The sequence below is a fragment of the Pristiophorus japonicus genome, chromosome 21, assembly GCF_044704955.1.
Source record: "Pristiophorus japonicus isolate sPriJap1 chromosome 21, sPriJap1.hap1, whole genome shotgun sequence".
NCBI classification, from domain to species: domain Eukaryota; kingdom Metazoa; phylum Chordata; class Chondrichthyes; family Pristiophoridae; genus Pristiophorus; species Pristiophorus japonicus.
In genome coordinates, this window is record NC_091997.1 from 57,694,506 (window position 1) to 57,982,863 (window position 288,358).

The window sequence follows — 288,358 nt, forward strand, 5'->3', positions numbered from 1 at the left end:
TGATAGGGTGGATCTGTGATGGGGTGGGTCAGTGATAGGGTGAGTCTGTGATAGGGTGGGTCTGTGATAGGTGGGTCTGTGATAGGGTGGGACTGTGATAGGGTGGGTCAGTGATAGGGTGAGTCTGTGATAGGGTGGTTCTGTGATAGGGTGGGTCAGTGATAGGGGGTGTCTGTGATAGGGTGGGTCTGTGATAGGGTGGGTCTGTGATAGGGTGGGTCTGTGATAGAGTGGCACTGTGATAGGGTGGGTCAGTGATATGGTGGGTCTGTGATAGGGTGGGGGGTTCTGTGATAGAGTGGGACTGTGATAGGGTGGGTCTAGGATAGGGTGGGTCTGTGATAGGGTGGGTCTATGATAGAAACATAGAAACAGAGAAAAATAGGTGCAGGAGTAGGCCATTCGGCCCTTCGAGCCTGCACCACCATTCAATAAGATCATGGCTGATCATTCCTTCAGTACCCCTGTCCAGCTTTCTCTCCATACCCCTTGATCTCCTTAACCATAAGAGCCATATCTAACACCCTCTTGAATATATCCAGTGAACTGGCATCAACAACTCTCTGCGGCAGGGAATTCCACAGGTTAACAACTCTCTGAGTGAAGAAGTTTCTCCTCATCTCAGTCCTAAATGGCCTGCCCCTTATCCTAAGACTATGTCCCCTGATTAGGTGGGTCTGTGATAGGGTGGGTCTGTGATAGGGTGTGTCTATAATAGGGTGGGTCTGTGATAGGGTGGGACTGCGATAGGGTGGGTCTATGATAGGGTGGGTCTATGATAGGGTGGGTCAGTGATAGGGTGGGTCTATGATAGGGTGGGTCTGTGATAGGGTGGGTCTGTGATAGGGTGGGTCAGTGATAGGGTGGGTCTGTGATAGGGTGGGTCAGTGATAGGGTGGGTCTGTGATAAGGTGGGTCTATGATAGGGTGGGTCTGTGATAGGGGCAGGTCTATGATAGGGTGGGTCTGTGATAGGGTGGGTCAGTGATAGGGTGGGTCTATAATAGGGTGGATCTGTGATAGGGTGGGTCTGTGATAGGGTGGGTCAGTGATAGGGTGGGTCTGTGATAGGGTGGGTCTATAATAGGGTGGGTCTGTGATAGGGTGGGTCTGTGATAGGGTGGGTCTGTGATAGGGTGGGTCTGTGATAGGGTGGGTCTGTGATAGGGTGGGTCTGTGATAGGGTGGGTCTGTGATAGGGTGGGTCAGTGATAGGGTGGGTCAGTGATAGGGTGGGTCTGTGATAGGGTGGGTCTGTGATAGGGTGGGTCTGTGATAGGGTGGGTCAGTGATAGGGGGGGTCTGTGATAGGGTGGGCCTGTGATAGAGTGGGTCTGTGATAGGGTGGGTCTATGATAGGGTGGGTCAGTGATAGGGTGGGTCTGTGATAGGGTGGGTCTGTGATAGGGTGGGTCTGTGATAGGGTGGGTCAGTGATAGGGTGGGTCTGTTATAGGGTGGGTCTGTGATAGGGTGGGTCAGTGATAGGGTGGGTCAGTGATAGGGTGGGTCTGTGATAGGGTGGGAGGTCTGTGATAGGGTGGGCGGCAGGAGGGATTTACAAGACAAAAGGGATGATGGGCAAAGATGAGATTGTAATGGGACAGGTTAGGAAACAAAAGATGCGTGAATGGTGGAATGTAAAAATAAGGGGAAAAAATATTGGCAGAGATGATGGTCTGAAATTGTTGAACCCGATGGTGAGTCCCGAAGGCTGTAAAGTGCCTAAAGGAAAGATGAAGTGCTGTTCCTCGAGCTTGCGTTGAGCTTCGTTGGAACAGTGTAGGAGGCCGAGGACGGGGAGGTCAGAGTGGGAGTGGAGCGGGGAATTAAAGTGACAGGCGACCGGAAGCTCAGGGTCACACTTACAGACTGAACAGAGGGACTCCGCAAAGCTGTGCTTGGTCACAATCTGTGCTTGGTCTCCCCAATGTAGAGGAGACCACATTGAAAGCAGTGAATACAGTATACTGAATTGAGAGAAATACAAGTAAATCGCTGTTTCATCTGAAAGGAGTGTTTGGGGCCCTGGACAGTGGGAAGGGAGGAGGTAAAAGGGCAGGTGTTGCATCTCCTGCATTGCACAGGAAGGTGCCGTGGGAAGGGGTGGGTGTGCTGGGGGTGACTGCGGAATGGACCAGGGTGTCGCGGAGGGAGAGGTCCCTTCAGAATGCTGAGAGAGGAGGCGAGGGGAAGATGTGATTGGTGGTGGGATCACGCTGGAGGTGGCGGAAAGGGCGGAGGATAATCCGTTGAATGTGGAGCCTGGTGGGGTGAAAGGTGAGGACAAGGGGAACCCTGTCGTGGTTCTGAGAGGGAGGGAAAGGGGTGAGAGCAGAGGTGCAGGAAATAGAACAGACACGGTCGAGGGCCATGTTAACCACGGCGGAGGGGAATCCTCGGTTGAGGAAAAAGGAAGACATGTCAGAGGCACAAGTGTGAAAGGTGGCATCGTCAGAGCAGATGCGACGGAGACTGAGAAACTGGGAGAATGGAATGGAGTCCTTCCAGGAAGCGGGGTGGGAGGAAGTGTAGTCCAGGTAGCTGTGGGAGTCCTCGGCCTCCTACACTGTTCAACGAAGCTCAACACAAGCTCGAGGAACATCACCTCATCTTTCGTTGAGGCACTTTACAGCCTTCTGGACTCAACATCGAGTTCAACAATTTCAAAGCGTAACCGGTAAACTTTTTCTCTCCTTGTCTCCAATGGCAGTTGGTTATTATCCCGCCATTCCCACCCTATCGCGACTAACCTTTTTCTAACTCCTGGCATTACCATTTGAATTCGGCCCATCATCCCTTTTGTCTCTCTAATCTCTCCTGCCTTCCCCCTATCACAGACCTTCCCTTTTGTTCTTCCTGCCCCTCCCCCTTTCAGTGTTTGTTAAGAATCTGTTTTTTCCGAACACTCTCCAGTTCTGACAAAGGATCATCGACCCGAAACGCTAACTCTGTTTCTCTCCACAGACGCTGCCTGACCCGCTGAGATTTCCAGCATTCTCTGTTTTTATTCCAGATTCCAGCATCTGCAGTATTTTGCTTTTGTATTAGTTTTGGGAGTCGGTGGACTTATAGTGAATGTTTGTCCATAGCTTATCCCCAAAGATGGAGACGGGGAAGTGGTGGAAGGGAAGGGAAGAGTCGGAGATGGACCAGGTGAAGCTGAGGGAAGGGTGGAAATGGGAAGCAAAGTGAATGAAATTTTCTAGTTCAGGGCGAGAGCAGGAAATGGCACCGATAGTCATCAATGTACCAGAAAAAGGGGTGAGGGAGGGGACCAGAGCAGGACTGGAACAAAGAATGTTCCACATGCCCCACGAAAAGGCAGGCATAGCTCGGATCCATGCGGGTTCCCATAGCAACATCTTTAATTTGGAGGAAGTGAGTGGTGTTAAAGGAGAAGTTGCTCAATGTGAGAACAAGTTCAGCCAGGCGGAGGAGGGTGGTGGGGGATGGGGACTGGTTGGGCCTCTGCTCGAGGAAGAAGCGGAGCGCCCTCAGGTCATCCAGGTGGGGGATGGAAATGTCGAGGGATTGGACGTCCATGGTGAAAAGGAGACGGTTGGGGCCGGGAAACTGGAAACTGTTAAAGTGACACATTGCGGCACTGGAACTGCGGGTGGATTCACTCTGGAGCATGCACGACGCTCAGAATGACATGAATAGCATGTTTAGTGAGTTGGTCTTACTGCAGGTAAAGGGTACACAGCCTGGTAAGGAATGGGTGACCAACAGGAAGAGCAGTGCAAGGAAGGTAGTGCAGGGGTCTCCTGCGGTCATCCCCCTGCAAAACAGATACACCACTTTGGGTACTGTTGAGGGGGACAACTCATCAGGGGAGGGCAGCAGCAGCCAAGTTCATGACATCGTGGGTGGATCTGCTGCACAGGAGGGCAGGGAAAAGAGTGGGAGAGCGATAGTGATAGGGGATTCAACAGATAGCAGTTAATGGGTATGATGTAATTGGCATCACAGAGACATGGCTCCAGGGTGGACAAGGCTGGGAACTCAACATCCAGGGGTATTCAACATTTAGGAAGGATCGGCAGAGAGGAAAAGGAGGTGGCGTGCCATTGCTGGTTAAAGGGGAAATTAATGCAATAGTTAGAAAGGACATTAGCTTGGATGATGTGGAACCGGTATGGGTGAAGCTACGGAATACCAAGGGGCAGAAAACGCTAGTGGGAGTACAGACTACCAAACAGTAGCAGTAAGGTTGGGGACAGTATCAAACAAGAAATTAGGGATGCATGCAATAAAGGTACAGCAGTTATCATGGGTGACTTTAATCTACATATTGATTGGGCTAACCAAACTGGTAGCAATGCGGTGGAGGAGGATTTCCTGGAGTGTATTAGGGATGGTTTTCTAGACCAATATGTCGAGGAGCCAACTAGAGAGCTGGCCATCCTAGACTGGGTGATGTGTAATGAGAAGGGACTAATTAGCAATCTTGTTGTGCAAGACCCCTTGGGGAAGAGTGATCACAACATGGTAGAATTCTTTGTTAGGATGGAGAGTGACACAGTTAATTCAGAAACTAAGGTCCTAAACTTAAGGAAAGGTAACTTCGATGGTTTCAGGCGTGAATTGGTGAGAATAGACTGGCAAATGATTCTTAAAGGGTTTACAGTGGATAGGCAATGGCAAACATTTAAAGATTACATGGATCAACTTCAGCAATTGTACTCCCTGTCTGGAGTAAAAATAAAATGGGGAAGGTGGCTCAACCGTGGCTAACAAGAGAAATTAAGGATAGTGTTAAATCCAAGGAAGAGGCATATAAATTGGCCAGAAAAAGCAGCAAACCTGAGTACTGGGAGAAATTTAGAATTCAGCAGAGGAGGACAAAGGGTTTAATTAAGAGAGGGAAAATAGAGTATGAGAAGAAGCTTGCCAGGAACATAAAAACTGAATGCAAAAGCTTCTATAGATGTGTGAAGAGAAAAAGATTAGTGAAGACAAACATAGGTCCCTTACAGTCGGATTCAGGTGAATTTATAATGGGGAACAAAGAAATGGCAGACCAATAGAACAAATACTTTGGTTCTGTCTTCATGAAGGAAGACACAAATAACCTACCGGAAGTACTATGGGACCAAGGGTCTAGTGAGAAGGAGGAATTAAAGGATATCCTTATTAGGCAGGAAACTGTATTAGGGGAAATTGATGGGATTGAAGACCGATAAATCCTCGGGGCCTGATAGTCTGCATCCCAGAGTACTTAAGGAAGTGGCCCGAGAAATAGTGGATGCATTGGTGATCATTTTCCAATAGTCTATCGACTCTGGATCAGTTCCTATGGACTGGAGGGTAGCTAATGTAACACCGCTTTTTAAAAAGGGAGGGAGAGAGAAAGCGGGTAATTATAGACCAGTTAGCCTGACGTCAGTGGTGGGGAAAATGTTGGAATCAATTATTAAGGATGAAATAGCAGCACATTTGGAAAGCAGTGACAGGATCGGTCCAAGTCAGCATGGATTTATGAAAGGGAAATCATGCTTGACAAATCTTCTGGAATTTTTTGAGGATGTAACAAGTAGAGTGGACAAGGGAGAACCAGTGGATGTGGTGTATTTGGACTTTCAAAAGGCTTTTGACAAGATCCTACACAAGAGATTAGTGTGCAAAATCAAAGCACATGGTATTGGAGGTAATGTATTGACGTGGATAGAGAACTCGTTGGCAGACAGGAAGCAGGGAGTCGGGATAAACGGGTCCTTTTCAGAATGGCAGGCAGTGACTAGTGGAGTGCCGCAGGGCTCAGTGCTGGGACCCCAGCTCTTTACTATATACATCAATGATTTGGATGAAGGAATTGAGTGTAATATCTCCAAGTTTGCAAATGACACTAAACTGGTTGGTGGTGTGAGCTGTGAGGGGGACGCTAAGAGGCTGCAGGGTGACTTGGACAGGTTAGGTGAGTGGGCAAATGCATGGCAGATGCAGTATAATGTGGATAAATGTGAGGTTAGCCACTTTGGTGGCAAAAACGCGAAGACAGAATATTATCTTAATGGTGGCAGAATAGGAAAAGGGGAGATGCAAAGAGACCTGGGTGTCATGGTTCATCAGTCACTGAAAGTGGGCACACAGGTACAGCAGGCGGTAAAGAAGGCAAATGGTATGTTGGCCTTCATAGCTAGGGGATTTGAGTATAGGAGCAGGGAGGTCTTACTGCAGTTGTACAGGGCCTTGGTGAGGCCTCACTTGGAATACTGTGTTCAGTTTTGGTCTCCTAATCTGAGGAAGGATGTTCTTGCTATTGAGGGAGTGCAGCGAAAGTTCACCAGACTGATTCCCGGGATGGCTGGACTGACATATAAGGAGAGACTGGATCAACTGGGCCCTCATACATTGGAGTTTAGAAGGATGAGAGGGGATCTCATAGAAACTGTCATGTATTCAACTGTCATTGTAACCCAGGTATAAGCTGACCTAAGTTGTACACCTTGAGAACACTGACCACAGGGAGCAAACTTGTGGGAGACACTCCTAACCTGGACTTTCCGGTATAAAAGGGGAAGCTCCACCCACTGTCTGCCTCTTGAGGTCTTGGTAATAAAGGTAACTGGTCACAGAGTGACCTTCTCTCAAGTATGGGCCTCGTGTGCATTTATACTGTATAGTAAGGACATATCAGTGGCGACGAGAAACTGGGATTTTAATCATGTGAGCATGACCACTAGCAGCACAGAAGAGAGGTACTGTATTGGTGATGATTGGGACGACTTTATTGAGAGACTACAGCAAAGTTTTGTCACTAAGAAATGGTTGGGACAGGATTTGGCCGACAAATGCAGGGCTCATCTCCTGACGGTTTTTGGATCCAGAACGTACTCCCAGATGAAGGACCTTCTAGCGCCAGAGAAGCCGGCGGACAAGACGTTCGAAGAGCTCAGTAAGTTGATCGGGGAACACCTTAAGCCGTGAGCAGCATGCATATGGCGTGACACCGGTTTTACACGCACCGGCGGCAAGAAGGGCAAAGCGTTCCAGACTTCGTGGCAGATCTCCGGCGACTGGCGAGCCTATGTAAGTTCCCAGATGCATGCAAAGCGGAGATGCTGCGAGACTTTTTTATTGAGGGCATCGGGCACGCTGAGGTTTTCAGGAAACTGATTGAGACCAAAGACTTGACCTTGGAAGCGGCGGCTCTGATAGCCCAGACAATTATCTCAGGGGAGGAAGAGACCAGAATGATTTATGGCAAAAATCTTGGCTCAAATGCGGCAAACGATCAGGGAGTCAACATTGTTAACGCGGCACACAGTTCTCTAGGCAGACAAGGGCAATCGGACATGCCCCAGCATGTAGTCGAACCCAAAGAGGGAATTCAACAGAGACAATGGCTAGCTGAATGGCGATTCATGCCATCGCAATGGACAAAGCGGCCAGTAATGGGGCCATCAACAACTGTTAATGGTGCACTTAAGGACAGTTACAGAGACAGTCAGAGATAACCGACTGGTAATGGACCTTTTGTTTCCAACAATGGAGCCTTCAGCTCATGCTGGAGGTGTGGCGGCAAACACCAAGCCAGAGCTTGCAGGTATCAGCAATAAAACTGCAGAAACTGCAACGTCAGCGGTCACTTGGCGCATATGTGCAGGAAGCCTGCAGCCAGGTTGATGTATGAGGAGGACGGGCCCAATGTAAGCCCTACGAGGCCAAATGAATACTGGGGGAAATCGCTGGAAGCTGAAGTTCAGCAAGTTCATGTGGAGCACATATACAGCTCATATACCAGGACGCCACCAATAATGATGAAAGTGCTCCTCAATGGCATCCCAGTCTTAATGGAGCTAGACACGGGGGCCAGCCAGTCCCTGATGAGTATCAAACAGTTTGAAAGGTTGTGGGTGTCCAAGGCCAGGAGACCAAAATTATTGCTGATTGACGCACTGCTACGGACATATACAAAGGAGATCATTCCGGTGCTAGGCAGTGCCACGGTAGTCGTGACCCACAAAGATTCGGAGAACAGGTTGCCACTCTGGATTGTCCCGGGGGATGGTCCCGCACTACTGGGGAGGAGTTGGCTTGCTGTCATGAACTGGAAATGGGGCGATGTCAATGCAATTTCTTCTGTGGAGCGAATATCATGCTCACAGGTCCTGGATAAATTTGACTCATTATTTCAACCCAGCATGGGGGCCAAGGTAGTGATTCACATAAACCCAGACGCCAGGCCAGTACACCACAAGGCCAGAGCGGTGCCGTACGTGATGCGGGAAAAGATAGAATGTGAATTGGACTGCCTGCTGAGGGAAGGCATCATCTCGCCAGTCGCATTCAGTGACTGGGCGAGCCCGATCGTGCTGGTGCTCAAGGCGGATAGGTCGGTCAGGATATGTGGCGATTACAAGGCCACCATCAATCGGGTGTCACTCCAAGACCAGCACCCGCTACCGAGAGTGGAGGACCTCTTTGTGACGCTATCTGGTGGCAAACCTTTTTCAAAATTGGACCTGACCTCAGCTTACATGACCCAGGAGCTGGCGAGTGAGTCGAAGAAGCTGACCACCATCATGACACACAAGGGGTTGTTTGAGTATAACAGATGTCCGTTCGGGATTCGTTCGGATGCCGCGATCTTTCAGCAAAATATGGAAAGCCTCCTCAAGTCGATTCCAGGGACCGTGGTTTTTCAAGACGAATTCCTCATCACGGGTTGCGATACTGAAGAACACCTCCACAACCTGGAGGAGGTACTACGCAGGCTGGACCGGGTAGGGCTGTGACTGAAAAAGGTGAAGTGCGTCTTCTTAGCTCCAGAGGTAGAATTCCTGGGGAGGAGGGTAGCAGCAGACGGGATCAGCCCGACTGCGTCCAAAACAGAAGCGATCCAGAGAGCACCCAGACCCCGTAACACAATGGAGCAGCGTTTGTTCCGGGGGCTCCTGAACTATTTTGGCAACTTTCTTCCCAAATTGAGCACGCTATTAGAGCTGCTACACGTGCTCCTACGCAAAGGTCGTGATTGGGTCTGGGGGGACAGCCAGGCTTTTGAAAGAGCACGCAATTTGTTATGCTCCAACAAACGTTATATGACCCATGTAAGAAACTAGTTTTAACATGTGATGCGTCGTCCTATGGGGTCAGGTGTGTGTTGCAGCATGTGAATGCCAATGGTCAGTTACAGCCAATAGCTTATGCCTCCAGAAGTCGGTCCCAGGCAGAAAGGGGCTATGGGATGGTAGAAAAGGAAGCGCTTACATGTATATATGCAGTAAAAAAAATGCACCAGTACCTGTTTGGCAGGAAATTTGAGCTGGAGACGGATCACAAACCCCTAACGTCCCTTTTGGCCGACAACAAGGCCATAAATGCGAATGAATCGGCCCGCATACAGAGGTGGGCACTTACGTTAGCCGCCTATGACTACACATTTTGGCACAGACCGGGCATTGAAAACTGCGCCGATGCATTCAGCAGGCTACCACTAGCCACCACTGAGGGGGCAGCTGAGCATGATGCTGAGATAGTCATGGCTGTTGAAGCTTTTGAAAGCGAAGGCTCACCTGTGACAAACTGTCAGATTAAAGTCTGGACAAATAAAGACCCGCTACTGTCTTTAGTTAAGAAATGTGTCCTGAATGGGGACTGGGCAGTCACGTACGGGGCATGCCCTGAGGAGTTTAAATCGTTTCATAGGCGCAAGGATGAACTCTCGATTCAGGCCGATTGCCTACTGTGGGGAAACCGAGTAGTCATGCCCCAGAGGGGCAGAGAGGTGTTTATCAGAGAACTTCACAATGAGCACCCGGGCAGTGTCATGATAAAGGCAATTGCCAGGTCACACGTTTGGTGGCCAGGGATAGATGCAGACCTGGAACTTTGTGTTCGCAGGGTGCAACACGTGTGCTCAGCTGGGCAACGCACCCAGGGAAGCCCCCCTTAGCCCCTGGTCCTGGCCCGCCAAGCCATGGTCATGCATCCATGTGGACTGCGCAGGTCCTTTCATGGGAAAAATGTTTTTGGTTGTAGTGGACGCCTACTCCAAATGGATTGAGTGTGCCATTTTAAATTCAAGCACATCCTCTGCCACGGTAGAAAGTCTACGGGCAATGTTCGCCGCCCATGGTCTACCGGACGTCTTGGTGTGCGACAATGGCCTGTGCTTCACAAACACTGAATTCCAGGACTTCATGGCAGGCAATGGAATCAACCATGTCAGAACGGCACCGTTCAAGCCAGCCTCAAATGGCCAGGCGGAACGAGCAGTGCAGATAATCAAACAGGGGATGCTCAGAATCCAAGGGGGTTGCCTACAAAGCCGACTATCACGCCTCCTGTTGGCCAATAGATCCCGACCACACTCGTTCACAGGGGTTCCACCCACAGAGCTGCTAATGAAAAGGACGCTCAAAACCAGGTTATCCTTTATACACCCTACTATGAAAGAAATTGTTGAGAGCAGGCATCAGTCACAATGTGACTACCATGACAGGAATGCGAGGCTGCGATGTATTGATGTCAATGACCCTGTTTTTGTCCTTAATTACGCTGCAGGGCCCAAATGGCTTGTGTTAAGTCCTGACTCTAATGTACTAACTTACACGAGACACGTGCTGAAGTCAAGGTCACTCAGGGCCTGCACCTTTAATTCCAGCTCTCCAGTGCTGCACTTGCCTGAGACCTCCCTTTATATACCTCAGTGGGACAGGTATGGAGTGTCTCCTGCAAGTGCACCCCTGGTGGTAAGGTATGCTTATTGTTACAGGTCATATCCAGTTACAGTTATCTATAACATGGTAAGATAGTTATATACAGTAATGTGAGATACATGACATCACCCTCCCCCAAGGTCTTATTGCCTTTATAGATTCAGTCTCTCAGGTGATCTGCGCTCTCGCATGGAGCGTCTTAGTTGTGGTTCAGTCGTTTGCCTTGGTGCTTGTTTTTTGTTCGGTGTGATTGCTGGTATCTCGCCTGGGCTGTCTGTTTCGTTCGGTGTGATTGCTGGTATCTCGCCTGGGCTGTCTGTTGAGACTGCCCTTTCCTCAGGTTGTTCCACCTGTCTGTTCCACATTGTAGTCTGCCTCTGGTTCTTCAGTGTTATCAGTGAATCTACTTTTTACTTGGTCTACATGCCTCCGGCAGGTTTGGCCATTGTCCATTTGTACAACCAGTAGCCTGTTTCCCTTTTTGTCTGTTACTGTCCCTGCAAGCCATTTGGGACCCCGGCCATAGTTTAGCACAAACACTTTGTCCCCTATCTCATTCCACCTCCCCCTAGAATTTCGGTCATGGTACTCAGTTAGCTTTTGATGCTTAGCCTCAACAATTTCATGCATGTCTGGGAGGATTAACGAGAGCCTGGTCTTTAAGGTTCGGTTCATCAATAGTTACGTGGGGGGAACCCCAATCAACGAATGCGGACGAGATCTGTATGCCAGCAGCAGTCGCGACAGGCGGCTCTGCAGCGTGGGACCTTGGATTTTGAGCATGCCTTGTTTAATGATCTGCACTGCTCGCTCTGCCTGGCCCTTGGAGGCCGGCTTGAAGGCTGCCGTCTTAACGTGATTTATACCGTGATCAACATTAAAATCGTGAAATTCTGCGCTGGTGAAGCACGGACCATTATCACTGACCAATATGTCAGGAATGCCGTGCGTTGCAAACATGGTTCTAAGGCTCTCCACAGTGGTGGAGGTGGTGCTCGAGTTAAATATGGTGCACTCGATCCATTTTGAAAATGCATCAACGACTACGAGGAACATCGTGCCCATGAGTGGGCCCGCGACCACGGTTTGGTGGGCCTGGGGCTTAGGGGGGCCTCCTCGGGGGCAATACTGAGTTGGGCACAAATGGTGCACCGACGGACGCAGAGCTCCAAGTCCACGTCAATACCAGGCCACCAGACATGAGATCTGGCTATGGCCTTCATAAGGACGATCCCCGGGTGCTCGCGATGGAGCTCCCGGACAAATGCCTCCCTGCCTCGTAAGGGTATAACTACTCGGCTGCCCCACATCAGGCAGTCTGCCTGTAGTGAGAGTTCATGCATGCGCCAATGGAAGGGTTTGACCTCCTCGGGGCAGGCATCGCGAGCCTCTGCCCAGTCACCTGTTAAAACGTATCTTTTAACTAGAGATAACGTGGGATCGCTGGTCGTCCAGGCTCTGATTTGGCGAGCCATCATGGGCAAACCTGTGGATTCAAAGGCATTGATTGCCATGACCATCTCACAGTCCTGTTCGTCGGACCCTTCTGTGGTCGTCAGGGGTAGCCTGCTAAGCACGTCGGCACAGTTGTCTGTGCCTGGTCTGTGCCTTATCGTGTAGTTGTAAGCCGCCAGCATGAGTGCCCACCACTGAATGCACGCTGAGGCGTTGGCGTTGATTGCCTTGCACTCGGATAGTTGCGATGTGAGGGGTTTGTGGTCGGTTTCTAATGCAAACTTGGTCCCGAAAAGGTATTGGTGCAGCTTTTTGACACCATACACACACGTGAGCACCTCCTTCTCAACCATACCGTACCCGCGCTCCGCCCGCGAAAGTGACCTGGAGGCATAAGCAACGGGCTGCAATTTACCCGCATCATTGACATGCTGTAAAACGCTCCCGACCTCGTACGCTGACACATCACATGTAAGGACTAACTTTTTATCTGGGTCAAAAAAGGCTAAAACACTCTTGGAACATAGAAGGTTGCATGCCTTATTGAAGGCGCGTTCTTGGGCGTCCCCCCAAAACCAATTGCACCCCTTTCTGAGTAGCACATGGAGAGGCTCCAGCAGCGTGCTCAAGTTCTGCATAAAGTTTCCAAAGTAATTGAGTAGCCCGAGAAAGGCGCGCAGTTCCGAGACATTCCAGGGCCTGGGTGCCAGACGAATTGCTTCGGTTTTGGATTCGATTGGGCGGATTCCATCAGCGGGAATCCTTCTGCCCAAAAATTCAACCTCAGACAGGAGAAACAGACACTTGGATTTCTTAACTCTTAGGCCTACCCGATCCAATCGACTTAGCACTTCTTCAAGATTGCGGAGATGAGAGTCGGTGTCCCTGCCCATGATGAGTATGTCATCTTGAAACACAACCGTCCCCGGGGTGGACTTGAGCAGACTTTCCATGTTGCGCTGGAATATAGCAGCTGCTGACCTGATGCCGAATGGGCATCGATTGTACACAAAAGGCCTCGCTGTGTGTTAATGATGGTGAGTAGCTTAGACTCTTTGGTCAATTCTTGCGTCATATACGCAGATGTGAGGTCAAGTTTCGAGAAAAGTTTTCCTCCAGCCAACGTGGCAAATAGGTCCTCCGCTCTGGGCAGCGGGTATTGGTCCTGTCGGGAGACTTTGTTTATGGTAGACTTGTAATCCCCACAGATTTGCACGGATCCATCAGGCTTCATGACGGGGACGATGGGGCTTGCCCAGTCGCTGAATTCCACGGGAGAAATTATGCCTTCCTGCAGAAGCCGGTCCAGTTCGTTTTCAATCTTTTCCCTCATCACATAAGGCACAGCTCTAGCCTTGTGATGGACCGGTCTGGTATTCTGTGTGATGTAGATTCTAACTTTAGCCCCTTTGAAGGTGCCCACACTTGGCTGAAAGAGATGTTCAAAACGGCTCAGAACTGTTGAGCAGGAGGTCCGTTCCTCTGACGACATGGCGTGAACATCATCCCATTTCCAATTAATTCTGCTAGCCAGCTTCTGCCCAACAGGGCTGGGAGATCCCCGGGGACAATCCACAGGGAAAGTCGGTGTACCATCCCTTTGTGTGTGACTGAGAGCATGGCGCTGCCAAGGACTGGGTCGATTTCTTTAGTATAGGTCCTTAGTTTGGTGTCGATCTTTGTGAGTTTTGGTTTGTTGCTTTTGTGCAGCCACAGCTGTTCAAATTGTTGAACGCTCATGAGGGATTGACTGGCCCCCGTGCCCAGTTCCATGTTGACGGGTATCCCGTTGAGTAGAACCCTCATCATAATTGGAGGCGTCTTGGTGTAAGAACAGTGGACATTGATCATGTTAACCCGCTGTACCTCGGCGTCCCTTGCACTGTTCCAACGGTCTTCTGGTCCGCTTTCCGACCCTTCCGATGTATACCAGCCGAGCTGCTGTTTTTCTGCACATGCGAGCCAGATGCCCTGTGTATTTGCAGGTTCTGCAAACGGCATGCTGAAATCGACACACTCTGATTGAGTGCCTTCCACCACATCTCCAACACAGACCGTTTCCATTGTTTCCGAAGGATGAGCTGCGTCTGGCTGATCTCCCTTGAGCTTCTCTCAATCTGTTGTTGATTGCTCGCATTGTGGGTTGATGAGGTGTGATCGGCCGTTCATGTGGCCCTTGATTTTGATGGCTTCTGGCGCCACTGTCTGCTGTTAAAGGCTTGCTCTTCAGCCTTTGTCTGTGTGTGGGGGTAGCGGATTGTTTCACAATGTGAACCCCTTGTTCCGATGCCTCGTTGGTTGTCGTACCCGAAGTATAGATCAACCTTGTTTCTTCTTCGCCTGCCAAGAACATCTGTGCGACCAGTTTTGCTTCTTGATTTATTTAAATCTCACAATCCATTTGGTTTTGTCATGTTCCTGAATTTCCATTTTATTATCAGCTGTTCAAATTGTTGAACGCTCATGAGGGATTGACTGGCCCCCGTGCCCAGTTCCATGTTGACGGGTATCCTCATCATAATTGGAGGCGCCTCTAGAGTCAAGTTCTTAGTCTCTATAAGCTTTCAGAATATGCCTGCGTGGCCTATTCCTTCAATAAAAAAGTCTCTCAGTACTTCTCTCCTTAGTTCATTGGAGAACTCACATGAACTAGCCAGCCTCCGAAGTTCCGCCACGAAGTCGGGTATGCTTTGGCCCACACAGCGTCTGTAGTTGTAGAACCTGTGTCTGGTCATGTGTAGGCTGCTCAGTGGCTTCAGGTGGTCTCTCACCAGTGTGCTCAACTCCTCAAACAACTTGCTTGCTGGTTTCTCGGGTGCCAGCAGGTCTTTCATTAAAGCGTATGTTTTCGAGCCACAGCTGGTCAAGAGATGGGCTCTTCTCTTGTCTGCCTTATCGTCGCCCAGCCAGTCTTTGGTCACAAAGCTTTGCTGGAGCCGTCTTAACGTGATTTATACCGTGATCAACATTAAAATCGTGAAATTCTGCGCTGGTGAAGCACGGACCATTATCACTGACCAATATGTCAGGAATGCCGTGCGTTGCAAACATGGTTCTAAGGCTCTCCACAGTGGTGGAGGTGGTGCTCGAGTTTAAAATGGTGCACTCGATCCATTTTGAAAATGCATCAACGACTACGAGGAACATCGTGCCCATGAGTGGGCCCGCGACCACGGTTTGGTGGGCCTGGGGCTTAGGGGGGCCTCCTCGGGGGCAATACTGAGTTGGGCACAAATGGTGCACCGACGGACGCAGAGCTCCAAGTCCACGTCAATACCAGGCCACCAGACATGAGATCTGGCTATGGCCTTCATAAGGACGATCCCCGGGTGCTCGCGATGGAGCTCCCGGACAAATGCCTCCCTGCCTCGTAAGGGTATAACTACTCGGCTGCCCCACATCAGGCAGTCTGCCTGTAGTGAGAGTTCATGCATGCGCCAATGGAAGGGTTTGACCTCCTCGGGGCAGGCATCGCGAGCCTCTGCCCAGTCACCTGTTAAAACGTATCTTTTAACTAGAGATAACGTGGGATCGCTGGTCGTCCAGGCTCTGATTTGGCGAGCCATCATGGGCAAACCTGTGGATTCAAAGGCATTGATTGCCATGACCATCTCACAGTCCTGTTCGTCGGACCCTTCTGTGGTCGTCAGGGGTAGCCTGCTAAGCACGTCGGCACAGTTGTCTGTGCCTGGTCTGTGCCTTATCGTGTAGTTGTAAGCCGCCAGCATGAGTGCCCACCACTGAATGCACGCTGAGGCGTTGGCGTTGATTGCCTTGCACTCGGATAGTTGCGATGTGAGGGGTTTGTGGTCGGTTTCTAATGCAAACTTGGTCCCGAAAAGGTATTGGTGCAGCTTTTTGACACCATACACACACGTGAGCACCTCCTTCTCAACCATACCGTACCCGCGCTCCGCCCGCGAAAGTGACCTGGAGGCATAAGCAACGGGCTGCAATTTACCCGCATCATTGACATGCTGTAAAACGCTCCCGACCTCGTACGCTGACACATCACATGTAAGGACTAACTTTTTATCTGGGTCAAAAAAGGCTAAAACACTCTTGGAACATAGAAGGTTGCATGCCTTATTGAAGGCGCGTTCTTGGGCGTCCCCCCAAAACCAATTGCACCCCTTTCTGAGTAGCACATGGAGAGGCTCCAGCAGCGTGCTCAAGTTCTGCATAAAGTTTCCAAAGTAATTGAGTAGCCCGAGAAAGGCGCGCAGTTCCGAGACATTCCAGGGCCTGGGTGCCAGACGAATTGCTTCGGTTTTGGATTCGATTGGGCGGATTCCATCAGCGGGAATCCTTCTGCCCAAAAATTCAACCTCAGACGGGAGAAACAGACACTTGGATTTCTTAACTCTTAGGCCTACCCGATCCAATCGACTTAGTACTTCCTCAAGATTGCGGAGATGAGAGTCGGTGTCCCTGCCCATGATGAGTATGTCATCTTGAAACACAACCGTCCCCGGGGTGGACTTGAGCAGACTTTCCATGTTGCGCTGGAATATAGCAGCTGCTGACCTGATGCCGAATGGGCATCGATTGTACACAAAAGGCCTCGCTGTGTGTTAATGGTGGTGAGTAGCTTAGACTCTTTGGTCAATTCTTGCGTCATATACGCAGATGTGAGGTCAAGTTTCGAGAAAAGTTTTCCTCCAGCCAACGTGGCAAATAGGTCCTCCGCTCTGGGCAGCGGGTATTGGTCCTGTCGGGAGACTTTGTTTATGGTAGACTTGTAATCCCCACAGATTTGCACGGATCCATCAGGCTTCATGACGGGGACGATGGGGCTTGCCCAGTCGCTGAATTCCACGGGAGAAATTATGCCTTCCTGCAGAAGCCGGTCCAGTTCGTTTTCAATCTTTTCCCTCATCACATAAGGCACAGCTCTAGCCTTGTGATGGACCGGTCTGGTATTCTGTGTGATGTAGATTCTAACTTTAGCCCCTTTGAAGGTGCCCACACTTGGCTGAAAGAGATGTTCAAAACGGCTCAGAACTGTTGAGCAGGAGGTCCGTTCCTCTGACGACATGGCGTGAACATCATCCCATTTCCAATTAATTCTGCTAGCCAGCTTCTGCCCAACAGGGCTGGGAGATCCCCGGGGACAATCCACAGGGAAAGTCGGTGTACCATCCCTTTGTGTGTGACTGAGAGCATGGCGCTGCCAAGGACTGGGTCGATTTCTTTAGTATAGGTCCTTAGTTTGGTGTCGATCTTTGTGAGTTTTGGTTTGTTGCTTTTGTGCAGCCACAGCTGTTCAAATTGTTGAACGCTCATGAGGGATTGACTGGCCCCCGTGCCCAGTTCCATGTTGACGGGTATCCCGTTGAGTAGAACCCTCATCATAATTGGAGGCGTCTTGGTGTAAGAACAGTGGACATTGATCATGTTAACCCGCTGTACCTCGGCGTCCCTTGCACTGTTCCAACGGTCTTCTGGTCCGCTTTCCGACCCTTCCGATGTATACCAGCCGAGCTGCTGTTTTTCTGCACATGCGAGCCAGATGCCCTGTGTATTTGCAGGTTCTGCAAACGGCATGCTGAAATCGACACACTCTGATTGAGTGCCTTCCACCACATCTCCAACACAGACCGTTTCCATTGTTTCCGAAGGATGAGCTGCGTCTGGCTGATCTCCCTTGAGCTTCTCTCAATCTGTTGTTGATTGCTCGCATTGTGGGTTGATGAGGTGTGATCGGCCGTTCATGTGGCCCTTGATTTTGATGGCTTCTGGCGCCACTGTCTGCTGTTAAAGGCTTGCTCTTCAGCCTTTGTCTGTGTGTGGGGGTAGCGGATTGTTTCACAATGTGAACCCCTTGTTCCGATGCCTCGTTGGTTGTCGTACCCGAAGTATAGATCAACCTTGTTTCTTCTTCGCCTGCCAAGAACATCTGTGCGACCAGTTTTGCTTCTTGATTTATTTAAATCTCACAATCCATTTGGTTTTGTCATGTTCCTGAATTTCCATTTTATTATCAGCTGTTCAAATTGTTGAACGCTCATGAGGGATTGACTGGCCCCCGTGCCCAGTTCCATGTTGACGGGTATCCTCATCATAATTGGAGGCGCCTCTAGAGTCAAGTTCTTAGTCTCTATAAGCTTTCAGAATATGCCTGCGTGGCCTATTCCTTCAATAAAAAAGTCTCTCAGTACTTCTCTCCTTAGTTCATTGGAGAACTCACATGAACTAGCCAGCCTCCGAAGTTCCGCCACGAAGTCGGGTATGCTTTGGCCCACACAGCGTCTGTAGTTGTAGAACCTGTGTCTGGTCATGTGTAGGCTGCTCAGTGGCTTCAGGTGGTCTCTCACCAGTGTGCTCAACTCCTCAAACAACTTGCTTGCTGGTTTCTCGGGTGCCAGCAGGTCTTTCATTAAAGCGTATGTTTTCGAGCCACAGCTGGTCAAGAGATGGGCTCTTCTCTTGTCTGCCTTATCGTCGCCCAGCCAGTCTTTGGTCACAAAGCTTTGCTGGAGCCTTTCTATAAAGTCATCCAATTGTCTCCAGCATTGTATTTCTCATCTCAGCTGTTGGTAGCCATTCTGTGGATTCTGTGATCCCGTAACTCATCGCCACTGTTAAGTCCTGACTCTAATGTACTGACTTACACGAGACACATGCTGAAGTCAAGGTCACTCAGGACCTGCACCTTTAATTCCAGCTCTCCAGTGCTGCACTTGACTGAGACCTCCCTTTATATACCTCAGTGGGACAGGTATGGAGTGTCTCCTGCAAGTACACCCCTGGTGGTAAGGTATGCTTATTGTTACAGGTCATATCCAGTTACAGTCATGTATAGCACAGTAAGATACAGTTATATACAGTAATGTGAGATACATGACAGCTTGCAGGCACTGTGATTGCCAAAGAGGGGGATATGGTTTTGGTAGTTAAACTTACCGCAAACACGTGGATCAAACTAAAAGGAGGTTCAGCAACCCCATAGAAGAAGCAGAGGAAGAACACGATATAGAGTTTACTCCACCACAGGTGACCGAACACCGGAACCAAGTGGAAGAGAGCCCAGTCATTGTGGGCAGTCCGGACAGGCCTGAGGCACCGCAGACACTCAGGCCAGCGCCCAACAACCGGAGCCCCAACTCAGGCGCTCTACAAGGGAGCGTAACCCACCAGAGAGTCTTAACCGGTGATCCCAATAAGACTTTGGCGGGGAGGTGATGTCATGTATTCAACTGTCATTGTAACCCATGTGTAAGCTGACCTAAGTTGTACACCTTGAGAACACTGATCACAGGGAGCGAACTTGTGGGAGACACTCCTAACCTGGTATAAAAGGGGAAGTTCCACCCACCGTCTGTCTCTTGAGGTCTTGGTAATAAAGATAACTGATCACAGAGTGACCTTCTCTCAAGTATGGGCCTCATGTGCATTTATACTGTATAGTAAGGACATATCAGTGGCGACGAGAAACTGGGATTTAAACCACGTGAGCATGGCCACTAGCAGCACAGAAGAGAGGTACTGTATTGGTGATGATTGGGACGACTTTATTGAGAGACTACAGCAAAGTTTTGTCACTAAGGAATGGTTGGGACAGGATTTGGCCGATAAACGCAGAGCTCATCTCCTGACGGTTTGTGGATCCAGAACGTACTCCCTGATGAATGACCTTCTAGTGCCAGAGAAGCCGGCAGACAAGACGTTCGAAGAGCTCAGTAAGTTGATTGGAGAACACCTTAAACCGGCGAGCAGCATGCACATGGCGAGACACCGGTTTTACACGCACCGGCGGCGAGAAGGGCAAAATGTTCCAGACTTCGTGGCAGATCTCCGGCAACTGGCGAGCCTATGTAAGTTCCCAGATGCATGCAAAGCAGAGATGCTGCGAGACTTTTTTATTGAGGACATCGGGCACGCTGGGGTTTTCAGGAAACTGATTGAGACCAAAGACTTGACCTTGGAAGCGGCGGCTCTGATAGCCCAGACAATTATCTCAGCGGGGGAAGAAACCAGAATGATTTATGGCAAAAATCTTGGCTCAAATGCGGAAAACGACCAGGGAGTCAACATTGTCCAGAACCAGGGGACACAGTCTTAGGATACGGGGTAGGCCATTTAGGACTGAAATGAGGAGAAACTTCTTCACTCAGAGAGTTGTTAACATGTGGAATTCCCTGCCGTAGAGAGTTGTTGATGCCAGTTCATTGGTTATATTCAAGAGTGAGTTAGATATGGCCCTTACAGCTAAGGGGATCGAGGGGTATGGAGAGAAAGCAGGAAAGGGGTACTGAGGGAATGATCAGCCATGATCTTATTGAATGGTGGTACAGGCTCGAAGGGCCGAATGTCCTACTCCTGCACCTATTTTCTATGTTTCTATGACAGAGGGCGTCGGAGGAGTCGCTGATGTAGGTGGGTAGGGAGTGGACAAGGGAAGAAAAAATAGAGTCGAGATAGGAAGCAATAAGTTCTGTGGGGCAAGAACAGGCTGAAACAATGGGTCTACCGGGGCAGTCCTGTTTGTGGATCTTGGGAAGGAGGTAGAAGCGGGCTGTGTGAGGTTGGGGAACTATGAGGTTGGTGGCTGTGGAGGGAAGTTCTCCAGAGACGATGAGGTCAGTGACGGTCTGGGAAATGATGGCTTGATGTTCAGTGATGGGGTCATGGCCCAGGGGGAGGTAGGAGGAGGTGTCAGAGAGTTCGCGATCAGCCTCTGCAAGGTCGAGGTCGGTTCGCCAAACAACAGCGCCACCCTTGTCAGCAGGTTCGATGACGAGGTTGGGGTTGGATCTGAGCGAGCGGAGTGTTGCAAGTTCAGAGGGAGGGAGGTTGGAGTGAGTGAGGGCAGCAGAGAATACGAGACGGTCGATATCCTGTCGGCAGTTTACAATGTAAAGATTTAGAGAGGGTCAGAGGCCAGGGTCCAGGTAGAGCGAGAATTCTGAACACGGGAGAAAGGGTCAGCTGTGCGGGGGGAAGACCCCTGGCCGAAGAAGTGGGCACGGAGGTGAAGGCGGCGGAAAATGAGCTCGGCATCGTGCCGCGCTCGAAATTCATTGAGGTGGGGGAAAGGGGATGGAGCTCAGGCCTTTGCTGAGGACTGATCGTTCGGGGTCAGAGAGGGCAAGGTCAGAGGGCATAGTGAAAACACAGCAGGGGTGAGATTGGAAAAAGGGATGGTATCGGAGGGAAGTGTTGGGGAAGAAGTTTCCGGAGGGGCGTAGGTGTCCTAGAGTTGTTGAACCTTACAATCCTTGACACCTGAAAGGAAGGAAAAAAGTTTTTGGTTAAAGTGCCGGATGAGGCGAAGGATGAACTGGAACTGCGGACTAGGACATCCCTGAGACAGAGTGAGTCAGTGTTGCTGAAGAGAGAGGTGAAGAGCCACTGATTTTAACATAAAACAAATTCGGCGAAAAATTCGGTCGGGGCACTAATTTGTGAAATGTTGAAAAATTAGCGGCATGTGCTAATGATTCTGAGCTTGCACTAAATTGGCTGTTAGCGCTCCAGGAAAGAAGTGGATAGTAAATCAAGCGCTATTGACCTCAGTCGGGCGATAATGAATTTCAGGGGCAATCCAATGGGGTATGATTGTTCATACTGACTCCTTCCAGCTCTTAAAGGGGAGGTTGCATCACTGTGCAGATCCTCAGGATCGGTATTGCTGGCGACTTGCAAGCAAATGAATCTGGTGATCACCATGGCTGATCCCACTCCCAGGGAGAGAGAGCTCATCATTTCACCGACCAAGCATTGGAGGTCTTGGTCGCAGGAGTGGAGTGAAGATGGGCAGTGCTGCTCCTGGACACTAGATGGAGGCCATTGCCCTCGGTCTTCAGGGCAGTGTGGAGGGAAGTGGCCCAGGAGGTCTCGGCCTGTAGGATGGCCGTCCGCAGCCTGACACAGTGCCGCAAGATGTTCACCAACCTCACTCGGGTGGTCAGGGTGAGTACCTGCTTCAACAGGTCTGACATAGCAGCATCTGAACCTCTGTCTGTGCACACTGCACAAACCATCACACCCCACCCCTCACCCATCAAGCATCTGCACCTACTCAAACTCAGTCCCACATCTCACGTCTTGTCTACAATTACAGCTATTCAACTATGACAGGCACATCTCCCAAACACATAACTGCACTCCCACTTGCACATTCCGTTCCCTTGCAGACCAAGATGGCCCACACTGGGAGGGAGCAACAGAGGATAGGCAGTGGTGATGCACAGCTCCAGCACCTTACAGACCACGAGGAGCGAGTGCTGCGGCTCACGGCCGTCGGCGACAACGACCCGCGGGGGCAACATCGGTATCTTCATCCCCTCTCCTCTCATCCCACTTTCCCCTCACACCACAAGTCGTTCTCACTTTCCAGCTCCTGATACTAACTGCATTCCTTGCTTCATTCCTGTCCCCTGCCCTCACCTTAACGTGAGCCTTCTGACTTTCTGCTTTCGGATAATCAGCAGCGAGATGCCTGTCCCTGAGACACCCAGTGAGAGTGAGGCAGGTGATGAGGAGGAGGACCCAAGCACCATGTCACTGCATCTCTCACTCACAGGCACCACCTCAGAGACTGGCACTACGCCATCTTTAGAGGCAAGTTTAGTGGAGGGATCTGCACTGGGCAATGCATCGGGGACAAGCAGGCTACAGCAAGGTCAAGGGGAAAGGATAGCTCGGGCCCAGCTCCCTGGCGGGAGAGTTCACGTGTGTGTTCTGCTGCACAGGACTCAGATGAGAACCTCGATGGGGAGGCGTTCACACAAAGGATGATGGCCGTGAACTCGGAGATGAGAGCTGCAATGCCAAGGGTGCCCGAGAGCCTCTCGGCAATGGTAAGGAGCATGGAGGAGTCCGCCTCCAACATTGCACAGCGCTCTGCACACACCATGGAGCCCATCATTGCCAGTCTGCAGATGATGGACTCCCAGAGACCGTGTGGATCCAGACCTCCTGATGTGTATCCTGGGCGATGTGGCAGCTTCCATTGCAGCACAGACAGAAGCCACGCAATGTCTTGTTGCTGTGATGCAGTCAGTGAGTGCTGGCATCGAGTCTCAGCCTGCTCTCACACAGTCTCAGCTGGATGCCACGTGTTCTGACTGCTGCCATCGCCGCTGGCTCCACCACAGTCCACCGGGGATCTCACGGTGCCACAGCAGGTCACCAATCTGTGCTCCAGTGGATCGGTGGGGTTGCTGAGGGGCTGCCCCGGGGAGTAGTAGTGGGTCAGGATCCTCTCTCAGGATGACAGCATTCCTGATCCCACCACTGTCACTCCACCATTGCACTTGTCGCTGCCCATCACCCAGACTGCCCCCGCCCAGCCTGAGGTGATGCAGCCTACAGCCGGGCCTTCCAGGCCCAGAGCTGGTCGAGGGCCTCCTACAAGGCAATCTGTATCTCTGGCCCTGAAACAGAGCAGCCTTCCACCAGCCCTGCTGCAGCCACAGGGGACACACAGCAGAGGGGCAGTAGCATAGGAAAATGCATTGTAAAGAGGGGAAGTAAGGGTTTCCACAAGGGTGATTAGTTAATATTGTCCTGTGTATGTGTGGTCACTGAATTTGGATACATTTATTAATACAATGTAGCTGTGTCTCATTTCAGCTTTGGGGTGTGACATGGAATGAGAAAAAATGATGGAATGATGGGAACATGTTCAGCAACCAAGAAGTGACCTCGGATTCATTAGAACCGAAGTGTGATGATGCGGTCACGGACCGCCCTTCCACACGGCTGATTGAGTGGCTGCCTCCTCTGTCGCTGCTGTTCCTCCTCCTCCACCCTCCTCCTTCTCCTCATCTACCTCCTCCTCCTCCTTCTCCTCATCTACCTCCTCCTCCTTCTCCTCGTCTATCTCCTCCTCCTCCTCCTCCCTCCACCCTCCTCCTTCTCCTCGTCTACCTCCTCCTCCTCCTCAGCTGGTGCGGCTATGCCTGGTGGCAATGGCCAGGTTGTGCAGCATGCAGCAGACGACGACGAATAGGGACACCCGCTCAGGCGAGTGCTGGACGACTCCTCCCGAGCGGTCAAAGCAGCAGAACCATTGCTTGAGCACCCCCCGATGGTCTGCTTGATGATGTTCCTGGTGGTGGCATGGCTCTCAGTGTACGAGCACTGGGCAGGAGTGGTGGGGTTGTGGAGGGGAGTGAGAGCCGGGTGGAGAGTGGATAGCCCTTGTCTCCGAGCAGCCAGCTGCGAGCTTGATGTGGTGGCTGGAAGAGAGCTGGCACACCGGTCTGGCGCAGGATGAAGGCATCATGGCTGCTGCCAGGATAGCGGGCATTGTCAGTGAGGATTCTGCGTGTGTGGTCACATACCGGCTGCACAGTCAGTGAGTGGGAGCCTTTGCGGTTACAAGGAACAAGGTGAAGGTTACACCTTTTTCTGGAAAGGAAAGTCAGAGGAAGAACGCTGCCTTCACGGAGTCGGCTTCGCCATCAAAAACGAGCTGGTCGACTGCCTCAAAGACGCCCCCTGCGGGGTTAACGAACATCTCATGACTCTTTAACTCACCCTATCCCAGAACCAATGCGCCACAGTCATCAGTGCGTACGCCTCAACACTCGATGCAACGGATGAGACCAAAGCGGGTTTTTACTCCAACCTCGAAAAATCCATCCCGTGTCCCCATGGACGACAAACTGATCCTCCTAGGTGACTTCAACGCCAGGGTCGGCAAAGACACAGCCCTCTGGGGAGGCGTGATTGGCAGAGAGGGGATAGGGAAAGCCAACTCCAGTGGTATCCTACTCCTGACAAAATGTCTAGAACATGAACTCCTCATCATCAACACCCTGTTCTGCCAGATGGACAAACACAAGGCATTGTGGCAACATCCTCACTCCAAACACTGGCACCTGCTCGACTATGTCATCGTCCTAGCCAGGGATCGCAAGGATCTGCGCATCACAGGAACTGACGAATGCTGGACGGACCACCATCTAATCCTAACCATCATCGACATCAACATAGCCCCAAAGCGCAGGGGACAGCAGAAGCAGTGTCGCAAAAAAGTCACTTAAAGACCCAGCTAAGAGAGCCCTATACAGCCAGCGCCTCACAGCTAACCTGGCATGATGACCCTGAGATCCTGAATACCCACAGCGCATGGTTGCCCTCCAGGTCTCCATAACCAGTGCCTGCGAAGAGACACTTGGTCACTCAACCAGAAAACACCAGAACTGGTTTGATGAGAATAATCAGGAGATCCAAGAACTAATAGATCGCAAGCGCAGTAACTAGTGGGGTACACAGGGATCAGTGCTGGGACCCCAACTATTTACAATCTATATTAACGACTTGGAAGAAGGGACTGAGTGTAACGTAGCCAAGTTTGCTGATGATACAAAGATGGGAGGAAAATAAATGTGTGAGGAGGACACAAAAAGTCTGCAAAAGGACATTGTGGAAATGTATTTTTATCTAAGCTGATACCATACAGTATTTGTGTGCCTTTTGATTAAAATGGAGTCCTGGCCCTTCCAGAACTTTCTGCATTTTTGATAGCCAGCTTGCATAAACAGCTAAACCTGCTGTTAGATGGCTGATGGTTATCAGACAGCTAGGAGACAAGTCATGCTGAGACAAGTAACCCCCCATGGTGCTCTCCTATTATCCACACTACAGGAGTTCCATGTCACCCCACCCTTATCTTCTAGCCATTATCTCTTTCCTTTACCTCATCCATTTGAAGCAAACAGGTAAACTGACCAGGAAATTGGATAATCCTGACACAATACAAGACAGGTGATAGCCCATTACCTATGACTCATGGAGTAATGGCCGTTTGGCTTTCTGATAACCCTGACAAAAGGAAATATCTTGACACCATGTCAGGACCAGGATATAGTAATTAACTCTTTATCTGTATTCACTGACTGTGAGACAGAGCAATACACAGGGAGAGGCCAGAACTTGGGTTTTACTGTATAAATATCTTGTGAAGCTGTACCATTGCGGAGGTGTTCATTTAGCCCTTGACTGAGTGAAACCTACCCCTTGCGAGCAAGTAAATTAAAAGGGAAACTTCTATCGGAGCTGTAAGTGTCGGAATCATTCTTTTCTGAGGTCGAGATTTCGACAGGTATTGGAGGTTCCACCGAGATGCATACTCTCTGTTCTGTGAGTAAAACGGATACAGGCATAGTGCCTCTCCAGTGAAAGGCTTCGGTGGCCAAACAAGGTGAGCCTTTGCTCACAAGAGGTTTCTTCACTGTTGAATCGCAGATGTAATCTGTTGTCCACAGCTGAGGTACTGTATCTACAAGACTCGGCATTTAAAAGTTAAAGGTATTTTTTTTATAACCATTTCTTTCTCAGCTCGCCAGCAGAAGAGAACAGGTTCTGGAAAAAATCTCGAGACAGCCCGGGGAAGGTTTCAGTAGGTAAGGGAGCGCTAGTCGATCGAAAAGGGTTCCAGGTTCTTATGTGATAAGATTTTTATTGTTTTTAATTCGGAAGGGGTTCTTATGTGATAAGACTATTAAAAAAAAAAGAAAAAAGAAAGCGCTAATCGATCGAAGGTTCTTATGTGATAAGATTTTTATTGTTTTTAATTCGGAAGGGGTTCTTATGTGATAAGACTATTAAAAAAAAAAGAGCGCAATCGATCAAAGAGTTTGGGTACGGAACCTTAAGTTTTATCAGCTGTTATTAGGATAAGTTAAGGACTCGGTCTGTAGTGGCGTACAACGCAGACTGAGAATTTGTTTAGAGGTTATGATTTGTGTACTCACGGGAATATTGTTTGTTGTCCTTGTATTACTGTTGTGTGCAATACCTTTGTGAGAAATTGCCATTAGAGAAACGGGAAGAGTCACTAGGGAGAGTTGTGATTCGGAAAAAAAAAAATTGATTAGGAAAAGAAACAGTAACTGATTGATCAACTACGATTGGTTCGTGCCAACATATCTCACACACCCAGACTGAGCCCGAATTAAGAGCCTTTTCAGGCCACGTAACGGCCAGGAGAAGTGGGCGTAGAGAACTCGGTTGGCCGAAAGGATTGTGAGATCAGAAACTGTGGTAAAATCTTAAATCATCCAGAATGGGGGCTGGAGCAAGTAAACCACCACCAAAAGGGACCCCAGCCCATTTTATGCTCCAGAATTGTGGTCAGTCTTCAATTGACCACCTAAGAGAATGGGTAAAATGGACTAAGGGTGAAAACAGGCCATTTCCACCCGATGGTTCATTCAATTTAGAGAGAATAACCTGTCTAGAAGAATGCCTTATAGACAGAGACCCAGGTAGAAGAGGAAAAAAAAAAGTGAATTGGTCAGCGTTTGGAGATTGGAAAAGGGAAGCTGAGGAACGACACGAGAAGAGCCTAAGAGTTAGCAAGCAGTGTACTAGAGGGAGAAAGCAGGGGGATGAACGGGTAGAGCAGGTGAATCGCCCTCGACATAACAAACACCCATCCGTTATGGTTGCTAAAGAGACAAAGGCACACTCACCTAGGGCCCCTGAGGGTTGGGATAAGGATGAGGATGAGGACTGGGATGAGGATTGGACTCCCTACAGCCATCGACCACCGCCGTATGTTCCATCCCCGGGGGGTGCTCCAGGCCAAGGAGGAGACGATCCTCGGGCCGGAGTACAGGGAAACGGGGTAACACCCGCTCCCAACAATACAGGTGCGGCTGCAGGAAATATAAGTCAGTCACAAGGGAATCAATACCGTGACGGCCCTGCAGGGGGCACATGAAGTCTTACCCGTGGACCAGAGCCCGTTGCCCTGGAGCCATCATCATCAGCATACCCAGTAAGACTTTTTCCCAGTCCACTCTCTGGGGGGGCTCCGGTCCCTATTTATCGACCATGGTCACCAAGTGAATTAAGAATAATTGTGGAAGGATTGGCAGACCCCAAAACCAATATTGAAAAGGCAATAGACCAGTTAAAAGTAATCATCTTGTGCCACGAACCCAGTATATTAGATGGTCAAATCTTACTGAAAGCATGGTTAAAGGACACAAAATTTGCCGAACTTGAGATAAAATTCAAAGATTTTAAAACCCATCGAGAGGCTCCAGATGCAGATCCCAGCACGAAGCCAGGAGAGGGGTTCTGGGGAAGATGTTGGGAAGCCTTACATTCGGTGTTCCCGAGGAAAACGAATTGGTCCAAAATTATGGAAACTACACAAAGAAAGGAGGAGGATGTTGAGGATTATGTAGAAAGAGTGCGAGAGATCATGAACCAATGTTCAGGCATGAAAATGGAGGAGGTAGAAGCTCCTATGATCAGCGCCGTGGTAAACGGCCCGAACTCAGAGATCCCTTTAAACTAGTTTGTCTCGGATGGCGACAGGAATCGCTATCCAAGGTTGTATCTATGTTAAAGGACATACAAGAGCGAAATAGAGAATCTAAAAGCAAGGTCACCATGTTTGTAGGACAAGCAGCTCCAATGACACCGTCCTACGCCCCACCCCAGGGTAGAGGAAGAGGGCGAGCCAGAGGAGGATATTACAGGGGAAGAGGGAGAGGAGGTGCAGGGCAGGAACAATATGATACCTGTCACAATTGTGGACAGATTGGACACTGGGCTAGAACTTGCCGGGCAAAACAGCAACAACCAAATCATGATTGGACTCAACAGGCAGGTAATAGAGCACACCCTCCCCCTTCAGAACCCAACCAGTATGCGACCCAAGTCCAGGTACATGCTAGACCTCAGACTAATTTCTCTGTGCAAGATCCATTTGGATCACAGAATCAAAAGCAATTCGGCCAACCACCAAATTGCCCGTATAATGATCAATGACGCCCAATCCCAGACCCGAGTGCTGCGAACAAACAGCTTCCTGTCGTTTCGTTAAATGCCATAGGAGAACCTGAAGTAAAAATACGAATACAAGGAAAGAATGTCCCATTCCTAGTGGATACTGGTGCCACCTATTCGGTCCTTTCAAGGGAGGATACGAGGGGAATTTCCACTTCCACTAATCAAACCTCAGTGATTGGACTATCTGGACACGCACAGCAAATGTTTTTCTCCAACCCTATCAATGTACAAATAGAGGATTACGAAGATAGTCATTCATTCCTACTGTCTAAAGAGGTTCCAGTGAATCTGTGTGGACGTGACCTGTTATGTAAAATGAATGCCACGATCCTCTGTTCCCCAGCTGGTCTGGAGGTTCGAGTCCCCATAGATAAATGTGGCGCATATCCACTACTTCAACCCACAACTCCCATATTGTATGCCTGGGAAAATTTGGACCCCACACTAAGCAAAACCCTATCCTATTTGGTTGGTTCATATTGGTGTGTAACAAGGTTAATCACAGACTACCTCAAATCTCAAACCTTGGGCAAGTGGTACGAAACATTACACTGCACAGCATATTGTGACAAAACGGGATCAGACGCTACAGCACAAATCTTTTATCAACCATTCCTGCACCAGAAACATCAATTGATGATCGAAAAAATCTTTATCGGACCCGAAGGGATAGCGGCAGGGGTTGAATTATCCTCCCACAGTCAGAGCTTGTTTAGGGTTAAAGGGAGCGTTCCACACTGCACCCTTGCGGTTGCAGGCACGTATAAACCCCAGGATTTAGGACAAATGGTTAAAAGAATGCAAGGATCCCCAGTACAAGAGGAATGGCACACACGTAATGGAACTTTGGGGCAACATGAAAAGGGGGGAGGCTATTCTGTCAAGTTGAATGGGAAAGTATACTTCGATGCTGTCTTAGAAGAAAGGATGCTCTCAGCCACTAGCTTCCCAGTACGACAAAGCACAGCAGAGCTTCTTGCTAAAGTTCCAGAACAACTATGGTCTACACACGCTAATGAAGTAGGGAGGATGCTTACCGCACAACCCTATAAGGTAGCAATCAATTCAACCGCCCCGCTCCCCAAGAAGCCCCAATACCCCTTGTCCCCAGCCGCAGAACGAGGTATTGAGCCAGTCATTAAGTCCCTGCTGGCCCAGGGAGTAATCGTTCCAACTAGAAGTCCATGTAACACACCGATCTTTCCGGTGCAGAAGCCCAATAGTGACAAATGGAGATTTGTCCAAGACCTACGGGCCGTGAATCATTCGGTATTCCCAACTTATCCAGTGGTACCCAACCCGGCAATTATACTTGCCAGTATTCCGGCATCATCAACGTATTACACAGTAGTTGATCTGTGTTCAGCATTTTTCTCAATACCCATTCACCCAGAGTCTCAATTCCTGTTTGCCTTCACGTATAAAGGACGCCAATATACGTGGACAAGACTCCCGCAGGGATTTACCGAGAGCCCTACCATATTCTCACAGTGCCTAAAGAGGGATCTGGAAGATGTAATTTTACCAGCAGGTTCTACACTTGTGCAGTATGTTGACGACTTATTGCTCGCCTCACCCTCCAAATTGGCCTGCGAAACGGACTCCCTTGTGTTATTAAAAGCTCTGGCCTCGAAAGGACACAAGGTGTCAAAGGCAAAGTTACAATTTGTCTCAGAAAAGGTTCGGTATCTAGGGCACGAATTGGTCAGAGATACGAGACAATTGACACAAGACCGAGTAAAAGCAATCTGCTCTGCCCCACTACCAGTAACCAAGAGAGAAATGAAACACCTCCTCGGCATGACAGGATACTGCCGGCAATGGGTTATGAGTTAGTCCGAGATTGTTAGACCACTGTTAGACATGTCCATGCCCGCACTACCAGAGAAGTTGATTTGGAATGAGGTATCCCGGAATGCTTTTCAGAACCTTAAACAGTCCCTCACTTCAGCACCCGCCTTGGGATTACCAGATTACACTAAGCTATTCAACTTATTTGTGCATCACAAGTCGGGTTTTGCACAATCTGTTTTGACTCAGTTACATGGGGACAGGCAGCGACCGGTAGCGTATTTCTGTACCCAACTAGACCCAGTGGCACGCGGACTACCAGGATGTCTTCCTTCGTTGGCAGCAGCTTATTATGCTATGCAACAGGCTCAGCCAATAACTCTAAATCATCAGACCATTTTGTATATCCCACACTCTGTCGAGATTTTACTTACTAAATGTGCCACCCAACACCTAACCTCCGCAAGAACCACTAAATACGAGGTCGAACTGTTATCAAATCCGAACCTTGTCATCAAAAGATGTACTACCTTAAATCCAGCCACTCTACTCCCCACGGAAGACGACGGCGAACCCCATTCATGTGAAACGGTAACCGAATTAGTGACTAAACCACGTATCAATCTAACAGATGTACCAATGTGTAATCCTGATCTAGTGTACTATGTTGACGGATCAGCCTTACGAAATGATAGGGGCCAACCTAGAGCGGCTTATGCAATTGTAACTCAGTTTAATGTTGTCGAAACAGCCTCTCTTCCAGACTCCTTTTCAGCCCAACAAGCCGAATTGTTTGCGTTAACTCGAGCCTGTATTCTGGCTGAAGGACACACAGTTAATATCTACACTGACTCCAGGTATGCTTTTGGGGTATCACATGACTATGGACAAATTTGGAAGATTCGCGGGTACCTGACTTCTTCAGGAACCCCTATCAAAAATGCAGAACAAGTGGAAAATCTCCTGCGAGCCATTCAATGCCCCTTAAAACTTGCCATTATCAAATGCCAAGCACATACAGGCCAGTCGAATGAGGTGGCACTTGGGAATGCCAGAGCTGATAATGCAGCTAAGTCAGCAGCTCTGTCGAAAGGGGGGATGCAGGTGTCATTGTTCCCACTAAGGAAAAATAATTGCTCAGACCCGCCACCCACTATTAATGACGTGCTGGCCTTTCAGACACAGGCCAGTACGGAGGAGGTGGTGACCTGGACGAAGGATCAATGTTATAAAAATCCAGAAGGAATATGGGTTCACCATGACGGCCGCGTGGTGGCCCCTAGATCCTTACTTCCATGGATTGCCCGATGTGTTCATACATTCACACATGCAGGCAAAGGGGGATTGGCAGATTATATTTTGGCAACTTGGTATGCACCAGGTATTTCGGCAATTGCAAAACAAATCTGTGAAAATTGTGTTACCTGTCAGACAATGAATCCGGGTAAGACGGAAAAAGTAGAATCTGCCTCCCACCCAAATCCAGTCGGGCCTTTTGTACATTTACAAATGGATTTTATTGAATTACCTATGTGTATGGGATTCAAGTATGTATTAGTTATTGTAGATGTGTTCTCTAGATGGATTGAAGCCTTTCCATGTAAAAAGGCCGATGCCACTACTGTTGCTAAATGTTTGTTAAAAGAAATTGTACCGCGCTTCGGAATCCCTGCTAACGGGTGATAACGGGTCACATTTCACGGGAACTGTCATAAGAGAAATGTGTAAAGCTTTACAGATTAATCAACGTTTTCATTGCAGTTATCATCCACAATCAGCTGGACTTGTTGAAAGATATAATGGAATGCTTAAAAATAAGCTGGCAAAACTATGCAATGACACTGGACTGAAATGGACAGAACTGCTGCCCTTAGCTTTGATGGTAATGCGATCTGCAACCAACAGAACAACAGGCCTGTCACCACATGAGATAGTTATGGGACGTCCCCAACGACTACCCTTTACAGCACCATTTACTGCAAAACAGATGGACATCCACAAAATGGAGGAAAATATGTTGAATTATTGTATTGCACTAACCAAATGTATTTCCAGCTTTCATTCACAGGTAAAGGAAGCCCAAGTCAAGCCAGCGGAAGGGAAGTGTCATAACCTGGAGCCAGGGGAATTCGTTTACATCAAGATTTTTAAAAGGAAAAGCAGTCTACAGCCAAGATTCGAAGGACCATACCAGGTCCTGCTGGTGACCAATACTGCAATCAAGGTAAAGGAAAGACCAACATGGATCCACGCATCCCATTGCAAACGGGCACCTGACCAGGAGGAAGGGACGAATGAATCAGAGGAACAGAAAAAGGAAGACTGAATAAGGAACTGTATGGACTATGGGGACTGATGGTGCTGGGCTTGACAGGGTTTTACTTCGCATTATTGATTACACCAGGGGTACAGACCCACCACCGAAGGGAATTGCACGTAAACGTATTTATGGCACTGAGTCATAGGTATGCTCAAGAAAGAAACTTGTCGAGTTGCTGGATATGTTCCCATGTACCTGTCCACTCCAGGGGGGGTATTCCCCTGAGATCTGTCCCCTTTAACGAATCAGATATGGTAGAATGGTTGACAGTGCAAAACAGGACAAAACTAACTAAGGGGCCAGAAACGAAGGAGCAAACAGAATGGAGGTCGGCAGGGTATAAACTTACAGTCTTCCAGGGATGGTACCAGCCCAATTATGATAATAACCATCAGCCTCCCTTCCTAAGCATTACTCCCAGAATAAGAAATCCTGAGGGTATAATATGCCTAGTGAGTAATGAGACAAAAGGACCAGAAATGGGACGCAGCAAGTGTTCCCAAATGATTAAATGGCAAGCCACAACTAATCCCACTGAGAGAAAGATAGCAACCGTTGGCTGGACAACGGTCCATAACAAAGCCCCAGGTGAAGGGTGGGAAGGTGAGACCACTCGAGTAGGGACAGTGCGAAAGGACCAGGAGCTGACGTCCTATAATTGCACCTACTTTATTTGTGGCCATAAAGCCTACCCATGGTTACCAGCCAACTGGACAGGGTCCTGTTACTTAGGATATGTGGTACCCCTTATCAGATCAGTAAGGACTCTAAGGGAGGCCTATGGAAGCCACAGATTTAAACGGGATTTGACGTGACTAAACGGAATATTCAAGGTAATGGTGCCACCCTATGGAATAGCATCGACCGAATGGCAGTTACGGGAACTGGCTAACTTAGTAGAATCAGTAGCCAACGCAACTTCCCAAGCCTTTGAAGGGATAAATGACGAAATGGTAGCTATTCGAACAGTGGCTCTCCAAAATCGTATGACCTTAGATTATCTCCTAGCCAAGGAGGGAGGGACATGCGCATTAATAGGTGAAGAATGCTGTACATATATCCCAGATAAATCAGAAGATATCGGCAGTCTAGCTGAAAACATCAGGAAAAAGGTAATAGAGTATAAACAGACAGTTGACCAGGACGGTATCACCTTGTGGGGTTGGGCATCAGGATGGTTGGGAGCCCTGGGGAAATCTGTGGTACAGGGTTTGATCATATTCCTGCTGATAGTCTTCGCCCTGTATCTATTATTTGTCGTCATTAAGTGTTGCTGTGCCAGGGTGGGAGAAACTATGTTACCTACCGAGACCACGGCTAGAGTTATGGTAGCAACAACTGCTGAAGGCTCTTGTGTAGAAATGGAAATGGAGAGACTGTACAAGATCAGAATGGATTGAGTTGTCCTTGTGAAGGACAAAATGGGGGAATGTGGAAATGTATTTTTATCTAAGCTGATACCATACGGTATTTGTGTGCCTTTTGATTAAAATGGAGTCCTGGCCCTTCCAGAACTTTCTGCATTTTTGATAGCCAGCTTGCATAAACAGCTAAACCTGCTGTTAGATGGCTGATGGTTATCAGACAGCTAGGAGACAAGTCATGCTGAGACAAGTAACCCCCCATGGTGCTCTCCTATTGTCCACACTACAGGAGTTCCCATGTCACCCCACCCTTATCTTCTAGCCATTATCTCTTTCCTTTACCTCATCCATTTGAAGCAAACAGGTAAACTGACCAGGAAATTGGATAATCCTGACACAATACAAGACAGTTGATAGCCCATTACCTATGACTCATGGAGTAATGGCCGTTTGGCTTTCTGATAACCCTGACAAAAGGAAATATCTTGACACCATGTCAGGACCAGGATATAGTAATTAACTCTTTATCTGTATTCACTGACTGTGAGACAGAGCAATACACAGGGAGAGGCCAGAACTTGGGTTTTACTGTATAAATATCTTGTGAAGCTGTACCATTGCGGAGGTGTTCATTTAGCCCTTGACTGAGTGAAACCTACCCCTTGCGAGCAAGTAAATTAAAAGGGAAACTTCTATCGGAGCTGTAAGTGTCGGAGTCATTCTTTTCTGAGGTCGAGATTTCGACAACATCGACGGGCTAAGTGAGTGGGAATAATTTGGCAGATGGAGTATAATGTCGGAAAGTGTGAGGTCATGCACTGTGGCAGAAAAAAATCAAAGAGCAAGTTATTATTTAAATGGAGAAAGACTGCAAAGTGCCGCAGAACAGCGCGACCTGGGGGTACTTGTGCATGAAACACAAAAGGATAGTATGCAGGTACAGCAAGTGATCAGGAAGGCCAATAGTATCTTGGCCTTTATTGCAAAGGGGATGGAGTATAAAAGCAGGGAAGTCTTGCTACAGCTATGTAAGGTATTGGTGAGGCCACACCTGGAATACTGTGTGCAGTTTTGGTTTCCATATTTACGAAAGGATATACTTGCTTTGGAGGCAGTTCAGAGAAGGTTCACTAGGTTGATTCCGGGGATGAGGGGGTTGACTAAAAGTTAAGTAGGTTGGGCCTCTACTCATTGTAATTCAGAAAAATGAGAGGCGATCTTATCGAAATGTATAAGATTATAAGGGGGCTTGAAAGGTGGATGCAGAGAGGATGTTTCCACTGATGGGGGAGACTAGAACTAGGGGGCATGATCTTTGAATAAGGGGCCGTCCATTTAAAATAGAGATGAGGAGAAATTTCTTCTCTCAGAGGGTTGTAAATCTGTGGAATTCGCTACCTCAGAGAGCTGTGGAACCCGGGACATTGAATACATTTAAGACAGAAATAGGCAGTTTCTTGAACGATAAGGGGATAAAGGGTTATGGGGAGCGGGCGGGGAAGTGGAGCTGAGTCCATGATCAGATCAGCCATGATCTTATTGAATGGCGGAGCAGGCTCGAGGGGTCAGATGGCCTACTCCTGCTCCTATTTCTTATGTTCATACAAAGGCCTTTGACACTGTCAACCGTGAGGGTCTATGGAGCGTCCTCCTCCGTTTCGGATGCCCCCAAATGTTCGTCAACATCCTCCGCCTGCTCCACGATGACATGTAGGCCGTGATCCTTACCAACGGATCCATTACAGACCCAATCCACGTCCAGACCCGGGTCAAACAACGCTGCGTCATCGCTCCAATCCTTTTCTCAATGTTCCTCGCTGCCATGCTCCACCTCACAGTCAACAAGCTCCCCGCTGGAGTGGAACTAAACTACAGAACCAGTGGGAAGCTGTTCAACCTTCGCCGCTTCTAGGCCAGGTCCAAGACCACCCCAACCTCTGTCGCCAAGCTACAGTACGCGGACGACTCCTGCGTCTGCGCACATTCAGAGGCTGAACTCCAGGACATAGACGACGTATTTACGAAGGCGTATGAAAGCATGGGCCTTACGCTAAACAGCCATAAGTCTAAGGTCCCCCACCAGCCTGTCCTCGCCACACAGCACTGCCCCCCAGTCATCAAGATCCACGGCGCAGTCCTGGACAACGTAGACCATTTCCCATACCACGGGAGCCTTTTATCAACAAAACATTGATGAGGAGATTCCACACCGCCTCCAGTGCGCCAGCGCAGCTTTCGGCCACCTGAGGAAAAGAGTGTTCGAAGACCAGGGCCCCATATCTACCACCAAGCTCATGGTCTATAGGGCTGTAGTACTATCTGCCCTCCAGTATGGCTCAGAGACATGGATCATGTACAGTAGACACCTCAAGTCACTGGAGAAATACCACCAACGATGCCTCCTCAAGATTCTACAAATCCCCTGGGAGGACAGACGCACCAACATCAGTGTCCTCATCCAGGCCAACATCCCCAGCATTGAAGCACTGACCACACTTGATCAGCTCTGCTGGGCGGGCCACATTGTCCGCATGCCAGACACGAGATTCCCAAAGCAAGCGCTCTACTCGGAACTCCTTCATGGCAAACGAGCCAAAGGTGGGCAGCAGAAATGTTACAAGGACACCCTCAAAGCCTCCCTGATAAAATGCAACATCCCCACTGAGACCTGGGAGTCCCTGGTAAAAGACCGCCCTAAGTGGAGGAAGTGCATCCGGGAGGGCACTGAGCACCTCGAGTCTCATCGCCGGCTGCATGCAGAAACCAAGCGCAGGCAGCGGAAAGAGTGTGCGGCAAACCAGTCCCACCCTCCCTTACCCTCAACGACTGTCTGTCCCACCTGTGGCAGGGACTGTGGCGCTCGTATTGGACTGTTCAGCCACCTAAGGACTAATTTTAAGAGTGGAAGTTAGTCTTCCTCGATTCCGAGGGACTGCCTATGATGCACAGTGAGTGGGAACCTTTGCGGTTCCGGAATACCTCAGGATCATGATGCGGTGCCCGCAAAGCAACGTGGGTGCAGTCAATGGCACCCTGAATCGTGGGGAAGCCCACTATCCCGGCAAAGCCACATGCCACTCGTCCTGCTTCTCTCTGGTGATGGGGAAGGAGATGTAGTCCTTCCTCCTTCTGTAGAGAGCCTCAGTGACCTCGCAGATACAGCGATGCACGGCAAACTGCGACGTGTTAGACATGTCTCTTGCTACAGACCGGAAGGATTCGCTGGGGTAGAAAGTGAGGGCGATGGTGACCTAGACAGGCACTGAGAGAGCCGTGCTCACCCTGGTCTGAGCCTGGAGATCTGGTTACAGGAGGTGGCAGAGCTCGGTGACCACGTCCTTGGTGAAGCGCAGCTTCTAAGACTCAGTGAAATTGATGTAGGAGAAGTGCTCTGGGAAGACCCTGGGAGGGTGAGGCCTCCTGTTGAGAGCCCTGTTGGCCCCCCTCCCTCTGGCCACATTTTGCAATCTTTCTCTCTGCCTCCGACATTGATGCTATAGGGCGAGCTCCAGAGCCAGTACAGCCTCCATTAACATATGGAAATGTAGCATTTTAAATCTCACCTGAATACTGAATAATTGTTATGAGGCAGAAGACCCCTGAAACTGAAAAACGCTGAACTCGCTGAAAATGGCCGTTTGCCGATTGCAACCCGACTACATTCTTTGCCAACTACAAATAAACCCGATGTTGCTGCCTTTAAACACCGGTCCTCCAGCGGCATACCGCCTCCTCCTCCTGCCGTTGTTAACGGTAGGCGCTCAGACAGGGGCGAGAGTGAATTTCTGATCCAGGGCGGTAACGGGGCACTGAGCATCGGATGATGTCACAAACAACGGGGCGCTAGAGACCGAGGCGGTAAGTGTTAGCGCCAGCACAAAACCGGCAGGGAAGCTTGTGGGCATCGGTGAATTTGCCGCACCCGGTCAGAAAGCCTTTAGCGCCCGTTACCGTTCCCCCCCCACAGGGAGGTGCAAAACAGACGAATTTCTCCCCCATTGCCTTTGCAGAAAAATCTGGACCAATATTAAGAGCAGAGGCTGCAGAGTGTCAGGCACAGAGATGAGATGCTGGACCTGAGTTTCCCTTTGAGCTTCACTGGAACTGTAGAGAAGGCCAAAGGCAGAGAGTTCAGAGTGGGAGAGTGGTGGGACTTTGAAGTGGGAAGTGACAGGGTCCCACTTATAGACAAAATGGAGGTGTTCAGCAAAGCAATTACCTACTCTGCATTTGGTCTCCCAGTGTTTTTACGCAGTGAATTATGATGATCTGGAATGAAAGCACGGTGGAAGCAGATTTAACAGTAACTTTCAAAAGGGAATTGGATGAATATTTGAAAAGAATTTGCATGGCGATGGGGAAAGGTGGGGGGGACTAATCGGATTGGTCTTGCTGTGCTGTATTGTTCTATGATTCAAAGGGCTAAATATTGGCAGCCGCCACAAGAGATGCCCGCAGCCTCGATTAACGGCCACTGAAAATGGACAAAGTGCTACCAAAGTAAAATTCACGCTGAGGGCTAACATTTTTTAGCCCAACACTAACATACTGTGTAACACACCCTTGGGGGGTTAGTGCAAGTCTGGGAATCAAGGTTCCTGTTCTGAAGCAGCGTTCCAACTTCCAACAGTCTCTGGGAGCAATGCTATAGCGTTCGCTAGGCATTGTGGGACAATACATCAAAGGGGCACTGCCTTCTGAACTAAATACAATAAAAATGATGGGAAAAAATGCAGCTTTCAGCCCTTACTGCCAACATTAAAAAGAAGTCCCAAATGGGAGTCTTCAGCTGTTAAAGCTGAATTCCCTTCTGATCCTCAAAGGGAAACGTGCTTCAGCACGGCTCTTTGGGCTGAGAGGCAGGGAAGGGGCACCCAGGGTCTTGCTCTCAGCACTCTGGCTTTGTGCAGGGGTTCAACACAAGACAGGCCCTCTACCCACAGGGGCCAGGAGGCTCTCCAGAAGGAACAATGTGGGAGTACATCACTGGCGCCATCACTGCCAGCAGTGTTGCTCACACCACCTGGCTCCAGTGCCCAAAGAAGCTGCATGACATCAGACCAAAGATCAAGGTCAGTGAATTCATCTTCAAAACCGAACTCCTACCAACTGCATTACTAGCTTCATACACTGCTCAAAGCACGCATCAAAAGTTCCTGTTCTGAGGCGGCGTTTCAGCTTCCACCAGCCTCTGGGAACGAGGCGATAAAGTTTGCTAGGCATTGTGGGACAGTAAACGGACAATGCATCAAAGGGACACTGCGTTCTGCCACTGCTCTGCCCACTTGACCAGTACATTGATATCCTCCTGCAGCCTGTAATTCGGGACACAAGCTGCAACCAAGTAAAGGGCGTACAGTAAACCTCAGAAGACAGCTGAGGAATTGGTATGTTTCTTCCAGTCAAATCATAGAAGGGTTTTGTGATTGGGTCTGGGTAACTTTGTGCAGCAGTCAAATCGCGGAAGGGTTTCACTGTGCCAAGTCGTGCCGATGCAAATGAGCCTTTTGTAAGGGTTTGTATTCTGGGTTTATTAGTCCAATATAAATCATAGTGATTTATACGGGGGAGGTAATTGTGTAAATGTTCAACAAACAAGCGCATCTTGGTTGAGCCAAAACCCTATGCAGTGTGTAATTTGTTTTTATAAATCTTGACGTCAAAGAACTGTGTCTAATGGGGGACTGGGCATTTAGAAACCCTTACAGTTTTGCATTTATAGTTAAAGGACACAGTTTCTGAAATTATCTGTAAAATTATATAATCTGCACTTTAAAATGAAAATTGGTTAAATGCCCATAAGTAGCAGGCAAAGAAATGAGTGCTTAAAATATAATCAACCAATCCAGGCACATTATTTGACACTGCTACAGGTTATTTGTCAAAGCATAATTATTTCTTTTACAGGATTTGATAAAGTTTCTGGCAGTATTTATATTCTGGAAAGAGAAATAGTATAACTGAGAATTGTTAGTAAATTCCCAAGCACAGTAAGAGCAGCTGCATCTGATTTTTGCAGAGTCCGTTATCTGAAGGCATGCACATGCACACCCTCAGCTCTTCTGGGCCCTGAACAATCATTTGCTGCATTTCACCCACAATGTTCCAGGGCCCGGCGCGCCAGCTCGATTTATAGCCCCGACCTGCGGTGGTGTTCTCACACAGGTCAGGGCAGCACGGGCCAGTCCACACTGCGATATGTGTGCGCACTAGGTCCGTGCAGCAGAGCTGGTCTCCGGTCGTCCTGGTTAACCCTTGCCACTGGATAAAGGCCGAGCTCTGTCAAGCCCGTGTGGTGGCTGATGTGCAACGGTCACCACACGTTAAAACAATCCACACACAGGCATCTTCCACCCCCTCAACTGGAGTTTAGGACTGGAACATCGGGTCCTTCATTGAAACATCTGTGAACTCTTGCAGAAGCAAATCATCCTCGTTCGAAGAACCGCCTATGAAGATAACTTTCTTCTTCATTATCAATCACACAGCCGAGTTTAGTATCATCTGCAAACTTCTTAATCATACTCCCTATATTCAAATCTAAATCATTGATGTATACCACAAAAAGCAACCCAGCACTGAGCCCTGGGGAACCCCACTGGAAACAGCCTTCTAGTCACAAAAACATCCATCAACCATTACCCTCTGTTTCCTGCCTTTGAGGCAATTTTGGATCGAATTTGCCACTTTGCCCTGGATCCCATGGACTTTTACCTTCGTGACCAGTCTGCCATGTGGGACCTTATCAAAAGCTTTGCTAAAGTCCATATATACTACATCGTACGCACTACCCTCATCTACCCTCCTGGTTACCTCATCGAAAAATTCAATCAGGTTAATCAAACACGATCTTCTCTTAACAAATCCATGCTGACTGTCCCTGATTGATCCTTGCCTTTCCAAATGAAGATGTATCCTGTCCTTCAGGATTTTTTCCAATAATTTTCCCACCACTGAGGTTAGTCTGACAGGCCTGTAATTACTCGGTTTATCCCTTTCTCTCTTCTTAAACAAGGGTACCACATTAGCAGTCCTCCAATCCTCCGGCACCATGCCCAGATCCAAAGAGGATTGGAAAATGATGGTCAAGGCCTCTGTTATTTCCTCTTTTGTTTGCTCAAAAGCCTGGGATGCATTTCATCCGGGCCTGGGGACTTATCTACTTTCAAAGCTGCTAAACCCCTTAATACTTCCTCTCCCTCTATGTTTATTTAATCCAGAATATCACACTCCTCCTCGATAGCAGTATCTGCATTGCCCCTTTCCTTTGTGAAAACAGATGCAAAGTATTCATTAAGAACCATACCAACATCTTCCACCTCCACACAAAGATTACCCTCATGGTCTCTAATAGGCCTAACTCTTTCTTTATCCTCTTGCTCTTAATATATTTATAGAACATCTTCGGGTTTTTCTTAATTTTACTGGCCAAGAATTGTTCATGCTCTCTCTTAGCATTCCTAATATCCTTTTTAATTTCACGTCTGAACTTTCTATATTCCTCCAGAGATTCTACAGTATTTAGCCGTCGGTATATGACATAAGCGTCCCTTTTTTCTTAATCCTCCCCTGTAAGTCCCTAGACATCCAGGGGGCTCTAGAATTGTTATTCCCACCCTTTTTCTTTAAGGGCACATGTTTGACCTGAGTCTTCCGATCTCCTCCTTGAATGCCTCCCACTGTTCCGACACTGATTTACCTTCAAGTAGCTGTTTCCAGTCCACTGTGGCCAAATCACTTCTCAACTTAGCAAAGTTAGTTTTCCCCAATTTGGGACTTTTATTCCTGGTATATCCTTGTCCTTATCCATAACTAGCTTGAATCTGACTGAATTATGGTCACTGGCACTCAAGTGCTCTCCCACTGATACACCTTCCACCTGCCCAGCCTCATACCCCAAAACAAAATCCAAAACCACCCCCTCCGTGTTATGTACTGACTAAAAAAGTTCTCTTGAATGCATTTTAGGAATTCCGCACCCTCTATACCTTTCACACTATATTTGTCCCAATCAATATTCGGATAGTTAAAATCCCCTACTATTACTGCCCTATGGTTTTTGGACTTTACAGAAATTTGCCTACATATTTGCTCCTCTATCTCCCTCCCACTGTTTGGGGGTCTATAATACACGCCCAGCAGTGTGATCACCACTTTTTTATTTTTCAGTTCGACCCATATGGCCTCATTTGATAATCCCGCTAACATATCATCCCTCCCCACAGCTATAATCGTTTCTTTAATCAATGCTGCAATCCCCCCCTTTTTACTCCCCTCTCTATCTTGTCTGAAAATCCTGAATATTGAGCTGCCAAACCTGCCCCTCTTTCAGCCATGTCTCTGTAATGGCTATAATGTCATACTCCCAGTGTCTACCTTTACTCTTCGCTCATCCGCCTTACTCGCTATACTCCTTGCATTGAAGTATATACCATTCAGCACAGGAAGACCTCCTTGATTACTCCTAACAACCCCAGCTTCTCCAGTCTCTCCATACAAGTCTCTCATCCCTGGAATCATTCTCATAAATTTTTTCTGCCCCCTCTCTAAGGCCTTCACATCTTTCTTAAAGTGCGGTGCGCAGAATTGGGCTCAATACTCCAGTTGAGACTGAACTAGTGTTTTCACGCTTTTGAACTCTATACCTCTATTCATTTCAGCCCAGGATCCCGTAAGCTTTTTAAAATGCTTTATCAACCTGACCTGCCACCTTCAAAGACTTATGCACATATACCCCTCGGTCTCTCTGTTCATGCACCCCCTTTAGGATTGTACCCTTTAGTTTATATTTCCGCTCATCATTATTTCTACCAACATGTGTCACTTTGCACTTTTCTGCGTTAAGTTCCACCAGCCTGTCTACGTCCTCTGGAAGTCTATCACTATACTTTCAAGTCTGGTGTCATCTGCAAATTTTGAAATTGTGCCCTGTACACTCACATCAAAGTCATTTATACAGATCAAGAAAAGCAGTGGTCCCAGTACCGACCCCTGGGGAACACCACTGTATACCTTCCTCCAGTCTGAAAAACAACCATTCACCACTACTCTCTGTTTCCTGTTACTGAGCCAATTCCGTATCCATGCTGCCATTGTCCCTTTTATTCCATGGGCTTCAACTTTGCTGGCACTTTGTCAAAAGCCTTTTGGAAATCCATGTACACCATGTCAACCACATTGCCCTCATCAACCCTCTCTGTTACCTCATCAATAAACTCGATCAAGTTGGTTAAACATGATTTGCCTTTAACATTCCATGCTGGCTTTCCTTAATTAATCCACACTTGTCCCTAATTATTGTTTCTAAAAGATTTCCCACTACCGAGGTTAAACTGACTGGCCTGTAGTTGCTGGGTTTATCTTTTTCGAACAAGGCTGTAACATTTACAACTCTCCAGCCCTCTGGCACCACACCCGTATCTAAGGAGGATTGGAATATTATGGCCAGTACCTCCGCGATTTCTTCCTTCACTTCCTTCAGCATCCGAGGATGTATCCCATCCGGTCCTGGTGACTTATCTACTTTAAGTCCAGCCAGCCTTTCTAGTACCTCGTGTTCATCAATTTTTAATCCCGTCCAGTATCTCCTCTAACTCCTCCTTTACTATGTCTATGGCAGCATCTTCGTTGGTGAAGACAGATGCAAAGCACTCGTTTAGTACCTCAGCCTGTCCTCTGCCTCCAAGCGTAGGTCTCCTTTTTGCTCCCTAATCACCCCACCCCTCCTTTTACTACCCGTTTACTATTTATATGCTTATAGAAGACTTTTGGCTTACCTTTTAGATTATATTCTATTCTCATACCCTCTTTTTACCCCTCTTATTTTCTTTTTCACTTCTCTGACCTTTCTATATTCAGCCTGATTCTCAGATGTATTCTCAACCTGACAGCTATCACGCGTGCTCTTTTTCTGCTTCATCTTACTCTCTATTTCTTTCATCATCCAGGGAGCTCTGACTTTAGTGGCCCTGCCTTTCTCCCTAGTGGGAATGTACCTCGACTGTATCGGAACTATTTCCTCTTTAAAGGCAGCCCATTGTTCCACTACAGTTTTGCCTGACAATCTTTGATTCCAGTTTACCCTGGCCAGACCCACTCTCATCCCACTAAAATTTACCTTCCTCCAATTATGTATTTTTATTCTTTTTCCATAGCTAATCTAAACCTTATGATACTATGATCACTATTCCCTAAATGTTCCCCTACTGACACTTGCTCCACCTGACCCACCTCATTCCCCAGAACCAGATCCAGCAATGCCTCCTCCCTCGTCGGGCCGGAAACATACTGATCCAGAAAGTTCTCCTGAACACACTGCAGAAATTCTTCCCCCTCTCTGCCCTTTACACTATTACTATCCCAGTCTATGTTAGGATCATTGAAGACCCCATTATCACTACTCTATAGTTCTTGCACCTCTCTGTAATTTCTCTGCAAATTTGCTCCTCTATATCTTTCTGACTATTTGGTGGCCTATAGAATACCACCGAGTAGTGTAATGGCACCTTTATTATTTCTTAACTCTAGCCATTTAGATTCTGTCCTTGACCCCGCCAGGACATCCTCCCTCTCCAGCACTGTAACATTCTCCTTAACTAATACTGTCACACCACCTCCTTTCTTCACTGAACACCCTATATCCAGGAATATTTAGTACCCAATCCTGCCCTTTTTTGATCCAAGTCTCTGTTATCGCCACAACATCAGATTCCCATGTGGCCATTTGCACCTGAAGCTCACCAACCTTGTTTACCACGCTTCGTGCATTCACACACATGCACTGTAAACCTATCTTACACCTTCCTTTGTTAGCCCTCAGTATGACCCCATCTAATACCTTACCATATCTTGCTTTTGTGTTCTCCATCTCTCCTAATCCTTTGTGCCCTTTGTTTCTCCTTTCTAAAGCTACATCCTGGATCCAATCCCCCTGCCAAGCTAGTTTAAACCCTCCCCAACAGCACTAGCATACCTCCCCACGAGGATATTGGTTCGGGCCTTGTTTAGGTGCAACCCGTCCAGCCTGTACAGGTCCCACCTCCCCCAGCACTGACCCCAATGCCCCAGGAATCTGAAGCCCTCCCCCCTGTTATATATGTGGACTTGTATTTACTCTGTACAGCCACCAGAGTGCTCATCCCCTGGAGTCCCAAGGGATCCCATAATCCCTTGGGAGCACAGGTATTTAAGGCGGCTTCACAAGTTGGAGAGGCACTCTGGAGACCTGAAATAAAAGACTAAGGTCACACTTTACTTTGAGCTCACAGTGTTCAGTCTGACTCTTTCTCCATACATAACAACTGGCGACGAGACACAGATAGCGAACCCAAAGATGCAGAGAACAGCGGGCATCCTGGAGAAATTCTCAGAGGGAGATGATTGGGAAACCTTTGTGGAGCGACTCGACCAATACTTCGTGCCAACGAACTAGATGGTGAACAGAGTGCTGCCAAACGAAGGATGCACATTCAATGGGACAGAGCTGCCCTGCCATGCCTCTATATAATAGACTAAGAACTAACTTAGAAGGAATAAACTTAAGAATACTCACCAATCAGCTCCCTCCCTTGTGCTGATGTCACTTTAGGTTTTTTACTCTGACGTCACTCTTTCAAATTCTACCTTTAGTTAGATGAAGTCCTTACTACTAGGGGGATCAAGGGGTATGGTGAGAAAGCAGGAATGAGGTACTGAAGTTGCATGTTCAGCCATGAACTCATTGAATGGCGGTGCAGGCTAGAAGGGCCGAATGGCCTACTCCTACACCTATTTTCTATGTTTCTATGTTTCTACCTCCTTTATCCCAGCTCCTGTCTCATTCACCCCTTGCTGTCTCTGCTCTTGGGCCTGTCGTGCTTGTGATCTAATGCAAACTTAGCTGAAAGATGTGTGTGTCCCTTTAAGAGGTGCTGTCAGTTGGTCGCACGCTGGGTTTACCTGGCAAGCTGAGCTTCCCAGCCCTGAACTCAGCGCAAAGCTCCATGATCGCCGTGGTGACATTAAATCGGCGTGACATCACCTCTCCCTCAGGGCGATGGATCTTAGCGGCAGCGCTGCCGGAGAAGGGAGGTGTGGCAGGACCCGTCCCCAGCGGCCGATGGTGATGGCCTCCCTCTTTTAGCTATTTTCCCCCGGTAATGGATGGTGTAAAGTCCCTGGAATCTTTGAATTTTTCCATCATGCTTTCTACTGGCTCATATTATCATTGCCTGTCATAGGTACTTTACAGGCCATTCTATTTCTTGAATGGGGAAAAGCCAATTTTGCTGAGTTGAGATGGGATTTGGCCACAGTGGGCTGGAAATGGCTACTTGATGGTAAATCAGTGTTAGAGCAGTGGGAGGCATTCAAGGAGGAGATCCTGAGGGTTCAGAGCAAGTATGTTTCCTTTGAAGAAACAGGGTGGGGCTAACAAATCTAGAGATCCAGGGTAGGATAAAGACAAAGAATAAAAGGGAAGCTTATGACAGATACTGAGAACTCAACACTGCAGAGACTCTAGAGGCATATAAGAAGTGCAGGGGTGCAATTAAAAAAGATATCAGAAAAACAGAGAGAGATCATGAAAGAATGTTGGCAAATAAAATCAGGGAAAACCCAAAGATGTTTTAGAAATACATTAAGAGCAAGCGGATAACTAGAGAAACAGTGGGGCCTATTAGAGACCATAAAGGTAATTTGTGTGTGGAGGTGGAAGACGTGGGTATGATTCTTAATGAATACTTTGCATCTGTTTTCACAAAAGAGAGGGGCGATGCAGACTTTGCAATGAGGAGGATTGTGAAGTATTACACAAGATAAACATAGTGAGAGAGGAAGTATTAAGGGGCTTAGCAGGCCCGGATGAAATGTATTCCAAGCTGTTACGAGAAGCAAAAGAGGAAAAGCAGAGGTTCTGACCATCATTTTCCAGTCCTCTCTGGCTACAAGTGTGGTGGCGGAGGATTGGAGAACTGCTAATGTTGTAACTTTGTTTAAAAAGGGAGAAAGGGATCGACCGAGTAACTACAGGCCAGTCAGCCTAACCTCGGTGGTAGGAAAATTATTGGAAAAATTCCTGAGGGACAGGATAAATCTTCATTTGGAAAGACATGGATTAATCAAGGACAGTCAGCACGGATTTGTTAAGGGAAGGTCGTGTCTGACTAACTTGATTGAATTTTTTGAGGAGGTAACCAGGAGGGTCGATGAGGGCAGTGCATATGATGCAGTTTATATGGATTTTAGCAAAGCTTTTGATAAGGTCCCACATGGCAGACTGGTCACGAAAGTAAAAGCCCATGGGATCCAGGGCAAAGTGGCAAGTTGGATCCAAAATTGGCTCAGAGGCAGGAAGCAAAGGGTAATGGTTGATAGGTGTTTTTGTGACTGGAAGACTGTTTCAGTGGGGTTCTGCAGGGCTCAGTGCTGGGTCCCTTGCTTTTTATGGTAAACATCAATGACTTGAACTTGAATGTTGAGGGTATGATTAAGAAGTTTGCAGATGACACTAATATTGGCTGTGTGGTTGTGGTTAGAACAGTGGCAAATGGAATTCAATCCAGAGAAGTGTGAGGTAATGCATTTGGGGAGGTGCAACAAGGCAAGGGAATACACAGTAAATGGTACGACACTGAAAAGTGTAGGGAAACAAAGGGACCTTGGAGTGCAGGTCCACAGATCCCTGAAGGTAGCAGGCCAGTTAGATAAAATGGCTAAGAAGGCAAATGGAATACTTGCCTTTATTAGTCAAGGCATGGAATACAAGAGCAACGATGTTATACTTGAACTGTATAAAACATTGGTTAGGTTACAGCTGGAGTACTGCGTGTAGTTCTGGTCACCACATTACAGAAAAGATGTGATTGCACTACAAAGGCTGCAGAGATTTACAAGAATGTTGCCTGGACTGGAGAATTTTGGCTATGAGAAAAGATTGCAGATGCTGGGTCTGTTTTCTTTGGAACAGAGGAGGCTGAGGGGAGACCAGATTGAGGTGTATAAAATTATGAGGGGTCTGGATAAAGTGGATAGGAAGGACCTGTTTCTCTTGGCAGAGGTGTCAACAACTAGGGGGCATAAATTTAAAGTAATTGTGGGGAGGTTTAGAGGGGATTCGAGGGGAAATCTCTTCACCCAGAGGGTGGTGGGGGTCTGGAACTCACTGCCTGAAAGGGCGGTAGAAGCAGAAGGCCTCGACACATTTAAAAAGTACTTGGATGTGCACTTGAAGTGCTGTAACCTACAGCGCTACAGACCAAGAGTTGGAAAGTGGGATTAGGCTGGATAGCTCTTGGTCGGCCGGCCCGGACATGATGGGCCAAAATGGCCTCCTTCCGTGCTGTAAATTTCGATGATTCTATGAGCGATTATCTGCACGAATACTTCTGCGGCCTTCTGCACACAGTAACCCAGGCCGTGCATGCTCATCCAATCCCCTTCTGCTCTTGCCCACTGCTCACCAAAGCTGCACATTCGCAGGTACCCAACAGCAGCTGTCTGCCTGAGCCACACTTTCCTCAGCTCCATTAGGAGAAGGTCACTGGATCTGGTGGTGGCAGGGGGGAGAAGAGAAGATCGAAAGGGAAAACTGAGACAATATTGGAGGAGGGAGAGAGAGAGGGAATCAGAGGGGGAGAGAGAAAGGGAATCGGAGGGGAGAGAGGGAACTGGAGTGGGGAGAGAGAGGTGGGGGGATGGGGAAGAGAGGAGGGGGAAAAAGAGGAGGGGATTTGTAGGGCTACAGGAAAAGTGCGGGGGAGTGGGAGAGCTGGCATGGATTCGACGGGCTGAATGGCCTCCTATGCTGTAACCATTCTAGGCGAGGGGAGAGGAGGTCAGGAATTCTGGGGAGGGGGATAAAGAGCACAGTGGGGTTGGGGGAAGAACATGATGCAGGTCTAAAGGGGGGACAGCGATGATTGTAAGAACGTGATCCAGATGGTAAGACGTATCACGTTCTTCCAATCCAACCCCCACATTCTCCCTCTCCTCCCCCAACACCTGGTTGATGTCTCAGAAAGCTTGCTGTGTGTGGGGCACGTGATATCATTGGACTGAATGAAATCCAGAAGTCACAACTTTGTCACTATTCACTGGATAGCCAACAAACCTGTTAACAATCTGTGACCCACACACAATGTCTCATCTATGGGGTGGGGGAGTGGGTCAGGAACCCAGGGCAGGGGGAGATGGTCAGGAACTCAGGGGGGCGAAGGTAAGGACCTTGTTGGGGAGGAAAAGGTCAGAAATTCATGGGTGAGGAAGGTTAGGAACTTTTTGGGGAGGGGGGCAGAAACTTGTTCGTGGGGTGGGAGATCTTAACCCACGAGGGTAAGCCCTGACTGTTCTAGGTGAGCTATGCTCTGTCTGGAGCCTGACAGTCAGAATGGTTCAAATTCATCATCATAGGCAGCCCCTCGAAATCGAGGAGGACTTGCTTCCACTCCAAAGTGAGTTCTCAGGTGACTGAACAGTCCTATATTGGAATTACAGTCCCTGTCACAGGTGGGACAGACAGTCGTTGAAGGAAAGGGTGGGTGAGGAGTCTGGTTTGCCGCACACTCTTTCCGCTGCCTGCGCTTGGTTTCTGCATGCTCTCGGCGATGAGACTCGAGGTGCTCAGCACCCTCCCGGCTGCTCCTCTTCCACTTACGGTAGTCTTTGGCCAGGGACTCCCAGGTGTCGGTGGGAATGTTGCATTTTATCAAGGAGGCTTTGAGGGTGTCCTTGTAATGTTTCCTCTGCCCACCTGGGGCTCACTTGCCATGTAGGAATTCCGAGTAGAGCACTTGCTTTGGGAGTCTTGTGTCAGGCATGCGAACAATGTGGCCCGCCCAACAGAGCTGGTCGAGTGTGGTCAGTGCTTCGGTGCTGGGGATGTTGGCCTGATCGAGGACACCAACGTTGGTGCGCCTGTCCTCCCAGGGGATTTGTAGGATCTTGCAGAAACATTGTTGGTGGTATTTCTCTCGCGATTTGAGGTGTCTACTGTATATGGTCCACATCTCTGAGCCATACAGGAGGGTGGGTATCGCTACAGCCCTGTAGACCATAAGCCTGGTGCCAGATTTGAGGGCCTGATCTTATGCTTTGCTTGATTACTTAGGCAGTCAGGTTCTAATTACACATTCCAGATAAACTGATGGGTGTGTCCTATCCTCCAAGGGACTAATCAGAAATCAAGTCTTGTCCTCCAAGGTGACAAATCACAAATCTGGTGTTGGAAATAAATGTGACCTTCCTTGAATATTTTTTTCCTACCCCTGCTTTTGTTCTTCTCCTTCAATGTGTGTGTGTGTGTGCGTGTGGGGTGGGAGTGGGGGGGGAGTGAAGAGACGTGTGTGAGGCTGGGACAAGGGGTGGTGCATGTAGGTGATGGGGATGGGTGCGTGTGTGGATAATCCATAACATTACAGACCATACCTGGGAGGTCTTTGAAAATGTCTTTAGAGTCTGTGATTTGATGTTGTGCACACTTCAATATCAAGATTTCATTGTTGACTCATCATTATATAGACATGTGGAGCTATCCCTCCAATTCCTGGAAACATTAAAACATCTGGAAGCTGAAACAACTGGAAACCTTTATCTGGTCATTATCACATTGCTGTTTGTGGGAGCTTGCTGTGTGAAAATTGGCTGCTGTGTTTCCTACATTACAACAGTGACTACACTCCAAAAACACTTCATTGGCCGTAAAGCGCATTGAGATGTCCGGCGGTCGTGAAAGGCACTATATAAATCCAAGTTTTTCTTTCTTTTACACACTGTCACAACTAGAGGCTATTATGAACAAAGAGTCCACAGTATACTTAGCTCATGAACAAGTATATTGTCTTTCCACAGATGCTGCCCGACATGCTGAGTGTTTCCAGCATTTTCTCTTTTGGGTTGTCAGCGTCTGCAGTATTGTACCCCGAGATTTTGGGGTGCGACAGGTTTGGTTTGGTAAGAGGTCGGGTATTGGAGGGATAGCTCCACATGTTTATATAATAATGTCAAGAACGAAATCCTGATATTGAAGTGTGCACAACACCAAATCACGGACTCGGAAGAAATTTTCAAAGACCTCCCAGGTATGGTCTGCAATATTATGGTTGTCCCCACCAACTACATGCACCACCTCTTGTCCCAGCCCCACACACCTGCCCCCCCCCTCCCCCTCCCCCCCCTCCCACACACACAGGTAGTAGCAAGATTTGCTGCAATGAAGCATACAGTTAAGCATCATTTCACCCTCTTTTATCATGAGATTAGGGACTCTCGAGCTGCAGGGTTGATACAAATACAGGTTGAAGCATGTTCCCAATTTTGTATGCACCATCGATATCCAGTCCCTCTGCACCTCCATTCCCCAGGACAGCCCGAGGGAGCTCCACCTTTTACTTGACCGGATCCACCATCCACCACCACCCTCCAATGCCAGGCTGAATTTGTTCTTGCATTGAATAACTTCTCCTTTGACTCCAAATAAAAGGTGTTGCTATGGGAAACCATATGGGCCCTTTTCGTGGGATAGGTGAAGCATTCTTTCTTTATTCCATGCCTGTGCAGATCCCCTCACTCATCTCTTTCTCTAGTATTGACTATTGATGCCACCTACTGCGCTTGTCCCAAACTGGAAAATATCATCTTTGCTCGAATTTCCACCCCTCCCGTGCCTTCACATGTTCAATCTCCGACTCTTCCCTTCTTCGACTTCTCTGTCTCAATTTCTGGGGATAGGCTGTCAACCAATATCTACGTAAGCCCACCGACTCCCACAGCTACCTTGATTACACTTCTTCCTACCCCGCTTCCTGTAAGGACTCGATTCCATTCTCCCAATTTCTCATCAGTGCTTCAGATAGTTCTTCCTTTTTCATCAACCAACGATTCCCGACCACCATGGTTGATGGGACCCTCAACTGGGTCCATACCATTTTCAGCATTTCAGCTATCACCCCTTCCCCTCCATCCCATAAAGACTTGCATTTATATAGCGCCTTTTATGACCACCGGATGTCTCAAAACACTTCACAGCCAATTAAGTACTTTTGGAGTGTAGTCACTGTTGCAATGTGGGAAAACATGGCAGCCAACTTGCACACAGTAAGCTCTCACAAACAGCAATGTGCTAAGGACCAGATAATCTGTTTTTGTCATGTTGGTTGAGGGATAAATATTGGCCAGGACATTGGGGATAACTCCCCTGCTCTTCTTCGAAATAGTGCCATGGGATCTTTTTACGTCCATCCTTGGTTCAATGTCTCATCCAAAAGACGGCACCACCAACAGTGCAGCACTCCCTCAGCACTGCACTGAAGTGGCAGCCTAGATTTGTGCTCAGGTCGCTGGAGTGGAACTCGAACTCACAACCTTCTGACTCAGAGGCAAGTGCACTACCCACTGAGCCACAGCTGACCACGATAGGGTTCACTTTGTCCTCGCCTTCAGCCCACCAGCCTGCAAAAGGGTGCGAGAGTCAGAAGCAGTGGGACAAAAAATAAAAAGAATCAGAATTGAAGTGTGACATCACAGCCAAGCAGGTAAGTGATTGGGGATTGGTGAGTATTTTTCTTTAAAAAAAACCTTGGGCATTGTTATAAGTTAGGAACTGCAATGAAATAGATCAGTGATCTTTATTATCTAAGGAAAACTAATTAATTAAATCAGTTGTTTGCTGAGTAGGGGCTGGGTGTGTTTTGCTAAGGTTGAGAGTTTATTTCTCCGAGTGTAACTAGAGGGATGGCAGGGCAGTTCAGGCTCGTGGAGTGCACATCCTGTGCCATATGGGAAGTCCTGGACGCTTCGTGCAGCTGGGACGACCACATCTGCAGGAGGTGTCTCCAGCTGCACCAACTCGAGCTCCGCGTTTTGGAGCTTGAGCGGTGGCTGGAGTCACTGCGATGCATCCGCGAGGCTGAGAGCAACGTGGATAGCACCTTTCTAGGAGGTAGGTACCACGCAGCTTAAGAGTGCGCAGGCAGATAGGGATTGGGACAGAAGAGGAGGACTAGGCAGGTAGTGCAGGAGTCCTGAGTCTATCTCGCTCTCCAACCCGTACTCTGTCCTGAGTACCAGTGAGGGCGATGGTTGCTCTGGGGAGTGCAGCCAGAGCCAAGACCACGACACCAAGGGTGGCTCAGCTGCACGGGAGGTGGGGGGGGGGGGGGGGGGGGGAGAAGAATGGAAGAGCTATAGTGTTGGGGATTCGATAGGCAGGGGAGCAGACAGGCATTTCTGTGGCCACAGACGTGACTCCAGGATGGTATGTTGCTTGCTTGGTGCCAGGGGCAAGGATGTCACTGAGCAGCTGCAGGGTATTCTGGGGGAGAGGGTGAACAGCCAGAGGTCACCAATATCAGGACCAATGACATAGGTAGAAAGAGGGATGAGGTCCTGCAGGCAGAGTTTAGGGAGCTAGGAGATTAAAAAGCAGGACTTCAAAAGGTAGTAATTTCCAGATTACTCCTGGTGCTACAAGCTAGTGAGTACAGAAATAGGAGGATAGAGCAGATGAATACATGCTAGAGTGATGGTGCAGGAGGAAGGGCTTTAGATTCCTGGGGCAGGTGGGACCTGTCAAGCTGGACGGCTTGCACCTCAACCGAGCTGGGACCAATATCCTCACAGGGGGTTTTGCTAGTGCTGGTGGGGAGAGTTTAAACTAACTTGCTAGGGGGATAGGAACCAGAGAATAGATTCAGTAGCAAGGGGAGTAAAGCTGGAATTAGAAAGCAAAAATAAAAAGTGAGTTTGAAGGAGAGGAAACAAGCAGGAAAAAGGGTAAAAACACCAATTTAAAAGGCTCTTTGTCTAAATGCACATAGCATTCGTAACAAAATAGATGAGTTGACAGCACAGATACAGATCAGTATGATCTAGTAGCCATTAGATAGATGTAGTTGCAAGGTGATCAGGACTGGGAACTAAATATTCAGGGGTACTTGACAATCCAGAAGGACAGACAGATAAGAAAAGGAGGTGGGGTAGCACTGTTGATAAAGGATGGAATCACTAATAGTGAAAAATGATATTGGCTCAAATGATCAGAATGTTGAAACACTTTATAAGAACATAAGAATTAGGAACAGGAGTAGGCCATCTAGCCCCTCGAGCCTGCTCCGCCATTCAAAAAGATCATGGCTGATCTGGCCGTGGACTCAGCTCCACTTACCCGCCCGCCCCCCGTAACCCTTAATTCCCTTATTGGTTAAAAATCTATCTATCGATCTGTGACTTGAATACATTCAATGAGCTAGCCTCAACTGCTTCCTTGGGCAGATTCACAACACTCTGGGAGAAGAAATTCCTTCTCAACTCGGTTTTAAATTGGCTCCCCCGTATTTTGAGGCTGTGCCCCCTAGTTCTAGTCTCCCCGACCAGTGGAAACAACCTCTCTGCCTCTATCTTGTCTATCCCTTTCATGATTTTAAATGTTTCTTTAAGATCACCCCTCATCCTTCTGAACTCCAACGAGTAAAGACCCAGTCTACTCAATCTATCATCATAAGGTAACCCCCTCATCTCCGGAATCAGCCTAGTGAATCGTCTCTGTATCCCTTCCAAAGCTAGTATATCCTTCCTTAAGTAAGGTGACCAAAACTGCACGCAGTACTCCAGGTGAGGCCTCACCAATACCGTGTACAGTGGCAGCAGGACTTCCCTGCTTTTGTACTCCATCCCTCTCGCAATGAAGGCCAACATTCCATTCGCCTTCCTGGTTACCTGCTTCACCTGCAAACTAACATTTTGGGATTCATGCACAAGGACCCACAGGTCCCTCTGCACCGCAGCATGTTGTAATTTCTCCCCATTCAAATAATATTCCCTTTTACGTTCCCCCCCCCCCCAAGGTGGATGACCTCACATTTTCCGAGATTATATTCCATCTGCGAAACCTTAGCCCATTTGCTTAACCTCTCTAAATCTCTTTGCAGCCTCTCTGTGTCCTCTACACAACCCGCTTTCCCACTAATCTTTGTGTCATCTGCAAAATTTTGTTACACTACACTCTGTCCCCTCTTCCAGGTCATCTATATATATTGTAAACAGTTGTGGTCCCAACACCGATCCCTGTGGCACACCACTAACCACCGGTTTCCAACCTGAAAAGGACCCATTTATCCCGACTCTCTGCTTTCTGTTAGTCAGCCAATTCTCGATCCATGCTAATACATTTCCTCTGACTCCGCGTACCTTTATCTTTTGCAGTAACCTTTTGTGTGGCACCTTATCGAATGCCTTTTGGAAATCTAAATACACCACATCCATCGGTACACCTCTATCCACCATGCTCGTCATAGCCTCAAAGAATTCCAGTAAATTAGTTAAACATGATTTCCCCTTCATGAACCCATGTTGCCTCTGCTTGATTGCACTATTCCTATCTAGATGTCCTGCTATTTCTTCCTTAATGATAGCTTCAAGCATTTTCCCCACTACAGATGTTAAACTAACCGGCCTATAGTTACCTACCTTTTGTCTGCCCCCTTTTTTTTTTTAAACAGAGGCGTTATATTAGCTGCTTTCCAATCTGATGGTACCTCCCCAGGGTCCAGAGAATTTTGGTAGATTATAACGAATGCATCTGCTATAACTTCCGCCATCTCTTTTAATACCCTGGGATGCATTTCATCAGGACCAGGGGACTTGTCTACCTTGAGTCCCATTCGCCTGTCCAGCACTACCCCCCAAGTGATAGTGATTGTCTCAAGGTCCTCCCTTCCCACATTCCCGTGACCAGCAATTTTTGGCATGGTTTTTGTGTCTTCCACTGTGAAGACCGAAGCAAAATAATTGTTTAAGGTCTCAGCCATTTCCACATTTCCCATTATTAAATCCCCCTTCTCATCTTCTAAGGGACCAACATTTACTTTAGTCACTCTTTTCCATTTTATATATAGGTAAAAGCTTTTACTATCTGTTTTTATGTTTTGCGCAAGTTTACTTTCATAATCTATCTTTCCTTTCTTTATTGCTTTCTTAGTCATTCTTTGCTGTCGTTTAAAATTTTCCCAATCTTCTAGTTTCCCATTAACCTTGGCCACCTTATATGCATTGGTTTTTAATTTGATACTCTCCTTTATTTCCTTGGTTATCCCTTCTCTTACCTCCCGTATTTTTCACTGGAATATATTTTTGTTGAGCACTATGAAAGAGCTCCTTAAAAGTCCTCCACTGTTCCTCAATTGTGCCACCATTTAGTCTGTGTTTCCAGTCTACTTTCGCCAACTCTGCCCTCATCCCACTGAGTTCCCTTTGTTTAAGCATAGTACGCTCGTTTGAGACACTACTTCCTCACCCTCAATCTGTATTACAAATTTAACCATACTGTGATCGCTTATTCGAAGAGGATCTTTTACTCGGAGATCATTCATTATTCCTGTCTCATTACACAGGACCAGATCTAAGATAGCTTGCTCCCTTGTAGGTTCTGTAACATACTGTTCTAAGAAACAATCCTGTATACATTCTATGAATTCCTCCTCAAGGCTACCCCGTGCGATTTGATTTGACCAATCAATATGTAGGTTAAAATCCCCCATGATTACTGCCGTTCCTTTTTCACATGCCTCTATTATTCGCTTGATTATTGTCCGCCCCACCGTGAAGTTATTATTTGGGGGCCGAAAACAATGCCCACCAGTGACTTTTCCCCTTACTATCTCTAATCTCCACCCACAATGATTCAACATTTTGTTCATTAGAGCCAATATCATCTCTCACAACTGCCCTGATATCATCCTTTATTATTTTGGGTGGAGATAAGGAATAATAAGCAGAAAAAGTCACTGATCGCTGTAGTCTATAGACCCCTTAACACTAGCAACTCTGTTGGTCGGAGTATAAACCAGGAAATAGTGGGGGCTTGTAAAAAGGGAACAGCAATAATCATGGGTGATTTTAACCTTCATAATGACTGGACAAATCAAATTGGTCTGGGTAGCCTTGAGGAGTTGTTCATAGAGTGCATAAGGGATAGGTTCGTTGAGCAGTATGTAACAGAAATAACTAGGGGGCAGGCTATCTTGGATCTGGCCCTGTGTAACGAGACAGGATTAATAAACAATCTCCTACAAATGAGTATGATTTGGTGGCCATTACTGAAACGTGGTTGCTGGGTGGCTAAGACTGGGAATTAAACATACAGGGGTAGCTGACAATTCAAAAAAATTGACAAGAAGGGAAAGGAGGTGGGGTAGCTCTGTTAATAAAGGATGATATCAGGGCAGTTGTGAGAGATGATATTGGCTCTAATGAACAAAATGTTGAATCACTGTGGGTGGAGTTTGGAGATAGTAAGGTGAAAAAAATCACTGGTGGGCATAGTTTATAGGCCCCCAAATAATAACTTCACGGTGGGGCGGACAATAATCAAGGGAATAATGAGGCATGTGAAAAAGAAACGGCAGTAATCATGTTGGATTTTAACCGACATATCGATTGGTCAAATCAAATCGCACGGGGTAACCTTAAAGAGGAATTCATAGAATGCATACGGGATTGTTTCTTAGAACAGTATGTTACAGAACCTACAAGGGAGCAAGCTATCTTAGATCTGGTCCTGTGTAATGAGACAGGACATAATAAACGATCTCCTAGTAAAAGATCCTCTCGGAATGAGTGATCACAGTATGGTTAAATTTTTAATACAGATTGAGGGTGAGGAAGTAGTGTCTCAAACGAGCGTACTATGCTTAAAGAAAGGGGACTATAGTGGGATGAGGGCAGAGTTAGCTAAAGTAGACTGGGAACATAGACTAAACGGTGGCATAATTGAGGAACAGTGGAGGACTTTTAAGGAGCTCTTTCATAGTGCTCAACAAAAATATATTCCAGTGAAATAGAAGGGTGGTAAGAGAAGGGATAACCAGTCATGGATAACCAAGGTAGTAAAGGAGAGTATCAAATTAAAAACCAATGCGTATAAGGTGGCCAAGGTTAGTGGGAAACTAGAAGATTGGGAAAATTTTAAACGACAGCAAAGAATGACTAAGAAAGCAATAAAGAAAGGAAAGATAGATTACGATAGTAAACTTGCACAAAACATAAAAACAGATAGTAAAAGCTTTTACCTATATATAAAATGGAAAAGAGTGACTAAAGTAAATGTTAGTCCCTTAGAAGATGAGAAGGGGGATTTAATAATGGGAAATGTGGAAATGGCTGAGACCTTAAACAATTATTTTGCTTCGGTCTTCACAGTGGAAGACACAAAAACCATGCCAAAAATTGCTGGTCACGGGAATGTGGGAAGGGAGGACCTTGAGACAATCACTATCACTTGGGGGGTAGTGCTGGACAGGCGAATGGGACTCAAGGTAGACAAGTCCCCTGGTCCTGATGAAATGCATCCCAGGGTATTAAAAGAGATGGCGGAAGTTATAGCAGATGCATTCGTTATAATCTACCAAAATTCTTTGGACCCTGGGGAGGTACCATCGGATTGGAAAGCAGCATGTGTTTAAAAAAGGGGGCTGACAAAAGGCAAGTTAGTTTAACATCTGTAGTGGGGAAAATGCTTGAAGCTATCATTAAGGAAGAAATAGCAGGACATCTAGATGGGAATAGTGCAATCAAGCAGACGCAACATGAATTCATGAAAGGGAAATCATGTTTAACTAACTTACTGGAATTCTTTGAGGATATAACGAGCATGGTGGATGGAGGTGTACCGATGGATGTGGTGTATTTAGATTTCCAAAAGGCATTCAATAAGGTGCCACACAAAAGGTTACTGCAGAAGATAAAGGTACGCGGAGTCAGAGGAAATGTATTAGCATGGATAGAGAATTGGCAAACGAACAGAAAGCAGAGAATCGGGATAAATGGGTCATTTTCAGGTTGGCAATCGGTGGTTAGTGGTGTGCCACAGGGATCGGTGCTGGGACCACAACTGTTTACAATATACATAGATGACCTGGAAGAGGGGACAGAGTGTAGTGTAACAAAATTTGCAGATGACACAAAGATTACTTGGAAAGCGGGTTATGTAGAGGACACAGAGGCTGCAAAGAGATTTAGAGAGGTTAAGCGAATGGGCTAATGTTTGGCAGATGAAATACAATGTCGGAAAATGTGAGGTCATCCACCTTGGAAAAAAAAACAGTAAAAGGGAATATTATTTGAATGGGGAGAAATTACAACATGCTGATTTGCAGTGGGACCTGGTGGTCCTTGTGCATGAATCCCAAAATGTTAGTTTGCAGGTGCAGCAGGTAATCAGGAATGCGAATGGAATGTTGGCTTTCATTGTGAGAGGAATGGAGTACAAAAGCAGGGAGGTCCTGCTGCCACTGTACAGGGTATTGGTGAGGCTGCACCTGGAGTACTGCATGCAGTTTTGGTCACCTTACTTAAGGAAGGATATACTAGCTTTGGATGGGGTACAGGGACGAGTCACTAGGCTGATTCCGGAGATGAGGGGGTTACCTTATGATGATAGATTGAGTAGACTGGGTCTTTACTCGTTGGAGTTCAGAAGAATGAGGGGTGATCTTATAGAAACATTTAAAATAATGAACGGGATAGACAAGATAGAGGCAGAGAGGTTGTTTCCACTGGTCGGGGAGACTAGAACTAGGGGGCACAGCCTCAAAATACGGTGGAGCCAATTTAAAACCGAGTTGAGAAGGAATTTCTTCTCCCAGAGGGTTGTGAATCTGTGGAATTCTCTGCCCAAGGAAGCAGTTGAGGCTAGCTCATTGAATGTATTCAAGTCACAGATAGATAGATTTTTAACCAATAAGGGAATTAAGCGTTATGGGGAGCGAGCATGTAAGTGGAGCTGAGTCCACGGCCAGATCAGCCATGATCTTGTTGAATGGTGGAGCAGGCTCGAGGGGCTAGATGGCCTACTCGTGTTCTTGTGTTCTTGTGTTCTTGTGTTCTTGTGTTCTTGTGTTCTTGTGTTCTTGTGTTCTTGTGCAGTAAGGGATCCCCTTGGAATGAGTGATCATAACATGGTTGAATTTCAAATTTAGATTTAGGGTGAGAATGTTGGATCTCAAACTAGCGTACTAAGCTTAAATAAAAGGAGACTACAAAAGTATGAGGGCAGAGTTGGCTAAAGTGGACTGGGAAAATAGATCAGAGTGTAGGACAGTTGATGAACTGTCGCGTACATTTAAGAAAATATTTCATAGCTCTCAAGAAAAATATATTCAAGTGAGAAGGAAAGGGTGTAAATGAAAAGATAGCCATCCGTGGCTAACTAAAGAAATAAAGGACGGAATCCAATTAAAAACAAGGGCATACAAAGTGGCCAAAACTAGTGGGAGGACAGAAGATTGGGAAGCTTTTAAAAGCAAGCAAAGAATAATTTAAAAAATGATTAAGAAAGGGAAGATAGACTATGAAAGTAAACTAGCACAACATATAAAAACAGATAGCAAGAGTTTCTATAGGTATATAAAAAGGAAAAGAGTGGCTAAAGTAAATGTTGGTCCCTTAGAGGATGAGACCAGGGAATTAGTAATGGGGAACATGGAGATGGCAGAAACTCTGAACAAATAATTTGTATCAGTCTTTACAGTAGAGGACATTAACAATATCCCAACAGTGGAAAATCAACTGTAGGGGGGAGGAACTTAACACAATCACAATCACTAAAGAGGTGGTACTCAGCAAGATAATGGGACTGAAGGCGGATAAATCTCCTGGACCTGATGGCTTGCATCCTAGGGTCTTGAGAAGTAGCGGCAGGGATAGTGGATGCATTGGTTGTAATTTACCAACATTCCCTGGATTCTGGGGAATTCCCAGCAGATTGGAAAACCGCAAATGTAACGTACCTATTTAAAAGAGGCAGACAAAAAGCAAGAAACGATAGAGCAGTTAGCCTAACGTATGTGGTTGGGAAAATGTTGGAGTCCATTATTAAATAAACTGTACAAATTTGCTGGAATTCTTTGAGGATGTAACCAATAGGGTGGATAAAGGGAAACCAGTGGATGTGGTGTATTTGGACTTCCAGAAGGCATTTGACAAGGTGCCACATAAAAGGTTACTGCACAAGATAAAAGTTCACAGGGTTGGGGGTAATATATTAGCATGGATAGAAATTGGCTAACAGAGAACAGAGTGTCGTGATAAATGGTTCATTCTCAGGTTGGCAATCAGTAACTAGTGTGGTTCACAGGGATCAAATGCTGGGACCCCAACTATTTACAATCTATATTAATGACTTGGAAGAAGGGACAGAGTATAACGTAGCCAAGTTTGCTGATGATACAAATATGGGAGAAAAAGCAATGTGCGAGGGACACAAAAAATCTGGAAAAGGACAGACAGGTTAAGTGAATGAGCAAAAATTTGGCAGGTGGAGTATAATGTTGGAAAGTGTGAGGTCATGCACTTTGGCAGAAAAAAAAATCAAAGAGCAAGTTATTATTTAAATGGAGAAAGATTGCAAAGTGCCGCAGTACAGCGGGACCTGGGGGTACTTGTTCATGAAACACAAAAAGTTAGTATGCACGTACAGCAACTGATCAGGAAGGCCAAATGAATCTTGGCCTTTATTGCAAAGGGGATGGAGTATAAAAGCAGGGAAGTCTTGCTACAGTTATGCAGGGTATTAATGAGGCCACGCCTGTAATACTGCGTACAGTTTTGGTTTCCATATTTAAGAAAGAATATACTTGCTTTGGAGGCAGTTCAGAAAAGGTTCACTAGGTTGATTCCAGAGATGAGTGGGTTGATTTCTGAGGAATGGTTGGATAGGTTGGGCCTATGGATTTATGAAAGGGAAATCATGCTTGACAAATCTTCCAGAATGTTTTTCAGGATGTAACTAGTAGAGTGTGCAAGGGAGAATCACTGGATGTGGTCTATTTGGACTTCCAAAAGGCTTTTGACAAGGTCCCACACAAGAGATTAGTGTACAAAATTAAAGCACATGGTATTGGGGGGTAATGTATTGACGTGGATAGAGAACTGGTTGGCAGACAGGAAGCAAAGAGTAGGAATAAATGGGTCCTTTTCAGAATGGCAGGCAGTGACTAGTGGGGTACCGCAAGGTTCAGTGCTGGGACCCCAGCTATTTACAATATCCATTAATGATTTAGACAAAGGAATTGAATGTATTATTTCTAAGTTTGCAGATGACACTAAGCTGGGTGGCAGTGTGAGCTGTGAGGAGGATGCCAAGAGGCTGCAGGGTGACTTGGACAGGTTAGGTGAGTGGGCAAATGCATGGCAGATGCAGAATAATGTAGATAAATGTGAGGTTATCCACTTTAGTGGCAAAAACATGAAGGCAGACTATTATCTGAATGGTGACAGATTAGGAAAAGGGGAGGCGCAACGAGACCTGGGTGTCATGGTACATCAGTCATTGAAAGTTGGCATGCAGGTACAGCAGGTGGTGAAGGCAGAAAATGGCATGTTGGCCTTCATAGCGAGAGGATTTGAGTATAGGAGCAGGGAAGTCTTACTGCAGTTGTACAGGGCCTTGGTGAAGCCACACCTTGAATATTGTGTACAGTTTTGGTCTCCTAATCTGAGGAAGGACATTCTTGCTATTGAGGGAGTGCAGTGAAAGTTCACCAGACTAATTCCCGGGATGGCAGAACTGACATATGAAGAAAGACTGGATCAACTAGGTTTTTATTCACTGGAATTTAGAAGAATGAGAGGAGATCTCATTGAAACATAAAATTCTGACGGGATTCCACTGGTTAGATGCAGGATGAATGTTCCCGATGTTGGGGAAGTCCAGAATCAGGGGTCACAGTCTAAGGATAAGGGGTAAGCCAATTAGGACCAAGATGAGGAGAAACTTCTTCACTCAAAATTGTGAATCTGTGGAATTCTCTACCACAGAAAGTTGTTGAGGCCAGTTCATTAGATATAGTCAAAAGGGAGTTAGATGTGGCCCTTACGGCTAAAGGGATCAAGGGGTATGGAAAGAAAGCAGGAATGGGGTACTGAAGTTGCATGATCAGTCATGATCTTATTGAATGGCGGTGCAGGCTCGAAGGGCCGAATGGCCTACTTCTGCACCTATTTTCTATGGTTCTATACTCATTGGAATTCAGAAGAATGAGAGGTGATCTTATCGAAATGTATAAGATTATGAGGGGCTTGACAAGGTGGATGCAGACAATGTTTCCACTGATGGGGGAGACTAGAACGATGGGGCATAATCTTAGAATAAGAGGCCGCCCATTTAAAACTGAGATGAGGAGGAATTTCTTCTCTGAGAGGGTTGTGAATCTGTGGAATTCACTGCCTCAGTGAGCTGTGGAAGCTGGGTCACTGAATAAATTTAAGACAGAGATCGACAGTTTCTTAACTGATAAGGGAATAAGGGGTTATGGGGAGCGGGCGGGGAAGTGGACCCAAATCCATGATCGGATCAGCCATGATCGTATTGAATGGCGGAGCAGGCTCGAGGGGCCGTATGGCCTACTCCTGCTATTTCTTATGTTATGTTCAACGTATCATCCTCCGCCATTTCCGCAACTCCACCTTGATCCCACCACCAAACACATCTTCCTCTCCCCTCCCAGCATTTTGAAGGGACTGTTCCTTCCATGACATCCTGATCCACTCTTCAATCACCCCCAAAACCCCCTCCCACAGCACCTTCCCGTGCAAGCGCAGGAGATGCAACACCTGCCCTTTTACCTCCTCCCTTCCCACTATCCAGGGCTCCAAATACTCCTTCCAGGTGAAACTTGTACTTCTTTCAATTTAGTATACTGTATTCTCTGCTCATGATGCGGTCTCCTCTACTTTGGGGAGACCAAACGCAGATTAGGAGACCATTTTGCGGTCCCAGTTGCTTGGTATTTTAATTCTCGGTCCCACTCTGATCTATCTCCATCTGCTCGGCCTTCTGCATTGTTGGAGCAAGCTCGAGGAACGGTACGTCATGATCAAGCACGTAACAGCCTTCTAGATTCATTTCAGATCACAACCACTGCCCCATTTTTTTCCCTCAGACAGCAGGTGCTGGTAATGGGTCTGCTGTTGCCATTTACACCTCCTCGAAACCCATCTTTTGTTTCTTATGTTGTTCCATTACCACCCCTTTCACCATCATGTCTTTTGTCATTTAATCACTTCTGCCTTCCACCCCATCACAGACCTTCCGTTTTGTTTCTTCAGCCTAGGCCCCACCACATTTCTCTGCCTCTGCACTTGCTTAAAATCTTTTACCAGTTCTGACGCAGGGGCACCTACCTGAAACGTTAACTGTTTCTCACTCCACAGATGCTGCCAGTCCTGCAGAGTATTTCCAGCATTTTCTGTTTTTATTGTCCAAGATATTTTTGTAGAATGAGCAGATCAAGAAGTGGAAGGAAAAGAACAGTGCCAGAGCCATGAGGCATGGTTGTTAGGGACAGTCATCGGCATCTAAAGGAAGAAGAAAGTCTCGAGGGGAATTTTTGTTCCCAGTATCAGCATCAAAGAGAGAGGAGAGCGCCAGTTCAAACCGTCACAGGACAGAGAGAGGAGAGCACCAGTTCTCCGTCACAGGACAGAGAGTGGAGAGCACCAGTTCAAACCGTCACAGGACAGAGAGTGGAGAGCACCAGTTCAAACCGTCACAGGACAGAGAGTGGGGAGCGCCAGTTCAAACCGTCACAGGACAGAGAGTGAAGAGCACCAGTTCAAACCGTCACAGGACAGAGAGTGGAGAGCACCAGTTCAAACCGTCACAGGACAGAGAGTGGAGAGCACCAGTTCAAACCGTCACAGGACAGAGAGTGGAGAGCACCAGTTCAAACCGTCACAGGACAGAGAGTGGAGAGCACCAGTTCAAACCGTCACAGGACAGAGAGTGGAGAGCACCAGTTCAAACCGTCACAGGACAGAGAGTGGAGAGCACCAGTTCAAACCGTCACAGGACAGAGAGTGGAGAGCACCAGTTCAAACCGTCACAGGACAGAGAGTGGAGAGCACCAGTTCAAACCGTCACAGGACAGAAAGAGGAGAGCGCCAGTTCAAACCGTCACAGGACAGAGAGTGAAGAGCACCAGTTCAAACCGTCACAGGACAGAGAGTGGAGAGCACCAGTTCAAACCGTCACAGGACAGAGAGTGGAGAGCACCAGTTCAAACCGTCACAGGACAGAGAGAGGAGAGCACCAGTTCCAACTGTCACAGGACAGAGAGTGAAGAGCACCAGTTCAAACCGTCACAGGACAGAGAGAGGAGAGCACCAGTTCCAACCGTCACAGGACAGAGAGAGGAGAGCACCAGTTCAAACCGTCACAGGACGGAGAGAGGAGAGCACCAGTTCAAACCATCACGAAACCTCCCAAGGCGCTTCACAGGAGTATTATTAGATTAAAAAAATTTGACTGAGCCGCATAATTAGAAATTAATGCAGGTGGTCAAAGAGGCAGGTTATAAGGAGCATCTTGAAAGAGGAAAGAGGTAGAGAGGCAGAAAGGTTTAGGCAGGGAGAAGGCACGGCCACCAATGGTTGAGCGACTATAATCAGGGATGCTCAGGAGGGCAGAATTAGAGGAGCGCAGACATCTCGGGGGGTTGTGGGGCTGGAGGAGATTACAGAGATACGGAGGGGCAAGGCCATGGAGAGATTTGAAGATAAGGATGAGAATTTTGAAATCGGGGTGTTGGTTAACCGTGAGCCAATGTAGGTCAGCGAGCACAGAGGTGATGGGTGAGCAGGACGGTGCGAGTTAGGACACGGGCAGCCAAGTTTTGGATCATCTCTAGTTTATGCAGGGTAGAATGTGGGAGGCCAGCCAGGAGTGCGGTGGAATAGTCAAGTCGAGAGGTAACAAAGGCATGGATGAGGGCTTCAGCAGCAGATGAGCTGAGGCAAGGGTGGAAATAGACAATCTTAGTTATGCTGCGGATATGTGGTTGAAAGTTTATTTCAGGGTCAAATATTACAGAAAGGTTGCGAACAGTCTGGTTTAGCTTCAGGCAGAAGTTCGGGAGAGGGGTGGAGTTAGTGGCTAGGGAACGGAGTTCGTGGCGGGGACCAAGAACTGGATGTCGGAAAAGTAGTTTGACAATTTAGAGACCGTGGAGAGGCGGAGAGAAGTGGTGGTGAGGTAGAGCTGGGTGTCAACAGCGTACATGTGGAAACTGACGCTGTGTTTCCGGATGATGTCGCCAAGGGGCAACGTGTAGATGAGAAATAGGAGGGGCTAAGGATAGATGCTTGGGGAACACCAGAGGTAACGATGCGGGAGTGGGCTACGATTAGATAGATAAGAATGGAACCAGGCGAGTGCAGTCCCACCCAGCTGGACGACAGTGGAGCAGGATAGAGTGATCAGCCATGTCAAAGGCTGCAGACAAGTCAAGAAGGACGAGGAGGGATAGTTTGCCTTTGTCACATTCACAAAGGCTGTCATTTGTGATTTTGATGAGAGCTGTTTTGGTACTGTGGCAGGCACGGAATCCGGATTGAAGGGATTCAAACATGGAATTGCGGGAAAGATGGGCACGGATTTGGGAGGCGACAACACATTGAAGGACTAGAGGAAAGGGGGTTTGGAGATGGGGCAGTAGTTTCCAAGGACGGAGGGGTTATTTGAGGAGAGGGGAGATCGGAGAGAAACTGGAGAAAGATGTGAGGTCAGGGCTAGGGCAGGGGACTTCCTTCGAGGAAGCTTGGCCCGGTGGGCTCGGGGAAGGAAGGGCAGAGGCAGAGGCTCTTCGATGGTTTCAATCAAGAAAAAGTCGTCCATGAGCTCCACACACTTATTGCCAGAGAGGAGACTAGGGAGAGCGCTTTAAAAAGGTACTGGAGATTAGAAGCTAGGGTTTGTCTTTACATTCCTGGATTCTGGAACAGTGAGCATTTTTGACAGACGAGTGCAGAACCAGATAATGCTTTGTGTGTTCAAGCCAGATCTGGCAGTGAATGCCAAAACCAGTTGTCTGCCATACCCGTTCAAGTCTGCATTCCACGGCCTTAAAGGAGTGACGATCAAGGATGTACCAGGGGGAATGGCCAGGGTAGAGAGAGAGAGAGAGAGAGAGAGTCATCGTTTTAATAGGAACTGGGGCATCAAAGGTGGTGGTGAGGGTGTGATTGAGCAGATCGGTAGCTGCAGAATTGTCATGTCCTCTCGGAATGAGTGATCACAGTATGGTTGAATTTGTAACACAGATTGAGGGTGAGGAAGTGGTGTCTCAAACGAGCGTACTATGCTTAAACAAAGGGGACTACAGTGGGATGAGGACAGAGTTGGCGAAAGTAGACTGGAAACACAGACTAAATAGTGGCACAATTGAGGAACAGTGGAGGACTTTTAAGGAGCTCTTTCATAGTGCGCAACAAAAATATATTCCAGTGAAATAGAAGGGCGGTAAGAGAAGGGATAACCAGCCGTGGATAACCAAGGAAATAAAGGAGAGTATCAAATTAAAAACCAATACGTATAAGGTGGCCAAGGTTAGTGGGAAAATAAAAGATTGGGAACATTTTAAACAACAGCAAAGAATGACTAAGAAAGTAATAAAGAAAGGAAAGATAGATTACGAAAGTAAACTTGCGCAAAACATAAAAACATATAGTAAAAGCTTTTACCGATATATAAAACAGGAAAGAGTGACTAAAGTAAATGTTGGTCCCTTAGAAGATAAGAAGGGGGATTTAATAATGGGAAATGTGGAAATGGCTGAGACCTTAAACAATTATTTTGCTTCGGTCTTCACAGTGGAAGACACAAAAAGCATGCCAAAAATTGCTGGTCACGGCAATGTGGGAAGGGAGGACCTTGAGACAATCACTATCACTAGGGAGGTAGTGCTGGACAGGCGAATGAGACTCAAGGTAGACAAGTCCCCTGGTCCTGATGAAATGCATCCCAGGGTATTAAAAGAGATGGCGGAAGTTATAGCAGATGCATTCGTTATAATCTACCAAAATTATCTGGACTCTGGGGAGTAACCAGCGGATTGGAAAGCAGCTAATGTAACGCCTCTGTTTAAAAAAGGGGGCAGGCAAAAGGTAGGTAACTATAGGCCGGTTAGTTTAACATCTGTAGTGGGGAAAATGCTTGACGCTATAATTAAGGAAGAAATAGCGGGACATCTAGATAGGAATAGTGCAATCAAGCAGACGCAACATGGATTCATGAAGGGGAAATCATGTTTAACTAACTTACTGGAATTCTTTGAGGATATAACGAGCATGGTGGATAGAGGTGTACCGATGGATGTGGTGTATTTAGATTTCCAAAAAGGCATTCGATAAGGTGCCAAACAAAAGGTTACTGCAGAAGATAAAGATACGTGGAGTCAGAGGAAATGTATTAGCATGGATAGAGAATTAGCTGGCTAACAGAAAGCAGAGAGTCGGGATAAATGGGTCCTTTTCGGGTTGGAAATCGGTGGTTAGTGGTGTGCCACAGGGATCGGTGCTGGGACCACAACTGTTTACAATATACATAGATGACCTGGAAGAGGGGACAGAATGTAATGTAACAAAATTTGCAGATGACACAAAGATTAGTGGGAAAGCGGGTTGTGTAGAGGACACAGAGAGGCTGCAAAGAGATTGAGATAGGTTAAGCGAATGGGCTAAGGTTTGGCAGATGGAATACAATGTCGGAAAATGCGAGGTCATCTACCTTGGAAAAAAACACAGTAAAAGGGAATATTATTTGAATGGGGAGAAATTACAACATGCTGCGGTGCAGAGGGACCTGGGGGTCCTTGTGCATGAATCCAAAAAAGTTAGTTTGCAGGTGCAGCAAGTAATCAGGAAGGCGAATGGAATGTTGGCCTTCATTGTGAGAGGGATGGAGTACAAAAGCAGGGAGGTCCTGCTGCAACTGTATAGGGTATTGGTGAGGCCGCACCTGGAGTACTGTCTGCAGTTTTGGTCACCTTACTTAAGGACGATATACTAGCTTTGGAGGGGGTACAGAGACGATTCACTAGGCTGATTCCGGAGATGAGGGGGTTACCTTATGATGATAGATTGAGTAGACTGGGTCTTTACTCGGAGTTCAGAAGGACGAGGGGTGATCTTATAGAAACATTTAAAATAATGAAAGGGATAGACAAGATAGAGGCAGAGAGGTTGTTTCCACTGGTCGGGGAGACTAGAACTAGGGGGCACAGCCTCAAAATATGGGGGAGCCAATTTAAAACTGAGTTGAGAAGGAATTTCTTCTCCCAGAGGGTTGTGAATCTGTGGAATTCTCTGCCCAAGGAAGCAGTTGAGGCTAGCTCATTGAATGTATTCAAATCACAGATAGATAGATTTTTAACCAATAAGGGAATTAAGAGTTACGGGGAGTGAGCGGGTAAGTGGAACTGAGTGCACGGTCAGATCAGCCATGATCTTGTTGAATGGCGGAGCGGGCTCGAGGGGCTAGATGGCCTACTCCTGTTCCTAATTCTTATGTTCTTATGGTGACTGGAGGGCCACAGGCTGGATAGTTGGGAGTTCATTAGTGCAGTTGTAAGAGAGTCAGGAGAAAGTTGCTTCCAGGGGCGTATACAGAAGGAGGTAGGGGTGGGGGATGTGGGTGGAGAGCGATACGAGGAAGTGGTCAGAAATGGCCTTATCTACGATCATCACGATGGGAGTAGCAAGGCCACGAGAGATGACAAGGTCGAGGAGCTGGCCATGAATATGGCCTGGGGAGTTTACATGGAGGGAGAGATTAAGGGAGGATATGGAGGGTAGTGAACTCAGAGGAGAGAGAGCATGATGAATTGAGATGGAGGTTGAAATCACCAAGGATGAGAAGTCGTTCAATACAGAGGGAGAGGGAGGAAAGTCATCAAGAAATCTTAGAAATTTGTAGCACGATGGAGGCCATTCCGGCCCATCATGTCCGTGCCGGCTGACAAAAAGCTACCCAGCCGAATCCCACTTACCTGCTCTTGGTCCATAGCCTTGCAGGTTATGGTACTTCAAGTGTACATCCAATTACTTTTTAAAAGTGGTAATATCAGTAATAACATTTTTATGGTACTTGGGTGGGCGGCAGAGAATGACAATTTTAAATGAGGTGAGAGGGGTGGAATAGGGCTAGATGCTCAAAGGAGGAGAAAGTGCCGGAGTGGGGGGGACAGGCCAAGGTGTGATTTGGTGATGAGGGCCACACCGCCACCACATTCTGAGCAGAGCAAGTGGTGGACTGTATGGCCAAGGGGGGGGGGGGGGGGGTAGCTTCATTTAAGGGTAAGACGTCATTGCCCCTGAACCAGGTTTTTGTCAGGGCCATGATGTCAATGCCATCATCCTCGATAAGCTCATGGATGGGAAGGGCCTCGTTTGCAAGCGAACGGACATTCTGGCGGGAGACTGCCTATGTCCACAGGGTCAGCGCTGGGCGTGCTTAGTTGGACGGGGAGAAGATTGGAAAGATTAGCCGCCAGTGAGCGCGCTGGTTGGGAAGGTCAGCGAGAGAGTAGAATGGGGCAGTTGGGGTTGCTGCTCATAAAGAGTCAGTGACGAGTGCCTCAATGGCCCCTTTGCAGAATGCCAAGAGGGAAGCTGTAGACTTATCTAGGAGGGCATCACAGCACAATGGAGAGTGTCAGTTCAAACGGTCACAGCACAATGGAGAGTGCCAGTTCAAACTGCTTTCTAATTTATCATCTAATCATGTCTTTGTAACTTCATTTCCCATGTCCATACGGATGCGCGTTCTGGACCGAGTTCCATCTCTTCTAACTTTTTCCTCTTTCTTCATCACCCTCCCCTAGCCGTCATGCCTCTTTTCTTTTCTCCACCATCTACCATCATGCACTCTACCCTCACTAACTCCTGCTCTCCACGACTCATCATCGCCTCCTAGCTGGCAGCAACCCAAATTGCCCCATCTTGCTCTCTCACTGCCCCAAGCACCTGTTGCGATCTAATCTCGCCAACATCCTCCCTGGCCCTCCGTGCACTGTCCCTCTGGACTACGCCAGTAACTTATGTTTCATCGCCCCTCTCCGCATTTCCCTTCAAAACATACGTTTACTTGTAAATAAGGGCTTTGTCATCCACGACTTTATTGTGGACGATCAAATTGACATCATGGCATATGGTTGAGGGGTGATAAGACATAATAAAGAGGAGCAGGAGTAGGCCATTCAGCCCCTCGAGCCTGCTCTACCATTCAATAAGATCGTGGCTGATCTGATCATGGACTCAGCTCCACTTCCCACCCGCTCCCCATAACCCTTTACTCATTTTTCGCTCAAAAAACTGTTTATCTCCGCCTTAAATATATTCAATGTCCCAGCTTCCACAGCTCTCTGGGGCAGAGAATTCCACAGATTTACAACCCTCTGAGAAGAAGTTTCTCCTCATCTGAGTTTTAAATGTGCGGCCCCTTATTCTGAGACTATGTCCACTAGTTTTAGTTTCCCCCATGAGTGGAAATATCCTCTTGTTGAGCCCCCTCATTATCTTACACTTTCAATAAGATCACCTCTCATTCTTCTGAACTCCAATGTGTTTCGGCCCAACCTATTCAACCTATCCTCATAAGTCAACCCCCTCATCTCCGGAATCAGCCTAGTGAACCTTCTCTGAACAGCCTCCAATGATAATATATCCTTCCTTATACTATATCTCGTCGCCGAGAGCATGCAGAAATCAAGCGCTGGCAGCGGAAAGAGCGTACGGCAAACCAGACCCACCCATCCCTTTCCTCAACGACTATCTGTCCAACCTGTGACAGAGACTGTGGTTCTCGTATTGGACTGTACTGCCACCTAAGAACTCATGTTAAGAGTGGAAGCAAGTATAGGAGCAGGGAGGTCTTACTGCAGTTGTACAGAGCCTTGGTGAGGCCACACTTGGAATATTGTGTTCAGTTTTGGTCTCCTAATCTGAAGAAGGACATTCTTGCTATTGAGGGAGTGCAGCGAAGATTCACCAGACTGATTCCCGGGATGGCAGGACTGACATATGAAGAAAGACTGGATCAACTGGGCTTATATTCACTGGAATTTAGAAGAATGAGAGGGGACCTCATTAAAACATAAAATTCTGACAGGATTGGACAGGTTAGATGCAGGAAGAATGTTCCCGATGTTGGAAAGTCCAGAACCAGGGGTCACAGTCTAAGGATAAGGGGTAAGCCATTTAGGACCGAGATGAGGAGAAACTTCTTCATTCATGAATTGTGAACTTCTACCGCAGAAAGTTGTTGAGGCCAGTTCGTTAGATATATTCAAAAGGGAGTTAGATGTGGCCCTTACGGCTAAAGGGATCAAGGGATATGGAGAGAAAGCAGGAATGGGGTACTGAAGTTGCATGATCAGCCATGATTATATTGAATGGTGGTTCAGGCTCAAAGGACCAAATGGCCTACTCCTGCACCTATTTTCTATGTTTCTATGATTCCAAGGGATTGCCTATGATGATCCTTCCTTAAATGAGTCCAAAACTGTACGCAGTACTCCAGGTGTGGCCTCACCAAAGCCCTGTACAGTTGTAGCAGGACTTCCCTACTTTTATACTCTATCCCCCTTGCAATAAAGGCAACATTCCATTTGCCTTCCTGATTACTTGCTGTACCTGCACACTAACTGTGTTTCATGCCCCCAGGCCTGTGTCCTGCAGCACTTTGCAATTTTTCCCATTTAAATTATAATTTGCTTTTCTATTTCTGCCAGAGTGGATAACCTCACATTTTCTCACATTATGCTCCATCTGCCAAATTTTTGCCCAATTACTTAGCCTGTCTATATCCCTTTGCAGATTTTGTGAGTCCTCACAATTTGCTTTCCCACCCATCTTTGTATCATCAGCAAACTTGGCTACATTACACTCAGTCCCTTCAACCAAGTCATTAATATATAGATTGTAAATAGTTGAGGCCCCAGTACCGATCCTCTGTGGCACCCCATTAGTTACTGTTTGCCAACCGGAAAATGTCCCATTTATTCTGAATCTCTGTTAGTTAACCAATCCTCTATCCATGCGAATATATTACCCCCAACCCAGTGAACTTTTATTTTGTGCAGTAACCTTTTATGTGGCACCTTATCGAATGCCTTCTGAAAATCTAAATACACCACATCTACTCGTTCCCCCTTATCCACCCTGCTCGTTACATCCTCAAAGAACACCTTTCCCCTTAATGAAACTTCTCCACCAGGCTATACTTTCCACCATATTCCACGCCTGAACCACCGATGTAGTGGGTACCCCTCTCTAAATCAAACATTGGTCTGTCTCCCTACTCCTCCGGCAACTTCTCCTCCTTTGAGCATCTCACCTTGTTCCACCCTTCACATCTCTCTTAAAATCCTGATTCTGTACTGCTCTCTGCTTGCCTCCCTCTGTACCAAGCGACTTCTCATCCCTCGGTGATTTCAACATGCATCTCAACTTAGCTTGCTCCCTCTCCTCTGGGTTCCCTGCCCTCCTTTCCTCCCTTAATCACTCCCTTCATGTAAACTCTCCTACACATACACCGCCACCCCCTGTGCTATTCCCTCCGTAACCATTTCCTTGTATCACTCTCGATCCGTATTTCCCGAAACCCACTTCAAGTACTTTACAGCTGCATTTTCTACTTCCCAACTACCGAGCCTTTGGCCGACTATCCTCCAGGACCTCTCTGCAGCTACTGAATTACTAAATCACACCCCTTTCCACCACCTTTGATGCTCTTGTCCCAGGAAGCGGAAAGAGCGCGCGGTAAACCAGTCCCACCCACCCCTTCCTTCAACAACTATCTGTCCCATCTGTAACAGAGACTGTGGTTCTTGTATTGAACTGTTCAGCCACCTAAGAACTCATTTTAATAGTGGAAGCAAGTCTTCTTCATTTCCGAGAGACTGCCAATGATTGATGATGGCCCAACTAAAATGATTACTCTCTCATCCTAGTGGTTCATCGTGGTACACCCCTCAGCTCTGCTCCTTTCAGTCCAAGGGACGCAAACTTGAAAGTCTTTGGCAGTCAACTGGTCTAATCACCCATAACCTGATTTGACAAGATCCTGCCCTCCATCACTATAACCGTCCACTATTCTAAGATCACCCAGGATGGCAAAAATACCAGGCTTCTCTCCTCCACCATTAACCGTTTTCACAAACGACCCTCCCCAGCCTCCTCCTCCCTCACCTTCAACAATAAATGTGAGGAGCTCATGGATGTCTTTGTTAAAAAGATCAACAACTGCTTCTGCTTTCAGCTCCCTCACTTCCCTGAGCCCACCTCATCCTGGACCTCACTTGCTCCCTTTTCTCCCTCTGCCCTAACCCGAAATTTCTCTTCCCATCTCTCCCCTTGCCCTTTCAAAGCTCATCTTGTCAATGAGACCTGCTCTCTTGACCTATTCCTACTAAATTGCTGACAACCCAACTTTGCTTCCTGGCTCCCATATTCACGGATATTGTTAACGGTTCTCTCCTCCGATATTGTCCCCTTTTCCTTCAAATCTGTCTTTATCGCCCCTCTCCTTAAAAAAAACAACCTTCACCCCATCTCTAACCACACTTTTGCCAAAGTTCTCGCCTCCCAAATCTGTGCCCATCTTCCAGAGCTCCTTGTTTGAATCCTTTCAATTGGGTTTGTGCCCCTACCACAGTATTGAAACTGCTCTTACCAAGGTCACAAATGACATCCTGATTACGACAAAGATAATCTATCCCTTGTCCTTCTGGACCTGTCTGCACATCTGACCACAAAACTTTCTTCCAACACCTCTCCACCGTCGGCCAACTGAATGGGACTGCACTCGCCTGGTCTGCATGAGGGAGGGGGAGGGGGAGGGGGTGGAGGCAGCGAGAAGGGGAGGCCGCACGAGGCAGCGAGGGGGGGGGGGACGCGCGAGGCAGCGAGAAGGGGGGGCCGCGTGAAATAGAGAGAGAGAGAGAGAGAGAAACATAGAAAATAGGTGCAGGAGGCAGCCATTTGGCCCTTCGAGCCTGCATGCGACCATTCAATATCATGGCTGATCATTCCCTCAGTACCCCTGGCCTGCTTTCTCTCCATATCCCTTGATCCCTTTAGCCATAAGGGCCATATCTAACTCCCTCTTAAATATATCCAACGAACTGACATCAACAACTCTCTGCAGTAAGGAATTCCACAGGTTAACGACACTGAATGAAGAAGTTTCTCCTCATCTCAGTCCTAAATGGATTACCCCTTATCCTTAGACTATGTACCCTGGTTCTGGACTTCCCCATCAGGAACATTCTTCCTGCATCTAACCTGTCCAGTCCCGTCAGAATTTTATATGTTTCTATAAGATCCCCTCTCATCCTTCTAAACTCCAGTGAATACAGGCCCAGTCGACCCTGTCTCTTCTCGTATCAGTCCTGCCATCCTGGGAATCAGTCTGGTGAACCTTTGCTGCACTCCCTCAATAGCAAGAACGTCCTTCCTCAGATTAGGAGACCAAACCTGAACATAATATTCCAGGTGAGGCCTCACCAAGGCCCTGTATAACTGCAGTAAGACCTCCCTGCTCTTATACACAAATCCCCTATCTATGAAGGCCAACATACCATTTGCCTTCTTCACTGCCTGTTGTACCTGCATGCCAACTTTCAATGACTGAGTTACCATGACACCCAGGTTTCGTTGCACCTCCCCTTTTCCTAATCTGCCGCCATTCAGATAATATTCTGCCTTTGTGTTTTTGTCCCCAAAGTGGATAACCTCACATTTATGCACATTATACTGCATCTGCTATGCATTTTCCCACTCACCTAACCTGTCCAAGTGACCCTGCAGCCTCTTAGCGTCCTCCTCACAGCTCACACCGCCACCCAGCTTAGTGTCATCTGCAAACTTGGAGATATTACACTTAATTCCTTCATCTAAATCATTAATGTATTTTGTAAATAGCTGGGGTCCCAGCACTGATCCCTGCGGCACTCTACTAGTCACTGCCTGCCATTCTGAAAAGGACCCGTTTATCCCGACTCTCTGCCAACCAGTTCTCTATCCACGTCAGTACATTACCCCCAATACCATGTGCTTTATTTTTGCACACCAATCTCTTGTGTGGGACCTTGTCAAAAGCCTTTTGAAAGTCCAAATCCAACACATCCACTGGTTCTCCCTTGTCCACTCTACTAGTTACATCCTCAAAGAATTCTAGATTTGTCATGCATGATTTCTCTTTCATAAATCCATGCTGACTTGGACCGATCCCGTCACTGCTTTCCAAATGCGCTGCTATTTCATCTTTAATAATTGATTCCAACATTTTCCCCACTACTGATGTCAGGCTAACTGGTCTATAATTACCCGTTTTCTCTCTCTCTCCTTTTTTAAAAAGTGGTGTTACATTAGCTACCCACCAGTCCATAGGAACTGATCCAGAGTCGATAGACTGTTGGAAAATGATCACCAATGCATCCACTATTTCTCGGGCCACTTCCTTAAGTACTCTAGAATGCAGACTCTCAGGCCCCGGGGATTTATTGGCCTTCAATTTCCCTCCTAATAAGGATTTCTTTCAGTTTCTCCTTCCCACTAGACCCCTGGTCTCCTAGTGTTTCCGGAAGGTTATTTGTGTCTTCCTTAGTGAAGACAGATCCAAAGTATTGTTCAGTTGGTTTGCCATTTCTTTGTTCCCCATTATAAATTCATCTGAATCTGACTGCAAGGGACCTATGTTTGTCTTCACTAATCTTTTTCGCTTCACATATCTATAGAAGCTTTTGCAGTCAGTTTTTATGTTCCCAGCAAGCTTCCTCGCTTACTCTATTTCCCCCCTCCTAATTCAACCCTTTGTCCTCCTCTGCTGAATTCTAAATTTCTCCCAGTCCTCAGGTTTGTGCTTTGTCTGGTCAATCTTTGTGCGTCTTCCTTGGATTTAACACTATCCTTAATTTTCCTTGTTAACTACAGTTGAGGCACCTTCCCTGTTTTATTTTTACTGCAGACAGGGATATACAATTATTGAAGTTCATCCATGTGATCTTTAAACATCTGCCATTGCCTATCCGCCGTCAACCCTTTAAGTATCATTCGCCAGTCTATACTCGCCAATTCACGTCTCATACCATCGAAGTTACCTTTCCTTAAGTTCAGGACCCTCGTCTCTGAATTAACTGTGTCACTCTCCATCTTAATAAAGAATTCTACCATATTATGGTCACTCTTCCCCAAGGGGCCTCGCACAACAAGATTGCTAATTAATCCTTTCTCATTATACATCACCCAGTCTAGGATGGCCAGCCCTCTTGTTGGTTCCTCAACATATTGGTCTAGAAAACCATCCCTAATACACTCCAAGAAATCCTCGTCCACCGTATTGCTACCAGTTTGGTTAGCCCAATCTATATGTAGATTAAAGTCGCCCATGATAACTGCTGTACCTTTATTGCACGCATCCCTAATTTCTTGTTTGATGCTGTCCCCAACCTCACTACTACTGTTTGGTGGTCTGTACACAACTCCCACTAGCGTTTTCTGCCCTTTGCTGTACCGCAGCTCCACCCATACCGATTCCACATCATCCAAGCTAATGTCCCTCCTTACTATTGCATTAATTTCCTCCTTAACCAGCAACACTACCCCACCTCCTTTTCCTTTCTGTCTATCCTTCCTGAAATGTTGAATACCCCTGGATGTTGAGTTCCCAGCCTTGATCACCCTGGAGCCATGTCTCCGTGATGCCAATTATATCATATTCATTAATTGCTGTCTGTGCCGTTAATTCGTCCACCTTATTACGAATACTCCTCGCATTGAGGCACAGAGCCTTAAGGCTTGACCTTTTCAACACACTTTGCCCCTTTAGAATTTTGCTGTAATGTGGCCCTTTTTGATTTTTGCTTTGGGTTTCTCTGCCCTCCACTTTTATTTTTCTTCTTTCTATCTTTTGCTTCTGCCCCCATTCTACTTCCCTCTGTCTCCCTGCATAGGATCCCACCCCCCTGTCATATTAGTTTAACCCCTCCCCAACAGCACGATTAAACACTCCCCCTAGGACATTGGTTCCGGTCCTGTCCATGTGCCGACCGTCCGGTTTGTACTGGTCCCACCTCCCTCAGAACCATTTCCAATTTCCCAGGAATTTGAATCCCTCTCTTCTGCACCACTCCTCGAGCCACGTATTCATCGGAGCTATCCTGCGATTCCTACTCTGACTAGCACGTGGCACTGGTGGCAATCCTGAAATTACTACCTTTGAGGTCCTACTTTTTAATTTAACTCCCAGCTCCCTAGAGAGGGAGAGAAGGGGTGCTGGAGAGACAAAGGGGGTTGGAGGGGAAAAGAGAGAGAGAGAGAGAGAGAGAGACAGGGAGAGAGACACAAGGGGGTCGGAGAGAGAGAGATGGACAAAGGGGGTCGGAGAGAGAGACACACACAAAGGGGGTCAGAGAGAGAAAGGGGGGGGGGTCGGAGAGAGAGGGAAAGAAACAAAGGGGGTCGGAGAGAGACAAAGGGGGTAAGGAGAGAGAGAGAGAGAGAGGGGGTCGGAAAGAGGGGGGGGGTTGGAGGGAGAGAGAGAGAGAGAGAGAGGGGGGGGAGACGGGAAGAGAGAGACAAAGCAGGTCAGAGGGAGAGAGAGACACACACAAAGGGGTTGGAGAACCTAAGACATAGGAGCAGGAGTAGCCATTCTGCCCTTCGAGCCTATTCCGCCATTCAATAAGATCATGCTGGTCTGATCTTGGCCTCAACTCCACTTTCCTGCCTGCTCCCCATAACCCTAGACTCCCCTATAGTTCAAAATCTATCTACACCTTGTATATATTCAATGCCAAAGCCTCCACAGCTCTCTGGGGCAGAGAATTCCAAAGATTCACATCCCTCAGAAAATCAATTCCTCCTCATCTCCATCTTAAATGGGCGATCCCCTAGTTCTGGATTCCCTCATGAGGGGAAACATCCTCTCAGTATCTACCCTGTCAAGTGTTTCAATAAGATCACACCTCATTCTTCTAAATGCAAATAGGCCCAATCTTTCCTCACAAGACAACCCCTTTATCTCAGAAATCAACCTAGTGAACCTTCTCTGAACTGCCTCCTTAAATAAGGAGGCCAAAACAGTCTCACCAATACCCTGTATTCATGCTAAATAATATGAGAGTTGCAGCATGACTTCCCTGCTTTTATACTCCACTCCCCTTGCAATAAAGGCCAACATTCCATTTACCTTCCTAATTACTTGCTAACTTTGTGTTTCATGTACAAGGACATGATCCCTCTGTGCCGCAGCATTCTGTCGTCTTTCTCCATTTAAATATTTTGATTTTCTATTCTTCCTACCAAAATGGATAACCACACATTTTCCCACATTATACTCCATCTGCCATTTTTTCCCCCACTCACTTAACCGATCTATATTCCTTTACAGACTCTGTGTCCTCCTCACAACTTGCTTTCCCAACTATCTTTGTATCGTCAGCATATTTGGTGACATTACACTGAGTCCCTTCATCCAAGTCATTATTATAGATTATAAATAGTTGAGGCCCCAGCACTGATCCCTGTGGCACCCCACTAGTTAAGAGTTTGTTAACCTGAAAATGGCCCATTTATCCTGACTCCCAATTTTTTGTTAGTTAGCCAATCCTCTCGCCATGCTAATATAATACAGCCAACACCAGGAGCGCTTATCTTGTGCTGTAACCTTTTATGTGGCACCTTAACGAATGCCTTTTGGAAATCCAAATACTACTGGTTCCCCTTTATCCAACCTGCTTGTTTCATCCTCAAAGAACTCTAATAAAATTGTCAAGCACGATTTCCCTTTCATAGAACCATGTTAACTCTGCTTGATTGTATTATGATTTTTTTTAAATGTCCTGCTACTACTCCCTTAATAATGGACTCCAACATTTTCCCAATGACAGACGGTAGGCTAACTGGTCTATAAGTTCCCTGCTTTCTGTCTCCCTCTCTTGAATTACCTTTGCGGTTTTCCAATCTGCTGGGACCTTTCCAGAATCTAGGGAATTTTGGAAGATTACAACTAATGCATCCACTATCTCTACAGCCACTTCTTTTAAGATCCTAGGATGCAGGCAGCTTTTAGTCCCATTAATTTGCATAATACTTTTTGTCTAGTGATAGTGATTGTTTTAAGTTCCTTTCTCCCTTTTGCTCCTTGATTATCTATTATTGGGATGTTTCTAGTGTCTTCTGTTGTGAAGACAGATACAATATATTTGTTCAAAGTCTCGGCCATTTCCTTGTTAATTATTAATTCGCCAGTCTCAACGTCTACAGGACCAACGTTTACTTTTGCTGCTGTCTTCCTTTTTATATACTTGTAGAAGCTCTTGCTGTCTGTTTTTATATTTCTTGCTAGTTTACTCTCAATCTATTTTCTCCCTCTTTTTAAAAAAAGTCATCCGTTGCTGGTTTCTAAAGATTTCCCAATCTTCTGACCTACCAATCTTTGCATATGCCTTTTCTTTCAATTTGATACCATCCTCAACTTCCTTAGTTAGCCACAGATGGCTCATCCTTCTCGTAGTCTTTCTCACTGGAATATCTTTGTTGAGATATATGAAATATCTTCTTAAATATCTGCCACTGCTCATCTACCATCTTAACCAGAGAGAGGAGAGAGAGAGGAAAGAGAGAGAGGAAAGAGAGAGGAAAAAAAGGAGAGAGGAAAGAGAGAGAGGAAAGAAAGAGAGAGAGAGAGGAAAGAAAGAGAGAGAGAGGAAAGAAAGAGAGAGAGAGGAAAGAGAGAGAGGAAAGAAAGAGAGAGAGGAAAGAGAGAACGAGAGAGAGGAAAGAGAGAACGAGAGAGAGGAAAGAAAGAGAGAGAGAGAGAGAGAGAGAGGAAAGAGAGAGAGGAAAGAAAGAGAGAGAGAGGAAAGAGAGAGAGAGGAGAGGAGAGAGAGAGGAAAGAAAGAGAGAGAGTAAAGAAAGGAGAGAGAGGAAAGAGAGAGAGAGGGGAAAGAGAGAGGGGAAAGAGAGAGGGGAAAGAGAGAGGGGAAAGAGAGAGAGAGAGAGAGAGAGAAGAGAGAGGAGAGAGAGAGGAGAGAGGGAGGAAAGAGAGAGAGAGGAAAGAGAGAGAGAGAGAGAGAGGAAAGAGAGAGAGAAGTCAGAGATAAATCAGAGAGAGGAGAGAGTGTACTCGGGGAGGGGGGGGGGGGAGAAATCGGTAAAGAGTACGGAAAGCACAATGGGGATGGCAGAAGAACATGATCTAAGGGGGGGGTGTGTGATTGAAAGCAAGAACGTGATCCAGATGGCAAGACTGGACGAAATCCGGAAGTCACAACATTGGATATGAAGTGAATAGTGACAATCAACCGCTTATCAGCGACCTACATACATTGCTCCATTTTGGCGGGGCGGAGGAGAAAATCTGGAACTTGGGCGGGGGGGCGATTAGGTCAGCAACTTGGGCTGGGGATTAGGTCATGAACTTGAGTGAGGGGCAGGAACTTGCTTGGGGGTCTCTCCTGTCTGGAGTCGGCAGTCAGAATAGCTCGAATTACACTTTGCAAAGTCAATGATGTAGGCAGAGTGGTTCTCATTACACATTCGAGAGAAACTGCTGGGTGTTACTTATCCTCCAAGGGGACCAATCAGCAATCAAGGGAACCTGATCAGAGCTTTTAGATGTTACAAATAAGTGCTTCCCTATAATCCTCCAGACCTCTGCCCTCCACGATTTTAAATGCTCCACCACTGGCAGTCGTGCCTTCAGCCGCCTAGGTCCTAAACTCTGGAATTTCCTCCCTAAAACTCTCTGCCTCTCTACATCCTTTTCCTCCTTTAAGATTCTTCTTAAAACCTACCTCTTTGACCAAGCTTTTGGTCATCTTCCCTAACATCTCCTTAGATGGCTCGGAGTCAATTATTTTTTGTGATAACACTCCTGTGAAGAGCCTGATGTTTTATTTAGTTGAAGGTGCTACATAAACACAAGTTGTTGTTAATACTCCATCATCATAGGCAGTCCCTCGGAATCGAGGAAGACTTGCTTCCACTCCCAAAGTGAGTTCTTTGATGGCTGAACAGTCCGATACGAGAGTCACAGACCCTGTTACAGGTGGGACAGATATTCGTCAGGGGAAGGGGTCGGTATGGTTTGCTGCGCGCTCCTTCCGCTGTCTGCGCCTGGCCTCTTAATGCTCCTTGTGTCAAGACTCAAAGAGCTCAACGCCCTCCCGGATGGACTTTCTCCACCTCGGGCGGTCTCCAGTGCAGTACTGAGGGAGTGCTGCACTATCGGAGACGCCGTCTTTCAGGTGAGACATTAAACCGAGGCCCCGTCTGCCCTCTCAGGTGGACGTAAAATATCCACTTTTTCCAAAACAGCAGGAGTTTCTCCCTGGTGTTCTGGCCAATATTTATCCCTCGACTAGCATCACAAAGACAAATTATTTGGCCATCATCACATGACTGTTCGTGGGATCTTACTGTGTGCAAACTGGCTGTGATGTTTGACAGTACAACAGTGACTGCACTTGAAAAGCACTTAATTGACTAACATGCTTTGGGACGTCCGGAGGTTGCAAAAGGCACGATATAAATGCAATACAAGTTATTTTCATTCTTTATACATTCTAACGGAAGCAGGAAATGGAGAGGAGGGCCCAAAGATCCTCAGGAATTGGGGTGTCAAACAGATTGGCTGAAAAGTGCTTTGGGGCATCCTGATGTCATGAAAGATGCAATATAAATGCAAGTGTTTGTTGTGAAATATTAGATGCGATAAACAGAGACGAGTATTAATGGATTTAAACATCTTTGAAAATAGATAAATTGTCATGCCCGGATGAAATGCATCCCAGGCTGTTAAAAGAAGCAAGGGAGGAAATAGTAGAGGATCGGACCATCATTTTCAATCCTCTCTGGCTACAGGTGTGGTGTTGGAGGACTCCGAACGTTGTACCGTTGTTTAAAAAGGGGGAAAAGAGACTGAGTAATTACAGGCCAATCAGCCTAACTTCGGTGAGGGGAAAATTATTGGAAAAAAGGTGATTAAGGCGAAACACAGGATGCTTTCCTTTATTAGCCGAGGCACAGAATACAAGAGCAGGGAGGTTATGCTTGAACTGGGTAAAACACTGGTTAGGCCACAGATGGAGGACTGCGTGCAGTTCTGGTCATATTGCAGGAAAGATGTGATTGCACTAGAGAGGGTACAGAGGAGATTTAAGAGGATGCTGCCAGGATTGGAGAATGTTGGCTATGAGGAAAGATTGGATAGGCTGGGGTTGTTTTCTTTGGAACAGAGGTGGTTGAGGGGAGACATAATTGAGGTGTATAAAATTCTGAGGGGCCTAGATGGAGTGGATAGGAAGGACCTATTTCTCTTAGCAGAGGGGTCAATAACCAGGGGACATAGATTTAAAATAATTAGTAGAAGGACTAGAGGAGCGTTGAGGAGAACATTTCCCCCCACCCCACCCCCCCCCGAGGGTGGTGGGGGGTCTGGAACTCACTTCCTGAAAGGGTGGTAGAGGCAGAAACCCTCATACCATTTAACAAGTACTTGGATGTGCACTTGGAAGTGCCGTAACCTACAGGGCTATGGACCTAGTGCTGGAAAGTGGGATCAGGCTGGGTAGCTCTTTTGAGCCGGCAGACATGATGGGCCAAATGGACTCCTTCTATGCCGTAAATCTGTATCATTCCATGATTCCTTTACCGTCCATGATTTCTGGGCACTTCCGCGCTGTTGCTAGGAACCCAGGAGCTGCTGAAGCCACACCTTGGCATCGATACAAAAGTCCCCCACAAAATACCACGGGGTCGAACTTTCTTGGGATGCCATCGCGGTGTAGCCGTTGGATTATGCTTGCTAGTGCCCCCCAACACTGACTCACCCTGCCAGTTTGTGGGGGTCCGTGGGAGGGCACCTAATTAGCATTGGGCAGAGGGCGCAAGCACCAATACTGGTACATTACCGGTTCCTGCCTGACATTGACGGAGTGGATACCTTCCTTCCCCCATCCCTGGCCATTTCCCTCCCAGATGCCCCTCTACAAAAGGGAGCCAATCAATAAATTTTTAAAAAAGCAAAATACTGCGGATGCTGGAAATCTGAAATAAAAACAGAACAAAAGAAATAGGAGCAGGAGTAGGCCATAAGGCCCCTCGAACCTGCTCTGCCATTTAATACGATCATGGCTGATCCGATCACTTCACTGGCCGCTTAAAACCTTCAGATTTACAACCCTCAGAAGAAATTTCTCATCTCAGTTTTAAAGGGCGGGCCATTATTCTAAGATTACGCCCTCTAGTTCTAGTCTCCACTATCAGTGAAAACATTCTCTCTCCATCCACCTTGTCAAGCCTTCTCATAATTTTATACATTTCGATAAGATCACCTTTCATTCTTCTGAATTTCAATAAGTAGAGGCCCAACCTTTCCTCATAAGTCAACACTCTCATCTCCAGAATCAACCTAGTGAACCTTCTCTGAACTGCCTTCAAAGCAAGTATATCCTTTCGTAAATATGGAAACCAAAACTGTACGCAGTATTCCAGGTGTGGCCTCACCAATACCCTGCTTTTATACTCCATCCCCTTTGCAATAAAGGCCAAGATTCCACTGGCCTTCCTGATCACTTGCTGTACCTGCATACTAATCTTTTGCGTTTCATGCACAAGTACCTCCAGGTCCCACTGTACTGCAGCATTTTGCAATCTTTCTCCATTTAAATAATAACTTGCTCTTTGATTTTTTTTTCTGCCAAAGTGCATGACCTCACACTTTCCAACATTATACTCCACCTGCCAAATTTTTGCCCACTCACTTAGCCTGTCTATGTCCTCCTCACACATTGCTTTTCCTCCTATCTTTGTATCGTCAGCAAACTTGGCTACGTTACACTCAGTCCCTCTTCCAATTCGTTAATAGATTGTAAATAGTTAGGGTCCCAGCACTGATCCCTGCGGCATCCCACTAGTTACTGATTGCCAACCCGAGAATGAACCATTTATCCCGACTCTCTGTTTTCTGTTAGTTAGCTAATCCTCTATCCATGCTAACATATTATCCCCAACCCTGTGAACTTTTATCTTGTGCAGTAACCTTTTATGTGGCACCTTGTCAAATGCCTTCTGGAAGTCTAAATACACCACATCCACTGGTTCCCCTTCATCCACCATGTTCGTTACATCCTCAAAGAATTGCAGCAAATTTGTCAAACATGACTTCCCCTTCATAAATCCATGCGGACTCTGCCTGACTGAATTATGCTTTTCCAAAATGTCCTGCTACTGCTTCTTTAATAATGGACTCCAACATTTTCCCAACTACAGATGTTAGGCTAACTGGTCTATTGTTTCCTGCTTTTTATCTGCCTCTTTTTAAAAAAAAAAATAGGATTGTTATATTTGCAGTTTTCCAATGCTGGAAATACTCAGCAGGTCAGGCAGCATCTGTGGAGAGAGAAACAGAGTTAACGTTTCAGGTTGATAACCTATCATCAGTGGTTCAGTGTCGAGGATCATGCAGCATGCATTAGACCATGCTGGACAAAGCAGGCTGGGCTACTCAGTCTCATCCGTGTTCCCCAATGTAAATCTATGAGTTACAGGCCCCCACCCTCCTCCGGCGGTTATCTCCAGCTTGCATTAAAAGCAGGATTGAAATGCGAGCGGTGTCGGGGCAAGGCCACCCAGTCCCTCAGGTCGATTGCTCACCATTGCTGTCTGATTTGCACGTTTCCCCTCCATTCAGCGAGTAGCCACAAACAGACCAACTTGCAAAGCATCTGCTCGTGTACATCAATAACGTGAGAATCCATTCAATCACAGCTTCTTCAAACATTTCATTCAAAGTGTCTTTTTTTTATTTTTTATAAAAAGGAGCCAACTTCTCAAACACAATAAGTAAGTGACTTGGTGATGAAGCTGGGACCAGACTGAGGGTGGAGTCTGCCAACCCCAGCCTGGGGAAATGGCAGTAAGAACGTTTCCTCTTTACCCCAGCCTGCTCCAGCCAGAATAGCAACGGCAACCTAAACATGACTGGGTTTCACAATGAAAGTCAGCAAAAAAAAGTAGACAGGCTTCACGACAATTTCAGAAACATTCGAGATGACTTTACTGTTTCACAAAGAGCAGAGCAAAGGCAAAACAAGTGAAACAGACAGGAAATTGAAAGTATCCGACAATTTGAAAAACTTCCAATGACGCAACTTCTAGAATTTTCCATTTCAAAATACCAGCACTAACATACAAGATACATAGTTCACTACGCTAAATAAAAATCCATTCTGTAGTGTCCCTTTTTCTTTCAATGGTTATGCAGATAAAACTATGCATTGTAGTTTCTAACAGGGATTCAAAGTGTAAGCATCTTTGTGTCTGCAAGAGAATGTGTGGAACACAAATGCCGGGATTTAATTGTCCCATCTGCTCCTCTTCTTTCTGGGAGGCGGTTCTGGCACAGCAAAGCCATCATTCTCGGTGGAACTGGTCCGACTGCTGCTTCTGCTGTCTCCATTTCTGCTCTCGCCAGCACTCCCACTCTCTCCGCTGCTTCCGGTTTCATCTGCACTCCCGCTCTCCCCACCACTGCGGTTCTGACCAGGGTTCCCACTCTCCCCACCGCTCCTATTCTGGCTGGTACTACCGCTCTCCCCACCACTACGATTCTGGCTGGAGTTCCCGCTCTCCCCACCGCTGCGATTCTGGCCAGGGTTCCCACTCTCCCCACTGCTCCGATTCTGGCCAGGGTTCCCACTCTCCCCACTGCTCCGATTCTGGCCAGGGTTCCCACTCTCCCCACTGCTCCGATTCTGGCCAGGGTTCCCGTTCTCCCCACTGCTCCGATTCTGGCCAGGGTTCCCACTCTCCCCACCGCTGCGATTCTGGCCAGAGTTCCCGCTGTCCCCGCCGCTGCGATTCTGGCTGCTGCTCCTGGTCTCGCCGTGCCGGCTGTCACTACTCCGGCTCTCGGTGTGTCTATCACTGTGCCGGCTGTCACTGCGCCTCTCGCTGTGTCGGTCACCGCGGTCAGCGTGCCTCTCGCTGTTCCGGTCCCCGTGCCTCTCACTGCCCCGGTCCCCGTGCCTGCCGTCACTGCCTCGATCATTGTACTTGCTGATAGAATGGCGGCTGCTAGAATCGCCGTGACGACCACTGCCATCACTATGACGGCTGCCGCTGTCGCTGTGACGGCTGAAGTTGTCGCTGTGACGACCACTGCCTTCGGAACGGTTGGGGTTGCCATCAACAGGGCGACTGATCTTGATCTCAACAGGACGACTGCTGCTATCTTTATTCCGTCCACTACCTCCGCTGTTATTGCTGGGGACCGGGGCCTGGTTGATGATGGGATTGCCCAGAGGACAGGTAGGGATGATGCTGAGACTCCCAGCACTAGTCCAGTTGCTAGTACCAGGGGCGGAGCCTGTGATCTTCGGAGCACTACCGGTGGCTGCAACAAAGTGCGATTTGTATTGCGACTGGTGAAATAAAACAAGCAGAATATTAATATGAAGCGGTGTACAGCTCCAAACACCAGCCCGAGCGCTATAGGTACTGAACCTGCATCAGCAACACCGCATCTGTGGACTGAGTTGCGATGTGCTGCTACTTCACCTTACTTATCACACAATATGACGTAATAAACAAGTATCAGTGTTGTGACTGAAAAATGTGAGGCTTTCACAGATCCCCCTTTGTAGTATACTGAAGGACAAAGCAGTAACGTATTGCAAGTGATTCACAATTGCTGAATATATATGGTTTACACTCAGGTGTCTCTCTTGCCCCAAGGAAGCTATTATTTTGATGCAAACTGCCGATGCCCATCACAAAAAAGGATTAATCCTCACGCCATCACTGTGGACTTAGGGGAAAACTAAAGTGGTGGCACTGTGCGTTGGAGCTACAGCATGTTGCATCCAGAGAGCGGAGACACACTCGCCCTGGGCCACTGCTCCCCAGGTGTCCAGTTACACAAACTGACAGATGCAAATTCAGCTAATGATAATTCAGTCAGATACAACCTGTCAGAATTCATTCAAGTCCCTGATCACTGGTCAGCAGCGCCAAGCCTCACAGACCAGAGAGCCCAGGTTCAATCACTAGTCTGCCGAGTTGCTGGATCTCAGCCAGGACAGTAATAGAGCTTCTACCATTGGGCTCATTAAGTTAAGACTAAGGAGGGGGATAATAGACTAAGTTCCCGATTGCCAACTTGTGACCCCAGTGGAACGGGCTCATGCACACACCAGATGATGCCCTCCACAGAAGATGAGCCGAATAACACTCGCGTGAGAACAATGGCCGACTGAAGCTCATGATTGCGTATAGATAGCGAGGATCGGCACTCTACTAAAAGTGGATGAGATCAGACTAGAGCTTGATCCTGCCCATAGCCAATGTGTGGGGTAGAAACCCAGAGGATTTGCCCCACCCACTAAGATTGACATTAATCTCAACTGCTGACATCAATTAATGCAGCAGGGAGCAGGAACAAACCCTGGGCCTTTGGTACCGATGATGCTGACTGAGTCGTGGCGGAATGTCATCGTTATCTCTTAACGAAGGGAATTTCTCCAGCATGGGAAAGGGAACACGAGTGGGGTGAAAGGCTGTATGAATGAGATTAAATTAATTACAGGATAATTTAGATCTACAGTGCAGAGATTTTTTTTACACCCGTGATTAAGAATTATATTCTCAAAAAAACAAAACAATTGCTAGCGAATAGATTGCTTAGATCAACAGTATTTTAAAACGAACAAACAGCAGAATTAAAATTGCTGGAAACACAAAGGTGAACGTGATGAACAATCCCGGAAAATGCAATATTTTAAGCAATCCCCATTAACACAATCCTTAAAAGCACTTCTTCCAGATAAAAGTGACTTTTATTTGTCTGATTGCGAACTGTGCAAGAATGGTGATCGCCAGTGGAACCCGGTCAGACTAACCACTGCTTGTGGTGGCTATTCACAATGATCAGATCTGCTTTTCAAACATCACAAATCATGGGATACTCTCCTGTTGCAGTCGACTCACTTTAGTGGCTGTTCCAGACTGATTCCTGGGATGGCGGGACTGACATATCAAGAAAGACTGGATCAACTGGGCTTATATTTCACTGGAGTTCAGATGAATGAGAGGGGATCTCATAGAAACGTTTAAAATTCTGACGGGTTTAGACAGGTTAGATGCAGGAAGAATGTTCCCAATGTTGGGGAAGTCCAGAACCAGGGGTCACAGTCTAAGGATAAGGGGTAAGCCATTTAGGACTGAGATGAGGAGAAACTTCTTCACCCAGAGAGTGGTGAACCTGTGGAATTCTCTACCACAGAAAGTTGTTGAGGCCAATTCACTAAATATATTCAAAAAGGAGTTAGATGTAGTCCTTACTACTAGGGGGATCAAGGGGTATGGCGAGAAAGCAGGAATGGGGTACTTAAGTTGCATGTTCAGCCATGAACTCATTGAATGGTGGTGCAGGCTCGAAGGGCCGAATGGCCTACTCTTGCACCTATTTTCTATGTTTCCCCATTGTTGCCTCAGGTGTAACATTGCTAATCTGCACGGTTTCACTTACAGAAGGCTATTAACCACGAGTAGGCTGCAAATCGTCTTGAACTGATTAACTGTAAAGGATTTTAGGATGACTCAATGCCTGTACAGCTCAGCAGTGCTCGGAATACTCGCTCAGAATGCCGGCTTTGCATCTAGCTATGAATAGAAGATAATAAAAGTACTAATTTTCTGAGCACGACGTTGGGAGATGAAGCTGAGCAGCTATTTAAATCAGCCATTTAAAATGCTCAAGTGGAAAATACATTAAGGATCATTTTTGTACTACCATGAACTTCAACTAATCTCCTTAAAATGTCAGAGCTAGCTCCAGTTTACACAATCACAGTCAGCCCAGAAGCACAGCTCCAGCAAAGGATCGTTACCTGGAATGCTGCCTTCATGGCCGACATTCGGTCTCCCATGGCTCCTGTAGATGGTTTGTACGCTTCATAATTACACAGTACATTGCCAGGCACTCGCTCCTATGCAAGACAAACATCCACAACCAACACCGTTACTATGCATCAAGCAACAGCTTTAAAGTCAAAACAGGCAAATATAGCCTCACAAAGTTTATGCAATAGAAATGATTGAGTTAGCTGAGCAATATATCCCAGTAAGATTTAATGGAGCGGTTTACTGTTATAGGAACAATGCAGTATAGCTTTTTCATTCATTCCTGGGTTGTGGGCATCGCTGGCAAGGCCAGCATTTATTGCCCATCCCGAATTGCGCTAGAGAAGGTGGTGGTGAGCCGCCTTCTTGAACCGCTGCAGTCCATGTGGTGAAGGTGCTCCCACAGTGCTGTTACAGAGGGAGTTCCAGGATTCTGACAGAGCGACAATGAAGGAACAGCGATACATTTCCCATTCAGGATGGTGTGATTCGGAGGGGAACGTGGAGGTGGTGGTGTTCCCATGCGCCTGCCCTTCGAGGTGGTAGAGGTCGCGGGTTTGGGAGGTGCTGCTGTAGAAGCTTGGCGAGTTGCTGCAGTGCATCTTGTAGATGGTACACACTGCAGCCACGGTGCGCCGGTGGTGGAGGGAGTGAATGTTTAAGGTGGTGGATGGCGTGCCAATCAAGCGGGCTGCTTTTTCCTGGATGGTGTCGAACTTCGAGTGTTTTTGGAGTTGCAACTCATCCAGGCAAGTGGAGAGTATTCCATCAACTCCTGACTTGTGTCTTGTAGATGGCAGAAAGGCTTTGTGGAGTCAGGAGGGGAGACACTCACCGCAGAATACCCAGCCTCTGACTACTCTTGTTGCCACAATATTTATCTGGCTGGTCCAGTTAAGCTTCTGTTCAATGGTGAACCCCCAGGATGTTGATGTTGGGGGATTCGGCGATGGCAATGCTGTTGAATGTCAAGGTTAGACTCTCTCTTGTTGGAGATAGTCATTGCTTGGCACTTGTGTGGCACAAATGTTACTTGCCACTTATCAGCCCAAGCCTGAATGTCATCCAGGTCTTGCTGCATGTGGGCATAAACTGCTTCATTGTCTGAGGAGTTGCGAATGGAACTGAACACTGTGCAGTCATCAGCGAACATCCCCACTTCTGACCTTATGATGGAGGGAAGGTCATTTGATGAAGCAGCTGAAGATGGTTGGGCCTAGGACACTGCCCCGAGGAACTCCTGCAGCGATGTCCTGGGGCTGTGATGATTGGCCTCCAACAACCAGAACCATCTTCCTTTGTGCTGGGTTTGAGTCCAGCCAGTGGAGAGTCTTTCCCCTGATTCTCATTAACCTCAGTTTTACTACGGCTCCTTGATGCCACACTCTGTCAAATGCTGCCTTGATGTCAAGGACAGTCATTCTCACCTCACGAATTCAGCTCTTTTGTCAATGTTTGGACCAAGGCTGCAATGAGGCCTGGAGCAGAGTGGTCCTGGCAGAACCCAAAATGAACATCAGTAAGCAGGTTATTGGTGACCTCTCGTATTTGCATTCAGCGTAAAGAAGGGACAATGCTCCAGCATGAATGACTTACTAGGGCCACACGTCTTTCAACTGAGCACAATATTTATTGACATTGATAACATCCCAAATGCATCATTTACTTACTGAAGTGTCTGAGCCCAGCCCTGGGCGCTCTCTGTAGCCGAGTCCTCCTCCTCCAATATTCATTCTCTTCCCTTTTCCAGCTTTGTAACGAGACTTTCGAAACCATGGGTTCTGATAGGTATTTTAATAATGGTTTGTCACTACTATAAACTTTGATAGTAATACACAGTATTAATGCTTGCATTAAAGAATTATTAAACACAGCAACATATTGAAGGTAATCCAAAAACTGTAGAATATCCAGCTTTAAAAAAAAAATTATTTGCTAATTTCCATTGGCATCCACGGTTAAGATAGGTGATCCATCTCCAAGCCTTGATAAATATCAGTGAAGCAGGCTGCTGGAGCAGTGCATGTGATAGACTAGGAGATTTTGCATTAATTTCCTGCACAGACTGATCGTAAAACCGAGATCGTTTACCAAGGACATAAAATCGTTCAAAAAATATATATAATTTGAGCATCAGGATAAAAATGAGGACTGGCCACTGAGCCCATTTGTTTTTCCTAGATCATTCAGGTCCACACACAGGCACTACTTAAACAGGGTGTATTTACAAAACCACTTGTATGTCACTTCCCCAGATTCTCCCTCCTTGTAGGGTAGCACCTGGGGTGCAGAGGGAGTTCAGAAAGCTCTGTGGATACCTAGCAATTGGGCAGGTGAGTGAAAGTGGTGTTTAGAAATGCACGGTAACGTACAGTAATGAAGAACGGTATTCAGCGAGCATCACGAACATGTGTGAGCCAGTTGACCAAACTCAAAGTATCGTCACATTGTACAGCAGGGATTACCAAACAGGATTAGCTTGTATTCTTTACAGTGTAAATCCCAGGTGACATGAACACTGTCCACACTCAAGTCTATTGCAATAAAATAGAAAATGCTTGAAATATACAACAGGCCTATCAGCATCTGATAAGAGAAACGATATGAATACTTTGGGACGAGATCCTTCATTAAAGCTTGGGAGGACTGTTTAGTGCCAGTCACTGTATTTATTAAAGAAAACTTTGAATTTGTGATGATTCATAGAAGGGGCGGGCTTGGTGTCATCACTGGACGGGGAAGAAAAGCTGCGAGAGTTTAATAAGAAAGATAGCACCTTCTCATCTCGCTCAGGAAGTCCCAAAGCACTTGACATTCAACAAATGGTTTTGTAAACACACCCTGTTTAAGTAGTGCGTGCGTGTGGACTTAATGATCTGGAAAAACGGATGGGCTCAGTGGCCAATTCTCAATTTTACCCTGATGCTCAAATTATATATATTTTTTGAACGATTGTCTTTTATGTATTTGGTCAACTATCTAAGTTTTATGATCAGTCTGTGCAGGAAATTAATGCAAAAGGTTTAGAGTAAGGTTACAGGATCAACCCCTGGTCACAGGTGCAGCTGTAACATCAGCCTGGATTCCTACTCAAGATCACGGCTGAGGGACTGGGTTGTGACAATGAATGGCCAACAGACACTCACTGTCTAGGCTCTCTCACGTGAACATAAGAACATAAGAATTAGGAACAGGAGTAGGCCATCTAGCTCCTCGAGCCTGCTCCGCCATTCAAAAAGATCATGGCTGATCTGGCCGTGGACTCAGCTCCACTTACCCGCCCTCTCCCCATAACCCTTAATTCCCTTATTGGTTAAAAATCTATCTATCTGTGATTTGAATACATTCAATGAGCTAGTCTCAACTGCTTCCTTGGGCAGAGAATTCCACAGATTCACAACCCTCTGGGAGAAGAAATTCCTTCTCAACTCGGTTTTCAATTGGCTCCCCCGTATTTTGAGGCTGTGCCCCTAGTTCTAGTCTCCCCGACCAGTGGAAACAACCTCTCTGCCTCTATCTTGTCTATCCCTTTCATTATTTTAAATGTTTCTATAAGATCACCCCTCATCCTTCTGAACTCCAACGAGTAAAGACCCAGTCTACTCAATCTATCATCATAAGGTAACCCCCTCATCTCCGGAATCAGCCTAGTGAATCATCTCTGTACCCCTCCAAGGTTAATGTATCCTTCCTTAAGTAAGGTGACCAAAACTGCACGCAGTACTCCAGGTGCGGCCTCACCAATACCTTGTACAGTTGCAGCAGGACCTTTCTGCTTTTGTACTCCATCCCTCTCGCAATGAAGACCAACATTCCATTCGCCTTCCTGATTACCTGCTGCACCTGCAAACTAACTTTTTGGGATTCATGCACAAGGACCACCAGGTCCCTCTGCACCACAGCATGTTGTAATTTCTCCCCATTCAAATAATATTCCCTTTTACTGTTTTTTCCCCCCCAAGGTGGATGACCTCACATTTTCCAAGATTGTATTCCATCTGCCAAACCTTAGCCCATTCGCTTAACCTATCTAAATCTCTTTGCAGCCTCTGTGTCCTCTACACAACCCGCTTTCCCACTAACCTTTGTGTCATCTGCAAATTTTGTTACACTACACTCCATCCCCTCTTCCAGGTCATCTATGTATATTGTAAACAGTTGTGGTCCCAGCACCGATCCCTGTGGCACACCACTAACCACCGATTTCCAACCCGAAAAGGACCCATTTATCCCGACTCTCTGCTTTCTGTTCGCCAGCCAATTCTCGATCCATGCTAATACATTTCCTCTGACTCCGCGTACCTTTATCTTCTGCAGTAACCTTTTGTGTGGCACCTTATCGAATGCCTTTTGGAAATCTAAATACACCACATCCATCGGTACACCTCTATCCACCATGCTCGTTATATCCTCAAAGAAGTCCAGTAAATTAGTGATTTCCCTTTCACGAATCCATGTTGCGTCTGCTTGATTGCACTATTCCTATCTAGGTGTCCCGCTATTTCTTCCTTAAGGATAGCTTCAAGCATTTTCCCCACTACAGATGTTAAACTAACCAGCCTATAGTTACCCGCCTTTTGTCTGCCCCCTTTTTTAAACAGAGGTATTACATTAGCTGCTTTCCAATCCGCTGGTACCTCCCCAGAGTCCAGAGAATTTTGGTAGATTATAACGAATGCATCTGCTATAACTTCCGCCATCTCTTTTAATACCCTGGGATGCATTTCATCAGGACCAGGGGACTTGTCTACCTTGAGTTCCATTAGCCTGTCCAGCGCTACCTCCCTAGTGACAGTGATTGTCTCAAGGTCCTCTCTTCCCACATTCCCGTGACCAGCAATTTTTGGCATGGTTTTTGTGTCTTCCACTGTGAAGACCGAAGCAAAATAATTGTTTAAGGTCTCAGCCATTTCCACATTTCCCATTATTAAATCCCCCTTCTCATCTTCGAAGGGACCAACATTTACTTTAGTCACTCTCTTCCGTTTTATATATCGGTAAAAGCTTTTACTATCTGTTTTTATGTTTTGCGCACGTTTACTTTCGTAATCTATCTTTCCTTTCTTTATTGCTTCCTTAGTCATTCTTTGCTGTTGTTTAAAATTTTCCCAATCTTCTAGTTTCCCACTAACCTTGGCCACCTTATACGCATTGGTTTTTAATTTGATACTCTCCTTTATTTCCTTGGTTATCCACGGCTGGTTATCCCTTCTCTTACCGCCCTTCTTTTTCATTGGAATATATTTTTGTTGAGCACTATGAAAGAGCTCCTTAAAAGTCCTTCACTGTTCCTCAATTGTGCCACCGTTTAGTCTGTGTTCCCAGTCTATTTTAGCTAACTCTGCCCTCATCCCACTGTAGTCCCCTTTGTTTAAGCATAGTACGCTCGTTTGAGACACTACTTCCTCACCCTCAATCTGTATTACAAATTCAACCATACTGTGATCACTCATTCCGAGAGGATCTTTTACTAGGAGATCGTTTATTATTCCTGTCTCATTACACAGGACCAGATCTAAGATAGCTTGCTCCCTTGTAGGTTCTGTAACATACTGTTCTCAGAAACAAACCCGTATGCATTCTATGAATTCCTCCTCCAGGCTATCCCGTGCGATTTGATTTGACCAATCGATATGTAGGTTAAAATCCCCCATGATTACTGTCATTCCTTTTTCACATGCCTCTATTATTCCCTTGATTATTGTCCGCCCCACCGTGAGGTTATTATTTGGGGGCCGAAAAACTACGCCCAGTGACTTTTTCCCCTTACTATCTCCAAACTCCACCCACAGTGATTCAATATTTTGTTCATTAGAACCAATATCATCTCTCACAACTGCCCTGATATCATTCTTTATTAACAGAGCTACCCCACCTCCTTTTCCTCTTGTCTGTCTTTCCGAATTGTCAGATACCCCTGTATGTTTAATTTCCAGTCTTGGCCACCCTGCAACCACGTTTCTGTAATGCCACCAAATCATACCCATTTGTAATGATTTGTGCCGTCAACTCATTTACTTTATTTCGAATGCTGTGTGCGTTTAGGTAGAGTGTTTTAATACTAATTTTTAAACCATGATTTTTAGTTTTGACCCCTCCTGTAGCCCCTTTATATTCATACATATTGTCCCTTCCTATCACCTTGTGGTTTACACTTACCCCAGTGCTACTCTGCTCTGTTGCATCCTGCCTTTTGCATTCTTTCTTGGGGTCCTGTTCATCTGCGCTCTCACCCACTCTAACTAGCTCAGAGCCCTCTCCTGGGTTCCGAATACTCCTCGCATTGAGGCACCGAGCTTTCATGCTTGCCTTTTTATTATACTTGGACCCTCAGGATTTTGCTGTACATTGGCCCTTTTTGTTTTTTGCCTTGGGTTTCTCTGCCCTCCACTTTTACTCATCTCCTTTCTGTCTTCTGCTTCTGTCTCCATTTTGTTTCCCTCTGTCTCCCTGCATTGGTTCCCATCCCCCTGCCATATTAGTTTAAACCTCCCCAACAGCACTAGCAAACACTCCCCCTAGGACTTTGGTTCCGGTGCTGCCCAGGTGCAGACCGTCCGGTTTGTACTGGTTCCACCTTCCCCAGAACCGGTTCCAATGCCCCAGGAATTTGAATCCCTGCCTGCTGCACCACTGCTCAAGCCATGTATTCATCTGCGTTATCCTGCGATTCCTACTCTGACTGGTCATTGGGCAATGCCCTGGAGGCCGAGTTGGAATTGTACCCCAGCAAGAGAGCGAGGGGAAGGAGGGAAAAGAGCCCGTGAACTTTCAGTCATGGATTCAGAATGTTGCATGCACAGCAATGAAAGCCAGGTCAGTGATTTGCTTAATGGGTTACATCACAAGCTGAGTGCCTTGTCAGCAGACAGGGAAACAGGTAGACCACAACAGGCTTGTACGAAGCAGCCTCTGCAAAATAAACTTTGTTCACAAACAGGAGAACGACCAGAAAAATCATACAGTGCACCCAGAAAATACCAAAATATCTAGGGTTATGGAAACAAAACGAGAGGTTTTTCTCGTATGTCAGTGGAATTGTGAGGCTGCTAGCCCCACTGAATTTCACATTGTAAAGGGGTATCACCACAAATACAGGATAGCTCAGATTAATACATGGCTTGAGGAATGGTGCAGGAGGGAGGAATTCAAATTCCTGGGACATGGAACCGGTTCTGGGAGAGGTGGGACCAGTACAAACCGGATGGTCTGCACCTGGGCAGGACCGGAACCAATATCCTAGGGGGAGTATTGGCTAGTGCTGTTGGGGAGGAGTTAAAGTAACATGGCAGGGGGATGGGAACCTATGCAGAGAGACAGAGGGAAGTAGAATGGGGTCAGAAGCAGGATAGAAAGAAGTAAAAGTAAAAGCGGAGGGCAGAGAAACCCAAGGCAAAAAGCAAAAAGGCCACATTACAGCAAAATTCTAAAGGGGCAAAGTGTGTTAAAAAGACAAGTCTGAAAGCTCTGTGCCTCAATGCGAGGAGTATTTGGAATAAGGTGGACGAATTAACTGCGCAGATAGCAGTTAACGGATATGATGTAATTGGCATCACGGAGACATGGCTCCAGGGTGACCAAGGCTGGGAACTCAACACCAAGGGTATTCAACATTTCAGGAAGGATAGACAGAAAGGAAAAGGAGGTGGGGTGGCGTTGCTGGTTAAAGAGGAAATTAATGCAATAGTAAGGAGGGACATTAGCCTGGATGATGTGGAATCGGTATGGGCGGAGCTACGGTACAGCAAAGGGCAAAAAACGTTAGCGGGAGTTGTGTACAGACCACTAAACAGTAGTAGTGAGGTTGGGGACAGCATCAAACAAGAAATTAGGGATGCATACAATAAAGGTACAGCAGTTATCATGGGAGACTTTAATCTACATATTGATTGGGCTAACCAAACTGGTAGCAATACTGTGGAGGAGGATTTCCTGGAGTGTATTATGGATGGTTTTCTAGATCAATATGTTGAGGAACCAACAAGAGGGCTGGCCATCCTAGACTGGGTGATGTATAATGAGAAAGGACTAATTAGCAATCTTGTTGTGCAAGGTCCCTTGGGGAAGAGTGACCATAATATGGTAGAATTCTTTATTAAGATGGAGAGTGACAGTTAATTCAGAGACTAGGGTCCTGAATTTAAGGAAAGGAAACTTCGATGGTATGAGACGTGAATTGGCTAGAATAGACTGGCGAGTGATACTTTAAGGGTTGACGGTGAATAGGCAATGGCAAACATTTAAAGATCACATGGATGAACTTCAATAATTGTACATCCCTGTCTGGAGTAAAAATAAAACGGGGAAGGTGGTTCAACCGTGGCTAACAAAGGAAATTAAGGATAGTGTTAAATCCAAGGAAGACGCATATAAATTGGCCAGAAAAAACAGCAAACCTGAGGACTGGGAGAATTTTGTAATACAGCAGAGGAGGACAAAGGGTTTAATTAGGAGGGGGAAAATAGAATATGAGAGGAAGCTTGCTGGGAACATAAAAACTCAGTGCAAAAGCTTCTATAGATATGTGAAGAGAAAATGATTCGTGAAAACAAACGTACGTCCCTTGCAGTCAGATTCAGGTGAATTTATAATGGGGAACAACGAAATGGCAGACCGGTTGAACAAATACATTGGTTCTGTCTTCACGAAGGAAGACACAAATAACCTTCCGGAAAAAATAGGGAACTGAGGGTCTATGTGAGAAGGAGAAACTGAAGGAAATCCTTATTAGGTGGGAAATTGTGTTAGGGAAATTGATGGGATTGAAGGCCGATAGATCCCCAGGGCCTGATAGTCTGCATCCCAGAGTACTTAAGGAAGTAGCTCTAGAAATAAGAGATGCATTGGTGATCATTTTCCAACAGTCTATCGACTCTGGATCAGTCCCTATGGACTGGAGGGTAGCTAATGTAACAGCACTTTTTAAGAAAGGAGGGAGAGAGAAAACGGGTAATTATAGACCAGTTAGCCTGACATCAGTAGTGGGGAAAATGTTGGAATCAATTATTAAAGATGAAATAGCAGCACATTTGGAAAGCAGTGACAGGATCAGTCCAAGTCAGCATGGATTTATGAAAGGGAAATCCTGCATGACAAATCTTCTAGAATTTTTTGAGGATGTAACTAGTAGAGTGGGGACAAGGGAGAACCAGTGAATGTGGTGTATTTGGACTTTCAAAAGGCTTCTGACAAGGTCCCACACAAGAGATTGGTGTGCAAAATTAAAGCACATGGTATTGGGGGTAATGGACAGAGAACTGGTTGGCAGACAGGAAGCAGAGTCGGGATAAACGTGTCCTTTTCAGAATGGCAGGCAGTGACTAGTGGGGTACCGCAGGGCTCAGTTATTTACAATATACATTAATGATTTGGATGAGGGAATTGAGTGCAATATCTCCAAGTTTGCAGATGACACTAAGCTGGGTGGAAAATGTGAGCTGTGAGGAGGACACTAAAAGGCTGCAGGGTGACTTGGACAGGTTTGGTGAGTGAGCAAACGCGTGGCAGATGCAGTAGAATGTGGATAAATGTGAGGTTATCCATTTTGGGGGCAAAAACACGAAGGCAGATTAGGAAAAGGGGATGTGCAGCGAGACCTGGGTGTCATGGTACATCAGTCATTGAAAGCTGGCATGCAGGTTCAGCAGGCGGTGAAGGCGGCAAATGGTATGTTGGCCTTCATAGCTAGGGGATTTGAGTAATAGGAGCAGGGAGGTTTTACTGCAGTTGTACAGGGCCTTAGTGAGGCTCACCTGGAATATTGTGTTCAGTTTTGTCGTCTCCTAATCTGAGGAAGGACGTTCTTGCTATTGAGGCAGTGCAGCGAAGGTTCACCAGACTGATTCCTGGGATGGCAGGACTGACATATGAGGAGAGACTGGATCAATTGGGCCTTTATACACTGGAGTTTAGAAGGATGAGAGGGGATCTCATAGAAACATAAAATTCTGACAGGACTGGACAGGTTAGATGCAGGAAGAATGTTCCCGATGTTGGGGAAGTGCAGAAGCAGGGGACATAGTCTAAGGATAAGGGGTAAGCCATTTAGGGCTGAGATGAGGAGAAACTTCTTCACTCAGAGAGTTGTTAACCTGTGGAATTCCCTACCGCAGAGAGATGCTGATGCCAGTTCAGTGGATATATTCAAGAGGGAGTTAGATATGGCCCTTACGGCTAAAGGGATCAAGGGGTATGGAGAGAAAGCAGGAAAGGGGTACTGAGGTGAATGATCAGGCATGATCTTATTGAATGGTGGTGCAGGCTCGAAGAGCCGAATGGCCTAATCCTGCGCCTATTTTCTATGTTTCTATTCAGGGAGGGTCTGGTCCATCCAAACAGATATCTAAAACAAATAAAACAATGGTTTTGGCTCCATTGGCAGTGATTGAAAAGGAAAACTATTTGGGAGTGAGCATCGGTGATACTCTGGAAGTATCTGGTCAGTCAGTGTGTGGCAGTTAGTAACAAGGCAAATCACATCCTGTAGCGCATCTGGAGAACATCAGACTACAAATTAGAACAAGTCAAACTGAGATTGAAACTGTGAGGCTAGTTCTGGAGTATGGTGTGCAGCTTTGGTCTCCCTGTCTTAAAAAGGACATAGATGCTTTAGCAAGGGTTCGGAGACAAGTGACCAGGATGATTTCAGGCTTTAGGGGGCTAAGCCATGTAGAGAGGCTTTAGGCAACACATATTTTTGCTGGAGGACAAATACAGAGGGGTAACATGATCCAGGACTTCAAAGCAACAAATCCATAGACATACCAGAAGTAAATTAGCAATGTATTGTTGACAACAAGCACAGGACGAGAGGACACACATACAGGATTCACAAGTCTCCAGTGAGGGTGGAGATTATAGGAAACCCTCCTCCATAGGATTGTGGGTATGTGGACAGACTCCCAGAGAATGATGATCCAGGGTCAGTTGGCAAGTTTTAAGAGAGTCTGGACCTGTTGAGAAGGGGGATGGAGGGAGATACACTTCACAAAACTGCTTTAGTCTCCAGGGGAGATAGTGAAAAATATAAATGAGTGTTGCCTAAAATAGGGAGAACAACAAGGCGGCTTGGGAGACAAATCCAAGATAATCGAACATGGACTTTGAATGGAATGGGCTGAATGGCCTTTGCTCACACTTACTTTTACGTGCTTAGATCTTGTGCAGAGAGATATACAAGCACACAAGTTTAAGGGCTGGATTTTCGGATTTCTGCCGCCCCCATTAGCACCCTGGAGGGTCGGCAATAAGCACTTCTGGGCGGGTGTGAGCTTCCAATGCCCAGCCGCGCCTTTCAGTGCCGGTTTCGGCGGGGCACGGAACATTACCACCCGGAAGAGGCGAGCCAGTGTGCAATGCTCCTGGTTGTGACACCTGCTTGAGCTTTGGCTGCCGCCCGATCTGTAGAGCGGCGTGCTGGGACCGCCTGTGAAAGTGGGCGATCCGAGCTGTAGCGGCTGCAGTGAGGTCATTAAAGTCGGCCTCGGATAAGTGTGATTGTTTTTTTTTGCGATTTATGTTGTGGTGGCTGGAGTTATTTATTGGGAATGGCCCCCAACCCTCCAGGCCTCTCTGAGCGCTGAGAGGTTGGCTGTTTAGCTGGGGATTTGCACTTGCTCAGCCGGCCTAGCGCCCCGCGAGAGGTGTGTAACGCCTCACTTAGCGTCCGCCCCACACTCAGAGCCCAGCTGATGAATTTTGCTGACTGAGGCGCAAACTGTTCCCGGCACAAATGTTGCCGCCTCGCTTTCATTACCGCCCTGAAATGAGCAGAACCGAAAAACAAGCCCTAAATCTTTCAGATGCAGCCAAGAAAGTTCAGCATTAACCATTTGCATATTGTATATACCTGCATAGCCAGGTCCAATAGTTCTTTGGAAACATACTGATTGGCTCCTTCCAAATTGCGAACAAGATCACCAGCGAAATTGCTGTCTTTGCAGGTCATCAATGTATACGCCAGACCTTTCTCCCCTGGATTGGGAGAAACACAACAATACATGGCACAGTTAACATTCCCCTCGTGAGGCGAGAGTTAAACATTGGTTAAATGGTCAGGAAATCTAGGGAGGGAAGTGCATTTCTGTTCAGATACAGATTACCTGGCCAGCAAAGGAAGAACGAAATTCTATTTATATAGTGCCTTTCAAGTCCTCCCGGCATCCCAAAGCACTTTGCAACCAATGAAGTCCAATCATTGTTATATAGGTAAGTTAGGCCTATATTCTCTGGAGTTTTGAAAGAATGAGGGGTGATCTCATAGAAACACAAGATTCTGAGGGGGATTGACAGGGGAGATGCTGAGGGGTCGTTTCCCCTGGCTGGATAGTCTAGAACTAGGGGGCATAGTCTCAGGATAAGAGGTCGGCCATTTAACACAGATGAGGAATTTCTTCACTCAGAGTGTTGTCAATCTTTGGAATTCTCTACCCCAGAGGGCTGTGGATGCTGAGTCGTTGCGCGTATTCAAGGCCGAGATCGATAGACTTTTGGACTCTAGGGGAATCAAGGGATCAGGCAGCAAAGTGGAGTTGAGGTCAAAGATCAGCCAGTCTTATTGAATGGCTCGAAGGGCCTGCTCCTAATTCATACGTTCTTATTAAACAGCCCATTTGTGCACAGCAAAGTCCCATAAAGAGATAAATGACATATTAAGCTGCTTTGGCGATACCGGTTGATATATAAATGTCGGAGAGGACAATGGGAGAATTTCAAAAGTGCCATTGGGATCTTTCATCAACTTGAATAGGTAGACAAGATCTTGGTTTCATATTTTGTTCAAAAGACAACACATCAGACTGCAGCATTCCCTCAGTACTCCACTCAACGGTCAGCCTAGATTAAACGCTCATGTCTTGAGTGGGACTTGAGCCCACGTCCTTTTGACTTAGAGGTGAGAGAGTGGCACATTATCACATGGCTTTCAGGGTCAGGCAACGTTCCTACCTACTGCACTGGGTGTCACCCGTGGCTTTGTTGGATTCTCACCTCGGAGTCAGGAGGATGAGCGTTCAAGTCTCACTACAGATACCTAAGCAAAAAAAAATCTAGGTCAACATTAATCTAGGCAGAGTCTTTCGGATGAGTCGTTAATCCGAGGCCCTGTGTGCCCGCTCATGATCCCAGGAAAAGCAGGGGCGTTCACCCCCAGTGTCCTGGCCAACATTAATTCCTCAATCAACAGCACTAGAACTAAAACAGATTAATTGGTTATCACATTTCTGTTTGTGGGAGCTTGCTGTTCACAAATTGGCTTTCACATTTCCTTGCAAGTGACTACATTTCACAAGTATTTCATTAGCTGTAAAGCGCTTTGGGATGTCTGGAGGTCATGAAAGACACTATATAAATCCAAGTGTTTCTGTAACCCTTTAATAACTAATAAAGGCGGGAAGCTGGAGAAAAAAAATGAATCCCCAGAACCCAGTCTGCCGGTCTCTCGAACAACGCACCAATTACACAAACTCACTTGGACCAGAAATCAGACACAAGCAAGGTGGCACATACTGCCCATTCTGGAGGTGGCGGTGGGCTATCTCCCTGAACCTCTGAAGTCACTGTGATGCGGGTGCACCATGATGGGCAGCAAGGTCATCATGTGGTGTCGGACCGCAGTGGAGGGCAGACCAGCTGGGGCTGTAAGCTTCCCTTGAAGATCAATAGTAACCCAGTTGGCTTTTTAAAGACCCAGTATTGCTATGGTTTGCTCATTTTAATGCATTGAAAATATGAGTTACTCCCAAATGGAAGTTATGGAATATGCGTAGAACATTAGTGAGGAAGAGCTAAGGTAGAATAATTCAAAGGCTGTTTTGGACAAAACACGAAATTTGTAGCATAAAAGTTGTAAAGCAAACAATGTCATCAAAAGAAAAACTGTGAACTGGTCAGAACGCTACCACATGGAGATCTCCACTCACCTGTACTGCCAGAGTGGAGGGACAGTTACATTCATCCGCTTGTCACCATTCCCACACAATGCCAAACAATGCTAGCTTGTGGAAGTTTTACTCTTTTGCTGAGGTTAACACCCCCTTACCTGCTCTGCCAGTACGCCCAATCCTGTGAGTGTGTGTATCAATATCACGGGCCACATCATAGTTAATCACCGTCTTAATGGATGGAATATCCAAACCACGTGCTGGAATAAATGGATCATTGCGATTATTCCAAGATCTACATCAACAGCTGGGAGCGATCGCCAACAGATAAGAGTCGCTCAAGAGCTTAATGTCCTGGGGAAGTTACAAACCTTACATTTTTTTAAAAAAAAGCATATTTCAATACTATATCATTCACTCTGATCAATAAATGATTGTACCTTACAGCTCAATTTCAATATATAACTTTTATCCTCCCTTCCTGAAGACCTGGACTCATTGCTGGCTTTTCGTTTCACAAGCATCAATTCCCCTTCTGCATTGCACCAGTGTTACCAATCCTCACGTACCAACCTGGACCGCGAGCCTCTAATGAACTGGACTTGGAAATACAGGCTATAATTTCAGTGTTTGTTTACTACATTTCCAAGTTTCCAGCAATGAGGACAGTAGTAACAGACCTCAGGAAGGCATAGACACAAGGCAGATGAAATTTAACACAGAAGTGATATATTTTTGTAGGAAGAATGAGGAGAGGCAATATGAACCAATTTTAAAAGGGGGTGCAGGAACAGAGACCTGGGTGTGCATGTACACAAGTCTGATGGTGGCAGCACACGTCAAGAAGGCTGTTCAAAAAGTATATGGGATCCTTGGATTTATACTTGGAGGCATGGAGTACAAAAGCAAGGAAGTTATGCTAAACCTTTACAGAACATTGGTTAGACCGCCCTCAGCTGAAGTACTGTGCTAAGTTCTGGCAAGGCCTGAGAGAGAAGAGATTTACTCGAACAGTACCAGGGATGAGGGATTAGAGTTATGTGGAGAGACTGGAGTTGCTCTCCTTACAGCAGTGAAGGTTAAGGGGAGATTTGATAGGTGTTCAAAATCATGAAGGGATTTGATAGAGTAAATGAGAGAATCGGTTCCCCAGGCATGATGGATCAAATAGCTTCCTGCACCGTATCATTCTACGATTCTATGTCAGTAAGTGTCAGGTGATGCATTTTGTAGTTTAGAAAAGAACAGCAGTAGTTATATTCTGATTGGAAGCAGGCTCAGGGCTATGGGAAAGCAGAGTGATTTGGGGTTACAGGTTCACAGAACATTCATGGCAGCACCAGTTTGATAAGGCTGTAATGGAATTCTATATTTTATTCCAAGGAGTACAGAATAAAAAAAACTAAGAGGTAATGAGGTGTTAATCACACCAGCTATTAGAGGCAGAAACAGGTGTTCAGTGGGTCGTCCATATCTTAAGGTGAAATTCTAATTAATTATATTACACAAACCTAACCAAGCAGTTAATACAGCCAATTTTTATAAACAGCAAAATACCACAGATGCTGGAAATCAGAAATAAAAACAGAAAATGCTGGAACACACAGCAGTTCTGATGAAAGGTCATTGAATTGAAATGGCAACAGTTTCTCTCTCCACACTCCTGCTAAGCTTTTCCAACCTATTCAGTTTTTATTTCAGCTTGTTTGTCATCTGCTACCCGTACCAAGCTACCGTGGAGTTGAGCTGGTCTGCTGCTGCTGCCTCTGCTGTTCTTTCGCAGGCAATTATTGTGAGAGAAGAAAGTTACAGCCAGCAAGCAATCAGAAAGTGCCCTTTCCTTGCAAAGTACCGATGGCACTATGCTCAATTGAAAGATTTTTTTTGTCCATTTCAAGGTTTAATTGGGCCAGAACTATTTGATCACATAAACTTGTCCAACATTTATAGCAGGCACATCGCATTAGCACCAATACGTCCTCTATATATAACAGTGAGCACTGAAAGTTTAAAACACACTGTAAAATCAATGGCCTTTCTCCTTCCATCCCTGTGCCCTTACTACACAAAGCAAGGTACTTATACACTTTATTGCTCAGGCCTTCATGTACTAGTAAAAGCCCAATAGTGTGGTGTGCATTTGTACGCACTTCTAAAGAGCTGTGCATATACTGTGGTAAATATCTGAGGTCAGCTGCACACATGGCCACAACTAATCTTGTACAGGTCGAGGAACGCTCACCTGCTACATCTGTAGCCACCAGAATAGGAATGGACTTTTTCTTGAAGTCAGAGATGACTTTGTTTCTTTCACTTTGATCCATATCACCATGCAACAGGCCGACAGTGTAACCCTCCTGGTTCAGATTGGCAGCCAGCTCATCGCTGTTAGCTTTCTTGGTCACAAAGATGATAACGCTGCCTCTCGACGTCAACTCCACCAGCCTCCGAGTGAGCCAGTTCCACTTATCGGGACCAGCTATAAGAATCTCCACAATCTGAGTAATATCCTCGTTTGCCTAAAACCAAGCAAGCCGTTAAGTGAGGACGAACATTGTTAAAATGGACACAGTAACGATAATGTTAGAATGCTGACACTTCCAGAGTTGTAATCTCAGGCATCACTAAACCGAGCTTAGAAAGATGATGGAGACATTCATAAAAACGCTAGTTTGGGGAAAGGTCAGGAAAGACAACAAGAGTTGGAAACTGGTGGAGGGATATTAACCGAAAGGCCACGGCCAACACAGAATTTCAGAGATTGTTGTGGCGTTTTTCCAAATGTCCAACCTCTTATCCAGATTAATTTCTGTATCCAATTAAAGGGGACACTAGTAACCAAGCATGCTGCTCATACATGGTGGAGTTCTACTCCAATTCATTCACTTATTCTAAAGTGCCCGACACAAATATAATTTGAATATCACTGGATGTAGCATTTTGCAATAAGCTTGGCAGAAGGTATGGCCACTCTGGCAGCAAGTCCCTGAAATGAGGGATTGGGTTACTCTGCAGAGACATCCACATTCCAGAGTCACTGGAGAATTGGGCATCTGCAGCAACTCTGCAAAGTGAGAACTGTTACTGTTTAAATTAATAGTTAGAGTGAGGATTTACATGTTGGGGATTGAGGAACGACTTTGCATTAAATAGGAGTGCAAAAACACACTAATAAAAATCCCTAGCAAAAAAATAAGTTTACATAATTTCCTTTAGAAACATGATGTTAAAGGATTTTAGTGAAGGGCTATGACTATCAATGTTGTTTTGAAACACAGCCACAGGAATGATGCTCCCTGACCTTCTTTTGCTTTCCTGGGAGAAGCAGTTATTCTCTGCTTAATGCCTCCCCCAGGGCAGCACAGCGACACCCGATACCTCAGCCTGAGGATTGCAACATGTAAACCCACGCACCCCATTCTCTGCATCTGTGATTACAGCTGGGAATGGCTCATTCTTTTATATTAAAATTAAATGTAGTAAAGTAAGACCAGTTTGACAGTACCTCTCCTATGTCTCCCTGTACAACTCGGATAGGATCAGTGAGGATGTCTCGAGCCAGCCTCTCAATCTTCTTCCGGAAAGTAGCACTGAACAGCAGGGCTGTAACACAATCAAAGCATCCACATTTAAGAGAATAGCAGCAATGCTGCAATCAAAGCACACAGCCAGGATGTGAAATCTGATGAAGATTACTGAACCGTCTCCTGCATTCATTTTAATTTCCAGCACAAGAGTGTTGGGTTATGAGGAAAGGTCAGAAAAACAGAATCGCCAGCTTTGAAAGGAGGTGATCTTCGAGGTAAATGAGATGTTAAGCTGAATAGGAGAGAGAAATTCTAAGGACTATTTAAAGTATTACCACAGTGTCAAACCCCCAGCCACAAACTGGTGAAAGGCAAGTTCCGGATGTGCAGAGTGACCAGCATCTGGAATGGTGTCTGGATAGGGTATTTAAGGCAAATACTCCAGAGTCATCCAAGGGGCAGTTAAACGGTGTGATGGGGCAATTGTGGGTTTCTATAGAAGGGTAGCCAAATGGCCTCCCTCATCTTTGCAATGCCAGGACCAAATGGACTGACCAATTCACATCTCCGTTGGCTTAAGATTCACGTGTTCAGTAAAATTATAACATTTTACATTACAGTTTAGTACATCTAACGCTTTGATATTACAAACACAACCTTCTGATCCTAAACATCACCCTCTCCCCCACCTCAGCTACGTACAAGCCCCGCTGATTACAGCTATCTGGGTGTTGAGGCTGTCTGATGCAGCATCTCCAACAGCACGTCTCAGCCATACAGTCGTGCAGCATTACTGCTTTCATTAATTCTCGGGATGTGGGCGTTGCTGGCAAGGCCAGCATTTATTGGCCATTCCCAGATGCCCCGAGAAGGTGCAGTTGGACCTCCTTCGTGAAGTGCTGTATGCGATTTTGAAAGATCTGGTTGACTCTTCAGAAGGCAGTGAAGAGTCAATGTTGGTGTGGGACTGGAGTCACGTTTGGGTCAGGTAATATCAATTTCCCCCTCTGCCTTTCTTCTTAATTCACAGCAAATTCTAGACCTTCCTATCCTACAGCTATAAATTGATGCACTAACTGAGCCTGGGTACAAAGTTATCAGCAGATCTGCTCCAGAGTTGAGTGACAATGATGTGGTTTAGTTTGTGTGGAAACAACATTGTACAGAATGAGACTGGGACAGAAATCAGTGTGCTTACAACACAGCATTCACAAACAGCTGATGGCAAACAGAAACCAGAGGTTTGAATAATGGCATAAACTCAAGAGTGAAGTTGAAGTGATTTGCACAGGTGACAGATTGTTATAGCCATGAAACAAGTTCTGAACCTTCATTGTAAATAATGCTTTTAATTTATCTTAAACCTTTTCTGGAGTTTTCCAGAAACATAGCTCACCACCCTCCATTATTAGCCACACTAGGCACTACATTTTGCTGTGTGGTCATTTTACATTATGCTACGTCATGGTTATAAGTGGACCAGCAGGGAGGACGTCATGCGCATCCCCTCCACCAGCGGCGCACCCTGGCTGCAGCATATACACTGTACAGGTTACACTGCAGCAATTCGCCAAGGTCTCGGCCCTGCAGCTTCTACCACGGAAAGGGACGAGCGCAGCAATTCGTGGGACCACCATCACACACCATCCCGACTTTGGCATCATCAGTGGGGGTCAGTAACTGGAAATCCTCAGTAAAACCAACGTGGGAGCACTGCTATACGGACTGCAGCGGAGCAAGGAGACCCACCACCACCTCGGGGACGGGCAATAAATGCCGACCCAGTTCGAAAAAAGAATTATAATAAAATGCAGGTTTCCCCAAGTAGTAGCAGTTTCAAGGCACTGCAACACATTTGCACTTAAGTCTTTTTACATCCAGCAATTACCATCTAGTTCACCATCTACCATCCTGGTAGTCACATTATACAACCATAATGGAGTTGCTGACTGATCATAGCAATAAATCTCTACCAGTGAGCCGACAACACACCCAGAAACGTGGCAAGGAAAGCTCCAGTGGTGAAGAGCTTTGGAAACCATAGGTCCAAACTCATCCGTTCCTCTCAAGCACGCTATACTTACCATGTCATGTCTTACTCAGACTGTATTCCAAAATGTTACTTTTTGCTGAAAGAAATCTAATTTGCATTTGAATGGATCACTACTAATTGCTTCCACCACCTGCCAAGGGAATTTGTCCATACGTTGGACTACTTGCTCACTGAAATATTGTTTCCGCAGATTAGTTTTGAATTTACGCCCCTTCCCATAAAAGAGCTGAAACAATTTCACGCTACTGGATATATAATTACCTGCTTCAGTACAATGACTGCCATAAATACTTAACTCATACTGGTTATGAACAAGGAATACAATAAAACTTCAACACTTACTCTGTCTGTCTGGACGGACATGATTTGCTATTGATCGGACCTGATATTCTGCAAAAGTTAAAGAAATGACCATTAAAGATACTACATCGTGACCTGCACTGATCACAGTGCCGTCATCCAATAAAGTATGTGCGCGCGCCTCCTCTTAAATGAAAGCACCCAACACAAATATTTATCGTATTGTTGCAAAGAAGACTTGTCTGGAGCGAATATGGATAGGTGAAGCACAATGGCGCTAGGAGCAGAAGAAGCAATTTGAAGAATATAGAATCAGAACGATAACAGCACAGAAGCCCATCGTGCCTGTGCTGACTCTTTGAAAGAGCTATCCAATTATATATAACAAGTGTTGTAGCGTAACATCAAAGTATATTGCAAGCATTAAGATGTAAATATCTTACAGGCCAACATGCTAAATCAGCCTAGTCAACCAGAGCACAAACAACGTGAGTGTTTTTAACATGTTGATCTCTTACCAAAGCCCATGTCAAACATTCTGTCAGCTTCATCAAACACTAAATAGGTCACTCTCCGGAGATTGGTGGCTTTCTTTTTCACGTGGTCTATCAACCGACCCTGTGGGTGGGGGAAAAGGGGAATAAAGTAAGAAATGGGCAGCCTGAATGTTACACCCAACAGGTTGGACACCAAGAACTTACTTTCACTGTTTAAAGAAAATGTTACATTCAGCAAAAGCAACTGGAACCTCTGGTACATGTTTTGTGGCAATTTCTACCCCTGGAATGTTAATATGGTTGAGATTTCAAATAGCAAAATATAACAAACTTTAAAAAGCTATTTTATAATTTGATTTGATAGAAGTGTTCAAAATCATGAGGGGTATAGAGTAGAGAAAGAGAAACTGTTCCCATTGGTGGAAGGGACACAGATTTAAGGTGATTGGCAGAAGAAACAAAGGCGACATGAGGAAAAACTATTTTACGCAGCGAGTGGTTAGGATCTGGAATGCACTGCCTGAGAGGGTGGTGGAGGCAGACTCAATCACGGCTTTCAAAAGGGAGTTGGATAAGTGCCTGAAGGAAAAACATTGCAGGGCTACGGGGAAAGGGTGTGGGCGTGGGACTGGCTGAGGTGGTCTTGCAGAGAGCCGGCACGGGCTCGACGGGCAGAATGGCCTCCTTCTGTGCTGTAACCGTTCTATGATTTGAATTAATTGTATACTACTGACATTCAAACAGCAGAATAAAAACTGTCTTGTATACATTGTGAACAGGCACAAGAACCACTTGACAGGCACCACAATATGGAAGGAAAAGTCAAAAGAACTCTATTCAGCACAGAACGTTGTTACTTTATCCACGTGTGATGGTGAATTATGAGGAAAGCGTAGTTTGAAAATCTAGTTTTTAAAGACTAACTTTAAAGGGAAAATTAACACATTAAAAAAAATATAAATACAAGATCAAAACAGCTACCCCTCAATGTTAACCCTTCCAGCCCCTGCCATTGAGGTTATACTGAATGGAGCTGTAATCCAGCTTTTCTCTTATGCAGGCACTACACATACTGCTATTTTCACATGGTCATCACTACTTGTAACGCTCCAGAATGACTGGCTTCAAGTAATATAATACAACCTGGGATTCTAGATTTTTGTCATCTTAATGAAACATCTGTGGGTCCGTCTCAGGAAGCTGTGTAGTCATTTCCATGGTACCATGAAGAGGAGCAGGGAAGCTCTTCCGGTGTCCTGGCCAATATTCATCCCTCAATAAACATCCCCAAAGCAGAGCACCTGGTCATTTACCTCAACGCTGGTTGTTGCATCCTACTGTGTACAAACTGGCTGCGGATTGCCGACATAACAGGGACTGCACTTTAAAAGTATCTCACAGGTTGTGAAGCAGCTTGGGTTGGCTTGGGGACACAAAAGGTGCTATTGAAATGCAATTTCTTTCTAGTTTCCAAAACCCAGCACAGACATTACATTTTACAAATTGCTGCAATGTACAACTGCATGAATGTCGATAGTAGCAGCAGTTTTGATATTTACCCATTTGATCTGCTACTCTGGACAGCATTGCATTAGTAAGTTTCTTTGGGATTTGAATACTGACCGGTGTGCATACAACGATCTCTGCTCCTTCTTGTAGAGCCTTTGCCTGTTCCCACATGCTGCCTCCACCATACACAGCTACAGACCTCAGGTTGTAGGCTTTTCCAAACTTCCGACACTCGGAATGAATCTGTATATTACAGGAAGTAAGCTCATTTAGTGCCAACACACAGACCTGCAGTGATCCAATCATGGAAATAGTGTATACTAGTGACTATACTGGGCAATGGCCGTGACAGTAACTGGCATATGTACATCACCAACCTGAGCAGTCGGAGGTCGGACCTGCTGTTGACAGAGTGTGGAAAGCAAAACACACCAAGTTTTCACATTTGGACCAATTCAGATTCAGTACAATAGGCAGTGAATATGCCACTGGATTAACCCACATGGATAATTAAATCAACGTCTATATAGCTTTACTACCAGTCACGACAGGGAGCAGTGCAAAAGATCACCCCCACCAACGCTAGCAGGGATTAAGACATCAGACGTAGTGGCTCTGGTGGCTCGGTGTGTAAATCTGCTCTGTAGTTGTGTGTTGGAGATCAGCTCTATACGGAGTTAGCCAATATCAGCAAGGGCAGCAAATGGGGATACAGCAGCGGGCCTCGGTCCTACATGTTAAAGAAACGGGATATTAGCTACACGCCCTGATCACTCTCCGGTGAAACCTGCTGTACATGTGAATGTGAGGCAGACAGGGTCAACCTCAATGGTGAGGTCTCATGACTGAGGAGCCAATACATCCAGGCCCAGCTGTGAAAAATGGCCATTGGGCTGTACTGACAGGGACTGTATTCCACCAACGGGCCATCACCTTCAGGAGAAGACCAAAAAAGGACACTGAAAACTCAACGATGACTCCCTCGACGCTGGTTATAATCACAATCCTCTATGTTGATTGACGCAGCCTATTTGACAGTTCAGCTACACCAACTTTTCTTTCATTTCTTTAATTGTAGTCAATGCCATTTGCTAAGGAGCACATGCAACAACCATCAACTCTCAAAATCCAGCTGCCAAGGAACAGATGTTACAAAAAAAACATTAGCGTTAATCTATTGATTAATTTCATTATTTTAAAATAGTTCCAAAATTATGATGAGCACAAAAATTTGCCCAAGTTGAAATGGAAATGGAAAATGTACATTAAATTGGCTGGCAAGAATTCTCTGGTCACTGCATGCATTGTGAACAGCTCACTCTGTTAGGTAGTTCCAATGTAATCATATGCATGTTTTAAAAGAACAAAGGAATTGTTTACGTATCTACACAGTCTGCAATTCTATTGCAGTGGCAGAAAAGGGGGATAAAATGATTTGAGAACAGGGCGGCACATGGGGTTAGGACTACTGCTCACGTGGAGGATAACCACCAGCATGGACTAGCTGGGCCAGATGGCCGGTTTTGTATTGAAATTTCTATGTAATTCGAAGTAAAAAATAAATGGTTCCCCTCTTAAAATTGATGACAGCATGTCTGCTAGCAAATGATAAAGTGTGTTCAGATTTACTACGAGTAAACTGAAAATACGCGAAACACAGGTCAGCCAGCATTTGTGGAAAGGACAGACAAGTTCATGTTTCAGGCGCATGGAAGCACCAGCACCTCCACGTTCCCCTCCAAGTCACACACCATCCTGACTTGGAAATCTATTGCCGTTCCTTCATTGTCACTGGGCCAGAATCCTGGAACTCCCTCTGTAACATCACTGTGGGAGCACCTTCACCACACGGACTGCAGCGGTTCAAGGCGACGGCTCACCACCACCTTCCCAAGGGCAATTAGGGATGGGCAATAAATGCCAGTCTTGCCAGTGATGCCCACATCCCATAAATACATTAAAAAAAAGGTGAGACCTTCAATAGAACGGATGTTAACTGGACTGTTCTCTCCACAAATGCTGACTGTTCTGTGCGTGTTTTTTTTTAAAGATTTCCAACATTTGCTTTTAACTGAGAGTGATCCATTCCTGGTCAGGTATTCCGCTGCAGATTCCTATATTTTTTTTTAGATTAATAACCTCGCCTTAATATTTAAAGCCCAAGGAACATTACATCAATTAAAAGATATTTTAACTTTGCAAAGCCGCAGGCTACACAGACACTGTCATTTGCTCAGTTTCCAATCAATGCTGCACTAGCTTTCAGCAATGTGCGCTTCCCAGCAGTTATCTTGCATTCGTCTCGATGGCCATACCTGCTGACAGAGCTCTCGGGTTGGGCAGACGATCACACCAATAGGCCCATCCCCAGGCTCCAGCTCCTTCTGATCCATGATGTGAACCAACATTGGCCAGATAAAGGCTGCCGTTTTACCACTCCCTGTCTTGGCGATTCCGATCATGTCTCTGCCTCCCAGTGCAATGGCGACACCCTGCATTCAAACAAACGTACATGATCAACACTGTGCTGTTAGTCCTTTGATAACCTCACACTTTACAGCAATCTAAGCAATTCAGGGCTTTATATGTTTTTGTACATTTTGTGTTCATGTGGTTGCGGATGTCAATGCTGGGAAATGGAACACTTCCTATTTCAGGCATCTAGTGGCAGCATCAAGTACTGCCTGGCCAGGTAAAGCAGTGAGACACAGAGTAAAGTATCCTCTACTCTGTCAACGATATGCCTCAGCCCAAACTTCAAAGAGCAGGCCTTACTGCACCACTTCTGACACCAGCTATCCTGTGGGTATCAGTGAGACAGCTCACTTAGTTACAATTAGTGGCAGCTTTTGGGCTGAGGCTGATCAGTAAGGGGGACACTGGGACAAAGGCACCACTAATAAAAGGAGGAAACATATAGTCCAATCAGACGACAAGCTCAACATAAGCAGAGCAGTCCCAACAAAAGCAAAGATAATCTTCCCAACTAAATCACAATAGTTTTATCAGTGTCCATAAGGCACTCTATGCACTGTGGTGCCCACCGGTGGCGATCGACCTCAAGCATTCCAACAGACACAGCACGTACCCTCTGCAGCAAGGGCAACCCACCACCAAGCTCCCCCACAGGCTGTGCCCATCCTGGATCGGTCAATCACCGTCTTGGCCAGGCCCAAGCCCAGACCCACCAGAGACGCATCCAACTTACCTGACTTATCCACACCAGGTGGCCAAAGGTCAGGAGTTTGGGGTTGAAGTGCAGCCAAAGGTTGAGCAGCAGCCCTTTCCGATAGCTATACATGGGCTGCAATCTCTTGCACTCCATGTGCACATGAAACACCGATTCTTCCAGGCTGCAAAAATCAGAGGCTGCTTGGGAATCCGCATGCAGTCCAAACTCACTTTTACAGTCAGGAGAGAGAAGAATTTCATCTGATTAGGCTCGGCTGGAGTAGAACCCAGGTACCAGAGGCCAGACTTGTGGCAAACCCACTGCAACACAGTGTCCCAGCACCCGAGTTCAATCTCGATGTCGAGTTCTAATTTGACACGGACTGCAGGTTTCTCTGGTCCGAGGCAGCCTATCGATAGTCACTACTTGCACTGGTTGCCGCCCAAGCAAAACAGATTCTCTGGACAGTGCTACCATCCTATATCAAGAGGGCAGCAAGAAGCGATAAAACACTGAAAAGCTAGCTCTAAACTTAATCAGCATTAGTAGCACAAACAAAATGTAATGTCGATCCTGAAATGACCGTCAGCACAATCAACAGGCACTGGGTTAAAAGACCAGACTTTTGGGATAAAGACAGGCAAACAGATTTGCATTTATATGGCAATGTACATATTCTTAGGATATGCTGTTATATAGGCAATCACAGCAATCTGGCCACAGCAAGGTCCCACAAAAGGACAATGCAGCAACTGAGCAGTTAATGTATTTTTGACAGTGTTGCTTGGGGGGTTTAATATTGGCCAGGACACGGAGAAAGCCCTGCTCCTATTTGAATAGTGCCATGGGATCTTTTACTTTCAGCTGAATAGGTAAACAACGCCTAGGTTTAACGTCTCATCCAAAGGTCAGCATCTCTGACCATGCAGCACTCCCCATGCGAGTTAGGATGCAGGCAACAGAGTTTTGGATGAGCTCAACTTTACAAAGGAGAGCATTGGGATAGTCCAATCTGGAGGTAACAAAGATATAGATGAGGGTTTCAGCAGATATGGTGGGGATGGAGACAGGTGATGTTATGGAGGTGGAAGTAGGCAGTCTTGGTGAACAGAGGATATGGGGTTGGAAGACAAGCTGAGGGTCAAATAGGACCCCACAGTTTCAAACAGTCTGGTTCTGTTCGAGGGAGGGATGGAGTTGGTGACTAGGGAACGTAGCTTGTGACGGGGACTGAAGACAAAGGCTTCCATCTTCCCAATATTTAATTGGAAGAAATTTCTGCTCACTCAGTACTGGATGTCAGACAAACAGCGTGACAAAAGGAGAGGAGGGTCGAGAGAAGTAGTGGTGAGGTAGAGCTGGGTGTCATCAGCGTACACTGAGCACACACGTGGAACCTAACACTGTGTTTTTGGATAATGTCGCCAAGGGACTCACTGACCTACATTGGCTCACTGTCCCTCAACTAGATTTTAAAATTCTCACCCTCATTTACAAATCCCTCCATGGCCTCGTCCCTCCCCATCTCTATAATCTTCTCCACATATATAACTATCCAAGATCTCTGCACTCTTCCAATTCTGGCCTCGAGCATCCCTGGTTGTCTTCGCTCCATCACTGGCAGCCATGTCTTCAGCTGCCTACTCATAGCTCTGGAATTTCCTCCCATATCTTCTCTGCCTCTCCACCTTCCTCTCCTCCTGCAAGACGCTCCTTAAAACTGACCTTTTTGACAGCAAAATTTGCTTTATAATTGTTCCTGTGCAGCGCCGTGGGACATTTATACAAGCAGCTTGTTCTTGCTGTATATATGAATACACCCAATGGCCAGCTTGTTTTACAGATAAAATACATGGTCACACAGCTGAAATTCACTCAGGCAGGAACAGATTTGACCCCTGATCAAGCTCGGGACAACTTATATTTACATAGCTCATTTAACGGAGCAAAACATCCCAAGGCGTTTAACAAGAGCAAGATCAATAAAAACATTTGAGACTGAACCACAGAAGAAGTAAAGAGGTATGTTTTAAAGAGCATGTTAAAGGAGTAGAGAGGTTTAGGGAGGGATTTCCAGAGCTTCGGGCCAAGGCAGCTGAAAGCACAGCCACCAATGGTGGAGTGATTAAAATCGGGGATGCACAAGAGGCCAGAATTGAAGGAGCACAGAGATCTCGAAGGCTTGTGGGGCTGGAGAAGGCCACAGAGATAGGGAGGGACGAGGCCATGGAGAGATTTGAAAATAAGGATGAGGATTTTAAAATTGAGGCACTGTAGGGCCAGGAGCCAGTGAAGGTCAGCAAGCATTGGGGTGATGGGTGACCGAGACTTGGAGCGAGTTAAGATATGGGCAGAGTTTTGGATGAGCACAAGTTTAGGTAGGGTGCAAGATGGGAAGCTGGTCAGCAGAGCAATGGAATAGTCAAGTCTCAAGGTAACAAAGGCATGGATGAGAGTTTCAGCAGATGAGTTGAGTCGAGCTATATTATGGAGGTGGAAGTCTGGGGTACAAACAACACCAAGGTTGCAAACGATTTGGCTCAACTTCAGAAAGTTACCAGAGTTTGGAGCAGGGACCAAAGACAATGTCTTTAGTCTTGCAAATATTGAGTTGGAGGAAATGTTTGCTCATCCAATACTGCGTGTCAGACAAGGAGAGTGACCAGAGACAGTGGAGGGGTCATGAGAGGTGGTGGTGAGACAGAGCAGTGTCATCAGCGTACATGTGGATGTGTTTTCGGATGATTTCGCAGAGGGACAGCATGTAGATGAGAAATAGAGGAAACTCCAAAGGTAGTGGTGCAGGAAAACATAGAAACATAGAAAATAGGTGCAGGAGTAGGCCATTCGGCCCTTCTAGCCTGCACCGCCATTCAATGAGTTCATGGCTGAACATTCAACTTCAGTACCCCATTCCTGCTTTCTCGCCATACCCCTTGATCCCCCTAGCAGTAAGGACCTCATCTAACTCCTTTTGAATATATTATAGGAACATTGCAGGCGATTCTCTGGCTATGATTCGATAGATAAGAATCGACCAGGCAAGGGTAGTTCCACCCAGATGGACAACAGAGTAACAGCCTTGGAAAAGGACTGTGAGGTCAACTGTATTGAAGGCTGCAGAAAGAACGAGATGGATGAGGAGAGATTACCACGGCCAGTCACATAGAATGTCATGTGACTTTGACGAGGGCCATTTCAGTACTGTGGCAATGGGGTGGAAGCCTGATTGGAGGGATTCAAACATGGAATTGAGACAAAGACGAGCACGGATTTGGGAGGTGACAACACCTTCAAGAAGTTTGGATTCAGTGCACTGGCTCGACCGCTGCAGCCACTATATTTAAGCTGTGAGCCACCATGGAGTTAGACATGCGGAAGGCATGGAAGGATTAGTCATACAGAACTTGTCACTCGAGCAGATTGGGGACCTTCTCCCTGACCAAGCCTGATTCCCACGCAAACTCCTCATGATAAAAAGCCAACTCTGCAGTGGCTTCTCAAACTGCACCTTTGCACTTTCCCCGACTGCTGGGAGGAAGCAGAGAATGCCTCTCAACAGCTGACTGAATCATTGGCCAAAGAAGGTCTTCCAGCCAGATGTCCACTGGACCACAAGATGGAGGAGATTCTAACATACTCAGTGGTAGCACTCTCGCCTCGGAGTCAGAAGGTTGTGGGTTCAAGCCCCCCCTCCTGATACTTGTGGGCATAATCTAGGCTGACACTTCAGCACTGTGCTGAGGGAGTGCTGCATTGTCAGAGGTGCCGTCGTTTAGAGGAGATGATAAACCGAGACCCCATCGGCCCTCAAGTGGATGTAAAAGATCTCAGAGCACTATTTTGAAGAGCAGGGGAGTTCTCCTGCTGTTCTGGCCAATATTTATCCCTTAAGCAACACCCAAAACAGATGATGTGTCATTTATTTCACTGCTGCTCATAGGTCCTTGCTGTGTGAAAGGCTTTATATAAATGCTATACAAATCCTTTTCATTCTTTAACATTCTAACAGAAGCAGGAAATGAAAAGGAGAGGGGCCTAAAGATCCTCAGGAATTGGGGTGTCAAACAGATTGCGACCTTGGGTGCTTAGCACCCCAACTCTTGAAGCAGCGGCTTCAGGTACCCTCGCCGATGGCTGGCACGGATAACTCTCCCAGATTATACATGGCTAATTGAAACCATGCTTGGTCCCAGAGAGCTCCTAATGTCTTTGAGCGAAGCATCACTGGTCCTCCGTAGTACCAGTTAGAATTTAATTAGAGTTGATTAGTAAACTGAACATCATGAACGGATGGCATCAATCAACATCAATGAGGGCTAATAGAGTACAAACAAGAGAGAAGGACTGTCATCGATTGGTAAAGAGTCCACAGTCAATCAGAGGTCAATCTGAATGAGGCTGCTCAGATGTAATGTTGTCCTGGAGAGCAGATCTGGCTGGCACAAGTTACAGGGTGCGATTCAGTCAACCAACGAAGCAAAGTTGGAATATGCAAATCATAAACAAAATGGCATGATTTATCTTCATACCTCAAGGACAAGCAGCTCAGACATTGACTGTGACCGGTACTTCTCCACTATTTACACTGATTTTGCAAGTTACCGGACCTTATCAGACACATTTGATCCAATTATGTCTTTCAAAAGGGAGTTAGATAAGTGCCTGAAGGAAAAAAAATGTGCAGGGCTACAGGCAAGGTCGGGGGAGTGGGACTGGCTGAGGTGCTCTTGCAGAGAGCCGGCACGGGCTCGACGGGCCGAACGGTCTTCTGTGCTGTAACCTTTCTATGATTCAAGGATATAGACAGGTAGACACAGGTAATTTGGTATCGCTATACTATTAACATGTAATGGTAATTTATTAACCCGCTAAAGTGTAAATGAGATATCAATATGGAGAATTAACTAAAAGCATTGTCGGTGTTCTTGGTTCTCAGGAAAATCTCCTCGCCACACAGAGACCAAACAGTAAATGCTCAGCTCCTGCATCCAAAGTTCATGTTTTTCCCACAGCTGCTCCAACTGTCACGGAATACACATTTGTATCCCATCAACCCACTTGATGCTTCACTTCATTTCTATCCTTAAGGTCTCGTAAACCTGGTTAATACCATAAACGTAGCTCGAAATATGAAAATAGAAATTGAGAGCAGTCTATAGTATTTGTAACCTCAGCTATTTCAGCAGTGCTGCACGGAAGGTGGATGATGTGGGTGAAACACCCAGACTCTTACCTGACACTGTATCGGTGTTGGCTGCGTGTATTCCGACTTTCGGATCTGGTGCATCAGCTGCTCATCAAAGCCGAAGTGAGCAAAGCTGCTGCAAGGTTTGGGAGGGTCCGCACCGGAGACCTGCGGAGGGAAACACACAGTTATGTTAAATAACATCACATCACCTTCTATTCCACAGATGCTGGAAGTCTGAATGCATGCATCATTGGGAAATGGGTCAAACATTCAGCAGGCCAGGCCAGCATTTGTGGAGAATCAGTTAGTCAATCTTGGCAAAAAGGAAGAAAGATGAGTATTTATATACAAAAGCAAAATATTGCGGATGCTAGAGATGTGAAATAAAAACAGAAACTGCTCAGCAGATCAGGCAGCATCTGTGGAGAGAAACCGAGTTAGCGTTTCAGGTCGATGACCTATCGTCAGAACTGGAAAAAGTTAGCAATGTAACAGGTTTTTAAGCAAGTGCAGGGGCAGGGAAAGGGGAGGAAAGAACAAAAGGGAAGGTTTGTGATAGGGTCCAAGATAGAGGAGATTAAAAGGGATGGTGAAAGGCAAAAGAACATAAGAAATGGGAGCAGGAGTAGGCCATTTGGCTCCTCGTGCCTGATCCGCCATTCAGTAAGAGGGACGTCATCAAGGTCCAGGTCGGTGATTGGAGCGTGGGCAGGTACAGCAGGAGCGGTGAGACTGGGGCGAAGGAGCGAGAGCTCGGGGCCCAGAAGAGGCGAGAGCTCGGGGCCCAGAAGAGGCGAGAGCTCGGGGCCCAGAAGAGGTAAGGGCCCAGGGGCAGCACGGGCCAGCCCACACTGCAATATGTGCATGCACTAGGTCCGTGCAGCAGAACTGGTCTCCAGCCGTCTTGGTTAATCCTTGCTACTGGACCAAGACCTAGCTCGGTCAAGCCTCTGTGGTGGCTGCAGTGCAACGTCCACCACACGTTAAAAAAAATCCAAGCACAGGCACCTTCCACCCTTCAGGATTTAGTTTGGAATCTGGAATATTAGGTCCATCATTGAAACACCTGTGAACTTTTTGACATGGAAGCAAGTCATCCTCGATTCGAGGGACTGCCTGTGATGATGATGACCTTTCTATTGTAAACAAATTCATGGAGAATATTTTCAGAACACACACAACACCTCATCTTGCTAACTTTCCCCTTATTTAGATTTGTGATCACGTTGCATTTACATAAGCTGTGACAATTATACATCTAAAACAAACAGCAAAAACACACACATCAAATGCAACTAATTAAGCGCTGAAAGGTATTGTGGCAAACATGTACAATAGAGACAAAAGGCAGGCTTGCATTATATAGGCAGAGCCATCAGCTCGCTGCTAACAATAGATATTACGGTTAAGAGATTTGAAGCTGGGTTGCAGAGTGGTGCAGGTATACTGCAGCGAGTGCGAAGCACAGACGCACCTGGAGGTACTTTCTCACACTTTGCTCCAATACATCGAGTGACTTTACACCTGAATTAGGTTACAGCCAAAACCACTTTACATCAACATAAACTTAGCAGTGATACAGCACTGTGCTGACAGGGTCTGCAAATGGTAAGCAGCTAGTTGAGAGTTTCCCATTAAATTGGAAAGTGCCTTTGAAACAGAAACATCAAACCACATGCAGAGTGCCCACTTCCCTTTCCTCACTGGACAATTTCCACAATTTGCTCTTTTTATTCTCAGTCCTACACCGTTGCTCATACTCAATACAAAGTCAGTCCTTTCGCTGGAACACTGCCACAACTGGTAGCATGACCACCTGATGTTTGGGACACTAATTCTGCCAATAGAAGGCATCTAAAAACAGGGCATGAGCAGGCAGCAAGCCTCACAGCAGCTGAACAACACACTGGGTTTGGCTGGCCAGCTTTCTAGGCACAAACCATTTGAAATAAAAAGGAATAGCACTGTCTCAATTTTAAAAAGATAACTGATGAGTCAGAGAGTTATCTAGTGAGCAGTTGCATCATGCACACCAGGAATGTCGAATCCCCGATCTGAGACAGCACATTTCAGCTGGCCTTTAGATTTCTTGGGTTAGTGAGGGGAAGTGAATCAGCCAGGGTTCTCACCTCTGGTCACAATCCAGTGTCACCTGCTGGAAGAGCATGTGTGCGGACAACAGGCACGACTGGGCTCAGCTGTAATGCTTTCATTACTTGTTTTAATATTTGTTCTTGGGACGTGGCTGACAAGGCAGCATTTATTGCTGACACATAGCTGCCATGAGGACATTAACAACCACAGCACAAGCCTAGAGTCACATGTGGTCAGATAATGCTGGAGTGGCAGATTCTCCAAAGGACATTAATCAACCAGTTGGGATTTTAATGACAATCCAGCAGATTTCATGGTCACCAGATTTACTGAATTCAGTTTCATAAGAAACATAAGAAATAGGAGCAGGAGTAGGACATTTGGCCTCTCGAGCCTGCTCCGCCATTCAATAAGATCATGGCTGATCTGATCAGTTCCACTTCCCTGCCCGCTCCCCATAACCCTTTACTCCCTTATCGCTCACAAATCTGTCCATCTCCGCCTTAAATATATTCAATGACCCAGCCTCCACAGCTCACTGGGGCAGAGAATTCCACAGATTTACAACCCTGAGAAGAAATTCCACCTCATCTCAGTTTTAAATGGGCAGCCCTTTATTCTGAAACTATGTCCCCTAGTTTTAGTTTCCCGAGTGGAAACATCCTCTCTGCATCCACCTTGTCGAGCCCAACTCATTATCTTATAAGTTTCAATAAGATCACCTCTCATTGTTCTGAACTCCAGTGTATAGGGGCCTAACCTATTCAACCTTTCCTCACAAGTCAATCCCCTCATCTCCGGAATCAACCCAGTGAACCTTCTCTGAACAGTCTCCAATGCAAGTATATCCTTCCTTAAATATGGAGACCAAAACTGTACGCAGTACTCCAGGTGTGGCCTCACCAATACCTGTACAGTTGTAGCAGGACTTCTCTACTTTTATACTCTACCTCCCCTTGCAATAAAGGCCAACATTCCATTTGCCTTCCTGATGACTTGCTGTACCTGCATACTAACTTTGTGTTTCATGCACAAGAACCCCCAAGGTCTCTCTGAACTGCAGCACTTTGCAATTTTTCTCCATTTAAATTATAATTTACTTTTCTATTATTTCTGCCAAAGTGGACAACCTTACATTTTCCCACATTATACTCCACCTGCCAAATTTTTGCCCACTCACTTAAGATTGTATATCCCTTTGCAGATTTTGTGTGGCCTCCTCACAATTTGCTTTCCCACCCATCTTTGTATCAGCAAACTTGGCTACATTACACTCGGTCCCTTCTTCCAAGTCATTAATATAGATTGTAAATAGCTGAGGAACCCAGCACCGATCCCTGCGGCACCTCATTAGTCACTGTTTGCCAACAGGAAAATGATCCATTTATCCAGACTGTGTGTTTTCTGTTGTTAACCAATTCTCTAGACATGCTAATATATTGCCCCCAATCCAGTGAGCTTTTATCTTGTGCAGTAATCTCTTATGTGGCACCTTATCGAATGCCTTCTGAAAATCCAAATACACCATATCCACTGGTTCCCCCTTATCCACCCTGCTCGTTACATCCTCAAAGAGCTCCAACAAATTTGTTAAACGTGATTTCCTTTCATAAAACCATGCTGACTCTGCTTGATTGACCACTTGCCACAGTGATATGTGAACTCACGACCTCTGGTTTGCTAGTCCAGCTCCATAGCCATGAGGGCGCTGTACCAACTCTCTCAGTCAACACTCACACATGAAGAGTGGGCACCTGGATAATGCACTGGAGTGTAACAGTCATTGTAGAACTGCATCCCATCAAGTAGCCAACTGTTTCAGCTTATCATGCACGGGCCGCATGCAACATAAAGATCCAACACCTCATCCCTGCCCCAACAGCAGAGGTCCCTGGCTTCCACCTCCCTCAAGACAGTGGACAGCACTCAACCCAATCCGCATGGGTCATGGACGATGTAGTCACCTGATCCACACGTGGGGGGTGAGGGACGGCCCTAGGTGTGACTGTGGCCCCGAGTCCCAGACCATGGAACACGTAGCATCCACCCGCCCACTGAAATCTGTTGCAGGAGGCACCTCGCTTCCCCACTTGCCATCTCAGGAGGCCGTCTAATGGAGAACCAAACTAGACGTCCTGTTATGAGCTTTTCCCACCATATGAAAGTAGTAGTAATTCATAATCAACTTCATCTTGTTACAAAACTATTTGTTTTGAACAGCTCATTTGCTCAAAGTGTCCAATTACAGGTTGAGATTGTGGGGAGGTTTAACCTGCTTGGCAAGTTTGGTTTTGCCAGAGCATTGTTCCTAGTGGACAACTAGTAAGCTCATGATCAAAACACAGTGTAAAATGCACTGAAGGCAGCTTTCATTTCAGAGCAGGTTAATAGGGAATATATCCTTTCCGCAACATCACCACTTCGATGAGATTGTAACCGGGTCAGAGCAAACATTTAGCAGTTTGATCAGCATCACCCAAACTGCTACTTGAGTTTTAAGATTAGATAATCACTTCTGTCGCAAGACTCAGCTGAAACATTCAATAAAAAACCCAACTTCCCACTGCTGAATTTCACCAACTGCCTGTCAACATAACAACGCAAAGTCAAAATACTGCGGATGCTGGAATCTGAAATAAAAGCAGAAAATGCTGGAAATCTCAGCGGGTCAGGCAGCATCTGTGGAGCGAAACAGAGTTAACATTTCGGGTCAATGACCTTTCGTCAGAACTGACAATAGTTCAAAATGTAACAGATTCTTAAGGAAGTGAAGGGGGGGGGGGGGGCAGAGAAAGAGGAGGTGGAAAGAACAAAAGGGAAGGTCTGTGATAGGGTGGAAGGCAGGAGAGATTATATACACAAAAGGGATGATGGTAATAGCACAAGTTCAGAAACAAGAGAGGAGTCTAGATAGAGTGTGAATGGCGGAGTCATCACCAGCTGTATTAGTCGAGGAAATTGCAAACTTACTCTCAAGTTCAGCTTCTGCCGGAGTTCAGCTGATGGTATGAGTGAAAGCTTCACCAACTCTTCATGTTCAATGTAGAAATTCTTCTCAAATGGCTGGTACTCAATCTAAAAGGATTCACAAGTTACTGGCTCCATCTGGCTCATTTCAACAGCATATTAAGTGATAAATAACCCAAATCTGAGATATGTTCATCTTTTGTAAAAATTGTTCTCTTTTCATTGCTTAATGGGAACAGCTATATAATAATGTCCAATGATTTTATGCATTCACTAAATTGGGAAACAGCTCAGAATCTTCACAACTGGAAGCCTTATGGAAGGTCAGAAGGATTGAGCATTCAGACTTATCTTTATTACCCGAGATTCAAACTGCCTCGTCAGCAGTTTGAAGCAACACCCTATAAACCCAAATATGCTTTAAGACAAATATATATGTATAGAACATTGGATAACTAGTTAAAGCAAGGACTTTTTAACATCAGGAGTCTGGGATGAATTCAGTCAACATTCAAGACACTGCTCTTGAACATATTTTGAAGACTTTGAGTTTGGAAGCACCAACACAAAACTGCTGATAATTCAATACTAACCAGGCTCTCTCAATGCTCCATAAAGGTGGGTTGATGTGGAAAAGACTCCCTTTTTTAAAAAAAAGTAATTTTCCTCTTCACTCCAACAGTCAGGAAGGCCAGGTCTGAATATAGTTAGAGCCTGAAGGAAGGCAGGCAAACCTGTAGACATTTACATGGACAACGAATAGCACTCCCTGGTTGGTCGCTCAGCCGCCAGCAGACACTCGCTGCCCCACCCACAACCGCAGTTCCTCCGACCCTGCGGTAAACAATCCAGGCAAAACCAGAGATTCAAACTGCCCCATCAGCGGAGTACATTCAAAGGGCATTTACAGAAGTGATCTCCTGTCCAAAAGGCTCATATTCAAGGACCCAACAGCCAGACACTGTACCACTTGGGACTTTCTTCAGTTCCCTCCTTACCTCAGAATGGTCGATAGCAGGCAATGGATCAATCACTTTCTTTTGTGGAGGCATGGGATTGCCTTCACTGTCATATTCAATATCATCCTCCTCCTCCTGAACCACACCAGCATTTGGGTTTTCCGCCATGTACCGAAAATAGGCTTCCTGCACATAAACGTAATCCACAAGTCAAACTGCCCAGTACACTGGACGCTTCCCATATCTACATCAATCCCCGCAAAATTCAATACTTTCAAGCAGTGTTCATTAAACGGATCGATTTGACTGAGAATATCCAACACCCCAAAAAAAATTTGAATAAAGCAAAATGAAAGTGAAAGGGGACTCCCATGGGAAGGACAGGTACTGAAACCAGTCTGTAGTGACACTTAGCTATCCCAATACACAGTCAGTTGTTTATTGAGGAGAGGATTTCCTCCATGTAACAAAATCATCAACCTGTTGCTTTCTAAATGCACAGCACACAGAGAAAATATTCCTCTCAGTGCTTATGTGACCGCACGTGTATCACATACACGCTCTGTGCGTATGTGACCGCACGTGTATCACGTACACGCTCTGTGCGTATGTGACCGCACGTGTATCACGTACACGCTCTGTGCGTATGTGACCGCACGTGTATCACGTACACGCTCTGTGCGTATGTGACCGCACGTGTGCCATGTACACGCTCTGTGCGTACGCTCCTTCCTTTTGTCGTTAGTGTGTATTTTGTTCTCTTTCAGTAATTCCCTTTTCTTGCAATTTGTTCACATCCACATTATTCATTCGTTTTCCCCCCACTCTCCTTTTATAATTGACTCCAATCCCCTCATGGCCACCTACGGTTTCTGGTTATTGCTCTGGCTATCATTGTGTTCATCCTCCCTCCTTGGGGATCAGTAAATGATTGCAGGTATCTAGCAGTGTGGAATGCAAGGAGCTTCATACACAGCTTGTTTCACTTGGGTCATGGGAGAGCAGCTTCAGTGTGCAGGTTCCAATGACGCACAGAGCCACATGTTCGGAGTGTTGACAGAAGTCAACAAAAGGCCAATGTAAAAACACCTGGAAATTCCATACTGTAAACACCGCTAATTTTTAAAAAACATGCGAGCAACTTAGTACTGCTCTGACAGCATTGCAATCAACTGAACTCTAGAAGTACTTTGGGTCTATTCAGCAAGCTGTAAAGATGCAACATGTCAAACTTCTCACTTGGTTTATAATAAAACCCAAATACTTATATCGATATAAATTATTCGGGCTGTAATTTCGTCATGGTAATTCTTTGGGAATCGCAGTCATGGAAAGTAAAATTGTGGTAACTTAAACCCCTATGAGTTCTGACAAAAGAGCCCCTCCTGAAACCTATTGGCCAGACCGGTCATGCATTTCTAGCATTTCCTGCTTTCATTTCATTTTTTTCTTTGAGCATTGTTATATTTCTCTCCCTACTCCACATTTCCTCCCGTAACTTCAGCCACACTCTCCCCTTCTTTCCCAAATAAGCCTATCTCTGTGTCTTCCCTCCTTCAGCTCAAGAACATAAGAACATAAGAAATAGGAGCAGGAGTAGGCCATACGGCCACTCGAGCCTGCTCCGCCATTCAATAAGATCATGGCTGATCTGATCATGGACTCAGCTCCACTTACCCGCCCGCTCCCCATAACCCCTTATCATTTAAGAAACTGTCTATTTCTGTCTTAAATTTATTCAATGTCCCAGCTTCCACAGCTCTCTGAGGCAGCAAATTCCAGATTTACAACTTCTGAGAGAAGAAATTTCTCTTCCTCATTTTTAAATGGGCAGCCCTTTATTCTAAGATCGTGCCCTCTAGTTCTAGTCTCCCCTTATCAGTGGAAACATCCTCTCTGCATCCACCTTGTCAAGCCCCCTCATAATCTTATACGTTTTGATAAGATCGCCTCTCATTCTTCTGAATTCCAACGAGTAGAGGCCCAACCTCCTCAACCTTTCCTCATAAGTCAACCACCTCATCTCCGGAATCAACCTAGTGAACCTTCTCTGAACTGCCTCCAAAGCAAGTATATCCTTTCGTAAATATGAAAAACAAAACTGCACGCAGTATTCCAGGTGTAGCCTCACCAATACCTTAAATAGCTGTAGTAAGACTTCCCTGCTTTTATACTCCATCCCCTTTGCAATAAAGACCAAGATACCACTGGCCTTCCTGATCACTTGCTGTACCTGCATACTATCCTTTTCTGTTTCATGCACAAGTACCCCCAGGTCTCACGGTACTGCAGCACTTTGCAATCTCTCTCCATTTAAATAATAACTTGCTCTTTGATTTTTACTGCCAAAGTGCATGACCTCTCAGTTTCCAACATTATTCTCCATCTGCCAAATTTTTGCCCACTCACTTAGCCTGTCGATATCCTTTTGCAGATTTTGTGTGTCCTCCTCACACATTGCTTTTCCTCCCATCTTTGTATCGTCTGCAAACTTGACTACATTACACTCAGTCCCTTCTTCCCAGTCGTTAATATAGATTGTAAATAGTTGGGGTCCCAGCACTGATCTCTGCGGCACCCTATTAGTTACTGTTTGCCAACCAGAGAATGAACCATTTATCCCGACTCTATTGTTAGCCAATCCTCTATACATGCTAATATATTACCCCCAACCCCATGAACATTTATCTTGTGCAGTAACCTTTTATGTGGCACTTTGTCAAATGTCTTCTGGAAGTCCAAATACACCACATCCACTGGTTCCCCTTTATTCACCCTGTTCGTTACATCCTCAAAGAACTCCAGCAAATTTGTCAAACATGACTTCCCCTTCATAAATCCATGCTGACTCTGCCTGACTGAATTTTGCTTTTCCAGGTGTCCTATTGCTGTTTTTTTAATAATGGACTCCAACATTTTCCCAACTTCTCTCTACCCCTTTCCCTCAGAATATTTCTCTCTCGATACCAATCTGTCCACCTCTCTACCCTACTTCACCCCCACCCACCCGTCCCATCGCTCCAGTCCCGTCCCATCGCTCCCTCCGCTCCAGTCTTTCCCCGTCTCGTCGCTCCCTCCAAGACACGTCTCTCCATCCCCTCCAGTCCCACCCCTCCCTCCCGTCCTTCCCCCTCCATAAGTCCCGTCTTCCTTGCGCTCTTGCTCCCCCTTCAGTATAGTCTCTGCAACACTCACCTCCTCCACTTGTCTTGGCCTCATCCTTCCATCCAATCCTTGTTCTCAATTTCTGTACCTCATCTGCGTGTCTCACCCCTTGACTCCTTCCTCTCTCTTCCCGTCTGCACTTCTTTCCTCTTCTGCCCTTCTCTCACTTTCTCCCCCAGTTTGGTCTTGCTCATTTTCTCCCGCGTTCACCTCTCTTGCTCCTGCTCATTTCCATTATCACTGCATGCCACCTGTTTGACCAGATGTGACTGGGTTGAGAGAGCATCGATTCATTCTGCTGAGAACAGATGCCCTCCATGATTGACAATACTCCAGTCAATCAGGAAGAATTCCAATCACTGCTGTCCTTCGAGAATTCTTTTTGATTAAAAACATCACAGGGCCCGTGACAAGAATATGGTCATAGATAAATACAGCATGAAACAACTGCACCTCTTGAACTAGTTACACCTACAGGGAAACAGATCACCAGAAGGCAAATCAGAAACTGCAATTAATGCAGAGATCTCTGCCTTTTACTCAGTAAGCTTGAGAAGTAGCACACAGGAGGGAAAATGCAAAGAACTTGCATGAACAAAACCCTTCAAGATATGAGGGATATAGTTTAAGTTAGCTCACTGATTCTTTTTACTCTTTGAAAACAGTAGGTGTTGCTAAAAAACAAAATTACTAAGAACATTATTTATGTAAAAACCTATTGGGATTCTGGATAACATGACAGAAAATGGTGAGCCATTTTAAATAACAGAATTCTTACACTGCAGCCTAGAGTTAGTAACAAGTCATTGATATGGTTCGAAGTTGATATGTCGAGTATTTTTCATAAAACAAAAAAGTCCTGTCAGTGATGAGTGGAAACCCAGTCAAAACATCTGGCAGAGGAAGATGGAACAGTAACCACGGCTGCAGCAGGGCACTGTAATGACCATCCGAACCACATGCAAACTCAGCTGGCGTTGTCAATTTAGGGCGGGTACCACTGATTTTGATGTCCTTCCCCCCACCCCTCCCCCCAAAAAAAACCCAGGGCAGTAAGTAGACCTGCAAAAAAAATGTAGGTCCGACTTATTGAAAAATCTCAAAACACCACAAGGTGGAATTCGGCACCTTTGTGGTATACCAAGAATTGATCCAGACCAAAGGCTACAGTGGCTACACAGCAATCAGCATTATTATTTAATAGGTTTGTTTCAGTATATGCAAGAAAGACAGCACAAGAACTCACATGGTCATCTTCCTCTTCAATGTCATCCCTTATACCCCTGCAAAAACAAAGGGAAAAACCAACTCCCTACAAGTGTTCAACAGACCCAGCGTGAATGCAGCAAAGCATGAAATGATCACAGTGTGAATACACCCAGAAGTTCCTAGTTTCTTGAAAATCTTTACACATTTTGCTCCTGTTTTAAAATCAGGGAAATACAAATATCAAAATGATTTGTCTGTTCAGCAAATTTTCCAACAACATGGGCATTTCTGTGTAGCATCTTTCTTAAAAGGGACAAACCAATTTTAATTATATAAAAAAGTATTCTACAAAATAATTCTAGCAGGCTACATTTTATTTGTTTAATGTAATGCCATGCTACATAAATAATGCATTATATTCCCGAATAGCATTTACTGTTGTGAAGGTTAGACGCAGATCACAGGGATAATCTTGGATTTCATGATTACACGCAAATCACAACAAATCCAGCTATGAAGTGCTGCTCAAGTAAATGGTTGAGAGTCAACTGTAGCTCTCAGCAACTCCAATGTTACTTCTTGCAAGTAAACACATTCAAACTGACAGCTTTCTGCCTCTGGTGAATATTCAATCTATGCGTCAACGTTCACTGTCATATATCCGAACAGATCAGATCAATATTGCCAACTACCCTTGCTGCATGGTTAAAAACCAGCACAGGTACTAAAGAAAGGTTCGAGGGAAATGTTCGATACGATTTATAGATCGTGCTAACATTGAAGCACCGATCTCGCACTACAGGTGCTACCCTTTTTCAATATGCCTTAGCCTTCGGACTTCAGCCGAAGATATGGTCAGAATCATGTTCACAGGAGGATTATAGACAAATGCTTTTATCATCCTTACTTGGGTCTGCGCTTGGATGTGTTATGTTGGATTGGTCATTAAATTTTAAAAAGTAAAAAGTAGATTGGAAGAGTTATCCAAACTCAGGTTATTCAGATTTATTGAAGAAGAAAACATCACAGGCCTTTTTCTAGTGTTGAACTAACATGTAGCAGGGGAAAAACACAGGATTTTTCTCTTTTTAAAATAGCTCTCAGTTACATTGGGATAGTCCAAGTTAGGGAACCGGAATTAGACTCAAGGCTCCTCGTCCACTGTATAAAGCAGCCACACAACATAATAGAAAAGGCTTTAAAAAGGCTTGTAAGTGGGGCCAAGGATACTTCCCTTTGGTTTTGTCTGTTCTTGTAGATATGCATTTGATAAATACATCTAAAACGTTCCAGTGCAATTGAGAACTTATGAAAACAGGGATATGAAAATATTGATATATAATCAATATGTTACTTGAAGCAATGAAGCATTGATAAGGTCATGAATCTGGTTTCTGGCAGATAGCTATGTCACTTCAATTTATGTGCTTGTGCTAGCAAGCTGGAGAATGGTCACAAAAAAGCATTTATCATCAAAATTATATCCCACTTTACAGAGTGAAGTAGATTCATAAGTTTTCGTTGTGTGTTTTTGCAAAACCTCACCAGTATGGAGATCTTCAAGTCAGGCTTTCATCCCGTCTGCTTCTTCAGTGATGCATGAAACGGTATATTGGACTGGCTCCATAGGAATAGCAGGACATGAGTACAGACCCTGGCCGATTTTCTAACTTAGTCCGCTATTTTAACTTAGATTACGGAGTTCGCCTCATCAACTAACTCAGTTATATGCTCAAAGAACAGATTTGTCAATGATATTCCACCTGGATCTCCCTGCAGATTGCTACCCATGTCTCTCCTCGTATTTCGAGCCTGCACCGCCATTCAATGAGTTCATGGCTGAACATGCAACTTCGGTACCCCATTCCTGCTTTCTCGCCATACCCCTTGATCCCCCTAGTAGTAAGGACTACATCTAACTCCTTTTTGAATATATTTAGTGAATTGGCCTCAACAACTTTCTGTGGTAGAGAATTCCACAGGTTCACCACTCTCTGGGTGAAGAAGTTTCTCCTCATCTCGGTCCTAAATGGCTTACCCCTTATCCTTAGACTGTGACCCCTGGTTCTGGACTTCTCCAACATTGGGAACATTCTTCCTGCATCTAACCTGTCTAAACCCATCAGAATTTTAAACGTTTCGATGAGATCCCCTCTCATTCTTCTGAACTCCAATGAATACAAGCCCAGTTGATCCAGTCTTTCTTGATAGGTCAGTCCCGCCATCCCAGGAATCAGTCTGGTGAACCTTCGCTGCACTCCCTCAATAGCAAGAATGTCCTTCCTCAAATTAGGAGACAAAAACTGTACACAATACTCCAGGTGTGGCCTCACCAAGGCCCTGTACAATTGTAGTAATATCTCCCTGCCCCTGTATTGCTATGAAGGCCAACATGCCATTTGCTTTCTTAACCACCTGCTGTACCTGCATGCCAATCTTCAATGACTGATGTACCATGACACCCAGGTCTCGTTGCACCTCCCCTTTTCCTAATCTGTCACCATTCAGATAATAGTCTGTCTCTCTGTTTTTACCACCAAAGTGGATAACCTCACATTTATCCACATTATACTTCATCTGCCACTCATCTAACCTATCCAAGTCACTCTGCAGACTCATAGCATCCTCCTTGCAGCTCACACAGCCACCCAACTTAGTGTCATCCGCAAATTTGGAGATACTACATTTAATCCCCTCGTCTAAATCATTAATGTACAATGTAAACAGCTGGGGCCCCAGCACAGAACCTTGTGGTACCCCACTAGTCACTGCCTGCCATTCTGAAAAGTACCCATTTACTCCTACTCTTTGCTTCCTGTCTGCCAACCAGTTCTCAATCCACGTCAGCACGCTACCCCCAATCCCATGTGCTTTAACTTTGCACATTAATCTCTTGTGTGGGACCTTGTCGAAAGCCTTCTGAAAGTCCAAATACACCACATCAACTGGTTCTGCCTCGTCCACTCTACTGGAAACATCCTCAAAAAATTCCAGAAGATTTGTCAAGCATGATTTCCCCTTCACAAATCCATGCTGACTTGGACCTATCATGTCACCTCTTTCCAAATGCTCTGCTATGACATCCTTAATAATTGATTCCATCATTTTACCCACTACCGATGTTTTCTCTCTCCCTCCTTTTTTAAAAAGTGGGGTTACATTGGCTACCCTCCACTCCATAGGAACTGATCCAGAGTCTATGGAATGTTGGAAAATGACTATCAATGCATCCGCTATTTCCAAGGCCACCTCCTTAAGCACTCTGGGACGCAGTCCATCAGGCCCTGGGGATTTATCGGCCTTCAATCCCATCAATTTCCCCAACGCAATTTCCCGACTAATAAGGATTTCCCTCAGTTCCTCCTCCTTACTAGACCCTCTGACCCCTTTTATATCTGGAAGGTTGTTTGTGTCCTCCTTAGTGAATACCGAACTAAAGTACTTGTTCAATTGGTCTGCCATTTCTTTGTTCCCCATTATGATTTCCCCTGATTCTGATTGCAGAGGACCCAAGTTTGTCTTTACTAACCTTTTTCTCTTTACATATCTGTCGAAACTTTTACAGTCCGTCTTAATGTTCCCTGCAAGCTTCCTCTCGTATTTTTTTTCCCCTGCCCTAATCAACCCTTTGTCCTCCTCTGCTGAGTTCTAAATTTCTCCCAGTCCCCGGGTTCACTGCTATTTCTGGCCAATTTGTATGCCACTTCCTTGGCTTTAATACTATCCCTGATTTCCCTTGATAGCCACGGTTGAGCCACCTTCCCTTTTTTATTTTTACGCCAGACAGGAATGTACAATTGTTGTAGCTCACCATTCTCCGTGTCAGGATACCTTGCATTATTGCAGATCACATTCTGTAAAACCCTTTGAAACTTCAATGACAATTTAAGATGTCATAAAAATGCAACTATGTTTCTTTCTCTTTCAAGTTTTTGAGAAAACTATTCAAAATTCCAAGGGCAACACAAGCCAGATCACGGGCAGCTCCCACGCCTTGTATGGCTATTTCTGTGGTGCAGTAAAAAACTCCGCAGGCCTCTAATGTGTTTAAAAGTAAGACATATTTATGAAGAATTTTGTTTGGTTATCTGGATTTCAATTGTGTGGCCATTTTATGTGATCAGACACAAATTGGGCTTGAAGGTGTGTCAATTTTATTTTATTTCACTTTTCCAAAAAGAAGGCTAAGGTATATTGATTAGGTCCGATAAGTGAATTATAAAGCACAGCTTACTGTAACAATGTAATTACAAATGAGCTTGTGAGAAACTAAAGACTTAGAGTAGAAATGGTTCTTACTTTGCATTTTTCTTCTCGCACTCCTTTTCATCGAGTCTTTTTATATCTTTTGCTGCCTGGTCCTAGAAAATAAACACAAGGTAACACAATGAAAATCATCATTGTGTGAGTGGCAGCTCTGGCTATCGAGATGAATTATCTGGAGCATTTTGTGACAGCTTGAAGAAAATTAGCAGATTCCTGATCTAATTTCTGTTGCTACCCAATTATTTTGTCCAAATGTCTCCCCCATTCCCTGCGTTGAACTCCTTTGCTGGCAATACCCCATGGATACCGTCACTGCCTGGTATCTTATCCAAGTGGATATGCTTCATGTTAAGTTGGCAGCTAATTAACCATGGGAACCTAGTCCCCGGTTCCACTACATCTCTACACATCTGTTCGTTCCAGCAGGGGATAATGATCACAAGTGAGAACAATACGGGTGCTGAGGCCGACTTGTGCCCTAACGAAGATCACCTAACTCTACAAAGAGAAACTGAACACAATGTGACCTACTGATTTATAAGGCTGTTACTAACCTTGCCATCCAGGAAGCTTCCTATCCATTAACTCGAGTCCTGTTTTGTTACTAGCCATTTCATTTTTTTGTGCCTACTTCAAGGTACTAAATTAAAACTAATGGGAAACTCTACCAACATCCAAGGACCAGAAATAACCATGTTCACAAAGTCTTCTCATCTGCCGCGATAATGTAAAAAGGGAATAATATAGAATGTCAGCAGATAGAAAGAAAATATGTTGTTTTGAAAGCACATTAAAACACTGAGTGAGTGCCAAATGGTGTTGCATAAATCGGTTTGGTTTCATTATTAAACATATACTGACATGCCACTCACTGAAAAACTATGAAGGATGTAATTATTTTGAATACACAGCCATTAGGCTCAACCAGTCCATGCCCCACTCGAACCTCCTCCCGTCTTTCCTCATCTAACTCGATCAGCATAACCCTCTATTCCCTCCTCCCGCATGCTTATTTAGCCTCCCCTTAAATGCTTCGATACTGTTTGCTTCAATCACTCCCTGTGGTAGCGAGTTCTACATTCTCACCACTCTCTGGGTAAAGAAGTTCCTTCTGAATTTCCTATTTGATTTCTTGGTGACAATCAAGGGGGTGGTCGTAGAGAAGAGAAATTTTAACAATGAAAATGTGAGAGAAGTGGGTACATAGATAGCTCAGTGTCCCCGTCTAACAAGAAGAGAGTGACCGATAGGATGGAGGAATGTTTCAGCCTGGTTAAAATTGGGCATCACAGCGGCTTAGATTTCATCTGTGGGACCGAGGTTCAAACCCCGCGCTGGCTCATCAGGTGAAGGTTTCCACTGTCTTTCAGGTGTAATGTTTCTGCAATGGCAGTCTGCAGCCCAACATTGAATCGCAGCCTAAATTAACTCTCTCACTCAGAAGCAATGTAAGAAATGGGAAAATATCAATAGCAAGCGTGCTGGTCTGAGGTTCTGTCGAGCGAGCTTCACTCTGCATCCAACTGTGCAGTGGCGGATTCTGGTGCTCACTGCCCAACCCTTCAAGTGCAGGTGTTTTATACACTGGGCACTGATGGAATTAATGGTGTAAATCAGAGGGTGCAGAGGCTTTCCCAGATTGGGTATTGTGTAATGAGAAGGGGTTAATTAACAGTTGTTGTATGGGGTACTTTAGGGAAGAGTGACCATAACATGATTGAATTCTTTATTATGATGGAAAGTGAAGTAGTCCAATCCGAAACTAGGGTCCTAAATCTAAACAAAGGAAACTACGAAGGTATGAGGAATGAATTGGCTATGATAGATTGGGAAGATTCATTAAAAGACATGACGGTGGATAGGCAATGGCTAATATTTAAGGAACGAATGCATGAATTGCAACAGTTATACATTCCTTTCTGACGTAAAAACACAAAAGGAAAAGTGGCCAACCATGGCTAACAAAAGAAATTAAGGATAGTATTAGATCCAAAGAGGAGATATACAAAGTTGCCAGAAAAAGTAGCAAGCCTGAGGATTGGGAGCAGTTTAGAATTCAGCAAAAAAGGACCAAGAGATTGATTAAGAGGGGAAAAATAGAGTATGAGAGTAAACTTGCAAGGAACATAAAAAACCGACTGCAAAAGTTTCTACAAGTATGTAAAAAGAAAATGAGGTCCTTTACAGACAGAAACAGGAGAATTTGTAATGGGGAACAAGGAAATGGCAGAACAATTCAATAAAGACTTTGGTTCTGTCTTCACGGAAGAGGAAACAAATAACGTGCCAGAAATGCTAGGGAACCAAAGGTCTAGTGAGCAAGAGGAATTAAAGGAAATGATTATTAGTAAGAAAATAGTGCTGGAGAAACTAATGGGACTGAAGGCCGATAAATCCCCAGGGCCTGATGATCGGCATCCCAGAGTTCTAAAAGTAGCCGCCATGGAAATAGAGCTGTCATCTTCCAAAATTCTATAGATTATGGAACAGTTTCTGCAGATTAGAGGGTGGCAAATATAACCCCACTCTTTAAAAAAGGAGAGAGAGAGAAAATGGGGAACTACAGACTAGGTTAGCCTAACATCAGTAGTAGGGAAAATGCTAGAGTCTATTATAAAGGATGTGATAACGGCACACTTAGATAATATCAACAGGATTAAACAAAGTCAATATGGATTTATGAAAGGAAAATCATGTTTGACAAACCTACTGGAGTTTTTTTGAGGATGTAACTGATAGAATAGAAAAGGGAGAACCAGTGGATGTAATGTATTTGGATTTTCAGAAGGCCTTTGATAAAGTTCCACATAAGAGGTTAGTGTGCAAAATTAAAGCACATAGGATTGGGGGCAATGTATTGGCATGGATTGAAAATTGGTTAACTGACAGGAAATATGACGACACAAAACTAGGTGGGATTGAGAGTTGTGAGGAGGATGCAGAGGCGATTTAGATAGGTTGAGTGAGTGGGCAAACACATGCCAGATGCAGTATAAGGTGGATAAATGTGAAGTTATCCACTTTGGTAGGAAAAACATAAGGACAAAGTATTATTTAAATGGTGATGGCTTGGGAAGTTTCGATGTACAGAGTGATCTGGGTGACCTTGTACACCAGTCATTGAAAGCAAACATGCAGGTGCAGTCAGCAGTTAGGAAGGCAAATGGTATGTTGGCCTTCATTGCAAGAGGCTGAGAGTACAGGAGCAAGGATGTCTTACTACAGTTATACAGGGCCTTGGTGAGACCACACCTGGAGTATTGTGTGCAGTTTTGATCTCCTTACCTAAGGATATACTTGCCATAGAGGGAGTGCAGCAAAGGTTCACCAGACTGATTCCTGGAATGGTAGGACTGTCGTATGAAGAGAGATTGGGTCAACTAAGCCTGTATTCACTAGAGTTTAGAAGAATGAGAGGGGATCTCATTGAAACGTATAAAATTCTGACTGGGTCGGATAGACTGGATGCGGGGAGGATGTTTCCCCTGGCTGGGAAGTCTAGAACAAGGGATCACAGTCTCAGGATACGGTGTAGGAAATTTAGGACCGAGATGAGGAGAAATGTTTTCACTGAGGGTGGTGAACCTGCGGAATTCTCTACCACAGAAGGCTGTGGAGGCCAAGTCACTGAATATATTTAAGAGGGAGATAGATTTCTAGAAACAAAAGGCATCAAGGGGTATGGGGAAAAAGTAGGAATATGGTGCTGAGATAGAGGATCAGCCATGATCATATTGAATGGCGGTGCAGACTCAAAAGGGCTGAATGGCCTACCACTGCTCCTGTTTTCTATGTTTCTATACTGGGCACTGAAGGAATTAGTGGTGTAAATCAGAGGGTGTAACAGCACTCAAGGGTCTGAGTGCTTGATGCTGCCTGAAACGTTCCATTCTACATTCCCAACATCCTTCATCTTAAATCATCACAAAATAAAAAGGAAAACAAGTTAATTTGGAGTTAAAGATCACCTCCACTTCAGCCATGTATGCATCCAAAGGGTCTTCCTCACTGTCTTCAGAGTCCGCAGTTTTAGAAGAGAACTGTTGTCTGGTTGGAGAATTTTCTGCAGGGATGTAAGGCAAGTCGACGTTTGCTGAACTGTCATCTTCATCATCATCTTCAAAGTACCTGGAAAACCCAACTCGGTAATGTGAAGATTTCCAGATACAGGCAACACCGATAGTACACACATTACATGGAATTGGACAGATTTTCTTTCCCATTGAAGTTTTTTTTTACTACACAGCAGAGTCATCATAGGAGAAAGAATTAATCTTTGTGACTTTTAATTGATAACTATTAACATTAGATCAGGGAAGTGGAAGCACCTCAAACTTCAAGATTGCAGCATTCTATAAATTTAAGTTTGAAAAGTGGATTTTGGTCTGCAGGATATAATCTGAAAATGCAGTACACCTTGCCTTCAGCTGAACACAGTATACCGTGTAATCATGCAGGAGATTTGATCAGCTGGTTTTTCTAAAGAACAGAACAGAATTTAGCAACATAGCAATTAAGATGCAAAGTTTGGATTTCCAGGCAGATCTTGAAATTAATCTGAAATGACACTTGTTCCTGGTAAAACTCCAACTTCTGCTAAATCACAGCAAAACGGAGGAAATAATTCAACCCACAGAACACTCACCAAACAGTACTGACTTGTGATTATGTATGTTTAGCAGGGAAAAAGTTAAATACAATAATATGACCGATTCAAAGGAACCTCTAACATTGATACAGTCCAATGCTTTCCCATGAAATAAATGCCACACATGAAATACATTGTTGTAATCTATTACAGGTTGAGCATCCGAAATCCGGTAACCTCGGGACCGAAGACGTTCCAGATATTTCCAAATTTTGGAACGTCTTTGCCTGGGCCGTGATAGGTGGGATCGGGCAGCCAAAGTAAGGGAGAGGGGGGGCCGCGGCAAAGTCGGAGTGAAGTCAGGCCGGAGGTCGGGCTGCCGAGGTCGGGCCGCCGAGGCGGGGGAACATTTTCCGGTTTCCGGACGACCCCACCACGGATCGGCCCGGTGTCCAGATTCCGGAACATTCCGAATTTTGGAACACTGAATTTCGGATGCTCAACCTGCACTTCTATGACTGCTCATATTCCACTGCTCTTCTAAGCAGGGGTGTCAGGGAGAAATGCAGCAGCAGCCTTTATTACCCCATCTGACTGTGACTAACTGCACAGAGCAGTGATTGAACCTAGAACTCACTGCACATTTATCCAGCGAGCTATTAGGAGAGGCAAATTTCCATTCGTCTCTAAACAGTGGGATTTAAAAAAAATATTGTATATGCCTGTCAGAGATAGTGACCCAGCTAGTTCTGCATACTAGAATTACTTTACTAATGGCTAGCAGTTAGCAGCGAAAGCGCAAAGCTTGAAGAAAGCTGTGTGTTGTGACAAATGATCACAAGTGAAGTAACATTCCATTGGGAGAGTATTTTGTCAAGATCGGAAAGGGCCCTACCAAGCAGGCAGCCCGGCCGAGGAATTACTTGCTTTGCAGCACTTTGTCTATTAAAAGAACCATGGTTAGAAAAAACAGACAGTTCAACGCAGTGCCACCAGTTTCAAGAACAAGTCCAACAACAACAATTGTATTTAGGTAGCGCCTTTAACGTAGTAAAACATTCCAAGGCACTTCACAGGAGTGTTATAAGACAAAACAAATAAATTTGACACCGAGTCACTTAAGAAATTGAGGCGTTGCTTATCCAGGGGCCAATGCAGGTCAGCAAGCACAGGGGTGATGGGCGAGTGGGACTTGGTGCAAGTTAGGACACGGGCAGCCGAGTTTTGGATGACCTCAAGTTTACGTAGGGTAGAATGTGGGAAGCCAGCCAGGAGTGCGATGGAACAGTCGAGTCTGGAGGTAACAAAGGCACGGATGAGGGTTTCAGCAGCTGAAGAGCTGAGGCAGGGGCGGAGATGGGCAATGTTACATAGGTGGAAATAGGCGGTTTTAGTTATGCTGCAGATATGTGGCCGGAAGCTCATTTCAGAGTCAAATATGACACCGAGGTTGCGAACAGTCTGGTTCAGACTCAGACAGATGCAAGTCCAGGAAACTATAGACCTATTAGCTTAATGTCGGCGGTAGGTATGATAATGGAATCTTTACTCAAAGGTGTAATAGAAAACCAATCACAAATGAAAAATATAACAAAGAATAATCAGCATGGATTTCAAAAGGGCAGGTCATGCTTGACCAATCTTATTGAATCCATTGAAGTTACAGAAAGAGTAGAACAAGGTAATGCAGTAAATGTAATATATTTGGATTTTCAAAAGGCCTTTGATAAGGTAGACCCATGACTAAAGTCAGAGCATGTGGAGTCATGGAACAAGTCGCAGAATGGATAGTGAGCTGCCTACAAAACAGAAGAGAATGAGTCGGGTTAAAGGGAGTTACACAGACTGGTTGAAGGTGGAAAGTGGTGTTCCACAGGATCGCTGCTGGGACCATTGCTATTCACCATTTACATAAACGATTTGGACTCCGGAATCGGAAGTACAATTTCAAAATTGCGGATGACACCAACCCGAAGGGTGTAGTGAATACTGATGAGGACTGCGACAAAATGCATTGGACAATAATAAACTTGCAGAATGGGTATATAAATAGTAAGTGAATTTCAATAGGTAAGTGTGAGGTGGCTCATTTTGGTAGGAGGAATAAGGACGCCACATAGTCCTCGGAAAATAAAAGTCTAAATGGGATAGAGGAGCAAAGGGATCTGTGGGCACACATTTACAAATCATGAAAAGTAGCAATGCAAGTTAACAAGGCCATAAAAATACAAATGAAGCACTGGGTTCCGCAGGGATCGGTGTTGGGGGCTCAACTATTTGCAATCTATATTAATGACTTGGATGAAGGGACCGAGTGTAAAGTAGCCAAGTTTGCTGATGATACAAAAATGGGCTAGAAAGCAAATTGTGAGGAGGACACAAAAAATCTGCAAAGAGATATAGACAGGCTAAGTGAGTGGGCAAAAATTTAGCAGAGGAATATAATGTGGGAAAATGTGAGGTTATCCATTCTGGCAGAAAAAAATAGAAACTAAATTATAATTTAAATGGAGAAAAATTGCCAAGTGCTGCAGTAGAGAGAGACCTGGGGGTCCTTGTGCATGAAACACAAAATGTTAGTATGCAGGTACAGCAAGTAATCATGAAGACAAATGGAATGTTGCAAGGGAGAAGAGAGTATAAAAGCAGAGAAGTCCTGCTACAACTGTACAGGGTATTGGTGAGGCCACACCTGGAGTACTGCGTACATTTTTGGTCTCCGTATTTAAGAAAAGATATACTTGCATTGGAGGCTGTTCAGTGAAGGTTCAATAGGTTGATTCCGGAGATGAGGGGATTGATTTATGAGGATAGGTTGAGTAGGTTGGGCCGAAACTCATTGGAGTTCAAAAGAATGAGAGGTGATCTTATCGAAACATATAAGATGGAAGACAAGGTGGAAGCAGAGAGGTTAGGGGAAACTAAAACTATTTTGACAGAGTCTCAGAATTAGGGGCCGCCAATTTAAAACTGAAATGAGGAGAAATTTCTTCTCAGAGGGTTGTAAATCTATGGAATTCTCTGCCCCAGAGAGCTGTGGAAGCTGGGATATTGAATATATTTAAGGCGGAGATACAGATTTTTGAGTGATAAAGGAGTAAATGGTTATGGGGAGAGGGCAGGGAAGTGGAGCTGAGTCCATGATCAGATCAGCCATGGTCTCATTGAACGGCAAAGCAGGCTCGAGAGGCCAGGTGGCCTACTCCTGCTCCTATTTCTAATGTTATGTTCATTTCTCAAAGAATAGAATCGAAAAGCAGGGATGTTATGCAAGAAACTCATTTAGAACCCTGCTTCTACCACGCTTACCAGATCTCATATAATGCTCCATCTCATATCCTTTAAACAATCCCATATAATACTCCGTATCTAAAATCTTTCAATCACTTAATTTATCCAAATCATGATCCAGCTCATACATGAACTTGACACAATTCACCTCCACTGTCCGTTTCACAAGCTCACCACTCTGTGTAAAGCAGTTAAATCTAAACTTTCTGTTGTCTTTCCTTCTTCCAAGCGAGTCCACTCCCTCTAGGTACTATAGTTACCACACAACTAGGCCTCTGCTTTTGGACCTTAAAGCTCAGTTTTCCAAGTTCAATGCTCGAACTAGACTGCATCAGTTCACATTCTCCCCTCCGTGCCTTCGTTAAAGCCAGGATTACCCCACTGCAGTAAGGTGTCTGTCACTGCACATAGTACTGCAGGTGGGACTGAACCAGTGCTCAATACAAGTTGCGGCTTTAGACTTCGGTCCTGTCTCTCTCCGGCTGTATACCAAGAGTGCCCATGCGTTTTTTTTTATTCGAGGTACACACAGGTGCATATATGGAGACTTACAGGTCGCATACAAGAACATAACATAAGAATTCGGAACAAGAGTAGGCCATTTGGCCCCTCGAGCTTGCTCCGCCATTCAATGAGATCATGATTGAACTTTGACCTCAACTCCACTTTCCTGCACTACTCCATTGGATTCCCTTAATATTCAAAAATATATCTATCTCTGTCTTGAATATACTCAAAGACTGAGCTGCCACAGCCCTCTGAGGTAGAGAATTCCAAAGATTCACCATCCTCTGAGCGAAGCAAGTTTCACCTCATCTCAGTCCTCAATGGCTGACCCCTTATTCTGAGACTGTGACCCTGTTGCTTGACTTCCCAGCCATAGGAAACATCCTCCCTGTATCTACCCTGTCAAGCCCTGTAAGAATTTTGTATGTTTCAGTGAGATCACCTCTCATTCTTCTAAACTCGAGAGAATGCAGGCCTGGTCCACTCAATCTCTCCTCATAGGACAATCCCCCCATCCCAGGAATCAGTTTGCTGAACTTTCGTTGCATTCCCTCTATGGCAAGTACATCCTTCCTTAGGTAAGGAGACCAAAACTGTACACAATACTCCAGAGGTGTGGTTTTACCAGGGCCCTGTATAATTGCAGTAAGGCATCTTTACTTTTATACTCAAATCCTCCTGTAATAAAGGCCAACATACCATTTGCTTTCTCAATTGCTTGCTGTACTTGCCTGTTAACTTTCAGTGATTCGTGTACAAGGACACCAACATTTCCCAATCTCTCACAGTTTAAAAACTTTTTTAATTTTGCCAACCAAGTGGATAACTCCACATTTCATTCCATTTGCCATGGTCTTGCCCACTCACTTAGCCCGTCTATAGCCCCTTGAAGTCTTTGCATCCTCCTCACAACTTACATTCCCACTTAGCTTTGTATCATCAACAAACTTGGATACATTACATTTGGTCCCCTCATCCAAATAATTGATATAGATTTTAGGGAGCTAGGAGAGAGATTAAAAAGCAGGACCTCAAGGTAGTAATCTCCGGATTACTCCTGGTGCCATGAGCTAGTGAGTACAGAAATAGGAGGATAGAGCAGATGAATGCGTAGCTGGAGAGTTGGTGCAGGTGGGAGGGCTTTAGATTCCTGAAGCATTGGGACCGTTTCAGGGGGAGGTGGGACCCGTACAAGCCAGGCAGGTTGCACCTCAACTGGGCTGGAACCAATATCCTTGCGGGGAGGGGGGGAGAAAGGGCGGCTGCTAGTGCTGTTCGGGAGGGTTTGAACTGGCTTGGCAGCGGGATGGGAACCCGAGAGTAGATTCAGAAGGGAGAGAAGCAAAGCTGGTATTAGAAAGCAGAAAATTAGAAAATGAATTTGGAAGGCAGTGGAAACAAATGCTAGAAAATAAACAAGGAAGTTTGGAAATGCTAAATGGTTTTTACTTCAATGCAAGGAGTCTGGGGAATAAGACAGATGAGCTGAGAGCACAGATAGACACTTGGGAGTATGATATGACCGTAGAAGCTCAACATTCCTGGTTACAGGGTTTTCAGATGGGATCGAGAGGGGGTAAGAAAGGGGGGGGGGGGGGTCGCAGTATCGATTAAGGAAACAATTACACCTGTGAGGAGGGACAATGTGTTAGAGGGATCATCAAATGAGGCACATGGGTTCAATTGAACAAAAAAGGGGCGATCACACTGCTGGGAGTGTACTATCGACCCCCAATCAGAGGGAGACAGAAGAGCAAATATGTAGGCAAATTTCTAAGAAGTGCAAAAACTATAAGGCAATAACATTAACTGGGATAGAATTAGTATGAAAGGTATAGAGGGTGCAGAATTCCTAAAATACATTCAGGAGAACTTTTTTTAGTCAGCATGCAGCAAGCCCAACAAGCGAAGGGGCGGCTCTGGACTTGATTTTAGGGAATGAAGCTGGGCAGGTGGAAGGGGTATCAGTGGGAGAGCATTTTGGTGCTAGTGATCATAATTCAGTTAGATTTGGGGTAGTTATAGAAAAGGATGCAGATAGGCCAGGAATAAAAGTTCTCAATTGGGAGAAAGCCAATTTTACTAAGCTGAGGTGTGATTTAGCCAAAGTGGACTGGAAACAGCTACTTGTGGTAAATCAGTGTCAGAGCAGTGGGAAGCATTCAAGGAGGAGATCCGGAGGGTTCAGAGCAAGAATGCTCCCTTAAAGTGGGACTAACAAATCTAGAGTCCCCTGGATGTCAAGGGGCATACAGGGAAGGATAAAGAAAAAAGGGAAGCTTATGACAGATACCGAGGACTCAATACTGCAGAAACTCTAGAGGAGTATAGACAGTGCAGGGGTGCAATTAAAAAAAGGAAATTAGGAGAGAGAGAATGAAAAAAATTTGGCAAGTAAAATCAAGGAAAACCTAAAGATGTTTTGTAAATACATTAAGAGCAAGAGGGTTAACTCCAGGTGGTGGCCCAGCCCAGAGATCGGCGTGGTCCCGGACAATCAGCAGGTCGGGGCCATTAGAGGGAGCAGCGTGCGGTAGCATGCCAATGCAGGGAGCAGCTTGTGCTGTTGCAGGAGGGCAACGGCTGTGAAGAGGGCGACTCGATTTGACGTCACCCAAATCCAGGTCGCTGATTGCGCAGGCGGGTACAGCTGGAGCGGCGAGGTCGGGGCGAAGGAACGGCAAGAGTTCTTAGAGGTTGGTGATCGTGGCCCAGGCGAAACCAGCCCACACTGTGATATAAGAACATAAGAAATAGCAGGAGTAGGGCATTTGGCCCCTCGAGCCTGCTCCTCCATTCAATAAGATATTGTGCACACTAGGTCTGTGCTGTGTTGGTCTCCAGTCGCCTTGGTTAACCCTTGCCACTGGACCAAGACCTAGCTCTGTCAAGCCCCATGTGGTGGCTGGTGTGCAACGGTCACCACGTTAAAAAAATCCACACACAGGCATCTTCCACCCTTCAGGATGTAGTTCGGGACCTGGAATATTAGGTCCTTCATTGAAACACCTGTGAACTCATCCCTTTTTGACATGGAAGCATGTCACCCTCGTTTTAAGGGACTGCCTATGATGATGATGAACTAAAGAGTAGGGTCTATTAGAGACCATAAAGGTAACCTGCGTGTGGAGGCAGAAGACATGGGTATGATTCTTAAATGAACGCTATGAGTCTGTTTTCACAAAAGAGAGGGGCGATGCAGACATTGCAATCAGGGAGGAGGAGTGTGAAATACATATACAACACTGGGAATCCTCGGGACTGTGTCCGTTCCGGTTGGGTTTTTCCGGATTTCAGGCAAGAAAATCAATAGTCTGAAATACAGAATCCGTGCCGGGTTTTGAGCAGCGAGGTTCAAAATCAGACACGGATTCGGTCAAGGATTCCAGATTTCAGACTATTGATTTTCTTGTCTGAAGTCTGGTAAAACCCAACCGAATCCATGATGGATTTTGGGTTTTGCCTGAAAAATGTCCTGTTTTCGGACAACGACTCCATCAGCTATGCGCAAAGTGTCCAGTTTTTGGACAATTACAGTTTTCGGAGTTCCGGATTCGGACGTTGCGCCTGCATTAGATGAAATAAACAGTGCGAGGGGAAGGATTCGGAGTTTAGAAGCTTTGAAAGTGGATAAATCCCCAGGCCCATATGAAATGTATCCCAGGCTGTTAAGAGAATTAAAAGAGGAAATAGCAGAGACTCGGACCATAATTTTCCAATCCTCTTTGGCCGGAGGACTGGAGGACTATTAACATTGTACCTTTGTTTAAAAAGGGATAGACCGAGTAATTACAGGCCAGTCAGCCCAACCTCAGAAAATTATTGGAAAAAAATCTTAAAGGACAGGATAAATCTACATTTAGAAAGGCAAGGATTAATCAGGGACAGTCAGCACAGATTTGTTATGGGAAGATCGTGTCTGACTAATCTGATTGAATTTTGAGGAGGGTCGATGAGGGTAGTGCGTACAATGTAGTGTATATGGATTTTAGCAAAGCTTTTGATAAGGGCCCATATTGCAGATTTGGCACGAAAGTAAAAGCCCATGGGATCCAGGGCAAAGTGGCAAGTTGGATCCAAAAGTGGCTCAGAGGCGGGAAGCAAAGGGTAATAGTTGATGGGTATTTTTGTGACTGGAAGGCTGTTTGCTGTGGGGTTCCGCAGGACTCAGTGCTGGGTCCCTTGCTTTTTGTGGTATATCTATCAATGATTTAGACTTGAATGTAGGGGGCATGATTATGAAGTTTGCAAATGATACAAAAATTGGCTGCGTGGTTGATGAAGAAAGCTGCAGACTGCAGGAAGATATCAATGAACTAGTCAGGTGGGCCGAACAGTGGCAAATGGAATTCAATCGGAGAAGTGTGAGGCAATGCATTTGGGGAGGGATAACAAGGCAAGGGAATACATATCAAATGGTAAGACACTGAGAAGTGTAGAGGAACAAAGGGACCTTGGAGTGCATGTCCACAAATCCCTGAAGGTAGCAGGCTAGGTAGTTAAGGTGGTTAAGAAGGCGTAAGGTATACTTGCCTTTATTAGCCAAGGCATAGAATACAAGAGCAGGGTGGTTATGCTTGAACTGTATAAAACACTGGTTAGGCCACAGCTAGGGTACTGCATGCAGTTCAGGTCACATTACAGGAAAGATGTGATTGCACTAGCGTGGGTACAGAGGAGATTTACGAGAATGTTGCCTGGACTGGAGAATTTTAGCTATGAGGAATAGGCTGGGTTTGTTTGCTCTGGAACAGAGGAGGCCGAGGGGAGACCTTATTGAGGTGTATAAAATTATGAGGACTTGGATAGAGTGGATAGGACGGACCTGTTTCCCTTGGCAGAGGGGTCAACAACCAGGGGGCATAGATTTATAGTAATTGGTCGGAGGTTTAAGGGGAAATGTTTTCACCTAGAGGGTGGTGGGGGTCTGGAACTCATTGCTTGAAAGGGTGGTAGAGGCAGAAACCCTCCCCACATTTGAGAAGTACTTGGATGTGCACATGAACTGCCGTAACCAGGAGCTGGAAAGTGGGATTAGGCTGGTTAGCTCTTTGTCGGCCGGCACGGACACAATGGGTCGAAATGGCCTCCTTCTAAACTGTAAATTTCTATGATTCTATGATTCTGAATAGCTGAGGCCCAAGCATTGTTCCTTGCAGTACCCCATTAGTTACAGCCTGCCAACCCAAAAATCCACCGTTTATTTCTACTCTGTTTTCTGTGCATTAACCAATCCTCAACCCACGCTGGTATAATACCCCCAATCCCATGAGCCCTAATTTTGCTTAATAACATCGTGTGGCACCGTTTGAATGTTGTCTTAAATTCCAAATACACCACATCCATTGGTTCCCCTCATATATTCTGCTCAAAAATCAGATTTGTGAAACGTGATTTCCCTTTCATAAATCAGTGTTGACTCTGCCCAATCCTATTATTATTTTTTTTAAGTGCCCTGTTACCACGTCCTTAATAATAGATTTGAGCATTTTCCCTACTACTGATGTCAGGCTAACTGGTCTATAGAAATAGAAGCAAAAGTAGGCCATACTCTTGTTTTCTGTCCTTTAACCAATACTCTATCCAGGCTAACATATTATCCCCAACCAATGGTCCCTTTAATTTTTTTTGTTGAGTGTGAGGTCCCTTTAAGGGGCTGAACAGCCCATTCAGAAAGTGTAGACGTGGTTTCCCCATTTAAAAGCTGGTAAGGTGTCTTAGCAGGAGCTCCATAGCGCGGTCAGACCACACAGCTTACAGAGAACATTGCCCCCATCCCCACGAGCCCGTATCTTGTGCAACAACCTTTCATGTGGCATCTTATCGACTGCCTTTTACAAATCTAAATATACTACATCCACGAGTTTCTCTGATCTACTGTGCTAGTTACACCTCAAAAAACACTGAACACGATTTCCCTTTCATAATACCATGTTGACTCTGACTAATCATATCATGATTTTCTAAGTGTCCTGTTATCACTGCCTTAATAATGGATCCCAGCATTTTCCTGTCGATGGATGTCAGGCTAACTCGCCTGTCGTTCCCCGTTTTCTCTCTTCCCCCTTTTCTTGAATAGCAGTGTTACATTTGCTACCTTCCAATCTACTCAGACCATTCCTGAATCCAGGGAACTTTGGAAGCTCACAACCAATGATCCACTCTCTCTGCAGCCACTTCTTTTACATCCCTCGGATGTGGGCCTCAGGTCCAGGGGATTTGTCGGCTTTTAGTCCCATTAATGTCTACAATACTTTTTCTTTACTAATATTAATTATTTTAAGTTCTTCACTCTCATTAACCCCTTGGTTCCCCACTATTTCTGGTATGTTTTTTATCTCGACTACTGCAAAGGCAAATACAAAATATTTGTTTAACGGCTCTGCCATTTCCTTGTTCCTCACTATAATTTATCCTGTCTCAGCCTCGATGGGACTCGCCTTTACTTTCACTACTCTCTTTACATACTCATAGCTCCTACAATCTGATTTTATTTTTCTTGCTACTCCCATTATATTTTCTCCCTTTTTAATCAATTGTTGGTCATTCTTTGCTGGTTTCCAAAACTCTCCCAATCCTCAGGATTACTACTCTTCTTGACAACATTAAATGCCGCTTTCTTTCCATCGAATACTATCCTTAATCTCTTTAGGTAGCCACAGATGGATCATTATTCCCTCTGGAGATTTTTTCCCCAAAGGAATGCATATTCGTTGAGAATTATGAAATATTTCTTTAAATGTTCGTCACTGCTTATCTACCATCATACCTTTTAATCTAATTTCCAAATCTCCCTTAATGTTTAACGCCATATTCCCATTCAACACCTGCTGCTGATATACACCTTGGTGCTATGGGTTAGGATTTACCCAGCAACAGCACTAAGGACAGCCATTTCAAACCACAGAATTCAAACAGAGCCAACCAGCGGGTATGAACTCTGAATGCAAAGGGCAGTTGCATGTGCTTCGTGGGCTGGTTTCCAGGGCTGAAGAGCTGCACATGATCCATGTTATTTGGAGACCTGTGGGACTGAACCAGTGCTCTATATATCTGGTTTGTTTTCTTTAGCGTTGTTGCTCATTGCACTGATGGCTTCAATCTGCACCTCAACTCTCTCCCGTGTCATGTCCTGTAGTCTTCTATCATTCTCTTTATATTCCCAAGGTTTATTCCCCTTGCATTTGTCCACATTAAAAAGCATTCCCCAATTGTCAGCCTCAACCTCCAAACTATCCAAATCCCTGTGGAACTGGTTTGTTTGTTCCCGATTGCTGATTAAAATGGGAGGGTCCTGTAAACAAAGTGCACCATTCACAAGATTCCTAATACATTAAATATTTTAGTTTGCACAAATGTTTGAATATCTGAATGCAGGATTCCAGCTTGCTTTTCAATTAGTCGTCGAGTACAAGTATCATCATAAGGGTTGCAGCGATCAACGAAATCAGAGAATCACATTCCACAAGACAGACAATATAAAAACTGAAAATTTAAGTTAACAATTTGAAATGATTCCCAATTATTTTAAAGTTGAAACTGGAATTTTAGCCAAGTTAGGTCAGAAATGTCAGCTGTTGAGACCTACTCAGTTCCAATTTGTAAAAAGTTTTACCTGCAAACAACACAAAATCAACGAGCAAGGTTCAATACACAGCAGAGTGAGTAAGAGAAAGAAATTGAACCAAATCAATGAGGCTGGGGCTCAATTGCAAATTTCAAAACTAAGCTTGATAAGATTTGTGTTCGGTAAGAGTATTACAGGTTATGGAACCAAGGCGGGTAGATAGGGTTAAGGTACAGATCAGCTATGATCTCATCGAATGGAACAGGCTCGAGGGGCATGGCCTCCTCCTGTTCCTTTAAGCGGTGAGGTTATTTTCTTCATCTTTTCCCCATTGATCAGTGATCACAATCAGCAAACAGCTCATTATACAATACTCACGCATTTTCTTCATCAAAGTTTGGCCGTTTAGATCCCACTTTATAGAAGCAGGGTGTCTGAGCGCCCTGCGTTTTGCCGTAACCCCCCGGCGGGCCCAGCGGACCGAACACAGAATGCGACGTCTTCGGCAGCTTTGGTTCTTCCTTCTTCCCAGGTGCAATGGCAAAGCCTCCAAAACCAAATCCCCTCTTTCCTGCGCTGCCTCCTTTATTCCAATTCATGTTTAGCTGCGTAAACATAAAACAAGTGTTACTGGAGCTCCCTAAAACACCTTCAAACCAAGGCTTCATCTTACCAACAATGGCGGACAGGAAAAGGCCGTCGGGTCCAACCAGCCTATCCCACACAATTGCGAAACCTTGTGTTATTGTCTGATTTCTCCTCCTAGATTTGGGTGCTTTGAAGAGAGGATGGATGCGATGCAACCAAACAAAGGACCAAGAATGGGCTCCGGGCTATTTGGTCTCTCCACAGGTCGAAGGAGAAGGCAAATATCAGTTCTCCAGAGGGCTCAGGTGGAAAAGGTAGTATAAATGATAATTCTGAAACAAACAAAAGTAGAGTAATAGATAGAAATTGTGGGGGAAGCTGTGGGTCAAAGGGGGAAGTGCTAATGGAGCTCAAATGAGTCTGAGACCGGGTGCAGTGAGATCAGTGCCTCCCACTAAATTCAGCGGGAGTTTTGCGGTAGTGGGGCAGCATTGCGCCCCGATCACCTTTGCCCGGAGATTGTAAAGTCAAGGCTGTGCACATCGGCCCGGACCCAGAATTGAGTTCAGCCCCCTGCGGCTTCACTGGGCAAAAACACAGGCAGCTGCAGGAGGCACGCATCTGTCAGCCGGCCGCTTCGGGGGCGATGCTTAAAGGCGAGGTGGCTGCTGTATGTAAAAACAAATATTAGCTTCTCTCGCAGCCTTTTTTGCGGGTTCATGCCCACGATCGATAAGCCTGAGTGCCGGGCTGGATCATGCTGCCGATGTGGAGAAGGTAGGTTTTTTCCCTTTGCAGAGCTTGCAGCGATGGTACTTCCCTTTAAGGAACCTTCCATCGCGGCAGCGCTACACGGCCCAGTGTGCACCGCCCCGCCTGCTGCCCATTGCGCTCTAGAAAGGAAGTGAAACGCCTGATTTAACACTCCACTTCCTCCTTGGAGCGCAAACGCCAAATTTTTAAAAAGTTTTAAATCATTAGCGCCTGCTGTTAATTTTTCAAACTCACCCCCGTAAAGTCATTAAATCAGGAGAGAGAAATAAGAAATGAGAGAGAAAAACGAGAAATTAGACCAGAAGGACAGGTTAGGGTGACTAGCCCAAACAATGTTCTTTATACAAACGCACAGAGTATAAGCAACAAATTAAATGAATTGCAGGCGCTAATTCAACTTAAGACAGTACTACATGGACGCTATTACTGAGACATGGCTGCAAGATGGTTAGGACTGGGAACTGAATATACCAGGTTATACAGAAAGGATAGGGAATCTGGCAGGGGGGGGGGTGGAGTAGCCTTAGTGATTAAGGATACAATTACTTCATATGATGAGAGGATATAACGAGAGGTAAACAGGCAATGGAGACTTTATGGGTAGAATTAAGAAATGGGAAAGGATTTAAGACTATAGTGGGAGTTGTGTATCGGCCCCCTGGAAGCAGCTGTAAAGTGGCAGAATGTATAAATGCAGAGATTAGACAAGCATGGAGCAAAGGCAGAGGAATTTTAACTTTCATGTAGATTGGGATAAGCAGATGAGCTCATGTTAGAAAGGTACTCAATTTCTTGAGTGTGTTCAGGATAGTTTTCTGCAACAATATGTTCCAGAACCAACAAGGGGGCAGGCTATATTAGATTTAATATTGAGTAATGAGACAGATTTCATTAACAGGCTAACAGTGCACGGACATTTATCTAAAAGTAATCATAATACGATCAAGTCCAACACTATTTTGAAAGGGAGAAATGCAAAACAGCTAAAGTTCTCGATTTAAGCAAGGCTGACTTCAACAGGATAAGACTGGGAAAATCGACAGAAGTCACTATTCACTTTTTATACCCAATAAACCTGTCAACAATCCGTACACAATGCCTGCCCCATCTATGGTGGGCTGGGGGAGGGAAGTACTTGGACTGGGGTAAGGCACTTGGGCTGGGGGAGGGAAGTACTTGGATTGGGGTAAGGCACTCCGGCTGGGGAGGGACTTTGGCTGGCCCTTGCTGTCTTCTGGGGAGCTCTGTCCTCAGTCACTTCAGGAAGTCAAAAAGTGGATCAAGTTACAATTTGCAAAGTTGCAAAGACCTTGGGAGGTGTTTGACAACGAATTTAACATGATACAGAATCAGTTTATACCCTTAAACAGCAAGAGCTCTACTTGCCCCCAAAAAATGGACGCGTTTATTTGTACTGCCAAAATGGCCAACATGCTCCACCCTTTGTTTCTGATTGGTCTCCTTGGAGGATAAGACACACCCTGAATGTGTCGCTGGAACCTTCCATCCCAAGGTCTTTGCAACTTTGCAAATTGTAACTTGATCCACTTTGACTTCCTGAAGTGACAGAGGACAGAGCTCCCCAGAAGACAGCAAGGGCCAGCCAAAGTCCCTCCCCAGCCGGAGTGCCTTACCCCAATCCAAGTACTTCCCTCCCCCAGCCGAAGTGCCTTATCCCAGTCCAAGTACTTCCCTCCCCCAGCCCACCATAGATGGGGCAGGCATTGTGTACGGATTGTTGACAGGTTTATTGGGTATAAAAAGTGAATAGTGATAATATCGTGACTACTGGATATTATCCACTCCAACAATGCCTCTTGTAGGGGGTTGGAAGAACGTGATCGTCTTCCCCAAGTTCCCTCTCTCCCCTCCGATTCCCCCCCCTACCCACCACCCGTGTGTGTCTCACTCTTTCTCTCTTCCCCCCCACCTTTTCTCTCCCTCTTCCCACCCCCCCCACCCCAAGCTTCTCTCTCTCGCTATTGGGCTCAGGGTGGCCGCACTAGGCCCCCTCACACTGGCCTGGGGGGCGGGGGGGGGGAAAGAGAGTTGGAGCATCAGGTCTCGTTTCTCGGCACCACGTGCATGGAATGATTCGGCTGGGGGGGGGGGTCGGCGGCGGCGGAGCTTCACAGAAGAAGGGGCTTGTCAGCTGTCGGTCAAAAAAGTGCAGTACGGGCAGTGGTGGGGGGAGGGGCTTGATGGACAGTTGTCTGTCAAAGAAAAGTGCAGTACAAATTGTTATAGGTGTGACGGTGACGTCCGAAATCCGGAAACCTTGGGATCGAGGCCATTCCAGATTTCAGAAGGGCAGTGGAAAGTTGGTCTGGCCGCCAGAGGTCGGGGGGGCTCAGTCAGGTCGCCTGAGGGCCCGGAGGGGGGGTGGGGGGTGGGGGGGTATGGATTTCGGAACATTTTCCAGATGACCCCGCCACGGATCGGCCCGATGTCCGGATTCTGGACGTCGCACTCTACTTCGAAAAAAAAGACAAGAGGTAAGGGACAACATGAAACTAAAAGAAAAAGCATAGAAAAATCCTGGCAAATGGGAGCGATACAGAGAACGAAAGGTAACAACAGATAGTAAGAGCTACAAAAAGAAAGAGAGTATGAAAAGAAACTTGCAATAATTTTCCCCCCCAATTATATTAGAAAAAAAGAGGGTGATCAGGAGCAACTTAGTCCCAGGAAAAACTGATAACTGAGATATTATAAATTAAAATAAGAAATAGCGGACATGTTAAATAATGACCTTGCATTAGTGCTTACAGTATGGATAGAGGATAGCATGCTGGACACCCCAAGGAAACTAATATTGAATCAGGGAAGGGGACTCACTAACATTAATGTAAGCAAAATAACAGTAATGAAGAAAATAATGGCCTTAACGAGTGGCAAGTCCCCAGGACCAGATGGATTCCATCCCAGGGGAGTGGGACTAGCTGAAGTGCTCCTGCAGAGAGCCGGCACACGGGCTCGATGGGCCAAAGGGTCTCTGTCTGCGGTGTAACCATTCTATGATTAAAGGAAGTAGATGAGAACATTGCAGATGCTCCTAACTATAATCTTCCAAAATTCTCTCGATTCAGGTACTGCTCCTTTAGAATGAAAAATTGCACAAGTCCCGCTATATAAGAAAGGAGAGAGAGAAAACAGGGAATTATAGACCAGTTAGCCATACAACTGTTGTTGGAATATTACTAGTCTATAATTAAGGATAGGGTGACCGAACACACTGAACATTTTCAGCTGATCAAAGAGCCAGCATGGTTTTGTGAAAGGCACGTCATGCTAAACAAACCTGAATGAACTGTTTTGAAGAGGTGACTAAAGTAGTGGACAGGGGAATATCTATGGATGTTATTTATATGGATTCTAGAAGGCATTCGATAAAGTCCTTTAAAAAGAGACTGTTAGCTAAAGTTGGGGCTCATGGAATAGAAAGCAAATGATTGACCTGGTTCGGAAATTTGCTGAGCAACAGAAGACAGAGCAAGGATAATGGGCAGGTACTGTAATTGGCAGGGATCTGCGGTGGGACCTCAACTATTCACTATTTATTAATGACTTAGATGATGGGATAGTCGCATATCCAAGTTTGCCAATGACACAAAGATAGGCAGCAGTGTATGCAGTATAGATGGAAGCATAACATTACACAGAGATATTCATAGACTAAGTGAATGGGCAAAACTGCAGCAAATGGATTTCAATGTTGGGCAAGTGTGGGCCTAGGAAGGATAGATCAGAGTACTTTCTAAATGGTAAAAAGCTAGAAACAGTGGAGGTGCAATGAGACTTCGGGCAAGAGTTCCAAACTTCTACCACCCTTTGCATGTAGAACTATTTCCTAACTTCTCTCCTGAAAGGCTGGACTGTAACGACCGAGTCCTAGACCTCCCAACTGACGGAAATAGGGGTCCATGTACATAGATCGTTAAAATGTTATGGACAGGTACAGAAGATAATCAAAAACGCTGAAGGAGTGCTGGGCTTTATACCTAGAGGACTAGAATACAAGGGGGCAGAGATTATGCTGCGGCTGTATAAAGCCCTGGCTAGACCACACCTAGCGCTCTGGGCACCACACGTCACGTAGGATACTTTGGCCTTGGAGGCAGTGCAGCATGGATTTACCAGAATGATACCTGGATTCCAAGGGTTAGATTACAAGAGATTATTCAAACCAGTTGTATTCCCTGGAATATGGAAGATTATGGGGTGATTTGACCAAAGTTTCCACAATATTAAGGGGAACTGACAGGGTAGAGAGAAACTATTTCCGCTGGTTAGAGAGTCCAGGACTTGGGGACATAGCCTAAAAGTTACAGTCGGGCCTTTCAGGAGTGAGGTTAGGTTGCTGGACACTTCTACATGCAAAGAGTGGAGTTTGGAACTCTTCTGCAAACTGTAGTTGATGAGAGGTCAATTATTAATTTTAAAAGAAAGATTGATAGATTTTTGTTAATAAAAAGGTATTAAGGGATATCGGGCAAAGGCAGGTATATGGAGTTAGGTCACAGTTCAGCCAGGACCTCACTGAATGACAAGCTCAAGGTGCTAAATGGTTTACTACTGTTCCCATGTTCCTATGCCAGAACTATTATGTAGCATCAAGTGCAAGCCAAGACCCCAAGAACCCTTCTTTCTCTTCCCGACAGGAGCAGTATGTGCAAGTCCCCATGATCACTGTTCATAAACACAGCGCCCTGCCCAAGCTCAACAAATTCTGCTGTCCACACTGGACAATTGCTGGATGCTGCAGCTGGGGCAGCCTGTGATCAGTTCCACTCCCTGTCTGCCTCGAATATCCCTGGATACACTCTCACTCTACAATTAAGACCTCACCTGGGGAACTTCCAACTGGCCAGAATCCTAGATCAGAGCAGACTTTAGAAAACGCTGGAGAGCACAAACATTTTACAAACTGCCACCAAAGAAATATTCTTTGGAACAATTGGCAAAAGAAATGTAGGTCCCTATGAATTTTTGTGGCCAGATTACAAGAGATTACTCAAACCAGAGTCATATTCCCTGGAATGTAGGAGGTTATAGGGTGATTTGATCAAAGTTTCCACAATATTAAAGGGGAACTGACAGGGTAGAGAGAAACTATTTTCGCTGGTTGGAGAGTGAATGGAATTAAGGTTTTTTTTAAAAACTATAAATCCAAATTACAAACAGAAAACCCCATGTTCTGAAAAGATATGTTAATGCTTTATGGACTCTGGTACTTCCAGTAACACATTAAGAATTCTCTCACAGCATCCCAAAGCACAAGCAACCAATGAAGTAATGTCTGGAAATAGTTTTGAAAGATGCTCACTATATCAGTTAACAGGGTATTAAATAAACGAGAAGGAATCTGAAAGAATATGGTGCACAGAGATGGGATGACGAGCTTGCACCAACATAGAAACACTGGGTAAAATGGCCTCCTCTGCATTGCAATACCCATGAATATTGCACATCCGAGCAAGTTTTTAAAATTAAAATTTGCCGCACTTTTTACAGGGCACACTCGACAATGGGATGGGACACTAATTTATCAACTCAAGTCCACTATGACTAAGTACACAGATGCTGCCTGACCTGTTTCCAACATTTTCTGTTTTTATTTCAGATTCCAACACCCACAGTATTTTGCTTTTCTTCAGTGTTTAATTCACTTCTCTTCTAGGAACGCCCACCCTGAAGTTCTGCTCTACCCTCAGACGGGATTTCCATTTGTCGCTTTTACCTTGATCATCTTCATTGCTTTGTGTTTCCCTCCTTGTGTTTGATCAGGTATCTACCAAAACTCGCTTTCACAGCCACATCTTTCCTCAGCAACTGTCTCTGGTTCAGACTTAATCCACATGGATTCCAACTGAAATCCCACCCCTCATGTTTCAGATCCACCCAGGATTACTGATATCTCCGAGATAGTCAGCGTTCCTCGAACCACTGCTCTCGCTGCATCCTGGGATCCACGCTCAACGCTATGAACCGCCACATGCACACTCTCGCCCTCTCTCTTCAGCAGCACCGACTCCGTGTCTCAGGGCTTTCCTAGTCCGCAGTTCCAGTTCACCCTTCGCCTCATCCGGCACTTTAACCAAAAACCTTTTTCTTTCCTTTCAGGTGTCAAGGATCATAAACTTCAACAACTCTTGGACACGACGTCCCTCCGGAACCTTCTTCCCCAACACTTCCCTCCGATACCATCCCTTCTTCCAATCTCACCCTGCTGTGTTTTCACTATGCCCGCTGACCTTCCCCTCTCTGACCTCAAACGATCAGTCCTCAGCAAAGGCCTGAGCTCCATCCCCTTTCCCCCACTTCAATGAATTTCGAGCGCGGCACGATGCCGAGCTCTTTTTCCGCAGCCTTCACCTCCGTGCCCACTTCTTCGGCCAGGGGTCTTCCCCCCGCACAGCTGACCCTTTCTCCTGTGTTCAGAATTCTCACTCTACCTGGACCCCACCTCCTGGCCTCTGACCCTCTCTAAACCTTTACATTGTAAACTGCCGACAGGATATCGACCGTCTCGTATTCTCTGCTGCCCTCACTCACTCCAACGTCCCTCCCTCTGAACTTGCAACACTCCGCTCGCTCAGATCCAACCCCAACTTCGTCATCGAACCTGCTGACAAGGGTGACGCTGTTGTTTGGCGAACCGACCTCAACCTTGCAGAGGCTGATCAGCAACTCTCTGACACCTCCTCCTACCTCCCCCTGGGCCATGACCCCATCACTGAACATCAAGCTATCATTTCCCAGACCGTCACTGACCTCATCTCCTCTGGCCTCTCCACAACCACCAACCTCATAGTTCCCAAACCCCGCACAGCCCGCTTCTACCTCCTTCCCAAGATCCACAAACAGGACTGCCCCGGTAGACCCATCGTTTCAGCCTGTTCTTGCCCCACAGAACTTATTGCTTCCTATCTCAACGATTTTTTTCTCCCATTGTCCACTCTCTTCCCACCTGCATCTGCGACTCCTCCGACGTCATCCGTCACTTTAACAGTTTCCAGTTTCCTGGCCCCAACCGTCTCTTCACCATGGACATCCAATCCCTCTACACTTCCATCCCCCACCAGGATGGCCTGAGGGCGCTCTGCTTCTTCCTCGAGCAGAGGCCCAGCCAGTCCCCATCCCCCACCACCCTCCTCTGCCTGCCTGAACTTGTTCTCACATTGAACAACTTCTCCTTTAACACCACTCACTTTCTCCAGATTAAAGGTGTCGCTATGGGAACCCGCATGGGTCCGAGCTATGCCTGTCTTTTTGTGTTCCAGTCTTACTTGGGTCCCCTCCCTTACCGGTATATTGATGAAACATAGAAACATAGAAAATAGGTGCAGGAGTAGGCCATTCGGCCCTTCTAGCCTGCACCGCCATTCAATGAGTTATGGCTGAACATGCAACTTCAGTACCCCATTCCTGCTTTCTCACCATACCCCTTGATTCCCCTAGTAGTAAGGACTTCATCTAATTCCTTTTTGAATATATTTAGTGAATTGGCCTCAACAACTTTCTGTGGTAGAGAATTCCACAGGTTCACCACTCTCTGGGTGAAGAAATTCCTCCTCATCTCAGTCCTAAATGGCTTCCCCCTTATCCTTAGACTGTGTCCCCTGGTTCTGGACTTCCCCAACATTGGGAACATTCTTCCTGCATCTAACCTGTCTAACCCCGTCAGAATTTTAAACGTTTCTATGAGGTCCCCTCTCATTCTTCTGAACTCCAGTGAATACAAGCCCAGTTGATCCAGTCTTTCTTGATAGGTCAGTCCCGCCATCCCGGGAATCAGTCTGGTGAACCTTCGCTGCACTCCCTCAATAGCAAGAATGTCCTTCCTCAGGTTAGGAGACCAAAACTGTACACAATACTCCAGGTGTGGCCTCACCAAGGCCCTGTACAATTGTAGCAACACCTCCCTGCCCTTGTACTCAAATCCCCTCGCTATGAAGGCCAACATGCCATTTGCTTTCTTAACCGCCTGCTGTACCTGCATGCCAACCTTCAATGACTGATGTACCATGACACCCAGGTCTCGTTGCACCTCTCCTTTTCCTAATCTGTCACCATTCAGATAATAGTCTGTCTCTCTGTTTTTACCACCAAAGTGGATAACCTCACATTTATCCACATTATACTTCATCTGCCATGCATTTGCCCACTCACCTAACCTATCCAAGTCGCTCTGCAGCCTCATAGAATCCTCCTTGCAGCTCACACTGCCACCCAACTTAGTGTCATCCACAAATTTGGAGATACTACATTTAATCCCCTCGTCTAAATCATTAATGTACAGTGTAAACAGCACAGAACCTTGCGGTACCCCACTAGTCACTGCCTGCCATTCTCAAAAGTCCCCATTTACTCCTACTCTTTGCTTCCTGTCTGACAACCAGTTCTCAATCCATGTCAGCACACTACCCCCAATCCCATGTGCTTTAACTTTGCACATTAATCTCTTGTGTGGGACCTTGTCGAAAGCCTTCTGAAAGTCCAAATATACCACATCGACTGGTTCTCCCTTGTCCACTCTACTGGAAACATCCTCAAAAAATTCCAGAAGATTTGTCAAGCATGATTTCCCTTTCACAAATCCATGCTGACTTGGACCTATCATATTACCTCTTTCCAAATGCACTGCGATGACATCCTTAATAATTGATTCCATCATTTTACCCACTACCGATGTCAGGCTGACCGGTGTCGTTTATCGGTGTCGTTTCCTGCTCTCGCCCTGAACTAGAAAATGTCATTCACTTTGCTTCCCATTTCCACTCTTCCCTCACCTTCACATGGTCCATCTCCGACTCTCCCCTCCTCGACTTCTTCGTCTCCATTTCTGGCGATAGGCTATTGACTAACATTCGCTATAAGCCCACCAACTCCCATAGCTACCTGGACTACACTTCCTCCCACCCCACTTCCTGCAAGGACTCCATTCCATTCTCCCAGTTTCTCAGTCACATCTGTTCTGACGACGTCTCCTGTTTTCCTCATTTGAGGATTCCCGTGGTTAACATGGCCCTCGACTGTGTTCGTTCTATTTCCCGCATTTCTGCTCTCACCCGCTTCCCCTCCCAGAACCACGACAGGGTTCCCCTTGTCCTCATCTTTCACCCCACCAGCTTCCACGTTCAATGATCATCCTCCGCCATCTCCAACGTGACCCCACCACCAATCACATCTTCCCCTCTCAGCAGTCCAAAGGGACCGCTCCCTCCGCGACACCCTGGTCCACTCTTCAATCACCCCCAACACACCATCCCGTTCCCACGGCACCTTTCTGTGCAAGCGCAGAAGATGTAACACCTCCTCCCTTCCCACTGTCCAGGGCCCCAAGCATTCCTTCCAGGTGAAACAGCGATTTACTTGTACTTCTTTCAATTTAGTATACTGTATTCACTGCTCTCGATGTGGTCTCCTCTATATTGGGGAGACCAAACGCAGATTGGGTGACCACTTTGCAGAACATCTCCATTTAGTCCGTAAGCGTGACCCCAAGCTTCCGGTCGCCTGTCAATTTAATTCTCTGCTTCATCGGTCTGTAACGTATTTGCTTCATGGGTTCTTTGCTTAAGAACTCATAACAACATCATCATAGGCAGTCCCTTGGAGTCAAGGATGACTTGCTTCCACTCTAAAAGTGAGTTCTCAGGTGACTGAAGAGTCTAATGCAGAACCTACAGTCTCTGTCACAGGTCGAAGAAAAGGGTGGGTGGGGGAGCCTGGGCTGAACGCACGTTTCTTCCACTATCTATGATTGCTCTCGGCGATGGAACCAGAGATGCTCAGCGCCCTCCCAGATGCTTTTCCTCCACTTTGGGCAGTCGTGGGCCAGGGATTCCCAGGTGTTGGTGGGGAGGTTGCATTTTATCAAGGAGGTTTTGAGGATCGACTCATAGCAACACATTGCTATTAAGAACTAGTTAGTTTATCAACAAAGGTTAAACAACCACACTACACATTACCAATTCATCCACTAGGCTCATCGTAGATGATTTAGACCCAACTGGCTGGGGTTTTATTGAGTCTTGTGAACATCAGGTGACTGGCTAAGCCACTGAAAGGTGCATACATTACATCATCCTCGGCCTCCTGCACTGTCCCAATGAAGCTCAAAGAACAGTAACTCATCTTTTATTTAGGAACTTTACAGCCTTCTGGACTCAACAGAGAGTTCAACAATTTCAAACCATAACATCTGCCTTTCTTTTTTTTTCTCTTTCCCACAGCAGCTAATGATTCTGCCATCTCCATTCACACCCTATCTGGACTCACTTTGTTTCTTAACTTGCCCCATTACCATCTCCTTTTGCCTTGTACCATGACCCCTTTTGTCTCTTCATCACTCCCACCTTCCGCCCTATCAGAGACCTTCCCTTTTGTTCTTTCCTCCCCTCTTTCACTGCCCCTACATTTGCTTAAAAACCTGTTACATCTCTAACTTTTTCTAGTTCTGACGAAGGGTTGTCAACCTGAAACATTAACTCTGTTTCTCTCTCCACAGATGCTGCCTGACCTGCTGAGTATTTCCAGCATTTTCTGTTTTTATTTCAGATTCCACAATACTTTGTTTTTGTTTTCCACTATAACTATTATATTCCTGCAAATCCAATAAGGTACTTTATGTTCTTATGTTATCTTATTATGTTGGCTCAGACAGGGGCATACACCTCTTGACAGTCACAGTATCAGCAGTTCTAGTCCGAGATGATCACCAACAAACACAGAAGAGATGCTGATCCTTTGAAGATAGCTAGAAAAATGCACAAAATGATATGCCCGGAGGTCTGTGAACAAGATAGCCAATAAACAAGCGGGCAGAAATAAACTGGAGACAGCATCCTGGAGCGAGGTTAACATTCCAGCTCAAGGCTTTCCATCAGAGATCCACATTGCAATCAAAGGTCTCCCAGCCACAATATTAACACGGCTTCCCTTGCAGATGCTGACGGCCCAGTGTCCCTTTGTGTGATGTAAATAAACCAGTGCTGGCTCAGGGTGCGCGGCCAGCCGCCCGTTCATCGCAGCGCGTGGGAGCTGTGCGCCCAGGGCAGGCCGGGGATGGTGCTGCTGGGCTGGGGCAGCAGGACTCGGTCTGTACAAACACACCTGGGGCAGCGGGAACCCCGGCCCCGCCACCTTCCGGTGGGGGGGGGGCGTGTGCGGGGCTGGGGAAAGAGCGCGGATCCAGGCAAGGCCCGAGCGGCCTAGTCACAGCCTGTCGCCCTCGGTGAGGGTGGGTTGGGGGGGGGGGAACTTCACCACACGGCGCGCACACACCTGACCGCGCCCTCGGCCTCGCTCCTGCCGCCGATGTCGGCTCGATCGCGCCGTAACCCGCCGGTGTGGCCCCGGCCCCGCCTGCCCGGGAGAGAAGGCTGAAAATCCCGACACGGCCCGCCGCACATGCGCACTGCGCGCCTCGCTGGCCGCCCGCACATGCGCACTGCGCGCCTCGCTGGCCGCCCGCACATGCGCACTGCGCGCCGCCAGCAAACTCTTGGGTTGTTTTGCACCGGTGTCAAGCGCGCCTCTCTCATGGACAGCCAGCCGCACTGTGTGAGACCCATCGTGCTCTGAGATTAAAAACTCCGATAACACTTGGCCTTTTCATTGCACTGCTCGGCGTCACCGGGTCAAGGGCAGCCTCAGGCACTTTTCTTTCACGATTACCTTTGGCCCTGTGAATCAATAGCACGTGAGATTGACTGTGCACACAACGCAACTTGCCGCTGCCCAGAAATCGAAATATAGAAAAGCAATGAAGGGTTGTATTTTGGTGACGTCACGAGGGCGCTGCGACCGGCCAACTTTGACCCCCTGAGCGGGTGGTCAAAGGGGAGGCGGGCCGCTCCTGAGTGACAGTGAGAGCAGCCAATCACAGGCCGGGCTCGCCAATGGGAGCGGGCAGAGGCGGGCCGCAGCTGAGTGACGGTGAGAGCAGCCAATTACAAGCCTGGATGCTGGCTTGGCGGGCTCGCCAATGGGAGCGGGTGGTGGAGGCAGGGGCGGGACCTCCGGCGGTGGGCACGGACTGAGGGAGACGAGCGGCTCTGCTGGGCGAGAGCGCGAGGGGCCTACTCAGAGCACGGATCGAGGTGAGTGAGGAGCGCAATGCGTGGGCCCTGGCAGGCCGCGGCCCTGCCCACTCACGGCCCCTGGGGCCTGCACAGCTGGAGCGGCCAGCCGCCGGACCTGGGTTAGTTAGTCCCGGCTCATGCACAATGCAAGCAGCCGGTCAGGCAGCATCTCTGGAGAGAGAGAGAGTTAACGTTTCAGGTTCATGGACCTTTGCCAGAACTGTATTTATATAGCGCTTATCACAGCCCCCGGATGACCCAAACACTACTTTGTGAAGCACAGCAAGCTGACCATGGCCAGATCCTCTGTTTTAGTGATGGTGATTGAGGGAAATCTCCTGCTTTTCTTCTGAATGTGCTTTGGGATCTTTTACGTCCAGGTGAGAGACGGCACCTCCGACAGTGCAGCGCTCCCTCAGCCTGCAGTGGGGCAAAGGTGCTATCAACAGAGCCACGGCTGACACTGAAGGTCGTGGGTTCAAGTCCCACTCTAGAGACTTGAGCACAATACAAACTGACACTCCAGTGCAGTGCTGAGGGAGCGCCGTCTCTCACCTGGATGTAAAATACCTCACGGCACTATTTTGAAGAAGAGCAGGGCAGTTCTTCCCCCAAGGCTTGGCCAATATTTATCCCTCAATTGATATCATAAAAAGACAGATTATCTAGTCATTATCACATTGCTGTTTGTGGGAGCTTGCTGTGTGCAAATTGGCTGCTGCATTTCCTACATTATAACAGCGATGACACTCCAAAAGTACTTAATTGGCTGCAAAGCACTTTGGGACATCCTAAGGTTGTTAAAGGTGCTATATAAATGCAAGTCCTTTCTTTTATATCCCTGGCATGTTCTGAAATGCTTCACAGCTAATAACTTTGAAATGCTGCCTCTGGTGTTTTGTAGGGAAACACAGCAAGCAATCTGTACACAACAAGGTCCCAAACAACAATGAAAGAAATCCCCAGTTAATCTGTTTTTGGTGGTACAACATTGAAATTGCTTGATGAAAAAAGACCAAAATCCATCTAATTCGCCTTCTAACATCCCGGTAGTCACATGATGTAATGATGATGGAGTTGTTGACTGATCATGGTGTCAGTGGAATGTTGGCCAGGATACCGGAAGAACAGACTGTCCTTCCAATAGTTCTGAATGTTTCCCACATTACAACAGTGACTACACTCCAAAAGTACTTCTTTCGCTGTAAAGTGTCTTGAGACATCCGGTGATTGTGAAAGGTGCTATAGAAATGCAAGTCTTTCTTTCTAGTCCTGTGGGATCTTTTACAACCACTTAATAGGACATTGCAGCACCTCCTCCACTCTGCAATGCAGTGTTTGCCTGGGTTATGTATTGGGGCCTAAACCTACACCGTCTGACTCCATTCAGTAAAAGAAAGTAAATAACTTGTATTGATATTATGCATTTTAGACCTTCAGGACATTCCAAAGTGTCTTACTGGCAATTAATAACTTTTGAAGTCACTTTTTATATAAGCTATTTTGCACCTGGTAAGGTCCCACAAATGAGTTAAATGGTCAATGAATTGTTTTTGGTTGGTGTTGGTTGGGGAATAAATGTTTGGTGAGGGCAGCAGGGGAAGCTTCCTGCTTTTTGAACGGTTTATTTGCATGTGAACAGGTAGATTGGGCCTCAGTATAATGCCTTGACTGAATGATGACAATGCGGTGCTCCCTCAGTATTGCACTCCAGTCAGGTTATGTGCTCAAGTCTTGGAATGAGGGCTTGAACCCATGAGCTTCCGCGAATGTTACCATTCAATCAATCTGACGCTAAAAAGACAGTTTGCCTTCCCTTTTAGTTCAGGATATAATTTGCGGAATGTAGAACAGAATACTTGTTTGTCTGTGAGGGATGCCCGTGCTGAGGAGTGGAAGACATTTACTGGTGCCAGGTTCAGTGTACATTCTATACAGGATAAAGCTCCCTCCGCACTGCCACCAACGATGTGCCCGATCACAGTCTGAGAACATCACATATTGCACCAGTGCAACATTTCCATGCTGATAGAACAAGAGCAGCAGTATTGTGGTGTAGACCTGACCTCCATCTGGTAGACAACGGAGGCTTTAATCTCCTATAGGCACAAAAGCCCAGGTACCCGAGAGGCAAGGACACTAAACAACATCAGAACATCACATTTAATTTGGTTCCAGAATTTGAACTGGAATCATCTGGTTGTTCACCCATTGGCGTGTTCGATAAAGAGCTGTGTTATCTTACTCACATTTTAAAAAAAAAATACATTCTCAGGATGTGGACATTGACAAGGCCAGCATGTATTGCCCATCCTTAATTGTCCTTGAGAAGGTGGTGCTGGGTCTACTTGAGCCGTGCAGCCCATGTGGTGAAGGTACTCCCACCATGGTGTTCGGTAGGGAGTTTTGGCATTTTGACCCAGCGATGATGAAGAAACGGCCAAGTCAGGAAAGGGTGTGACTTGGAGGGAAATTTACTGGTGGTGGTGGTCCCACGTGCCTGCTATCCATGTCCTTCGAGGTGATGAAGGTCACCGGTTTGTGCAGCCACAGTGTGCTGGTAGTGGATGCTAGTATTGTAGCTGTACTAGAACAGTAGAGGTGCAACTAGTTCTGCAGCTCAGGTTTTCAGGACTACAGCCGGGATGTTGTTGGGACCCTCAGCCTTTGCTGTATCCAATCCGCTCAGCCGTTTCTTATCGTCCCATGGGGCAAATCAAATTGGCTGAAGACTGGCCATGATGATGGGAGCATGCCGAGATGGATCATCCACTCGGCATTTCTGGATAAAGATGGTTGCAAAAGCTACAGCCTTGTCTTTTGCTGTTGTGTGCTGGATGCTGCCACCGTTGAGGATGGTGGTGATCTTGGAGCCTCCTCCTCCCAGTTTAGGACATTTTCCACCGCGATTCACAATTGGATGTGGCAGGACTACATCTTCAACTCTTTCACTGTGAGTGCATATCCTCAGTGTCTTGAAATATGCAAATATCTGAGTGGTCGCATATTCTGCATTCTGGTGTTTATGCTGTTAAATCTGTTTTCCATAGCCAATGGAGGGTAAGACTGTGCCTACTGATCTGCTGACAGGCAAGCTAAACTGGACTTTACAACATGAGCTCCAGGGGATGGGCCCCCCACATATACCGGGCCCCTGTAGACCCTGGGGATCCGAAATCAAAAGGCAGTTTGTGAGCTGGTGCTGTGGGCCGATCTGCTCGCGTGTACCCATCGAAAATCACTGAGCGGCTGTGGAGCACTTTGGGATGTCCTGAGGGTGGGAAAGCTGTTGTATATAAATGCAAGTTCAATCTCTCTCATCTGGGCAGGTGTGTTCTCTCTCAGAAATCCACAGTTTTTTTTAATGTTATTTCTCCAAAATGTACAGGATTCGGCTAATTACCAAGACACAGTAGGGACATTTTACGGGTGTGTTGTTACACGTTCCGAATCTGATTGTTCCCTTCCACTGATGGTGCCCTGCACGGAAGATCGCAGCATGGGTTCTCATTTTTTTTTAAATGTCATGGCTCCTTGGCTAAACCCCAATCTGCAAGCATGTAGTGTGTGCATCTTTATCCAGAAGTGCCGAGTGGATGATCCATCTTGGCGCTCTCCCACTATCCTGGCCAGTCTTCAGCCAATTTGGTTGTCCCATGTGACTGCACGAAACGGCTAAGCGCATTGGATACAACAAAAGCTGAGGGTCCCGACAACATCTCGGCTGTAACCCTCGGTGTGTGGGGGGGAGGGGGGGGCAGTGCAGAGTGACCCTCAGTGTGAGGGGGCAGTGCAGAGTGTGTGTGTGTGTAGGAGGGTGCTGGAAGAGGTGGCATTATGGATTCGCCTCCAATCATTGCTGGAAATTGTCGCGTTATCAAACGGAGCGGAATGCCTGAGTGGTGTTGCTGCATTGTGAATCCTGCCGTGTATTCATCCTGAATTTTAATTGTGTCCTTGTTATGTCGCTGTAAAAGTCCTGCCGGGATGGTTTTGTAGCTCTGCAAGCTTACTTCTGTGAAATATGTGAGAACAATTGATTTTATTTTTAGATCAATGGCCTGGGCGCGTTAAGTAGTAATGATGTCTGCATTTCTGTGACAAGGGCTCTAACCCACTACTGATTTATTTTCTGGCTTTGTCTGGAGCCTGCGTTTACAATCATTCTGCAGCTTTTGATACACACACACTTTCCCATTTATTGTTGGCTTAATGATGGATCTATTTTCATTAGTGTCTGAAATGCCCAAGATACAATATTTCAACAACCCCTTGAAAAGTATCAAGCTTCACAGGCAGTCAGCTGCACATGTTAATGGACCCGTGCTGTAGCTGCCCTGGGAATGTTTGATGGGACAGTGTAGAGGGAACTTTATCTGTATCTAACCCGTGCTGGGTAGGAGAGTGGCTCTGACGGTGGAAGAAGGAGGAACAGTTCCATTTCCACATGCTGTGGAATTTGCCCAGTCCCCCATTTGTCCACATTCTTTTATTGGATTCTAAAAATTGATGTGTTGGCATTAATGCAAAACATAGAAACATAGAAAATAGGTGCAGGTGCAGGTGCAGGAGCAGGCCATTCGGCCCTTCGAGCCTGCACCACCATTCAATAAGATCATGGCTGATCCTTCACCTCAGTACCCCTTTCCTGCTTTCTCTCCATACCCCTTGATCTCTTTAGCCGTAAGGGCCATATCAAACTCCCTCTTGAATATATCCAATGAACTGGCATCAACAACTCTCTGCGGTAGGGAATTCCACAGGTTAACAACTCTGAGTGAAGAAGTTTCTCCTCATCTCAGTCCTAAATGGCTTACCCCTTATCCTTAGATTGTGAGCCCTGGTTCTGGACTTCCCCAACATCGGAAACATTCTTCCTGCATCTAACCTGTCCAGTCCTGTCAGAATTTTATATGTTTCTATGAGATCCCCTCTCATCCTTCTAAACTCTAGTAAATACAGGCCCAGTCGATCCAGTCTCTCCTCATACGTCAGTCCTGCCATTTAAGAATATAAGAATTAGGAACAGGAGAAGGTCATCTAGCCACTCGAACCTGCTCCACCATTCAAAAAGATCATGGTTGATCTGGCCGTGGACTCAGCTCCACTTACCCGCCCGCTCCCCATAACCCTTAATTCCCTTTATTGGTTAAAAATCTATCTATCTGTGATTTGAATATATTTAATGAGCTAGCCTCAACTGCTTCCTTGGGCAGAGAATTCCACAGATTCACAACCCTCTGGGAGAAGAAATTCCTTCTCAACTCGGTTTTAAATTGGCTCTCCCGTATTTTGAGGCTGTGCCCCCTAGTTCTAGTCTCCCCAACCAGTGGAAACAACCTCTCTGCCTCTATCCTGTCTATCCCCTTCATTATTTTAAATGTTTCTATAAGATCACCCCTCATCCTTCTGAACTCCAACAAGTAAAGACCCAGTCTACTCAATCTATCATCAAAAGGTAACCCCCTCATCTCCGGAATCAGCCTAGTGAATCATCTCTGTACCCCTTCCAAAGCTAGTATATCCTTCCTTAAGTAAGGTGACCAAAACTGCACGCAGTACTCCAGGTGCGGCCTCACCAATACCCTGTACAGTTGCAGCAGGACCTCCCTGCTTTTGTACTCCATCCCTCTCGCAATGGAGGCCAACATTCCATTCGCCTTCCTGATTACCTGCTGCACCTGCAAACTAGTTGTCCTTGGAGATGGAGCACGCGGTGTCCACCGGTACGCTCGCGGCCTTCCGCGAGAGGTGGGCACCGGAGGGACTGGAGTGCATCATCACGCCCGGCAACCAAATTTTAATTTGATTTTACGTTTTAAAGTTTAATTTGTTTTAATTGCCGGTGCTTTTAGTGTCCCCTTCCCTTTTATAGGGGGCACTGGGGAAAAAAGGTGATTTTAGTGCCCAAAAAAAAAACCAAAAAAAAAAGAAAAACACAAAAAAAAAGGAAAAAAAGGGCCTTGTAAATGTCTGGTGTCTCACCCAGGTCGGGTGGCACGGTTTAATGTTTTTTTGTTTTGCAGATAAACTCCAAAAAGAGTTTCATGCACAAGGACCCCAGGTCCCTCTGCACCGCAGTATGTTGTAATTTCTCCCCATTCAAATAATATTCCCTTTTACTGTTTTTTTTTCATGGTGGATGACCTCACATTTTCCGACATTGTATTCCATCTGCCAAACCGTAGCCCATTCACTTAACCTATCTAACTCTCTTTGCAGCCTCTCTGTGTCCTCTACACAACCCGCTTTTCCATTAATCTTTGTGTCATCTGCAAATTTTGTTACACTACACTCTGTCCCCTCTTCCAGGTCATCTATGTATATTGTAAACAGTTGTGGTCCCAGCACCGATCCCTGTGGCACACCACTAACCACCAATTTCCAACCCGAAAAGGACCCATTTATCCACACTCTCTGCTTTCTGTTAGCCAGCCAATTCTCTATCCATGTTAATACATTTCCTCTGACTCCGCGTACCTTTATCTTTTGCAATAACCTTTTGTGTGGCACCTTATCGAATGCCATCCCGGGAATCAGTTTGGTGAACCTTTGCTGCACTCCCTCAATAGCAAGAATGTCCTTCCTCAGATTAGGAGACTAAAACTGCACACAATATTCCAGCTGAGGCCTCACTAAGGCCCTGTACAATTGCAGTAAGACCTCCCTACTCCTATACTCAAATCCCCTAGCTATGAAGGCCAACGTACGATTTGCAGCCTTCACCGCCTGCTGTACCTGCATGCCAACTTTCAATGACTGATGTACCATGACACCCAGGTCTCGTTGCATCTCCCCTTTTCCGAATCTGCCGCCATTCAGATAATATTCTGCCTCCTTGTTTTTGCCACCAAAGTGGATAACCTCACATTTATCCACATTATACTGCATCTGCCATGCACTTGCCCACTCGCCTAACCTGTCGAAATCACCCTGCAGCCTCTTAGCGTCCTCCTCACAGCTCACACCTAGCTTAGTGTCGTCTGCAAACTTGGAGATATTACACTCAATTCCTTCATCTAAATCATTAATGTATATTGTAAAGAGCTGTGGTCCCAGCACTGAGCCCTGCGGCACCCCACAAGTCACTGCCTGCCATTCTGAAAAGGACCCATTTATCCCGACCCTCTGTTTCTTGTCTACCAACCAGTTCTCTATCCACGTTAGTACATTACCCCCAATACCACGTACCTTAATTTTGCACACCAATCTCTTGTGTGGGACCTTGTCAAAAATCTTTTGAAAGTCTAAATACACCACATCCACTGGTTCTTCCTTGTCCACTCTACTAGTTACATCCTCAAAGAATTCTAGAAGATTTGTCAAACATGATTTCCCTTTCATAAATCCATGCTGACTTGGACCGATCCTGTCACTACTTTCCAAATGCGCTGCTATTTCATCTTTAATAATTGATTCCAACATTTTCCTTACTACTGATGTCATGCTAACTGGTCTATAATTACCCGTTTTCTCTCTCCCTCTCTTTAAAAAGTGGTGTTACATTAGCTACCCTCCAGCCCATAGGAACTGATCCAGAGAGGAAAATGATCACCAATGCATCCACTATTTCAAGGGAAACTTCCTTAAATACTCTGGGATGCAGACTACCAGGCCCTGGGTATTTATCGGCCTGCAATCCCATCAATTTCCCTAACACAATTTCCCGCCTAATAAGGATTTCCTTCAGTTCCTCCTTCTCACTGGACCCTCGGTCCCCTAGTATTTCCGGAAGGTTATTTGTGTCTTCCTTCGTGAAGACGGAACCAAAGTATTTGTTCAACTGGTCCACCATTTCTTTGTTCCCCATTATAAATTCACTTGAATCTGACTGCAAGGGCACCTATGTTTGTCTTCACTAATCTTTTTCTCTTCACGTATCTATAGAAGCTTTTGCAGTCAGTTTTTATGTTCCCAGCAAGCTTCCTCTCATATTCTATTTTCCCCCTCCTAATTAAACCCTTTGTCCTCCTCTGCTGAATTATAAAATTCTCCCAGTCCTCAGGTTTGCAGTTTGCTCAGCATCTGGGGGTGTGCTGAGCACCTCGAGTCTCGTCGCCGAGAGCATGCAGAAACCAAGTGTAGACAGCGAAAGGAGCTTGCAGAAAACCAGACTCCCCACCCATCCTTTCCCTCAACCACTGTCTGTCCCACCTGTGACAGAGACTGTAATTCCCGTATTGGAATGTTCAGGCACCTGAGAACTCACTGAGTGGAAGCAAGTCTTCCTCGACTCCGAGGGACTGCCTATGATGATGATGAACAGGCCTAGACGAACGTTTATTTGTAGCGGGGTGTACAGTGAACCTGGCAAACTCTTTGAGGCATTATGTTCATTTAGATTTGTACCAGGAGCAGGCAGGAAGCCTTTGTAGTTGGTGTTGATTGGCTGGCCAGTGTATTCCCCACATGATGGGTGTGTTACAGTCCCACCATGAAGTGTTTGAGTTTATAACCATGCTCTGTTTCATACTAGATCTCTTAATGGCAGTGCCTGTTTGGTGACACACCAGCTTTTCCATGTCATTTTTGGTAAGTCTTGCTTTATTTCAGTACTTGCATTCTTGTAATCGCCGTTTCAGCCAGCTGGAGCACTGACAATGATGTTGCCGCGATCAAGGGCAATGCTGATTGATTTCTGAAAAGGAAGCCATGGCGAGCCAGTGTATGTGACTGAGTGCAGGGTGAGTGGGTGGCAAGTGATTGTTCACAAAGCACCGACTCCTCCTTTAGTTTTCAGTGGGTTTTTGCTGTGTAGTTTCAGCTTTTAACATGGGAAATACTAATGGAAAATATATGCTTGCATCTTGATTTCACAGGTTGGGTACAATTCTGCTCAGTGCAAATGAATCATCCTTCTGCTCTTCGCCCCAATATTTGAAGACCCCCACACTTGCAGAATCTTTTTCTATTTTCCACACCAGCTGTTCTGTACCTAAGCCCGGTTACTGGTTTGTGCTGAACTAGGGGCACTTTTGTCCTCTGGACTTGTGGCTAATTGTAGGAAGTTTTCAGCCAGAAGACCAAAAAAAAACTTCAGTCCTGGTCGGATTTGAACCAGTGTCTTAACACCACTGTCTCAGTGTAAAGACTTAATGTGTATAATTTTGCAATTAAAAGAAATGTAATTTTACCTCTGAGACCTACATTTTTAAGCCCAGAGTACTAGGGTGAAAGTCTCCTCTCTGATTGTTAACAGGATTCTACAGGAAATGTGTTTGGGGCGCATGTTAAGATCAACTGTTAGTCAATCTCCTTTCTCCTCCGGTTCATGACGACATGCACAAGTAAGCACGAGACATTCGATGGTGGCGTATACACAACAGACTTTATTCCTATACTGCACAGGTGATCAATCTAAACCGTACACAGAGTAGCTTTTCTGTTTCGGTATCTATCTTTTGAGCTCTTCAAATAACTGTTGAAAGCCGTGCTGTTTTATATACTTTAGTTGCCTACATCGAAGCCATATGGCACAGGTAAGATGTCCTGATTTACCTGTTCATGAATCCTTTGGAAACCGCTTATTCACATAAACAGTCTTGGTTGTTTACTTCAAAGATACTTCTCTCAAACAAGACTTCCTGACCTAATTATTCTCCAATCCTTTGAGAAGCGTTAATGGACCCTTCCACCTATGATTATGACAGTGGCTACGCAAGTTATTCTTTAATCACTCATGGTTGATGTTATCCTCGTCACTTATTTCCTTCCTCAAGCATTTCTCGTAGATTATTTGGAGCAGAAGATAAGCCATGCTTTCACCTGTGGCACACCAAAGCTATCTTGTCTATCTTGAAAAGCCGGTTATTCCAAGATGCAAGGAAGTTTGATTATTAATCTGAACTCCTCAAGATATCCAACGTCTAACACTCCAGGATGTCCAACAGTGTCAGTTGGGTCTCAAGCAGGTGAGGTCCATACTGGTCAATTGGGCAAAGTACTGATTGTTCCCAGGGCCCATATGCCAGCAAGTCATCACCTCTGATAGCTAAGGAGCAAGAGGAGAAATGTGGAAGCGGGGGGATATTAAGCCGCTAATTTGCAGTGAAATCCAGAGCCTCAAACTGAAGCTGCATAGTGCAGTCGTGGGAAAACAGTGAGTTCCAATCTGGAAACCGCCGGTCCGTTTCTGCTCTCGCTGCTTGCAGTTTTTCCTTATTATTTTGGAGCCTTATTAAGTCTGTAGAAGGGTCTGAAATAATACTAATTGTGATTTCTCTTCTCTTGCCTCTCTCATTGGAAATTGCATGGCCTAGCGGTGGGTGTCTGAAAAACTGAGCGTGGAGAGCCTGCAGGACGTGGGACTGTTTGGTGGTAAGTTCGTTTTGTGCCACTTTGTACAACTGCTGTTGATGAACTGACTGCGGCACATGTCCAAGGTGGGGAAAGTGGCTGGATCATCCATGAGGGGCCAGTGGCAATTCTTTTGAGCTTTTTTTCTCACTCTAGGTCTTGTTCCCTATCTCTGCCTCTATCTATTCTCCTCATTCCCACTCGATGTCAATGTGCCACGGATCATCCTTCACGAAGACCTGGGGAAGCTGGTGGTTCCTGTGCTTCTCAGTAACATTCTGAGCATAGCTGTGTCGTAGCCTGGGGCGGGGTGGCGGGGGTTGGTTTCTCTTCTGATGTGTTGGGTTTATTTAGGATCTTGTCATATATATTTTACCTCTACAACAAGTTTAAGGTCTAGGAAACACTTGTACCTCTGGTTAATATTCTTTATTAAATCAAGTCAATGAGGTAATACACCACAGCTACTTGCATGCAGTGTATACCAACTGTACTCACATACTGAGGGCTCGCCAGGAGCTTGCAACTGTGTCGTCTTGACTGCTTACTCCAGCCGCAGCAGAAATAAATGAAAGTTCTCCAAGGAGCATTGACTTTTATGTTTCATTGCATAGGACAAATGTGGATACCATATGTCATTACGTCTGTGTGTATGCTGTTTATACAGCTGCTATCATTTAGTGCTGAGGTTAGCGGTTACCATTTGTTGCCTTTTGATGTCTGATTTCTTCGATCTTTGTTGCAAAAGGAACTGATGTGCACTGCAGTCCATTCAGTACTGACCATTACTTTCCTTCCTCACTCTGCACTAATAACCCCACCGTACTCTAGCTCAATATTATCATTCATGCTCAACTAGTTCTAATTAATAACTAGTTCTGAGGAAACTTTTAAAGACAATAATCTGAAACAAAATTAATTGGCATTTTTAAATGTATGGGCCAATAAATGAAAGTCAGCATGGACTTGTTCAAGGCAAATCGTGTTTGACTAACTGATCGAGTTTTTTGATGAAGTAACAGAAAGGGTTGATGAGGGCAGTGTAGTTGTTGTGTATATGAAGTTTCGGAAGTACAGCGCATCAGAAAGGAGACTCGTTAGCAACATTAAAGCCATTAGATTAAAGGGGCAGTGACAACATGGATACAACATTGGCGAAGGGACCGAAAGCAGAGAGCAGTGGTGAACGGTTTTTCAGACTGGAGGGAGGTATACAGTGGAGTTACCCAGGGGTTGGTATTGGGACCACTGCTCTTGATATATATTAATGACCTGGACTTGGGAATACAGGCCATAATTTCAAAGTTTGCAGATGACACAAAACTTGAAAATGTAGTAAACAATGAGGAGGATAGTAACAGGCTCCAGGAGGGCATAAATCAGACTGGCTAAATGGGCAGCATATGGCAGGTGACATATAATGCAGAGAAGTGTGAAGTGATACATTTTGGTAGGAAGAATGAGGAGAGGCAATATGAACTAAATGGTAAAATTTTAACGGGGGTGCAGGAATAGAGAGACCCTGTTGGTGTATGTACACAAATAATTAAAGGTGGCAGGACCAATGGAGAAGGCTGTTAAAAAAGCATAAAGGATCCTGGGCTTTATTGTTGGAGGAATAGAGGACAAAAGCAAGGAAGTTATGCTCAACCTTTAGGCCTCAGCTGAGTATTGTGCCCAATTCTGGGCACCACACTTTAGGAAGGATATCAAGGCCTTTAAGAGGGTGCAGGAGATTTACTAGAAAGGGATGAGGAATTTCAGTTATGTGGAGAGACTGGTTGATCTCCTTAGAGCAGTGACGGTTAAGAGGAGATTTGATTGAGGTATTCAAAATCATGAACGGTTTTGACCGAGCAAATAAGGATAAATTGTTTCTAGTGGCAGAAGGGTCAGTAACCAGAGGGCACAGGTTTAAGGTCACTGGCCAAAGAATCAGAGACTACATGAAGAAACTTTTTTTTTTAAAACAACAAATTGTTGTGATCTGGAACATGCTGCCTGAAAGAGTGGTGGAAGTAGTTTCAATAGTAACATTCAAAAGGGGATTAGATGAATATGTGAAGGGGAAAAATGATCGTGCTCTGGGGGAAGAGCAGGGGAGTGGAGGTTATTGGATAGCTGTTCCAAAGAGCTGGCACACGCATGCTAGGCCGAATGACCTCCTGTGCTGCATCATTCTATGGTTCTATGGTGAAGGCACAGTTAAGATGGAGTTTATGGAGTAGCCTACCCAGCGAGGCAGTTGAAATGGAGAATATTATACATTTTAAGAGGGTGATGGCTGATGTTTTGGCAGAATGTATCATTGAATGGGTAAATGGGATAAGAAATCTGTAATGTTTGGGTTGGATGGCGATGGTCTTTTCCAGTATTGTAGAGGTCTGTGTTCCTGAGAAAACTGGGACGTGTGTGTGGAGGGTGCTGGTTCATTAAGGAGTTGCATCCCTGATAGCCATGGTCTCCTGGAGCCTGCTGCAGTTGTTCCTGAAATGCTGGTCCCGGTTTTTATTCACCGGGAGATAGTGCTACTTGTGGTTAGGGAGTGTGATGCGCAATGTTAGGTGAGTATCAATGGATCTTTTCTCGTTTTCTTTTGGTGTCTTTGTATTCTGATGGGTATCCCCTTTCTCACTCATAGCCTTCAACTCTCTATCTATTTCTATTTTATCTGTACTACTGTCAGCTTTGCTGCTCTGTGCTTTCCTCTCTTGTTCCTCCTGTTTCTCTTCCATCGATCTTCATTGTCTCTTACTGCCTCAGGACCTCCCTCCCTCATTCTTCTCTTCCACCTATAATCTACAGGCTTTTAATGTCCAAGCATGTTGTTTCTTCTCTGACATCAAGAAGATTATGGTTTGTCCTTGAGCAGTCGGGTGTGAAAAATGCCATTCACTGCAATCCTCGAGATAATCTTTGGTTTTGTCGAAATGACCTTCATACTTTGAGAGAAAAGCACTGATATTTTATAATGTATACTATACTTTTCCCAAATTCTATCATTTGAGGTCTCTGCTGTGATGTGAATTCCTTTTATTGTGCACTCCTGTGGAATCAAGTCATAGAATTATTCTGATGATCACACAATATTCTATTAGCATTCTAGTGGAGACTGTAATATGTATGTAAATGAATGTAATAAGTGAGTATAAGACTGTAATTTAATGCAGGTGTCAGATGGTGTAATTAAAAACAATTAAAATCTCAATTATTCAAAGGCTGTTGTCACTGAAAATGCCAGTCTTATTACTCACTGAACAATCTCTCATTCTGTGCCATGTGAGCATGTGACCATGACTTGGATTGATGTCAGCTATGGTCAGGTTTACCAGTCTTGTTTGCCAATTGTTTGCCCCACAACTGAAAGTCAACTTTTAGTTTCTTTGCTTCAGAGCGGCCTCAGGCGGAATATAACAGAAAGGTGAGTACCAAGCAGCCGAAGGTTGTGATATTATTGGTTGCATGTAAGCCCTTGTGTCCTGTGGTGTGACCTGTGCTGTAGTCAGTGTCGCTGTGACTGCACCCTTGTTAAGTTTGCCCTCATGCATGTCAATACACTACCTAAGAGAATTTGATTTTGTAGTTGTGAATTTAAGGGCTACACTTTCCCTAAAGCCCCTCACCGCCCGATTGCCGCCCAGAAACACCGCTAGTGTTCTTTAACTAATGCTGGTGAAAATTTCCATAATAAATTTCCATAATAATATCGCCCGGCGAGAAAATGGATCTTGCACCAAGATTCCCGGCGAAACTAGGTGAAACGGGCATTTCTTACCGGAATTGATGGTAAGTACTAATATTTAGTCCAAGGTTGGGCTGAGGGAGAAGGGAAAACTCAAAAGAAATTTCACTTAAACAAAAAATAAAAAGTCATAAAACATTCTCACAGCATTTTTTTTAACATAATCACCATTTTAGAATTTAAAAAATAATTTTTAAAAACATTTAACTTGCCTTTCTCTGCAAGGTACTCACCTGTCGCCCTGTTCCGGCAGCTTTCCTCCGCTGAGGCGAAACTTAGACCCTGCCGGTTTCCTCGGCCTGCACGTGGGCGGTTTGCTCCCCGGCGCTCTTTTCAAAAACTCTTTTTAAAAAAAAAAAAAAAAATAATAAATAAATAAATAAATAAAAATAAATAAATAGAGGAAACTTTCGCCAGGCGGCTTTTCATCAAAATACAGCTGTACCGCCGAGAAAACCGCTGAGGATGAAGGGGAAAGTCTGGCCCTAAAAGCTAGTTCCATTTGTAGTGTTAGAAAGGTAATTGTATTATTCGTGACATTGCATATCATTTTACAGCACAGAAACAGGCCATTCGGCCCAACAGGTCTGTACCCGAGATTGTGTTCCACGTGAACCTCCTCCCATTCCTCTTCACCTCACCCTATCAACATATCCTGCCATTCCTTTCTCCCTCATGTACTTATCGAGCTTCCTCTTAAATGTATCGGTGCAATTCACCTCAGCCGCTCACATGGTGGTAAGTTCCATATTCTCAACACTCTGAATAAACAATTGGCTCCTGAATTCCCCATTGGATTGATTCGTGACTATCTTATATTGATGGCTCCAAGTTTTGGTCACCCCACAACTGGAAACCTCACTAATTCTACCCTCTCATAGAACCATAGAAATCTATAGCACGGAAGGAGACCATTTGGCCCATCGTGTCCGTGCTGACCGACAAACAGCTATCCAGACTAATTCCACTTTCCAGCTCTTGGTCCATAGCCCCGAAGGTTACGGCACTTCAAGTGCACATCCAAGTATGTTTTAAATGTGGTGAGGGTTTCTGCCTCTACCACCCTTTTAGGCAGTGAGTTCCAGATCCCCACCACCCTCTGGGGAAGGAATTTCCCTTCAAATTCCTACCCTTTAAACCTCCTACCGATTACTTTAAATCTATGCCCCCTGGTTGTTGACCCCTCTGCCAAGGGAAACGGGTCCATCCTATCCACTCTATCCAGGCCTCTCATAATTTTATACACCTCAATAAGGTCTCCCCTCAGCCTCCTCTGTTCCAAAGAAAACAAACCCAGCCGGCAACATCCTCGCAAATCTTCTCTGCCTCCTCTCTAGTGCAATCACATCTTTCCTGTAATGTGGTGACCATAACTGCACGCAGTACTCCAGCTGTGGCCTAACCAGTGTTTTATACAGTTCAAGCATAACCTCCCTGCTCTTGTATTCTATGCCTCAGCTAATAAAGACAAGCATTCCGTATGCCGCCTTAACCACCTTATCGACCTGTCCTGCTACCTTCAGGGATCTGTGGACATGCACTCCAAGGTCCCTTTGTTCATCTACACTTCTCAGTGTCCAACCATTTCATGTGTATATCAACCCCTTTCATAATTTTAAAGACTTCTGTTAGGTCACACCTCAGTTTTCTCTCTTCCAGAGAAAAGAACCCCAGCCTGCTCATTCTTTTCTGATGAGTATAATTTCTCTGTTCTGGTATCAACCTTGTCAATAACTTTTTTGCACTTTCTCCATTGCACATTAAGATTATAGCTGTATATTTTCTTCTAGTAGTTTCACATAGCGCAAAGTCCGAAATACAAATCTCAAAGCATGCAGCTTCTCGCATTCTATTGAGCTGCAAAGCTTGAGATTTGTATTTTGAATAGAGGACATGATGTTTGCAGTGGATCAACAAACCAGACTAGCCCAAGGAACAGGAGCCCTTGCCCCACACTGAAACATTCTGCTGTATATCTGAACATCATTCTCTGATGGATCCCAGCTGTCTCAGAATGTCACACAATAACAGGAGGTGGGTCAGCTTTCCCTTCTGACCTTATATGAGCGGTTCCGAATCGCTCCCACACCCTTGGTTCTAGACACTGGAATTATGAAGGGACTGTGACAGACTTGGACAGACAATCAGTTTCAAGGTAGGAAGCAGGTATGGCTTTATTGTGTCTAAAAAGAAGTAAAAGGCACACCTTTAATAACACACACAAAATATTAATACCAATACACACTGAGGAGTACAACACATTGAATAAAATGTCAAATTACAGCCTGAGGGGGAAAAGAATACAGCTCAAACTCTAAATGGGGTAAAGAGGAGAATGCAGATACATTTACACAAGTTATCCCAGCCTTTCCCCCCCCCCCGCAATTCCCCTAACTAACTAAGTTATAGCTCGGGGGTTTCAGGGGCCATGCTCACCAATCCCCTTTTGACTGTTCCAACTCCAGGGTTCGCCTTAGTTGTCCACGTTCTGTAGTCTGTACCCCTTGGTAGCGTAGGACCAGCTTGTAGAGTGGAAAAATCTTCCATTTTTCTTCGGTTTTGTCGGGTTGGTTCCGGTTGACTGTTTGGTTGGTCGCGATGGCCCACAACTTTCCGATAGTCGTTTTGACAGCCTGTTTGCTGTCGTGGTGCTGTCCTTCTGGGTTTTAGAGATTCCTTTCGCCGGTGTTTCGGGGTCCCACTTTTCGAGGCTGGTGTAGAACTTGTGCAACGAGGCTGCTAACTTAATAGTGTCTCTAGAAGCACACCTAACTGCCAGAACAGGCTTCAATTATACTAAAACAGGCTTCCTTATCTTTGCGCCAAATCAGTTCTTGGGGTTTGTTTAAACTGTTCTGTCCATTGATTTTCAAATGTCTCCTTTGTCAGTGTTTTTGGTGGGCTAGTCAGCAGTAACTCGATTAGGATGTGATAATGTGCTATCACTGGTTTTGCATTGTTTTAGGATTGTCCAGTTTCCTGACCACCTAGTTGGGCCCATGATTTTCATTGTGCTTGATTAGGTAGTTTGACTATCACTTAGGGGGTGAATCGGTGTTGCATAGTTCCCCCAGACAGTTTGGGATCCTTAATACACGAATTTGCCTCAGAGGTTAGCCCCACCTCCTGTATTCGGTAACTCTTTTTCGCAGCCAAAATGTTATAGAATCATAAAATTGATGTGCTCCTTCCCATAGATGTTTAGGGGATCTCAGGCTTCTGTAATTTAGGTCCATTTTGAATTCTCTTTTCAAAAAGTCCAAACACTGGGGTGGGGAGGGGGGGGGGCGGTCTCCATGAATGATCCCCTTTTATCCCCTGCAGGCTTTGTCTGCCCCTTTAAACTCATTTTAAAAGTCCAGAAAGGGATTCTTCTCCTCTGCAGGGGAAAGGTATCAGGAATCTTTGCGAAATATTGGTAAATTCTACAAACTACAGAGGGCTTCACAACCTAGGCCACTTCATCGCACTTTGACCAGAGCCTGTTCGGGGGTCACGGGATGATAGTCCTGGGTGACATTGTTCCCATGTGTGTACAGCAGTGTGTGTGCTGCATGGTTTTTGGGCTCATTATAGGAACATAGGAAATAGGAGCAGGAGTCGGCCATTCGGCCCCTCGAGCCTGCTCCACCATTTAATAAGATCATGGCTGATCCGATCAAGGACTCGGGTCCACTTCCTGCCCGCTGCCCATAACCCTTCACTTCCTTGTCGCTCAAAAATCTGTTTATCTCCACCTTTAAATATATTCAATGACCCAGCCTCCACAGCTCTCTGGGGCAGAGAATTCCACAGATTTATAAACCTCTGAGAGAAGAAGTTCATTCTTATCTCAGTTCTAAATGTTGACACCTTATTCTTAAACTATGCCCCCTAGTTCTAGATTCCCCCACGAGTGGAAACATCCTCACTGCATCTACCTTGTCGAGCCCCCTCAATATCTTGTATGTTCCAATAAGGTCCCCTCTCATTCTTCTCGACTCAAGAGAATATAGGCCTAGTCTACTTAATCTCTCCTCATAGAACAATCCCCTCATCCCTGTAATTAGTCTATATAAGAAATAGGAGCAGGCCATTTGGCCCTTCAAGCCTGCTCCGCCATTCAATAAGATCATGGCTGATCTGATCCTGGCCTCAACTCCACTTCCCTGCCTGCTCCCCAGAGAATTCCAAAGATTCATGACCTTCAGTGAAGAAATTGCTTCATTTCCATTTTAAATGGGTGACCCCTTATTTTGAAACTATGCCCCCTAGTTCTAGATTCCCCCACGAGGGGAAACATCCTCTCTGCATCTACCCTGTCGAGCCTCCTCAGAATCTTACATGTTTCAATAAGATCACCTCTCATTCTTCTAAACTCCAATGAGTATAGGCCCAACCTGCTCAACTATATTGTGCTATCATTGGTGGTCAGTGGTTTCCAGTATTGTTTGTGATTTGTCTTTACCTCAGAAATTGCTGTATTTTGCTATCGAGGTACTCTGTAAATGGATACAATCAGAAATGGATAGAAATTCAGAAAATTTGCTAAATTATAAGGAGATAAGAGAGAGCAAAAATTATGTGCAGTCGACAAGAAAATTCTGATTGAGCTGGGAACTTGAGTTAAACGTGCTAATGATTCTGAGATTATGTTTTCCTCTGTACATACCAGTGAGAGCAGAGCCCCAGACAGTACATGTGTTTGTACTTCTGTATTTAACAAAAATTTTACAGGCACAAAGCCTGGTGGTGTTAGCAAGATCCAAATATTCAGTAAGTCGCTGTGCTTTCTTTTTAACCTGTAAGAGATCTGCATTTGTCACACTAATCATTTACTTCTTGTGGTTGAAATAAAAACTGCTGTAAGACCATAAAAAGCAGGAGTCGGCCATTCGGCCCATCGAGCCTGCACCGCCATTCAATAAGATCACAGCTGATCGTCTGCCTCAATGCCACTTTCCCGCCCGATCCCCATATCCTTTGATTCCCTTAGTGCCCCAAAAGATCGATCGCAGTTTTGAATATATTCATCAACTGAGCATCCACAGCCCTCTGGGGTAGAGAATTCCAAAGATTTACAACCCTCCAAGTGAAGACATTTCTCATCTCTGTCCTAATGGCCGACCCCTTATCCTGAGACTCCAGCCAGGGAAAACAGCCTCTCGGCATTTATCATGTCAAGTATTTTAGACATTTCAATGCGATCACCTCGTTCGTCTAAATGACAGAGAATATAGAACTTTTCTAGTCAATCTCTCCTTATAGGATAGCCCTCTCATCCCGGGAATCAATCTAGTGAACCTTCGTTGCATCCCCTCTGAGGCAAGTATATCTTTCCTTGGGTAAGGAGACTAAAACTGTGCACAGTACTTCACCACCGATTCCTGTCATTTCTTTTGGCCCTGTGCTACCTCTTTAAAGGCCAGCATGGGCCATTCAAAATACAGCGCATGGGCGGTTTTTACATTGAAAAGCGTGTATTCCCTGGAGCACTGCGCAGCCTTGCAGCTTACAGGAAACATTGGATCTCATGAAAACCCCATTTAATTGCAGCAACATTGCTGGAAAGTTACAAGGCTGGAAGCTAAGGCCATTTAAAACTGAGGATGAGAATTTTAAGTTTGAGGCATTGGGGGACTCGGAACCAATATGGCTCAGGGAGGTCAAAGGTGATGGACGAACTGGACGGTGAAAGATTGAATACGGGCACCAGAGTCTTGGGTTAGCTGGAATTTATGGAGTGTGGAAGTTGGGAGGCTAGCTGGGAGAGCGTTGGGATAGTCGTCTGAAGGTTATAAAAACATGGATGAGGGTTTCAGCAGCAGGTGATCCGAGGTAAGGCAGAGGTCAACATCTGAGTACATAAATGGTGTGATGGGCCAATTAGCATGGCTGCTCTTGTCCTTTTTGGGTGGTCGAGGTTTGTGGAGCTGGGAGGTGTTGCCATAGTAAGCTTGGTGAGTTGCAATTCTGTAGGTGGTACGTCCTGCGCCAAGGTGTGTCAGTGCTGGATATTGATGTGTTTAGTGGCAGGGGCTCTGATCAAGCAAACTGCTTCGCGCTGGACAGAGTCAAGCTTCTTGAGTGTTGTGGCTGCTGCTGTCTGGGCGAGTGGTGATCTTTCCATCACAATCCTGGCTTGAGCTTTGTAGATGGAGAATAGGTTTTTGAGGGCTCGGGAGTCCCCAGCCTCTGCCCTGCTCTTGTACTCACAATGCTGAAATGATTGGTTCAGTTAAACCTCTGGTTAATGGTGACTCTGAACATATTGATAGTGGCAAACTCAGTGATGATGGTTCTGTTGAATGTCAGGGGAAATGGCTCGGCTTTCTCTTCTTTGAGATCCAGGATTCTGTGCTCAAAACAAGCTGCTTTCAGATTCCAGTCATTTTATAATGTCATTACACACTGTTTTATAATGTCATTACATACCGTTTTCATTTGCAAGTCCTTGCGTTTGGCTGCCAGAAATGTGTGGTAAAAATGATGTGCTGTAATAACATTACTGTGACCTTAAATTGCAAGATCCTGAGTTATTGATCCTAGTTGGGACAGTGATGGGGCCAACTATTGGCCTCAGCACCCCTGCCTCGGTATAGGAAAATCAGCCTGAGTTCCTGCTCCAGATCACCATGTGGCTTCTGCTGGAAAGTACCTGTGTGCATCGCTGGAAGTACAAGATCAGGATTGGCCCTGGTGTCCGCCATGGGTTAGCCTATTGGCTCTCTGTGTCGAGACTCATTGATGAAGATTGGTCACTGAATGAGATGGTGGATGGGTCTTGCACCTCAGCAAGTATTGGCACATTCAAGGCAAGTTTGTTTTAAAAATCTAGATCTTATCAGAGATCTAAAATGGAGAGATCTTACATTTGTAAAGCACCTTATCACATCCCCAAGACGTACCAAAGCGCTTCACAACTGATTACTTTGAAATGCCATTGCTGGCAGCCAAACTGTGCACAGCAAGGTCCCACAAACAGCAATTAGATAAATTGCAGCGAATCTGTTTGTGATGTTGGATGAGGGAGGAATGTTGGCCAGGATATCAGGAGAACTCCCCTGCTTTGCTTTAAGTAGTATCATAATGTCCACCTGAATACGCAGACAGGGACTTGGGGTAATGTCCCATCCAAAGGATAGAACCGAATTCCCCTGCTCTGCTTTGGAATAGTACCATGTGATGATGAAACCCATTCCTTTCTTCACCTGACTATCCCAATGCTCTTTCAGCCAGCCTCCCATCTTCCACTTTCTGTAATTTCCAACTCATCCAAAACTCCAGTGCCCATATTCCACTCTTCACAAGTCCCACTTGTCCATCACCCCATCCTCCAATACCTCATTTCCAATTCTCAGTCATGTTTGAATCCCACCCGAGAGGTGGGATTGAACCTTGGTTTAAAGGTTCATCCAAAAGACAGTGCAGCACTCCCTCCATACTGGCACTGGAATGTCAGCCGAGATTATGTGCTCTGTCTTTGGGTGAGGCTTGGACATAGAAACATAGAAAATAGGTGCAGGAGTAGGCTATTCAGCCCTTCTAGCGTGCACCGCCATTCAATGAGTTCATGGCTGAACATGCAACTTCAGTACCCCCTTCCTGCTTTCTCGCCATACCCTTGATTCCCCCGAGTAGTAAGGACTTCATCTAGGTCCCTTTTGAATATATTTAGTGAATAGGTCTCAACTACTTTCTGTGGTAGAGAATTCCACAGGTTCACCACTCTCTGGGTGAAGAAGTTTCTCCTCATCTCGGTCCTAAATGGCTTACCTCTTATCCTTAGACTGTCCCCCTGGTTCTGGACTTCCCCAACATTGGGAACATTCTTCCTGCATCTAACCTGTCTAAACCTGTCAGAATTTTAAACGTTTCTATGAGGTCCCCTCTCATTCTTCTGAACTCCAGTGAATACAAGCCCAGTTGATCCAGTCTTTCTTGATAGGTCAGTCCCACCATCCCGGGAATCAGTCTGGTGAATCTTCGCTGCACTCTCTCAATAGCAAGAATGTCCTTCCTCAAGTTAGGAGACCAAAACTGTACACAATACTCCAGGTGTGGTCTCACCAAGGCCCTGTACAACTGTAGCAACACCTCCCTGCCCCTGTACTCAAATCCCCTCGCTATGAAGGCCAACATGCCATTTGCTTTCTTAACCGCCTGCTGTACCTGCATGCCAACCTTCAATGACTGATGTACCATGGCACCCATGTCTCGTTGCACCTCCCCTTTTCCTAATCTGTCACCATTCAGATAATAGTCTGTCTCTCTGTTTTTACCACCAAAGTGGATAACCTCACATTTATCCACATTATACTTCCATCTGCCATGCATTTGCCCACTCACCTAACCTATCCAAGTCACTCTGCAGCCTCATAGCATCCTCCTCGCAGCTCACACTGCCACCCAACTTAGTGTCATCCGCAAATTTGGAGATACTACATTTAATCCCCTCGTCTAAATCATTAATGTACAATGTAAACAGCTGGGGCCCCAGCACAGAACCTTGCGGTACCCCACTAGTCACTGCCTGCCATTCTGAAAAGTCCCCATTTACTCCTACTCTTTGCTTCCTGTCTGCCAACCAGTTCTCAATCCATGTCAGCACACTACCCCCGATCCCATGTGCTTTAACTTTGCACATTAATCTCTTGTGTGGGACCTTGTCGAAAGCCTTCTGAAAGTCCAAATATACCACATCAACTGGTTCTCCCTTGTCCACTTTACTGGAAACATCCTCAAAAAATTCCAGAAGATTTATCAAGCATGATTTCCCTTTCACAAATCCATGCTGACTTGGACCTATCATGTCACCTCTTTCCAAATGCGCTGCTATGACATCCTTAATAATTGATTCCATCATTTTACCCACTACTGAGGTCAGGCTGACCGGTCTATAATTCTCTCTCCCTCCTTTTTTAAAAAGTGGGGTTACATTGGCTACCCTCCACTTGATAGGAACTGATTCAGAGTCAATGGAATGTTGGAAAATGACTGTCAATGCATCCGCTATTTCCAAGGCCACCTCATTAAGTACTCTGGGATGCAGTCCATCAGGCCCTGGGGATTTATCGGCCTTCAATCCCATCAATTTCCCCAACACAATTTCCCGACGAATAAAGATTTCCCTCAGTTCCTCTTCCTTACTAGACCCTCTGACCCCTTTTATATCCGGAAGGTTGTTTGTGTCCTCCTTAGTGAATACCGAACCAAAGTACTTGTTCAATTGGTCTGCCATTTCTTTGTTCCCCATTATGACTTCCCCTGATTCTGACTGCAGGGGACCTACGTTTGTCTTTACTAACCTTTTTCTCTTTACATATCTATAGAAACTTTTGCAATCTGCCTTAATGTTCCCTGCAAGCTTCTTCTCGTACTCCATTTTCCCTGCCCTAATCAAACCCTTTGCCCTCCTCTGCTGAGTTCTAAATTTCTCCCAGTCCCCGGGTTCGCTGCTATTTCTGGCCAATTTGTATGCCACTTCCTTGGCTATCCCTGATTTCCCTTGATAGCCACGGTTGAGCCACCTTCCCTTTTTTATTTTTACGCCAGACAGGAATGTACAATTGTTGTAGTTCATCCATGCGGTCTCTAAATGTCTGCCATTGCCCATCCACAGTCAACCCCTTAAGTATCATTCGCCAATCTATCCTAGCCAATTCACGCCTCATACCTTCAAAGTTACCCTTCTTTAAGTTCTGGACCATGGTCTCTGAATTAACTGTTTCATTCTCCATCCTAATGCAGAATTCCACCATATTATGGTCACTCTTCCCCCAAGGGGCCTCGCACAATGAGATTGCTAATTAATCCTCTCTCATTACAGAACACCCAGTCTAAGATGGCCTCCCCCCTAGTTGGTTCCTCGACATATTGGTCTAGAAAACCATCCCTTATGCACTCCAGGAAATCCTCCTCTACCGTATTGCTTCCAGTTTGGCTAGCCCAATCTATGTGCATATTAAAGTCACCCATTATAACTGCTGCACCTTTATTGCATGCACCCCTAATTTCCTGTTTGATGCCCTCCCCAACATCACTACTACTGTTTGGAGGTCTGTACACAACTCCCACTAACGTTTTTTGCCCTTTGGTGTTCTGCAGCTCTACCCATATAGATTCCACATCATCCAAGCTAATGTCTTTCTTAACTATTGCATTAATCTCCTCTTTAACCAGCAATGCTACCCCACCTCCTTTTCCTTTTATTCTTTCCTTCCTAAATGTTGAATACCCCTGGATGTTGAGTTCCTAGCCCTGATCATCCTGGAGCCACGTCTCCGTAATCCCAATCACATCATATTTGTTAACATCTATTTGCACAGTTAATTCATCCACCTTATTGCAGATACTCCTTGCATTAAGACACAAAGCCTTTAGGCTTGTTTTTTTTAAACACCCTTTGTCCTTTTAGAATTTTGCTGTACAGTGGCCCTTTTTGTTCTTTGCCTTGGGTTTCTCTGCCCTCCACTTTTCTTCATCTCCTTTCTGTCTTTTGCTTTTGCCTCCTTTTTGTTTCCCTCTGTCTCCCTGCATTGGTTCCCATCCCCCTGCCATATTAGTTTAACTCCTCCCCAACAGCACTAGCAAATACTCCCCCTGGGACATTGGTTCCGGTCTTGCCCAGGTGCAGACCGTCCGGTTTGTACTGGTCCCACCTTCCCCCAGAACCGGTTCCAATGCCCCAGGAATTTGAATCCCTCCCTGCTGCACCACTGCTCAAGCCACGTATTCATCTGCGCTATCCTGCGATTCCTACTCTGAAATGAGTGCTACCCACTGAGGCAAGCTGACGCGTGTGTTTTACAAAAAATAATTATCTGCATTTTATTTTAAAATTTTAATACATGTTGGGGAAAAATATATATTTTGAAAAAAGCTTTAAAAATGAGCTGTGGGTTAGTTATTTTAAGGTGATTGGCAAAATAACCAGAGGCAACAGGATTTTACAGCTGTTTTACACAACCATTGGTTAGGATTAGGATCTGGAATGCACTGCCTGAGGTGGGGGTGGTGGGGGCATGGATACAGATTTAATAATAGCTTTCAAAAGGGAATTGGATCAATACTTGAAGGGGAAAAATGGTTGTTGATGTTGGAGGTCAATCATCTCAGCCCAAGGACATCGCTGCAGGAGTTCCTCAGGGCAATGTCCTAGGCCCAACCATCTTCAGCTGCTTCATCACTGATTCTCCCTCATCATAAGGTCAGAAGTGGGGATGTTCGCTGATGATTGCACCGTTTTCAGTTCCATTTGCAACTCTTCAGAAAATGAAGCAGTCCATGCCTGCATGCAACAAGACCTGGATGACATTCTGGCTTGGGCTGATAATTGGCAAGTAACATTTGTGCCACACAAGTGCCAGGCAATGACCATCTCCAACAAGTAAGAGTCTAACCACCTCCCCTTGATGGCATTACCATCATTGAATCCCCCACCATCAACATTCCAGGGGTCATCATTGGCCAGAAACTTAACTGGACCAGCCACATAAATACTGTGGCAACGAGAGCAGGTCAGAGGCTGGGTATTCTGCGGCGAGTGTCTCACCTCCCGACTCCCCAAAGCCTTTCCACCATCTACAAGGCACAAGTCAGAAGTGTGATGGAATACTCTCCACTTGCCTGGATGAGTGCCTCTCCAACACAAGAAGTTCGACACCATCCAGGACAAAGCAACCCGCTTGATCAGCATCCCATCCACCACCTTAAACATTCACTCCCTCCACCACCAGCGCACGTGGCTGCAGTGTGTACCATCTACAAGATGCACTGCAGCAACTAGCCAAGGCTTCTTTGGCAGCACTTCCGAAACCTGCGACCTGTACCACCTAGAAGGACAAGGGTAGCAGGCACATGGGAATACCACCACCTCCACATTCCCCTCCGAGTCACACACCATCCTGACTTGGAAATATATCGCCATTCCTTCATCATTGCCGGGCCAAAACCCTGGAACTCCCTCCCTAACAGCATTGTTGGGAGTGCCTTCACCACGAAGGCTGCAGCAGTTCAAGAAGGCGGCTCACCACCACCTTCTCAAGGGGCAATTGGGGATGGGCAATAAATGCCGGCCTTGCCAGAGACACCCACATCCCGGAACTAATAAAAAAAAAGGAACAACGTGGAGGTTGGGACTAACTGATTGCTCCTCGAAAGAGCCGGTGCAGACGCGATGGGCCGAAAGGCCTCCTGTGCTGTACTATTCAATGATTCAATTAAATCCTATCCCATTGAAATTCTTGCCTTTGTGTCAGCTATTGTCCACATTTTTTCACTGTCCTTTTTCAGCTCACCCAGCCCATTCCTGCCTGCTATTGACATTTAAATGGAGTCTTAGCCTCCTGGTCTGCGTCCTGACTGCTACTGCTGCTTTTTATGTGTCCACGGTTTTATAGAGCTGTATATTGCGCACCCCTGTCTGCTGGGAAACTGAGAAAATGCAGCGTGGCTAGTGTGTAAATGATTTCCTGCCGACAATTTGGAACAGTGCTGGTGTGCTGTGATCGTGAAGGGGACTTGAGTTAGACAGGGAGAACAGAGCTTTGTCACAAAATCGCTTAATTTAATCAACAATTTGAAGAGAAGTGGAGCTGTGCCAGCTGAGCTGAATGGTTCAGATGCCCCCCCACCCCGCTGGTGACTAGCCACATTGCTGATCACACTGAGCTGTATAAGCACCAGTCTGCTGCATTATACATGTTCTCTTTCTTTCCTCCCTCAGACAGATGAACACTCATCGGAAAATATTGCACCTTCCCAGAGCTGGGACACCATGAGCACTTTTCCACCAGACAGTAGTTCCTATGAGCTGCTGACTGCAATAGGTAATATTTGTGTGTGCGTGCGTGCATGTCGAGCTTGCCTGTTATATTTTCCTAAAGTGGGCTAATTATTGCAAGCCTATTTAAGAGTTTGTGCATTCGAAAGATGATGTGTTCTCTTGGGCTTGGCTTTTGAGCCAGCCCAGTCAATGGATTGGCTTTGTCTCGATTATTGGCAGTGGACAGGAGCTCTGTTTGAGAATGTAAGTGTGTGGCCTGCTATTTAAAGCTGCTTGCTGTACACTTCCAGCAAGTGCTCCCAAATACATCATAGACAATGAAATATATCCGTAACATCCCAGCACAGTGAGGTGCCAAGTCCGGTCCCATGCTTTTCCCATGAGGCCACATGGGTACTGTTCCCAGTCAGTGACAACACTGAGCAAGAGCCAGTCTGGGCCATCAACTTCATGTTTTTAATAATCAGACATAATGCAACTGAATATTTTACTTTGATCAATGAGTATTTTGAAAATTAATAGTAGTCCTTGCTCCTCCCACCCCGATATTCCTTCAGCATTAAATTGGTGACGGATGTTGAAGTATTTTATTCACAGCAAAAGCAAAATTCCCAGCTCGACATTACTCACTGACACGGACGGGGCCCGGCGATGCGGACACTGACCCCGACCCCACATGTCCGAAAACTTTTCCTTTCAGTCTACGTAAAACATTAGATGGCATTTGGGCATAGAACTGCATCTTATAAAGGCGTGTGAATCCCTCCGATCCCCCAACCTCGAATATGTACAGGATTCACTTTTCCAGAATCGAGAGACGAGAATGAATGGGCGGGTGCAGAAAGAGGAAGTGTTCACAATAGTACAGGTAACATGACTAACCCACCCGGCTGGAAGGTGGGGATCGAGTTAAATGCCAGTTTAAATCCTGCCACATTTGACTCTCCTTTCACTTCAATGCAGAGTAAAATTGGGTGGGTTATATAAAAGGGCCTGATCCCACCTGTGGAGTTGTTTAAATTCCCTCTGATTTTCTCTCTTTTATGACACCTCGTCCCTGACATTGCAGCGTGGAGCAACTAGCCATCCTGCAACCCCAAGCCACACGATCGCGTCATTAACTCATGGAACGATTCACCCGTTAAGGGACACCTTATCATGGAATGATGCAGAGGGAGGCCATTCGGCCCATCGTGCCTGTGCCAGCTCCTTGAAAGAGCTTTCCAACTCCCCTGCTCTTTCCCCATGGCCCTACAAATTTTTCCTTCAAGTATTTGACCAGTGCATTCCAGATCAGAACAACTTTCTGCATAAAAAATTCTCCATCTTCCCCCAGTTTTTTTGCCAATTACGTTAAATGACCTTGTGTTGGATCAAAGGGCATAAAATGAATGGTCGATTGATGTGTCGAGTGGGGTGGTGTCAGTGCTGAAAACAGCATCAAAAGTCATGCTTTAGAATTCACGTCCAGGGGAAAGCCGGTTCATTCAGTCTCCATACACTGGGCTTTAGTGCGATACCTAATACTTCAGGTATGACACGAACAATCGACAGTCCGGGCCAACTCTCGTGCAGATCACTTTTTAAAAAAAAAAAAAAAAATCCACGCACAGGCATCTTCCATCCCCTCAATTGGAGTTCAGGGCTAGAACATCGGGTCCTTCATTGAAACATCTGTGAACTCATGTGGAAGCAAGTCATCCTCGTTCGAGGGACCGCCTAAGATGACAACTCGGGCATTGTGATAAACAATGTGTAAGGTAATGGGGTAACTTCTTATATTAAAATCTCTCAAAATGCTTCAGTCAATGAATGGATTATTTTTGCCAATTAAGGCCGTTATTCTTCACCACAATATGTCGTACTTCGAGTCAAGAGTTTGCTGACATGCCTTGCCATTCCATGTCACCAAACACACAGTGAATTAATATGTCATACCTTGGTGTCACAGAGAATGATACGTTCTCAAATAGGGAAACCGTACTTTCAATCCAGATGCAAAGGGGATTCCTCCGATTGCCTTGTGAGTAATGATTAAACTGGATTAACTGAATGTTTGAAAACAAACTGCAACCTCCCGGCTGCTGTGCTGGGACAGCCGACTTCATGAGGACAGTTGTTGGACCAAAGATAATACAAAATAACTGAAAACAGGCCTGACGTACACCCAAAACTAAAATGTGCAGTTAAGCTAAGAGCATATGGAAAATAAACCCAGCAGCATACAACAGGAACCAAGTACCACACACCAAAGAAGAGGCTCTGTTGTATCCGAGTATAAACGTCCAAAGTGATGTCCCTGAGAGACTGGGAAATCCAATAAGCTGACCAAAATAATTATAGAAAACTTGAATACCAACCAAAATAGGTAACTGTTCAGTGCAGAGAATAAAATTGACCTGTGAAATCCTGTGCGTTAAATTATACTCGTTACTGGTAACAAAAGCCTTGGGACCAAACAGTCTTCCAGCAATATGAGTAACCTGCCACAAAGGGGAATCTTTCTATTTCCTACACCTGGCGATCACAACTAAAAAGAGAGACTTTTCAGAAATTGTGCTGACCATAGTAGCAGTTTTAAAGGAATAAAATAAAGATTTAAACATTTATGAAGCACTTGATGGTGTGGCCGAACGGTGCCTCCAAGCATTTCACATGCAGGTTTATGTAGGCAATCCTGGCAGCCATTTTGTGAATAGCAAGATCCCACAAACGGCAATGGGATGATTGAGCAGTTAATCTAATTAGTTTAATGGAGAAATCTTGTTCCGGACAGCAGGAAATGGCCCCATGCCTCGAATAGTGAAATGCAATTGTTGATATTCACTGGAACAGTCAGATAGAGGTTTAATGATCTCGGCTAGAGAGCAGCACCTCAGACAGTGCAGCACTCCCTCAGCGCTGGAGTGTTAGCCAAGATTATGCATTCAACTCCTGGATTGGACCTTGAACAAATGATCTTCTAACTCAGTTGCTGAAAGAGCTATCAACTGGCCTAAGGTCAGCCACAAAAACAAAAGTGCCACAATATATTTTACTTTTAAAGGAAAGCAGAAATACCCAGTGGTAGTGGAGCATCTACCAAAGGACATGCCCCTTGCATGGTTGTGATTGTAAACTGAGTGATGGTCTGTGTTGCATTCTGTCGATGAGCTCCTGAGTATTGAGCTGATGTACCAATTGCAGCGGTGTGAAAATGGTGGTCTGTCTTGCACAGGTAAAGGGTTTGATGACATTATGACTGTGACCTTGGGGAGGTACAAGCGCACTGGCCAGCTGGTGGCTGTTCGGAGGATTAACCTGGACTACTGCACCAATGAGATGTTTTCTTTATTACAGGTAAGACCCCGTGTTAGTGAAACATAGAAAATAGATGCAGGAGTAGGCCATTCGGCCCTTCGAGCCTGCACCACCATTCAATAAGATCATGGCTGATCATTCACCTCAGTACCCCTTTCCTGCTTTCTCTCCATACCACTTGATCCCTTTAGCCGTACGGGCCATATCTAACTCGCTCTTGAATATATCCAATGAACTGGCATCAACAATTCTCTGCAGTAGGGAATTCCACAGGTTAACAACTCTCTGAGTGAAGAAGTTTCTCCTCATCTCAGTCCTAAATGGCTTACCCCTTATCCTTAGACTGTGTCCCCTGATTCTGGACTTCCCCAACATCGGAAACATTCTTCCTGCATCTAACTTGTCCAGTCCTGTCAGAATTTTATATGTTTCTCTGAGATCCCCTCTCATCCTTCGAAACTCCAGTGAATACAGGCCCAGTCGATCCTCATATGTGAACCTTTGCTGCACTCCCTCAATAGCAAGAACGTCCTTCCTCAGATTAGAAGAGTAGAACTGAACACAGTATTCCAGATGAGGCCTCACCAAGGCCCTGTACAACTGCAGTAAGACCTCCCTGCTCTTATACATAAATCCCCTCGCTATGAAGGCCAATATACCATTTGCCTTCTTCACCGCCTGCTGTACCTGAATGCCAACTTTCAATGACTAATCTACCATGACAGCCAAGTCTCATTGCAACTCCCCTTTTCCTAATCTGCCATTCCGATAATATTCTGCCTTCATGTTTTTGCCCCCAAATGGATAACCTCTCATTTATCCACGTTATACTGCATCTACCATGCATTTGCCCACTCACCTAACCAGTCCCAAGTCACCCTGCAGCCTCATAGCGTCCTCCTCACAGCCCACACCGCCACCCAGCTTAGTGTCATCTGCAAACTTCCTTCATCTAAATCATTAATGTATATTGTAAATAGCTGGGGTCCCAGCTCTGAGCCCCGCGGCACCCCACTAGTCACTGCCTGCCATTCTGAAAAGGACCTGTTTATCCCGACGCTCTGCTTCCTGTCTGCCAACCAGTTCTCTATCCACGTCAGTATATTACCCCCAATACCATGTGCTTTAATTTTGCACACCAATCTCTTGAGTGGGACCTTGTCAAAAGCCTTTTGAAAGTCCAAATACACCACATCCACTGGTTTCCCTTGTCCACTCTACTAGTTACATCCTCAAAAAATTCTAGAAGATTTGTCAAGCATGATTTCCCTTTCATAAATCCATGCTGACTTGGACCGATCTTGTCACTGCTTTCCAAATGCGCTGCTATTTCATCTTTAATAAAACATTTTCACCACTACTGATGTCAGGCTAACCTATCTATAATTATCCGTTTTCTCTCTCCCTCCTTTTTAAAAAAAGTGGTGTTACATTAGCTACCCTCCAGTCCATAGGAACTGATCCAGAGTCAATAGACTGTTGGAAAATTATCACCAATGCATCCACTATTTCTAGGGCCACTTCCTTAAGTACTCTGGGATGCAGACTATCAGGCCATGGGAATTTATTGGCCTTCAATCCCATCAATTTCCCTAACAGAATTTCCTGCCTAATAAGGATTTCCTTCAGTTCCTCCTTCTCACTGGACCCTCGGTCCCCTAGTATTTCCAGAAGGTTATTTTTGTCCTCCTTTGTGAAGACAGAACCAAAGTATTTGTTCAACTGGTCCACCATTTCTTTGTTCCCCATTATAAATTCACCTGAATCTGACTGCGAGGGACCTACGTTTGTCTTCAATAATCTTTTTCTCTTCACATATCTATAGAGGCTTTTGCAGTCAGTTTTTATGTTCCCTGCAAGCTTCCCCTCATACTCTCTCTTCCCCCTCCTAATTAAACCATTTGTCCTCCTCTGCTGAATTCTAAATTTCTCCCAGTCCTCAGGTTAACTGCTTTTTCTGCCCAATTTATATGCCTCTTCCTTGGATTTAACACTATCCTTAATTTCCCTTGTGAGCCATGGTTGAGTGTTTTTACTCCAGACTGTGATGTACAATTGTTGAAGTTCATCCATGTGATCTTTAAATGTTTGCCATTGTCTATCCACCGTCAACCCTTTAAGTATCATTTGCCAGTCCATTCTAGCCAATTCACGTCTCATACCATCGAAGTTACCTTTCCTTAAGTTCAGGAACCTAGTCTCTGAATTAACTGTGTCACTCTCCATCTTAATAAAGAATTCTACCATATTATGGTAGTCTAGAAGCTGGGAGTTAGTAGAGGGAGCAAGGGGCATGTGTATTTAGGGTTCAGAGGGCAATTAGTGATTGTTAGCTGCCCCCGGGCTGGATTCTCCCCCTCCCCTCGGGCCCCGGGCTGGATTCAGCCCTCCCCCCCCCCCCCCCCCACCACCCGGGCCTGGGCTGAATTGTCTGCTCCTACATTACAGTAGTGACTACACTTTAAAAGTACTTCATTGGGTGTAAAGCGCTTTGGGTCATCCTGAGGCTGTGAAAGGTGTTCTAGAAGTACAAGTCTGTTCCCTCCCCCCCGCCCCCCTCTCCTCACCAGCCCAGGGGTTCTGCTGCTATTCAGCTGAGATTGTTAATAGCACAGTGTGGGTCTCAACCCTGAGACCTTTAGGTCTGTAAAGCAATGATACCCCCCTCCTAGCCCAATAGGGTGATGTGTAAGGAGCTGTCAATGTAATTGTATGAAGGCAGCTGCACTCATGTGGGTCTAATGCAGTCAGTACTGTATTAGTGACATTAGAACAAGTTTTTACACCAACCAACAGATGGCCTCATTGAGATTCTAATGACTATACATTGCAGAGAGACACTGGCCCAGGAGAACAGACAGCAGTGATATATGCCAGCCTTGGGATAAAGATAACCAGGGACAATCTTGATTTATTTGAGAAAGGGTACTGGAAACTATCCACATAGCTCTGTCCAGCATCAAACTACATGAATGCACACCTTTAAATGTTTGCTAATGCTGTAATGGGAAGATATCAGGAGAGTGCGGTAAATTAGGAAGGGTATAAGTAATGGTTCTTGTCGTCCCTGATGTGGTGTGTCCAGTGTATGGCACAAGCTGCTGACTGAGGGAATGTTTTGAGTTGAGCTGCATTAGGCACAACATTGCAAATAATGTTACTGTCGTTCAACAGTGGATTAATGTGTCCAGTAGGTTCCCAGCACAGTGGGGGAAAGGCATGTGCTAACTCTCCATTTACTTTTGCCTCTTAATTCATTAGCAGCTGTAGCATGGATTGTTTGTTGGGTGACCTAACTGCGTTTATTTCACTAGGGTGAACTCCACGTTTCAAAGCTGTTTCACCACCCCAATATATTGCCATACAAAGCCACGTTGATAGCCAGCAACGAGGTGTGGGTTGTCACTCCGTTCATGGCCTATGGTAAGTTTGGTGTGTCTCAGAATCATAGAAAATGACGACACCGTAGGAGGCCATTGCGGCCCATCATATCCTTGTCGGGTGAAAAACAGCTATCCAGCCGAATCCAGCTCCTTGGTCCGTAGCCCTGCAGGTTACAGCACTTCAAGTGCACATCCAAGTACCCTTTAAATGTGGTGAGGGTTTCTGCCTCTACCACCCTTTCAGGCAGTGAGTTCCAGACCCCCACCACCCTCTGCGTGAAAATTATTTTCCTAATCACCCCTCTAATCCTTGTACCAACTACTTTAAATCTATACCCCCTAGTTATTGACCCCTTTGCTAAGGGAAACAGGTCCTTCCTATCCACTCAATCTAGGCCCCTCAATTTTATACAGCTCAATTAAATCTCCCCTCGGCTGCCTCCTGTTCCAAAAAAAAACAACCCCAGCCTATCCAATCTTTCCTCAAAGCTAAAATTTTCCAGTCCTAGCAACATCCTCGCAAATCTTCTCTGCCCCCTCGCTAGTGCAATCACATCTTTCCTGTAATGTGGTGACCAGAACTGCACGATGTACTCAAGCTGTGGCCTAACTAGTGTTTTATACAGTTCAAGCATAAACTCCTTTTATATTTTATGCCTCAGCTAATAAAGGAGAGCATTCCATATGCGTTTTTAACTAGCTTATTGATCTGTCCTACTACCTTTAAGGATCTGTGGACATACACTCCAGTGTCCCTCTGTTCCGCCATACCTCTGTCATCCCATGTATGATGTATTCCCTTGCCTTGTTGCCCCTCCACAAATGCATTACCTCACACTTCTCCGGATTGAATTCTATTTTCCAATTTTCTGCCCAACTGACCACTCCATCGATATCTTCCTGCAGTCTACAGATGTCCTTCTCACTGTCACCCACACGGCCAATTTTTGTATCATCTGCAAATGTCTTTATCACACCCCCTACATTTAGGTCTAAATCATTAATATATACTACAAAAAGCAAGGGATGCAGCACTGAGCCCTGTGCAACCCCACTGGAAACAGTCTTCCCGTTGCAAAAACACCCATCAACCATTACCCTTTGCTTCCTGCCTCAGCCAATTTTTGATCCAATTTGCCACTCTCCCTTGAATCCCATGGGCTTTTTGACTTTTTTTGATCAACCTGCCATGTGGGACCTTGTCAAAAGCCTTGCTAAAATCCATGTAAACTACAACTCTCCTTGTAAATGCACTGTCCTCATCGACCCTCCTTGTTACCTCCTCAAAAAATTAAATCAAGTTAGTCAGACACGACCTTCCCTTAACAAATCCATACTGACTGTCCGTAAGGTTTATTCTGTCCCTCAGAATTGATTCCAATAATTTGCCCACCATCGAGGTTAAGCTAACTGGCCTGTAATTACTCAGTTTACCCCTTCCTCCCATTTTAAACAATGGTATGTTAGCAGTTCTCCAATCCTCTGGCACCACTCCTGGATCCAGAGAGGATTGCAAAATAATGGTCAGAGCCTCTGCAATTTCCTCCCTTGCTTTTAATAGCCTGGGATATATTTCATCCGGTCCTGACGATTTGTCTACTTTCAAAGATGATAAACCCCTTAATACCTCCTCTCTCACTATGTTTATCCCGTCCAATATTTCACTCTCCTTCCTTAACTTCAACGTCGGAATCGTCCCCCTCTTTTGTGAAGACAGCCACAAAGTATTCATTAAGTACCTTACCCACATTCTCCGCCTCCACACGTAGGTTACCGTTTTGGTTCCTAATAGACCCTACTCGTTCCTTAGTTATCCTCTTGCTCTTTATGTAATTATAAAACATCTTTGGGTTTTCTTTGATTCAACTTGCCAGTAATTTTTTCATGTCCTCTCTTTGCTTTTCTAATTTCCATCTTAATTTCACCCCTACACTTTCTATACTCCTCCAGGCTTTTTGCAGTATTGAGCTCTTGGTATCTGACATAAGCTTGCCTTTTTTAAAGGGATAATACTGTAGCAGTACTGGATATCAGAGCCAGATTGAAGTTATTTTGTTCACTTCTAAAGGACAACTTTAAAAAAGTGTTTCCTATTTTTTACATGTTGCTGAGCCCCCTCTCCTCCACTGCTCCCCTCCACCATTCCTGGAGTAAGAAGGAAGACTGGAAATAGTAACATTGCCCCACTACAGCCCAGCTCTCAATCTAAAGCTGTGTTGAGCAATGTGCCATCACTGAGACAATGAGCTGCAGGATTTCACACTAAGTCTAAGTACTGGGCTGGACATTGGGACACTGATCATTAACTTCTAGGACCTGGTTACAAACTTGGCTCCATGATGGGATGAAAGGCTTCTCTGTTTACTGGCTTTGAGGGTCCTACATGGAATGATTTGGGGCAGTCTCAATCTAGTTCCTAGTGGATATGAGCCCACAGCTCAAAACTGCCTCTAATTCACCTTTTAAATTACATTTCTAACACAATGCTGTACCTGCCCTGGAAGTGTTTGATGAGACAGTATAGAGGGAGTTTGACTCTGTATCTAAACCGTGCTGTACCTGCCCTGGGCGTGTTTGATGGGACAGTGTAGAGGGAGCTTTACTCTGTATCTAACCCGTGTTGTACCTGCCCTGGGCGTGTTTGATGGGACAGTGTAGAGGGAGCTTTACTCTGTATCTAACCCGTGCACTACCTGCCCTGGGAGTGTTTGATGGGACAGTGTAGAGGGAGCTTTACACTCTATCTAACCCCGTGTTGTACCTGGGAGTGTTTGATGGGACAGTGTAGAGGGAGCTTTACACTCTATCTAACCCCGTGTTGTACCTGGGAGTGTTTGATGACACTGGTTGCCTGAAAGGGAATACTAACGTCTTCTACTTTAAGTTTTCTTTCAGGTGAGGGGAGTTTTATAAATGCAACTTATTGAGCAAGAAAAGCTTTAAGAACTCGCACTGATTCTGTAAAGTTAAACTGCACGGTAAAAATGAGAGTGATGGTATAATGTTGAAATTATTGGATACTGAATATAGAATGAATCAGAACAACAGTTTGGCAAGCGATGTTATGACGGTTTTCAATTCTGTCTCGCACAAGTCGGTTTACTGTCTCATTTTAAACAACTTTAAATTATTTTATACTGTCTAATTGGCAGGTTGTGCTAAAGATCTGATGAGCACCCATTTTACAGATGGCCTGAACGAGCCCACAATCGCATATATCCTGCAGGGGGTGCTAAAGGCCTTGGTTTATATTCATCGAATGGAATACGTGCACAGGTACTGTATTGCTGGCTCAACACCAGCCATATGGGTCGACTGAATGGCACTCCGTTTGGAAAATGTATTTACAAAGTTCTTCATTTAAACAGACTGCAGTATAGCCACGCTCTAAGTTCTGGGTAAACCTTGTGCTGATCACGTGTTACGAAGAATGAAATAGAAATGACATCATTGGAAACAGTCTGTTCCATACCTTCATCATTTGAACCAACCCCATCAAATTGCCTCTTAATCTCCTCTGTTCTAATGAAATCAGTCCCAATTTTTCAAGTCTTCCTTCGTATTTCCACGTAACAAGCAGCCTCCCGGTCGATCTATGTTGTACCCTCTCTGCTGCAAACATCCTTCATATTATGTGAAGCCCAAAACTGCACAGTCTCCAACTGCACTCATACTAAGATTTTATATCGATACATCATTACACCTCCACTTTTATATTCTACAACTCTTATCATACAATCCAGTATTTCACATGCATTTTATGGCTTTATCCTCTTGAGGTGCTGCTGTTAATGTCTTGTGAACCTGAATCCACAAATCCTCTGCTCTTCCACGTCACCCAGCTTCTCTTATTCAAAGTTTAATTATCCGAGCTGGCATTATTTACTCTTCTGAGTATCAGGTTCTCCTCCATTGAGTTGTCAGCCATCATGGACCTGCTTCGAGAATTCTCTCCCAACACTCCTTCATCTTACTTACTCTATACCCATCTTCAAAAGCTCCGTCCTACCATGTCAACTTTGACTTCAGTCACCTCCCCTAATAGTTTTTGTTTTTCCATTCGGTATTCCAATCACCCCCCCTGCCCTCCTGTGAAGCACTCTGAGATTTGTCTGTGCACTAAATGCTCTGTATAACTGCGAGTTGTTATTGTTGGGATCTGACTTGGATGGTGAGATTGCTGGTTCAGATGTGCTGGAAGGTTGGCAGAGCACACAATGGGAATGATTCAATTCCCATAACAAATGAATTCATTGAGTATAACGCTTCCCTCTGGGGGAGGTGGAGGAATGCAGTGAGGGGAACCTCCGAGTCTGACACAAACCATAACGAGACACCATACTGGGCTTTCACACGGCAATAATCACAGGGATCTGGCTGATGATAGATTATCAGGATATGTTTCCAAGATACAGCAAACCTACAAGCTCCCCTGGCAGTTAGTAGAGTGAGTATATAATATCCCATCCATTGACTCTGATTGTCCTCCAAGATGTTCATTTCCTCCCCCCTCCCCCACCTCTTTGAGGGGGACTCTTAACTGGATACATGCACTTTGTTCAACAAACTTACTTCAAAGGTCAGAATGTTATGGCAACAAGCCCACAGGGCAGGGCCTTTTAATCAGACGGTCATGCAATAGATTAATTCTTTTGTTCTCAGGATGTGGGTGATGCTGGTATGGCTGAATTTACTGCCATTCTAAGTGCTCGGAGAATGTGGTGGTAGCTGTTCCTTGTAGCAATTACTTGGGGAGATCGCAGCAGATTGGAGAACTGCAAATGTAACGCCCCTATTTTTAAAAAAAGGAGGCAGACAAAAAGCAGGAAACTATAGACCAGTTAGCCTAACATCTATGGTTGGGAAAATGTTGGAGTCGATTATTAAAGAAGTAGTAGCAGGACATTTGGAAAAGCATAATTCAGTCAGGCAGAGTCAGCATGGATTTATGAAGGGGAAGTCATGTTTGACAAATTGCTGGAATTCTTTGAGGATGTAACGAACACGGTGGATGAAAGGGAACCAGTGGATGTGGTGTATTTGGACTTCCAGAAGGCATTTGACAAGGTGCCACATAAAAGGTTACTGCACAAGATAAAAGTTCACGGGGTTGGGGGTAATATATTAGCATGGATAGAGAATTGGCTAACTAACAGAAAACAGAGAGTCGGGATAAATGGTTCATTCTCGGGTTGGCAATCAGTAACTAGTGAGGTGTCGCAGGGATCGGTGCTGGGACCCCAACTATTTACAATCTATAATGACTTGGAAGAAGGGACTGAGTGTAACGTAGCCAAGTTTGCTGACCATACAAAGATGGGAGGAAAAGCAATGTGTGAAGAGGACACAAAATCTGCAAAAGGACATAGACAGGCTAAGTGAGTGGGCAAAAATTTGACAGATGGAGTATAATGTTGGAAAGTGTGAGGTCATGCACTTTGGCAGAAAAAAATCAAAGAGCGAGTTATTATTTAAACGGGGAAAGATTGCCTTCTTCCTCTTCTTCCTCTTCTTCCTCTTCTTCCTCTTCTTCCTCTTCTTCCTCTTCTTCCTCTTCTTCCTCTTCTTCCTCTTCTTCCTCTTCTTCCTCTTCTTCCTCTTCTTCCTCTTCTTCCTCTTCTTCCTCTTCTTCCTCTTCTTCCCGAAATCGAGTTCGCAGGTGACTGTACAGTCCAATACGGGAATTACAGTCTCTGCCACAGGTGGGACAGACAGTGGTTGAAGGAAAGGGTGGGTGGGGAGTCTGGTTTGCCGCACGCTCCTTCCACTGTCTGCGTTTGATTTCTGCATGCTCTTGGTGACAAGACTCGAGGTGCTCAGCGCCCTCCCGGATGCTCTTCCTCCACTTTGGACGGTCTTGGGCCAGGGATTCCCAGGTGTCGGTGGAGATGTTGCACTTTATCAGGGAGGCTTTCAGGGTCCTTGAAACGTTTCCTCTGCCCACCTGGGGCTCACTTGCCATGTTGGATTTCCGAGTAGAGTCTCATGTCGGGCATGCGGACAGTGTGGCCTGCCTAGTGGAGCTGGTAGAGTGTGGTCAGTGCTTCAATGCTTGGCCTAAGCAAGAGCACTGACATTGGTGTGTCCGTCCTCCCAGTGGATTTTCAGGATCTTGAGGAGGCAGCGCTGGTGGTATTTCTCTAGCACGCCACTACGCCACCATACAAGTTTCTGAAGCAGACCGCAAACAATCCCCTTCACTGAAAGCCAAGTGCAGTTCTCTGCAGCTGCAGTGGGAGGCCTTGGGCAGAATCAGTGACATTTGGTGTTGAGCTGCCCCTTGCCTCAGTCCCCATGGGAGTTACAGCAACAACTATTGCAGTTATACTAACACTTTGGCAGGGATATTTCTGGCAAACAGGTGGGTGAATTGCTAGAAGCTATTGAGAAGAACTTGTGAAGCGTGTTGGAAATGGCTATAAAAAGCAGGACTCCCTTTGAAGGTCCTACATGTCGACCAAGGTCAGGAGCCCAGTACAGCGTATTGCTCTGTTGTATCTGACACCGGTCGCAGTAAGATGTTGCTTGCAGTGTGTGGATGCTCAGAGAGGTGGCAAGTTATTGTGCCACATACAAAGCAACTTCAGAATACTCATTTGTTGCACGGTCTTGAAGCATCACGAGGACCAAGCAACAGATAGCTAAGTAGATTGCCAGGCCTATTCTGCAATGTTACCATCGTGCAGGGAGGAGGCCCAGGAGTAGGTTAAAGGTCATTCCAGCTGTTCCATAGCTGCTGACAGGCCACCGTCAATCCAGCTCCGAGTGATTGATTGTATTTGTCGGGCTGTTATATCGCGAGTGAACCTGATGTTTTCTGAGCTTTGCTGGCTAGATTTGACCCCTGCCTTTGGTAGGTGTGTATGATAGCTGGTCTTGCACTTCCCCTGTTTCCTTCAACCATTGGGCTACATTGGTCTGCTGCGACAGTGTGAAGAGAATGGTTAAGTTAAGAGAGATTGCATACTTTTTTATCCTTCAAATGATATCTAACCAATGCACCACAATCTCCCAAACCATGTAAGGGTGGAGATTTTGCAGTCAGAGGTGCAGTTTCATTTAAACTTCAAATCCAATTGAATTTGTGTCATAACTCAAGTGCTGAGCCTCAAGAGGAGACATGGGGTCCACCGATCTATAATGTCAGTGTGCCCCCACCCCCCATCTATGTCAGTGCCCCACCCACCCAAATCTATAACGTCACGGTGTGCCCCCCCCAATCTATAACGTCTCAATGTGCCCCCCCCGATCTATAACGTCAGTGTGCCCCCCCTCTCGATCTATAACATCCCCGTGCCCCTTCCCCCAATCGGTGAGCTCCCCGTGCCCCTTCCCCCAATCGGTGAGCTCCCCGTGCCCCCTCCCCCAATCGGTGAGCTCCCCGTGCCCCCTCCCCCAATCGGTGAGCTCCCCGTGCCCCCTCCCCCAATCGGTGAGCTCCCCGTGCCCCCTCCCCCAATCGGTGAGCTCCCCGTGCCCCCTCCCCCAATCGGTGAGCTCCCCGTGCCCCCTCCCCCAATCGGTGAGCTCCCCGTGCCCCCTCCCCCAATCGGTGAGCTCCCCGTGCCCCCTCCCCCAATCGGTGAGCTCCCCGTGCCCCCTCCCCCAATCGGTGAGCTCCCCGTGCCCCCTCCCCCAATCGGTGAGCTCCCCGTGCCCCCTCCCCCAATCGGTGAGCTCCCCGTGCCCCCTCCCCCAATCGGTGAGCTCCCCGTGCCCCCTCCCCCAATCGGTGAGCTCCCCGTGCCCCCTCCCCCAATCGGTGAGCTCCCCGTGCCCCCTCCCCCAATCGGTGAGCTCCCCATGCCCCCTCCCCCAATCGGTGTGCCCCCCGTGTTTCCCCCTCCCCCCCCCCCCCAGTCTATAACGTCCCAGTGTCTCCCCCCCCCCCCCCCCAGTCTATAACGTCCCAGTGTCCTGTCTCCCCCCCCCCCCCCCACCCAACCAATCTATAATATCAGTGCCCCCCCCCCCCCCAATCTATAACGTCCCAGTGTGCCCCCCCCCCTCCAATCTATAACTTCCCAGTGTGCATGAGCTGAGCACATGGTTTACTCAGAACCAATCATCATGCTCGGTAAGCTATTTAATAGAACCATAGAAATTTCCAGCGCAGAAGGAGGAATTTTTTGGCCCATTGTGCCCGCGCCGGCCGACAAAGAGCTCTCCAGCCTCATCCCACTTTCCAGCTCTGGGTCCGTAACCCTGTAGGTTACGGCACTTTAAGTGCACATCCAAGTATTTTTTAAATGTGGTGAGAGTTTCTGCCTCTACCACCTTTTCAGACAGTGAGTTCCAGACCCTCACCACCCTCTGGGTGAAGAAAGTTCTCCTCAACTCCCCTCTAACCCTTCTATCAGTTATTTTAAATCTATGTCCCCTGGTTATTGCTTATACCTTAATATAATAAAATAAGTGTAATTCCCCAACTGCTCCCCTGCAGAGATTACCTAACTGAAAACTTTCTGGTCTATATGACAACAGTAACTTGCACTTAATTAATGTAACAAGGTGTGTTACACCAACTGGGATAACTGGTTGAAGAGAGAGGTTTTGGGGGAGGCCTTTCATCTCTTGGTTAGGCGGCACTGAGAGTCATAGAATCTCACAGCACAGAAAGAGTCCGGCTCTTTGGTAGGGCAATCCATCTGGTCCAATTTTCCTCCCACCCCCAGCTCGTTCCACATGGCCCCTGCACTTTCTTCCCCAAATAGTTATCCGTTATCCAGTTCCCTTTGAAGGTTGCCATTGAATCTGCTTCCACTGCTCTTTTCAGCAGTGCATTCAAAATCACAACAATTCGCTCGTTTCAAAACAAATTCTTCTCTCCCCTCTGGTCTTTTGCCAACGACCTTAAACCCGTGACCTGTGGTCACCGACCCTTCTGACAGTGGAAACAGTTTCTCCTTATTAACCCTATCAAATCCCTTCATGAATTTGAACCTCTATTAAATCTCTGCTTAACCTTTTCTGCTTAAAGGAGAACAACACCAGTCTCTCGACATGACTGTCTGTTTTACTCTGCATTTACATTATGGTGAAATAATCAACGTATTTCCTTTCTTTCAGGAGTGTTCAAGCAAGTCATATTCTAATATCGTCCGATGGGCAGGTTTATTTATCGGGACTGCGCAGTATTTTCAGTATGATCAGCCATGGGCAGCGGCAACGCGTGGTCCATGACTTCCCCAAATACAGCGTTAAAATACTGCCCTGGCTGAGCCCCGAGCTGCTGCAACAGGTGAGCCCACACCAGCTGGAACCAAACGACAGAGTGACGGATAGCTCTGAGACCTCTGGGGCGTGTCGTATAGTGACCAGGCTGGCCCTGGTGCATTTATTGTACACGAGGTGGACACCATTTATAGAGAGGAGATGTAGCTTGACCTGCTCTCAAAAATCTGCTGCTGTTCTGAATATGCAACTTTCAGGGTTGAGAGTTCCCCCAAAGTGTCAAAAGTTTCTGATTTGTGTGTGTGTTGCTTTGGGTTATGTTTATAATCTTGCCAGTACCGTACCGAAAGAGTAGAGCAAAATCAGCCGCATCTGATAACTCTGTGTGGTTATTATTTGCTAGTGAATGTTGAAATAAGTTTAACTTAACTGTTTAAAGCAGCCTATCTGAATGAATCGTTATCCTGCGGAGTAATCCAGGAAGCCCCCTGGTGGTAATCGGCCCCTGCCGAGAGAACTTGTGTCGTTAGTCAGCCAGTTCAATAGATGATGCCCCATCTTGTCATACAGTCATAACGTTACAGAAGGAGGCCATTCAGCCCATCTCGTCCATGCCGGTTCTCTGTACAGCAATCCAGTCAGTCCCATTCCCCACTCTATCCCCATAGCCCTGCTACTTTATCTCCCTCAAGAGCCTATCCAGTTTCCTTTTGAAATCATTGATCGTCTCCTCTTCCACCACCCTCGTCGGCAGCAAGTTCCAGGTCATTACCACTCGCTGCGTAAAAAAGTTCTTCCTCACAACCCCCCCCTGTAATGCTTGCCCAAAACCTTAAATCTGTGTCCCCTAGTCCTTGTACCATCAGCTAATGGGAACAGCCTTTCTCTGTCGACCTTATCCAAACCCGTCATAATCTTGTACACCTCTATCAAATCTCCCTTCAACCTGCTTTGCTCCAAGGAGAGCAACCCCATCTTCTCCAACCTAACCTTGTAGCTCAAATCCTTCATCACTGGAACCATTCTGGTAAACCTCCTCTGCACCCTGTCAAGGACCATCACAAAGTGTGCTGACCAGATGCGGCAGAACTCGAGTTTGTGCCAGGAACCCTATGGACTTTGCACAGATATTTCCTGCTAGATGATTCAGTGCAAGAAAGCAGGCCTTCAGCTCCAAACTTGGGGGTTCCTGCAACCTCTGGATAAGAAACCAAGCTTGAGTTAATACCCTTGCTGCTCTTGGACTGGAGTGTGGTGCCCTTATACTCAGGGTGTCGAGATGCAGCATGCTTGTTTGTAGTTGGTTACTGGTTCTGGGAAGAGAAGTGCGAGTGTGGAGTTTTTTAAAAATTCAATCTCAGGATGTGGATATTGCTGCCAAGGCGAGCATTTATAACCATCCCTAGTTGCCCTGGAGAAGGTGATGGTGAGCCGCCTTCTTGAATCGCTGCAGTCAGTGTGGTGAAGGTGCTCCCACAATGCTGTTAGGGAGGGAGTTCCAGGATTTTGACCCAGTGACGATGAGGGAACGGTGATATATTTCCAAGTCAGAATGGTGTGTAGTGGAAAGTTCGTTCCTGAACTAGTGGGGCCCCTTACCACGCTGATGAGGGGAAGGGGAAGTATCTGCCCTTAGCCTGTATGTTGGAATACAGCATGAAGGAATACTATCCTTTCCACAAAGAAATCTCCAGAAATGTACCAAGAATCACAGAATGGTTACAGCACAGAAGGCCATTCGGCCCATCAAGCATGTGCCGACTATCGGCTAGTTCTACTCCCCCGCACTTTCCCTGTAGCCCTGCATTTTTTCCCCTTCAGATACTTATCCAATTCTTGAAAGCCGTGATTGAGTCTGCCTCCACCACCCTCTCAGGCCATGCTTTCCAGATCCTAACCACTCGTTGCGTAAAAAAGTTGTCTTTTGCATCGCCTTTGGTTCTTTGCCAATCACTTTAAATCTGTGTCCTCTGGTTCTCGACCAATGGGAATAGTCTCTGTCTACTCTGTCCAGATCCCTCATGATTTTGAACACCTCGATCAAATCTCCTCTCAATCTTCTCTCCTCCAAGGAGAACAACCCCAGCTTCTCCAGTCTATCAACATAATTGAAGTCCCTCATTCCTGGAATCATTCTCGTAAATCTTTTCTGCACCCTCTCTAAGGCTTTCTCAAATGGACACAATACAGTACTCTAGTTGGGGCCAAACCAGTGTTTTATACAGGTTCATCATAATTTCCACACTTTTGTACTCTCTTCCTCTATTTATGAAGCCCAGGATCCTGTAAGCTTTTTCAACTGCTTTCTCAACCTGCCGTGCCACTTTCCACGATTTATGCACACATACCGTGCACCCCTTTTAGGATTGTACCATTTAGTTTATATTGCCTCTCACATTTTGGTAGAAAGAATATCACTTCACACTTTTCTGTATTAAAATGTCATCTGCCATGTGTTTGCCCATTTCATCAGCCTATGTCTTCCTGAAGTCTATCACTCTCTTAGAAACATAGAAACTTAGAAAATAGGTGCAGGAGTAGGCCATTTGGCCCTTCGAGTCTGCACCACCATTCAATAAGATCATGGCTGATCATTCCCTCAGTACCCCTTTCCTGCTTTCTCTCCATACCCCTTGATCCCTTTAGTTGTAAGGGCCATATCTAACTCGCTCTTGAATATATCCAATGAACTGGCATCAAAAACTCTCTGCGGCAGGGAATTCCACAGGTTAACAATTCTGAGTGAAGAAATTTCTCCTCATCTCAGTCCTAAATGGCTTACCCCTTATCCTAAGACTGTGTCCTCTGGTTCTGGACTTTCCCAACATCGGGAACATTCTTCCTGCATCTAACCTGTCCAGTCCCATCAGAATTTCATATGTTTCTATGAGATCCCCTCTCATCCTTCTAAACTCCAGTGAATACAGGCCCAGTCGATCCAGTCTCTCCTCATATGTCAGTCCTGCCATCCCGGAAATCAGTCTGGTGAATCTTCGCTGCACTCCCTCAATAGCAAGAACGTCCTTCCTCAGATTAGGAGACCAAAACTGAACACAATATTCCAGGTGAGGCCTCACTAAGGCCTGTACAACTGCAGTAAAACCTCCCTGCTCCTATACTCAAATCCCCTAGCTATGAAGGCCAACATACCATTTGCCGCCTTCACCGCCTGCTGTACCTGCATGCCTTCTTTCAATGACTGATGTACCATGACACCCAGGTCTCGTTGCACCTCCCCTTTTCCTAATTTGCCGCCATTCAGATAATATTCTGCCTTCGTGTTTTTGCCACCAAAGTGGATAACCTCACATTTATCCACATTATACTGCATCTCCCATGCATTTGCCCACTCACTTAACCTGTCCAAATCACCCTGCAGCCTCTTATCATTCTCCTCACAGCTCACACCGCCACCCAGCTTAGTGTAATCTGCAAACTTGGAGATATTACACTCAATTCCTTCATCTAAATCATTAATGTATATTGTAAATAGATGGGGTCTCAGCACTGAGTCCTGTGGCACCCCACTAGTTACTGCCATTCTGAAAAGGACCCATTTATCCCGACTCTCTGCTTCCTGTCTGCCAACCAGTTCTCTATCCATGTCAGTACATTACCCCCAATACCATGTGCTTTAATTTTGCACACCAATCTCTTGTGTGGGACCTTGTCAAAAGCCTTTTGAAAGTCCAAATACACCACATCCACTGGTTCTCCCTTGTGCACTCTACCAGTTACATCCTCAAAAAATTCTAGAAGATTTGTCGAGCATGATTTCTCTTTCATAAATCTATGCTGACTTGGACCGGTCCTGTCACTGCTTTCCAAATGTGCTGCTATTTCATCTTTAATACTTGATTCCAACATTTTCCCCACTACTGATGTCAGGCTAATCGGTCTATAATTACCCGTTTTCTCTCTCCCTCCTTTCTTAAAAAGTGGTGTTACATTAGCTACCCTCCAGTCCATAGGAACTGATCCAGAGTCGATAGACTGTTGGAAAATGATCACCAATGCATCCACTATTTCTAGGGCCATTTCCTTAAGTACTCTGGGATGCAGACTATCAGGCCCCGGGGATTTATTAACCTTCAATCCCATCAATTTCCCTAACACAATTTCCCGCCTAATAAGGATTTCCTTCAGTTCCTCCTTCTCACTAGACCCTCGGTCCCCTAGTATTTCCAGAAGGTTATTTGTGTCTTCCTTTGTGAAGACAGAACCAAAGTATTTGTTCAACTGGTCTGCCATTTCTTTATTCCCCATTATAAATTCACCTGAATCTGACTGCAAGGGACCTACGTTTGTCTTCAATAATCTTTTTCTCTTCACATATCTATAGAGGCTTTTGCAGTCAGTTTTTATGTTCCCAGCAAGCTTCCCCTCATACTCTATTTTCCCCCTCCTAATTAAACCCTTTGTCCTCCTCTGCTGAATTATAAAATTCTCCCAGTCCTCAGGTTTGCTGCTTTTTCTGGCCAATTTGTATGCCTCTTCCTTGGATTTAACACTATCCTTAATTTCCCTTGTTAGCCACGGTTGAGCCACCTTCCCCGTTTTATTTTTACTCCAGACAGGGATGTACAATTGTTGAAGTTCATCCATGTGATCTTTGAATGTTTGCCATTGCCTATCCACCATCAACCCTTTAAGTATCATTCGCCAGTCTATTCTAGCCAATTCACGTCTCATACCATCGAAGTTACCTTTCCTTAAGTTCAGAGCACTAGTCTCTGAATTAACTGTCACTCTCCATCTTAATAAAGAATTCTGCCATATTTCCCAAGGGGCCTCGCACAACAAGATTGCTAATTAGACCCTTCTCATTACACATCACCCAGTCTAGGATGGCCAGCCCTCTAGTTGGTTCCTCGACATATTGGTCTAGAAAACCATCCCTAATACACTCCAGGAAATCCTCCTCCACCGCATTGCTACCAGTTTGGTTAGCCCAATCTATATGTAGATTAAAGCCGTCCATGATAACTGCTGTACCTTTATTGCACGCATCCCTAATTTCTTGTTTGATGGTGTCACCAACCTCACTACTACTGTTTAGTGTTCTGTACACAACTCCCACTAGCGTTTTCGGCCCTTTGGTATTCCGTAGCTCCACCCATAACGATTCCACATCATCCAAGCTAATGTCTTTCCTTACTATTGCGTTAATTTCCTCTTTAACCAGCAACACCGCCCCACCTCCTTTTGCTCTCTGCCTATCCTTCCTGAATGTTGAATACCCCTGGATGTTGAGTTCCCAGCCTTGGTCACCCTGGAGCCATGTCTCCTTGATGCCAATTACATCATATCCGTTAACAGCTATCTGCGCAGTTAATTCGTCCACTTTATTACGAATACTCCTCGCATTGAGGCACAGAGCCTTCAGGCATGTCTTTTTAACACACTTTGCCCCTTTAGAATTTTGCTGTAATGTGCTTTTTGCTTTTTGCTTTGTGTTTCTCTGCCCTCCACTTTTACTTTTCTTCTTTCTATCTTTTGCTTCTGCCCCCATTCTACTTCCCTCTGTCTCCCTGCATAGGTTCCCATCCCCCTGCCATATTAGTTTAACCCTTCCCCAACAGCACTGGCAAACACTCCCCCTAGGACATTGGTTCCAGTCCTGCCCAGGTGCAGACCGTCCGGTTTGTACTGGTGCCACCTCCCCCAGAACCGTTCCAATGCCCCAAGAATTTGAATCCCTCCCTTCTGCACCACTGCACAAGCCACGTATTCATCTGAGCTATCCTGCGATTCCTACTCTGACTAGCACGTGGCACTGGTAACAATCCTGAGATTACTACCTTTGAGGTCCTACTTTTTAATTTAGCTCCTAGCTCCCTAAATTCGTCTTGTAGGACCTCATCCCGTTTTTTATCGATATCATTGGCACCTATATGCACCATGACACCTGGCTGTTCACCCTCCCCCTTCAAAATGTCGTGCAGCCGCTCCAGACATCCTTGACCCTTGCACCAGGGAGGCATCATACCATCCTGGAGTCTCGTTTGCAGCTGCAGAAGCGTCTTTCTATTCCCCTTACAATAGAATCCCCTACCACTATAGCTCTCTCACTCTTTTTCCTGCCCTCCTGTGCAGCAGAGCCACCCACTTCTTCACTACACTATACTTCCATGTTTTGAGTAATCTGCAAATCTGCAAATTTTGAAATTGTGCCCTTTACACGCGCGTCCAAGTCATTAATATATATCAAGAAAAGCAGTGGGGCCTCGTACCGACCCCTGGGAACACCACTGTGCATCTTCCTCCAGTCCAAAAAACAACCGTTCACCACTACTCTCTGTTTCCTGTCAGAGACAATTCCATATCCATGCTGCCACTGTCCCTTTTATTCCATGGACTTCAACTTTGCTGGCAAGCCTATTATGTGGCACTTTATCAAACACCTTTTGGAAATCCATGTACGCCACGTCAACCATATTGCCCTCATCAACCCTCTCTGTTACCTCATCAAACACCTCGATCAAGTTGCATTAAACACAATTTTCCTTTAACAAATCCATGCTGGCTTTCCTTAATTAATCCACACTTGTCCAAATAACTGTTAATGTTGTCCCTGATTACTGTTTCTAAAAGCTTCCCCACTACCGAGGTTAAACTGACTGGCCTGTAGTTGCTGGGTTTGTCTTTACACCGTTTTTTTGAACAATGGTGTAACATTTGCAATTCTCCAGTCCTCATGCACCACCCCGTATCTATGGAGGATTGGAATATTATGGTCAGTACCTCCGTGATTTCCGCCCTCAATTCCCTCAGCATCCTAGGATGCATCCCATCTGCCCCTGGTGATTTATCTACTTTAAGTACAGTCAGCCTTTCTAGTACCTCTTTATCAATTTTTATCCTAACCAGTGTCTCCACTACCTCCGCCTTCACTGTCGATGGCAGCATCTTCTTTCTTAGTGAAGACAGATGCAAAGTACTCATTTAGTACCTCCGTCTGCATGTGTCGGTCTCCTTTTTGGTCCCCAATCGGCCCACCCCTCCTCCTACTACCCGTTTACTATTTATATGCCTATCGAAGACTTTTGGATGACCTTCTATTGTCATACCTTCTCTTTGCTCCTTTTCTTTTCTTTTTTACTTCTGACCTTTCTATAAACAGGTACAACATCTGAAATCCGGAATCCTCGGCCAAATCCATATCGGTTTTTCCGGATTTCAGACAAGAAAATCAATAGTCTGAAATCGGGAATCCTTGACTAAATCCGTGCCGTGTTTTGAGAAAAATCCGGTCGAGGATTCCCGATTTCAGACTACTGATTTTATTGTCTGAAAACCGGAATCCTCCACTGAATCCATGCTGGATTTTGGACCTTGCCGATTCACACCGCTGCTCTGCGCTTCGTTGCCCGTGGTTTCCGGCCGCCCCCTCCGGCGCTGCCCTTTTTACCGGTAAGTAGCCTGCTTATTCCTCCCACCCCACTGTTGGCCGCATTAAAAATGGCCGGATTCCGGACAATAATTCCGGATGACTCTATTAGCTATGTGCAAAATGTCTGGTTTTCGGATAATTCCGGATTCTGGACATTGCACCATATATCCTGATTCTCAGATGTATTTGCATACAGGCTCTTTTTCTGCATCATATTCTCTCTGGTTGTCCAGGGAGCTCTGACTTTAGTGGCCCTACCTTTCCCCCTTGTAGGAATGTACCTCGACTGTATCCGAACTATTTCCTCTTTAAAGGCAGCCCATTGTTCCACTACAGTTTTGCCTGCCAATCTTTGATTCACGTTTACCCGGGCCAGATCCGTTCTCAGCCCACTGAAATTGGCCATCCCCCAGTTAAACATTTATACCCTAGATTGCTCCCTGTCCTTTTCCATAGCTAATCTAAACCTTATGATACTATGATCACTGTTCCCTAAATGTTCCCCTACTGACACTTGCTCCACCTGACCCACCTCATTCTCCAGAACCAGATCCAGCAATGCCTCCTCCCTCGTCGGGCCGGAAACATACTGATCCAGAAAGTTCTCCTGAACACACTGCAGAAATTCTTCCCCCTCTCTGCCCTTTACACTATTATGATCCCAGTATATATTAGGATAGTTGAAAGCCCCATTATTACTACTCTATAGAATACACCTAGTAGTGTAATGGCACCTCTATTATTTCTTAACTCTAGCCATTTAGATTCCATCCTTGACCCCTCCAGGACATCCTCTCTCTCCAGCATTGAAACATTCTCCTTAATCAATACTGCCACACCACCTCCGATCTTTCCTTCCCTATCTTTCCTGAACATCTTATAACCAGGAATAATTAATACCCAATCCTGCCCGTTTTTGAGCCAGGTCTCAGTTATCGCCACAACATCATATTCCCATGTGGCTATTTGTGCCTGCAGCTCAACTTGTTTACGATGCTTCATGTGTTCACATACATAGGGCTGGATTTTGAGCTTTTTGGATTTCGGCGTGTTAAAGTTCGCACCTGAAAATAGTTTGCACCTCCGACTGCAAGTTGCGGCGAAAATGCAAGTTGGAGGAGCGTGGCGTTAAGTCAGGCGTTACACAACGGACTTTGTGCACCCGAGCCGAAACTTGCGGCGGTAAAGAAGTTTCATTGTTGTTTAGTGCCCTGCAACATAACGTTGTACATTGTATGGTTTTATTTTGATGGGGGGAGATTTTGTGACTTTGTTGCAGAAAAATTTATGACATCATTTGCCATTGGTGTCTTGTGCATCATTCCAACGTTCACCAGAGACGTGTCTTTATGGGGCACACAGCATGTCCAGGATTAGCTCCATCCCTCAGTTTCTCCATTGAGGAGCCGGTCCATTGCGAGCTGGCGATGAGCGAGTGTTGGTCCGGCAGCATCTCCACGCTGCCTCCTCCGTGAATGGGGGGGCTATCCATGGGGGGCCTTACCAGACTCCTCTTCGTCATCCTCCTCCTCCTGATGTGTGCCTGCAATCCCCACGGGCAATGCCTAGCCCCTTGTGGTGGCCAAGCTGTGCAACATGCAGCACACCACAATGAATGTGGATACCTGTTGAGGGGAGTATTAAAGGCTGCCTCCAGAGTGGTGCAGGCATCGTTCTGCCTGCAGGAGATGGTATATCTCTGTCAGCACTTCCTTCTCACACACTGCTCCTCCGAGAGCTCGAAGTCTGATCGTTGGTGCCTGTAAACCAGTGGGGGTTAAGCCCTCTTTCCCGGATGTCTTCGGCTTCTCATCATCCATGGGCCGACATGGCCAAGAGTCCTTCCTCTAGCTTGACACCGCCTGGCGATACATTGGGGCATGATGTTCTGGCAAACTAGTAATGCCCCCATTACATTCTCTCTCTGAAGTTGTAAGGCCACTGTAATGGCAGATAAAAGTGAAATTTGCAAGTTGGAGCGTCTCACAGCGTTATGTGCACAACTGTTGTAGTCAATGTGACCTGCGATGTCGGATCCTCATCCCACCATTCACCGCCAATACCGCCTGCTGCACCCTGGGACAGCCTGGCTTTTCAGGAGTTTCCTGGGGCGGGCGTTAAATCCAGGGTGCTAGCGCAGCGTTGCACAATGACTGATGTTATCATCACGCTAAAAACGGAGGACAGGGCGGTAAGTTTTTGCGCTGGCGCAAACCAATAGCCGAATCTTCCGGCCGGGCGGTAAATCCTGGACACCCGGCATAATGCCCAAAAGCAGCATTTAGCGCCCTGCCAGGGCACCAACCGAGGCACAAATGGGCCGAATATCCAGCTCCGTCACTAAACCCATCTTAGACCATCTGATATTCTCTCTTAGTTGGACCTAATGCCTTACCATTTCTTACTTTAGTGCTCTCTGTCTCCCCAATCCTTTGAGCACTTTATTTCCCCTTTCTAATATCCCAGTGCCCATCCCCCTACCAAATTAGTTGAAACCCTCCTCAACAGCACCAGCAAACCTCCCCGCGAGGATATTGCTTCCAGCCCAGTTGAGGTGCAACCCGTCTGGCCTGTATAGGTCCCACCTTCCCCAGAACTGGTCCCAATGCCCCAGGAATCTGAAGCCCTCCCTCCTGCACCATCTCTCCAGCCACGCGTTCATCTGCTCTATCCTCCTATTTTTGTACTCACTTGCGTGTGGCACCGGGAGTAATCCGGAGATTACTACCTTTTGAGGTCCTGTTTTTTAATCTCTTTCCTAGCTCCAGGTTAAATGTTGCACATTCTTCTTGTTACTTTTGCATTGTAACAAAACCCCCTGGGGGTAATTTTAACCCCAAAAACCAGCTGGGCTGGGGTCGGATAAGATGTTAAAACCCTACTCCAATGCACTCATTACTAGGTTTAACCAAGGCAGGGCAGACAGCCAACCTGCTCCCAGGAGGCGGGTGGGCCATTTAAATATAATAAGACTGGGAGCCTCACATTGAACCTACTTTACAGGTATAACCCTGAACAGCGGGGTTTCTCAGGCCTCGAGAAACCCGGCAACTCAAGGGAGGCAAGGACAGGTTTGGTGAAAAGTGCCCTGCAGCACTGCTTGTGGCCCAGGAGGAGCAGGAGTGCTTTCTTCCCCATCCTTTCCTGGAACCCTGCCTAAACTCCCACTAGCTGCTGTAGACTCCCTACCTGCTCCAGGGGCTGCGGCCTGCCCCGAAGTGCTCCCCGCCCAACACAGAGCCAAGTCTGTCGATCAGGCTGACTCCCTTGGTACTTCACTGGCTGTAAAGGTGGTCGTGAAAGGCGCTATATAAATGCAAGTCTTTCCGGCCGGGGAGCATGTTTAAAGTCAAAACTCCACAGCAAGCAGGGTCTCTCTCATACCCTCCCCACCCCACCCCCGTGCGAAACCCAACCTGCCCCTGTTGATGTCAAGGCCTCTGACCAGAATTTCAATGATAGATGGTTTTATTAACCTGACGTTTCAAAGGGCAGACTGGTTGCTGTTGAAAATCCATGTGCGTGTCTTCAGTGAGCAGGAGCAGGATTGTTGTCGGATTGTGGGGCGGGGTGAGGAATCGATGCATGCCCGAGCCCGATGAAATAGCATTTCCTATACTGCATCGCAGCAATCTGACTGTAAGCCTTTGTGTCGAGTGAGCCAGTTCCTGTGCCTGGCCCTGCCACCTGGCTACAGGTTTACACACACATTGGTTTACGTCCTTCTGTGTGGTCGTTGACGGTTTGGAAAGTTGGCGTTGGTGCTTTGTTCGAATGTTTGCAGCTGCTAACTAAAATACTCTGTTACCTTTTTGCTCCCATCCTTCCTGTAGAATCTGCAGGGTTACGATGCCAAATCTGATATTTACAGCCTGGGAATAACTGCCTGCGAGCTCGCTAATGGACATGTTCCCTTCAAAAATATGCCTGCAACTCAGGTATGTGTGATATAGTGTACCCAGCGTTGCCCCATCATAGGCACAGACCGCACCATGGGGCTGGTACGTCACGGGTTTTGGTAATACAGTGATCATTTTAAAATCTAGCTATATTGCTCAGTAGGCTATGGAGAAGGATAAAGGAAGCGTTCATTGGCAGGTTGAGCATTATAAACGTTTGGTACACGTATCGTTTAATTCAATCACAGACTACATCCCTTGAATTTTATAAAATTAAAGTTAATCTGTGCTAACCCTGATGTGTTGCATGTCACGTGATTAGAACGAGCTTGCATTTACCCAAGGCTAACTGGATCGAGGATTACCAGAACAAACACAAAACAACCATTACAATTCCACATCAAAGACTGGAAAGTTGAAGTAACTAATTATTTAAAGATTAAATTCTAAATAATGTTTTAAGTAAGTTGAAAGTCTCAACCTGGTCAGGCTGTGGGCCACTGGATAAGAATGGCCCTCAATTTATGAGCAAGCCCAGTAAAGATGTGGCGTCTGATGCCCTACTCAGTGCCATGGGGCATTAAGAGTCACTATTTTTACAATGTTGTGACTCTGTGCTGTGAGGCTACCACGAGGCTGGCGGTAAAAGGTGACTGAGAGATTGAGCTGGACCTTCGGTGCCGGTGAGGGGCAGGCATAGATTATCACCACTAGGGCAGGGGAGTAGCTGGGTGTGTCGAATTGATGGGATCCAGAGCTAGACTCGTGATGTGTGCAGGATGGGGAATCTCCTGGATATCAGCAAAAGACGTCTTGCTGAAGGAGAGCAATGCTCATCATAGGTAGTCCCTCGTATCGAGGATGACTTGCTTCCACGACAAAAAGGGATGAGTTCATAGGTGTTTCAGTGAAGGACCTAATATTCCAGGTCCCAAACTAAATCTTGAAGGGTGGAAGCTGAGTGTGCGAGGATTTTTTTAACATGGGGTGACCGTTGCACACCGCACGGGCTTGACAGAGCGAGGTCTTGTCCAGTGGCAAGGGTTAACCAAGACGACTGGAAACCAGCTCTGCTGCAGCTCAGGACCAGCTGGCTACACCCTGCAATATAGACGGGGAGAACAGGTCTCTGGAAGACACGATGCAGGTGTTCCACACCAGGAGCTGGGGGAATGGGAACCAGTCGTAGGGCGAATAGGAGGAACAATTACAGGAAAACCCTGGGGCTCGCATCTGTCGTCAGTGTACATTTCCTGATGCTTATGATGAGGCCGGGGGCTCGGGGGAGTAATTGTGAGAAGCCCCTCGACACTGGAGCAAGGGAGTATCCATGGGGAAAAGACTATCCATGGGAGGAGCACAGCAGCTGGGCGTGTAGGGAGACCAGATAAGAAAGGAATAATGTGAAGGATAGGCGTAAACTATTGTGATGTTTGTAAATGAGTGCGAGAAGCACCCACTATGATTGTTGTGATAATTGGGAACTATGACGTAGTAACTATCGAGATGGGGACAAGAGGGAGGGCTCGGGATGGGGGGGGGGTGGCGGGGCTCGGAGTGCCGGCGGGGCGGGGTTCGGGGGCGGGGGAGTGGCTTGGAGTGCCGGGTGGGGGAGCGGAGGTTCAGAGTGCCGGGGGGGTGGGGGGGGGGCTCGGGGGGGGGGGGGAGCAGGGGCTCGGGGGGGGGGGAGCAGGGGCTCGGAGTGCCGGGAGGGGTGGGGGGGGGCTCGGAGTGCCGGGGGGAGCGGGGGCTCGGAGTGCCGAGGACAGGCACAAGGAAGCTGTTCAGAAATTACAAATGGAGCTGGACAATATACAAGTGCACAGAACAGTTGGAACTGCAGTTTAATACAGCCAGATGTAAAGTACTACACATTGCGGGGGGAAATGAACCCATGTCTGTCTATGAATGCTAAGGTGAAAAAGACAACCGTCTTAGACTGCTGAAAATGGCCAACCAATGGGATGTTGAATTATAGGACGACATCTATAGAATTAATGTCCGAGGAGGTGGTGAGCAAACTGTGTACTGGCCAGGCGGGATGGTGTACTGCATCCATTTCCTGTCACCAAGACATAAGGGAGACATTCAGGTAGTGGAGACTGCGCAGGGAAGGACCATGAGGCTGATCCCAACTCGTGCAGATCTCAATTAGGAGGAAAGACTGGAGAAATTTGGGCTCTTCATCCATGAAGGAAGATATCCGAGAGGTGATCTTACACTAGATTGTAAAAGGTGCGGAAAAGAAAAATCTGGAAAATGACAGTAAACTGTGAGAGTGGAACAGTGGAGAGTTTAAATTCATTAAAGGCAAATCTAGGGCGAGTATTAGGAAGCTTGTCTTCATTTGAAGAGTGATCAACAGATGGAATAGGCCCCCAGGTAGATCGGTGGAAGTTGAAAACCTTGGAATCTGATGCTGTACCGAGGAACGGGGTCTTTCAGGGTGGATGGGCTGAATGGACTCGCTTACCCATAATTATCTTGTGACAGGAAAGGAGTAACACCACATGCAAGAGACGACTGGGAGGTAAAGGAATTCGACCCGGGAAGCTTTCCAATACACACTTTAGCTGGAAGTGTGTCGTGCAGAGGCAGCCATGGTAATGGAGTTTGCGAGAGAGCAGCAGGTCAAAGTAACCAGGAGGTCACTATGAGCAGTTAAGAAAGGGATGCACAAACAAAGATTATTGCAATGAGGGGTTTTAGCCAACCTGAGATTGTTGTGTATCTGTAAAACATGCACTCCCATGTTCTGCCACCAGGGAGCTCATCCCCTGAAGTCCCAAGGGATCCCAGCATCCCTTGGGAGCACTGTATATAAGCTGGCCCCTAAGGCCTGTTCCTCACTCTGGAGTGTCTTATTAAAGACTGAGGTCACTGTTACTTTAACCTCCCTGTGTGCAGCCTCATCTGTTAGGAACACAATAGAGATAAAGTAGGAATGCCCAAGCGATCTAGAATATGACCACCTTTCTGACTGTTTTGGGGATAAGCTGGGAGCACGGGCACCCGTGAGCAATGGTGATCATACCGGGATGATGTGGAATAAACCAAAACCAGGTTAAAACAAAAACTTTAACTGACTCATTTCAAGGAAGTGGGACAACAGTTTAAACAAATGAGTGGAGGCAGTACTCCAGAAAACATCAGCTGAGGACAGATGGATATATGACTGAGCGTGCAGGATAAGTACATACCAAAAGCTCCCCTCTAAACCATCCACCAACCACCTTAAATCTATGCCCCCTCGTAATTGACCCTTCCACCAAGGGAAATAGGCCCTTGCTATCCACTGTGTCCAGGCCCCTCAAAATGTTATACACCTCAATGAGGTCTTCCCTCAGCCTCCTTTGTTCCAAGGAGAACGAACCCAGCATATCCAATCTGTCCTTATATCTAAGATTCTCCATTCCAGGCAGCATCCTCGTAAATCTCTGCACCCTCTTCAGTGCAATCACGTCCTTCCTATAATACGGCGACCAGCACTACATGCAATACTCCCAGCTGTGGCCTAATCAGAGTATTATACAATTTAAGCATAATCTCCCTGCTCTTGTATTCTATGCCTCGGCAATAAAGGCAAGCATTCCGTATGCCGCCTTAACTACCTTGTCCACCTGGCCTACTTTCAGGGATCTGTGGACAAGCACTCCAAGGTCCCTTTGTTCGTCTACACTTCTAAGTGGCCTACCGTTTAATGTGCTATTTTGCAAAATTCCTCCTGAAAGGGTTAAAACAGTGGGTATTCCTGATAAAATTTGGAGGTAGGTAAGAGGGTACCGGGTAGGGGAATTATGTCAGTCTTGGAGTAATGCAAAGAGTGGGGGGGTGCCCCCCCTGTATGATCTGCGTAAATGACCTGGATTCAGGAACAGTGACAGAAGAAATTCAGGACAGATTAGTGCGAAGTCTGATGCATTGGAATAAAGTTTGAGACATAAAGGTTGTCGAAGTAGCTAGAGGAGAGGCTGAGAGAAATTTGGGACTGGTGATGGACTCAATACTGACTCTGTCCAATCATGCAGAGCAGCAACGAGCAGCGCAAACAGTTCTGAGTTGTCCCCAATTGCTCCTCTGGTCTTCTGCAGGAAAGCAGAGGCAAAGAACAGCAGAAAGTTGGGAAAATGACCAGAGAGAGCTGGGAGGAGAGAGGATGTCGCTGCAAGGCCAGCATTTATTGCCCATTCCTAATGGCCCTTGAGAAGGTGGTGAGCCGCCTTCCTGAAGCGCTGCAGTGCGTGTGGTGAAGGTGCTCCCACAGTGCTGTAGGGAGGGAGCTCCAGGATTTTGACCCAGCGACGATGAAGGAACGGCGATATATTTCCAAGTCAGGATGGTGTGTAACCTGGAGGGGAACTGAGGTGGTGGTGTTCCCACACACCTGCTGCCCTGTTCCTTCTGGATGGTAGAGGTTGCGGGTTTGGGAGGTGCTGCCGAAGAAACCTTGGCGATTTGTTACAGTGCATCTTGTAGACGGTACACACTGCAGCCACGGTGCGCCGGTGGTGGAGGGAGTGAATGTTGAAGGTGATGGATGGGGTGCCGATCAAGCGGGCTGCTTTGTCCTGGATGGTGTCGAGCTTCTCGAGTGTTGTTGGAGCTGCACTCATCCAGGCAAGTGGGGAGTATTCCATCACACGTGCCTTGTAGATGGTGGAAAGGCTTTGGGGAGTCAGGAGGAGAGACACTCGCCGCAGAATACCCAGCCTCTGACCTGCTCTCGTGGCCACAGTATTTATGTGGCTGGTCCAGTTAAGTTTCTAGTCTATGGTGACCCCCAGGATGTTGATGGTGGGGGATTCAATGATGGTAATGGTGAATGTCAAGGGGCAGAGGTTAGACTCTGGCTTGTCATCCAGGTCTTGCTGCATGTGGGCATGGACTGCTTCATTGTTTGAGGATATTGGCAAAATTGAAGGAAAAGATGGACAAATGTGAATTCAGGGATCTCCAGCTCCTGAGCCCATACATTGTGCAATGCAGAAATCTTGTGTCATGTGGCCTGTGAGTGATGTCCATATTTAATTACATGCAGTATTTAGGATGTTCCTCTGCATCACCTTGTGTAGAGGACCGAATTCATTGTGTTTTGTTCGTATCTGGGTTTAGATTGCAGAGAATGCTCTTATTTGTGCGGTTCTGCTCTCCTCAGATGTTGCTGGAAAAGTTGAATGGCACAGTGCCCTGCCTGCTGGACACCACGACTATCCCCGAGGAGGAACTCTTAATGACCAACTCTCAGTCAGCGGTGGATTCCGGCATCGTGGAAGGCTCTGCTACTTGTGGCATGCGAACAACAAACGGGGAACAGGTGCAGCATCCATACAACAGGACCTTCTCTGGGCTTTTCCACAATTTTGTGGAATTGTGCTTACAGCGGGAGCCTGAGCAGAGGTGGGTTCAGTATGAAAGCTGTTTCAGGCAGGATTTCAGTCACAAAATGAATCTATTTGTGAAAATAAATTTGTGCTTATAAATGCCGGAGAATTGAACCCTCTCCATTTGAGCAATCCGATATTGAGCAGCCCTAGGTCAGATGGAACGTGTTGGATGCAGAGTGAAGCTCCCGCTACTCTGTACCAACGCTGTGTCTCGGCCAGAGAAGTGCCCTGTACTGCACCAATGTGTCCCTTTCCACCTTCCACATCAACCACCCTGTGACTGAGATTGTCAGTGCTGTGTGGCCCTGTCCACTACAAACCAAGCTCATTTTGTGTAGGACCCTTAAAGCCAACAGAGAGGAGACTTTCATCTCATCAGTCTGGGCTGGATTGGAACTCTGGTGAAAGGCCAGTGTGCAGTCCAGTCACCCATCTCTTACCATTCGACTGCAGAGATGTTAATCATTAGATATTCTTTTATTTTGATTACAGAGCTGGCCGAGTGTGCAAACAAACTGCCAATGTAGTTCCGAGATACAGTCCAGTAGGTGCTAGGTTTGATTTCCAGTCTGCTGCTCAATTGACTGATCTCAATTGGCATTCGCCTTTGTGTCCCTGGTCTAGGTTGGGACAATATCCTGCACATGTCCTGCACACTCCCTGGGCTGGGTTGGGCCAGTGTCCTGCAGTGTCTGGGCTGGTTTGGGCCAGTGTCCCTGGGCTGGGTTGGGGCAGATATCCTGCAGTATCCCTGGGCTGGGTTGGGCCGATGTCCTGCACAGCTCCTCGTCACATTCTCTGATGTACTTCAGCCGACTGGCCAATCTCCATGTGTGAGCTGGGGTGCTTATTATTCCAGGACAATCAAAGTCAAGTCTGATCCTAATGTCAACTTGCTCACTTTCCGACCTGGGTCACCCTGGGCTGATTTGCCCCTCCCCAGCCCGTGGGCACTGAGGCTAATTGTAGCACCTGGCTGAGATTGACCAACTCAACACGGGGCGGGGATTGAAGCAGGAACCCTCTGGTCTGTGTGACTGCTACCCACCACTGCCTTTACCAACTGCGCCAGAAGCATTTTACCAATCTCACTGGTGGATTTGCATTGACCTCGCTGTACTATTGCTGTAATTGATGCTGTTTGCTGCAGCACTCTGACTCTTGTCCTTGTGTGTTCTTTATAGACCATCCGCCAGCGCATTACTCAACCATTCGTTTGTGAAGCAGGTACGTGCATGGTGCATTTATTAAATGGTGAAATTCTCCCCTTCATATATTCAGTTCGCCTGTTACCCCACACCCTGACTTACGGACCCAAGGATCCTTTTATTCGGGGGGTGGAGTCGAGGAGGTTCTAGAGTTTGAGGATTGTTTTCTCTGAGGCTTCTAGTGAGTTGCCGCCCTTTTGATGGGCTGCATGGAATAATGGGAGACCAGGGAGGGAGGAAGTAGTGAAGTTCTCTCTCCAGTTGCAAGGTGGAGCTGGTGTACAACATATTTCTGTTCCAGTCTCATGGGCACTCCAGCTACTGAGTTTTTAAAAATGCATTGCAACGTGAATATAACTTGTCACTCCTCAGGGTCACAATCACACCCACTCCTGAGGCACTGCAGGCCCTTTGCTGTTAACTTAGTAAGGGATTCCTACGCTGGGGCGGGGGGGGTGGCGGGCGGTGGCGGCGAGGAGGGGGCGGTGGCCCGTCGGGGGGGAGGAGGGGCGGGAGGGGTTGCTGCTCTGGTGCCCCTGGTTCTATCGGCCCCCGGTTCTGTCGGCTAACCTCTATTGCACTATGAGCTGTTGCCGGTCATTGACTCATTGTCTTTTCACACAATAAGCTGAAGCGACGAGTGGTGGAGGTGCTGCCAGACCTGCTGCGACCCGTTATGCCCATGACTGGCCTGGAAGGAAGTCACCCACACGAGCTGCGGGGGATGGCTGGACTGGTGTCCAACTTGGAGCAACTGGACATGGAGGACTGGGACTTCTGACCGTGGCCCCCACGCACGTGCTGCGGCTGCTCCGTGCCGATGGTCTTTCTTTGTATTTGTTTTATATAAACAGCCAACGTCCTAAACGTACAAGTGTCAGCTGGGATCTCGAGGCCTGTGGTATTGATGAAGCTGAATAATGTGAATGCCCATCGAAGCAGCTCCGGTGGACCCGGGATCACCGCCTGAACATTGTTAATCTACTTGAAGACATGAGGTTTCAGATCACTGTCGCCCCCCCCCCCCCACCCCCCCGTGAGTGTGGCACACTGTCCCCCCCCTCCCCCGTGAGTGTGGCACACTGTCCCCCCCCCTCCCTCGTGAGTGTGGCACACTGTCCCCCCCCCCCCCCTCCCCCGTGAGTGCGGCGCACTGTCGCCCCCCCTCCCCCGTGAGTGTGGCACACTGTCCCCCCCTCCCCCGTGAGTGTGGCACACTGTCCCCCCCTCCCCCGTGAGTGTGGCACACTGTCCCCTCCTCCCCCGTGAGTGTGGCACACTGTCCCCCCCCCCTCCCCCGTGAGTGTGGCACACTGTCCCCCCCCCCCTCCCCCGTGAGTGTGGCACACTGTTCCCCCCCCCCCTCCCCCGTGAGTGTGGCACACTGTGTCCCCCCCCCCTCCCCCGTGAGTGTGGCACACTGTCCCCCCCCCCTCCCCCGTGAGTGTGGCACACTGTTCCCCCCCCCCCTCCCCCGTGAGTGTGGCACACTGTTCCCCCCCCCCCCTCCCCCGTGAGTGTGGCACACTGTTCCCCCCCCCCCCTCCCCCGTGAGTGTGGCACACTGTGTCCCCCCCCCCTCCCCCGTGAGTGTGGCACACTGTTCCCCCCCCCCCTCCCCCGTGAGTGTGGCACACTGTTCCCCCCCCCCCCTCCCCCGTGAGTGTGGCACACTGTCCCCCCCCCCTCCCCCGTGAGCGTGGCACACTGTCCCCCCCCCCTCCCCCGTGAGTGTGGCACACTGTCCCCCCCCCCCTCCCCCGTGAGTGTGGCACACTGTCCCCCCCCCCCTCCCCCGTGAGTGTGGCACACTGTGTCCCCCCCCCCTCCCCCGTGAGTGTGGCACACTGTCCCCCCCCCTCCCCCGTGAGTGTGGCACACTGTCCCCCCCCCCCTCCCCCGTGAGTGTGGCACACTGTCCCCCCCCCTCCCCCGTGAGTGTGGCACACTGTCCCCCCCCCCCTCCCCCGTGAGTGTGGCACACTGTGTCCCCCCCCCCTCCCCCGTGAGTGTGGCACACTGTGTCCCCCCCCCCTCCCCCGTGAGTGTGGCACACTGTCCCCCCCCCCCCTCCCCCGTGAGTGTGGCACACTGTCCCCCCCCCCCCCTCCCCCGTGAGTGTGGCACACTGTCCCCCCCCCCCTCCCCCGTGAGTGTGGCACACTGTGTCCCCCCCCCCTCCCCCGTGAGTGTGGCACACTGTCCCCCCCCCCCCCTCCCCCGTGAGTGTGGCACACTGTTCCCCCCCCCCCCTCCCCCGTGAGTGTGGCACACTGTCCCCCCCCCCTCCCCCGTGAGCGTGGCACACTGTCCCCCCCCCTCCCCCGTGAGTGTGGCACACTGTCCCCCCCCCCCCCCCCCTCCCCCGTGAGTGCAGCACACTGTCCCCCCCCCCCCTCCCCCGTGAGTGTGGCACACTGTCCCCCCCCCCCTCCCCCGTGAGTGTGGCACACTGTGTCCCCCCCCCCTCCCCCGTGAGTGTGGCACACTGTCCCCCCCCCCCCCTCCCCCGTGAGTGTGGCACACTGTGTCCCCCCCCCCTCCCCCGTGAGTGTGGCACACTGTGTCCCCCCCCCCTCCCCCGTGAGTGTGGCACACTGTCCCCCCCCCCCCTCCCCCGTGAGTGTGGCACACTGTGTCCCCCCCCCCTCCCCCGTGAGTGTGGCACACTGTGTCCCCCCCCCCTCCCCCGTGAGTGTGGCACACTGTGTCCCCCCCCCCTCCCCCGTGAGTGTGGCACACTGTCCCCCCCCCCCTCCCCCGTGAGTGTGGCACACTGTCCCCCCCCCCCCTCCCCCGTGAGTGTGGCACACTGTCCCCCCCTCCCCCTCCCCCGTGAGTGTGGCACACTGTGTCCCCCCCCCCTCCCCCGTGAGTGTGGCACACTGTGTCCCCCCCCCCTCCCCCGTGAGTGTGGCACACTGTGTCCCCCCCCCCTCCCCCGTGAGTGTGGCACACTGTGTCCCCCCCCCCTCCCCCGTGAGTGTGGCACACTGTCCCCCCCCCCCCTCCCCCGTGAGTGTGGCACACTGTGTCCCCCCCCCCTCCCCCGTGAGTGTGGCACACTGTGTCCCCCCCCCCTCCCCCGTGAGTGTGGCACACTGTTCCCCCCCCCCCTCCCCCGTGAGTGCGGCACACTGTCCCCCCCCCTCCCCCGTGAGTGTGGCACACTGTGTCCCCCCCCCCTCCCCCGTGAGTGTGGCACACTGTGTCCCCCCCCCCTCCCCCGTGAGTGCGGCACACTGTGTCCCCCCCCCCTCCCCCGTGAGTGTGACACACTGTCCCCCCCCCCCTCCCCCGTGAGTGTGACACACTGTCCCCCCCCCCCCTCCCCCGTGAGTGTGGCACACTGTCCCCCCCCCCCCTCCCCCGTGAGTGTGACACACTGTCCCCCCCCCCCCTCCCCCGTGAGTGTGGCACACTGTCCCCCCCCCCCCTCCCCCGTGAGTGTGACACACTGTCCCCCCCCCCCTCCCCCGTGAGTGTGACACACTGTCCCCCCCCCCCCTCCCCCGTGAGTGTGGCACACTGTCCCCCCCCCCCCTCCCCCGTGAGTGTGGCACACTGTCGCCCCCCCCCCCTCCCCCCCCGTGAGTGCGGACAAACGGTTCCTGAACCTCACGCCCATCGTGTCGTAGTGGAGGGAGGGGGTGGATTTATTGCCCTGCATGAAATCTCTTTATACCTGAATTGTTATTTATTCAGATTCAATCAATATTAAACTTACATTTGGATATAAATGTGTGGAGCCCTTGTACACTGCACCAGACCCAGACCCTGGGGAGCACAAGCCTTGTACACAGGACAAGTCCCAGATTCAACTGTTGTAGTTTGGGTTCTCTACCACGCAGGAAGCAAACCCTGAATTTTGCAATTCTGATCCAAATGGACAACACACAGTTGATGAATTTACCAACGAGCTTTGGGATGGCATTCTGTCGAGCCCATGGGCCAGATTTTGTTCCGTCACACACTTCAGATAAACAAATGGGGGCATTTGCTGGTCAGGAGTTGCCTCTGATACTAGTAAGGAGCAGGACCCTGGGCTCAGCTGTGAGATTCATGGCTGCACAGACTGTTCAGATTGGGTTCAGTGTTGCTCCCATCAGAGCTGGAGCAGGAGCAATTGCAGGTAACTTTGTGATGGGTCAAGTTACCTTCTTGGAGTACCCTGGCTCAATTGACGGGTCCAGCCACAGCCCAGAGTTCTGGGTATCTTAGAAACATAGAAAATAGGTGCAGGAGCAGGCCATTCGGCCCTTCGAGCCTGCACCACCATTCAATAATATCTTGGCTGATCATTCCTTCAGTACCCCTTTCCTGCTTTCTCTCCATACCCCTTGATCCCCTTAACCGTAAGGGCCATATCTAACTCCCTCTTGAATATATCCAATGAACTGGCATCAACAACTCTCTGCGGCAGGGAATTCCACAGGTTAACAACTCTCTGAGTGAAGAAGTTTCTTCTCATCTCAGTCCTAAATGGCTTACCCCTTATCCTAAGACTATGTACCCTAGTTCTGGACTTCCCCAACATCGAGAATATACTTCCCGCATCTAACCTGTCAGTCCCGTCAGAATTTTATATGTTTCTATGAGATCCCCTCTCATCCTTCTAAACTCCAGTGAATAAAGGCCCAGTTGATCCAGTGTCTCCTCGTATGACAGCCCAGCCATCCCTGGAATCAGTCTGGTGAACCTTCGCTGCACTCCCTCAATAGCAAGAACGTCCTTCCTCAGATTAGGAGACCAAAACTGAACACAATATTCCAGGTGAGGCCTCACCAAGGCCCTGTACAACTGCAGTAAGACCTCCCTGCTCCTATATTCAAATCCCCTAGCTATGAAGGCCAACATACCATTTGCCTTCTTTACCGCCTGCTGTACCTGCGTGCCCACTTTCAGTGACTGATGAACCATGACGCCCAGGTCTCGTTGCACCTCCCCTTTTTCTAGTCTGCCGCCATTCAGATAATATTCTGCCTTCGTGTTTTTGCCCCCAAAATTGATAACCTCACATTTATCCACATACTGCATTGCCATGCATTTGCCCACTCACCTAATCTGTCCAAGTCACCCTGCAGCCTCTTAGCGTCCTCCTCACAGATCACACCGCCACCCAGTTTAGTGTCATCTGCAAACTTGGAGATATTACACTCTCTTCCTTCATCCAAATCGTTAATGTATATTGTAAAGAGCTGGGGTCCCAGCACTGAGCCCTGCGGCACCCCACTAGTAAACTGCCTGCCATTCTGAAAAGGATCTGTTTATCCTGACTCTCTGCTTCCTGTCTGCCAGCCAGTTCTCTATCCATGTCAGTACATTACCCCCAATACCATGCACTTTGATTTTGTACACCAATCTCTTGTGCGGGACCTTGTCAAAAGCCTTTTGAAAGTCCAAATACACCACATCCACTGGTTCTCCCTTGTCCACTCTACCAGTTACATCCTCAAAAAATTCCAGAAGATTCGTCAAGCATGATTTCCCTTTCATAAATCCATGCTGACTTGGTCCGATCCGGTCACTGCTTTCCTAATGTGCTGCTATTTCATCCTTAATGATTGATTCCAACATTTTCCCCACTACTGCTGTCAGGCTAACCAGTCTATAATTACCCGCTTTCTCTCTCCCTTTTTTGAAAAGTGGCAATACATTAGCTACCCTCCAGTCCATAGGAATTGATCCAGATTCGATAGATTGTTGGAAAATGATCACCAATGCATCCACTATTTCTAGGGCCACTTCCTTCAGTACTCTGGGATGCAGACTATCAGGACCCTGGGGATTTATCGGCCTTTAATCCCCATCAATTTCCCTAACACAATTTCCCGTCTAATAAGGATATCTTTCTGTTCCTCATTCTCACTGGACCCACTGTCCCCTAGTACTTCCAAAGGTTATTTGTATCTTCCTTTGTGAAGACCGAACCGAAGTATTGGTTCAATTGGTCTGCCATTTCTTTGTTCCCCATTATAAATTCACCTGAATCCGACTGCAAGAGACCTACGTTTGTCTTTACTAATCTTTTTCTCTTCACATAGTTATAGAAGCTTTTGCAGTCAGTTTTTATGTTCCCTGCAAGCTTCCCCTCATACTCTCTCTTCCCCTTCTTAATTAAACCCTTAGTCCTCCTCTGTTGAATTCTAAATTTCTCCCAGTCCTCAGGTTTGTTGCTTTTTCTAGCCAATTTATATGTCTCTTCCTTGGTTTTAACACTATCCTGAATTTCCCTTGTTAGCCACGGTTGAGCCACCTTCCCTGTTTTATTTTTACTCCAGACAGGGATGTACAATTGCTGAAGTTCATCCATGTGATCTTTAAATGTTTGCCATTGCTTATCCACCGTCAACCCTTTAAGTATAATTTGCCAGTCTATTCTTGCCAATCTTACTGCAGTTTCTCTGGAGTAGCCCTGGCCAGAAGATTCACCGGGGCCAGTTCAGGATTGCAGGATGGGGATCGATATGAACGTATTTACCTCCCTAACCAAACTCCTGGAGGACAGAAGCCATGTTGGCCTGGAGCATGGATATCCTCTCCTGTTGCTGCTCGTGTAGGCTTCTGACAGAATGGCCTGGTACTTACAGCACAGAAACAGGCCACTCGGCCTAACTGCTCCATGTCGGTGTTTAGGTTCCACACCAGCCTCCTCACACCCTACTTCATCTCTCCTCTATTCCTTTCTCCCTCACCTTAACCGCATCAATGCTATTCATCTCAACCGCTCCCTGTGGTAGCAGGTTCCACATTCTCACCACTCTGAGTAAAGAAGTTACTCCTGAATTCCGGATTGGATTTATTAGTGACTATCTTGTATTTATAGTTTTGGACTGCCACACAAGTGGAAACATCTTCTCTACACCTACCCTATCAAACCCTTTCAGAATGTTAAAGACCTCTCTCAGATCATCCCTTAGCTTGCTCTTTTCTAGAGAAAAACCTGCAGTTTTTCCTGATAGTTTTACCCTCTTAGTTCTGGTATCATCCTTGTGTAGGCTTCTTCTGATCTCACAGGTAGTTCAAAAGCTTAACAGCAGAGTAATCAATAATTATACGAGCACATACTAATGGCCCTGCAAAATTTAGTTTGTGGATATCACGTTGGTGAGCAGAAAGGATCTCCGCACACTGTCAAGTCCAATATTGCATGTGAGGCAGACACAGTCCAGCTTGTTCATTTCCTACATTACAACAGTCACTACACTCCAAATGTACGTAATTGGCTGTAAAGCGCTTTGAGACATCCGGTGGTCGTGAAAAGCGCTGCATAAATCCAAGTCTTTTTCTGATATCCTGGTTGTTAAAAGGTAGGACGTTTAGAAAATGGTCACCCGGCAGTGATGATCAATACTTTTCATTTCTGTCGGAAATTCACTAATGGAGCTTATATGAACGGAAATGATTTGTGCAACGGTGTCTGATTCAGTGGGTTTCTCCTATCTCATTTCATGTCCTGCGTGATCCAAACTATATGCAGAAACTGGTTGATTGTTTTGGGTTCATATTGCAGTGTTCAGGGAACACCACCAGTGTCTTATTGTATCCAAAGCGATTGGAAATTGTGTCCAGCTTGGCCTTCGCTGGTTCCCAGTTGGGATCTTGGTTTAGTTTCTCACATGGTTATGTATTTACTATTTCAATTTCATGGGAACCTGCGTCGCTGGTGTCTCTTCTGGCTTACAGAGGTAGTGAGCTGCCAGCCCTTCTTGCACACCAGCTGTAGGTGGATAGTGTTCCGACACAGCATAACTTACCCCCGAACAGCGAGCAAACAGCAGCCATGGCTCGGAGGTAGAAGAGGAAGAGTAACTTCAAGATATAGCGCGAGCCATTCCAGGAGGGTGACGGCTTACAGGAGGGGGCGACTGGGTGACGTCATCAAAACCCAGGTTGCCGATTGGAGTGTGGGCAGGAACTTCGGTGGGGCCTAGGTACAGTGGAGGTGCGGCGAGAGATCGTGGTGGAGGTGCGGTGAATAACCGGGGCAGAGGAACGGAGAGATTGGGGTTCAAAAGAGGCATGGGCCAGCCCACACTGCGATATGTGTGCACACTAGGTCTGTGCAGCAAAGCTGGTCTCCAGTCATCTTGGTTAATCTTTGGTCGCTGGAACAAGACCTTGCTCTGTCAAGCCCGTGGGTGGCTGGTGTGCAACGGCCACCACACGTATAAAAAATCCATGCACGGGCATCTTCCACCCTTCAGGATGTAGTTCGGGATCTGGAATATTAGCTCCTTCATTGAAACACCTGTAAACTCATCCCTTTTTGGCGTGGAAGCAAGTCATCCGCGATACGAGGGAGCGCTTAAGAAGACTTACCCAGAGCTTTATCCGACCGTCACTTCCTACTTTCAGTTGAGTGTCGAGCAGTTATTTGTTTCCTGTGGTGCATGGACCCAGAGCAAGCCACGATTGGACAGCAGCATGGATGACAAGGTAGACCAGCATTGGTGCTCTCTTGTAAAGTAGTTGTCCTGGAGACATGTTAAGGGTCATTGTAGGGCAGGTTCCTGGATATCTCAATCAGTAGCACAAGGATTCTCACCAATTTACTACGTGCTGTGGTCAATTTGACTGCAGCACACACTGCCACTGGTCAATCAGTAAGGACACCTACCTTCTGATCACTGCAGGGGCCTCCCTTACCCTTCCATCCATACTGCCTGCCTTTGTTGCGTGGGATGATTATCGATTACTTACATTTTTGGGCCACCTTCATCCTCCAAATGATGTTCCACACACCATATAACCACCCATCACTCCTTCCAGGGCTATAACATTTGGTTAGCTTCTCCAGAACGTGTCCAGTTGTGTGGAGGGTGAACATCACTCAAAGAATGAAAGCTCTTATAGGATAGGTCATTAACTTTATATGCTCAGACACAGCTCCTGCACTAACATTAATGCATCAAGAGCCAATAAATAAAGCCTCTCTTTGCAGCCTGAAGCCAGACAGAACAAACGAGTCTTGAGTTTGATTCTTGGTACATGTTGTTAGTTATTTGGATGCTCCATTTGGCCTGGCCCTTGGACAGGGAAGGGAGTGAACAGTAACAGTTTCTGATCGCTATTCAGTGGCTTCTGTTACAAAGTGAAAAATCCGTCGTGTCCAGTGACGACAGGAGCGGGCTTGGTTATGAAAACTTGTGTTCTAATAACCTGCTGACACTCACTACAGGGTTACACATGAGCAGTGGCCAATTGGATAAGGTACCATGTACACAGGTCACTAAAAGCTTGCAGTCCAGGTGGCTGATGGAATGATGGCCTTTATCTCGAGGGCTGGAATACACAGGGCTGGAAGTAGCTCTGGTTAGAGCCCATCTGGAGCACTGCGTTCCATTCTGGGCACCGCCCCTCAGGAAGGATATATTGGTCATGGAGGAGGAGCAGCGCAGATTCACCAGAATGATAGCGAGGTAAAAGGGTTACATTTTGAGGACAGGGTGCATAGGATAGGCCTATATTCCCATTAATATAGAAGATTAAGGCGTCATCTAATTGAGTTGTTTAAAATAATAAAATGATTCGACGGTAGATAAAGAGAAACTACTTCATCTGGTGGGGGGAATAAAGAACGGGGACATAATGTTCCCTTTAAGCTCCTGCGCATGCACAGTATTTTGAATTGGACAGTGCAGCCCCTTAAAGAGGCGTGCACCCCCAAAAATTAAAGGGAACATTGGACACAATCTTAGAATTAGAGGCAGGCTATTCAAGAGTGAAATCAGGAAGCATGTTCACACAAAGGGTAGTGGAAATCGAACTCTCCTGCCCCAAAAGGCTGTGGATACTGGGTCCATTGGAGCTTTCAAAACTGAGATCAATAAATTTTTATTAGGTCAGGGTGGTAGGTGTATGGTGCAAAGGCAGGTAAATGGGGTTGAGGTGCAGATCAGCCATGATCTACTTAAATTGTGGAACAGGCTCAAGGGTCTGAATGACCTCCTGGTCCTATGTGCCAAAGCCTGAATACAGCCATTGACCATGTCGGTGAGCTGATCACCGATCATCATGTGATGAAAGAGTTGTTACAGGGTTGGAGCTGCAGAACATGGATCTCATTGAGACGAGGAGATTAATGAGAGCTGGTGAAGATGGGAGAGAAGTTGTAAAGTGCTGTGGGGTTGGGCAAAGGTACAGCGATAGCTGGGGGAATCAGGGTGGGGGGGGGGGGGGAAGGAGGCAGATGAGAGAAACAAGTAGTAAGAAATATACAAACTTCTCAAAGTTGGTGTTGGAGGTGAAGACAGTGGAAGCAGAGTAAGTGGTTTGTCTTTGGAAAGGGGAGTCTGAGCTTGTCTTTACTATCGGGGGGTAGTGGGAGGATTTGGATGAGGAGGGTGTGGAAAGGGGGCTGGGAGTAGTTTCGTCCTGTGGTGGAGGGGGATGTAATGGGGTTTATAATGTATTTGCTTCATTGGATCTTTGCTTAAGAATTCACAGCAACACATTGCTATTAAGAACTAGTTGGTTTATTAGCAAAGATTTAACAATCATACGACACATTACCAGTTTTCCAATAATTTTCCCACCACTGACGTTAGGCTGACAGGCCTGTAATTACTCGGCCTATCCTTTTCTCCCTTCTTAAAGAAGGGTACCACAATAGCAGTACTTCAATCCTCTGGCACCATGCCTGAATCCAAAGAAGACTGGAGAATGATGGTCAAGGCCTCTGCTATTTCCTCTTTTACTTCGTTCAACAGCCTGGGATGCATTTCAGCCAGGCCTGGGGACTTATCCACTTTCAAAGCTGCTAAATCCCTTAATACTTCCCCTCTCATTGTTTATTTCATCCAGAATTTCACACTCCTCCTCCATAGCAGTATCTGCATTACCCCTTTCCTTTGTGACAACAGACACAACGTGTTCATTTAAAAACCATACCAATATCTTCCTCCTCCACACACACATCACCCTCATGGTCTCTAATAGGCCCTACCCTTTCTTTAGTTACCCGCTTACTCTTAATATATTTTCTTTGGGTTTTCCTTAATTTTACTAGTCAAGAATTTCTCGTGCTCTCTCTTAGCATTCCTAATATCCTTTTTAATTTTGCCTCTTAACTTTCCATATTCCTCCAAAGATTCGACAGTATTTAGCCATCGGTAAATGACATAAGCTTCCCTTTTTTACTTTATCCTCCCCTGTAAGTCCCTAGACATCCAGGGGGCTCTAGAATTGTTATTTCCACCCTTTTTCCGTTAAGGGCATTTAAGGACTGGGGGAGAGGGGCAGGGGAGAGGGGGAGGGGAAGGAGTGGGACCAGGGGGCGAGGGGGGGGGAAGGGGCGAGGGGGAGCTGGGAGAGGGGCCGAGCACCTTATAGGAAACATCGCGTGCAGGCAGTTTTCCTATTGAACAGCCGGCTGCGCTGGAGCACTGGGCTGCTGCGCAGGTTACGGGGAAAATTGCTCAGGGAGGGTCTCCGATCACGGGCTGGGTTAGGCGGTGACCCTGGGTCCAGGAGCTCAGTGTAAAGGCATTTACCGCCTTGCCTTAGTTTAGTTGGTGGGTTTCACGAGGCCTGAAAACCTGACCAGCTAAAGTTAAAATCAAAATGGAGGTTAAAGCAGATGTTTACATCTTCATTATAATATTTAAATGAATGACCCATCTCCTGGCAGCGGATTGGCTGCCTGTCCCAGTCCTGCCTCTGTTCAAATCGGATTGGGCGGGTTGGGGGCGGGTTCCGGTCAGCATTCACCTTTTAATGACCCCAATCCACCTGATTTTTAGGTTAAAATTCCCCCCAGGCCTTGCAGAGGGTGTAGAGGAGGTTTACCAGGATGATAGCACAGATGACGGCGTTCAGTTATGTGGAGAGACTGGAGAAGCTGGGATTGTTCTCCTTAGAGTGGAGTAGGTTACGGGGAGACCTAATAGAGGTATTTAAAAGAATGAGGGGTTTGATAGAGCAGGGAGGGAGAAACTGCATCTGAGTCGGTAACCAGAGGCCACAGATTTAAAATAATTGGCAAAATGGGAAATGCCTTCACACAGTGGGTTGCCATAATCTGGAATGCTCTACCTGAAAGGGCCATTGAATCAGATTCCACAGAAACTTTCAAAAGGCAATTGGACATGTATTTGAAGGGGACTCATTTGCAGGGTTCTGGTGGAAAGCTGGGAGTGGGACTGAATTGGACAACTCTGTCACAGAGTCGGGACTGAGCGATGGGCCGAATCCCTCCCCCGTGCTGTACCATTCTCTAGTTCCTGTTCCAGTGTGGGCTGTGAGGGCAGTGTTTCTACTCAGCAGATTCCCGGAGTTTCCCAAACCCTCCGGGGATGATCCTGTTACTATCAGCCCAGCTGACCTTTTTCAAAATAACTCAGCATTCTCAATAACCTGACGGTGCACCAAGAGTTGGAACAACACGGAGCCTTTCAGAAACATCCAGTAACATTAAAGGCACAGCCCGTAAAATCATATACCACACTGCGCTATGTGCGCACACTAGGTCCATGCAGCAGAGCTGGTCTCCAGTCGGCTTGGTTAATCCTTGCCACTGGACCAAGACCTAGCTCTGTCGAGCACGTGTGGTGGCTGGTGTGCAACGGCCACTCGATGTTAAAAAAATCCACACACAGGCATCTTCCACCCTTCAATATAGAGTTCGGGACTGGGATATTAGGTCCTTCATTGAAGCATCTATGAACTCATCCCTTTTTGGTGTGGAAGCAAGTCATCCTCGATACAAGGGACTGCCTACGATGATGACAATGAAAGCTCCTTCTACACTGTCCCATCAAACACTCCCAGGGCAGGTACAGCACGGGGTTAGATACAGAGTAAAGCTCCCTCTACACTGTCCCATCAAACACTCCCAGGGCAGGTACAGCACGGGTTAGATACAAAGTAAAGCTCCCTCTACACTCTCCCATCAAACACTCCCAGGGCAGGTACAGCACGGGGTTAGATACAGAGTAAAGCTCCCTCTACACTGTCCTGTGAAGCACTCCCAGGGCAGGTACAGCAAGAGTTAGATACAGAGTAAAGCTCCCAAGCTCCCTCTACACTGTCCCATCAAACACTCCCAGGGCAGGTACAGGCATAGGTGGATACAGCACGGGTGGGTACAGTTGCTGGAGAAATACCACCAACGATGCTCCGCAAGATCCTACAAATCCCCTGGGAGGACAGACGCACCAACATCAGTGTCCTTGTCCAAGCCAACATCCCCAGCATTGAAGCACTGACCACACTTGATCAGCTCTGCTGGGCGGGCCACATTGTCTGCATGCCAGACACGAGACTCCCAAAGCAAGCGCTCTACTCTGAACTCCTTCATGGCAAACGAGCCAAAGGTGGGCAGAAGAAACATTACAAGGACACCCTCAAAGCCTCCCTGATAAAGTGCAACATCCCCACTGACACCAGGGAGTCCCTGGCCAAAGACCGCCCAAAGTGGAGGAAGTGCATCCGGGAGGGTGTTGAGCACCTCGAGTCTCATCGGCGAGAGTATGCAGAAATCAAGCACAGGCAGTGGAAGGAGCGTGCGGCAAACCTGTCCCACCCTCCCTTACCCTCGACGACGATCTGTCCCACCTGTGGCAGGGACTGTGGCTCTCGTATTGGACTGTTCAGCCACCTAAGGACTCATTCTGAGTGGAAGCAAGTCTTCCTTGATTCCGAGGGACTGCTTATGATGATGATGATGACAGCGCTGGTTAGATACAGAGTAAAGCTCCCTCTACACTGTCCCATCAAACACTCCCAGGGCAGGTACAGCACGGGTTAGATACAGAGTAAAGCTCCCTCTACACTGTCCCATCAAACTCACCCCATTAGTCACTACTCCCGATGTGTATAAATGACGTTCAGTAACATGTGGAGCAGTGCGATGGAGTGAGGCAGGAGTTAGCTGGACACTGTCGGGGTTCTGCGAGGACACGAGGAGCTGCCCAGTGGAGGAGTGGGTGTAATACAGCACAGTGTCGGGCCAGGGCTCCTGCGTGTCAGATGAACAATGGAACAAAGCCTTTTCAGTTCATGTGTTCCTCTCATCACAAATCAAGCGAGGCTCTGTGGTGAGCAGGAAAGGCACCGACTCACTTCTCTGGGGAGTAAAGGCCCGAGGGATTGTTCTGACCCTCACACCTGTCTTATTCTCCTTTAACGTCCCAAGATGCACATTTTAAAGAGCAGGCGGAGTTTATTCGCTAGAAATAGCCCAATAACCCCTTTAATAGCAATGAGTGAAGTCATGCTGCTCCCAGAGCCACACACTCCCAAATTAGGCCTGTGATCAGCGCTGCAGGGAGAGATAACAAATTTGCAGGCGGGCTGGCTGGAATTTGGGGATCAGACAGTGTGACAGGAGGCGGAGGGCATTACTGTGCTGGATTAATGGGGACCACGGGGAATCCTTGACCCACAAAACAGGAGCTCGCTGGAGCGGGAATGAGCAAATTCCAAGCGACGGGATTTTATATTTTTAAGAATTTAGAAGAATTCTAGATTTAACAAAGGACCGACATTTGACGGTGTGTTGTGGACCTGTCAGAGTTTGAGGCTTGGCCCAGCCGCTGTCCAAATGTGTGGGGACCAGAAACCACACCCCTTCCCCTCCTCCTCCCTCACCCCCTGGTCTCCGACCCCTCTCCCTCCACTCCCCACCCTCCCCCACCCTCCCCCACTAGCCCTCCCCTACCCCACCCCCTTCACCTCCTGACAGTGGGCAGTGGTCAATGGGTAGTGGGCGCAGTGGTCAGTGGGCAGTGGTCAAAGCGGGCAGCAGGTACAATGGGTGCAGTGAGCAGTGGGCAGCAGGCAGTGGGTGCAGTGGGCACAGTGGGTGCAGTGGGCAGTGGACACAGTGGGCAATGGTCAGTGGTCAGCGGGCGCAGTGAGCAGCGGGCACAGTGGTCAGCAGGCACTGTGGTCAGCGGGCAGTGGGTGCACAAGAAAGAAAAGCCGGGATGGGGTGTGACTGGATTTATGGAAGTTCGCTCCCTTAACACGGCTCCTGCAGACAGGCACGGACAGATGGCTCATTCCTCAGCCGCCCCTCCAGGTCCGGAGAATGGATCCGCCTCCCCCGGTGCTACCCACAGAAAGAGAAAGCTATTTAAAGACTGGGAGCATCATGTGTGTAATCTCCGGGGCACCGAGTCCAACAGATAACGCTGTCACAAAGCTCTCTGTGCGGACCAGGTCTTTCACTACAATCATTAAAGGGCCTCTCACTGCGGAACAAATCTCCACAAGCCTTTTGTTTGCCTGCAAAGCGCGCATTCCATCATTGCATCACTGCGTTTGCTGATAGTCACTGGCAGTCCCCGCAGCCTCCCGACCCCTCCCCAACCTCCCCAGCTCTCGGCCCCCTCCCTTCCCCTCCCCTCCCTCCCCAGCTCTCGGCCCCCTCCTCTCCACAGCCTCCCGGCCCCCTCCCCAACCTCACCAGCCTCTCGGCCCCCTCCCTTCCCCTCCCTCCCCAGCTCTCGGCCCCCTCCTCTCCCCAGCCCCCCGGCCCCCTCCTCTCCCCAGCCTCCCGGCCCCCTCCCCTCCTTCCCCAGCCTCTCGGCCTCCCCTCCCCTCCCCAGCCTCCCGGCCCCCTCCCCAACCTCACCAGCTTCTCGGCCCCCTCCTCTCCCTCCCTCTCCTCACTCCCCTCCCCAGCCTCCCGGCCCCTTCCCCTCCCCTCACTCCCCTCCCCTCCCCTCACTCCCCTCCCCTCACTCCCCTCCCCAACCTCTCGGCCCCCTCCCTCCCCATACAGATTTTGCCCAGCACCTATTTGGTGAGGACAGTTCCCCTTTAATTGTATTAGCTCAGATTTCACGCCCTTGTGGTTGCCATGGCAGCAGCAGCTGATGGCAGCCCATTGTTCCCGGGAGAGTTGCCGCGTTTCTCCATTTATAGGCAGTGCTGCCTGTGCCTGTGGCTGAGCTGTGCAGTGCGGCAGTATATAAGGCTGGGCTGGGGGCTGCCTGACTTGTCGCTGCTGCAGCCCCGGTGCTCCCGCTACACCATGGCCCCCAAAAAGGAACCGAAGAAGGAGGCTGCCAAGCCAGCAGCCCCTGCACCCCCTCCTCCAGAGCCAGAGGCCCCCAAGGAAGCAGTCTTCGACCCCAAGAGCGTGATGGTAAGTAGAGCACAGGAGCCCCCCCCAAGACCAGCCTGGCCATGTGTGAGAATCATTGTTATACTGACTACCTGCTCTTAATAACTGCAGCCATTATTAAAGGGTAAGCACTTTGAGAAGAGAGTCGTAGAGGGATTGAAAGGGATTTTTGCTGCGCATTTTAGTTTAAAGGCGATAGTTTTAATGTCCGACCCTGTCTCCTTGACTGTCAAAGGCTTTAATAACAATGTAAGACGATGTGCTCCTGTTCACATAGTCTGTACTAAGTGGGGTGAGCAGCGACTGTCCTTCAGCCCTTGTTCCCTCAGGGTCTCTTGGCCTCAAATTACATCAATCAATAGCTGCAAGCCTTATCATTCCCTGTCCCCTGACCGCCCCCTCTCCTGCCCCTCACTGGAGAACGGCTCGGTGATTCCCAGGGCTTTCTCTGTGGACCGAGTCGGTGAGCGTGCTGTCGGACTGTTGTGTCTTGTGAAGGGACGTGTCCTGACCCGGACTCTCCCAACCCGGGGATCTGTTACTGCATGCCCCGCCACAGCCCAGCTGGTGCTGAGAGAGCTATCAATCCCTAACTCCTGAAAAGCTGCAATTAATGAAAATCTTCTCCAATTTAAATTCCGCTCAATCTAACTGGTGACGAACTGCTCGCTGCTCAGTGGGCAGCACTCTCGCCTCTGGGTCAGCAGGTCGTGGTTTCAAATCCCACTCCAGGGACTTGAACTCATAAATCTAGGCTGACACTCCCAGTGCAATGCTGAGGGATCGCCGCACTGTCGGAGGGGCAGTACTGAGTGAGCGCCACACTGTCGGAGGGGCCGTACTGAGGGAGCGCCGTACTGAGGGAGCGCCGCACTGTCGGAGGGGCAGTACTGAGGGAGCGCCGCACTGTCGGAGGGGCAGTACTGAGGGAGCGCCGCACTGTCGGAGGGGCAGTACTGAGGGAGCGCCGCACTGTCGGAGGGGCAGTACTGAGGGAGCGCCGCACTGTCGGAGGGGCAGTACTGAGGGAGCGCCGCACTGTCGGAGGGGCAGCACTGAGGGAGCGCCGCACTGTCGGAGGGGCGGTACTGAGGGAGCGCCGCACTGTCGGAGGGGCGGTACTGAGGGAGCGCCGCACTGTCGGAGGGGCGGTACTGAGGGAGCGCCGCACTGTCGGAGGGGCGGTACTGAGGGAGCGCCGCACTGTCGGAGGGGCGGTACTGAGGGAGCGCCGCACTGTCGGAGGGGCGGTACTGAGGGAGCGCCGCACTGTCGGAGGGGCGGTACTGAGGGAGCGCCGCACTGTCGGAGGGGCAGTACTGAGGGAGCGGCGCACTGTTGGAGGGGCAGCACTGAGGGAGCGCCGCACTGTTGGAGGGCAGTACTGAGGGAGCACCGCACTGTTGGAGGGCAGTACTGAGGGAGCACCGCACTGTCGGAGGGTCAGTACTGAGGGAGCGCCGCACTGTCAGAGGTGCCCTCTTTCGGATGAGATGTTAAACCGAGGCCCTGTCTGCTCTCTCAAGCGGAAGTAAAAGATCCCATGGCACTATTTAGAAGAAGAGCAGGGGAGTTATCCCCTATGTCCTGGGACCAATATTTATCCCTCAGTCAACATAAGAAAAAAACAGATTATCTGGGTCATTATCACATTGCTGTTTGTGGGAGCTTGCTGTGCACAAATTGGCTGCTGCGTTTCCCACATTACAACAGTGACAAAAATACTTCATTGGATGTAAAGCGCTTTGAGACGTCTGGTGGTCGTGAAAGGCGCTATATAAATGCAAGTCATTCTTTCTTCCTGATTGATCCAGGTGTGCCAGCTGTAAGGGCCTTTTCTCAAACTGCTGTAAAATCCGCCCCCTGTGTGTGCGGTGCACCAGACATCCCATAATCACAGGATGCCTGTCACTGCAGCCCCCAGCCCCCGGGCACACGCGCACACCTCCCCAACACAACACCAACCAAACTCGTGGCCTTTAGTCTGAATCAGGCTGTGGAAATGGCAGGTGATCCCGGGAGTAGGTTGGGACATGGCCCCCCAGGCTGTGTGCCCCCAGCCTGTCTCAGCACTCACCTTTGCTCTCCCTCCCTCCCAGCCATGGGGTCTCTGTGAGCTGTGCAGGGCCGTGCTGTCAGGCTACGGTTCATTAACAGAGGGAAATGCAATCAGACATCAGGCAGGATTGGTCGGACCAAACGGATTGCTGAAATATCCCCTGAGGGATTGAGGCTATTGTACTCCACTGATGCGGTAACCTGCATCTGGCTTTCGGGACTAAAGTTGAAAGTTCTTCCAGGACTCAGTTGGTTCCTGGACCTCTGGCTGATGAAACACCCCAGGAGAGAAAGAGCAGCCAGGCTCCTGATCCTGGGCTCTGGCCTGTGGTTGGTGAGGGAATGCACTGGAGCGAAGGGTCAGCAGAGAACGATGAGCTGTTCCACAATACCCACTCGCCCACAGTAGATCAACGGCCACTGGGGCAGGTACTCGAGGCCAACTGCGAGCTGTGTGCCTGTCCCAGGACCAGCTGCGAATGTGAGCAGGGTAGTGGGGTAGAAATCTCAAAAAGGCACTCGAACATTGGGGAAAGCACCGAGACCGAGACCGAGACCGAGACCGAGACCGAGACCGAGACCGAGACCGAGACCGAGACCGAGACCGAGACACTTCGCCTCAGTTTTTACTAAAGAAGATAATGAAATGAAATAGACACTTCACCAGAAAATGAGCATAATAAGAATATTAATAGACTTGGGACAGATAGGGAGAAAATAACTAACAAACCAGCAAAATTAAAAGAGGTTCAAAGCCCAGGCCTGGACGGTACACATCCACAACAGCAACTACAACTTGCATTTTATATAGCGCCTTTAACATAGTAAAATATCCCAAGGCGCTTCACAGGAGCGTTATCAAACAAAATGTGAGAGCGAGCCATATAAGGAGATATTCAGGCAGATTACTAAAAGCTGGATCAAAGAGGTCGGTTTTAAGGGAATTCCAGCGCTTTGGGTCTAGGCAACAGAAGGCACAACTGTCAATGGTGGAGCCATTAAAATCGGCAATGCCCAAGAAGCCAGAATTCGAGGAGCACAGAGATCTCGGAGGGATGTGGGGCTGGAGGAGATTAGAGATCGGGAGGGGCGAGGCCATGGAGGGATTTAAACACAATCATAGAATCATAGAAATTTACAGCACGGAAGGAGGCCATTTCGGCCCATCGTGTCCGCACCAGCCGACCAAGAGCTAGCCAGCCTAATCCCACTTTCCAGCTCTTGGACTGTAACCCTGCAGCTTACAGCACTTCAAGTGCACATTCAAGTATCTTCTAAATGTGGTGAAGCTTTCTGCAGTGAGTTCCAGACCCCCACCACCCTCTGGGTGAAGACATTTCCACTCCTATCTCCTCTAAACCTCTCCCCAATTACTTTAAATCTATGCCCCTATCCACTCTATCCAGGCCCCTCATAATTTTATACACCCCAATCAGGACTCCCCTCAGCCTCCTCTGTTCCAAAGAAAACAGACCCAGTATCTCCAATCTTTCCTCATAGCCAAAATTCTCCAGTCCAGGCAATATTCTTGTAAATCTCCTCTGCACCCACTCTAGTGCAATCACATCTTTCCTGTAATGTGGTGACCAGAACTGCACACAGTACTCCAGCTGTGGCCTAACCAGTGTTTTATACAGTTCAAGCATAACCTCCCTGCTCTTGTATTCTATGCCTTGACAATAAAGGCAAGTATTCCATGCCGCCTTAACCACCTTATCTACCTGGCCTGCTACCTTCAAAGATCTGTGGACCTGCACTCCAAGGTCACTTTGTTCCTCTACACATTTCAGTGTCGTACCATTAAATGTGTATTCCCTTGCCATGTTAGACCTCCCCAAATGTATTACCTCACACTTAATCAGATTGAATTCCATTTGCCGCTGTTCTGCCCACCTGACCAGTACATTGATATCTTCCTGCAGTCTACAGCTTTCTTCTTCATTATCAACCACACAGCCTATTTTAGTGTCATCTGCAAACCTCTTAATCATACCTGCAACATTCAAGTCCAGGTCATTGATATATATCACAAAAAGCAAGGGACCCAGCACTGAGCCCTGCGGAGCCCCACTGGAATCATCCTTCCAGTCACAAAAACACCCATCAAACATTACCCTTTGCTTCCTGCCTCTGAGCCAATTTTGGATCCAACTTGCCGCTTTGCCCTGGATCCCATGGGATTTTACTTTCATGACCAGTTTGCCATGTGGGACCTTATCAAAAGCTTTGCTAAAATCCATATACACTACATCATATGCACAGTCCTCATCGAGCCTCCTGGTTACCTCCTCAAAAAATTCAATCAAGCTAGTCAGACATGACCTTCCCTTAACAAATCCATGCTGACTGTCCTTGATTAATCCATGAATTTCCAAATTAAGATTTATCCTGTCCCTCAGGATTTTTTTCCAATAGTTTTCCTACCACTGAGGTTAGGCTGACTGGCCTGTAATTACTTGTTCTATCCCTTTCTCCCTTTTTAAACAAAGGTACAACATTAGCAGTCCTTCAGTCCTCTGGCACCACACTTGTAGCCAGAGAGAACTGGAAAATGATGGTCAGAGCCTCTGCTAGTTCCTCTTTTTCTTCTCTTAACAGCCGGGATACATTGCATCTGGGCCTGGGGATGCAAAGTATTCATTTGAATCATACCCACGTCTTCCACCTCCACACACAGATTTCCTTTATGGTCTCTAATAGGCCCCACTCTTTCTCTAGTTATCCGCTTGCTCTTAATGTATTTATAAAACATCTTTGGTTTTCCCTGATTTTACTTGCCAACGTTCTTTCATGCTCTCTCGTTGCTTTCCTGATATCTATTTTAATTGCACCCCTGCACTTCTTATAATCCTCTAGCGTTTTTGCAGTATTGAGTTCCCGGTACCTGTCATAAGCTTCCCTTTTTTTCTTTATCTTACCCTGTACGTCCCTTGACATCCAGGGGGCTCTGGATTTGTTAGCCCCACCCTTTTTCTTTAAGGGAACATACTTGCTCTGTACCCTCAGGATCTCCTCCTTGAATGCCTCCCACTGCTCTGACACTGATTTACCATCAAGTAGCAGTTTCCAATCCACTTTGGTCAAATCCCATCTAAGCTCCGCAAAATTGGTTTTACCCCAATTGAGAGCTCTTTTTCCTGGTCCACCTTTTTCCTTTTCCATAACTACCCTAAATCTTATTGAATTATGATCACTAGCACCAAAATGCTCTCCCACTTCTACCTGCCCCTCTTCATTCCCCAAAACCAAGTCCAGAACCGCCCCCTCCCTTGTTGGGCTTGTTACATACTGGCTAAAGAAGTTCTCCTGAATGCATTTTAGGAATTCCACACCCTCTGTACCATTCACACTGCTTTTTTCCAGTTAATATTAGGAGAGTTGAAATCTCCCACTATTACAGCTTTATAGTTTTTGCACTTCGCAGCAATTTGCCCACATATTAGTTCTATCTCCCTCTGACTGTTTGGGGGTCTATATACACTCCCAGTAGTGTGATCACCCCTTTGTTGTTCTTTAATACGATCCATATGGCTTTGTTTGACAACCCCTCTGACATATCATCCCTCCTCACACCTGTAATTGTTTCTATAATCAATGGCTGATGTCATGTATTCAACTGTCATTGTAATCCATGCATAAACTGACCTAAGTTGCACACCGTGAGAACACTGACCACTAGGTGGTGAACTTGTGGGAGACACTCCTAACCTGGACTTTCAGGTATAAAAGGGAAAGCTCCACCCATCTTCTCCACTTCAGCACTGGGTAATAAAGGTTGCTGGTCACAGAGTGACCTTCTCTCTAGTATGGGCCTCGTGTGCATTTGTACTGTATAGTAAGGACATATTATTGGCGACGAGAAACTGGGATTTAAACCACGCGAGCATGGCCAATAGCAGCACAGACAAGAGGTACTGTGTTGGTGATGATTGGGATGATTTTATTGAGACTACAGCAAAGTTTCGTCACTAAGGAATGGCTGGGACAGGATTCGGCCGACAAACGCAGAGCTCATCTCCTGACGGTTTGTGGATCCAGGACATACTCCCTGATGAAGGACCTTCTAGCGCCAGAGAAGCCGGCGGACAAGACTTTTGAAGAGCTCAGTAAGTTGATCGGGGAACACTTTAAACCGGCGAGCAGCATGCACATGGCGAGACACCGGTTTTACACACACCGGCGGCGAGAAGGGCAAAGCGTTCCTGACTTCGTGGCAGATCTCCGGCAACTGGCGAGCCTATGTAAGTGCGGAGATGCTGCGAGACTTTTTTATTGAGGGCATCGGGCACGCTGGGGTTTTCAGGAAACTGATTGAGACCAAAGACTTGACCCTGGAAACGGTGGCTTTGATGGCCCAGACATTTATCTCAGGGGAGGAAGAGACCAGAATGATGTTTGACAAAAATCTTGGCTCAAATGCAGCAAATGGACAGGGAGTCAACATTGTTAACGCGGCACACAGTTCTCCAGGCAGACAGGGGCAATTGGACATGCCCGAGCATGTAGTCGAACCCAAAGGGGGAATTCAACAGCGACGATGGCCCGTGCTTTACAAGCACTGAATTCCAGGACTTCATGGCAAAAAATGGTATCATTCAAGCTGGCCTCAAACGGCCAGATGGAACGAGCAGTGCAGATAATCAAACAGGGGATGCTCAGAATCCAAGGGGGTTCCCTACAAAGCTGCTTAGCATGCCTCCTGTTGGCCAATAGATCCCGATCACACTCGCTTACAGGGGTTCCACCCGCAGAGCTGCTAATGAAAAGGGCGCTCAAAACCAGGTTATTCCTTGTACACCCCACCATGAAAGAAATTGTTGAGAGTAGGCACCGGTCACAATGCGACTACCATGACGGGAATGCGATAGCGCAATGTATTGATGTCAATGACCCTGTCTTTGTCCTCAACTATGTTGCAGGGCCCAAATAGCTTGCAGGCACTGTGATTGCCAAAGAGGGGAATAGGATTCTGTTAGTTAAACTTACCAATGGACAAATCTGCCGCAAACACGTGGATCAAACAAAAAGGAGGTTCAGCAACCCCGTAGAAGAAGCAGAGGAAGAACACAATGTAGAGTTTACTCCACCACAGGTGACCGAACACCGGAACCAAGTGGAAGAGAGCCCAGTCACCTCTGGGCAGTCCGGACAGGCCTGAGGCACCACAAACAGCAGACACTCAGGCTAGCGCCCAACAACCGAAGCCCCAACTCAGGCGCTCTACAAGGGAGCGTAAACCATCAGAGAGACTTAACCTGTGATCCCAATAAGACTTTGGCGGGGAGGTGATGTCATGTATTCAACTGTCATTGTAATCCATGTATAAACTGACCTAAGTTGTACACCTTGAGAACACTGACCACCAGGTGGTGAACTTGTGGGAGACACTCCTAACCTGAACTTTCAGGTATAAAAGGGGAAGCTCCACCCATCTTCTCCACTTCAGTGCTGGGTAATAATGGTTGCTGGTCACAGAGTGACCTTCTCTCTAGAATGGGCCTCGTGTGCATTTGTACTGTATAGTAAGGATATATTAGATGAGAATTTTAAAATTGAGGCGTTGCTTAACCTGTGCATTCTCAACAAAACTAGGCAGGAGATAGCAGAGGCATATATATGAACTAGTGCCTCTGCTATTTCCTGCCTAGTTTTGTTGAGAGTGCACAGGTTAAGCAACGCCATATATATATAATATATATATAAATATAAATATAAAAGTTTTATCGAAGAAGGCCTGAGGACTGGCGGACAGCTAATGTTGTTCCTATATACAGAAAGGGAGCTAGAATAAAAGCTGGGAACTATAGACCAGCTAGAAAAGATACTGCAATCTAATCTAAAAACTGATAGAGACAGAAAGGCTAAGTATAGTACAACTAACCTGATCGAGTTTTTTGAAGAGGTAATGGAAACTGTAGACAAGGGTAATCTAGTAGATGTCATATACAGTACTTGAATTTTCAAAAGGCCTTTGTTAAGATACCACATGGCAGGCTCAAGACAAAGGTTTGGGCATGTAGAGTCCGGGCACAAACAGCTGAATGGATAGCAAATTGGTTTTAAAAAAAGAGTGGAAAGCAAAGAGTAGCGGTAAAGGGTAGTTACTCGGATTGGAGGAAGGTAGAAAGCGATGTTCCACAAGGATCAGTGCTGGGACCACTGTTACTCATCATTTACATTCATGATTTGGATTTATGAATAAGTAACTATTTACATTTGCAGATGATACCAAACTTGGGTTATAGCTGACAGAAAGGAAGAATGCAACGTAATACAAGACATTACAAAACTTGCAGACTGGGCAGTTAAATGGCAAGTGAACTTGAACAGATAAATGTGAGGTGATGCACTTTGGTAGGAAAAACAGAATCGCTTACACCTTCGAAACTAAGAAGCTGAATGGGGTAGAAGAGCAACAGATCTAGGGATACAGGTAAACAAATCATTTTAAAACAGCATTGCAGGTCGGCAAAACAATTAAAAATGCTGACAAAGAACTGAGATTTATTTCCAGGGCTATAGAATTCAAAAGTAGTGAAGTTATGTTAAAATTGTATAGGACCCTGATCAGGGCGCACTTAGAGTACTGTATACAGTTCTGGTCTCCGTACTTTAAAAAGGACATAGAAGCACTGGATAAAGTGCAACAATGACTTGCAAGGATGGGACTGACAGATTGCAGCTATTGAACAGGTTGGGATTTTTTCCCCTGAGAAACGAGAAGACTTGGAAGAGATGCGATAGAGGTCATAATGATACTTTGCGTCTGTTTTCACAAAGGAAAGGTGCAATGCAGATAATGCTATCGAGGAGGCGTGTGATATTCTTGATGAAATAAACATAGTGAGAGAGGAGGTATTAAGGGGTTTATCAGCTTTGAAAGATAAGTCCCCAGGCCCAGATGAAATGCATCCCAGGCTGTTGAACAAAGTAAAAGAGGAAATAGCAGAGGCCTTGACCATCATTTTCCAGTCCTCTTTGGATCTGGGCATGGTGCCGGAGGACTGGAGGACTGCTATTGTGGTACCCTTCTTTAAGAAGGGAGAAAGGGATAGGCTGAGTAATTGCAGGCCTGTCAGCCTAACTTCAGTGGTGGGAAAATTATTGGAAAAATCCTGAAGGACAGGATAAATCTACATTTGCAAAGGCAAGGATTAATTAGAGACAGTCAGCATGGATTTGTTAAGGGAAGATCATGTTTGATTAACCTGTTTGAATTTTTTGAGGAGGTAACCAGGAGGGTCGATGAGGGTAGTGTGTACGATGTAGTGTATATGGACTTTAGCAAAGCTTTTGATAAGGTCCCACATGGCAGACTGGTCACGAAGGTAAAAGCCTGTGGGATCCAGGGCAAAGTTGGAAGTTGGATCCAAAATTGGATTAGAGGTGGGAAGCAAAGGGTAATGGTTGATGGATGTTTTTGTGACTGGAAGGATGTTTCCAGTGGGGTTCTGCAGGGCTCAGTACTGGGTCCCTTGCTTTTTGTGGTATACATCAATCATTTAGATTTGAATATGGGGAGTATGATTAAGAAGTTTTCAGATTACACTAAAATTGGCTATGTGGTTAATAATGAAGAGGAAAGTCATGGGCTGCAGGAGGATAGTAATCTACTGGTCAGGTGGGCAGAGCAGTGGCAAATGGAATTTAATTCAGAGAAGTGTGAGGTGATGCACTTTGGGAGGGCTAATAAGGAAAGGGTAAACACATTAAGCAGTAGGCCACTTAGAAGTGTAGATGAACAAAGGGACCTTGGAGTGCTTGTCCACAGATCCCTGAAAGTAGCAAGCCAGGTGGATGTGGTTAAGAAGGCATACGGAATGCTTCCCTTTATTGGCCGAGGCATAGAATACAAGAGCAGGGAGGTTATGCTTAAATTGTATAATACTTTGGTAAGGCCACAGCTGGAGTACTGCGTGCAGTTCTGGTCACCGTATTATAGGAAGGGCATGATTGCACTAGAGATGGTGCAGAGGAGATTTACTAGGATGCTGTCTGGAATGGAGAATCTTAGTTATGAGGACAGATTGGATAGGTTGGGTTTGTTCTCATTGGAACAGGAGACTGAGAGGAGACCTCATTGAGATATACAAAATTTTGAGGGGCCTGGATATACTGGACAGCAAGGGCCTATTTCCATTGGTGGAGGGGTCTATTATGAGGGGGCATAGTTTTAAGGTGGTTGGTGGAAGGTTTAGAGGGGATTTGAAGGGGGGGCTTCTTTACGCAGAGGGTTGTGGGGATCTGGAACTTGCTGCCTGGAAGGGTGGTGGATGCAGAAACCCACACCACATTTAAAAGGTGCTTGAATGGGCACTTGCAGGGTTACGGACCTAGAGCTGGTAATTGGGATCAGACTGGATAACCTCTTGTTGGCTGGCGCAGATACGATCGTGTGTACTGCAGGGAATCGAATATGGCCAGGATGATCACCTGGATGGATCGGAGAGAAATGTTCCCAGACTTTTTTCCCCAATTGGCCTGGGTTTTTATCTTTTTTTGCCTCTCCCAGGAGATCACATGGCTCCGGTTGGGGTGGAGTGTAGAATGTTTCAGTGTAAGGGGTGTCGCAGTTGTGTGGGGTGGGCTGGTTGGGCTGGGTGCTCTTTACCTTTCCGCCATTGTTCTTTGTTCATAGGTTTATATGTAACTTTTAGGGCTGCTGACCGAGGGCCGTGTGGCTCTTTGTCGGCCGGCACGGACACGATGAGCCGGAATTGCCGCCTTCTGTGCTGTAGATTTTTTTTTTAAAGACTGAGTTACAGGATGGGATCTAATAGAGTGGTTCAGGGGGTTTTTATATATAGAATAACAGATATCCGGGAGTGAGATACAGGCTGGAATCTAATCGAGGGGTTCGGGGGGGGGGGGGGGGGGGGTTTATATATAGAATAACGGATACCCGGGAGTGAGTTACAGGCTAGAATCTAATCGAGGGGTTCAGGGAGTTTATATATAGAATAACAGATACCCGAGAGTGAGTTACAGGCTGGGATCTGACTGTGAGCAGGGTGATTGCAGCTTGCTGATGTCGTTCTAATGACTGCGGTTTGTGATTGGTTCCGACCCTGGCAGTGAATGTCAGGTAGTTTTATTTCAGTGAGCGTTCTTAGCTTGTGTTGCCCGAGGGCAGCGAGCCACTGATAGACATGTGTGTCTCTCACTATCAGCTGGTGACGGAGGTAGCAATGGTGACATTCCTTGGCTTCAGTGGATGTACATCAGAGCCCTGTCGCCCTGAGCTGCACCGTGTAGAGTGTGCGTGTCCCAAGCATGGGGCAGGATTGCAGCTTCTACACTCTGCCGACGGGCAGCATATCCGCGCCTGTGGCTCGGACTATTTATGGAGGCACTCTCACAATCCATCCAAGGCAGGCGCAGCCCGCTGATAGCCTCGGAATGCGTCACATTTCCGACCGACTTCTTTCTGAAAGCAAGAGGCAGGTTGTTGACTCTGTCAGGGGTGGGATGTGCCAATTGAAGAGATGTTGAAGTGGGAGCAGACTGGAGCTCCTCGGCACCCTGGGCCAGGAGCATTGTAGCAGCATCGAGCGTTATTACTGGCAGTCAGAGTTTCTATGTTTTAGATTGACCCATTATAGCTGAACAGGTTAGATACAGAGTAAAGTTCCCTCCACACTGTCCCATCAAACACTCCCAGGGCAGGTACAGCACGGGGTTGGGTACAGTGTAAAGCTCCCTCTACACTGTCCCATCAAACTCTCCCAGGGCAGGCACAGCACGGGGTTAGATACAGAGTAAAGTTCCCTCTACACTGTCCCATCAAACACTCCCAGGGCAGGTACAGGGAGTTAGATACAGTGTAAAGCTCCCTCTACACTGCAGGAGTAGGCCATTTGGCCCCTCGAGCCTGCTCCGCCATTTAATACGATCATGGCTGATCTGATCATGGACTCAGGTCCACTTTCCTGCCCACTCCCCATTACCCTTTACTCTCTCATCGCTCAAAAATCTGTATCACCACCTTAAATATATTCAGTGACCAGCCTCCACAGCTCTCTAGGGCTGGGAATTCCACAGATTTACAACCCTCAGAGAAGAAATTTCTCCTCATCTCAGTTTTAAATGGACGGCCCCTTATTCTGAGACTATGGGCTCAGTTTTTCCCATTGATTTGCGGCGTTTTTTTGGAGCAGGCCGCTTTTTTTGGCTTAAATTAAAAATCTCCAGTTTCCCTGATCAATTTGCACCAGCCTAACTCAGTTAGTTACAATTTCTTTAGATAAGTTTTTTTTTTGCAGCAAAAGGGGACGTAACCAGCCACTAGGGCAGGTTATAGCACGGGGTTAGATACAGAGTCTCCAGAAAAACCTTGCGGGAGTTAAAGAAATCGGCGCAGGTAAGTAAATTTGAGGAGGCCATTTGGCCTGGGCTAGGGGCGGGGAATGGACTGAGTGCACTCGGGGCCAGGGTTGGGCGGGGGAGTGGACCTTCATTATGAAGAGAGAATCAGAACTGAACTCGTTTTTGTGGGAGAACAAAATGAGGCGAGATATAATCCATGTTCATAAAATGCGGAGACGACAAATTACACGGATGGCAGCGGGCCAGTCAGGAGGCCTTTCGGCCTGGGATAGGAGCGGGCTGGGATGGGATAGGATAGGAGTGGGCTGGTGGTGGTGGGGGGGAGCGAGGCCTTTCGGCCTGGGATTGCAGCGACACCGGCACTGCAGAGGTGAAAAAAGTCTCACTTAGTGATGTATTTAAAAAGGGGAAAACCCCTTCAGAGCGTCCCTTGTTACCCTGGCAACCTCAGTTTTTCTGCGCAGAACTTAATCTCCACCCACAGAGCTTAAGGTCTTTCTGCGCCACTCCAAAATGAAAATGTTATGCCGGCGAAACTTGGAACTTTTATTTTGGCGCAGTCGGGCCACTAAAAAATCGGATGTACCTCTTCAACTGCACCAAAAAAGTCCATAAGGAATTTTGGGCCCTATGTCCCCTAGTTGTAGTTTCCTTTGAGTGGAAATATCCCCTCTGCATCTACTTTGTCGAGCCCCCTCTTTATCTTATAAGTTTCAAGAAGATCACCTCATTCTTCTGAACTCCAATGTATATAGGCCCAACCTACTCAACCTTTCCTCATAATTCAATCCCCTCATCCCCAGAATCAACCGAGTGAACCTTCTCTGAACAGTCTCCAATGCAAATATATCCTTCCTTAAATATGGAGACCAAAACTGTACGCAGTACTCTAGGTGTGGCCTCACCAATACCCTGTACAGTTGTAGCAGGACTTCTCTGCTTTTATACTCTATCCCCCCTTGCAATAAAGGCCAACATTTCATTTACCTTCCTGATTACTTGCTGTACCTGCATACTAACTTTTTGTGTTTCATGCACAAGAACCCCCAGGTCCCTCTGTACTACAGCACTTAGCAATTTTTCTCCATTTAAATTATAATTTGCTTTTCTACTAAAGTGGATAACCTCACATTTTCCCACATTATACTCCATCTGTCAAATTTTTGCTCACTCACTTAGCCTGTCGATATAGGGAGAGAAGGGTGTGGGAGGTGATGGAGAGACGAGGAGGGGCTGGGAAGATGGGGAGTGGGAGGAGGGAGTGGTGGGAGGGGAGGAGGTGGAGGGGGAGCAGCAGTCTAGAGGTTGGAGGCTGAGTGCTGCGATGTGGGGATGTGGAATGGGAAAGGTGTGTGGCAGTTTAGGAAACACGTGAGAGTGTTTTGGACCCTCACTGCTGTCTGCCTACAATCAGCACCGTCCGTGCAGTCTGGGGAAGTTATTGTAGCTCAATGTTGAGATGTTTGTGTGAGATGTGCTGAATGAGTTGTAGACTGACAGGGATGTTAACCCACCTTGACCAGAAAGTCTGCCAGAGGCCTGTGTGATCAGACTGGGCTGGTATCACACCAGACGTCCCATGTGGCAGCCCCAAGTGTGTCTTTAACAGACAACTAACATCCCCTCATAAACATTTCATCCTTAATAATTCTGACTCTGTTTCTGTTTCAGATTGATTTCCACGCAGACCAGATTGAAGGTGGGTGAACATTTTTGTTCCATAACAAACATGATTAACTCTCTTCATTTCTGTCGCCTGATTGTGTCCCAATCGTCTTCTGAAAGCTACTCTGTTGGAGGGATGAGGGATGAGGGATGAGGGAGGAGGGACAAGGAAGGCGGGACGAGGAGGGCGGAGAGAGGAGGGAGCAGGCCACAGGCTCCCCGGAGTGAGCCCTACCCTCTGAGGGATAGCAGCTATCACGGGGCAGTCTGACACCCCCTCCGCATATCACAGGACGCCAAAAGCAGCTCCATAGTCAAAGGGGGAAAGCTCATTCAGGCCCAGATACAGACATGGAGAGAGCGATGACTGGACAGGCCCGAGGCTCAGCTAATATTGGGCCTCGGCCCACAGTAAGACCGAGCTGCGATTAGCAAGTGCTGCCTGGCCTCATTTATAGGCCATAGAATATAGAAGTGGGGATGCAATGGTGAATCGATATAGTTTTGGGTTCCATGCCATGGGAATGGTTGCCGCGGTAACAGAGGGTCCAACACAGATTGAGTGGGAGGCTGCATGCTGTGGACAGAGACAGATACAAAGGAAGACTCCATGGGGTCTCGAGCAACAGACAGATTCGATATAAGAGATGTTGGACAGCGAGCGTGAGAAACCTTTTTACACAGCGGACTGTGAGGTGTGGAATGCACCACCACCGTTAGTGGTTGAAGGGGAGAGAGAGAGAGAGAGAGAGAGAGAGAGCGTGTCCACGTTTCAGGACAGGTTCTAGAGGTGGCTGAAGGAAAGGGCGATAAAGGGAAACTGGGCGAGCACAGATGGTCAGTATAAACACTAACACCGACTGATCGCTTCTTATAATTCTATGTCATTGCCACGCCCCCTGACAGCGACCACACCTTGAGTGACCATGCCCACTGGCCGTGACCACGCCTCTTTATTTAGTAGGGAGCAAGTCTTGGGTTCGATATACGGGTACAGGTGGGTTTAACACTGTAGAATTGAACTCAGTGGCTTGCTCTGGCTGTGTCTGGCTTGCTCTGGCTGTGTCTGGCTTGCTCTGGCTGTGTCTGGCTTTGTCTGGTTTGTGGAGTCGAGATCCTTGGGTGCAGATAGTAACAAGCCCAACACTTGTGTCTCCCTTGCAGAGTTCAAGGAGGCTTTCGCCCTTTTCGATAGGACTCCCTCCTGTGAAATGAAGATCACCTTTGCACAATGCGGGGATGTCATGCGCGCCCTGGGACAGAACCCCACCAATGCCGATGTCATGAAACTGCTGGGAAAACCCAAACCGGAAGGTGGGTATTGGCGACTCAGGCTGCAGTTACGATACTGACGGTAATAAGCAGCAGTAGTGGCTGTGAGACACTGTGCCCATGGAGTGTGGGGGCATGTGGCCCCTGTGGTCATAGTGGTGGATCTATGGAGTGATGGCATGTGGGAAGGCACACGCACACGCTCACACACAAACACACACCGGTACACACACACGCGTGTGTGTGTGCGCGCGCACACACAGGTACACACACATGCACACAGATACACATGCACACACAGGCACTGACACATACGCACACATACAGACACGCACATACACAGGTACACACATGAACATGTATACATGAACACATGTGCGCAAACAAACACATATGCAATTAAGTACAAAGGTGAATCTACCGAGGGAATGTACACATAGTGAACATACACATGTGGACACCCGACACATACAGCCTCCTCAATCTCCATTAGAATAGGCCTTGCGCTATCAACCTGTGTTCAGCTCAGCTCCTGCATCCCCCTGGGGTACGAAGAGCTTGATGCTTGTCCCACTCCTCTCACATACACCCTGAGGACCCTCCGACCGCAGCACATTGAGTGATAGTCTGTCTTCCTCCTCACAGAGATGAACCAGAAGATGTTGGACTTTGAGACCTTCCTCCCTATGCTGCAGCACATTTCCAGGATCAAGGACCAGGGCACTTATGAAGACTTTGTAGAAGGTTTGAGAGTCTTTGACAAGGAAGGAAATGGCACTGTCATGGGGGCGGAGCTTCGTCACGTGCTTGCTACTCTGGGTGAGTCACACCAGTGTGGTGGGGGAGCTAGGAAGTGTCTGGGGGGGGTTTCTGGGGGCTGGGAGGCCTGGGGGGGCTCTGGGGCAGGCCTTTTGGGCCCTGGGGGAGGGCTGTGGGGGGCTCGGGGCTGCGGGGTGTTGGACGCATGCGCAGAGAAGGGTTAGTGGGAATTTCCCCGGGGGGGCGGGGAAGTCGGCGATATTTGTCCAACTCTCGCTTCTGCGCATGCGTCGGGAGGGAGACTGACTACAAATAGTTACTCCATTTTTAAGGGGAGATACTTGCTGTGGATGGGATCGCTCGCCCACTAACACACTCCGGCACATCGCTACACAGACCCACTGCGGGATTCCCAGGGCACTCGCTGTACTGGCTGACGGACACAGGGGAAGCTCCCCCACTATCTGTGCTGTCTTTCTGTGAGGACACATGAGCTAAATGGTCTCTCATTCCCCAGCTGTCCACCCTACATCGGGCGCTAGCTGTGTTAACTGGGCAGAGTATCAGAGATCAGCGTGTCCCCAGTCTGTCCTGTCAATGGCCGTATGCAGCTGGTGTGCAATAGCCCAGACAATGTGAGCACATTACAATGGGGCTAGTGACCCTCCCCAACAGTAAGTCCGCCCATTTACACCTCCGTAACATCGCCCGCCTCCATCCCTGCCTCAGCTCATCCACTGCTGAAGCCCTCATCCGTGCCTTTGTTACCTCCAGATCTGACTATTCCAATGCACTCCTGGCTGGCCTCCCACATTGCATTCTCCGTAACTTTGAACTCATCCAAAACTCTGCTGCCCCAGCAGGATCACATCTGTCCTGCACCAAATCTTCACCATCCTGCCCATCACTGCCCCCAGCAGCAGAGGTTAATGAACAGCCAGAGGTTAGGCTCAGCACACAGCCTGACCTCACCTCCTTCTGTGGGCTGTGTTAACATTGTTCACTCACCCAGTCTGAAACATCCAGCCCACTGAGCCCATCACTCCATCGTTCTCTCAGACACTTCCCCTCATGGGCGAGAGGGGTCCCACCAATCCACCTCATCTTCCCAATAATTCACTTCAAGCAAACTCTCATCAATAGGAAATGTATTTGTACAGGCTAAACAAATCCTTTGATTAGATTCCAGCCTGTAACTCACTCCCAGGTATTTGTTGTTCTATCTATAAACCCCCGAACCCCTCGATTCCAGCCCAGAGCTTAATGTTATTTTGATTTTATTTGACCCATTGTGGGACATTGAAACATTTTGAAAGCCTGTACAGTGTCTGGGATGCAGCAGGAGAGGGGGTTTGTGCTGGGACTGAGTGGGAACAGTGCATTTACTGATCTAACCAGCCTGTTCCCCGGCAGGTGAGAAGATGTCAGAGAATGAGGTGGAGCAGCTAATGGCGGGCCATGAGGACTCGAACGGATGCATCAACTATGAAAGTGAGACCAGGAGCAGAGTTCACTCTCCCCTCCCAAGATCACAGAGACTTGCAACCCTCACCAACCCTCCACACCTCACCCTCCACTCACTCCCTCCAAACCCCCCCCCCTCCACTCCCTCCAAACCCCCACTCCCCACCTCACACACCAACCCTCCCCAATTCTCCCTCCAAACCCCCTCCCCTCCCCAACTCGCCCCCTGCTCCCTCCAACCTTACCCCCTCCACAACTCGCCCTCCGCTCCCTCCAACCCCCCCTCCCCAACTCACCCTCTGCTCCGTCCAACCCTCCCCACTTCACAACCCCCTCACTACAACCCTCTCCATCTTACCCTCCACTCCCTCCAGCCCTCCCCTCCCCTCCCCAACTCATCCTTCGCTCCCTCCAACCACCCCCCCCCCTCCCCAACTCGCCCTCCACTCCCTGCAACACCCCCCTCCGCTCACTCCAATCCCCACAACTCACACTCCCCTCACTCCAACCCTCCCCAACTCTCAATCTGCTCCCTCCAGCCCTCTCCACCTCATATCTCCCTCCCTCCAATCCTCCCCAGCTCACCCTCCGTTCCCTACAACCCTCCCCAACCCCCCTCCCCAAATCACCCTCCGCTCCCTCACTCTTAACTGCACTATCACCCTGACAACCTTTAAATTCTATATTGTGTTGAGTTCATTGAGAGTGGAGCCATAGCAAACAGACACCTTAAGGAACCCAGAGATATCCAATAATCTGTAGAGCCCAAAGATATACAATAATCTAGAGAACACAGGTATATTTTTTATATGTTGATAAATGTTAAATAAATATTTTCTTCTATATTTATCATATTGTCCTTAAGCATTTGGTAGACGATGAGACACAGACAGTGAAGAGGTTGATTGACACAGAGTAGTTTAGACACTCTCTGACTTGTCCCAGTGTCTGTCTTCAGGTATCCCAGCACACACTGCTCCAAAAGTTCTTGTTAATTGAACAGGAATAATTTTGTTGTTTTTCTTTTGCAGCTTTTGCAAAGCACATCTTATCAGGATGAAAAGTTTCAAACTGGTGAGTTAAACAAACCCCGAAATTCCGCGTTTCAATAAATGAGACTGAGGCACACGGTGGTCCATCTGCAAAAATGTCACCCCCGTGTAGAGGGAGCTTTACTCTGTATCTAACCCTGTGCTGTGCCTGCCCTGGGAGTGTTTGATGGGACAGTGTAGAGGGAGTTTTACTCTGTATCTAACCCCCTGTACCTGCCCTGGGAGTGTTTGATGGGACAGTGTAGAGGGAGTTTTACTCTGTATCTAACCCGTGCTGTACCTGCCCTGGGAGTGTTTGATGGGACAGTGTAGAGGGAGCTTTACTCTGTATCGAACCCGTGTTACATTCCTCTGAATCAGACAATTTTTATTCCGCGTTGCAGGTTCAGTGGTGTCTCTCTCATCTCTGAGTCAGAAGGTTGTGAGTTCAAGTCGCAGTCCGGAGACCTGAGCACAGAATCCACACTAACCCCGCCCCCCTCCCCTAACTCGCCCAGGTGCAGTACTTGCCTTCATTACAACAGTGACAACACTTCAAAAGTACTTAATTGTCTTAAAGCCATCCTGAAGTTGTGAAAGGCGCTATAGAAATGCACATGATATGAAGGATGTGAGAAAGATAGGCGGGTGGCGGGGGGAACGCGCTTGGAGCACTAACCCCGACATGGACCAGTCGGTCTCTTGCTGTGCTGTATGTTCTATGTGTGTGTGTAAGTTGCTGCCTGCCCTGCTGTATAAATGCTGACTGATTTCTCTGTCTGGTGTTTTCAGAGGGTGAACAATGCGATCGCCAGAGAACACGTAACCAGGGGCAACAAGCAGACACACCTTTACACCAACAATCTTTCCGGATTCCACACTGATGTCACTCAGCAAGTGAGACGCCATCGTGTATCATCGGGCCGACCCACTCAGTCCCGACATTAGCACTGAAACCAATCTGCTCTTACTGTGTGTTTGTTGTGTATGTGGCCATACTCCATCACACTCAGCCCATCTCTGATTGGCCATTGGCTTATATTTTAATTTATGAATTTTTACCACTAATTAAATTCAACAAAACACATTTCTGATTTTCGTTGATTGTTTCTTTGGGGCGTGGGTGGGGACAGCAAGAGCAGAGCATGGGCACAGGAGTGGGTGCGGGCGCTGGTCTCGGGTGTGAACTGCAGGTAGAGCTGAGCTATTTCGGCCGAGAAATTGGCCACCCTTGCGCCTCCCATTAGTGCCTCCGGGGGCCAATAATGAGGCACTGCCGGTGATGCGACCGGGTGCGGTGAGACACACCCGTCGAATGTCCGTCACGGTGTGGGGCGGCGGTATGTCCCAGTGCCACGATCGCCTGCGCCTGGAGTTCGTGACGTCATCGCTGATCATCACCCCGGTAACCCCCCAAATCCAAACTTGGGTTCCGCCCCCTGCAGCATCGCCGGGTGACAATACCGACAGGCACAGGAGGTGTTGTTCGGGAGGCCGGGCCCTTGGGGAGCGGGATTTAAAGGTGATGAAGGTTGCGTCCATGAAGAATGTTTCCTCATCCCTTCAATTTATCAGGATTTTCTTCGGCCGCAATGGATCAGGCCTGCTGGAGCGTTCAAGTGCTCGGGGTGGATTATGGCGGATCGCGGTTGCCCTTGGCGACCAGGGACCTGGTCTCCATGCAGAGCCCGCAGGGATGGCCTTTCCCTTTAAGGGAGGGGAGGAGCCTCTGTTCCCGCCAACGCTGCCCTCGACATTGGGCACCGCTGCCCTGCTACCGCCCCTCCTGCCTGCTTTAGCGCTCCAGGGGCAGTGGCAGTGCTTGATTTAGGGCTCCATTTCCTTCCTGGAGCATCAGCGTCCCTCGCTTTGCATCTCGCGGTACTTTTGCGCTACCGCAAAGGTTATTGCCCTAATTGGGGGGTCTTTGCAATTTCTCGCCCTTCGGGTCAGCACCAGAACATCAGGTAGAGGCCATTGAGCAGAAGCCTCTGGTACTTGCCTCACCTGGATAAAGGTAGGCCCAAGGGCCCGGAGGGAGCACGAGTGTCAGGGAACGAGGGAAGAGACGTCAGCACAAGGGAAGGAGCTGATTGGTGAGTCATTGGTGATTGTTTTGTTTAAAGTCTTAAGTTTATTTCTGTCAAGTTACTTATAAAAGAAAAGAAGTTTGTTACGAGTCGAATAAATAGAAGCATGGCAGGGCTGCTCTGTCCTGTGGAATGCACATCCTGTGCCCTGTGGGGTGTCCAGGATGTTTCCCGTGTCCTGGACAAAGACATGTGCAGGAAGTGTTGTCAGCTGGAGGAGCTCAAGCTTCAGATTTCAGAGCTTTAGCAGCAGCTGGCATCACTGCGGTGCATCCGTGAGGCTGAGCTTCGTGGACAGCATGTTTCAGGTCACCCTGCAGCTTAAGAGTGTGCAGCCAGAGAGGGAATGGGTGACCGTCAGACAGACCAGGCAGGTAGTGCAGGAGTCCGCTGAGTACATCTTGCTTTTAACCAATATTCTGATCTGAGTACCGGTGGGAGTGATGGTTCCTCTGGGGAGAGCAGCCAGAGCCAAGTCCACGACACCACAAGTGTCTCAGCTGTATGTGGGGGAGGAATACAGGGACAGCAGTCGTGGCAGGGGATTCGATAGTCAGGGGAACAGACAGGCATTTCTGCGGCTGTAGACGTGACTCCAGGACGGTATGTTGCCTCCCTGATGCCAGGGTCAAGGATGTCACTGAGCGGCTGCAGGGCATTCTAGGGGGAGAGGGTGAACAGCCAGAGGTTGTGGTCCATAATGGTACCAATGATATCGGTAGAAAGAGGGATGAGGTCCTGCAGGCAAGTTTTAGGGAGCTAGAAAGAAGATTAAAAAGCAGGACCTCAAAGGTAGTAATCTCTGGATTACTCCTGGTGCCATGAGCTAGTGAGTACAGAAACAGGAGGATAGAGCAGATGAATGCGTGGCTGGAGAGATGGTGCAGGAGGGAGGGCTTTAGATTCCTGGGGCATTGGGACCAGTTCTGGGGGAGGTGGGACCTGTTTAGCACAGATAGCTCTAAAGCAAGATATAGTAAGGTATTAGATGGGGTCAGACTAAGAGAATACAAGAAGGTGTAAGATAGGTTTACAATGCATGAATGTGAACGCATGAAGCATAGTAAACAAGGTCAGTGAGCTACAGGCACAAATAGCCACATGGGAATATCATGTTGTGGCGATAACTGAGACCTGGCTCAAAAAAGGGCAGGATTAGGTATTAAATATTCCTGGATATAGGGTGTTCAGGGAAGATAGGGAAGGAAAGATAGGAGGTGATGCGGCAGTATTGGTTCAGGAGAATGTTACAGTGCTGGAGAGGGAGGATGTCCTGGAGGGGTCAAGGACAGAATCTAAATGGCTAGAGTTAAGAAATAATAGAGGTGCCATTACACTACTCGGTGTATTCTATAGACCACCAAATAGTCAAAGATATAGAGGAGCAAATTTGCAGAGAAATTAGAGGTGCAAGAACTATAGAGTAGAATGGGGTCTTCAATGATCCTAATATAGACTGGGATAGTAATAGGTGTAAAGGGCAGAGAGGGGGAAGAATTTCTGCAGTGTGTTCAGGAGAACTTTCTGGATCAGTATGTTTCCGGCCCGACGAGGGAGGAGGCATTGCTGGATCTGGTTCTGGGGAATGAGGTGGGTCAGGTGGAGCAAGTGTCAGTAGGGGAACATTTAGGGAACAGTGATCATAGTATCATTAAGGTTTAGATTAGCTATGGAAAAGGACAGGGAGCAATCTAGAGTAAAAATACTTAATTGGAGGAAGGCCAATTTCAGTGGGATGAGAGCGGATCTGGCCCAGGTAAACTGGAATCAAAGATTGGCAGGCAAAACTGTAGTGGAACAATGGGCTGCCTTTAAAGAGGAAATAGTTCGGGGTACATTCCCATGAGGGGGACAGATGTCGGGTCGAGAATACATCTGAGTATCATGCTAATTATAGAAACGTCAGAGGAGAAGTGGAAAAGAATATAAGAAGGGCAAAGGCAGGGTATGAGAATAGAATGGCAGCTAACATAAAAGGCCATCCAAAAGTCTTCTACAACAACAACAACTTGTATTTATATAGCACCTGTAACATGGTGAAACATCCCAAGGTGCTTCACAGGACTATTATGATCAAATAAATTGGACACTGAGTAGAAATAAGCACAGGTGACCAAAAGATTGGTCAAAGAGGTAGGATTTAAGGAGCGTCTTGAAGGAAAGAGAGGCGGAGATGTTTAGGGAGGGAGTTCCAGAGCTTGGGACCTAGGCAACAGAAGGCATGGCCACCGATGGCTGAGCGATTACAATCAGGGATGCTCAAGAGGACAGAATTAGAGGAGTGCAGACATCTCGGCCGGGGTGGGGGCGGGTGGGTGGGTTGTGGGGTTGGAGGAGATTACAAAGGTAGGGAGGGACGAGGCCATGGAGGGATTTGAACACAAGGATGAGAATTTTGAAAATGAGGCGTTGCTTAACTGTGAGCCAATGTAGGTCAGCGAGCATAGGGGTGATGGGTGAGTGGGACTTGGTGCGAGTTAGGACATGGGGCAGCCAAGTTTTGGGTCGCCTCTAGTTTACGTAGGGTAGAATGTGGGAGGCCAGCCAGGAATGCGTTGGAATAGTCAAGTTTAGAGGTAACAAAGGCATGGATGAAGGCTTCAGCAGTGGATGAGCTGAGGCAAGGGCGGCGTCAGGCGATGTTACGGAGGTGGAAATAGACGGTTTTAGTTATGCTGCGGATATGTGATCGGAAGCTCATTTCAGAGTCAAATATTACACAAGGTTGTGAACAGTCTGGTCCAGCCTCAGACAGAAGTTGGGGAGAGGGATGGAGTCAGTGGTTAGGGAACGGAGTTTGTGGCGAGGTCCGAAAACAATGGCTTCGCTCTTCCCAATATTCAATTAGAGAAAATTTCTGCTCATCCAGAACTGGATGTGGGACAAGTAGTCTGACAATTTAGAGACCGTGGAGGGGTTGAGTGAAGCGGTGAGGTAGAGCTGGGTGTCAGCGTACATGTGGAAACCGACGCTGTGTTTTCGGATGATGTTGCCGAGGAGCAGCATATAGATGAGAAATAGGAGGGGACCAAGGACAGATCCCTGGGGGACACGAGAGGTAACGATACAGGGGTGGGAAGAGAAGCCGTTGCAGGAGATTCTCTGGTTACGGTTAGATAGATAAGAATGGAACCAGGTGAGTGCAGTCCCACCTAGCTGGACGATGGAGGAGAGACGTTGGAGAAGGATGGAGTGGTCAACCGTGTCAAAGGCTGCAGACAGGTTGAGAAGGATGAGGAGGGATAGTCATAGTCACAAAGGATGTTATTTGTGACTTTGATGAGGCGTTTTCATACTGTGTGTAGAACTTAAAGATTCTTGGACAAGACACTAATTAGGCAGCAGTCAGTATATTCGAGCAATAGATTAAGATTTAATAAGCTTACAGCATAATGTACTTAACAGCAACTGAGGTTTAATGAGTTTCTCTCGCAGTCTTAATTCCTGGAACTTTTCGGACAGAAGATGTTATCGTTGGTCTGTTGTTGTTGTTCCCGCAGGTCCTGTGTGAAGCTGTTTCCTGAATATCGAGGTTTTAACCTCTTTCTCATCAAAGGTTTGCTTGGCTAATGTCCATATATGGCTTTCAACAAAATCACCCTTTTTAATTGGTTCTAATGGTCAACAGACCCTTGTCACTCACACCAAAGGTATCATCCTGGCCACGCCAGTATTTTTCCTAAAACCTTACTGTGTCCCGGTATCACATTTGAACATTAGAATTTGTCTTATCTCTCTTGTTCCCAGCTCCAAGCTGTACCAAGGGGCCTCTTTCAAGCTGCCTCACTTTACTGATTCTTTACAGTAACTATCGCTCGCAGCATTTGCTGCTTGTCTGCCTGAGCTCACTCAAAACCACCATCACCCTCATCCCACCATTCCCATGTCTGCAGAGTATCATGGGTAAGATTAATCAATGACTACTACTGAATCTATACATATATAATTCCTATCCACCACAAATCTCTCATTCTCTAATACCAGTCCTTCTTACATGTGGCAGGCACAGAAACCGGATTGGAAGTTTCAAACATGGAATTGCGGGATTTGGGAGGTGACAACACGTTGAAGGACTTTGGAGAGGAAAGGGAGGTTGGAGATGGGGCGGTAGTTTGCAAGGACGGAAGGGTCAAGGCTATTTAAGGAGAGGGGTGATGACGCCAGATTTGAGCGAGAAGGGGACAGTACCTGAGGAGAGAGAACTGTTAACAATATCGGCTAACATGGGAGCCAGAAAAGGAAGTTGGGTGGTCAGCAGTTTGGTGGGAATAGGATCAAGGGAGCAGGAAGTGGGTCTCATGGACAGGATGAGCTCGGAAAGGTCATGAGGGGAGATCGGAGAGAAACTGGAGAAAGATGTGAGGTCAGGGCTAGGGCAGGGGGGATCTTTAGAGGTAGTTTGGCCCAGTGGGCTAGGGGAAGGAAGGTGTAAAGTCCTTACTCAATGGCACAAAACCCACACGAGGCACATTCTATGGACAAGGTCACTCTGTGACCTGAACCTTTATTCACAGGACCAAGAAGTGATGACCCTGCGTGGGACCTCCCTTTATATACCTGGATGACCAGGTAAGGAGTGTCTCCACAAGTTCACCCCCTGTGGTCAACGTGTGCATTGCTTATGTATATACAGTATTGCAGTGGTGTTGCATAGAGGTTACATACATGACATCACCTCCCCCCCAAAGTCTTATTGGGATCATAGGTTAAGTCTTTCAGGTGGTCTACGCTCCCTCGTGGGGTGCTGCAGTTGGGGCTCTGGTTGTTGAGCCCTGGCGTGAGTGTCTGTCACCTGTGGTGATTCTGGCCTGTCCGGGCTGACTGCCGGGACTGTGCATATTGCTGAATGTTCTTGTTGCTCGTTCACTGGCGGCACATGAGCACCATCTCATGATCTTCCTCGGGTTCCTCAGGTCTATGCTGAACCTTTTTTTTTACTTGGTCCAGATGTTTACGGCATATCTGACCATTGTTAAGTTTAACCACGGTGACCCTGTTTCCCTCTTTGTCTATTACAGTACCCTCAAGCCATTTGGGCCCCACGGCGTGATTGAGGACAAATACGGGGTCATTTATTTCTATACATCTCCCCTTGAGTTTCTGTCATGGTACTCATTTTGGGACTGGCGCTGGCCCTCAACTATGTCGGTCAGAACTGGGTGAATGAGGGCCAACCGAGTTTTAAGTGTTCGTTTCATAAGTAGCTCAGGGGGTAGAACCTCCGTGAGCGAGTGCGGTCGGGACCTATAGGCCAGCAGGAGGCGCAATAGGCGGCATTGAGGGAGGGTCCTTGAATCCTGAGCATGCCTTGTTTAATGATTTGGACCGCACGTTCCACCTGGCCATTGGAGGCCGGTTTGAATGGTGCCATCCTGACATGGTTGATGCCATTGCCCGACATGAACTCCCTGAATTCGCAGCTCGTGAAATATGGGCCATTATCGCTAACAAGGATGTCTGGCAAGGCGTGGATTGCAAAGACCGCACGTAAACTCTCCACAGTGAAGGATGTCGTGCATGAATTCAAAATGATGCACCCGATCCATTTCGAGTACGCATCTACCACAATGAGAATCATTTTTCCCATGAACGGGCCCACGTAGTCAACATGAAAATGTGACCATGGCCTGGTGGGCCAGGGCCACGGGCTGAGCGGGGACTCCCTGGGGGCATTACCCAGCTGGGCACACATTGTGCACCTGCGAACACAGTGTTCCAGGTCTGAATCAATTCCCGGCCACCAAACATGTAACCGGGCAATGGCCTTCACCAGCACGATGCCTGGATGCTCACTGTGGAGTTCCCTGATGAATGCCTCCCTGCCCCTCTGGGGCATGACTACCCGGCTGCCCCATAGTAGGCAGTCAGCTTGGATGGAGAGCCTGTGAAACGGTCTGACCTCAGGGCATGCTCAGTGTGCGGGCGCCCAATCCCCAGTCAGGACACATTTGTTAATCAGAGATAGGAGGGGATCTGTTTGTCCAGATTTTGATCTGGTGGGCCGTGATGGGGGAGCCTGCTCTGTCAAAGGCATCGACAGCCATGACCATCTCAGCGCTTTGTTCCGCTGCCCCCTCAGTGGTGGCCAGTGGAAGCCTGCTGAGCGCATCAGCGCAATTTTCGGTGCCGGGCTGGTGCCGGGTGGAGTAGTCATAAGCAGCCAGCGTGAGAGCCCATCGCTCTATGCGGGCTGACATGTTGTCATTGACAGCCTTGCTGTCTGACAATAGGGATGTTAACGGCTTGTGGTCCGTTTCTCATTCGAACCTCCTGCCAAAAAGATACTGATGCATTTTTTTTACACCATAGACACATGCGAGTGCCTCCTTCTCAACCATCCCATATCCCCGTTCTGCTTGAGAGTGAGACCTGGAAGCATTAGCCACAGGTTGTAGTTGGCCCTCAGCATCAATCTGCTGCAACACGCACCCGACCCCATAGGACGATGCATCACATGTCAGAACCAATTTCTTACAGGGGTCGTACAGGATCAATAACTTATTTGAACAAAGTAGGTTCCGCGCCCGATTGAAAGCCCGTTCTTGACCGTCCCCTCCCCAAAACCAATCACAACCCTTACGCAGGAGCATGTGAAGCGGCTCCAACAACGTGCTTAAGTTCAGCAGAAAGTTCCCGAAATATTTCAAGAGTCCCAGAAATGAACGCAACTCCGATGTGTTGCCAGGCCTGGGCGCTCGTCGAATCGCCTCTGTTTTGGATTCGGTGGGCCGAATCCCATCTGCAGCAACCCTCCTGCCCAGGAACTCAACCTCGGGAGCCAAAAACACACATTTAGACTTCTTGAGTCGCAGGCCTACCCGGTCCAGTCGGCATAGCACCTCTTCCAGGTTGTGGAGGTGTTCCTCGGTGTCACGACCTGTAATGAGGATGTCGTCCTGAAATACGATTGTTCCAGGAATGGATTTGAGCAGGCTTTCCATGTTTCTTTGAAAAATCACGGCCGCTGATCGAATGCCAAACGGGCACCTCTTGTAAACGAACTGTCCCTTGTGCATAGTGATGGTGGTCAGTAGTTTAGATTCGTCGGCCAGTTCTTGGGTCATGTAGGCTGAAGTGAGATCCAACTTGGTAAACAGCTTGCCGCCTGCCAGCGTGGTGAAAAGATCCTCCGCTCTCGGGAGCAGGTATCGGTCTTGTAGGGACACCCGATTGATAGTGGCCTTGTAGTCGTCACAGATCCTGACAGAACCATCCGCTTTTAGGACGGGAACGATGGGGCTCGCCCAGTCACTGAATTCAACGGGCGAGATGATGCCCTCTCTCAGCAAACGGTCCAATTCGCTCTCAATTTTCTCCCGCATCATATACGGCACCGCTCTGGCTTTGTGGTGCACTGGTCTGGTGTCTGGGGTGATGCAAATCACTACTTTGGTACCTTTGAACGTCCCGATGCCAGGTTGGAATAGTGACTCAAATTGTTGTAAGACTTGTGAGCACGAACTTCGCTTCACAGATGACATTGCGTGCACATCCCCCCATTTCCAGTTCATCTCAGCTAACCAGCTCCTCCCCAACAGTGCGGGACCATTGCCCGGGACAATCCAGAGTGGCAGCCGGTTCACTGATCCATTGTGTGTGACCGCCAACATTGCATTGCCTAGTACTGGAATGATTTCTTTGGTATGCGTCAGTAATTGTGTCTCAATGCATTCTAGTTTGAGTCCACTAGCTTTGTGTGGCGATAGTTTTTTGAATTGTTGAACACTCATGAGTGACTGGCTGGCCCCCATGTCCAGCTCCATGCGTACAGGGATGCCGTTTAATAAAACCTTCATCATCATTGGTGGCGTTTTGGTATATGAGCTGTGAATGTTTGCCATATGAACCCGCTGAACTTCAGCGTCCATTGATTTGCCCCATGAGTCATCCTGCATCACAGACCCCTCTTCTGGTCCATCCGCCTCGTAAATTAGCCTGGTTATAGGCTTCCTGCACATTCGAGCTAAATGGCCACTGAGGTTGCAATTTCTGCAGACAAATTGTTGAAACCTGCAAGCCCTGGCAGAGTGTTTGCCCCCACACCTCCAGCATGAACTGAGATTCCCATTGTTGTGAACAAAGGAGCTATGACCCGGCATTCCTCGCTGATTGTCCCTTTGACTGCCCTTGAGTATCCTGTTAGTGGGTGTCAATAGCCCCATCCCGGACCGCATTGTCCACTGTGATGGCGTAAATGTCCGTTCAGCCTGCCATTGTCTCTGTTGAAAACCTGCTCTGGGGTCTATTGCTGCCTGGGGTGTGTCGAACTGTCCTTGCCTGCCTGCGGGGCTCTTAGTCGCATTTATGATATTGACTCCCTGATCCCCCGCCGCGTTGGAGGCAGAATTGCGCGCGTATATTATTTTGGTTTCCTCCTCCCCCGCCATGAAAGTCTGAGCCATCAATGCCGCCGCTTCCGAAGTCAAGTCCTTGGTCTCAATTAACTTTCGGAAAATCCCCACATGACCAATGCCCTCAATAAAGAAATCCCTTAACATCTTCCCCCCTGCAGGCTTCTGTGAACTTGCAGAGGCTGGCCAAACGCCGGAGGTCCACAACGAAGTCCGGTATGCTCTGTCCTTCACGATGTCGGTGGATATAAAATCTGTGTTGGGCCATGTGTATGCTGCTCGCCGGTTTGAGGTGCTCACCGATTAGTTTGCTGAGCTCTTCAAAGGTTTTGTCCGCCGGCTTTTCGGGTGCTAGTAGGTCCTTCATGAGCGCGTAAGTCTTAGGTCCGCAGCTGGTCAGCAGATGGGCCCTTCGCTTTTCGGCCACTGCATCTCCCTGCCATTTCGTGACAAAGCTTTGCTGGAGCCTCTCAATGAAATCGTCGCAGTCCTCACCAACACAGTACTGTTCCTCTGTGTTACCGCTGCCAATTCTCGTGGGTCGTTGATTCCCGTTTCTCGTCGCCATTGAGTAAAGTCCTTACTCAATGGCACAAAACCCACACGAGGCACATTCTATGGACAAGGTCACTCTATGACCTGTACCTTTATTCACAGGACCAAGAAGTGATGACCCTGCGTGGGATCTCCCTTTATATACCTGGATGACCAGGTAAGGAGTGTCTCCCACAAATTCACCCCCTGTGGTCAAGGTGTGCATTGCTTAAGTATATACAGTATTCCAGTGGTGTTACATAGAGGTTACATACATGACAGAAGGGAAGAGGCAGAGGCGGCCGAACGGAGGGTCTCAATCTCAGAGACAAAGAAGTCCATGAGCTCCTCACACTTATTGTCGGAGGTGATGGGGGAGACTGGGGAGAGGGGTTTAAAAAGATGGTTAGCAGTGGAGAATAGAAGCCAGGGTTTATCTTTAATTCCAGCTTTATGTGTCCAGCCAGATCTGGCGGTGAATGGCTAAACCAGTTGTCCGCCGTATCCATTCAAGTCTGCGTTTCTTGGACTTAAAGGAACGAAGATCAGGGCTGTATCAGTGGGAATGGCCAGGACGAGAAGAGATTGTTTTAATAGGCATTTTAATAGTAAACAGGCAGTAAGAGCAGGGGTGGGGGCGATTAAGGAGCAAGAAGAAGACCTACACATGGAGATAGAGGGTATGGCTGAGGTACTAAATGAGTACTTTGCATGTGTCTTCACCAAGGAAGAGGATGCTGCCAAAGTCATAGTGAAGGAGGAGGTAGTGGAGAAATTGATAAAGAAAAGGTACTACAAAGGCTGGCTGTAATTAAAGTAGATAAATCACCAGAGGCAGATGGGATGCATCCTAGGATGCTGAGGGAATTGAGGGCGGAAATCGCGGAGGTACTGACCATAATATTCCAATCCTCTATCGATATGGGGTGGTGTCAGAGGACTGGAGAATTACAAATGTTACACCATTGTTCAAAAAAAGGGTGTAAAGATAAATCCAGCAACGACAGGCCGGTCAGTTTAACCTCGGTCGTGGGGAAGCTTTTAGAATCCGTGATCAGGGACAACATTAACAGTTATTTGGATAGGGGTGGATTAATTAAGGAAAGCCAGCATGGAATGTTAAAGGAAAATCATATTTAAATAACTTGATCGAGTTTATTGATAAGGTAACAGAGAAGGTTGATGAGGGCAATGCAGTTGACGTGTATACGTATTTCCAAAAGACGTTTGACAAAGTGCCACATAATAGGCCAGCCACCAAAGTTGAAGCCCGTGGAATAAAAGGGACAGTGGCAGCATGGATACAAAATTGTCTCAGTGACAGGAAACAGAGAGTAGTGGTGAACGGTTGTTATCGGACTGGAGGAAGGTATACAGTGGTGTTCCCCAGGGGTCGGTACTGGGACCACTGCTTTTCTTGATATCTATTAATGACTTGGACAGGTGTACAGGGCACAATTTGTAGATGACACAAAACTTGGAAGTATAGTGAACAGTGAGGAGGATAGTGATAGACTTCAGGAAGACATAGACAGGCTGGTGGGATGGGCGGACACGAGGCAGATGAATTTAACGCAGAAAAGTGTGAAGTGATACATTTTGGTGCAAAGAATGAGGAGAGGACATATAAACTAAATGGTGCAAGTCTAAAGCGGGTGCACGATCAGAGAGACCTGGGGGTATATGAGCACAAATCATTGAAGGTGGCGGGGCAGGTTGAGAAAGTGGTTCAAAAGGCTTACGGGAACCTGGGCTTCATGAGTGGAGGTGTAGAGTACAAAGTGAGGAAATTATGATGAACCTGTATAAAACACTGGTTTGGCATCAACTGGAGTATTGTGTCCAATTCTGGGCACCGCACTTTAGGAAGGATGTGCAGGCCTTACAGCGGGTGCAGAAAAGATTCACGAGAAAGAGTCCAGGGATGAGGGACTTACGTTACGTGGGTAGACTGGAGAAGCTAGGGTTGTTCTCCTTGGAGCAGAGAAGGTTGAGAGGAGATTTGATCGAGGTGTTCAAAATCATGAGGGGTCTGGACGGAGTAAACATAGAAACATAGAAATTAGGTGCAGGATTAGGCCATTTGGCCCTTTGAGCCTGCACCACCATTCAATAAGATCATGGCTGATCATTCACCTCAGTACCCCTTTCCTGCTTTCTCTCCATACCCCTTGATCCCTTTAGCCGTAAGGGCCATATCTAACTCCCTCGTGAATATATATAACAAACTGCCATCAACAACTCTCTGTGGTAGAGAATTCCACAGGTTCACAACTCTCTGAGTGAAGAAGTTTCTCCTCATATCGGTCCTAAATGGCTTAACCCTTATCCTTAGACTGTGAACTCTGATTCTGGACTTCCCCAACATCGGGAACATTCTTCCTACACCTAACCTGTCCAGTCCTGTCAGAATTTTATATGTTTCTATGAGATCCCCTCTCATTCTTCTAAACTCCAGTGAATACAGGCCCAGTCGATCCAGTCTCTCCTCATACGTCAGTCCAGCCATCCCGGGAATCAGTCTGGTGAACCTTCGCTGCACTCCCTCAATAGCAAGACCGTTATTCCTCAGATTAGGAGACCAAAACTGAACACAATATTCTAGGTGGGGCCTCACCAAGGCCCTGTACAACTGCAGTAAAACCTCTCTGCTTCTATACTCAAATCCCCTCGCTATCAAGGCCAATATGTCATTTGCCTTCTTCACCGCCTGCTGTATCTGCATGCCAACTTTCAATGACTGATGTACCATGACACTCAGATCTCGTTGCACCTCCCCTTTTCCTAATCTGCCGCCATTCAGTTAATATTCTGCCTTCACGTTTTTGCCCCCAAAGTGGATAACCTCACATTTATCCACATTATACTGCATCTGACATGTATTTGCCCACTCACCTAACCTGTCCATGTCACCCTGCAGCCTCTTAGCGTCCTCCTCACAGCTCACACCACCACCCAGCTTAGTGTCATCTGCAAACTTAAAGATATTACACTCAATTCCTTCATCCAAATTATTGATGTATATTGTAAATAGCTCAGGTCCTAGCACTGAGCCCTGCGGCACCCCACTAGTCACTGCCTGCCATTCTGAAAAGGACCCGTTTATCCTGACACTCTGCTTCCTGTCTGACAACGAGTTCTCTATCCACGTCAGTACATTACCCCCAATACCATGTGCTTTAATTTTGCACACCAATCTCTTGTGTGGGGCCTTGACAAAAGCTTTTGAAAGTCCAAATACACCACATGTCTCATCTCCCGAAGGACCTCCCTTTATATACCTGGATGACCAGGTAAGGAGTGTCTCCACAAGTTCACCCCCTGTGGTCAAGGTGTGCATTGTTTAAGTATGTACAGTATTGCAGTGGTGTTACATAGAGGTTACATACATGACATCACCTCCCCCCCAAAGTCTTATTGGGATCATAGGTTAAGTCTCTCGGGTGGTCTACGCTCCCTCGTGGAGCGCCGCAGTTGGGGCTCTGGTTGTTGAACCTTGGCGTGAGTGTCTGTCACCTGTGCTGATTCCGGCCTGTCCAGATTGACCGCAGGGACTGTGCATGCTGCTGAATGTTCTTGTTGTTCGTTCACTGGCGATGGTGTGAATACCATCTCATGATCTTCCTCAGGTTCCTCAGTGTCCATGCTGAACCTTTTTTTTACTTGGTCTAGATGCTAACGGCATATCTGCCCATTGTTAAGTATGACCCTGTTCCCCTCTTTGTCTATTACAGTACCCTCAAGCCATTTGGGCCCCACAGCGTGATTGAGGACAAATACTTGAATTTCGGTCATGGTACTAGTTTTGGGACAGCACTTTCCCTCAACTATGTCGGTCAGGACTGGGTGAATGAGGGACAACCGAGTTTTAAGTGTTCGTTTCATAAGGAGCTCCGCGGGTGGGACCCCCGTGAGCGAGTGCGGTCGGGACCTATAGGCCAGCAGGAGGCGTGATAGGCGGCATTGAAGGGAGGGTCCTTGAATCCTGAGCATGCCTTGTTTTATGATTTGGACCGCACGTTCCATCTGGCCATTGGAGGCCGGCTTGAACGGTGCTGTCCTGACATGGTTGATGCCATTACCTGATATGAACTCCCGGAATTCGTAGCTAGTGAAACATGGGCCATTATCGCTAACCAGGATGTCCGGCAAGCCGTGGGTTGCAATGACCGCACGCAGACTCTCCACATTGGTGGATGTCGTGCACGAATTCAAAATGATGCACTCGATCCATTTCGAGTACGCATCTACCACAATGAGAAACATTTTTCCCATAAACGGAACCGCGTAGACTACATGAATACGTGACCATGGCCTGATGGGCCATGGCCGCGGGCTGAGCAGGGACTCCCTGGGGGCATTTCCCAGCTGGACACACGTCGTGCACCTGCGAACACAGTGTTCCAGGTCTGAATCAATTCCCGGCCACCAAACATGTGACCGGGCAATGGCTTTCATCAGCACGATGCCTGGGTGCTTACTGTGGAGTTCCCTGATGAATGCCTCCCTGTCCCTCTGGGGCATGACTACCCGGCTGCCCCATAGTAGGCAGTCAGCTTGGATGGAGAGCTCATTCATCCGCCTGTAAAACGGTCTGACCTCCTCAGGGCATGCTCCGTGTGCGGGCGCCCAATCCCCAGTCAGGACACATTTTTTAATCAGAGATAGGAGGGGATCTCTGATTTTGTTCTGGTGGGCTGTGATGAGGGAGCCTGCGCTGTCAAAGGCATCAACGGCCATGACCATCTCAGCGCTTTGTTCCGCTGCGCCCTCGGTGATGGCCAGTGGAAGCCTGCTGAGCGCGCCAGCGCAATTTTCAGTGCCAGGCCTGTGCCGGATGGAGTAGTCATAGGCAGCCAGCGTGAGAGCCCATCGCTCTATGCAAGCTGACGTGTTGGCATTGACAGCTTTGCTGTCTGACAACAGGGATGTTAACGGCTTGCGGTCCGTTTCTAATTCGAACCTCTTGCCAAAAAGGTACTGATGCATTTTTTTTACACCATAGACACTCCTTCTCAACCATCCCATATCCCCGTTCTGCTTGAGAGAGTGACCTGGAAGCATTAGCCACAGGTTGTAGTTGGCCCTCAGCATTACTCTGCTACAACACGCACCCAACCCCATAGGACGATGCATCACATGTCAGAACCAATTTCTTACAGGGGTTGTAAAGGGTCAATAACTTATTTGAACAAAGTAGGTTGTGCGCCCAATTGAAAGCCCGTTCTTGACAGTCCCCCCAAAACCAATCACAACCCTTACGCAGGAGCACGTGAAGCGGCTCCAACAACGTACTTAAGTTTGGCAGAAAGTTCCCGAAATAGTTCAAGAGTCCCAGAAATGAACGCAACTCCGATGTGTTGCAGGGCCTGGGTGCTCGTCGAATCGCCTCTGTTTTGGATTCGGTGGGCCGAATCCCATCTGCAGCAACACTCCTGCCCAGGAACTCAACCTCGGGAGCCAAAAACACACATTTAGACTTCTTGAGTCGCAGGCCTACCCGGTCCAGTCGGTGTAGCAGTTCCTCCAGGTTGTGGAGGTGTTCCTCGGTGTCACGACCGGTGATGAGGATGTCGTCCTGAAATGCAATTGTTCCAGGAATGGATTTGAGCAGGCTTTCCATGTTTCTTTGAAAAATCACGGCCGCTGGTCGAATGCCAAATGGGCACCTCTTGTAAACGAACTGTCCCTTGTGAGTAGTGATGGTGGACAGTAGTTTAGATTCGTCGGCCAGTTCTTGGGTCATGTAGGCTGAAGTGAGATCCAACTTGGTAAACAGCTTGCCGCCTGCCAGCGTGGCGAAAAGATCCTCCGCTCTCGGGAGCAGGTATCGGTCTTGTAGGGACTCCAGCTTGATAGTGGCCTTGTAGTCGTCACAGATCCTGACAGAACCATCCGCTTTTAGGACGGGAACGATGGAGCTCACCCAGTCACTGAATTCAACAGGCGAGATGATGCCCTCTCTCAGCAAACGGTCCAATTCGCTCTCAATTTTCTCCCGCATCACATAAGGCACAGCTCTGGCTTTGTGGTGCACTGGTCTGGTGTCCGGGGTGCTGCGTATCACTACTTTGATACCTTTGAACGTCCCAACGCCAGGTTGGAATAGTGACTCAAATTGTTGTAGGACTTGTGAGCACGAACTTCACTCCACAGATGACATTGCGTGCACATCCCCCCATTTCCAGTTCATCTCAGCTAACCAGCTCCTCCCCAACAGTGCGGGACCATTGCCCGAGACAATCCAGAGTGGCAGCCGGTTCACTGATCCATTGTGTGTGACCGCCAATATTGCACTGCCTAGCACTGGAATGATTTCTTTGGTATACATCCGTAATTGTGTCTCAATGCATTCTAGTTTGTGTCTACTGGCTTTGAGTGGCCATAGTTTTTTGAATTGTTGAACACTCATGAGTGAATGGCTGGTCCCCATATCCAGCTCAATGCATACAGGGATGCCGTTTAATAAAACCTTCATCATCATTGGTGGCGTTTTGGTATATGAGCTGTGAATGTTTGCCACATGAACCCGCTGAACTTCAGCGTCCATTGATTTGCCCCAAGAGTCATCCTGCATCACAGATCCCTCTTCTGGTCCATCCGCCTCGTAAATTAGCCTGGTTACAGGCTTCCTGCACATTCGAGCTAAATGGCCACTGAGGTTGCAATTTCTGCAGACAAATTGTTGAAACCTGCAAGCCCTGGCAGAGTGTTTGCCCCCACACCTCCAACATGAGCTGAGATTCCCATTGTTGTGAACAAAGGAGCTATGACCCGGCATTCCTCACTAATTGTCTCTTTGACTGCTCGAGTACCCTGTTAGTGGGTGTCAATGGCCCCATCCCGGACCGCATTGTCCACTGTGATGGCGTAAATGTCCGTTCAGCCTGCCATTGTCTCTGTTGAAACCCTGCTCTGGGGTCTATTGCTGCCTGGGGTGTGTCGAACTGCCCTTGCCTGCCTGCGGGGCTCTGAGTCGCGTTTATGATATTGACTCCCTGATCCCCCGCCGCGTTGGAAGCAGAATTGCGCGCGTATATTATTTTGGTTTCCTCCTCCCCCGCCATGAAAGTCTGAGCCATCAATGCTGCTGCTTCCAAAGTCAAGTCCTTGGTCTCAATTAACTTTCGGAAAATCCCCGCATGACCGATGCCCTCAATAAAGAAGTCCCTTAACATCTCCCCTCTGCAGGCGTCTGTGAACTTACAGAGGCTGGCCAAACGCCGGAGGTCCGCAACGAAGTCTGGTACGCTCTGTCCCTCACGACGTCGGTGGGTATAGAATCTGTGTTGGACCATGTGTATGCTGCTCGCCGGTTTGAGGTGCTCACCGATTAGTTTGCTGAGCTCTTCAAAGGTTTTGTCCGCCGGCTTTTCGGGTGCTAGTAGGTCCTTCATGAGCGCGTAAATCTTAGGTCCGCAGCTGGTCAGCAGATGGGCCCTTAGCTTGTTGGCCGCTGCATCTCCCAGCCATTCTTTCATGACAAAGCTTTGCTGGAGCCTCTCAATGAAATCATTCCCGTTGTCACCAACACAGTACCGTTCCTCTGTGCTGCTGGTGGCCATTCTCGTGGGTCGTTGATTCCCGTTTCTCATCGCCAATGTAATGTCCTTACTCAATGGCACAAAACTCACACGAGGCACATTCTATGGACAAGATCACTCTATGACCTGAAACTTTATTCACAGGACCAAGAAGTGATGACCCTGTGTGGGACCTCCCTTTATATACCTGGATGACCAGGTAAGGAGTGTCTCCCACAAGTTCACCCCCTGTGGTCAAGGTGTGCATTGCTTAAGTATGTACAGTATTGCAGTGGTATTACATAGAGGTTACATACATGACAACCCTCAGGTCTCCCACCGCAGTGCCCTCTGGTGGCACACCTTATGTGACTATAGAGTTAGTATTCATGGTCTACATACATGACATCACTTCCCCCCAAGTTTTTAATGCAAATTGACTCGCACATTGATGGTGACCTGGGCTTTGCTCTTCCTGGTTGACCATTGGAGCGTCGCTTCGAGCTTGGGTGGGTTAGTAGTGAGATTTGTTGCCAGTGGAAGTCAACCCTGGTTTTTGGTTGTGAGTCCATGACTACTCCATTCTCCCCCCACACAGAGATCATGCTAATGGCCCGTTACACGCAAGTTGCATTCAAGTTCATCACATGGGTTTTACATTTACATCTTGGTACATTTGTTGGATGGATTACAGTTGCGTTTCTTTTTGTGTGGTACATTTACATGATCAGTGCAGGTATATCAGTACAGGTACACAAGGACAGTCTAGTTCCAGCATGCACTGAATTCACACGGTCCTGCCAGCCTCCTGAGGTTGGCAGCGTACTTCGCAATTTCCTGGCCCTCGGGACTGCAGTGTGAATAAAATTGATGCCTGGCCGTGAGGATGCTTGAAGTTGGTAACCAATGTAAAAGTCCAGCTGTAACGAGCAAAATAATATACTGGGCAGGGCTCAGTATAAAATGCTGCCCACCATGTTTGTGCCTCACTCTGGAGTTACAATAAATGGGACGAAGGTCACAACAGTTCAAGTACAATTCTAGACCTCGTGGAGTCATTCATAAGAGTATTAAAGACATAACAATATCAATGCCCGATAATAAAGACTTTCTTTTCATCCCAGTCAGGAAATCGTCAAAATCCACCAAGAATGTTAATTGGTCAATCTTCTCCTGTAGGCAAATGGACTCCTGCTGCAGAGTCAAAACGCAGACACATTTACTGCAAGTGAAGGTCCCACAATGCTTCACTTCGCCACAGTCTCTCTCTCGCGTTACCGTAAGGTACACATGGGGCATCCCTCACATTGGGGATGTCCTCCGGTCCTCTGGGACCCGAGGCTCATCATCCTTATTGTTCAAGGAATCTACAGTCCCCAACTCCCTCAGTCCCAACTCCGTCAGTCCCAACTCCCTCATTCCCAACTCCCTCATTCCCAACCCCCTCAGTCCCAACCCCCTCAGCCCCCAACTCCCTCAGTCCCAACTCCCTCAGTCCCCAACTCCCTCAGTCCCAACTCCCTCAGTCCCAACTCCCTCAGTCCCCAACTCCCTCAGTCCCAACTCCCTCAGTCCCAACTCCCTCAGCCCCCAACTCCCTCAGTCCCAACTCCCTCAGTCCCCAACTCCCTCAGTCCCAACTCCCTCAGCCCCAACTCCCTCAGTCCCAACTCCCTCAGTCCCAACTCCCTCAGTCCCCAACTCCCTCAGCCCCAACTCCCTCAGTCCCCAACTCCCTCAGCCCCCAACTCCCTCAGTCCCCAACTCCCTCAGCCCCAACTCCCTCAGCCCCAACTCCCTCAGTCCCCAACTCCCTCAGCCCCCAACTCCCTCAGTCCCAACTCCCTCAGTCCCAACTCCCTCAGCCCCCAACTCACTCAGCCCCAACACCCTCAGTCCCCAACTCCCTCAGCCCCAACACCCTCAGTCCCCAACTCCCTCAGCCCCCAACTCACTCAGTTCCAACTCCATTAGTCCCCAACTCCCTCAGCCCCAACTCCCTCAGTCCCAACTCCCTCAGCCCCAACACCCTCAGTCCCCAACTCCCTCAGCCCCAACTCCCTCAGTCCCAACTCCCTCAGTCCCCAACTCCCTCAGTCCCAACTCCCTCAGCCCCAACTCCCTCAGTCCCCAAATTCCTCAGTCCCAACTCCGTCAGTCCCAACTCCCTCATTCCCAACTCCCTCAATCCCAACTCCCTCATTCCCAACTCCCTCAGTCCCCAACTCCCTTAGTCCCCAACTCCCTCAGTCCCAACTCCCTCATTCCCAACTCCCTCAGTCCCCAACTCCCTCAGCCCCAACTCCATCAGTCCCCAACTCCCTCAGCCCCAACTCCCTCAGTCCCAACTCCCTCAGTCCCCAACTCCCTCAGTCCCAACTCCCTCAGCCCCAACTCCCTCAGTCCCCAAATTCCTCAGTCCCAACTCCGTCAGTCCCAACTCCCTCATTCCCAACTCCCTCAATCCCAACTCCCTCATTCCCAACTCCCTCAGTCCCCAACTCCCTTAGTCCCCAACTCCCTCAGTCCCAACTCCCTCATTCCCAACTCCCTCATTCCCAACTCCCTCAATCCCAACTCCCTCATTCCCAACTCCCTCAGTCCCCAACTCCCTTAGTCCCCAACTCCCTCAGTCCCAACTCCCTCATTCCCAACTCCCTCAGTCCCCAACTCCCTCAGTCCCAACTCCCTCAGCCCCAACTCTCTCAGTCCACAACTCCCTCAGTCCCAACTCACTCAGTCCCAACTCCCTCATTCCCAACTCCCTCAGTCCCCAACTCCCTCAGCCCCAACTCCATCAGTCCCCAACTCCCTCAGTCCCAACTCACTCAGTCCCAACTCCTTCAGCCCCAACTCCCTCAGTCCCAACTCCCTCAGCCCCAACTCCCTCAGTCCCCAACTCCCTCAGTCCCAACTCCCTCAGCCCCAACTCCCTCAGTCCCCAAATTCTTCAGTCGCAACTCCCTGAGTCCTAACTCCCTCAGTCCCCAACTCCCTCAATCCTCAAATCCCTCAGTCCTCAACTCCCTCAGTCCCAACTCCCTCAGTTCCAACTTCCTCAGTCCCAACTCGCTCAGTCCCCAACTCCCTCAGCTCCAACTCCCTCAGCCCCAACTCCCTCAGTCCCCAACTCCCTCAGCCCCAACTCCCTCAGTCCCAACTCCCTCAGTCCCAACTCCCTCAGTCCCCAACTCCCTCAGTCCCAACTCCCTCAGCTCCAACTCCCTCAGCCCCAACTCCCTCAGTCCCAACTCCCTCAGTCCCCAACTCCCTCAGCCCCAACTCCCTCAGTCCCCAACTCCCTCAGTCCCAACTCCCTCAGTCCCCAACTCCCTCATTCCCAACTCCCTCAGTCCCTAACTCCCTCAGTCCCAACTCCCTCAGCCCCAACTCCCTCAGTCCCCAAATTCCTCAGTCGCAACTCCCTGAGTCCTAACTCCCTCAGTCCCAACTCCCTCAGCCCCAACTCCCTCAGCCCCAACTCCCTCAGTCCCCAAATTCCTCAGTCGCAACTCCCTGAGTCCTAACTCCCTCAGTCCCTAACTCCCTCAGTCCCAACTCCCTCAGCCCCAACTCCCTCAGTCCCCAAATTCCTCAGTCGCAACTCCCTGAGTCCTAACTCCCTCAGTCCCCAACTCCCTCAATCCCCAAATCCCTCAGTCCCCAACTCCCTCAGTCCCCAACTCCCTCAGTCCCAACTCCCTCAGTCCCAACTCTCTCAGTCCCAACTCCCTCAGCTCCAACTCCCTCAGTCCCCAACTCCCTCAGTCCCCAACTCCCTCATTCCCAACTCCCTCAGTCCCCAACTCCCTCAGTCCCAACTCCCTCAGTCCCCAAATCCCGCAGTTCCCAACTCCCTCAGCCCCAATTCCCTCAGTCCTCAACTCCCTCAGCCCCAATACCCTCAGTCCCCAACTGCTTCAGCCCCAACTCCCTCAGCCCCAACTCCCTGAGTCCCAACTCCCTCAGTCCCCAATTCCCTCAGCCCCAACTCCCTCAATCCCCAACTCCCTCAGTTCCCAACTCCCTCAGTTCCCAACTCCCTCAGCCTCAACTCCCTCAGTCCCCATCTCCCTCAGTCCCCAACTCCCTCAGTTCCAACTCCCTCAGCCCCAAATCCCTCAGTCCCAAATCCCTCAGTCCCCAACTCCCTCAGCCCCAACTCCCTCAGGCACCAACTCCCTCAGCCCCAACTCCCTCAGCCCCAACTCCCTCAGTCCCCAACTCCCTCAGCCCAACTCCCTCAGCCCTAACTCCCTCAGTCCCAACTCCCTCAGCCCCAACTCCCTCAGTCCCAAATCCTTCAGTCCCCAACTCCCTCAGCCCCAACTCCCTCAGGCCCCAACTCCCTCAGTCTCCAACTCCCTCAGCCCCAACTCTCTCAGTCCCCAACTCCCTTAGCCCCAACTCCCTCAGCCCCAACTCCCTCAGTCCCCAACTCCCTCAGTCCCAATTCCCTCAGTTCCAACTCCCTCAGCCCCAACTCCATCAGCCCCCAACTCCCTCAGTCCCCAACTCCCTCAGCCCCAACTCCCTCAGTCCCCAACTCCCTCAGCACCAACTCCCTCATATCGACCACACTGAGAAACACACTGATTCAACACAAACATCATCGCTGTAAGTAAGTCCTAACTAAAGTTTTCATGCACTTTTATGACATTTTATAATACACAAGTTACAAAAATAATAAAACCCAAACCATCATCATCATCATAGGCAGTCCCTCGGAATTGAGGAAGACTTCCTTCCACTCCGAAAGTGAGTTCTTGGGTGGCTGAACAGTCCAACACGAGAGCCACAGACCCTTTCACAGGTGGGACAGACATTCGTCGGGGGAAGGGGGGGGGGGTGTGGCACTGATTTACCACATGCTCCTTCCGCTGCCTGCGCTCGGTCTCTTCATGCTCGCAGCATTGAGATTCGAGGAGCTCAGCGCCCTCCCGGATGCACTTTCTCCACCTCGGGCGGTCTTCGGCCAAGGTCTCCTAGGTGTCAGTGGTGATGTCGCACTTTACCAGCGAGGCTTTGAGGGTGTCCTTATAACGTTTCCGCTGTCCTCCTTTGGCTCGTTTACCATGAAGGAGCTCAGCATAAAGCATTTGCTTAGGGAGTCTCGTATCTGGCATGCGTACTATGTGGCTTGCCCAGCGAAGCTGATCGAGTGTGGTCAGTGCTTCAATACTGGGGATGTTAGCCTGGTCGAGGACACGGATGTTGGTGCGCTTGTCCTTCTAGGGGATTTACAGGATATTGCGGAGACATAGTTGGTGATATATCTCCAGCGACTTGATGTGTCTTCTGTACATCGTCTATGCCTCAGACCCATACAGGAGGGCGGGTATTACTACAGCCCTGTAGACCATGAGCTTGGTGGTAGATTTGAGGGCCTGGTCTTCAAACACTCTTTTCCTCAGGCGACCGAAGGCTGCACTGGCGCACTGGAGGCGATGCTGAATCTCTGCATCAATGTCTGCCTTTGTTGATAAGAGGCTCCCGAAATATGGGTAATGGTCCACGTTGTCCAGGGCTGCACCGTGAATCTTGATGATTGGAGGGCAGTGCTGTGCGGCGGGGACAGGCTGGTGGAGGACCTTTGTCTTACGGATGTTAAGCATAAGGCCCATGCTTTCATATGCCTCAGTGAGTACATCGACTATATCCTGGAGTTCAGCCTCAGAATGTGCGCAGACGCAGGCGTTGTCCGCATACTGCAGCTCAACGACAGAGGTTGGGATGATCTTGGACCTGGCCTGGAGGTGGCGTAGGTTAAACAGCTTCCCACTAGTTCTGTAGTTTAGTTCCACCCCAGCGGGGAGTTTGTTGACTGTGAGGTGGAACATGGTGGTGAGGAAGATTGAGAAGAGGGTTGGAGCGATGACGCAGCCCTGTTTGACCCCGGTCCGGACGTGGATTGGGTCTGTAATGGATCCGTTGGTAAGGATCACGGCCTGCATGTCATCGTGAAGCAGGCGAAGGCTGTTGACAAACATTCGGGGGCATCCGAAATGGAGGAGGACACTCCATAGACCCTCGCAGTTGACAGTGTCAAAGGTCTTTGTAAGATCGAAAAAGGCCTTGTATAACAGCTGGCGCTGCTCCCTGCAAATGTTTCCTGCAGCTGTCGCGCTGCAAAGATCACGTCCGTTGTTCCCCGTAGAGGACGAAATCCGTATTGTGATTTCGGAAGGAGTTCCTCGGCCACAGGGAGAAGACGGTTGAGGAGGACTCTAGCGACAACTTTCCCAGTGGCTGACAGCAGGGAGATTCCTCTGTAGTTGCCGCAGTCGGACATGTCCTCTTTTTAAAAATGAACATGATCACTGCATCTGTGAGATCTCTCAGCATGCTCTCCTCCCTCCAGATAAGAGAGCTCAGGTCATGTATCCGCGCCAACAGCGCCTCTCCGCCATATTTTAGTGCCTCAGCAAGGATTCCATCCGCACCCGTAGCCTTGTTATTCTTGAGCTGTTTTACGGCTTTACCAACCTCGTGCAACGTTGGAGTCTCACTGAGGTGGTGGCGGGTCGCATGCTGTTGAGAACACTCGAGTCAAAGGCAGAATCTCGATTGAGGAGATTTTCAAGGTGCTGCTTCCAGCAGGCCCTGACAGCCTCAGTGTGCTTGATGAGTTTTTTCCCGTTCTTGGCCAGGAGTGGGGTGGGCCTTGGGAGTTTGGACCGTCGGTGGCCTTGACTGCGATGAAGAATCCTCGCATATCGTGGCTATCGGCCAGTTGTTGTATCTCCTTGCTTTCTCCATCCACCACCTGTTCATTAGGTCCTGGGATTTTTGTTGGACCTCAGCCTTGAGCCACCTGTAATGTTGTTTTGTAGCTCCCAAGTTGGGTTGTTGCTTGAAGCTCAGAAATGCTCTGTGCTTGCGATCTATTAGCTCTTGGATCTCCTGATCATTTTCATCAAACCAGTCCTAGTGTTTTCTGGTTGAGTGACCGAGTGTTTCTTCACAACCACTGGTTATAGAGACCTGGAGGGCAGCCCTTCCCCAGTGTGTGTCTCTCTCCCTCCCCCAGTGTGTGTGTGTCTCTCTCTCTCCCTCCCAGTGTGTGTCTCTCTCCCTCCCCCAGTGTGTGTGTGTCTCTCTCTCCCTCCCAGTGTGTGTGTCTCTCTCTCCCTCCCAGTGTGTGTGTCTCTCTCCCTCCCAGTGTGTGTGTCTCTCTCTCCCTTCCCCAGTGTGTGTCTCTCTCCCTCCCCCAGTGTGTGTGTCTCTCTCCCTCCCCCAGTGTGTGTGTGTCTCTCTCCCTCCCCCAGTGTGTGTGTGTCTCTCTCTCTCCCTCCCAGTGTGTGTGTCTCTCTCTCCCTCCCAGTGTGTGTCTCTCTCCCTCCCCCAGTGTGTGTGTGTCTCTCTCTCTCCCTCCCAGTGTGTGTGTCTCTCTCTCCCTCCCAGTGTGTGTCTCTCTCCCTCCCCCAGTGTGTGTGTGTCTCTCTCTCTCCCTCCCAGTGTGTGTGTCTCTCTCTCTCCCTCCCAGTGTGTGTCTCTCTCCCTCCCCCAGTGTGTGTGTGTCTCTCTCTCTCTCCCTCCCAGTGTGTGTGTGTCTCTCTCCCTCCCAGTGTGTGTCTCTCTCTCCCTCCCAGTGTGTGTGTCTCTCTCTCCTTCCCAGTGTGTGTGTCTCTCTCTCCCTCCCAGTGTGTGTCTCTCTCTCCCTCCCCCAGTGTGTGTGTCTCTCTCTCCCTTCCCCAGTGTGTGTGTGTCTCTCTCTCCCTTCCCCAGTGTGTCTCTCTCTCTCTCTCTCTCTCCCTCCCAGCGTGTGTCTCTCTCTCTCCCCCCCAGTGTGTGTCGCTCTCTCCCTCCCAGTGTGTGTGTCTCTCTCTCTCCCAGTGTGTTTCTCTCTCGCTCTTTTTCTCTCTCTCCCAGTGTGTTTCTCTCTCTCTCCCTCCCAGTGTGTGTGTCTCTCTCTCCCTCCCAGTGTGTGTCTCTCTCTCCTTCCCAGTGTGTGTGTCTCTCTCTCCCTCCCAGTGTGTGTCTCTCTCTCCCTCCCAGTGTGTGTGTCTCTCTCTCCCTTCCCCAGTGTGTGTGTCTCTCTCTCTCCCAGTGTGTTTCTTTCTCTCTCTCTCTCTCTCTCCCAGTGTGTGTGTCTCTCTCTCTACCAGTGTGTTTCTCTCTCGCTCTTTTTCTCTCTCTCCCAGTGTGTTTCTCTCTCTCTCTCTCGCTCTCTCTCTCCCAGTGTGTGTGTGTCTCTCTCTCTACCAGTGTGTTTCTCTCTCTCTCTCTCGCTCTCTCTCTCCCAGTGTGTGTGTGTCTCTCTCTCTACCAGTGTGTTTCTCTCTCGCTCTTTTTCTCTCTCTCCCAGTGTGTTTCTCTCTCTCTCTCTCGCTCTCTCTCTCCCAGTGTGTGTGTTTCTCTCTCTCCCAGTGTGTTTCTCTCTCTCTCTCTTGCTCTCTCTCTCCCAGTGTGTGTGCGTCTCTCTCTCTCCCAGTGTGTCTCTCTCCCTCTTTCCCAGTGTGTGTGTCTCTCTCTCTTCCAGTGTGTGTGTCTCTCTCTCTCCATGTGTGTCTCTCTCTCTCTCTCCCAGTGTGTTTCTCTCTCTCTCTCTCTCTCTCTCCCCCAGTGTCTTTGCGTGTCTCTCTCTCCCCCAGTGTGTGTGTGTCTCTCTCTCTCTCCCGCAGTGTGTGTCTCTCTCTCTCTCTCCCAGTGTGTTTCTCTCTCTCCCTCTCTCTCTCTCTCCCCCAGTGTGTGTCTCTCTCTCTCCCAGTGTGTTTCTCTCTCTCTCCCAGTGTGTTTCTCTCTCTCTCTCTCTCTCTCTCCCCCAGTGTGTGTGCGTGTCTCTCTCCCCCCCAGTGTGTGTGTGTCTCTCTCTCTCTCCCGCAGTGTGTGTCTCTCTCTCTCTCTCCCAGTGTGTTTCTCTCTCTCTCTCTCTCTCTCCCCCAGTGTGTGTGCGTGTGTCTCTCTCCCTCCCAGTGTGTGTGTCTCTCTCTCTCCCAGTGTGTTTCTCTCTCGCTCTTTTTCTCTCTCTCCCAGTGTGTTTCTCTCTCTCTCCCTCCCAATGTGTGTGTCTCTCTCTCCCTCCCAGTGTGTGTCTCTCTCTCCCTCCCAGTGTGTGTGTCTCTCTCTCCCTCCCAGTGTGTGTCTCTCTCTCCCTCCCAGTGTGTGTGTCTCTCTCTCCCTCCCAGTGTGTGTCTCTCTCTCCCTCCCAGTTGTGTGTCTCTCTCTCCCTTCCCCAGTGTGTGTGTCTCTCTCTCTCCCAGTGTGTTTCTTTCTCTCTCTCTCTCTCTCTCTCCCAGTGTGTGTGTGTCTCTCTCTCTACCAGTGTGTTTCTCTCTCGCTCTTTTTCTCTCTCTCCCAGTGTGTTTCTCTCTCTCTCTCTCGCTCTCTCTCTCCCAGTGTGTATGTGTCTCTCTCTCTACCAGTGTGTTTCTCTCTCTCTCTCGCTCTCTCTCTCCCAGTGTGTGTGTTTCTCTCTCTCCCAGTGTGTTTCTCTCTCTCTCTCTTGCTCTCTCTCTCCCAGTGTGTGTGTGTCTCTCTCTCTCCCAGTGTGTCTCTCTCCCTCTTTCCCAGTGTGTGTGTCTCTCTCTCTTCCAGTGTGTGTGTGTCTCTCTCTCCATGTGTGTCTCTCTCTCTCTCTCACAGTGTGTTTCTCTCTCTCTCTCTCTCCCCCCCAGTGTGTGTGTGTGTGTCTCTCTCTCTCTCCCCCGCAGTGTGTGTCTCTCTCTCTCTCTCCCAGTGTGTTTCTCTCTCTCTCTCTCTCTCTCTCTCCCCCAGTGTGTGTGCGTGTCTCTCTCTCCCCCAGTGTGTGTGTGTCTCTCTCTCTCTCCCGCAGTGTGTGTCTCTCTCTCTCCCAGTGTGTTTCTCTCTCTCTCTCTCTCTCTCTCTCCCCCAGTGTGTGTGTGTGTGTCTCTCTCTCCCCCGCAGTGTGTGTCTCTCTCTCTCTCTCCCAGTGTGTTTCTCTCTCTCTCTCTCTCTCTCTCCCCCAGTGTGTGTGCGTGTCTCTCTCTCCCCCAGTGTGTGTGTCTCTCTCTCTCTCTCCCGCAGTGTGTGTGTCTCTCTCTCTCCCAGTTTGTGTGTGTGCGTCTCTTTCCCTCCCCACAGTGTGTGTGTCTCTCTCTCCCCTCCTACCCCCCCCCCACTCCACCCCAGACCACCGTGGTGGTAGTTTAGCTCATCACCAAATCACACCTTGGTCTGTCCCCCTACCCTAACTAAAGGGATGGCAGGGCAGCTCATTCCCATGGAGTGCACATCCTGCGGCATGTGGGAAATCCCGGACCACCATGTGTGCAGGAGGTGTCTCCAGCTTCAACTGCTCGAGCTCCGCGTTTCAGAGCTGGAGCAGCGGGTGGAGTCAATAAGGTGCATCACCGAGGCTGAGAGCTACGAGGATAGCACGTTTCAGGAGGTGGTCACCCCACAGCTTAAAGGCGTGCAGGTGGAGGGGAAG

The 288,358-nt window shown here is 47.3% G+C and overlaps 3 protein-coding genes across 13 annotated transcripts; 2 read left to right on the forward strand and 1 right to left on the reverse strand.

Moving 5' to 3' along the window:
- Positions 1 to 86,210: 86,210 nt before the first annotated feature.
- ddx42 (DEAD (Asp-Glu-Ala-Asp) box helicase 42) lies at positions 86,211 to 163,954 on the reverse strand. 4 transcript variants are annotated; one of them, XM_070864806.1, is made up of 19 exons: positions 163,866 to 163,954; positions 151,200 to 151,426; positions 138,837 to 138,996; positions 134,902 to 134,963; positions 130,640 to 130,676; positions 126,268 to 126,414; positions 125,273 to 125,377; positions 120,254 to 120,373; positions 114,161 to 114,337; positions 111,960 to 112,088; positions 110,358 to 110,457; positions 109,882 to 109,929; positions 107,465 to 107,562; positions 106,202 to 106,478; positions 104,118 to 104,219; positions 101,928 to 102,052; positions 91,750 to 91,860; positions 90,067 to 90,165; positions 86,211 to 87,600 (listed from the first exon to the last, which is right to left on the reverse strand). In XM_070864806.1, the coding sequence occupies exons 2-19, from the start codon at positions 151,418 to 151,420 to the stop codon at positions 86,533 to 86,535; spliced, it is 3,186 nt and encodes a 1,061-aa protein (XP_070720907.1). In that variant the 5' UTR covers positions 151,421 to 151,426; positions 163,866 to 163,954; the 3' UTR covers positions 86,211 to 86,532. The 4 variants fall into 4 exon arrangements, with proteins under 4 accessions (XP_070720907.1, XP_070720906.1, XP_070720909.1 ...); XM_070864805.1 differs by lacking the exon at positions 163,866 to 163,954 and adding an exon at positions 163,473 to 163,611; XM_070864808.1 differs by lacking the exons at positions 130,640 to 130,676; positions 138,837 to 138,996; positions 151,200 to 151,426; positions 163,866 to 163,954 and having other exon boundaries at positions 134,902 to 134,965.
- A 247-nt stretch (positions 163,955 to 164,201) lies between these two features.
- Positions 164,202 to 226,106, forward strand: strada (STE20 related adaptor alpha). 8 transcript variants are annotated; one of them, XM_070864809.1, is made up of 13 exons: positions 164,202 to 164,290; positions 172,749 to 172,804; positions 174,532 to 174,589; positions 177,961 to 177,989; positions 191,017 to 191,119; positions 194,294 to 194,415; positions 197,691 to 197,799; positions 200,912 to 201,035; positions 206,829 to 207,000; positions 218,160 to 218,264; positions 223,381 to 223,622; positions 224,794 to 224,836; positions 225,446 to 226,106. In XM_070864809.1, exons 2-13 carry the CDS (start codon positions 172,793 to 172,795, stop codon positions 225,596 to 225,598), a joined length of 1,272 nt encoding a protein of 423 aa, XP_070720910.1. In that variant the 5' UTR covers positions 164,202 to 164,290; positions 172,749 to 172,792; the 3' UTR covers positions 225,599 to 226,106. The 8 variants fall into 8 exon arrangements, with proteins under 8 accessions (XP_070720910.1, XP_070720911.1, XP_070720916.1 ...); XM_070864811.1 differs by lacking the exon at positions 177,961 to 177,989 and adding an exon at positions 173,472 to 173,559 and having other exon boundaries at positions 164,261 to 164,290; XM_070864817.1 differs by lacking the exon at positions 174,532 to 174,589 and having other exon boundaries at positions 164,204 to 164,290.
- A 14,504-nt stretch (positions 226,107 to 240,610) lies between these two features.
- Positions 240,611 to 260,554, forward strand: LOC139234013 (myosin light chain 4-like). The gene is made up of 7 exons (XM_070864818.1): positions 240,611 to 240,913; positions 254,948 to 254,975; positions 256,106 to 256,255; positions 256,859 to 257,032; positions 258,386 to 258,463; positions 259,468 to 259,510; positions 260,260 to 260,554. The coding sequence occupies exons 1-6, from the start codon at positions 240,626 to 240,628 to the stop codon at positions 259,494 to 259,496; spliced, it is 747 nt and encodes a 248-aa protein (XP_070720919.1). The 5' UTR covers positions 240,611 to 240,625; the 3' UTR covers positions 259,497 to 259,510; positions 260,260 to 260,554.
- The last annotated feature ends 27,804 nt before the right edge of the window (positions 260,555 to 288,358 follow it).

What these genes read in the sequence shown, in the direction of transcription:
- ddx42 (XM_070864806.1), bottom strand. Translation starts at nt 151,420, where the DNA reads ATGAATTGGAATAAAGGAGGCAGCGCAGGAAAGAGGGGATTTGGTTTT. An exon ending in TGGGCGTACTGGCAGAGCAG is followed by an intron (nt 102,053 to 104,117) that starts GTAAGGGGGTGT and finishes CTCCCAATCCAG; the next exon opens with GGGAGAAAGGTCTGGCGTAT. An exon ending in GGCTGGGCTCAGACACTTCA is followed by an intron (nt 90,166 to 91,749) that starts GTAAGTAAATGA and finishes TGTCTTGCATAG; the next exon opens with GAGCGAGTGCCTGGCAATGT.
- strada (XM_070864809.1), top strand. An exon ending in AGGCGGAATATAACAGAAAG is followed by an intron (nt 177,990 to 191,016) that starts GTGAGTACCAAG and finishes TTCCTCCCTCAG; the next exon opens with ACAGATGAACACTCATCGGA. An exon ending in AAAATATGCCTGCAACTCAG is followed by an intron (nt 218,265 to 223,380) that starts GTATGTGTGATA and finishes TGCTCTCCTCAG; the next exon opens with ATGTTGCTGGAAAAGTTGAA.
- LOC139234013 (XM_070864818.1), top strand. Translation starts at nt 240,626, where the DNA reads ATGGCAGCAGCAGCTGATGGCAGCCCATTGTTCCCGGGAGAGTTGCCG. An exon ending in TCGACCCCAAGAGCGTGATG is followed by an intron (nt 240,914 to 254,947) that starts GTAAGTAGAGCA and finishes TTTCTGTTTCAG; the next exon opens with ATTGATTTCCACGCAGACCA. An exon ending in TCACGTGCTTGCTACTCTGG is followed by an intron (nt 257,033 to 258,385) that starts GTGAGTCACACC and finishes GTTCCCCGGCAG; the next exon opens with GTGAGAAGATGTCAGAGAAT.